At 39.8% G+C, this 210,714-nt stretch overlaps 1 protein-coding gene across 2 annotated transcripts; it reads right to left on the reverse strand.

The window, feature by feature from the left end:
* Nucleotides 1–18,676: 18,676 nt before the first annotated feature.
* Nucleotides 18,677–148,933, reverse strand: Lrrk2 (leucine rich repeat kinase 2). Of its 2 annotated transcripts, XM_041672590.1 has the most exons (51): nucleotides 148,619–148,933; nucleotides 148,360–148,445; nucleotides 142,748–142,857; nucleotides 139,210–139,298; nucleotides 136,468–136,602; nucleotides 134,114–134,248; nucleotides 128,181–128,312; nucleotides 124,353–124,472; nucleotides 123,275–123,417; nucleotides 123,105–123,184; nucleotides 121,536–121,642; nucleotides 117,943–118,072; nucleotides 115,022–115,146; nucleotides 112,001–112,107; nucleotides 104,333–104,477; nucleotides 104,073–104,212; nucleotides 103,037–103,165; nucleotides 102,789–102,959; nucleotides 98,754–99,012; nucleotides 95,906–96,094; nucleotides 91,679–91,800; nucleotides 88,164–88,233; nucleotides 87,422–87,639; nucleotides 85,631–85,881; nucleotides 85,205–85,353; nucleotides 79,095–79,188; nucleotides 76,737–76,923; nucleotides 75,243–75,424; nucleotides 73,531–73,760; nucleotides 73,069–73,196; nucleotides 70,535–70,753; nucleotides 67,066–67,267; nucleotides 65,827–65,915; nucleotides 59,598–59,785; nucleotides 58,598–58,752; nucleotides 57,430–57,576; nucleotides 54,750–54,941; nucleotides 53,628–53,774; nucleotides 51,985–52,085; nucleotides 49,091–49,281; nucleotides 42,708–42,868; nucleotides 38,306–38,476; nucleotides 36,999–37,099; nucleotides 33,032–33,226; nucleotides 31,673–31,866; nucleotides 30,120–30,192; nucleotides 28,321–28,505; nucleotides 23,923–24,075; nucleotides 22,160–22,368; nucleotides 20,086–20,157; nucleotides 18,677–19,288 (listed from the first exon to the last, which is right to left on the reverse strand). In XM_041672590.1, the coding sequence occupies exons 1-51, from the start codon at nucleotides 148,770–148,772 to the stop codon at nucleotides 19,167–19,169; spliced, it is 7,584 nt and encodes a 2,527-aa protein (XP_041528524.1). In that variant the 5' UTR covers nucleotides 148,773–148,933; the 3' UTR covers nucleotides 18,677–19,166. The 2 variants fall into 2 exon arrangements, with proteins under 2 accessions (XP_041528524.1, XP_041528525.1); XM_041672591.1 differs by lacking the exon at nucleotides 148,619–148,933 and having other exon boundaries at nucleotides 148,302–148,412.
* Between the last annotated feature and the right edge of the window lie 61,781 nt (nucleotides 148,934–210,714).

The raw sequence follows: 210,714 nt of genomic DNA on the forward strand, positions 1-210,714 counted from the left end.
TCTATCGGGAACTCACCAAGGCCAGCTGGCCTGGGTCTGAAAAAGCATGGGATAAAACCGGACTCGCTGAACATAGCGGACAATGAGGATACTGAGAACTCAAGAACAATGGCAATGGGTTTTTGATCCTATTGCACGTACTGGCTTTGTGGGAGCCTAGGCAGTTTGGATGCTCACCTTACTAGACCTGGATGGAGGTGGGTGGTCCTTGGACTTCCCACAGGGCAGGGAACCCTGATTGCTCTTTGGGCTGACGAGGGAGGGGGACTTGATTGGGGGAGGGGGAGGGAAATGGGAGGCGGTGGCGAGGAAGAGACAGAAATCTTTAATAAATAAATAAATTAAAAAAATATATATATAAATAAAAAAGACAACAAAACCAACTTCTGATGTTTCTAAAATATCAATAAAATGGTAAATAAAAAAAACACTCATACTCGAATTCTTGCACACTTGCCTCGCCTACTAGCTAAAAGCCCTCCCAGCTTCATCTGAGGTTCATCCAGCCGCATAAGTTAGCTTAAGGCGCCTGGGTCAGTAGTGATCCCATCTGAGTAGCTACAGAAAGGGAACCTAGGAACTGACTGCAGGCACAGCCCTTCCACGATATGGAAAGTCTGTATTCAGCTGAAGTGAGAGGCGAGGAGCGCCACTCCACAACCGATGTGGAGCCTCGGAAACCGTCTCGGGAGAAGAGACACAGGCACTGGTGTTGAAGGTCAGTGTGACTGAGCGCCTGCTCTCCCTAAGTCGCAGCTTCTGGCATTCAGAGAACCGAGTGAAAGCTTGGAAAAAGTTTCCTTGAAGAGTTCCGATTGGGGCTGGGGAGTTGAAATGAGGAGCCGCGCAGCTTCAGACGCCAACCCCGGGGTGGTTTCTGCTTCCGTGTGTAGGCTCCAAGATCACCAGTGTATCACAAAGCAAAGATCGAGTTTTGAGAAATACTGACCTTGTGACTTACCAAAGAACAGCGCCCCCCATCTTAGAAAGTAAGAAGAAAAATAGTGTAATATTATGTTTTAAGACAATGACAATATTTTTGCTTCAATTCTTTCTCATAATTCAATATGAGCAACCCCCTTTATGTATAATAACTGACATATGTTTCAATACTAATTTATGGGTTTTTGTTGTTGTTGTTGTTGTTTTTTGGTTTTTCGAGACAGAATTTCTCTGTGTAGGTTTGAAGCCTGACCTGCTGTGTTGTCCTGGCACTAGCTCTGTAGATCAGATTGGCCTCAAGCTCACAGATATCTGCCTGCTATTGCCTCCCAAGTGCTGGGATTGAAGGCCTGGGCCACCATTTCCTGGCTGCGGCCATCTTATTAGAATCCCCTCACAGATGATTAGGGAAGACACTGGCTGGCTGTACTGAAAGGCCACACTATCCCAGTCTTGAAAATGCAGAGGCAAACAAAACTCACCAGTTAATATTGGCCAATATGCTGTTTCTTATTCTCATAACAATATTGACCTAAAATTTTCCAATCTAACTTTTATATGATTTTATTTTCCCTAATATTGTCTCAGTAATGTGTTAGTTAAGAATAAAAATAACCTAATCCATTTTGTGAATTTTATTTTAGTGAGAATAAAGAATGGCCTAAGAAAACATAAGAAATATATACACAGAGTGCCAATCTATATTTCATTATATATATATTATATAGTTTTAGTTATAACTAACATTTTTATGCTTATCCAGGAAGTTTAAAAATTTTTCTTTCTTTAATTTTTTTCCGCAGTCATGACTGGTGAAACCATATAAATTTAGTTTTGATTGACTGTGAAACTGCTGCCTAATACTTTCTATTTTACTCAATTTTTAATTTTATCAGAATACTTTCAATAAGTCTGACTTTTTGAAATATCTATGCCATCGGTTATTTTATGAAATGTTTTCCTGTGATATTTTAATCCTTTCAGAAGTGGTACTTATTTGTGAATACCACAATTCCCAGGGTAGCACTCTAGACTGAATGGGAAATTATACTTAGAGTACAGTTTCCAGAGCATAAATTGTGCTTAAGGAAAGCACACACACACACACACACACACACACACACACACACACACGCACCCTTGAGATTACTTCTTAAAGCATAAATAGCATCTGTTAGAATAAAAATGTGGTATCCCTTCATATTATTCTATTCTGAAGCACAAGAGAGAAGTAGAGAACACTAAACATTAAGTGAATCTGCACCTATTAAATTAAAAAGACTCAAATTCCTTACCTTTACAGAAGGTGCAGAGCACCACAGCCACATACAAAAGGATCAGCTTCATGGTGACGGTCTGGGACCTAGGTGTGGAGACCGTTCACGCCAGAGACTCAGGCCCGTCGTGGCAGTCTCTAGCCAGCATATTTATAGGCCATCTCCACACTGGTTCTGGTGAGCAGTTGTCCTGGCAAGCCTGGCGATGACAACACAGGTAAACATTGTAGCAAAGCAAAGACAATCCACAGCGCATCAGGTTAATGTCCAATTTCTCTGACATCTCCACTGCGGTCCATGCCAAACACAGAATATGCGTTCTTGCCACCCTGGGCAAACAACAAAGCCAGGAAATGGAAGTCTCAGGATTAAGACTCAATTATGCTGATGAAATGTGTTGATCTGAGCCCTATCAATCATCAGAAAATGTCTTAACGACTCAGGGAACTCAAATATTATGATATATTAAATTGTCCTTCTTTTGACGACAAAATGTATTTTAAACATTAACTTACCTTGAAACAAATAACTCTTTGCCTTAGGTTAACAGTAATATTATTATAGTTATTTAATTTGAAATATGTAATTATCATCTAAGTTCAGACAGTGAAATACAGGAATGTATTATTGTCATAGTTCTAGCTTTACTATTTAAAAATGTCTAATATTCTTTTTTTTTTATCAGGAGAGGGTTTCTCTGCCCTGACTGTCCTGGAACCAGATCTCGTAGACCAGGCTAGCCTCAAATTCACAAATATCTGCTTGTCTCTGCTTCCCTAGTGCTGGGATTACAGGCATGTGCCACCACTGCCCAGCCCCAAAATGCCTAATATCCTAATGACACATATTTTCCATACACGTCACAATCAGATACATACATAAGCAGAAATATATGGAAATTTTGACCTGAGAAAAATGTTTTAAGACATAAATAAGATTAAATAGAAATCCTATTTAAGGGTTATAAAACTGTACAAAATTAAACTTTGTGTGCAGGGTCAGAGCTATTTTGTGCTTAACAGCATAGAAAAGAAAACAAGATGTCTTTCAAGCTACCCAATGGATGTAAATCCTAAAAGGCCAGATGTGCAGCTCCGATGCTCTCATTGATATCCAGTTGCTACCAAGAAAACAGCAGAAGCTAAAGGACAGAGAATAGTTTATTATTCCTAGCAGAGGAGCAGGTATGTGAGAAATGAGAAAAAACATAGACCAACTTCCCTTTTCTTTCCATTTCTATTCCCTTTGCTCAGCTAATTAACCCAAAAGAAATGAACAATACCTTCCTTCCTAGACAACCTTACCAACGTGTGCTGAATATTTTATGTACCTGGTCCCACCAAAGATTAGATTACTTTTTATCTGTCTATCTATCTAGAGTAACACATTCACTGAATATTATGTGAGTTTTTCCCTCTGGATCAGAAATGTGGAGATTGTGTGGATAAAGACACATGAATGCTAGGATAAAAGCCTCCCCTGAAGGAGAACACTGACTTCAGGACTGGAGAAATGGTTTAATGGGTAAAATTCTGGAACGCAAGTATGAGAGCAGGATTCCAGATACCAGAATCCAAGTAAATGCCTGGGGTTATGGGACCCAGCTTGAATCTCAGCTCTTGGACCATAGAGATGGTGGACACCTGGAGCACGCTGGGTAGTTCCAGAGTCGACGAAGAGACTCCTCAGATGAGTAGGCTGGAGTACCATCGAGGAAGACCCCCAGCGTTGACCTTCTGTCTCCAGACACACAAGTGTATCCGCACATGTAGTAATACACATTAGCATAATCGCGCACAGCACACATACAGACACATGAAGGGAAAGAAAATGACGTCATAAGGTTTCCATGCAATAGTTCTGATTTTCTTCAGCAATTAATAACTAAATAAAAACATTAAATGTGGGGAAGAGGGATTCCCATTAAAGGAAAAAACTTATCTAAGAGGGAACAATGCTTTTTGAGGCATAAAACTCAAAATGACTATTACCATTTATTCTGTCTTTTTCTTTGTAATACACATTTTGTTGTAAAGGAGACAGAAAGACCATTTTTTTGTATCATCATTATGATGTTCTTATTCTGCTTGAGCTAAGTAGGTGGCTGAGACACACAGAAAGGTAGACGGAATCACAATTTCTCAGGGACTTTTGGGGACTGAGAGGAAATGTGAGGCATAAACAGTCGGCTGGATTCAGTGACATGACACTCCAAGACAGCTTAGATTTCCTCCGCTCATGAGATCCAGAGAAATCAGAGAGCAGGGTCTAATACCCCCACAATGAAAAGAAGATGAGAATTGGATGTGTCAAGTATGGAAGGATTCCAGGTAATAAACACAATGCAGGAAAGTTGAATGCAATTTCAAGTATTCTTCTCTGCCTTACAAAATCTAGCTTCTTGCCTTTCTAGGCATGTGTTCCCCATGCTCCCCGAAATCCTTTCACCCTTCCTCATTCCACCAGCAGCGCCAGCACACCTGCTTCCATTGTGGGGTTGGGCATCGCCACTGTAGGTTCTCGTTAACCTTCACTCTCTTTACGTTCTGCGTATGTGTTCAAAAGCTCCAAACCAAGACTTTCATTACATTCTCCTTTTTCCTCTATTTACGCCACACAAATGAACATGGGTGGATAAAGTCACTCATGCAGGCCCAACTTCCTCACCACATGGGAACACATAAGATAACCAAACAATTATAGTTCCTATCCACTTCGCGCTGACGTTCTCATATTTCATACTCCCTGCCGGCGTCCAACACCTTTCAGGGAGTTCCTCGGAGTCAGGGACACTACTTTCATCTGTTTTTTATGAAAAAATAAATGCTATCAAAAGAAGAGCTACAATTTCCATCCTCTCTATCCTTGTCTACTGGCACCGGTACCCAAGCTCTACCTGTCTCCTTACTAATTCACATGAACTCCTAAATCAGCATCCCCGATGTCAGTGAAGGATATCACGGCAACAATTGTGTCAGCTCCTATTCTGACATCAAGATAGTCCTCTTTTGCATTATTATTAATTTCCACCCCCATCTATCTAACTTTTTTCTTTAAATCTTCAGATTTCAAGGTATCTGTGATAGAGATCACTGTAAAAGCAAAGGTATCTACATATGAGTTTATATGTTAATTTCTACTAAGTGTTGTTGCATTTTATTTATTGTTGTAGTAATGTAAAAAAGGACTTTTTTGTGGCATGTAGGCTCATTTTGTTCAAGAACTTCTAACAAGAAAGATCAGCTTTACAAGGGTCATCAAGCTCTTCCACTGTTTCACAATACTACAGCATTAAAGTAAAAATCTCTTAATATGAAATTATTATACATATCTTAAAGGAATGCCCATCAAAAAGAACAAAAGGTAAATATCACTTTCTCGATTCAAAAGGATGTGGCTTAAGTCTATACACTTCGGGATGTACTGCCAGAGAAAGTCAGCTGTTGAAGGACAATAGCGTCAGTGTGGGTAAGACTGTGTTTATATAACAAGGCTCGTTCCAGAAGGAAACATGGGATATATTAAACAATATCTGTTTGGGCTGTGGAACAGGAAGTTCTCTATGGCCATTCACATAATGATCTAAAATCCAAAAGGTGGTTTTCTCAAAATTAGAAATGTGTTGTTATATGAAAAGTTTTATCCCTGGAGAAATAGAAATTTAATTAAATTTTTGAGAAACTACCCATGAAACTCTTGCAGTTATATGAAACCTAAATAATATTTAATAGTCTATATAAACAATATAATCTTGAGAGTTATAGAACACTTACAAATCAATTTCAACATTTTCTTAGACTATTATTTATAAGGCAGGGGAGACAGACAGTGTGGGGATGAATTTTGGAGGGTATCAACAAGAACTTTGTTTCACTCCTTCTTCAGGTCTGAGTATATCTTCCTCAGGGGCAATGCCCCTCAGTCAGACCTTCAGTCCAAGTCATGTGTCTTACAGAGCTTAGGTAGACCATTCTTGAATGCTCCACCATCTTCTAAATTTACTGAATGTTGTCGTAAGATTGCCTCATCTTTTATTCCAGGACAGCCAAAAACCAAACCAAAAAAAAAAGTGTATTTAAGATAACTGAAAATTTGAATGTAATGTGTTGCATGTCGCTCAATATGCAAAGCAGAGAAGTATGGTGAGTGTGGCCCAGAAAACTGATGTCTGCCATGTTTGTTTGACTTCCTTGCAAAGCATGCTGGTGGCCATACTCCACTGCTCTTCTGCGTGCTGATCCAAACTTCAAAAAGACATTGTGGGTTTAGTTGCTCCTATGGGTCATGCTCTCCTGGTGTTCTCAACCCCTCTGGATCCCATAGTTTCCCCCGCCCCTCTTCCTTGGGGTTCCCAGGCTCTGCTGGGAGGCCTGCTCTTGTCTGAAGGGAAACTAAAGAATGCTGGCTATGGGGAAGAGAGGAGAGTGGACTTGCAGGAATGGAGGGAGGGGAGGATATGGTTGGGATATATTGTATGAGCAAAAAATAAATAAAATAATGAGAGAGGGAGGGAGGAAGGGAGAGAAAGAGGGAGGGAGGGAGGGAGGAGGGAGGGGGAGAGGGAGAGGGAGAGAGAGAGAGAGAGAGAGAGAGAGAGAGAGAGAGAGAGATTGTGGAGTCACAGATGAATTTGTACAGGTCATTTCTTGAGAGGTTGCCTGTATTTATTTGTTAGAACCCTATTTCTCATACTGAGTTTCCCTATCCAGTCTTAATACAAGGGGAGGTGTCTAGTCATATTGCAACTTGTTATGCCATGTTTGGTTGATAGCCATGGAAGGTCTGCCCTTTTCTGAATAGAAATGAATGAGAAGTGGATTAGAAGGGGGGTGGTCGAAGGGAGGCGGGGGAGACTGGGAGGAGAAGAGTGAGGGGAAATATTGGTCTTGATGTAAATAATAATCATCATCATTAAATAATAAAAACAAAAAATGATATTAAAAAAGAAAAAAGAATGTTACAACCACAGACTGGGTATTTTAAACAATAAAAAATCTGTTTTACGTGGTTCCATAGCTAGAAGTATGGGTCTAGGTACTTGGCAGGGTTCATCCCTTCTAAGTCCATGGAGGAACACTGCACCCCTAGCATCATTCTCCCCTGGGGTTGTATGTGACTATCTTTTTCCCCTGGGGTCAAGCTTCCTAGCATAAGGGCCCTCCTGAACACCCTTATTTGGATTTAATTCTCTCTTAGTAACACTATCTCCAAATAGGGTTACATTCTTATAGCCTGAGGATGTTGATTTCCATATCCAGATGTTTTGCTTGTTTGCTCCTTTTGGTAGTGGTAGTGAATCTGCAGGACACATTGAGAAAATAGGCTCAGAAAACATCCTTACTCAGAAGAAAGAAATCCACCTGCCCTTGCTTTCTAGGCGCTAAAATCAAATGCATTCACCATAATGCCCAGCCACATGTGCATGCAGTCTTAGAGTTTTTAAACTAAATGAGGCATGCTATAGTGACATAACAACGGTTGATTTCATTACCTATGAAGCTTTTGCACATGAACAATATGGTCCTATAATCCCTGACAGGCTAAAGCATACCAGAGACTAAAACTGAGAGGGACCCCTTTCAGGAAAATTTTATGTCAGAACAAACAAATTAGGACATTTTATTCTTAATCTGGGGCTATGTAGGAATAAGTAAGTCCTTAAACTGTGTAACCATAAGAATTATTTAATAGCAAATATCCATGTAACTAAGTCAAGAAATAGAAGATTAGAGGCCACAAGATGGTGGATTAGAGTCTCCAACTATCACGAGACTTTTCGGGAGAAGGTATTAGAACAGGGGCGAGCACTTTGAAGGTGGGTAACAGTCAAAAAGGCACTGAAGTTTAGCTATAAACAGGGATTTGTAAAGTCCCTAACGTTTGGAGAAAGGGATGGGCAATCAGAAAAGCGTACCCAACCATTATACCGTGGCATCACTGTAGAGGGTGGGGCAGAGATAAATTCAATAACATAGAAGAAATTCTTCCTAGAACACGGCCTGCTAGGGGCCACAGCACCGTGCAGAACTAAAGCCTCAACAGACAGGGCACCTACAATCTGAAGGGTACACCCTTACTGTGTATTCCTCTCTCCTTTCCACTCCATTAGTCACATGGCAGTGTCTGTAACCCATGTGAAGAAGTCAAAGTTAAGAAGTCAAAACTGAAATTCTGGGAACCTTTCGCGAAAGCCACGCTGTGATCCAGCTGAGCACAGTTTACAGAACCAGCCTGGCTAGGAGGACAAGACTGGACCAAAAGTGCTGCGAGCTCCCCCTGGTGGAAGCCAGCCTGAGTCCCAGCTGGGAAGGGTTTCATGAGAACTCTAGAAGAAAAGCTGTAACTACTTGTTTGTGGAAGCAGCCCAGAGGGTGGAACACAACACTCACCCGCCTTTCTGCAGTGTGGATGGATGCGCACCTACTGCCTACACCATCACCCTAAGCAGACACAACCAAGCATACCTCGTACCCGGAGTGGCACTCCTGATAGAGATGCTCCAGTCTGCACCCGCCCATCAAAGGTCAGCAGGACAAAGAAGAGTGTTGCTCCTTGGGTTTTAGACAACACAAAGAAAAAGGAACAAGGTTGACAACACACAGCCTAAGTTCTCTGCTGAATGCATCGAGAAAGCTTACGACCAAGGTTGAGCGTCTTCACTTCTGCCCCACAAATGACCACCTTAGAGGAAGCCTGGTCGTTGTTTCTTTGATGTAGATGGGTTAATTTTTCTCAAAATACCATTTTGGTCAGACCTGCTTGTTTTGAATATTTACATAGGAATTCTCATTATCTTTATGCCCTCTTTTATCTATTCCTCCTTTAAGTTTCATTTTTAATCTTTTCTTTCTTCCTTTTTCTCTTGGTCCCTTGTTTTAATTTTTTGCATCCTTTCCCCCTCTTTTTCTTCTTCATTCATCTGTTAAATTTTCCTTTCCTCTGATTTCTTTTACTATTTAACTCTTTAACTGAATCTTGTTTTCTGCTTCTTCTAGTTCTCATTTCCCCATTTATTTATTGTTCTTATTTTTCCATTCTTTTGCATCTTATTTTAAAATTTTTTTTCTTATTCTTAGTTTGTAGTTAGTATTATCTTCCCACACCACTCTATCCTATCCTTTTGCCCTCTGTTGCTACTATTGTATTGCATAGTATTGCCATGGCAACTATTCTTAAATGGCTACTTTATTCTATTTGGTTTGTTTACATGTTGCAAATTGTTACTACAGTTTTCTTCTCTGGGAATAGTGCTGGAAATGGACTCTAGTGTCTAGAGCAAAATAGGCAAGAGCTTATGTACTGAGATGTACCCCTATCCAAGTTGGTAGAAACTGTACTATAATCTACCATTACTTAGCCATACCCAAACCTCAGCAAAAGCTTTAAGGAAAATGGGAGAGACTATAACTTCTAGCTATTATTTTAAAACCCTCAATATAAAAACAGTAAATATAAGAGAATAAGGCAACACAAATTCTCCAAAACAATCAACATCAATAATCCTAAAGTATCCAGATCAGAGTTATCAAAACAGAGGAAATACCACAAAAAGAACACATATATTATTATAAAATATCAGTGGATTCGAAAAAATGTACACAAACAAATTAATAAAAGAAAAGAATATGCAGGATGTAAAAGAGCAGTTTGATGAAAGGTGAGTATTCTGAGAACTTGAACAAAATATTTGGTAATAAAAAGCTACGTAAGTAAAAGGCAAACACCATAGCCAGGTCAAGGGACCAGGGAAATGATAACATCGGAATGAGAGTTACTCATTCACATACAAGACCTTTGCCATAAAGGAAAATGTCTACTTAGGATTCTCGCATAGATGGGACCACTAAGGCAGAAGTTAAAGACATAGAAACCTTTTAGTAAATTTCGTAAAGTAGTATCAGAACTCCTTCCCAAAATTTTGGAATGATAAGGACATCTAGGTGTATGAACCACTCAAAACTCAAAGCAGACTTGACAATTGGAAGCATGCTGTCTCTTACTACCTTGAAAATGCTCAGAGTATAAAGACAGAAAGGAGAAGGCTGCAAAAGCCACGCAGCGAGTCACTTGTAAAGGCAAAGCTATCAGAATCACAGCTAAGTTGTCAGCCTAATGTCTCAAGCCAGGAAAAGGTAAGATTATGACTTCAAGGACTGGAAGACAAAAAAACTGCCAACCCAGGTCACTATTCCCAGCAGTCAGCCTCAAAATGAAAAATAAATACAGACCTTCTAAGGTAACCATAGGCCAAAAGAACTCATGATTATTAAGTTAGCATTGCAAAAGATACTTAAATGAATGCTGACTATAGAAGACAGAGATTAGTGAAATCACAAGGGAGAGAGATCTCACTCAAGACAAATGAACGGGAGCTAAGAATCTGGCATTAGAAAAGGAACGACACTACGTCTTAATGCATACTTTTCTGTTATAATCCTGTGTGTAAACGGTCTTAATTCTCTTGTTAAAAGACACAGACTACTTCATTAAGCTGAAAACCAAGACCCAACACTAGTGTATATAAGTATCTTAGCGAAAGTGTGGGCAGTTGCCTTCCCCTGAGTAAACCATACAGATTTCTCTTCTGAGTGCCAAGAATGTCCACCTGGCCAAGAACCGTGGGTTGCACAGAGTTTGACGTCAGACCGCCACAAGGAAAATCACTGACTCAAACAAGCAAAAACAGTTTTTTCTATGCATCACAATAAACTTACTGAGAAATTGATATAACAATCTTACTCACAATGTTCTTCAAAATCATATACCTATCAATTAACCTAGTCAAAAAAGCAAAGCAGGTAACTTCCAAAGCTGTAGATTACAAATAAAAATTGAGTAAAACATAAAAACTGAAAACATTTCCATGTTCACATATTATTCAAATTAATATTGTGAAAAGACAATGTTACAAGGGCTAACTTATAGACTCAATACATTCTAATGAAATTCTTGACCAAAAACAGGGGAAAGAGCCCTGAAATTTATAGAAAACTATAAAAGACTCTGAATAGCCAAAGCAATTCTGAACAAAAGGAGGAATGGCTGTCTCGCAAAGTCATGTGCATGGCTTGCTAGTTCTCCTATCACTGCAATCTCTGGTCCATGATCCAGAAGTTCAGCCCATCACTCAATTAACTCAACAGGGCATTGGCTCCTCAGGTGAGCTTCAAGGTTTGAAATTCTTTCCTCTTATTAACAAATATAAAGCTCCGAAGTCACTTAGGAACAGAGAATCAAGAGAATCTGAACAAAGTATTTCTCTCTATTTCGCCCGTAAATATGTGTATTCACGTATTTAACTATACATATTTAATATTTACATTTTTAACTTCTTTGATTTCCTCGCATGCACCTACAAATGTACAGAGATCCCGAAGCCCAGAGCCTCACTAGACACTTTTTAAATTTTGACATGCCAAAGGAAAAGAAGGGAGATTAGTTCTTTTGCCAAAGTAGACTTACTAGGAAGATAGTTTTCCCAGTTGGTTTAATATTTTTTAAGATTTAATTTTATTTTACATTTGTGTGAGTGCCCACAGAGGTTAGAGGGAAAAATCTGTTCCCCCAGAGTTGAAGTTAGAGAAAGTTGTAAGCAGCTGGGATCTAATTCATGTGTGGGTACTTAAATATTTACAACACAGTTAGGAGTTACACTGGTTTACTGAAGAGGCACTGGAAGGTTCTGTGTGAAGATCCAAGACCTCACTAACCCCAGGTAGTTAGCTAGGTTTCCTGAACCAGCATTTCCCTCCTGTTGAGTGGGCCTTAAATACAATTAGATAGCTCTTGGTTACTGACCATGTAAGTGCCACTACATCTTTATAGAGGGCTAGATTAGCATGCAAGATGTGTGTTCTGTTCCAAGCCAGGAGGTTGATGACAGTGTGGCTGGAGTTCACCTGACTAGTTTTGGGAACTGGATATGGGACCTAGGCTAATTCTGAGGGTTGGGGAGTGTGCTTGCCAGGTAAGATGGGCTGGGTCCTAGTGCAAGTTGTAAGAGCTTGATTGGGCATGGAAGTTGGGTATGGTACAGGCAGGATCCTACTCACTGTCTTTTGACATACACGATTCTGACTACTAACTAAAACTTATATTATTTCCTTACATTTTTCCTTAGTGTAAAAGTGTGCCATAAAAAATCCTAGCATTTTAAATACCATTTTTCTATTTATATTACTTTTAAATTATAAAGTTATTTTAAAAAATAAATAAGTTCTAGGCAAATTTATAAAGAAACAGAAACTAAGAACACCTGGAAAGCCATTTTCTTCCATGTAAAGTCAATATTTCAAAGAGAAGGAGTAAAATACAGACGGCCAACAGCCAGAGGGTGGGCAGCTCTATAATTGAATCATAGTGATTATCTTTGGGGAAATCAGAGTGTCTAAAGTAATTCATGGAAGCTGCACAAAATGTGGTTGAAAGCATAATAATTTACTCACAGTATTGGTAGCATGTGTGTTTACATATATATTTATATATGTGAATACATCTGGCTTTTGTCTTTGACATAAAATACGTCTCGGTAAACACAGTTTGCTAAATGTCAAAGAAACTCCCAGCTTTACTCAAGCACCAAGGCACACACACTGAAATGTGATCGAATTTAGTTTATAATTTCCTACTTGCAGGAAGAAAGGACTGTCCAGAGATTTATACAAAGCTTTGGATGTGAACATTCACTTATAACCCACTGTGTCACGGACATGGGCCTAGTCATCAGACACAGAGAACATGAAGCAAATGCAAGGAGAGTTGGTTTTTGAAGGGTGGGGCAGAACAGGTAAAGGAAGGTTCATGATCATATGTGTGGCATATGAAAGTTACATAAAGTAAAACTCACTGTTTTGTGCTAAAGTAATTTTTATCCAATCATCTTAAACATTGATGCTGTTCTTGTCTGTTGTTGTTGACCTCCAACAATTAAAAACAAAGCAAAACAAAAACAGAACATTTTCTATCCCTCTGCTGCAGGGAACTTTATCTTACTCCGAATAGAGCACGCATATTGGGGATGGAGCCCACTTAGTTGAGTGTGTATGGTTGATTACATAGTATACATAGGGTCCTGTCTATAATGCCCAGCACCTATAAAAGCCATTTGTGGTGGCACATACCTGTAATACTAACACTCAGGAGATGGATGAAAAGTATCAGAAGTTCAATGTCATCATTAACTATATAGTGAGTTCAAGGTCACCCAGGGCTATGTAAGACCCTCTCACAATAAAAAGAGAAGGGGATTGCTCAGTGGTTACAATGATTTGCAGCACAAGTTTGAGGACCTGAGTTGATCTCAAGCATTCATGGAAAAACTGGGCATGGAAACATGAGTCTATAACCACAGCACTGGAGGGTGGGTGACAGGGATATACAAGAAGCCTATTGGCATGACAGTCTATCCCAAACAGTGAGCTTCAAGTTCAGTGAGAAATAGTATCTCAAAAATGGCAGAGGATCAATTGAAGAAGACACCCCAGTGTCATCCATGTCTACACAGGGACCTGGACATGGTGAGAGCACCCATGCTCACGCATGTATACCCCCTATGTCTTAGTTAGTGTTTCTATTGCTGCCATGAAACACAATGACCAAAAAGCAAGTTGGAAAGGTAAGCTTGGCTTAGACTTCCACAGTGCTGTTCACTACTGAAGGAAGGCAGGACAGGAACTTAAGCAGGGCAGGATGCTGGAGTCAGGAGCTGATGCAGAAGCCATAGACAGGAGTTGCTTACAGCTTGCTTTCCATTGGTTGTTGAACCTGTTTTCTTATAGAACCCAGGACCACCAGCCCAGAGATGACACCACCCACCATGGGCTGGGCCTTATCCCTAATCACTAATTGAGGATTATTTACAGCTGAATCTCATGGAGGCATTTGCTCAATGGAGGCTTCTTCCTCTCTGATGTCTCTAGCTTGTCATTCTGGCACACACAACAAGCCAGGAGCTAAGAAGACAGATAGGAAAGCTGGGGTTGGGAGGTCTTGTACAAGATGACATAGGCCAAGCAAGCTTACTAAGAACACGGCTTCTTATATACTATTTCTGGGGTGGGGATGAGACAAAGGCATCAGAAACAGTCATACAATGGGACTTTGTCAGGGGGAAGGTAACCAAATAATATTGCACAAGAGGAACCCAGACTGAGCCCAAAGCAGCCGTGGAACTGATAAGCCCCTGTGGTTGGAAGAGTTGGGTTCTCAGAATCAGAAGCCACAGTTACCCAAGGACCTGGCTCCAGGCCATTGCTGGCTCTATTAAATTAATTATAAAGCTATTGAACTTCTTGGAGAGGGTCTTAGGAAGAAAGGAGACATTCAAATTCTATCTTCCATGTTAAAAAACACAAAGGAACCTAGAACTTTAAGTAAATAACCAAGGATTTTACCTCCATTGCATTGCAAATTGTATTCTGCAAGTTGATTTAGAATATTTTCTATTACTATTTTTTAAACATACATGGTAGAAATTCAATATACTAAAATTAACTTCAGAATTACTTTAAAGGTGAGGTGGAAAGAAAAGGAAAAAAGGAAGGAAGGAAGGAATAAAGGAAAAGAAAAAAGTTATTCAAGTGTTTTCCATACATTAGAATCAAGTTGTCAAGAGATGAGAAATTGTCATAAACATCAGTATTTGGCAGTATACATTTTTAAAACATACCTGAATACTAGCTCTGATTTTTATACTTTCTTCTCCAATCACCCATTTTATCATACTGTTCTATTTTTGTCTCTAAGTGGGAACTACACTGTTTTGTGGTGTTAAAGTGCACAGATACAATGATAATCAACTGAAGTAACTTGTAAGGGGTATTGTATAGAGTTTAGGTTACTGGTGTAAGTATCATAGCACAGCAGATTATCACAGAAGCAAGGCAATAGCTCAGTGTGCGCACACTGAAAGTCTTTCTTCCTCCCTACTCTTTAGGCCAAGTCTTCAGCACATAGCATCTCCCTGGGTAAGGCTGGATAACAAATGTCAAGGGAACAACGGATAAGGAAGCTCCCATTCTTCCTGTCTCTGCTCAGGACTCTGATCATACAGCAAGCCCTGGCTCCTGGACCCCCTGCCTATGCTTCAAAGCCAAAGATGAAGCTGTGAAAGATCAGAAGAACCAAGTGTGTCATCTGTAACATACCCACATCTTATGCTATTACAGAAACAATGGCTGGGCAAAGAAAAACAATGGAAAACAAGGTTTGCACCCACTCTGAATTAGAAAATTTCCGATTTTATTGTATTGTTTCTGTCTCTAGGAAAAGTATTCAGCTTTAGATTCATTCTCAAACTATACATGCCTGATATGTGAGAGAAAGACAGAGAACATCTTGGAAATATGATAATGGGGAAAGATGTACGCCAGCATCAACCAGGTAGTCCTTGCTAGTAGTGGTGCAAGAATTCTAGTACAACTAACAACTGCTTGAAGTCATTCTCCCTTCCCTGCCCAAAGCCTTCAGATTTCTAGGGATCCTTCTAGAAACCCCAATCACAGGAAATCAATCTAGACTAAAATCGTTTTTAAAATAAATAAATAAATAAATAAAATCTAAATAGAATCCCTTCTGGTTTTAATTTATCAGATCCTAATTTCTTCCATCACATCTTTGGAGCTGCTTCACACATCTTTCTTGTTAAAAAGAAAGAAAAAAAGAAAGGAAGGAGGGAGGGAGGAGGAGGGGAAGGGGAAGAAGAAGAAGAAGAAGAAGAAGAAGAAGAAGAAGAAGAAGAAAAGAGGAGGAGGACGAGGAGGAGGAGGAGGAGGAGGAGGAGGAGGAGAAGGAGAAGGAGAAGAAGAAGAAGAAGAAGAAGAAGAAGAAGAAGAAGAAGAAGAAGAAGAAGAAGAAGATTAACAGAAAGGTTACTTAGCAATCTTTTGAGCTATAACTTGAGAGTCACTAAAAGGGCAAAGACAGTGACTGTTAAGACAATCAATTGCTTTCTCTCCCTTGAGGAAGCAGTTCTCACACTTGGTTACATATTACTCTTCTTCATTGCCGTTTGGGAAGCACAAATCCCCACATGAATGTGCCTTGTTTCTTCTGAGTGTTCCTTTTCTCTTCTACATGCTTGTACCTGTACTAAAACATCACTAATAAATACCCAAGCTCTGTACCATTATAGCCGATATGCCTGGAGTTCTTTACAGTATTCAAGTCATAAACTCTCATTTCTTTGACTTGAGTGGGAGGCCTTAAAAACTTCAGAGAACTCAGGATAATGAGGTGGATAACATGGAACTATCTCTATCCTCCTCCACCACTGCCAAAGTGATGCCTCTGCAACTCAGCAAAGTGTCAGTTATCTCTTTAATAGTCTGACCATTGTATGTTCACTTTGAATGTGGAGTTTACCATCTTTTGTATTACTTATACTTCGCTCATGAAAAATAATTGTGTTTTGAGACAGGATTGTTCCTTGGCTTGGAGCTCACTGAATAGGTTAGACTGGGGAGTGAGTGAGCTCCAGGGATCCATCTGCCTCCCCATCAGTGGTGCTGGGATCACAGGCATGTGACACTATGTTCAGCATTTTTATGTGAATCTGGGTTTCCTGTGGAAGGCAAACACTCTTATCTTCCCACTCCCAGACTTTTGACTATAAAGTAGTTATGTACAATTAATATAGTGTTGGCCAGGATTAGATTCAGAGAGACTGGTTTTCATTTTTTTAATTCAATAATTCTACATGAAAACTGGAGCATTTTATATTATGTAAGTTTTCTATTGTATAAATTTTTTAAGGTTTACATGATCTCTTGAAATATACTATCTTTGTTTTAGTATTTGAGCAACTATTTGTGTTATAGAAAATGGAATTTAATTTAAATCCCCAAGAAAAGTTCTGTATGTACATCCCTAGACACATCACCCATGCATGGCTGAACACAAAGCTCCATATGAGATGAATAGAGCCTTTCCTCTGAGAAGTAGCATTATTTTACCATTGCATATTGATACACGATTATACAATGTGTTTTACATATTTTGTAGCTACTTGGTTTTTAAAAAGTGTACACACCAAGAAAAAAATTTACCACATGAAGAAGAGCACTGACCTTACACTAATTATATAAATTTTAGGGCATCAATATTTAAAGGTGGCGTAGAAAGAGAGGGAGGCTGTCATTCTCAGACTTGAGGCCTCTGTGGTGACGTCATGTATCTTTTTAAATGGTTTTCTCTTAGGTCTTAGATGTGAGACTTTTGCTCAATGAGAGAAATTATGACAGGATTGAGTCACGTCATGAGTAATTTGTCATGACTGAATTTCTGTTGTTATTGATGTAATGAAGCTAGTTATGTCACCATGAAAACTAGAAGTTTTTCCAGGTTAAGAATTTGATTAACCTTAATAGAAAAAAAATTATTGATACCTAAAATTCTAGCCAGTTCTGTTTGTTATCCTATTATGGGAAGCAGCTTGAAGTGATGAGTATTGGCCACGGTCTGTGACCTTACCACAAGCATTTTCCCTAGGAAATGTTTCTCAAGTTATTATATACATATATAATAATACTCACTGTGGGAAGACATTTGATCATAATGGGTCTAATTTAAATGACTAGATGAACAGTTAGTTTTGCTCAGTTGCGCTAAAATTCCTTCTTCAATAAATTGAAGAATAAGCTATACATTTGTCTCAATGGGCTTGATAGTAATTGTAGAAGCATGATATTCTGAAAGTAAGATTTTTGTACATATATATATATATAACATGTGATATATACATATATAGATATGCATATATATCTATATATAATCTTACTTTCAGAACACACACATATAAATATGAGATAAAGAACATGTATAGGGTCACAAATTTTGGGGAAATGTAAGTAGATGCATAAAAGCAAAATCAGGCAGGAAATAGAAAGCAAGTATCCAAAGGTGTACCTTACCACTGAGAACCACAAACAACACCTGGAGCCAGAGCCAACAAGATGCTCAGCAAGTAAGAACACTTGTTGCTGAGCTTGACAACTTGAATCCAATCTCTAGCATCCATATGGCGGAAGGAGACAGTCAAATCTTGCAAGTGGCCCCTGACCTCCATCTGTGTGCATGGCACGCAATACATATCCATCACACACATAAATATATAATAAACAAGTAAGAAAAAAAACAGAAATATACCCATGAATAAATGATCACTGTATTTACACTAAGTATATAAACTCTAGGGCATCCACATTTAAAGGTGGAGTAGGAAAGAGAAAGACTGTCATTCACAGACGTGAGGCCTCTTTGTTGACATCATGTCTCCTTTTCAGGAGTTTTTATAAAGTTTCCTTTTAGGTCTTGGACACCAGGCCTTTGCTCACAAACTGTGGGGCATATTCCTGACATTTTTAGTGTAATTCTCTTTTAGATGAAATTGTATTAGATGAACTTTGCATCAGCACCCAATATCATTCTTGACCTAGCAAAAATCTTTTATTATTGAAAAATCTGGCAATTTACAATTAAGATGAGAATGCACTTAAAAACAAAATATGAAAGAATCTATTACATGGGAAGCTGCCCAGATATTTTTATTCTACTCTACAGAATCCATAGATAGTAAACAAGCAACATCCATATCTTAAGCAACAATTTAAAATAGATTTATCTTCATATTGCATAGCAAAACAAACATGGATGCCTTATAAATTTTAGTATAAATACTGAAATTAAATGCTTTGTAGATTTCTGTTGATTATCCCATCAAATTAGTTAAAGCATATAGAAAATATAGTACTAAATTAAATAGTTCTTTAAAACACATTTGCTGATAAATATTTTACATATATTAAATTAAGCATAAAACATACACATTCCTTCATATACATATGAGTTTTTCAAAGAATAGAATATACTTTTCAATGTAAACATTTAAAAACGTATTTTAAAATTAAGAGGTCCATTTTCCAATCCCATGGCAGGGATGTCTGTATCCTCCTAGTCAACGGATATTCTTCTCATTTTCTCAGCTAATTCTGTTCTCACTTCAATGTGTTTTTCTAAATTTTGTACTTCATGTGGAAGATTGATGTCCCAAATAGACAAGCAAGACTGTATTTCTGTAAAAAATAAAAGAAATTATATTTCAAAGATACACTGTAAAGCAGTTTTATTAACTTATATTTATTTGTTCTGAACAAATGTAGAAATATAAACTCAGCCTTAAAAGTGTACTAAGGTACTGCTATTTTAAAACAAATTCCCCTTGGTACTGTCAATCACACATTAAGCTCCTAAATTCTAAGAAGTACATTTTATTACCTATTTACTTAATGGAATAGTTATTTCAAATATTGTTCAATATTGGGCAACACAGAGATATTCCTATGAAAATAATTTATAAGGAAAAATATTTCCTTTAATTTAAACTCAGTTGAGTCCGCACTTCACAGTGGTTGTTATCTCTATTACTTCGGGAAAACATTTAACTCTCTTAAGCTGATAAAATCTAATTCTGAAAATGTCTGAGTTTTTACACTTTATAGCCCAAATGGAAACTGCTGATGAGAACCGATGAGATGGCTCGGCAGCTGAAGGTTTTTGCTGTGAAGACTGAAGATCAGAGTCTGAACTCTGGGACCCACATGGTGCAAGAATAGAGCCAACTCCTTCATGTCATCCCCTGATCTTTAACATGCATGCATCCAAACATACAGGACCCATAGGAATACAAACACCACACACACACACACACACACGCACACACACACACAAATAACTAAATACATATAATACATTTTTTAAGAAGATGTTGCTGAATGTAGAATGCATTACATGAGCTATCAGCTTTGAATGCACAGTGTAAGGCCACCTCACAACACATGCTTTTCAGCACAGAGAATGATGCTAACGTTACCTTTTTGTTCTTGGGCACCTTCTGTATTCTTCCTTTTGTACCCCAAAACCAGCATGACATTTTTAAGGCTTCCTTTACCAAAAAAAAAAAAAGAATTTTTCTGTTAAAATAGTATATCATATTCAACTAAAAAGCATTCATCTGTCCACATCTTAAACACAAATATACTGGAACTGAATTCGCACTGCCATTCTTTGGAACACACTTCAGATATATCAAAACCTTCCCAACAGATCAGCAATTTCTAAAGAAAACCTATGAAAATTATATTACTATGAGGAAACTGTTTACTCTTTCATACACATAGGTTTGATATTTACACTTAATTCCTCTCTAGAGCTACAATATTAGATGGAAGCACGAGACAGTGCATTATTCAAATCAAGGCACAATCATGAGGAACCTGGAAAGCAAGGTGAATTGATACATTGACAGCCTATAATATCACAAGTGTCTCTTGAGTTTTTGGCTAATGTTTTGTCAATTATCTATCAAGAAGTGTTGTACATACCGGGTCTTTGGAAAGGTCCTAAGAATATTGCAAGAATGAGAACTCACAGAATCACCCATCCTGCGTGGTGTTTATGCTCTAATAAAGATGCGGTCGTTACTGGGGGAAAAAATCATAACTGCCCAATGTTATACCAGTGATGGCTTCCAAAAGCCCAAAGAAAGAAGTCAACTTAATGATCCCCAGCTACTCTGAAGCTGAATACAAGAGCGACTGCATCAAAAAGCAAGACGACAGACTAATTTAACTGATAAAGAGGAAGAACCATATGTGCAAATGCTTCAGAAGGATAGAGCCCTGTGAGAGACTCGACACTTCCTGAGTCAGAAAGAACAAAAACAACAAAAAATGTGTGGTCATGGAGACAGACCGCTGGTAACTGAAGCACTTGTAGGCAGTATGTGTTTCAGTTCTCCTTGACTTTAAGATCGATTATGATCTATGCACTGACTACAACTTCAGCAATAAACCAACCACTTGGACCCCACAATACATACAACCCAAAACTGAGAATTCAACACAGTTGGTAGATACAGGCCCCCTAAGCTCTCCCTCCCTGGTTATTCAATATATAGATATAGATATCGACAGATAGATAGATAGATAGATAGATAGATAGATAGATAGATGATAGATAGATAGATAGATAGGAATGATAGTTAACAATTCCCCAAAACACACCTAATTCTAGCTCATGCATGCAGCTCTAATATCCACAAAATAAAAGTCCACATAGGGCAGGGGAAATTCCTGTGAGTGCCAAATTTATTTCTCATATGATGAGTGTTTCGCTTTCCACTCTCTGAAGTCCCAACAACTCTGCTTTTGGAGAAATAAAACCTACTGTAATATTTTGTCATTGGATTTGCATACATGGGCAGATAGTGTTTTCTAAATAAAATTATTCATCAAAGAAAGATACTGAAAAATCCCTCTGTGAAGATATATTCCACATGGTATCCTAAATTTATTCATATTTAAGTGGAGGGAATATAGGAACAAATATATATAACAAATATATAAACAAAAGCTTGGGTAACAATTAACATTATCAAAATGTGTGGACTATGGAGGTCACTGTGCATCACTCGTAGAATAGAAATCTGTTTAAAGACTAAAATCCAAGCAGGAGTCAACAAGGGTGGGAAACTTAAACAAAGCTCAAAATAAACATTTGCTTGACTTATTTGATGAAAAATGAAATAAATACAGTATTCAATTTTCATTTTACCTTACATATAAAGAAAAAAGCTCTTAAGAGACAAATTGATAATTCATCTGATATTGCCCACCTCTCTGATGAGAATGAAAGCATCCAGCCCCTCTAGTGCTGACTGGCCCATTTCAGAGGTTATCCCAGTTCTGGCTTCATTGTGTGACCCTCTAAAGCCCCTCCAGGGTTAACTGGCCCTTTTCAGGGGTTGTCCCAGATCTGACTTCATTGTGTGACCCTCTAACACACTACAAATGGCAACAGAAAGTCTGATTAAAGAGATGATTTTTTTTAATGGTATATTTTATCATTCATTGGGCTATGGACCTGTCTAAAGGAAAGAAACTTGCCTAGCTGTGCCATGGACATGGCTCTCACAGAGTCACAGAAGTTGTGAATGGTGCGTATCACTCGTCGGGTGGAGAGGTCCAGGAGCAAAATGTGGCCTCCTCCAGTTCCTATCCAGAGAGCCGTGTTCTTCTGCAGGCAGAGCGCTTTCACCCTCCCCGAGTAAGACAGCTTGTGTTTGGACTCCTTGTTTACTTTGACAATCACCTCCCTAGATCACAAAGAACATGTTTAGTCACGCTTTTACACGCACTTAAGAGACTGAGTGGATTTGCCTACACATGCACAGCTGACTGACATTTTAAACACGAAGACAGCAAGAAAATTGTTTCCTGGTGTTCTGGACACAGGTTCCAGTACCTGGATTTAGTTACCAAAATCCCAGGCATTCTAATTATTTAAAACAACACAGCATTTCAGTGGAACTTACATACATCCTCCCTCAGACTCTAAATGATCACTAAACGACTCGCCATACTTATGAAATGTAATGCTGTGTAAATAGTTGCCATGCTGTATCCCTTAGGGACTAATGACAAGAAGGGAGCCCACACATACGTATTCAGTAAATACACAAGCATCGGGGTTCCATGTTGGAAGCAAAACCTGAGAAAATGGAGGGCTGGCTGCATGCTCTGAGTACCATTGAAGTGAGCAGAGCTAAAGTGTTTAACAGAGAATGCCCGAAACCACGTTGCTTTACCTGAAGAACATATTCTCAAAGGTAAGAACTGCTGTGGTAACCTTTCAACTTTAAGAAATCATTGTTTTCCATAAATATATAAGCCATTGGAAATATAATGAATATTTCCAATATTAATATACAGGAGTTAATTTCAATGTTATCTATGAAGCTCAAAAATTACAAAAGAAAAATACATCACTTATACTCAAAGATAGTAATATGTATTAACATATATATTAAAAAATACATTTGTATATGTATATTGCCAGGTGGTAGTAGCACACACCTTTAATCTAGCACTTGGGAGGCAGAGGCAGGCAGATCTCTGTGAGTTTGAGGCCATCCTGGTCTACAGAGTGAGGACCAGGACAGGCTCCAACGAAACCCTATTTCGAAATACCACTGATTTTCCCCCTTCACTAACTGATGAAATCTGCCAGGCAGAACTGTCACCCCTCTGAACTTGTCTCCTGAAGCTCTAGAGGGAAATAATAAGTCAGACAAGACTGAAGCAGAGTGAAGTGAGCAGACGTGGGTTTGGCAGTGAGTGGTTCTGCTTCTCCACACTGACTTATGGACCACGCCTGCCAACCCACCTGCTCTCAATTTGCATTCCATCCCTCCATCCAAATCCAGGAAGTCTGCACCCACATTGACTCTCATTTTGTGGCTTTTTCTCTGCAGGGCAACGTTCTTGAAGCTGTAACTTTATTATAAGGGATACTACTTGATACTTTGTCTCCGATCTCTAGGCAGCAGCATAGGTGGTATTTTTGCATTTACTTTTTATTTTTATTCATTCTTTTTCATCTAGTACATCCTGACCATAGCCTAGCTTTTCATTAGAGGCTATTCTATATAATTTCATGAAGTGATAACAGTTTTCCTTCCTTGCCCGCTTAGTTTCCAAAAAGTCAATATGAAGAAAACTAAAGTACATGCTAACAAGGAACTAACAGCTTCCTAATTTTTAAAAACTTCTCCTTGAGGACAGAAATAAAGAAAAAGGAGCCACAATTCCTTTCTCTCCCCCCCCCCCCTCACTTACAGAAACAGGGGTAAAGTAAGCAATGCATTTACTTTAAGAAGTGCACGCAGTCAATCAATTCACAGAGCTTCTCCGTTTTCTTGTCCCACACCTCCACCACGGGGCTGTTCTTCTTGGCAATAAAGAGAGCCGCGTCTACTGCCACCGCTATGATGTTAGAATCGCTGAAAGCTGCGTAAGAAAAGCTAGGGGGAGAGAGGCGAAAAGTATACAGAGGTTAGCACTGTTTTCAAAATCAAACAACAGCACTGCTGAAATTATCTCATGTCCTCCCTTAACCGTTTGGATGGCTTTGCTCTTTGGCTAACTGACGCTGCCTGTACTTGATTGTAGAATAAAGATGACAACTCATGTTCTTTTCTGGGTTGATTCTGAAGTTTAGGTTTATGTGATTCTGTATGGAATTTTATACCATCTCATAAATTCTAAAGGAAATATAGTCTCTGTAAATTTTAGACATTTCTTTTTATTATTTTTATTTTTAAATTTTATTTTCATCCCAACCACAGTTCTCCCTCCCACTCTTCCCCCCACCCACCCCCTCGCCTAGAGAAATGGCTCGGGAGTTAAGAGCACTGGCTGCTCTTCCAGAGGTCCTGAGTTCAATTCCCAACATGGTGGTTCACGACCATCTATAGCAAAATCTGATGCCCTCTTCTGGTGTATAGATAATTTTACACATTTCAACATAATCCTTGTTGCCATGTGTGCTGGGAAAAATAATAACTAGCCATTTTTAGATAGAATTAAAAAGACATGGAAATAAATTATAAGTAGCAATGGCTCCAAAACTAAAAGAAGCCTTTAGACTTGTAAACATAAGTCAATCAAATACGTAGAAAAACCTTCCAGATAGATTCAAGTGAGTACAATATTTACAGAGCTTTAGAGTTCAGAAATTTGCTACTTATCTTCTTTGAAAATAGCAAGCAAATTCAAATATTTCTCTTCTAACCATAGACATTGGCATCATATATAGCTTACAAACAGACTGGGGAACTGTAGGCTCCATCTGCATGGCAAGATTCACACTCATTTTTTGAGCTTTCACCTAAATGTTATCTTCTCTGGTACTCGCCCAGCTGTTTCCTCTCCCTGCACTGGCATAACTGGTACTTTGCAGTCTTGATTAAGGTCTTACTTAGTGTGTCTCTCACCATCACCTCCTATACGTCCACAGCAACACAGAGTATTCACACTCAGCCCAGTGTCTTCGCTGTGCTAGGCCATTTCTTAAGTGGGAGGACAGAAGGAGAAATCAACAAAGAGTCAACTATCAAGGTGAAGGGACATTCGGGAAAAATGGGAAACACTTCAAATTTAAAACCAACTTGGGAGGACTATATGAAAATGTCATGGGAATTTAACAACCATCATTATTTCTTATAATAGGCAAGGTATTTTTCCCTTTCCTATTTTCCAGTTCTTTATCATAGATGAAGATATCATCTCCTGTCAGAGAGTCATTGTTTTCAGCGGTTTTGCTGTGGTGTTTGCTGTATCTAATGAAAATTGTTCCATGAGCACGAACATTTACACAGGTTGTTAGCATTAGAAAGCAGTTTTGTGTATGGTGTCTTGTTTGATCCTTAACCATAAATTTACAGATCTACAGGAATAATCTAGTGATAGAGAAGCTGCCTAGCATTCACAAGGCCCCATGTTCCATCCTAGCACAATAAATAAGAATGAATTTATAAAAATGGATAAATCCCAATGCCTAGAAATACAAAACCAATGCCTTGCAAATGTTAAATAATTTACCTCAGGCCACTTGATGGGCACGGTGCAGAATTAAAACACAAAAGAAGTCCCATAGGTCCTAAAAGTAGACATTTTTTGGTACTAAATATTCCTTTCAGACAGCAAAGGCAGCACTATCTAAAAGGATCCTGATGAGGAGATTGTCTCTGACCTCTGTGTAGGGGGAAGAGGCCAGCGCAGCAGTAAATAGTCTTTTGATATGAATACTGTGTCCCTGTGCTCATAAAGGTGATTCTCCATCTCCCTGGGTAAGTGAAACCCTGGGGGAGGCTTATCTTCATGGGTATTTCCCAGTAAAAGAACCCCACAAGGTACCCTGGGAGAAAATTATCTTCAAGGGTGTTTCTCAGTATAGTATCCAGACAAAGTACCCTGGGGGAGGCTTATCTCCATGGGTGTTTTCCAGTAAAGCATCCATACAAGGCACCCATGATGGCATCAAATGACTTATAAACAGTTGCATGCCTCTGATTCTAAAACATTTAAGGACTGCATAGATGTATAAAAGTGAAAATTAAAGAAAAATGAGTCTATCCAAATGTAATATACTGTAGTACATCTTAACACTGATTATATTTTAGAATCATCTCATATCTTTACAAAAGAAAGCATTGACATTGAAGTCAGAATCGTCTTAGTTGTCCTGATTTCGTAGATACAAAGCATGAGATTGACTTAGCTGCATGGAGGATCACTGTGAACTATGGGATTAAGATATTACATTTAAAAAAAAAACAATAGGGTAGAAAAATGCCAGGAGCAGTGACAGCTCACATGGAAGACAGCTAAGTATGTGTGAAGAAGCAGGGTTGTCACATAGGAGTGGCATTTGAATTGAAGCAGACAGAACAAGAGCTCAGCAGGTATGCAGATGGAGATCAAGCCTGTGAACAGGCTCAGATGTGCCTGGAAGTTTGTCATCAAGAATGGAAGTGATTTCCCTTTAACCAAAGCTCACAGGCAGCTGTAGATTGTAGATCTGGAGAGCTGAGCTAAACTAAACTATGAATAGGGCACAATGGGAAGCCTCTGAATCTTTTTCAGCAGGAGAACCTGGCTTCTATTCTCAAGGGTTTTGTTTTCAACGTAGAGACAGACCGGAGAACAAAGTCTGGCCAGAAGCTGAAAACTGGACAGAAATCTGCGACTGTTAGCATGGCCCTAGACATCCTGGGCCATGATCGCAGCAGAGAAGCTCCAGGGTGTATGGGACAACTGGGAAAGCCGAGTCACCATGAGAGTAAAGGACAATGTTATCACGAGTTATCCCCAGTTTCGATACTAAAAACCAGACAGACACACAAAACCTAGCAAATCGTTTGAAGGAAAGATTTGTGAGCAAGTGCTGATAGCTATCATAATCACAGTTAATGTGTCTGAGAGCTTACTAGGTACTAAGTATTACATTAACATCCTTACACTAATTTTGTTTAACCTTCTAAACATCCCTTTGGGATGAAGAATTGGACAGTATTCAAGTAGGAGTGAAATAGATACTGATGTTATTATTTCAGTTAACAAAACTGATAGGTTATTATTTAAGTAACTGCAGAACCAATTTCTGACTTGCGCTTTGTCCTTTTGCCCCATCTTACCCTACCTCTTACTGAGGAAAACCATAAACAAAACATAGATTTGGTTAAAATCCAAAGTAAAATGGAAACTATTTAATGGATCCTGCTGGACAACTCAGGGTACTCAGCTGCAGACAGTGACTGGCGTACCAAAGAACCCAACAGTACCTTAAAGTTCAATGTGTAGAGGAAGTGCCCATGCCCCTCCCCAACCCAGGGTGAACTGTTGATGGGCTCAGTCTTTTGTAGGATCCTATGAGGTTGTGACTGTATTGTACTGCCTGGTCCTTCCTCAGAGACAAGCATCTCATCGTCCTTCTGCCTACCTTCCAGGATTTTACATAGTTTCTACCCCTGTTCAGCTATGACCCCTGAGGTGTAAATGTCTCATTTAGGACTCAGAACTCAACCATCGCTTATTCTCCAAATCCCATGGTCATGCAGATGTTCCTGGTTAAACTCTGTGGGTCTCAAATATATACATATATGTATATATAAGTATACATATATGTATATATCTCATAGATATACATACAATATATATATGAAGAGAGAGAAATTACTATTTGATAGGGAAATTAATAGAGGTAAGAGGGAGAAAGTATGAGGTGACAGTAACCAGAATGTACTTTATCATGTATGAAACAGATGAAAACCAAAGAAATTTAAAAATATACTAGTTCAAAGTTTATATATTTTTATTCTTGCTTGACATTAGCGTCACTAACTTGGTCATAATTCTGATAAAGAATTATTATTATTTAGAAATTATTATCCTTAGATATCTATAATTGACACTTAAAATAATTATAAATAATTAACTATATAAAATCCACAGCTTTAGTTAATTAGACATTGATTGGCTCCTAATTTCAATTTTCTAATTTTAACGATAATTAATATAGTAATGCTACTATAATAGTTAGAATTTGATAAATTTTTGATCGAGAATGTTTCATTTTATAATAGACAAATACTGCATTTCAAATAATATTTAGCATCAATATGGCCTATGAGTGGTTTTATTAATCTGATTCTAAAGAAAAAAATGACTAAATGGTAAATTGGTTGAATAGAATAGACATAACTTACAGCTGGTTGGTTCTTGTCTCTATGAGTTTCTGAATGGTGAAATCACTGGAAAATGAGAAGATCTTTGTACCACACCCTCCCCAGGTGATGTGCCTTTCAGATGAGTTCATGGACACACTCAAGCACATCAGGGGCGTACTGACATCGCCTATGCGTAGTGTCTTCAAGGGGGCAGCTCCTTTACACTGCGGAGAGTAAGAGAGCAGACTCAGTGTGTGATGTGATGCTGGGTAACTTTTCACTGTACAGAAGTGCTTTCCCTTTTAAATGATTAGGGATGTTAAAATTAGAATTCAGTCAGATGCAGAGATCCACAGCTAAGCACTGGACTGAGCTCCTGGAGTCCAGTTGAAGAGAGGGGGAAGGTATTCTATGAGCAAAAGGATCAAGATCATGATGGGGAAACCCACAAAGACAGCTGACCCAAGTTAGTGGGATTTCATGGACTATGGACTGACTATGGACTGATTTAGCTGGAGAACCTGCATAGGTCCGAACTAGACACTCTGAATATAGGTGACAGTTGTGTGGTGTGGGGCCACTGGCAATGGGACCAGGATTTATCCCTAGTTCATGAACTTGCATTTTGGAGCCCATTTCCTATGGAGGGATACCTTACTCAGCCCAGGAGGGAGGGGCTTGGTCCTAGCTCAACTTGACAGGCCAGACTTTGTTGATTCTCCATGGGAGGTCTTACCCTTTCTGAGGAGTGACTGGGGAATTGGGTGGGGGAGGAAGGCAGGGTAGGAGTGAAAGGAGGGGAGGGAGGGGGAACTATGGTTGGTATTCACGTGTAAAATTAAAAAGAAACTTTCAAATAAACAATTTAAAATATTAATTCAGACACATTTTTCAAAGTTTCTACCAAGACAGGGTTCAGTTAAACTTCCATTCAGGTTGTGATCCTTCCCACCACCCTCTTCCCTAGGCAAAGACTGTTCAGGAAACAGCCTCCTCACCAGACATGCATCTGTTTTTCTCTAGATCAGTAATTCTCAGCCTTACTAATGCTGCCACCTTGTAACCTAGTTCCTCATGTTATGGTGACCCCCAACCATAAAATTACTTCATTGCTACTTCATAACTTTTTTGCTACCGCTATGAATCATAATTTAGATATCTGATATATGACCCCAAGGTTTCACAACCCACAGGTTGAGAACCACTGCTTTAGATACCAAAAACATAGGTGCTGAGAGGTAGAAGCTGATTGAATAGAAGGAACCATAATGAATTGCTGAAGGAATAGATTCTGTTATGACTAAATGAGTCTCAGGAACAGGAGGTTGAGTGACATCTTCAGTGTTGCAGAAAAAGTGGTTGGTATACCAGATGTGTTTCATGTGGGAGGCGGAACAGGGAGCAGGAGGGAGGGGAGTCAGGCTGGGAAATGGACCCAAGGCATCCTGAATGGGCATTGTGTTCTCTACAAGCATTGACTCCAGTTGCCATCCAGCAAGTCAAACTTCAATGTCTGTTTTTTCCTGGAATGCTTTTTATAAGAGAGATCTACTTCATACAATTCTACTTCGTACAAATTGAATTATCTCCACTCCTTTCGTTTCAAAAAAGATTTTATTTCTTGTTACCTTCAGTTCATGCCTGTAAATTATTTACTCGAGGAGCAAGTTGTTGTTTTTAAGGATCTAATATATGCTAAAATGCATGGATCAATACATAGATAACAGATGGAATGTATGATATTGGTTATCAGGAATCTGATAATTACATAGAGGAGAAATACATAAAACCAACTCTTTAAAAAATACACTCTTATGTAAAATGTATTCAACATTTACCTTAATGGTGTTATCTTCAAATATCACTAGATTACCGTCTGCAGTTCCCACCAAAAGAAAATTACTTTGTTTGCTGAAACGAGAAAAGTTGAACTTGTCACAACTAACATTGTTTTGAGTACCCTGACTTTAAGTTCTTCCATCTTGACTAAACTTGAGATTGGTCCCCTTCAGCCTCTGCTCCTTGAAGCAGTGATTATTTGATCATTACAGTACACAGGCCATCTCTGCTTCTTTTGAAGCAGAAATCCCTGCCCTGCCTTGGGTTAGTTTCTCAGCATCAGAAAGCCTTTTCCAATGACCACGGAGCCCTCCTCTTAACATGCAATAAAAATAGAGATATGTGTGCATTTGCCAGTTTCCAGGAGAGAGTAGGGACCTACTTTCAGTAAGGAATATTAGCAAAGACAGATGATGGGCTCATGATAAGAGCATCTTGCCAAACCCTACAATATCCTTCAATGTTTTCAACAACTGTAACCCATCCCTGAGCCTAAAGCTCTTCCATCTTTGTTCTACATGAACTGAGTTTGATATCTTTTTCCTACTATGATAGCTTCATTAAAAAAAAGTCTTCTTTGCCTTTTGAACTCAACCCAATGAAATTTTTCTTCAACACTATTCAAATAATTTCAACTCCAAAATTCACTGTGCAGCTCACACTTCAGTCCCCCAAACTCCATATTTTTCATTATTTTTCCTAGTGTTGGCTTAAACAAAAGAAACATCAAATATAAAGACTCCTGGAAATTAAATCCTGTTCTCTACAATACAGCTCCCAATGTATACTTATGCATATATATTCTGCCATTTAGGTATATTGATTATGGTCTGTTCACAGCTCACTGGTAGAGCAATTGCCTAAGCACTTAAATCTTTGGGACATGATCCCTATAAATGACAAAAAAAAACCCTGAGTGATTTGTAAGCTATATTAACAGCTTACAAGTTTATTAAAATTTACTGAAGTTCCATTTCAGCATGGGGACTGTAGGGCACACAGGCACCATGGTGTGGGTAAGGAAGGCAAAGGAAAACTTGCAGAACTCAGTTCTCTCCTTCCAACATGTAGATCCCAGGTAGTGAACCCACAACTTCTGAGCTGACAGTGATTATTAAACTGTATACATACAGTTTTAGAGTTTATAAACAACTGAAGATTATTTTGCAAAGCAGTGGTTAGATTACTGTTGTTTCAATGTTGCCCATACTAAGTTGGTGCTATTATTGATGTCTGCATTCGAGGAAAAAAAATAATTGAACATTCAGTTTTGAAGAAACACTGGCACACATACCCAGACAGGCTGAGCAGAGGGGAAGTAATGGGGTAGCCACAGCTGAGCATGAAAAATACTTGATGCATTTTTACCTGCCTCAGCTAAATCAGTATGTAGAAAAATCACCAGTATCATCCAGGTCCCTCAGGATTCTCAAAAAAATAAGCGAGTCAATGGCAAGCAGCTTAAGTGAAGCAGTCATTGCAGGTGCAATAATTTTGCCAATGATTAAAGCACCTGACAATATAATTTCCTTCAATTAATTGACAGCTGTACCTCTGCTTGGCGAAGGAATTGCAATACAAGCAAGTAACAGAGTCAGTCATCTTTTCAAGAGTGTGCCTCTTTGCCTCGTCTTCAGCATTGATGACCAGGAGATCCCCAGACTGTGTGCCGCACACAACCCAGCTCTCTTTCTCAGCAGGGAGATGTACCAAAGCCAGACACAATATTCTACTATCAGTAACTTCCTGTTAAGAAAAGAAAGTAAAATCAAGGTGAGGTGGCCTTACTTTAAGTTACCAGATCTTATATAGAATGAAAATATCCTGTAATTTATGTACTTAAATCTGGCTACCCTTGGGCACTTACTTTTACAATCAATGCCTGTTTTATTTACTTTTTAACAATAGATAATATATCCAGTAAAGATTTTTCCTACCTAGTTGCAGAATGCATCTGAATCTGAAATTAAAAATTGAAAAGAATATTTTTTCCAAATCAATTATTTCATCAAGATCAAATGAAAGGATTCTTTAAACTTGAGCATAATTTTTAGCAAACTATTTCAAGGCAATAGTCAAAATATCAAATTACTTTTTAACTCCATAAATTTATCTGTTTGCCAATGTATTGATCTATTTTGTAAGAGTCATATACAGATCTCTTTTGTTCATTCCTCTACTACTGGGAGTGTTGGCTGCCAACAGACCCAAGAAAGTGTGATTACACGGCCCCACTTCTAAGCAGACAGTTGTGAATGCCCAACTGACATTGGAGAACGAATGTCTCATCTTACATGTAGATCCAGGGGACTGTTTAATAACTAGTGTGTAGCACTTGATGATCTTATGACCTCTGTTGTGTAGACAGATACCCAAAGTCCACCAGGCCCTTTTGTGTGCACACTCAGTGCACTTTGGCCTTTGTGTAAGGGCACCTGATGCCAACCTGATCTCTTATGTAGGGACACCTGATAGCAGCCTGGCATTTGTATGTGGACACTAGAATACCTGGCCTTTTGTGTATAGGCACTGTGCTGGTCATACTCTAGAGCCCTTGAGAGAAGAGACTAAGGCTCAGCTTCCCCAGGAACCATATCTTCTATTCTGAGTTACTTATTCTGTTTCAGCTTCCTTTACCTCCTGCCAAATTTGTCACTCCTTAATTAATAATAACAAGAGGGCTGTTTTAGGCTCTGTTTCCAGAGATCCTAACCTGACAAATATTATATATATACATACACACACACACACACACACACACACACACACACGTACTCACTTGTTCCAAAGGAAAGTTAATTGAAACACTTCTACATTGACAATTACTTTATTTCTTCCAAAGTGATTGTTAACTGATAAAGTCTTTAAGTTATTTTGAACGATTTCTAATTTAGAGAGAATCCATATTTACCTCATAGCTGTATCTTTCCGTGTTTAAGTCAAAGAAGGAGAGCTGCCCCTTTTCAGTGTTCCCACAGCCCAACCAGAGAGTCGCACTCTTGCTATTGGGATTTGTAGCAACCATGCATTCAACAACAATGTTCTTCGGTATTAAAATGTGCCGCATGAGACAAATTAATTCAGGTGAATTCAAAATGTCAAAGACCTAAGAAAGTTTAAAAATGACAACAGAGCATTTGTCAAGTTAGCATTTCTTCCTTAAAGATCAAATGAGGCCTAAAGCTGTGTCAAGTAAAACCTGTGTTTTTTTGTTGAGCGCTAACTAATCTGGATCTTTAAGTACACTAGTCCAAACTACATACAAAAGCACACTTAAAAACAAGCAAAAAATAGACTCTTTGTATACTGTGCACAATATATTCTCTTTGTATATGTGCCATGGTATTTTTTTAACATACAGTGTTCAAAAGTGTCAAGAACCAAACTTGTATGCTCAATTCTATATGCCAGAGACATTAGTCGGGGAATTAATTGCGAGGGAAAAAGTCAAGCCAGAAACAAAGTACAACTTCTATCAGCTGAAGGAAGTGAAAGTTCAATATTTGTTAACAATTGAGAAAACGTCTCTAGAGCCCACATTCAAGTTTTGCATCAAGCATTAGACATCGGGGAACGTGTGAGTGCACTGCAAGCTAACAGAACAATCATTTTCACAGTATTCATCCTACTGATCCATAAGCATGGGAGATATTCCCATTTTCTGGTGTCTTCTTCAATATCTTCAAGTTTTTATTATATAAGTATCTAACTTGCTTAGTTAGAGTTATTTCAAGATATTTTATTTTTTGAGGCTATTGTGAAAATTTTCTTGATTTTTTTTCTGAGATTGTCATTTGTATACAGGAAAGCTTCTGATTCTGTAGAATAATTTTACAATCTATTATTCGATCAGCTTATAATCCTGCACTGAATCCATCTGATCTTGGACAATTTTTGTTTCAGAAATTTTGAATTGTTATTTCTAATTCACTAGTGGTTACAGGTCTGTTTAAATTGTTCATTTCATATTGATATAATTATGGTAGGTTATATACACCAAGAAATTCTTTCATTTCTTTTAAGCTTTCTACTTTGGTGGAGTACAAATATTTAAAGTATGTCTTTAGGATTCTCTGAATTTTCACAACGTTTGTTTTAATGTCTCTCTCTTCATATTTAATTTTATTAATTTGACACTTTTCTCCATCTTTTGGTTAATTTAGCAAAAGTTTTGTCAATCTTGTTCATTTTCTTAAAGAAGCAATCCTTCATTGATTCTTAGTATCATGCTCTTTGTTTCTAGTTCATTGATTTCAGCTCTGAGTTTGATTATTTTTTCATCTCTGTTCTTTTTAGATATTATTTCTTCCTGTCTTTCTAGAGACCTCATGTGTGTCATTATGTTAGACCCATTAAGTAGATCCATTAAGATGGTCCCTGTCAGTTGAGCAGTGGTGACACATGCCTTTAACCCCAGCACTCGGGAGGCAGAGAAAGATGGATCTCTGAGAGTTTGAGGCCAGCCTGGTCTAAAAGAGTTAGTTCCAGAATAGGCTTCAAAGCTACAGAGAAACCCTGCCTCAATTTTTTTTTAAAAAAAAAAAAGGTGGCTTCTGTTTTCTAATCCAATCTGTTAATCTCTGTCTTTTTACTGGGAAAATTTAGACTATTAATATTGAGAGCAGTGTTTATTAATCTTCACTGTTGTGTAGCCTCCTGCTGCTTCTGGGATTATTCATTCATTGTATTGTCTGGGATGAAGTTGATCTCTTCAGGCTGAATTTTTCTTTGTAGCACCTCCTGTAAATCTAGGTTGCTTAAATTTGTTCTTAATATAAAATGTGTTTTATTTCTCTGTCAATTGTGGTTGATAGTTTTGCTGGGTATAGAAGCCTGGGTTGGCATCTGTGATATCTTAAGGCTTGTAGAATATCTAGTCAGGTTCTTCTAACTTTCAGAGTCTCCATTGAAAAGTCAAGTATCATTCCAATCAGTTTGACTTAAACTGTGATTTGGTATTTTTCCTTAAAAACTTTTATATATTTTCTTTGTTCTGTATATTAGTTTTTTTACTGTTATGTGCTGTGCAGAGTTTCTTTTCCATTCCTGTCCTTTTAGTATTCTGTATGCTTCTAGTACATCTTTAGTTTGGAGAAATTTCTTCTAGGTCTTTTTAAAAAATATTTCTGTGCTTTTGACCTGGGTTTACTTTCCTTCCTCTATCCCTATTATTCCTCATTTTGATCTTTTGACAATGTCCAAGATTTCCTGAATGTCTTGTACCTGAATTTTTAAAAATTTAGCAGTTTTTTTTTTAAATCTATTGGTAAATCTTATCTTTCAGACTTTTATTTGACATCCTTACTTTTTCATTTCCACTTTTATTTTAGTTTGGGTTTTCTTTAGATATTTTATTTGTTTGTTGAATTCTATGTTCATTTCTTGAATTATTTTTTATTGTTTCATCTGCTAGTATCTCACGGTGTTCACTGAGATATTTAATCATATCTAAGGTCCTTGAACATATATGTAATTGATATTTTGAAGTCGTTACTTAACACTTTGGCTAAACTGCTTTTTTTCAGGGCCTAACACAACAGAGTTGCTGGCCTCTGGAGGAGGCATATTGTTTTGGTTTTCATGTTTGTTTATTTGTCTTTTGTGCTGGGATCTAGGTATCTGGAGTTAGGATGTTTGAGATATTTCTTGCTGTATATATCTTGTCTCATCTTTGTTGGGTGAGTGTTCCATTCTTTAGTTATTGCTGCCCAATCTGAGCCTTAGCCCACTTTGGTGGCTGTGGGGTACCCAGGTTCTAGCCAAGTCTGCAGACTGTGAGTATTTCCTCGTAGAAGGATGCTCTGAAGGTCTGTGAGGAGTCACCAAAGAAGAATTCTGGACTATAAAGAAAGACTGAGCAAGGCAGTTGGAAGAGAATTAAGGGGACCCTGGCACTAAGAAGCAAGCCCCAAAGACATGGGGTGGGGTGATGAAGCATGTGCCCCTCAGGCAAGGTGCAGCAGGACCTAGGGTAAGTTTGGAGAGCTCAGAATGGAAGATAGGAAGGAGGATAAGGCTCCCTTGTCTGAATCCCAGGCTAGTGCGGCAGTTTTGGGTCCCTGATAGAAGTTCTGTGACAAAGAACTGAAGACAGGCTAAAAGAAAAGATTGACTGGCTTGCTAGAAAGAGCTAGGAAACCCCTGGTTCCTCGGCAAGAGGCCAAGTCCCTAGGAGATTGGAGTGAGCTAAGACTTTAACTTAAAAATAAAGTCATAGGTAAATATTTTTGTAGCTTTGTGGGAAAGAATCCCTTAAAATGTGACTTGAAAAGAAAAAATGTTACAAGAATATGCTAAAGATGTCCTTATTAAAATGGAGGCATTATGTTCATGAAGATAACTTAAGAGAAAAAAACAAAGCAAGCCTCATACAGTCAAAAGAAAATTTTACTCAAGATATACAAGAAAGAATAACATATATGAAAAGTGTCTTTCTCCCATACAATTTGTAGGCAGATAACTGAATAGAACAATGGGTTCAACAATGAACAGACATTTCATAAAAGAATACAATATACTATATATATATAATATACACATACATGTGTGTAACTGTACATATCATAAATGATGGATATATACACAAATATGTATACATGTATCTGTATATATCAGCAATGATAGTGGTTCTTGGGATGTTGGGGTTACAGTGTGTACCAGAAGGAAGAGACTATAGAAATTATACTTTTATAATTAGTATAATATATTAATATATAACATTATATTATATATAAATAACATAACTATTTTAACTCTGTATATATATGTTAATTCATGTGTTTGAGTATATATTTGAAGATTATATGCATATGTATGTAAGTGTACACAAATATATAATATTTGATACAAAATACTAAAAGTTTTTAACATGAACGTACCTGGGCAGAAGTGGGCCTTTCTTGAGGATTTTCTTTCAAACACTTTTTGATCAACTTCTCAACCATAGGCCATGGAGCACAGCCATATTCTTTAACTGGATCTGAAACATAAAAAAGATCATTCAGGCACACTAAATAAATCAAAAGTTATGTGCTTATTATCAACACAGATATGTTCGCACAATCCAGTAGGAACTCTGATCTCCACAATTCTGTATTTACTATGACATAGTCGGTTTTGCTAACTTCCCCTTTGTAGAACTGTCACAAATGAGAGTTTCATGCCTGGAACCCACCAGTTAGGAGGTAGAAAGAAGGGTGATCTGAAATTCAGTGCTACACAGCAGGATGAAGGTCCAGTCATGGTTAGATGAGATCATCTCATCCTCTCCCCAAAGCAGACAAACAAGAGCTGTCCTGACATTTTATGATATAAAAGGAGATACAAATGCCATGGGTGTAAATAAAATAAAGACATTTTCATTTGCTGCTTGTACATAAGTAGACTTTGAACCACCTTTACTCATATAATAAGTGGCAGGCCTTTTTAGCTCATGTCTCCACAGTTGGTTTGAGTGTGTGCAGTTAACTTTTCCTCTAGGGATGCCATTAGTCATGTGGATGCAGCACAGAGACCAGGGCATTCGCACTGGGAAGCTAACAGGTAGGATAAGGTAGACGGCCAAGTAGCATCTGAATTTGGTTTAACAATAATGTTTCCTTTTTCCAGAGTTCCCAAAGGGCAGCCAATTCCATAGTACCCATAGCAACTCTGAGTGTACACTCAGAAGTTTATCTTGGAGGAGAAAGAAGTATTAGAAACAGCTCATAATTCTGTAGTAGGAGATGAAATAAGATTGAGGAATAGATAACAGGTCATAGAATTTCTTGGAGCCATTCAAAATGAGGTTTCTCTCATTAAATACTCATTTACCAATTTCATTAATATTTATGGAAAGAATTCATAAATATTTAACAATTTCTTCATGAATATGAATTATTTTGCTTCAAAGAAATGAGAATATCTCCGACTACCGTGAAATCCCACAACCATTATCAGAACTACAGGTCACAAGCCTGATTCTAATGCTAATTTTCCTTTCCCAGGTCCTCCCAACATACTTCCCAACATACCAATACTCATTCTGGATTTCTTTAAGCCTAACGTAGCTATCATTTTCATGTTATCTTTATCATCTTTTCACAAAATTTAAGATTATCTATGCATTAAGCAACAATCATCAAACTGTGAATGAGAACACTGGCACTAAGGAAAAAGTCTTACTTGTAGATAAAACAGAACTTACCTGGCAATTTCCCTTGTATTGCTAATTCATCAAACTCATTTGGAAACCTCAAGCCCTCTATGATTCTACCCCCGGTTGTCCAAATATCGTAAAGCAGTAAGCCGAACGAATAAACATCAGCCTGTTGGTTATAAATGACATTTCCTCTGGCAACTTCAGGTGCCCGGAACCCTGAAAGGAAACAGATAGAGCAATAAATATGCCCAACGCCAGTGCCCACACTTGGGCCAGATGCTAAGAAACAGGCCAAGGGGATGAGCTCTTGTCAGGCTGTGTCATCACTGCAGCAGGACACCTGGGAAAAGTCAGGAAGTGGGCCTGTCCAGGTGCCATGCCACCCCTGATCTTCAAGGACAGATCTTGTGATCTTTACTATAAAATTTTAAAATTCTACTAAGACATCTTAGTCTTAAAAGATTATTCTGAAGGATAACATAGGTAAACATTGAATAATAAATTATTAAGTAGAGACTAGCAATCAAAGAATAAAACCTCACAGGAAAACAAAAAGCATTTATCATTTTTTCTCTTTGCTTAATATAACTGTTACCAGCAAAGAGATTTATACAGAAAAGAGATGTATGGGGTTAAAGGGTACTTTCTAGGCTCAAAGTCACTTTAACACATCTTAAATCCAGTGGTTTCATTAGTTCCAGAAATGAGGATTCCATTTCACCTTATGAATTTAAAAACTACATTTTTATTTTTTAATGGGGCCAGAGCCCAGCAGCAGAGCATTTCCCAACTTGCAGAATGCAGTAGAATGTAGGAGACCCTGGACTTTATCATTGTTACCACAAAATCAATTAATTGGTCTGTTCATTAAGACAAATCAAAGTTTGTTCAGGCCTGTGCTGGAAATTCTGTGTTTATATATGTGTGTGTATGTGTGTAAGTGTGTGTATGTCTAGTATGTGTGCGTCTGTGTATATGTCTGTGTATGTGTGTATATGTGTGTGCATGTGTGTAAGTGTGTGTATGTCTAGTATGTGTGTGTATGTGTGTAAGTGTATGTCTAGTATGTCTGTGTCTGTGTGTATGTCTGTATATGCATGTATATGTGTGCATATAAGTGTGCATGTGTGTGTAAGTCTAGTATGTGTATGTGTGTAAGTGTGTATATATTTATGTGTGTGTCTCTCTGTGTGTGTGTTTGTGTATGTGTGTTTCTTTTCTGCCCTTCCACTGTCTTTTGGCACAGGGTCTCACTAAGCTTGCTGTTTCAGCTGGGTAGACATGTCAGTCTCCTTCTTTTCCAGTGCTGGGTCTACAGATGCCCTAAACAAAAGCATTTTTCTATTGTTACTGTTTGAATATGGATTGTCCTTCAAAGTTTTGTGACTTGACAGTCAGGTCCTCAATGTAGCCAAGTTTAGAAATAAATGGATCAGGGGGGCTCCTACTTCAATGTATTAATGTATGGATGGATTTATATCAGAACTGATTGTTGGAAAGTGGTGGAATCTGCAGGAGGTGGAGCATCAGTGGAAGAAATAAGTTACTGAGTATTTATTCTGCCTCCAACCTCTCTTACTCCCACCATCACCTCCAACCTCATTACTTACTGGCTGCCAAGAAGGTGAGCAGCCTCCTCTGACTGTTAAGCCTCCTTTGTTTAACTTCAGTCCAAATCAATGGAGTCAGTGAAACTTCCACCACTGGGAGCCAAAGAACTTCCTCCCGGACATAGATTTTTCAGAGTATAGCAACAAGTATGTCTATTTAGGGGGTACCTAAGCTATGATACTGTTGAAATATTTCTTGAAAATCCCCAATGGGTTTCTAGTGACCTTGCAAAGTCATCTAAGTTGAACCTTGTCTCTACCATTTGATAGTGAATAGCTAGAGAACATTTAATTTGCCTAAAGACAGTTTTATTTGTATAGATGTTGACAGACTTGAAGCCATCAATCACCATTCACTCCAATCAATTCTGCAACTGTCACAGAACACAGAACCAATTGTCCCCCTCAACAGGAAATCCACGGTGGAGTTAAGGGTGGAACTCTACCATATTTACTCTTCCCAAAGTAGACAATGTCACATTGCAACATCTCTGTCAGTAAGCGAGCTGTTGCTCTCTTTGAGCTTACTCTGAACCCGTATTGGACTGGGGAAGTTCTCAGTCTTAGGCTGCCTGAGTTTGCATCGGCTCTGCACTGTGGTCCTTGTCAACATTCCATCGGCTCTCACTCCCTGGTTTGTAGATGAGAAGAAGCAGTAGGTCTTAAATGGGGTCATTCATGCAAATGGTTAAGCATGAACCTTACTCATTGCTCAGGCACTGAAAAGATCTGAACTTTTCAATGTCCTGTAGAGACAGAGTTATCTCACATACATGAACACCCAGGGTGAAGATATTCCATTCAGGGTTTATATAAAATGCATATACACTTACAAAATGTTTCATGAATACATTTTTTTCTATTACTGGACATTTCTACATTAAAAGGTCTACTCTGAATGGGTAAATTCAACAAAAGAAAAAAACACAGATCAAATCCTATGAGATGGAACTTATTTCTTCCCAGAGAACATTGCTTTGGAGAAGGAAAGGTCAGGTGTTAGCAGCAATTGTGGTGACATATGTTGTCTTTTCAAATTTAGACCAGAGTTTAGGACCAGGACCATTAGAAGTGCTTTGGTGATAATAAGATGATGATAATTTTAATAAAAACAATAACAGAAGTTTTGGGGTACAGCAAGTGATAGATCTGTGTCATGTGAGAAACCTGTGAGAGCAGTGGGCAGCAGAGAACAGATGAGATTGGTTTCTTTTCTTGAGTTTCCTCCATATTTATGTCACTAAAAGTCAACATTAGGGCTTACACGACTCCAGGAATAAGTAGTTGCCACAATACAAAGAGTCAGGTGGCAATAAAATTTTAGGCTTGTTTTGATGAAAACCAGAATAAAAAATTAAAATGCTCCAAGTGTTAAGCAAGCTGAACTGCCATTGGCTGTTGGCTGGTCTAGACCAGTAGCTGGTAGGTGGGACAGTGGAACTCAAGTCCAGGAACACTTGACAGAACCTAGAGTGAACTACTGTCCCCTAAGCCACAAAGCTTCAGTGACAAATGTCCACTCAGGAGTAAAAAAAGAAAGAACTGTAAGGCCCAGATAAGGGGGCCAGTCCACCTGGACATCACATGAGAAGTGAGGTCCCAAAGGGACCCAGTACAAGTCTCAGTTTCTGTGGCTCCTCCCAGCACTTCTTATCCCTCTCTCTTCCCTAAAGCTCTCCAGCCCAGGGTCTGGGCTTCACTCCCCAGCCTTCAGCCTCTGATCCTATGTAACTCAGCCATTTTGAATACCATTCTCTTGATTCTCATGTGCTTTCTTGGTCCTCTTGGGCCCCTGTCTGCTCTTCCTTCTATCTTTTCTTCCTCCCTCATTCTTTTTCCCTCTCTCTTCTCACAGCCCTGTCTCTTCTGCTGGCCATGTTCAGTCTTGACTCGTCAAGATATCTCTAGCTGTTTCCTCCCTTATATCTACAATCAAACCCTTCTCCTCAACCATAACTAGGACCAGTCATGTCCTCATTTCGTTTCATATCCCAGGTCTCTTTGGGATCTCTCATGAGAGGAATGAGATCTGCCCATAGAAGGTCACTGCTTATATTCATTTTTCCTAGACAGAAATACTGTTTTTCCAAGCCTTCAATGAACAATATTTGGTATGCACCGTTCTGCTATTTTTTATTTTCTTCTTCAGAAGCTAAGATTGAAGAGTGAAGCCTTCTCAAGCTTACATTATCACAGTATGTGGTCAAGGAGGCAGCTGAAGAATCCAAAGTCAGATTTTTATATTTCACTGACGACTGATTACCATCTTGGCTGCTTACTGAGATAAAAACCTTACTCAGTTTTAATGTTCCCATTTATAAAAATGAAAACAATAGCAAACTTACAGACTCAGTATAAAGGGAAGAAATGTGTCCCTGATGTGCCTGACATGGGGTTTGGCACACAGCAAGCACTAAAGAACAGTAACAATTTCTATGGTCATTGAAGAGCCCAGAGACACTCTGACACAATGTGTATCCTGACATGCTTGGGATAATGCACACCTACTTGCAAATACAGGCAACCAATAAAAGGAAAAGCATGTATTTTAAGCAAAAAGACAACAAACATTTGATATAAAGAAATCCAGCTTTCAAAAGTGCAATGGCATTAAATACCTTCTCCTTTTAGCTCAGTTTTTGGCTTAGAAAATTACAAGTTGATTTTTTTGTTGTTGCTGTAGAAAATAAGATGATGAAAATGTTGGTGCAATGACCATTACTATTCAGACAACAGATATCTGTAACACTGTGACAGGTTACCTATGCTTTGACTCTCCCACACTAACATCTGAGGACATCGGTTATGCAGTACAAAAAGTGAACTCAATCACTTACCTGGGGTGCCCTCTGAGGTCTTTATTCCCATTCTACAGCAGTACTGTGCAATCCCGTAGTCGGCAATCTTGGCAATGATGGCAGCATTGGGATAGAGGGTGAAAAGCAACACATTGTGGGGTTTCAGATCACGATAAATGATCATGGCTGAGTGGAGATATCTGCCAAAAAAAACACGCAGGAAGTCTTACTGTTCTACTAATTTGGTCATGATAGTTTCAATGTTATGTTCATTAGGCAAAGCATCAGAAACACTGTCTTAATTTTGTCCTTGAAAACTGAAAGATATACTGCAAACAGACTTGAAGCATAAAGATTAAATATGAAAAAGCAAGGAGATGCTTCTTCCTGAAAATTGCAACACCAAGCCTGGCAGACAACAGGAGTTTTCTCACATAGCCATGCACAGATCAGGTACTGGACATTTTCTCTTTGTACCTGTACAGCTACAAAAATTCTGAATTCCCTCACCAATCAAAGGTGATTTTCAACTTAATTTTAAAATTGCAATTTGTTAACTGTTCTGGTGATGCCTGTAATCTCAGCATTTACAGACAGAAGCAAGAGGCCTTGATGCTCAAGGCTAGGTGGGCCTGCCCCAAAGACAAAAACAAATGGGTTAAATAAGAGTACAATTTTGCTATATGCTTAACTTTTTATAACTTTCATTTATTCATTTTTCATTTAAATAAACTGTTTCTTTAACTTTTAAATTTATATCACTTATCTTTGTTATTTACTTTCTTCCAATTTCTTTTCTTCCTACTGTTTTTAAGAACATTTTCTTCTTTTCAATAAGAGCAAATCAAATTGTAAACTTTTCCCTAGCTATTATCTCCAACTCTGAGGATACAACCCACTACAAAGCTAATCTGTTATGAGTAAAAGTTAATGAAGAGTATCTGGACAGAAAGGGTGGCAAGAACTGTCTTAGGTGGTAGAATATCTGGGTGTGAAATGGACTCAAAATGTACTTGGATTTGAACATATTGAGCAAAGAATAAAAATTCCTTAATATAAAATACAGTTTTTTAATATATTACCTAAGCAAAAAAAATACACTGTTTTAATCTCAGCCAAATATTATCCGTTTTGCAAACACAGTGGCGGAACTCACAGTTTCCAAAATACTAAGGTAACTATTAACGCCTCTCATTAGAGCGTTTTAAATTTCTGATTTTCCCTGTCCGCTGACCTCACAGGTATATTGTGACCTTTTCTGAACGGAAATTTCATAGGACTTAATGGGGGATTTGTTAAAATCGTTTGTTTACTTATGGTTTGGAACTTGCTTAAGGTTATATTAAGAAATATTTACCCCATTACCTCCTACCAATCATCGCTAAGGCATTAGGAAGAGAGAGGCTGTGACATCTGGGACTCTCTGCTGGGTAATGGCCTAGAGAGAGTGTGTCATTTGACTTCATCAACTACTGCGCTTATTCTCTCTTCCAGGATGTGCATAGGCCATGACATTGGGTCTGTTCACTTCAGGATATACAGTTTTGGCTGATCAATAACATAAACTCACTAATGAAGTTGACCTTAAGAATAGTCGTTGTCGTCAAAGGAAAATTTACTAAGGACTTACTCAAAGTCCATTAGATGTTCTTGAGAAAAGCGAAGGGATTAAGAATTTAAAAGTTAAATATACATCACCAAACCGCCATAAGACATTCCATTCTTGGTTACAGATAAAACACAGGCTCCCTAAGAATACATTTCTAGGACTAAAATACAGTTTATTTAAAATTATGTCATTTGGGAATCAAGGTTATCTGGTTTAGTTAGAATATTTAATTATAGAACTTAATCTCAAGAGTGCAATTGTAATACCCTGTAAAAGAAAAATAACCTTTTAAAATTGTAATAAGCACAAATTATTTCTCAGTAACAATAATTCATACAAATTAATTAAAGCATTGTATGTGAATAAGTATTGCCAAGTATTTTATTAACATAAACTATACTCATTCTCTCTTTAGTCATTATTATTATAATAATTTCTAAGACTCCCCTATTTCTATAATTTAAAGTTAACTTTAACTTATCCTGAATATATTATTCTAAAAATAGAATGCATTCATTTCTTTAGCAAATATGCATTAGGTATCTATCTATGAGAGTCACTCATTAGTGGACACAAAGCCATCTTTGTACTTCTGCTTTAAGAGGACTACAATCTAGGAAAGATGGGTGCTTGGCTACAGTAAGATGGCAGAAGAGTGTGAGTTGTCAAATGCTGGGGAGGCAGCCAGGGAGAAGGCACATGGGTGCAGGCAGCCCAGGCTCGTCCTCCACACAGAGCGGTCCACCTCAGACACACGATAATCCCCACCTGTCCTTCTCCAATGCGGGATTCAACTTCGTACCTGGCGCAAGTGCAAAAAGCAAAGGTGAATTAAGGATACTAAGGCTGGAAAATGAAGACTTCAGGACCAGCCCGGCTACAACATGATCCTTTGAGTAATAAAAAGAGCATCAAATGAGTAAATACAAATTCATGGAAGACTCACTCTCCAGGAAGAAGTTGAGCTTCATGGCAGAGATGGCAGGCCAGCCAATTCTTGGAAAAATGAGGTCTCCAGAAGGGAACTTTATTAGAAAGGTAAACATACTGGAGTCAGCCTGGTTAGAATGCAGGCTAGAAAGGTGGTACAGAGTTAAGTTGCAAAGGGAAGCAAGGGGCACACATAAAGAGCTTCCATGCTATGCCACCCCAGAGGTGAGATGTACCTTGTAAGTAACTGGAAATACCAGGGATCTCAAATACAGTTAGATTTTTATTTCAGGGAAAATATCCTGATAATCCCCTATAGATACTGGATCAAAGGAAAAGTAATGGCACAAAAATAAAAGAAATGGTATAAATATAAGATAAAATAGATCCAAAGACCTGGTAAATACATAGAAATATGAGAAACCCTGTCTCGAAAAACCAAAAAAAAAAAAAAGAAATATAGATAAGTAGTTGACAGATTATAGACAGAGAGAGAGAGAGAGAGAGAGAGAGAGAGAGAGAGAGAGGATTGATTGATAGGTAGATAGATAAGATGGATAACAGATTGATAGATGAATGTATACATAACAGATACAGATGGTATAGATATTTACTGACAGACTAATATTGAAACAAAGTTTCACTGTATAAACTAGGCACGCTGTGATCTCATGAAGGGACACTAACTATAGATGGAGAGGTACGTAGTCTTTCTGTGACTGTTCTGACAAATGGGGATACAGGAGGAAGCACATGCTCGTGGTGAGAGGAGATGGCAAGGAGAATAAATCCAAGTTTGAACAGATGGAAACACAGGAAGCTATAGAGACCACATGAGAATTCCGAGGAAGAGATGAAAGGGAGGAGCTGAATTAAAGCAAGGTCTTGATGAAAGGATTCATAACATGAAGGAATTTCTCATGTGTCATAATAAATAGCTATATCAACTAAGAAATCCTAAACAAACAGGATTTTACTTGTTTCTACAGTTATAGCCATATGTTAACAATGATTAGAAACAACAATTTTTAATAAATATGTGTTTGTTTTTTCTTTTTTTGAAAAGGGATTTTTTCATGCTTTTTAACATTGAGTTTTAAAATTATATTTAGTGCCACGAGGACACGTGTTCAACTATGTTCATAGCAGCATTGTTTGTCATAGCCTGAATCTGGAAACAACCTAGATGCCCTCGACTGAAAAAATGGACAAGGAAAATGTGTTACATTTACACAATGGAGTACTACAGAGCAGAAAAAAAAATAACGACATATTGAATTTTGCAGGCAAATGGATGGAACTAGAAAACATCATTTTGAGTGAGGTAACCCAGACCCAGAAAGACAATTATCACATGTACTCACTCATAAGTGGTTTTTAAACATAAAGTAAAGAAAACCAGCCCACAAATCAGAATCCCAGAGAACCTAGACAACAATGAGGACACTAAGAAAGACATACAGGGATCTAATCTCCAAAAAAGTAGGAAAAGACAAGATCTCCTGAGTAAATTGGGAGAATGGGAACCTTGGGGAATAGACCTTGGGGGTTGAAGAGGAGGGGGAGGCAGGGAGAGCAGCATAGAAAAATCAATAAAAATCAATAAAAAAAAACAGGAAAAAATTACATTTATTGTTAGAAGAAGTTTAACAGCTGCTGGTACACGCCAGCCTCCAGTGGCACCAGATCTAGAGTTCTATCCTAACTTCAGACTAAGAACAAATGTTGGAAAGAATTGAAACATTTGCTCAACTTCCATTTGCTTCATAAAAACATGGGATTTGTTATTTGAAATAAGGCCAGAGAACTTAGGCCATGGTGTTGTAGACCTGCAGCCTAAGTGTTGGGTGAAAACAACAGGTCCTCAGTTTATAAACTAACACTTCAGGGTTACGAGGAAAAAAAAAACAGAGAAAAATCTGGGACCTAGGATCAGTTTAATCAAGAAAATGATTGCTGTGGATTTGTAATACAGGAACTAAAGGGACCCTTTACTGAGCTCAGTTTATCATGAGGCTCCCCCTGGTGTTCAAAGGCAGACACACCAACCCAAATCCAAATGCCTGCATGCTGGTGAAGTTCAAAATCTGCATGACTTTAAGTAGTTCCTGAAGAGATAATCCCCCATTCCTTCCTGCCCATGCCCTTTCTTAATGCTGTCCAAAAGGGCTGTTCCTAGGCTTGCAGAGCAGGGGCAAATTTGCATCTACTACCTGGAAAAATGGTGGTAGGTTTGAGTCCAGTGTCCCCATGCCTCCCCTCCCTACTGCCAACCTCTATTTCCTAAGGACTCCGTGTTCTGAAGACTAGAAGGGGATATAGGTAAAGGGACAAGCCCACACAAAATGACACCCCAAAAGAATACCCAGGAGTTAGACTATGCTGGCTAGCCAGGCAGTGGGTAGAGAGCCAAGGCACATTCAGAAACCCCATGAAGGCATGCGGCTAAGCACAACTACCAGGAAACAAGACAGGAGAAGGCCCACAGTAGGAGAAAGACCTGACTCACAAAGAAATGCCTACTACGCTCTTCACAAGCTATTTAGTGGTACACAGGCAGTGCAAGGGAGACGGGAAACGATGGGGACTTAAAGAGGCCAAGGACGAGAACTGTGAGAGCAGGTAGATGCGAAGTTAGAAATGTTTATGCGATGATTAGGAAAGTGGTCAGAAGAACGGAAGGAACGAAGGAGGGCTTCTAGGCCAAACCGTGATTGGAAATCAAAGTGCAGAGAGCCTACAATTACCACCAAAGTCTTCAGTATTATTCGTAGTTTGCAGGCTAAAATGTGAGTAGAAAGATAAAAAAATTTACAATTCCTAAGTATATGCCACAGTGATTTACCAAGGACTTTTGTCTTCAGCGAGGACCTGTCTACTCTGGCCCACTGCATCCAGCCCGGGGTTGGCTGAGACTCTGAGTCACATGATGTTTCCATGTGGAATGCAACATTTGTCACTCTGACTTGCTTCAGGAATATGGACTAATTTTTCACCATTAAAATTTCTCTGCTTCATTCCTTCCTTGATGTCTGGAAGCCTAATGTACTTATCTTTCAGAGATGTGGACACCTCAGGTTCAGATCATGAGTTCAAGAGCGTGCATATTAGGTTTAAGTGCTACTACCCCAGCTATGAAGTTCTGTGCTCTCCTATTATATTATAAAGTTTGCAAAACTGGATCACAGAACAGAGAGTTTTCATCAAACCTGTTAGCACAGTGCAACAAGGGAGTGGTGTTCTCAGAGCCTGGGAGTGAACTCAAGGTTACACTACTCAGACATTAACAATCCTATAGCCATACTGATGAATATTTTGCATATCACCATAGAACCTTCATCTGGCGATGGATGGAGATAGAGACAGAGACCCACACTGGAGCACTGGACTGAGCTCCCAAAGTCCCAATGAGGAACAGAAGGAGGGAGAAGATGAGCAAGAAAGTCAGGACCAAGAGGGGTGCACCCACCCACTGAGACAGTGGGGCTTATCTATTGGGAGCTCACCAAGGCCAGCTGGACTGTGACTGAAAAAGCATGGGATAAAACCGGACTCTCTGAATATGGCAGACAATGAGGGCTGATGAGAACCCAAGGACAATGGCACTGGGGTTTGATCCTACTTCATGTTCTGGCTTTGTGGGAGCCTAGCCAGTTTGGATGTTCACCTTCCTAGACCAGGATGGAGGGGGGAGGACTTTGGACTTTCCACAGGGCAGGGAACCCTGACGGCTCTTCAGACTTGAGAGGAAGGGGGAGAGGAGTGGGGTGACAGGGAGAGGAGTGGGGGGAGGGGGGGAGGAGTGGGAGGCTGGAAGGAGGCGGAAATTTTTTTTCTCAATAAAAAAAAGAAAAAAAAAAAGAAAACAGCGGTAGCCCCTTACCTCAGGCCATCGGCCACATGCAAGGCAATCCTGTGCTGGAGGGTTCTGGTGAGACTGCCTTTGTCCTGCTGCAGCAAGCGATCCAAGGAACCCTTGGAAGCCAATTCCATCACCAACATCCGCGGACGAATCCCAGCTGCCAGCAAAGATATCAGGCTTGGGTGGTGGAGGTGGCAAAGGACCACCAACTCCTGCAAGGGTTAGGAGTTCTGTGAGTCTCGCATCACCAAGGATCCGGCACCTACATTCTTGTAGTTGTTCAACTCCTTAACTAGATTTCCACGGGTGACTGGGTTGTTGCAAATGCTCTCTTGTTCTGTAAGCTTTTTAAAAGAAAACCTAGCCATTTCCAAAAAAAAAAAAGCTAATTTTGAACTACTATTCAAATTGCATTTTTAAATTCTATTTTTCCTTTTGATCTGCTTTTGTGAGATCAAGTAATGAGAGAATGGAAGGAATAGGTGGTCTTCTAATAGGCAGGGTTATCCTAGTCCCTAAATTAAGTCATGGAATCTTTTTCAGCCTTAGACTCAGAGAAGAGAACAGTAGTTGAGCCAACTGTAACTGACAGAAGGGGCAAACTGTAGCCTCTGGGTTCAAAACCACAGTTTGCTAAGGACACATAGTCAAGTCCACAGGAGTAGATGGTATCCCCTGCCTGAAAACTCTAATGCCTTCCTACTACTCCTCAATTAAAATCCCATGTATGAGACTGGAGAGATGACTCACTGATTAGGAGCTGTTGCAGCTCTTCCTGAACACCCAAGCTCGGTCTCCAACATCCACATCACATCTAATGACTCACGATCATCCGTAACTCCAGCTCCAACGAGGGGCCCTGCACTCTTTTATGGCTGCCTCAGCACCCACATACATATGACACCAGAAACACGTATACAAATAAAAACCAAATATTTTTGAAACCCCATGTATTTCCATGTCCCCATAGCCTGACCTGGTCAAACTCCACGTTACCTCCGACATCCTACTTCCTTTCATCCTTGTCTGTATTCACCGTCCTTCAGTCACGTGTGAATCTTTCAATCCCAAGACCATGCCAGTTCCTCTCAGCCCAGAGCTCTGCATTGTTGATACCCACACCCTTCCCAGGGCCAAGAGCCTCTTCACAATCAGATATTAGCCAAACACTACCACTTCCTTAAGTGTCCCGCCTCGGCCCACTTTCCTAAAGCCATTCCCAGCTGCAAAAAGAAGCAGAGATGCTACCATTGTTTTTGGCAGTCCTTCCTCTAGATCCCATCTTGAGCAGCTCAACACTCTCCTAAGTGACATCATTGTGTGTGACATCCATATTCACCTGTATTCTGGATATACACATTCACTCCAAAAGTGTAGTTTAGTTGAGGCTTATACTTTCTACACACACGTCCCTCTAGATCACTTATATGTTATGGGGAACTACTTTCCAGTTTCTTATGGTGGGATTTCTGAATTCCATTGCTCTCCCCTCCTTCTAGTCTTTATTCTGACACCATACTTTGGTTGTACTTTTCATCTTCTGTGATATTAAGCTGACTTGTGTCTTATGTGTGATAACGGAAGCCCTGCTTCCTAACACGGGGCTTCCAAACTGTGGAGTGCCAGTGCTAACTTGACTGCAGAATTCTGAAAGCTAACACAGAGATGCTGGCTATCCCAAGAGAAAGAAGGCTTTTCTAGAACAAAGCTTAATATTGCAATCATATTTACTCAGAAGAGAAAAGTCTTTCCACACGGTGTCTGGTTAGCTCAGTTTGTTAACCCTGACGTAAGTAAGTGCCATTCCTTCCGTTTACCCTCAGTCAGAAGACTAAGCCAGACTTTTTATATTGGAAAAGCGTTTTGACAACAAATTACCTTGGGATTGAAAGAGATTTGCTAGATTTAGTTCAAAGTCTAGCTTCAGTTTAAAGAATGTTTCATTTCATTTCTGTAACTACAATGTGACTTTTGATATTATCAATAAAAAATTTCTCAGCCTACTTTATATGATTTTTTTCATAATTCAAACTAAAATTTTGTACTATAATATTTAAAGTATCCCATACTTATTTAGATTCAGGTCACAAGTGATATTTTTCACAAGTTAAGAAAAATTGTGAGGATAGATTCCCAATAAGAGTTTTATTAAATGATACAGAAGTAATAATGAGTTTACTTTTCTTCCAGTCCTGTCTTTCCTTATTTCAAATGTGAGCAGAAAGTCAAGAAGAGGGGAGTAACTCCAACCAGCACCCAAACAAGAACTAGAGCAACTTCTGCTGGCTCTGCATCTCCTTTTCTTCCTTCTAAGAGTATCTGAGTTTTTACTGAGGTACATAATTTTTACCTAGGCAGCTCAGTCCTAGCTACACTATAAAGTGATAGGACTAGTCTAAGCAATATCACCCTTATTGGCACATTGACTCAGTGACACAGCTCTCTACCAACGTGTACACAGCATTACCCAGAACAAAAATGTTTGACAAGGAAAGGGCAGCAATTTAGTTAAGGCCAAAAGCTGTCCTTTTTAACTCACTGGGCTATTGTGAAGGCGCGTTTTTTGACTGTTTTGAGACACAAGACTTCATGGGTCTAATTTCCCATGTCTGTGAAATGTAACTGCCCAGACTAGAACTAGCCCATCGCACTAAGAAAGACCATCTTGCAAAAATGAGACCCTTCCCCTGGTTTCACCTCAAACTTAAGTACTAAAGTTAGAGGAGTTTCAAAAATCTTTTCTTTTTCATTTAGCAGAAAAAAATGTTTTAGCTCTATAAAGAAGGAAGAAGTGGGAATGTAAACGTTTGAGGATCCTTGTTTTAGACTTTGACAAATGTATGAAAAATAGGGATTTCCTGGAAAAAAAGAAAATGTCATATGAGTTAATATAATAACATTCTGGGATTTCTTACTTGTCTTAACAGCCTAAGTGATGTATGTTTATTAAAAATCTTCACAGCCACTTCCTCTCCTTCATAGGCAGCTCGATAAACTGATCCAAAACTTCCATCACCTTTTGAGAAGGAAATAGGAAACATTTAATCTTCTCAAGAAGAGAAACCAAATCTGTTCTATGTGCCACAATTATACCTGTTGTATATTCATAAAAACCTGACCCCCTTGTTTATAGAATCAATGTCATTGAATGCTTCCTCTTCCTTCTAGTCAATAAGCCACAGTCAAGTTTACCCATGGATCTGACTCTCAGCCTTATATGATCTACAATGTCACCAGTCCTCAGACTTTGTCTCTTCATATGAGAATACAGACTGCATACTTTCCACAATAGCCACAAGCCCTATCCTATATGCTTTTCCAAATCTCAATCACAGCCCACTGAAAACCATGCTGCTACTTTTTGGCTCCAATTCATCTTTAGTCCACTTTCTTTACATCCGATAAAATTAAAATGAGATATTCTCAATATCACTCTGAAGTTTAAAATAAAATCCTAAGAGGGTGAGAGAAAAAAAAAAAACATGCTTGAAAGACAGGTCAACATTTCAGTGGGTATAGAGGTTTCTGGTTTTGTAAAGTCCTTTCCTGTTCGAGAATCACTGTCATAGAAATGTGAAGTCTAAACTGTGATACACCATGTGTGTCCAGAATAATACAACATTGAGGACTGCTATTGTGTATTTATGGTATCTAGGAAGAAAAGAAAATTGAAAGCAAGAACTCTCCTTTAGTCCTCATACCAAACCAGACCACTGAAGTACCTACCCATTTATGCTGGTTTTCCAGAAGAACAATCTTTCAGAGACAAAATGCACCCAACTCTTCTAACCCACAAAAGTCTACAGAAATATATCAAAACCATATTTACAAAATAAGTTTATTCATACATATTAATATATATCCTGTACTTGCTCTGCTGATTGGCTTTTTTTTGTCAACTTGACATGAAGTAGTGTCATCTAGGAAGAATGAACCTCAATTGAGAAAATGTCTCTATCAGACTGGCCTATAGACCTGATTAAAAGCCTTTGAATTGCATTCATGGGCTCGGCTAAAAATCAGAAACTGTTCAGCACACCCAAAAAAGAACAATCACAAAATACCAGAAGTTGAGTATATTACCAATTTAATGCTCCTGATTTTTAGTCCCCAAATTTGATGACTATTGGTAAAAGCTCCATATTGTCCTATGCGCTTCATTTCAGTGACTGAGCGGGAGTATTCTTTCTCTACTTACCCTTCTTGGGATGAAGAAAGGCTGTTTCACATCTATCAACTGAAGTTCCCCCTTCTGCCACCTCATTGCTCAAGAGCAGAGCAAGCTCAAGGGCAATTCCATAAATAACCGTGCTTCCTGCTAGGCCTCAAACTCATTGACTGGTCTACAGGCATGTATACAAAGCAAATTCTAGATCCACGATATGACACAATTTTAATGTATATTATTCTAAGTGAAAATTATTATATCAAATATATAAAACAAGTAGAGATATGACTGCAATAGCTGAATGTTTTCTAAATCAAGAGGGGAAAACTGTATCCTACTTGTGTTTTTGTTGTTGTTGCTGTTTGTTTCAACTATAACAAAGATAGTTACCTAAGAGAAACTCCGGTGCTTCTTCAAATTCCAGCTCATCATTGTTCAACATAATATTTCTAGGCAGGTCAGCTAAAATCAAGTCAGGAGCAATCTGCGATATGGGAACAGTGAGCCTTGGTTGATCTGGATTGATTAGCAGGTCTCCTAAGAAGTATGTAAAAAATTATTTTTTAAATGTGAGGGTATAAAAAATGTGTGCTCCTGGCTTAAAAAAAAAAAAAAAACAACCACGTCTTTAGATTTTTCTGCCAGCCATAGGTTTTTCTAGAAAATTCTGATAAACAACTAAATATTAATGTCAAGTTACTTAGAACTTTAAACACACATTCCTGGGTTCACTCACTCTGTGGTAGAACTTCTACCTGACTTAGAACAGATAGTCTCTGACCAATAAGCCCTTAGTCTCTGTTTCCGCCACATCTATGATGGCAATGCATGGCAAGCATACTGCTACCTACAAATGATTTTTTTCCATCTTTTTTAACAGTTCTGTCATATGCATGGGTTTTCTTTAATATTTTCACCTCAAAGATGAGATTACCCTGGTAATTTAAATGAGGTGTCCCCCATGCCTCTCAGGCATTTGAATATCTGATACCCCTGATGGTGGAAGCTTGGAGGATATTAGAAATGTGACCATAATGGAGGAAGTGTGTCGCTGAGGGCAAGATGTGAGTTTCTAAAAGCCACATGCCATTCCAAGTTAACTCTCTCTACTTCCTATTTGTGACTTCAGATGTGAGCTCTCTGCTTCCATATTTAGCTGCTGTGACTGCTGCTTGTCTGTGCCGTTATGGACCCTGACCTTAGAAGCCCAGAATAGACTCTTTCTTCTATAATTTGCCAATCATTGTGCTTTATTACAGAAACAGAAAAATGTCAAATACAATTATGATCACAAGCATCCAGTATTTAAACTGGAAATCAACATTTTTGAGAAAATAAAATACAAGCTATTACTGATACTAGGTGAACTTTACTTTTCTGAACTGTCACTACAATCGAATGCAGCAATTCATTCAACTCAACCCTATGGATGTGAATAATGCTTATATATTAAAGTCATGTAAAAATAGCAAGGGCACCTTAAACACATTTGAAAATTGTGCCAACACCTACCTTCTTCTGCTTTCTTCATTAACTCATCAAGCAGGATCTTCTGATGATCTTCGCCATCGTTAAAACTGTACAATGCCCATTTCTTCAGAAGAGTTTCTCCTTCCCCACAAATGTCAATCTCCAGCAGCCCAGGAAACCATTCTTCCATGAGTGAGTCAATGTGATCTACAACTTGGCCCAAGAGAATACAACCTACAGAATTCAAAATTAAAAACTCATGGACAATTCTTACCATGAATAAGTGAGCAAAATCTTCCATAACAAAACCTTTAAACATTATGGAAAGAAATTGAAGAGGAGGAGAACGAAGGAAGTGACCAGCAAGAAGGGAAGGGAATGAGGTATGGAAGTACAGATGACCAAGTATGGGGACATATTCATATACATGAAAACACCAAATGCAAACCATTACTCTTTATACTACCTTAATGAAGTTAAAAAGAAACTAAGGAAGACATTAGAATATGCAAAGACCTCCCCTACTTATCAATGTTAATAATGAAAGCTACTGTTACTCACAGCAACCTACTATTAAATTATATTTAATCAATATTAAAATTCCCAATTATTCACAGAATTAGAAAAAAATTGTTCTCTGTAAAATTCAATTCAAAATATATCAAAGACCCCAATGTAAGGTCTGAAACCCCGAATCTGCTAGAGGAAACAAAAGGAAAGTGCTTCAAGATACAGATACTGGAAAGGCCTTTCTGAAAGGGATATTAATAGCACAGAAAAAAATACCAAGATTTGGCAAGTAGGACTGTATGACATTTTAACACTTCTGCACCTCAGTGAAGATAATCAGCAAAGGTAAGAGACCACCTACTAATCACTAATATACCTTCATCCATTCAATAAATAAGTTAATAAATGGAGTACACAGTTCTCAAAAGAAGAAATAGTAATAGTCAATAGTGGTTTGAAAACTTGTTCAACATCCTGAGCCATCAGAGAAATGATAATTAAATTTCCTTTGGGAAATGACTGACATCAAGACAATAAATGACAAAATAATGATGACAAGACGTACGGATGGAGGGACCCTTGTCCCTTATTGTTTGAGAATGCAAACTTGTGCAGCCACTTTGGAAATCAGTGTGGAGGTTCCACAGAAACACTAAAAACAGAAATATCACACAGTGGTTGTATAAATGCCTGAAGGTATCTGAGCCCTGGAACCTGAATTCTAATTGTTGCTATTTATAAAAACTCGAAGGCAGCTATCATGGGGTGAAAGCTGAAGGATCAGAGAAGCAAAAGTGGCCAGCCACTAGAGTTCTTACCTCTACCAATGCTCAGACTAAAGGGGTGAGCCTGTCCCTACAAATCCTCAGACTGCATCCTCAGATGGCTCTGAGCTCCTGTCTCCTCCCACCTTATATTCCTCTCTCCACCCAGCCATATCATTCCTGTCTCCACCTCCCTAGTGCTGTGATTAAAAGGCATGTGAGTGTGAGTTTTATTTCTCTTTTAGATAAATTTAATCTTGTGTAGCCCAAGGTGGCCTTGAACTCAAAGAGATCCATCTGCCTCTGTCTCTAGGTGCTGGGGATTAAAGATGTGTCCCACCACTGCCTGGCCTCTGTGGCTAACTAGTGGTTAGTTCTGTAGTCTGATCTTCAGGCAAGATTTATTTGTTAGATCACAAACAAAGTATCACTACAAAGACCATCATCACACACATCATACCATGTTTACTGTTGCACTGTACACACTAGCTAAGATAAGGAGCCAACCTAAATGTCCATTATCAGAGGGATAGAGAAAGGTAACATATATTCTTAAAACACACACACACACACACACACACACACACACACACATTAGAGTTTCATTCAGCCATAAGAAAAAATAAAATTATCTCATTTGCTGGAAAAGAAAATTGGAGATCATTATGCTCAGTCAAATAAACTGGATTCAGAAAGACAAATACTGTTAGTTTTCTTTCATATGCATAACCTAGATTTAGATACAAATATATTTAATGGAGAAATACATACATGGGGAAAGGGAGAGAAGAGGGTCAAAGGGAAGGAAGAAGAAACCAGAGAGAGCAATATAGTGGGGTAAAACAACAAAAAACATAATTTCTCTCATATGTAGAACCTAGATGCATAGAGAATAGATACATACATACATGCATATGTGTTTAAGTAAACACACACACACCTGCATATGTGTGATGTGAAACACAGGAGAACTACTGGGGGGAGGGTGGCAGTGATGGGCAGAAGAGAGCTGATGAGGATGGTAGGGAAAAATAAAAATACATAAGCGTGTAAAAATGTCAGGGTGAAATCCATTATATTTCCACAAAGAGCGCTGGGTGCTCTTCCAGAGGACCTTGGTTCTATTTCCACCTCACGACCATCTGTAATTCCACTTCCAGAATGGCCTCTACAGGCACCAGGCTTGCAGGCAGTACACAGCCAAACATACAGGCAAAACATCAATATGCATAAAACAAAAAATTAGCCAGTTATAGCGGTTCACAGCGTTAGTCCCAGAACTCAAGAGGCAGAGATAGGCAGATCTCTTTGAGTTCAATGATAGCCAGGTCTATATAGTAAGCCAGAACAGCTAGGAAAGAACCCTGTTCCCCCCCAGGAAAAAATGTTATCTTTAAGGTTAGATTAGTTTACAGGTACAATGCAAGCTTCCGGGTTAACTTCCTTACCTTTTCTACAAGAAGGAACTGTAATTTTCAAGAAACTCTCTGGTCGATCGTCTAACACTTCGGATCCCACCAGACAATATGCTTCTGGGGACCAATTCAGGTAGATGCCCTGTCGCCAATACGTTCTGTTTGGGCGTAGTGCTCTCTCTGAGAGTTTAAAGATAGATTCAGATGCATCCATTAGTTATTAACTACTTCATTCACTAAATGGGATAAACTACCAGTCATACCTTAAGAATAGTAATATATATATGCTGTGAAATGAACATTGATTTATTTAATTATGAGTCCTTCTCCAAGTGAATGTTAATTTTTTCCTTAATATTTCAATCACATAAGTTAAATGCTTTGTATACTATCTAATACACATTGCAAGCTCTTGATAAAGAGTTTGACATGGGTAAAATACAAAAATCACAAGTAACTTTTCATAATTGTTCTACAAATCAATTATATTAACACCATTATCAAACTTTTAAGTCCATTTTAGCTATCTTTTTATTCATTAATACCAAGAAACACGACTTTTTTCAGAAACCAGTAACACTTGCAGTTATCTTTTGCCTGAAACCCACTGATAGTTCCTTATCATGTTACAATGCCTCTTACTTTAGAATGAGAGCTTACCATATATAAACATAGCTTTACCCTTTGTCCAAGTCCCTGGGGATGGGCAGCAGACGCTTGGGGTCAGAGTCTCTCCCTCAGAAATCCAAGAACTGTTCCACTTGCTGAGAAAAAGCCCCTCTTCATACATCGGTTATTCTTTGTTCATGTGTGTGTGTGCATGTGTACACATTTGTGTATATGTGTGAGTGTATGTGTAGTGTAGGTATGTGTATGAATGTGTGTATGTGTGTGAATGTGTGCGAGTGTGTGTGAATGTGTGTACACGTGTGTACACTTAAACTAATGGCTCCCACTAAACTCCATCTTTTAAAGCTATTGCTCCCTGTTTGTTAAGTCCTGAGAAGTACAGTACTCACAGTTGATGGAAATGCATCTGCTACTAGAACTGGAGCATTTCCTCCCAGCAAACTGTATAAGTAGGTTCTTGTTCACGTATTGACAACTCTTGCCTTCCAAACAGGTTAACTCTGGTAAGTACCAAGTTACTTCAACATTTCTTTCTACTTTGTCTACATAGTAAGCTTTGTTAAATACATACCTCTTCCAGAAAGCATGAAAGGTGAGATTTCAAGTAACCGATTAATCAACCTTGACCAAAACCCCATTGGAAAGTATGGCATTTCATATAACCGAATGATGATCTCAGAGTTCTCACAGTGGGGGAGCTCTATCACAGGCCTGTGGTCAGATAAGCTGCAGAAAAGTAGAGACTGTCAGAAACCTAGCATGGTGCCCTGAGCCTGGTGTTCTGAGCCTGGTAGCCTGAGGATGGTGCTCTGAGCACCGTGCCCTGAGCTTTTCACTGCTTCAAACTCAGGCAAATAACTACTCCAAACAAATTGTATCGTTTTATAATATTCTCTTGTCACATGTTCTTCCACATCAAGAATTTGGAGGCTACTCAACTGAAATGCATTTTCAAATGAAGTAGATGCACAAAAAAATTTTCACCAATCGTATGTGTATTAATAAGTTAATACAATTAGCATAAAAGCAGATATTAAGATTACATGAAACTTGAAAAAATAATGTCCTAGAAACAAGTACATCTATATTTAGATTTGGCTGCATCCATTAATCAATATAATTTGCACTCTCAGCACTTTGGGGCATTTCCACTTACTTTCATATGAGAATTTTCTCAAACAGGGCTAGAAAACAGCCCTTCACCATGATGCTTGCGATTTTAAGCTTTGCTGGAAACTCACTGTCTCCCTTAACCTTCCCTAACTTAATATAACTCCTTCACTGGCAAGTGAATAAGATGTGCATGCACATGCACTGCTTCACTGTTAATCTTCCTTAAATAATTTGAGTGCTGTTAAGCCAAATAGAATATATATATATATATATATATATATATATATATATATATTTCTTTAAGACATTAATCAACTGCACTGGTTTTCAAAATATGTGCTATGCATTGCCAAAAAGCTTACCAAAAATAATGCATCTACTACAGAAAAAAATTACTTCAGCAACAAAAAATAATATAATCTGGTCAATTTGTATTGAATTTTTATGGTCTGTCTTACCTGCTTGGAACCAGCAGATACTCTTCTCCTGTTGGCAAAGCAATCTGGAATTTTTCTAGCAGTTTGAAGTACTGTGTCATGTAGTTTTTTGGGAATCGCTTTTTCTTTGAAAGGAATTTTTCTACGTCTCTCCGTGAAATGATGCCCTTTGGATATTTCAGACAGCCCTCCACTTTCACAGTCAGAATCTGAAAGATTCGAACTCACAATTACAAGGACTCAGTTCCTGAAACATTTCCAACCTAAACCATTTTATGTCCTTTTGCTTGGTGCAAATATGGAGAGAAGCTAAAACAAGTCAAGACCGAATCTCTGTGTGGTTGAGAGCATGGAAGCTCAGGAAAACAGATGTTTAGAAGCACTTGGAAAACTAAGGGAGGAGGATCCAGTTCTTCAGGATTTTCTTGGTCCTAATCCCCAGCACCCATTCTGCAGTCTCATTACGAACATATTCCTCTACATTCCAAGAAATTACCTTCTAGGTATTAATCCAAAATTTTGGCTGTATACATTGATGTTTCCATGATAGGAGGCAGCTTACACCAATGGAAAAGAAGCAGTGTGACCACACCTTGTTACAGGATTCCACTGGGCAAGCATGATTCAATGAATCTGAAGAGAGGCAGGTGAATCCACCCTTTAACATGCCACCCTGGTGATCACAACGTATCTGGGGCATTAGACAGAATCCTGCCAGTTAAAAATATGAAAGTGGAAAAGAAGAACCTTTGTCCAAATGCGGCTCTGTGACTGCTGTGGAACCTTGGGGAAGGTAGCTGGTTGTTTGGGTGTGTGTTTTGCTTGTTTGTGTTTGTTTGTGTTTTGTTTTCAGATGATTTCCTTCTCTGAAATGAGATACTAAAGATGGCCGTGTCTTACGTTGCTAGAGGAATGAACATATTGTACATAAAGCTTAAGAAGTAGGTGTGATCATCTTAAGCATAAACTAAGCCCCTGTGTTAGCCATAATTACATATTCAATGGACTTTAGGCAAATTTCTTAAAGATGTTTAAGCGTAATTATCTTCCATACCTCTGCGATGTGTAAAAGGTCCCTAAGTAGAAGCAAACATTATTTTTGCTATCTGTTCATTGAGGTACTAGACAGTAAAACCCTCCGGCTCACAGGCTTATTCTTCCACCTCTGTCTATTTCATATGTGTGATATTTACTAAACCAAGGAAGGTTCCATCTGTCTCCTCAGCTTGTGTGTAATGACTGTGTCTGCTGGGCTCTTGGGTAGGGAAGTGTGTTACGACGGTTTCTCCCACCCTTTGTCCTCCAGGGCAGTTTCAGACAATTCTTCCAACGCTGGGAACTGTCACTGACTATCTCTGAGTTGTTGAGACCTGACAACTGCTGTGCCCAGGCATACCACTACCCTCTTTAAAGAACACTGTGCCCTCTAGTAGCTCCCATGCCTATGCATTAGTTATCTTTTTCCTCCTTTTCACGTCAGCTTGGTGAGGGCACAAACTGCTATCATCTCTGAAACAGGACATCTGGAACATGTAAGACACTGAATATTTTTTTTGAGTTTGTCAGCTTTGAAAAACTGATTTGGAATATTTAGTATAATCCAGCTACTTATGTGCAAATCCTAACTATCTTTTTCGGAACCTGTACCTTCAGCCTCCAAGATGTGGAGTAACAAAGTTCCAGTTTCAAAACCTGTACTTCACTAACCTGGAAAACCAAAAAGAAATGGGTAAATTTTTAACTAAGCCAAATCGCCAAAAGTAATTCAGCAGTGTAATCAGACCTGTGAGGAGACTGAAGTAGTAATAAAAAGCCTTTCACCTGTTTTTTTTTTTTTAAAGAAATGTCTAGGACCAGATGTATTCACAGCAGAATTATACCAGACTTCCAAAGATCCACAGACAATCCTTAAGCGATTCCCCACAAATAAGGAGAGAAAAGAGCACTTCTAAATCCCTTCTACAAAGTCAGTACCTCTCTAACACCAAAATAAAGACACAGCAAAATAAGAGCCAAATATCCTGATAAAGAAACTAAAAAAAAAAAATACTCAAAAAGTACTTGAAAGCCATGAGAAGCCCCCCTTTTTAACTGTTGGCCAGGGTGTCCAAGAGACTCACAGATGTATAACCTATTGCTATTGCCCTTGCTTGTACCATAGAGGTATAATGGAAGTCCTGATTACTGAAAACACCATGTGCTTCAGAGGCAGAACCCTGAGACTTCTGAGCTTGAACTGACCTGAATGTCTCCTCTCTGAGGACTAACTTTCATGGCACCTGAACACACCATGCGATCTCCCAAATGAGGGAAGCAACCAACAGTCCTATCCAGCTATGATGCCTATGAGTGAACCACAGCAATGAACGACATGGCACATGATTCAAAGGGTGCAGAAGCAGCTTATACACCTCGGCAGTGGCGAATAGCTCTCTGATTGGTATCTTCAACAAGAGGAAAACTGTGCCTGGTACTGGAAGCCTAGCCAACTACTCGGGGCTGGTGAACTCATATTTCTTGAAGTAGAACCTCCAACCACCACTTCACTAAGTCAGTATAGTCCCTAACTACATTCTAAACATCTGTCCTTATACCTACAGGTAAGTATAGTCCTCAGTCCTCTGAAAAGAGGAAACTTCCCTTTGCAATAAATGGAAACCATTACCAACAGCCACACCAAGGAAAATGTAGAGCTGGGAAGCCCAGTCTCCATGGATCCCTCTAAAGAAAAACTCCGACACCCTAGTCTCAGGGAACATGGCTGAAAATGAGCTAGGAAGACTATAAGAGCCAAAGGGTCTGACAGTGAGATTGTGTCTTCTAGGGATGTCAGAAGCTATATCCATAAAGTCTCACCAACATGACTGCCCAAACATTACCTGAGCAAGGATGACACCAATAGGCATGCTGAAGTGGATGGAGCAAAGCCCAGGGGACGTCAACCCGACACAGAGAACTACAGGCCCCTAACGAATGCTGAGAGAGAGCGAAACAGTCTTCCCCAGGAAAGAGCACATAAATTGGCTTTCCAATACCAAGAGGGCAGACAAGAAAACATACATACAATTAACAACATAGAGACTGAGCAGGTGAGCAGGATATAGATATAGATATAGATGATATAGATATATATGTACATTCATGCAACAATAATAAAAAATAGAGACTGTGAATTTGAAAAAGCTCAAAGAGAGGTATATGGAAGGGTTTGGAGGGACCTAATGGAATTGGGAAATTATATAATTGTATCATAATCTCAAAAGCAAAAGAAGTAATTAAAAGACAGTAGAAATAAGAACACTTAGCATTTTCAGTTTCCAAGTTTGAAAGTGGCCCTGGCCCTTTATATAGTGATAAAATCTGAAATCATATTTAGTTTTATCACTTTGAAAGAGCCTATGATTTCTTCTATCTACTAACTCATATGCTTAAATTGAAGACCTTTTCAAGCAAGAAATCTGTATCTCCCAAGAATAATTCCCCATGAGAGTTTGTGAAAGATCCACTTGATTAGAACTATAGGTTTCTTTCAAATGTCTTTACCATATAGTTAAATGAGTTTTGCAAATATATCTCTACCTGGGCTGCACATTCTTTATTAATTTTCATGGCATAACGTCTCAGGGCAGAGCATGACATGTGGGTTCATAAGACTTTCTGCACCATGAAATGAAACCATTCCTGCCCTGTCTTGGTTGACACGTGGAGGTGAGCACCCCAATTTACTTTTGCTGGTTGGTATCGTACAAACCCCCTCTTATTTTCACTTGGTTATTTATAGCCACAATCCCATTATTCTGATGTATCTATACAAATAGAACTGATAACCTTTGTTGCTTCTGCTAGCAGGGAATTTAAATGATCATTTGCCTGACCTTTTAAATCTTTTATGGAATCTTTGAATTGTTTCAATTCTTGATTTCACTTTCACTTTAAAGCCAAGAATAATGACTCGCACCTGCAATCCCGGCACTTGGAAGGCTAACACTCGGCTCTTGCTGTGGGTTCAAATCCAGGCAGGGTTACAAAGCTAACTACAGCTGTACGGTTAGTCCTCTGGGCTAGCCTGCACTACAGAGTGAGACCATATCTCCCTGACCTCAGTCTCCCTTAAACAAGCACTGTAACATTCTACCCAGGGCGATAGAAAAGGACTTCCAGGAAGTTTCAAGTAGTTAATCCATAGACTTTCTGGGAACTTCACTGTGATTACAGCAGGAACCTACCTTGGCTTGGGTTTAGATTTGGGTTGGGAGAGTGTTGTTTGCTGTCTCCCCCCCCCCCCCCCCCGCATGGGGTGTTTTATTGTTTGTTTTTGCTTTCTGTTTTCACTGCTATCAAAAGGAAAATTGATACAAACCTCTTCTTTACTCTGCTGTGTAAGACAAGCCCTCTTCTAATCACATTATCCACGCATGCATGTTAAGTTGCATAGAAACTTACTACCCGGGGGACAACTTTATCCTTCTCTTGTGTGTATGGAGATCCTGTCTGCCATGGTGTTCCACTTACACAGCAAAACCAACAGGGTGACTGCGCATGCATTGAATAACGTGTTCACCTACGCATGGTTTTTAATTTGACTCCATACTTGGCACACTCCCCAAAACTACCTCTGTACTTTTGTATTGTCTTCAAAGTTATTTTTATACATTCAAAAAGAGAACACCTAAAATTATCAGACAGATCAAATCGGTACTAAACATAAAGCTTTTGTTTCCTTTCACTTACATTAAATTAGGGAAGCAACACACGAGGAAATACAATTATCCTTATTTAAGTGATGACATAAAGGCTTAACACAGGAAGGAGAGGAAACTTCATATGCAGAATAGGTGCAACTCAGGTGATGCCAACTCCAGATAATGTTCCCCTAAGCACAGGACACCAATGACTCCATCACCAGCTCATACATAGCAAATTCATGTCACCCAGGGTTTTGGGGCAGAAATGTGGAAACCAATTTGAAAATACCTACTATTAGAACAGACACGCTGCAATTAAATGCAATTAAAAGCCAATTACACTGGTGTTGAAATGTTCTCTTCAGTGCCAGGTTACAGGATTTACCCTCAAATGAGTTCTCTCTTCAAAATAACCCCCTTTCTACCTTTAAATAGATTTGAGCAGTACTATTCAAGATTGCTTAAAGAAATTTAATTAGCATTATGAAAAAATCGAGAGAGATATTTCCAATATGAAAAAGGATAATCATGTTAGAGACTTGGGGAGCCACATGTAAAGCTGTAAAATACGTCCATAAATAAAATAGTTACCAACGCATGTGAGAGCTGGAGGCATCACCTGGGTTCTTCTCAGCCAGGAATAAGTGAAACACAGTGTCCTGAGCTATGGTGGTCCTGTATCCCTCAGCACTATAGAAATGTCCAGACAAATTTTTATTCGTCAAAACTGAGATGGTACAAGTATAACTTAGAAAGGAGGAAAAAATTATGCTATGAATCCTACAAAAAAGACACACCACAATTAAACTCAAAGAAGAATGGTGTCAACTGTGCTGGGAACGCCTGAACTGGTGTGCTCTCTTGAGTGGTTTTATATGGAAAAACTATAGGTGGCTTTTGTAATTGCTCTATATAAACTCATTGATAATGTCCTGTTGTCAGGAGGAGAAATAATTTTCTATGCATAAAATGAATAGAAAAATATAATTACAGCACAGTTTTCAAAAGTATAAATATTTGAACCTCAGAAAAGTTTCTCCTAAGACCTTTACATTTTTTATTTTGTGTTGAAGAAAGGACTGTGTGTGCCCTAGGCTTGTCTGGAACTGTCTACAATAGGTGAGGATGACCTTAAATGTCTGTTGATCCTCCTGCCTCCATTTTCCAAGCACTGACATTATAAGCACAAACTATCATGCCTGGCTTTCCTGCATACTTTCCAGATAGATTTTATAGTTTCACCAACCCAGTTTCCCCTTAAGTTTTTATTCTAAAGATTTTCACAAAGCTTTTATTCATTTAATGAAGTCAGTAACCAAGCTTACCACGGAGGTCTAGATAATTTGCCCATAACTGGGAAACAAAGACAAGAATGTGAGCTTTAAGATGCCTGTCCATTCCGGGAAGTTCTTCTCCATCTTCCCCATCAAGTAGTCCATAGTTTTCTATAATTACCTTGGTCCCAGCCTTCTCAGAACACAAACACTAAAATGCTAAATGCTCTGAGAGCTCCTTACTCTGTTCTTCAACCACAGCCTCTACGCCCCCAAATATAAAACACCAACCTGTGCCATGACTTTACAAAGCCACTTGGGTTCCACAAAATACAGGTCGCTTAGCTGCAGTGCAGGGTCTTGAAAATGCAGAAGGACTCCTGCAATGAAAATCCACGGAAGAGTGAAAAGTGGGATGCAGAATAATACAAAGCCCAGAAACTCCAGTGTAGCTAGTTACATCGACAGTCTCACAGAGGAGGACCCTGGAGCCCCTGCATACGCTACCCCTGGGATACAAAAGGGTAAAGGAAGCATTTTCAAATTAGATGACTTGTTAATATGCATAAGTATATTTGGAATACCATCAAGCATTGGAAAGTGTATGTTGATAAATGCAAATTCACAATATTCTTTTGGATCTTCTACATCAGTGGTCCTCAGCCTTCCTAACTCTGTGAGCCTTTAACACAGGTCCTCGTGTTGTGGCGACCCCAACCAAAAAATTATTTTGTTGCTACTTCATAACTGTAATTTTGCTATTGTTATGGATTATAATGTAAACGCCTGATTGCAGGATATCTGATATGGGACCCCAAAGGGGTCACAGCCCACAGGTCTAAAACTGCTCTTTTACATGCATAGTCCAAAGACATGCTTTAATTTCCATATAAATAAAAACAACACACATCTCTGAATATCTGATTTAAGGATCATGAAGAAAGAAACTCATACAAGGATCAAAACGGTTTCCTGGCTATTTTCTCTAGGACTAGACATCAAATGACATGTTCTGCAAGCTAACAAGGAAGGGGACCAGCTTGGCATGGGGCTGCAGTGGGCTGAGACTTGAACGGCAAGCTCACAGTTTAAGCAACAGAGCCCTTCATATCACATCACACCAGCCTCTGCTGTCTAAGGTGGCCCAGTGAACCACTGCAGTAATAATTCTTATATAAAAATGATATTCACACAAAAACGTGCTACTAGGAAATGACGTGGCTTCATCAAGGGTCCAGTGTCTCATAATAGCAAAACCATAGCACCGAACCCACATATCTTCATTCCTGCTCGGGGATCCTTTCATACTTTGTCCTTAGTCAATTTCAAAGTATACTTTCCTGGGACATAATAATTCAATGTCCATACATATGGTGGTCTTACAAAAGATAAAATCCACCAGTAACGTGTTTAAGAATTTTAATGGCATTGTCTTTCATTTCGAACAGAGATCATATACAAGATTCAGACATCTCTTCCAATTATCACGACCTAGCCCTGGAAGCCAGAACACAGGTCAATCGCACAAACCTGACTCGTTTAGGAAATGAACGGCGTGTGGGAGCTCGTTCTCATCCAGCTGCAGCTGGTGTTCTCGCACGAGTTGTAAGAGACGCTTCCGGTTAATGACAGGAAACTCCACCGGCACAGCCTTGCGCTCTGACAGGATGATTTTCTCCAGTTCTACGTAGCAATCTGGAATCAACTGCCCAACCACAGGCTGATCTCGGATCTATGAAATTACAGATGACAAGGTAGAAAAATCTGTTCAAGTCACAGATGTGGTGCACGGGAAATTCAGCCATAACAGTTTTTACACGGTGGATGTGTTTTTAATGAAATCGAAACATGGTGCAAAGCCTATCTAAATGGTGATGAATAGATGAGGAAATTAAAGTACGGAAATTAAGGACATAGAGTCGATTGGGGAGGAAACGCAACAAATAAAACAGCATAAAAATGGTTATCTATTAGCACAGAAAACCCATTTCAAAAACAAAGGCAAATAACCAACCGAGAAAGTGATTTCATTTCCTGATGCACTGAGGGTGTGTACGGTACACAGGTGGATTAAGACATAAGAGCTTTGGTATATTTCTTTATAAGATGAAAATACACCCACAAGTATTGGAGACTTTTGGACTGTAATATCAAGAGTTAGAGCTGGACTCATGGAATCTCCTCCCCTAGTTACGTTTTCTCATGGAACCTTAAACTCTGGAAAATAAGATTTGTCTAAATGCCAGTGATCCCGACCTGAGAGGAAGCCTGCTGTCTGAAGCACTGGCCGAGAGACAGAGTGAGATTTTCAAGCGAGGTTTCTGTGACAGATATCTTTTCTTCTTTAGAGTTTCTTTGTTCCCCCAGATAAATCTAATTTTAAAGAGAAATACAGCTCTGAAGATAGCAAACCAAATGCTCCTGAGGGCCACTAGGGGGCAACCTCTCCTCGTGTCTGGATTCTTAGGATGCCTCCACTAGTTCTACCCAATTCTAACAAATTCTTAGGCTGGAGAAACTGGGTCTTTCCAATATACATAAACACAAAGCTACGGCTCACGCCTCTCTGCTTGCAGCCAGAGATTGGTTTCCAGCACTGAGAACTACTGCTTCCATGCTTTCCTGCACGTATTGCCCTGGAAAACTAATCCTACTAACGGTCGTATGTTCTTCAGCATTTACACATTAGGACAACATACAACTTCAAGTTCAAAGTTATGTTTTAACCCAAGGAAGGCAACAGAAACAAATGAATGTCTTACAGGAAGCAGATCAAGAAAGGGCAAAAGTGCTGAGGGCGGGTCCCAGCCAGCAGGAGGATGCTATTGGACTGGAGAGACTTTAAAGGAATGGGGTCCACACTGACTGAGGTTCTGTCCTGTATTTCCTTCACCTTTCACCTTGATCATGGGATCACTACCAGGTTGAGATAGGGAAGAAAAACAGTACAAGAAACTGTTTGGAAAGAGTCAAGACACAAAGAAGATCAACGAGGCATGCAGGGAGCGCTCTTAATCAAGTCAAAGCTGCTCCTTGAAGATTTGATGCAAACTTCAAAGAGGAAGGTATCCCAGCATGGCAGGCTCTCCTATCCCACCATCTGAAAGAACTAGTGAAGCAAGCTGGTGCATGCTCAAACCATGAGCACCAATGAGGTGACCATTAGCAATATACATTCCTATTCAATTATAGGGCCATTTGGGGAGGCACGTTTGGCTTCTTTGTATGGAGTTGTTATAAGGATGCATTTTTAAGTACAAAAAGGAATCTGGTCTCACTGATTGACAGTAATAACTGGCAGCTGTCTCAAAGTAGGATTAACCCAGATGACTGGCCAGTCCCCTCCTTGCAGCAGCAGCGACCAGAACTGCTGACCCAACTCTCTCTTAAAGACTTGCTCCAGCTAAACTCTAAATTCAGGCTTTTACAAAGCAAAATCATCTTCCAAAGTGGTGCTTCAAATACCTGATGTATCAGAAAAGGAAACACTAATTATCTATCCCAAGAAAATCTTTTTTTTTTTTTTTTTTTTTGGTTTTTCAAGACAGGGTTTCTCTGTAGCTTTGGTGCCTGTCCCAGAACTAGCTCTTGTAGACCAGGCTGGCCTCGAACTCCCTGAGATCTGCCTGCCTCTGCCTCCCGAGTGCTGGAATTAAAGGCGTGCGCCACCACCGCCTGGCTTCCAAGAAAATCTTTAGGTGCGATTACAGGCACAGAAGTAAACTAATTGGATAAACAGATGAATTCAGTGAGTGGGGTTTATATTTGTGGTTTAAAACAGTCACACTCTCCCTAATCTTATTAGTCCCACAGGACAGCTGAAAAAAAAAAAAAAGCAATGTGGAAAGTTTCTAACACAGGATGCCATTCTTAGACAAATACTACCAAAATCAGGAAGACTCTTTAGTAACTATTAAATGTTCCTTGAACAGTTTCTCTCCCTGAGTACCACAGAGACAAACCCGTGGACAGATGGCCCGTCTGTCTTATGAGAGGAGTAGAGCCTGTGGAAGCGCAACAGAGCCGAGTCGATGGACCGCTATGGAGCTGTACATGGTTCGTCACTCAGCGATCCATCCTGGAGCAATTTTGAGAAAGCAATGCGGCTGTGTAGGAAATTACTCTGGGATACCCAGGCTGAACCAAGCCTTGGTTACATTCTCCACAGAAACAAAACAGGGAGACTCGGCATTGTGTTTGCCACACGGAAGGACTCAAAGCATTTTTTTTTTTTTTTACAGAAATTTCAACCATATTCCTTCCTGTGAGTACTGGTTATCCACTAAATGAGTGGATAACCAAAGAGAGTGTAAGGAATTCAAAACACAAGTCTTAAGCTGGAAATTAATGGAAATTAATTTATGAATTAGGTAATTATCTAAAGATCGCTGACAACCAACTAGCGGTATTGACATCTCACAACATTAAGAGAAAAAGATTGGAATTTTTTAAGAAAATGGAAACCACCAGGAAAAGAATTATGAGGGAACCACACGGACGATGAAGATGGAAGTAAAATAGGGACCCCCAAAGGAAGTTGCTAGAAGAACAGATGCCACAGAGGACGGGAGCACCCGGCCCCACCACCACATTTAGCCTCTGGATGGAACCCTGGAGAGGAAGCTGGGAGAATAGGCCTCTGGATGATTTTCTCAGGATCCAGGCAAGATTCTCCTAGTTCTGCTCGGGATCCTCTAGCTATTTCACCCCCACTTCTATGAATTATGAATGAAGTATGGTATAAATAAGTCATTTTAAAGTGAAAGTATTTTCGTAGTTCTGAGCTATGAAAAAAAAACCCCACAATTTCCAGATAATCGCTCTCTCCTCAAGGTTCTTGACATTTCTAAGCAGCAGCACAATAAGAGAACGAACAAGGGGTATTTTTCAAGCAGCCTACCGGGAGCACACTCTCCCTCCCTGAACACCAGGCAGCCTCCAGGGGGCGCACCCTCCCACCTTAATCGCCTAGCAGCCTGCAGGGGGCGCACCCTCCCACCTTGAAATTAAGGCTCTCATTTATGATGGTTTTCCGAAGCTTTGCCAGCGCATCCGACTCCTCGGTGGCATTTACGAAGTGGTAGTCCCGGATGGTGGGGAATCCTCGCTTGTTTAGGAGTTCCTTGGTGATTTTGCTTATGCAGGCTTTGCGCTGCTTCTCATCAGAAACATCCAAATGTGTGCCCACCAGAATCACGGGAGAAGAAGAGGCACGGGCCTAAGGGAACAGAAACAAGACACGTCCTGTTTATATAAAAATCCTTTCTGTTTACATTTCTGCTGGAATGGGCTACGTATGAAACTCAGTGCTTCAGCGACGACAGATTCAAGGGCTTCAGAAGCAGACAACAGCGACTGTCTTTCCTTGCTGCTAGTGTGTGCACAGAGTCCTCTAGAGGACAGGTCTTGACACACAATCCTGTGGCACATCACCGTTTTGAGACGGGAGCTTTATGAGACAAGGAAGTCACAGCGCTGAGCCCAGAAACAGACTGCCTCTGTCATTACAGTAAGAGACACCCAGAAAAGGATAAGTTACGTCCTCTTCCTTTTGCTACTGGGCCTGTGCGTTCTTGGCCTTCCGCCAGAAATTGCCTTGCAGATGCCAGCCTCGAGGGCCTGGATTTCCCTCCCTCCAGAACAGTGAGCCGGAAATCTCTGTCGTTAGTGAATCACTCAGGCTTAGATAGACTGTTTCAGCAGCAAATGGCAACAAAGATATTCCCTTAAACTTAAAATAATGATAATCATATAATGATTTTCAAGCTATTATTATGTCTTTTTGAGTCCAATTCTTACCACCTTCCAGGTTCTTAAATAACTGTGCTACTGTAATTTTCCTTTTATTTTAACATTTGCTTAAAGAGGGTTGTTGGCGAGCTGTTTTTCTAAATTAAGGAAGGAAGTGTTCAGTAAACTCCAAGCTCCACCAGAGCAGCACAAAATCACTTTAAAGTCATTCAGTTTGAAGCCGTGCGATGGTGGCGCACGCCTTTAATCCCAGCACTCGGGAGGCAGAGGCAGGCGGATCTCTGTGAGTTTGAGACCAGCCTGGTCTACAGAGCTAGTTCCAGGACAGGCTCCAAAGCCACAGAGAAACCCTGTCTCGAAAAAAAAAAAAAAGTCATTCAGTTTGGAGAATGAAAGACCAAAACCACAGAAACAAACCTTACTGCTACTATACTATTTGCCCAATCTGCTATAATATTAGCAAGAAAAGAGATGCTTAAGAAAGATCCAGATTATCAGGTACACCCATGAACTACTGATGTGGGATATATCAATCTGTTGATTTCATTGGTTAAGTAATAAACAAACTGCTTGGCCTCATGGCTTAGAACAGAATGCTGGGAGAAAGAAGCTGAGTCAAGGAGTTGTCATGATTCTCCCACTCCAGGCAGACGCAGGCTAGAATCTCCCTGGTAAGCGCACCTCGTGGTGCTACATAGATTAATAGAAATGAGTTAAGAGGCTGAAACTAAGGGGCCAAGTAGTGTTTAAAAGAATACAGTTTCCGTGTAATTATTTCGGGTAAAGCTAGCCAGGTGGCGGGAAGCAGCCCGCCAGTCCTATTACTACAAACTACCAAATTCCATGTTCAGATGTCCTAGTGCAAACTTCCTGAGGACCTCACTGAGGTGACAGAGTGAGCACAGGGACTCTTGCTGCAAGCTCAACTAAAAGTCATATAAAGAAATGCCTATCAACAAGGCAGCGGTAGATGGTAGAGAAATAGCAAAGCAGAGGCATCAAAGAAAGGAGGCCAACCATCTGGGATCATTTGCCTGGCAGGATCTGAAGGCTTCATACTTAAAGGCCACTGAAAATATACTAGCCATGTGCAGAGTGTTTGTTACACTTCATCTGATGTTGGGAAAGTTGGTATGGTGGTTAACAAAACAGTATGATCAAAATCAGCCGTATGTCTATGCTTTCAGACTTGACAGTGTGAAAGGATTTCAGAGGCTGGTGACAGGCAGCATTGTGGGATGCTTCACTTCCGTATCATTACACAAAATCTAAGGGTTTCTAACTTAGAAACAAAAGAAAGGAAAGAGAAGAAAGAGAGGAGAGAGAGAATGAGAGAGGGAGAGAGAGAGGGGGGGAGAGAGAGAGAGAGAGAGAGAGAAAGAGAGAGAGAATGAGAGAAGGAGAGAGAATGAGAACAAAAAGAGAGAGGGGAGGGAAGAGAAGAAAAGGAAAAATGAAAAAAAAGAAGAGAGATTCAAAACAAGTGGAGGAACTGTTCTTTAAAATATATCACCTTATATACACATCAGAAAGAAAAAAAAAACAGAATATAGCTGGGCATGGGAGTGCACACCTTTAATCCCCAATACTCAGAAAATAGAAGCAGGCAGATCTCTGTGAATTCAAGGCCACCCTGATCCTTCATAGAGAGTTCCTGGCCAGCCAGGGCTACACAGTGAAACCAGGCCTCAAAACGTGCAAGCAAGCAAACAAAAAGCAGAAACAGAAGATATAACAGAGAGCAGGATCCTGCTCCACTTCCATGTAACTAGAAGAGTTCACCTTGATGTTGAAGAGCCAGGGCTTCATGGCATCCACCTCTGCCTGCCCCTTGCTGAGGTCATACACAGCAAGGTATAGAGCTCGCTGGGTCATGAAGTGGGGGTGCGTGCTGTAGAATTCCTCACGACCTGGAAGAAGATGTCCGAGACTTTAGTCTTCCACATAATAGACACAAATCACTATTAAAGTTATATAGAGGGTAGGCATCCTGGGATTTGAGAAGAAAGTGATCAGCAGACAACACTCACACAGCTTTGAAAATGTCTATTAGCTGGCAATCAAGGGATTACTTTAGACACCTCTGCTGGGTGCTGGCATTTCTTTCTGAGTAATGTCTATTCTGGGCAAAATCTGTAGCTTGGGATAATCGCTTAGGATCTACCAGATGTTTTTCTGTTAGATCAGGAAATTCAGTCCTAAAATTTCTACTCAAAACAAAAACTAAGAGAATGCCAAGAGTACCTGCAAAGTCCCACACATTTAGAACAAGGTCCTTTTTCCTTTTCCCTCGTATTTGGATAGGCCAATCTCTGACGTCTATGCCAACTGTGGCGCTCTGCATGCCAAGATCTGACTTCTTCATTTTCATGAGCTGCTGCAGCAGGGTGGTCTTTCCGCTGCCAGTATTTCCCACAATCATAAGCTTCATTCGGTTGTAGGGCACTGCCTTTTTCAGCCGTTGTTGGAGAAACCTGGTGTTAAAAAGACAGAAGCAATGAAACAGCCTGTCCAGCACTGTGCTGGAACTGGGCCCTGCCGAAGCTGCTCCACAGTGAATGCAAAGGCACAAGCACGCAAAACCATAAAGGTCATGGAATCAAAAAGACACACGCCTTCTGGTGTGCCATCAGTACGTATATCCCATTAGTGATTTCAGAGCAGCCACTGATATTTGGCAGCATTGACAATTCTAATGACATTATCCCAACACTAGAAATAACCAAAATGCTAAAACCCATTTGCAATACCTATTAAAATGTAATGTGTACATATATACATGTACAAATGTCTATGTGGGAGATTGTTTAAACAGTACAAGTAAAGTCTTATCCATTATAAATTTTAAGCATTACAATGGCATAGAATCAAAGCCTGTTTTAATGAAAGTTTGATAATGAGGCCACTTGGCTATGCTATATGTACATGTATATGTTCATATATTTTAAATATAATAAAATAGATATTTATATATGGTATATATGACAAAGAGATATGTTTGCATTAGTTGTGGATAAAAGAATAAGATGCATTTATTTGTTCATTTTAACTATATAAGCTATTACACTATCAAATGATATTAATATTGTTATTCTAAGTAAACAATATAAAATTAATTGAAGCTAATCTGACATGCTAGATGCTCAAGAAATACCATGCTTAAATTTTATAGATGTAAGTTGTTTTAAAAATAAAATGGATACAGAAGAATACATTTGAAATTATGCTATGCATTGTTATACTTTTAATTTTTTTGAAATTTCAATGTAATTACACCATTTCCCCTTTCCTTTTCTAAACTCTCCCGGGCATCCTTCCTTGCTCTCTTCAAATCTATGGCCATTTTTAAAATTAGAAACCAAACTGTGCCATAATAAAACTTTAAGGAATACTGACTAATTTATGCCAACAGCAGGCATCTGGATGCCCCCCCCCCCGATAATATGATCAAAGGGAAACATCAGGGATTGTGAAGATGTTCAGTGCATAAGTATCTGTGAGGACCAGAGTTCAGGAATCCAGTACCCACTCCAAAGTCAAGCTAGCTGTGGCAGCCTGCCTGCAATCCGTCTCTCAGGGAGACAAAGATAGGAGACCTCCAAGGAAAGCTGGCTCGATCCAGGCTCAGAAGAGACCTGCCTCAGCAAATCAAGTGAAGCATGATCAAAGGTTGATAAATGACCAAGGGTGGAGCATGATGCAAGGAAACACCTGACTTCCACCTCTGGGTGATGAGGAAGAGAACGCCTTCTCTCACCATTCCCTGGATACTAGGAACTACATAAACTTTTGCAGTGACTGCATAGAAACTCATGCATTAAATGAAAAACACATGGAACACACATGTTACATAGTACTATTCATCGCCCTTAAAGTGTATCTGGACAGTCATCAAAATCTCAGGGGGAAAGGTGAAACATATTTGACAAAGAGCACAGGGAATAAAGTCGCCTGACCTTATGATGTCTTTGGCTTTGCATCCTATGTGCTTAAAGTCAAAATTCAGATGCAGTCCATCCAAAGGAAGATCCCATATTTTGCTTAATTTCCCCATTTCATTCGGAAAGGACCTCAGTTCCACGTTGTAACTCACATCAAGAGATGTCAGGTTTTCAAGACAGCCGATTTCAGGAGGAATCTTAATGAAACAGAAAAGGGTAAAACCTGTTGGTAGGAGGGAATCAGTGTGGATAGCCAAGACACAAGACAATAGTGAACAAGAAAGGCTCTTAGATCCCACAGGCACCTTGCACAATCTTAACACAAAGTCAAATATTCTCCCCAAATCTTGCCCTTAGTTTACAGTATTGATGCTTTAAAGACAAGCAAAAATAAAGAACTTACCCCAGGTATATGAGTTATTTACCACTTTATAATAATATAAATTTTATTTGGGGTGTGTGTGTGTGTACATGTATATGTATGCTTGTGTGTGCACACATAAAGATGTGTTTGTGTGTTTGTGTGTAACCTGCAGAAGCTGGTTTCCTCCATTCACCACATGAGACCCGGGAGGAACCTTGGGTTATCAGTTACGGCAGCTACCACCTACTCAACCACCTAGCTGGTCCTATTTATAGCTTTAAAAACTAAATCTCTCTTAGCAATAAACCTCATCAATCACAATTTTGAAAAAAGAAATGAGTAATTTATATTTATTCAAAACTGTTATTTGTGGCTCATTCCATTCTCTCACAGTGCCTATGGTCTTGAGTAAACCAGAAATACCAAATACTTACACTTCAGGTGCCAATCTAATAAAGTAGTTTAATTTTCTGTTCTAATTATTTTTTTTTCAGTTGGAGGCATTGAGTCTTGTGTATGCTAGGTAAGGATTATAATTCTAAGACTACTATTACAAGGTTTTAAGCTAACTATAGTATACTTAGAATAGAAAACATTCATTTGATAGAAAAAAAAGTATAGGTTTTAAAAAATATCCAGCAATCCTGAACATCAGATCGTCAAACCTTTGGTATCTTTTAAATTGGTCAACACCTTGAACTTGACAAGAAAATATTTTCCTTCTATGTGTAAATAAAACGATGCTGACTCATTTAGGGTTGCTGCAGAGGAAGACTAAAGAGATCTAAGCATGGAGGAAAGAAAGGGGGGAAACACAGGCCTGTTGTCATCCCATGAAGATAGGACATAGGGTCTGCCAGGCTCTGGGAAAGGTAAGAGGTCACAGACGGTGACACTCTTACAGCATCACACATTCAAAATTAGATATGCACACTCATATGTAACAATTCCTTAAAATATAAAACAAGAGGATTCGGGATTTGTTTGTTGGGAGCTGAGCTTTCACTACACCCACTTAGCACAGCGGAGGAACACATCTCATTTCCAAAGCGAGAAATGCCAACAGATTTGAAAGGAGTTGTGGCAACACCAGCTGAAATGTCTTCCCGAGTCTCTGATGACTTAAAACAAAGATGCCCTCTCACCTCTTTCAGTTTATTATGAGAGAGATGCAGTTTCTCTAATCTTGACCACACGTGTGGCTTTTCACTCAGGTTCAAGATGGTGATCTGATTATGGCTAAAGAAGAGTTCCCTTAAGTTCAGAGATGTCCAGTGTGCAGGCCCCGGCAGATGCTCAATGCTGTTGTGGCTCATGTCCAAGGACCGCAAGCTGTGGATGACATGATGTTCTATTGAAAGCAAAGTGGGAATTTTCATAGGACACAAAGGAACGTCACCAGGAATTTTACGAGACTGAGAATTAGACGTAATTTTTAAAGCTACGCCACTTACATATAAACATGAACTTGAGCTTGTGTGTTCATACAGCACTTAGAAGAAAAGGCATTTTCCTCTAGAGTGGAGGTGGAAGTGAATAAGGATGATTAGAAGCAAAATTGGTCACTTTGTCTATTGTGATGAAAATATGGTGGCATTGTGATTGTAAGAAAGGATGTTTGGGGTCTTTCACCAAAAAGAAAAAAAAACTGCTTGCAGTGACATATATATTAACCCTTGATAGTCACACATCAAAGCATCATGTGGTATCCCATATTTACAGCTTACACACATTAAGTAAAATTTTTTTTAAAGAAAGAAAATTTGAGGTCCAGTTTCCCTTTGGACAATAGAGCATCTCTCTCAAAATGAGGGGAAAAAACAGTGTTTCATAAATTCTCACGAAGCATGAGAAATTATGATGAACAAATATACAAGCGGTCATTGAGATACTGCCTCCTCTACAGGGTTCATGATTGTGCAGCCCCCACTAGCCCTCCATGGATGGCTTTCACTTTATCAGCGGCTGCTCTGGAGTTAATCACTAGAGCTGTGGATATGCTCTAGTCTCAGTGAGAGAGGACAAAGCATGGGTAAGCCTGCCATGTGACCTGCTTGCCCTCATCAAGCAGTGCTTCTCAAGTTTTCTGAAAACCTTAATACTCAAGAGTGCATGTGTGTGGAGAGAATAAAGAGAGAAAGAAAATAGAGCAGGCTTTTATGCATACACTGATCCCTTTCACTCGGTGTATTAGAAACTTAATGTATTAATCGTCAGCTAACCCAGCATTAGCATCTGCTTGACTAGAGTTTGGGTCTACAAAGCACTGTTTATAGTCTTAAAAATGTACTATGTGCTGTTTTGGTTGTGGCAGAAAAGCCCATGAAAACTAGGAGTAGAAGCTGTGTTGGAGATTACTTTTACTAGTCTAATCAGGAATGTATTCAGGACAAGCAAGAGTCGCTATGTTTTCCCAAAGCCGTGTCTTTTTGAGTAGAGTCAGGACTCTACCTGGACAACTCTGTGTCCACTTGTGAAACCAAAGAAGATTTAAAACAGAAGCACAAAAGAGATGTGTGCCTGAAAATGGTGTTGGTGAAGCCAGAAGCAAGGCTGGAGCTGTGAGCCTGAGGATGGTGTTGATGAAATCAGAAGCTGGATTAGAGTGTTAGTTCTCTGTGAAGAAATAATCTTTGTTTCCTGGTAAACATTTTCTGGTAAATGATTTGCCACCATGTTTTCAGAAACACATTTCAAACATGGCCCCGTGTTTGTTTAAAAGAAGCCACTATGTAAGATTTGAAAATCTGAAGTTGAGCTCAACAACACAGATGAATTATGACCTTGGGAAGAGACTTCATCTCTAGCAAAATTATAAAATGGACATGACGGTAGAAGTCACCTTCTAAAATGATGAGAAAAACCAAAGAAAATGTCCACGTGGCACATTAGAACAGGAGAGGGGTTTTGAAAAGAGAGGTTTATGCTAATGGGTTTGTTTACCTGACATTCTCTGTTACTAGGTTGTGGCTTTTACTTGCCTATAACATGCATACCTGTGCATGTAAACTATGATTGTTTTACACGCATGAATAAAATAGTTCTTAAAATGATGACACACTTGAAACTGAATTAATGTCTAAACTTTGGGTCTTTGATGAATTTAAAAAGTCCCCAAACCCCAGTCACTCATCCTGTCCAGATAGAGAACTGTATATATATTCTCCTAATCTTCAAGGAAAATGTCATTGAAACAAATGAAAAAGGTTACTAGTGTTCAGGCAACAAATAGCCCCCATGTGAGCAGCTAAAACTCAAAAGAAACCAACATCCGTCTGACAAATACCCAGCCCATGCCATCTTATTTAGCTAAATAAGATGCTGCAATTAATTATTCTGCTTATCCCTACACTAAACAGGATAAGTTTCTGTAAAAGTTAAGGAGATATATCTGATGTTAAGTAAAAATGGGTTTATAAATGCTCATGTCAAACCATTGCTTTGTTTCTAAAAGTTATGTAACCGCTCATTCAGCTTTAGAAGTGAAATAACAACGAACTCACTGTGGAAGAATGAATATCGCTTCTGGAATGCACGTGAAACTGTTTTGAGATAATTTTAGACTCGTTATGGAAAAAGGTAAGGCGGGCATCGCAGCTAAAGAAAGAAAACAAGATAATGGACATCTACATTACAATCTTAATGAGATTTCTGGAAAACTCAATAAGAGCAGTAACCAGTAATATACCACTTGTTTGTTCACATTTTACACTGAGGCATAAAACAATCTTACTTCCTAAAAGTATGGCTTGTGTAGGAGTTAAATAAAAACAGACCATCTAAAGGAAGTTCTTTACTTCCAATCATTATCACCTGCCAGAGTAGGACTTAGCCAGAAGTTTAATGGAGGCCCGAGTCTCAGTAGGTTATCCTGAAGCAGTAACCTGGTTGCAGGAAGAACCATGAACTGAGATTACCCAAGCACCCCTCAAAAACAGACCATCCAAAGGAAATGCCTAATGTTCCAACCATTGTAGATAGGATCACCTGCCAGCACACTTACCAGGACACCCCGAGACAAATGTCAATCAATTAGGAGTCCTGAACCTCAGAAACCCCTCACCCCCACCTTTACTACTATAAAAACCCTAATGGTTTAAAATGTATTTCCTTGTTCAAGGTCTCTGTTCAGGTTTAAAAATGTATGTTTAGCCTCCTTGGCTTTGCTAACTTTGCTGGGCTTAAGCTATTTGGATAAGCTGAATCATAAGTTTTTGTATTGATACTAAGAGGTTTGGACCTCCTCTTCTGGGGAAAGAGTGTTGTTTCTACGTCAATCACTCTGGGATAATTAGAGATTCAATGGCCTTGTTAATGATAGAGAACAAAATGCTCACACAGAAGTTGGATGAAAACTTGCTCAGCTGGTCTCCTTTGTTAACCACCTTACTTTCAGCTCTAACAGGCCCCTAATGATCTTGCTTCTTCTTATCCACAGACTAATGGCTTTTGTTTGAGTACAGGTCAATACTGTTTGACTGATAGTATTGAGGTCCCAGTATCACCGCCTTGAGTCCCTGGACAGTCAGAACCCATGATTGAGTGCTGTCATTGGTACTTGTGAAGGGGAAAAAAATGTAGGGCCCAGGGCAGCTTTCCCAGGGCAACTTAGTACAGCCTGCCAAGATGGGTTTGATAGATCAGCAGGAAGGTAGACCTGAGTCTCAGTTTGCCCTAGGGCAATGCTAGCTCTTAGACTCCCTTCTGTTCCCATTTCACCCTGGAACCTGTTCCTTGCCTTTGCAGGAGACAGCATTAACAACTAGATATAAACTTGTTCTGTGTTTACCCTCAGAATGGCTAATTCAGTTTCTTTATTAGCTTTAGTGCAAAATCATTACAGAGTGTGGACTTCTAGTCTTGTAAAAGCTGCTAGCTTATTATAGACTGTTAGGAAATACAAGTTAGTCAGTCATCTTTAAAGTACTGATATAATTAGTTACAGAAATAAGCCTTATTTAGTTCCTTGTAGATATTTTCAAAATCAAACTTAAAACAAGTAATGAAAAACTAAGTTTATCTAATCAGACATACCTAGGGAGCCCTCATACTTCAGAGATCTGCAGAATATGGCATTTAAAATAATGATTAAAATGCTTATTATATTAGTCAGAGACTCTGAGATCCTAGCAGTGACCCAAGGTCTCCAAAGAAGATATGGGACACTATGATATCTCCACCTGGATTATGATGTTGCTGACCACTGGACGAGATGCCCCAATGCAACACCTGCTGCCAGGACCCAGTCCAGACTGTGGACAAACAGCAGGACATTGGAGAATTGATTGTACTACTTTTGCCTAGACAAAATAAGGTTAGTCTTTTCCATGTCCCTGTTCCAGAGGAAAAATATTTACCTTATGGGCCTGGCTAAGACTATAAGACTGCTGTTCTGGATATTTCTGCCTCCAATGCTATGGAGACCTGGGTATGACTAACTGTATATTGAATCTGGTACCTATCAATTTTAATAGATTTAAAAACTACTTGGTCTGTACTCAGATATAATTTATTTATCATTCTAGGATCTCTGATAGTATTGATGGCTAGAGAAGTTATAATGCCAGTTTAGCAGCAAAAGGTATCCAGATCCTTCCACAAAGCTACAGCCAGCTTGTTAGCTCCTTCTAAAGCTACTAGTTCTCCTAAAAAAAATGTTTTACGGTCTGAGAATATAAGCGTTCATAAGCTTTGAGGGTCTAAAAGAAAAGACTTAAGACATAAACACAGGTTAAGATATGGGAAATGTTTCTTACTTCTTCCCCCCTCTATGGCACAGTTCTCATAAGCTTGACTCCTTACTGTTTGGGTCACAAGCTCAAGATTTTAGATTTATTATAGTTGCCTCTTAGATATAAAACACTAAAAGGTGTTTCTAATCTCTGTCCAAACCATGCATGGTTCTCTGGACAGCAGAAAAATATACATGCTTCTAACCAAAGTCTGTAGTATTTGCTAGGACTCAAAGGCATGAGTTTATTCCTTCTGTTTACAGACGCCCGTTATCTGCTCTTTTCCTACAATATGGATATTTCTTTAAGTACATAAATTTTAATTTCTGTTCCTAGTATAAACTTTTCTCAGTAGGCTTCCACTTGGTTGACAGATGCATCTAAGCAGCTGACTGCAACCTGTTCTGAATGGTGGTGAGCCCTGAACTTCATGAAAGCTGATGTGGACCAGTCCAGCTAATATGAACACTCCCTGTCCCTTCAATGAAGTTTGATGAATGCCCCATCGCCTAAATTCCCTCCCTACCTTGCAACCTGCTAGGCCCCTGATAACAACATCCCAATGTCAGCTTGTAGTAGTTGCGGAAAGGAACACGTCATCCCATGCTCCCTGCCCAGAATAGATTGAAAGGCTGAGACAAGGGGGAACTCCTTGGCATGGGGGACAAGATAACTACCTATAGTGCCCATTGATATGCCAGAAAAATAGGCCCAGAGTTGTCAGTTAATGGACTTATTAACTTAAGTCATTCTTAGGTCCCAATAATACCTCCTTAAGACCATGGGGAGGCAGGACCCATGATTTGGTCCTGTCATCAGAGCTTGTGAAGGGGGAAATGTAGGAGCCAGCCATGATAAGCTAAATAGAAACACACCACCTAAAGGAAGTTCTTTGCTTCCAACCATTATCACTTGCCAGAGTAGAACTCAGCCATAAGTTTAATGGAGGCCTGAGTCTCAGTGGTTTACCCTGAAGCAATATCTGGCTGCAGGAAGAACCACAAACTGAGATTATCGAAGCACCACCCAAGAACAGACCATCCAAAGAAAAGGCCTAAGGTTCCAACCTTGAAGATAGGATCATCTACCAGCACACTTATCAGGACACCCCAAGACAAATGTCAGCCAATCAGGGGTCTTGAACCTCAGAAACCCCTTGCCCTCAGTTTTACTACTATAAAAATCCAAATCTAACTGAGCTTGCAGCTCTCTGTTTATTCCAGTATGTTGGACATGCAGAGAGACCAAGTTTGCATACTTGCATAAAATAAAGGCTCTTTGCTTTTACATATGGGACTCAGTTTCTTTGTTGGTTTTTGGGGGACTTTGTGGATCTGGGCATAACAACCACCAAATAATAAGATAGGATTTTTTATGCTCATAGATTGGCAGAATTAATAGTGTTACAAAGACCCTTCTACAAAAAGCAATTACAGATTCAATGCAATCCCAATCAAGTTTCCTGCAACATTCTTCACAGAAAAGGAAAAACAAAAACTAAATAACTAACATTCGCATGTAGCCAGAAAAGACTCCAGATAGCCAAATCAATGGGGAAAAGGCAGGGGCGGTACCATTTTAGATGAAATATATGTCAGAGTTATAGCAATAAAAACTGTATTGTACTGGCACAAAAAAGGACCTGTAACTCAATAGAACAAAATAGAAAACCCAAATGTGAGTGTGCATAACCACTGCTATCTAATGTTTCATAAAAATGCCAAAAATTCACACTGGAGAAAAGAGCATCTTCAGCGAGTGGCGCTTGGAAGGCAGGATATCTACATGTAACAGGAAGGAATTAGGTCTGTATCTATTACCTTGAACAATATGCATAGAGAGAGAGAAGATGTTTAAACGAAGTAATGCCACTCGGAATGACAATGGCTCCCTCAAACTGCAGGAGTGAGAAACACCTCTCAAGTTGTCGGTCTTGGTAGTCCAAGAGACACTAAGCCAATAAAGGCTGTCACTGCTGCCTTCCTGCTGCTGCAGACACCAAGTGCTTTGGAAACAGGACTTAGAGGATTCTTGCTGGATTTGACACAAAAGTACCCTTCTTGAGAGCTAGCTTTCATGACCACAGAAGGTGGAATACAGTCAGCCAAGGGAGGAATAATAGTACAGCCTGACCTGTTAGTGTTCAGGCATCTGTACTGGCCTGCCCTGTGGGTCCTGACAGGATATAGCCTCAGCTGCAGCCACTAAGAGCACCTTCTGTGCACATCCACTATGTTCCCTTTTAGAAGGTGAGCCTTGCTCACCCTCATCTCTTTTTTTTCTCTCTCTCTCCCTCTCTCTCTTTCTCTCTCTCTCTGCTTCTCCCTCTACCTCTCTCTAAATCCCCCTCTACCTCTCTGCCTCTCTCTACGCTTCTGCCACTCCTATCCTCAGAGGCCAGTCTCTTCCCTCCTCTCCACTCTTTTGTCATCCCCTGTCCCTTAATTAAGAAAAAAAAATCCTTCCACGTGAGCTCTGTTTCATGGCATCTTTCTCTCTCCGGATTTTTAAAATTACAACACTACCTAGCTGTGATGCCTACCAATCGCAATGGATAAAAATGACACAGTATCTCTAAAGGTTCAACAATGGCACTACAAGCAGTATAATTGGACTTAAGGCCTGTTCAACAGAGGGAAAATCAAGCCTAGTCCTGTAAGCCGAGTCACATGCTTGTGAGTAGTGGCATCATGGATTTCAGAGAAGAACCTACGACTGCCATCTTCCTAAACCAGCATAATCCTAACTGCACTCTAAATATGTATCCTTCTGCCCACAGATAAGTGTAGCTCTCACCTCCCATCAAAGAAGATTCCTTTTGCATCAGACAGGTATCATCACAGAAAGCCACAAGTAGTTAAAATAAAGATGAAGCACCAGTTATGGGCCACGCAGCGCCCACTGAGATGTCCACAACACAGCCCTACGCTTAAGGCTCAGAGAATAACTCAGAAGCAGAGGCGGAAAGATACTAAGAGCCAGTGGCCCAGCAACTCTGCTGCAGAATGGTGGGTTCTTAATATGGCACAGAGAGGCTCTGCCCGTGAAATCTCAACAACATGGCTGTCTGAGCAGGACCTGAGCAATTCCAAAACCAGTTACCATCCCAACCCAGAGGAGAGAAATTCCACAAGGCCCCACTCACATATGAAGAACTACAAGCAATTAACATCTGCTGAGAGAGGGAGATTAGTCCTTCTTAACCAGCTATCCAATACCAAGTAGTCAGTCCTAAAAACATACAAATATACAAGCAACACTAACAAGATTCAGAAGGTCACATTTATATAATTCTTTGTGTGTGTGTGTGTGTGTGTGTGTGTGTGTGTGTGTGTGTATGTTTTTAACAGCTTTAGTTTTACAGAAAATATGGGTGGGGACGATCCACTTCCTGTTCCCCACCTGGCCTCCCCACACCCCTTTTCTCCACCTGTCAATAGGTTCAGCTGCAGCAACGGGCCGGTACTGACACGAGCAGTGTCCCATTCACAGTTTAGTTTAAGGTCATCCCTGTGTGTTGATAAACATGGCAGCTGTCCGTCATTGCTGTCATCCAGTAACCACCTATTCCGCCCTTTCTCTTTGCCAGCCCATGATAACTACTGCTCTTTTGACTGGCACTCATGGTTTTACCTTCTCCAGAATGTTTTGTAAGTGGAATCAAGCAAGTGTGACCTTCGTTCGCTGAAATATGCATCCATTTTATTGTCTTCCACATGCCTTTCCCTGGCTTGATGGCTCATTTCATTATCAGCCTGCCAACTTGGTTTGTTGAACTGTGGCACCTTTTAACTGAAACACCGCCTGTAACGTCTTAAAACACCCATAATATGTCCCTTTCTGGAAGGTCTGGTAAGGGTGCGGTCAGCACCAACACTTACCAAGAGAATTCATCTGGGCACTGAAAGTCTCCACTTTTGGACAAGCCTCAAGAAAGTCTTCAGGTAGGGATGGAATATGGTTTTTACTAAGATTTAAAATCTTCAATTCCTTCAGGCTCAAGGGAGAACAAATCCCAGATATTTTGTTTCTAGTGGGAAAACACAAAACTGAGGATTAAAATTTGAATGCTTTTATAGTGTAAAGGTATAAAATCAATTCACCCTCCAAGTACAGTTTCAAGGCACATTTAAGCCTCAAAATTAACCGTGAAGATTCCAACTGATAAAATTGCCTAAATTAACAATGGCCTCCACCTTTTGCCATGTTTGCTTTAAATTCATTGCTATAGAAATATCTCCATGCCTTCTCAGCCATGCTAAGTTCGGTGGAATATAAGCTTGCTGTCATGATGAGGCAGGTCTTACCCTTCCAATAGGAGCTGTTCCAGTTTCTCCACCACTTGGGCGAGGTTCTCTGGGATGGAAGAGAGCTGGTTGTAGGACAGGTTAAAGTGTTTGAGGCTGGGACACTTCACCAGGGGGTCTAAAACTACTGTGGGTCCAATGTCATTTCGAGAGGTGTCGAGGTTGGTGATGCATGCCATTTTCAACAAGAAGGAGGGGAAGGATGTGAATTTGTTGCTGTGCAAATCCAAATGCGTCAAGCACTTCAGAGTCTGGGAAGATAAAATTTCAGTATTTCAAACTAGGTGAGAAAGAGCTTAGGTACCATTTCTCCTTTTTCATACCATGGCAATCTAGAACCAATGGGGATTTTGATTTTGATTTTAAAAAATAAAACCACAATGCTCAACATAACTTCAGTATACTTACTAGGTCAACCATCCCTGCTGCAGCATGAGTTAAAACATTAAAAATTCCATAAGTGATTGTCTAAAGCAAGTTCACAAACATAAAGTTGATGCCTCAACTTAGCTTATTTTTAGAAATTACTTCTGTTAAAAGCAAGATGAGTCAAGGCTACTGCGATGTATCCAACTCACATGGTTAAATCTATCAGACACAGGCTCTCCCGGGGACAATTTATATTAGAGTGTGTAACAACTTCTGAAAGGTTATTTAGATACCTTGTGAATCCCACAATAATGGGGTAATTGATGCCCCAAACCTATATAGACTTAACCGTGTTAATACAGTATGATAAAAATATCGCTTACATTCCAAGAGAAAGGAACTTTTACTGGACAGAGTTAATAATTCTCCTTGAGGTTACTTAACACTGAAGACTGCTATCCTACTGTCTGTTCAGCCTATCTGTGTGTAACCTGCCTTTAAGACAGTGGTTCTCAACCTCCCTAACGCCGTGACCCTTTAATACAGTTCCTCGTGTTGAGGTGACCCCCAACCATGAAATTATTTTCATGGCTACTTCATAGCTGTAGTTTTGCTACTGTTAAGAATCACAATGTAAATATCTGATATACATGGTATCTCATATTTGAGCCTTTTAAAATTATCATCTGATGCCCAAAAGGTCACGACCCCACAGGTTTGGTAACTACTGCTTTAAGAGAACAGTACAACAACCATTCTTACTTGCCTAGGATTTTCCATGAAACTAGCTTTATTAGGCTAAGCGAAAGCAGAGCTGTCATCTTAAATTATGTACTCTCCCATGCCCCATGCCCAGGAGTAATGCGTGTGTGTGTGTGTGTGTGTGTGTGTGTGTGTGTGTGTGTGTGTATATATATATATATATATATAGTGGTAATAAATGCCAGCAATGAAAAGTACGTTAAATGTAACCTTATAAAACAAACATCTAGCTCTACAGTAACAGATGGAAGCTACATGGATATGGAGTGATAAGTCTGTGGTGCCATTTGTTATACGGGTCAGTGATGTCGGTTTCATTCCTTGTAAACCTCTTAAAGATTTTTTTGAAAGTATCCCTTATTTCTTTCCCTATGTGATGCGTTCCATGATGTTCAATAAATACGGAGTAAATATCCCTTATGAGGCAGACTATAGAAGATAGGGAGAGAGAAGTAGAGAATTCAAATCCGAACTTGCTCTTGGTAAAACCACGCCAAGAGGAAGTTTTTAAAATATCTTCCCTATCACACCAGGGACACATTTCAGGTACTCTGAGGTTATTATAAATCTGTTTAAACAGGTGCGCTTAATCCATGCAAATCGGATAGCCACGCAGTGCCCTGCAGGGTCTCGGGGATTCAAAAGACAAAGGGACTCTACCTCACACAGCTGCTGAGGAAAGCCAGTGAGTGCATTCTGGTGAAGTTCCAGCTTGGTAAGATGCTCCAGGTGGCCACTGAGACAGCACTTCTGGCTCAGGGCATCAATATCTTTCAGTTCGTTGGCAGAAAGGTCTAAGGATGTGATGTATTCTCTCTCAGAGGCCAGGGAAGAAGAACTATCTGAATGTCTCATGTGAGGCTGAAGCTTCGATGGCCCTGTTTTAACAAAAACAAAGGATGAACATGTGCAAACATGGGTGACTCCACCTGGTAAAAATGGACCTCTTCATGTCAGCAGGCGGCGCTGTAAGAAAACCAGACCATAGTGTCTGTGCTGTAGTGAATGCCTCTTCACATCAGGAGGCGGCTCTGTAAAAGGACCAGACTATGGTGTGTGCTCTAGTCACAAGGATGGAGAGTAGACAGAAGTATTTAACCAGGTGCTGGGAGAACAAAGACCTGCAGGAGAAAATGAGGAATGGGACCTGAGGAAATAGAACTTGGATTTCAGAAAACTCCTTAAAGATGTGGGCTGATACTAGTTATAAAATGTAAATCTTTGGACTGACAGAACTCTATTTTATTTTTCTGCAGCCTCCATAATCATTAGGTAAATACATACGAAAGTTGTGTAAGTTCAAATAGACAGCCAGGAAATTTAAATAATCAAAGCAAATTAAACAAAGCAACAGATCCTGCCTCAAATATCTACTTAGCTGAAATGATTTCCCGATACTTACTGAGACACTCATCTGAAGACAGTATTTTTCTTTTTCTTCTCAGTAAATCTTCATGATCCAAAACGGGACCCTATTAAATAAACAATGACAAGGAAAATTGCTATAATTTTTGTTGATTGTGAGAACAGAACATTTCTATACAGAAGCAACCAGGAAATGTGAGTCGACTAGATGGAGTTCACAATGGTTGGGGGAAGAAATAGGGAAGAAAAGAGTTCAAAGATGAAAGTAAGGGAAAACTGAATTTTACTGCGCAGACAGCCTCTGTATTGACCCTTGCCCTTCTGTTTTATGTACTTGTAGAAGGGTCATACTCTGAGATCCAGATTGCCCTAGAACCCGGGACCCTCCAGACTTGGCATTCTGGTGCTGGCACTTGAAGGGTTACCAGGCCATGACCTTAGGTTCAAAAATCAGGAAACTGAAAGGCAGAAGCCGTAACTTATTTGTAATAATTACAACTGCCAAATACGAGCACCGTTACCTAAATTATCATATTTGCCTACAATCACTCACTGTATTTATCTTCATATCGAAACTAAACAAAAGTCTTGATTTTTGTTTTATTTTATTTTGAATTAGCACATTATTAGTAAATGCAGGCACAATGAAACAAATATACCACAGGTATCACAATATAATGATACATTCATATTATACACTGACCAAATTACTTAGGGGGATTTCAAATGACTGATTTTATAGTAATAGATAATAGACATATGTATATCCCTAAATATCTTGGCTTTCTTTAGACAACCTTCTTTTTTATTTTATTAAGTTTGTGTGATATATGTGGGCTTGGGATTCACATGCCCTGGCTTGTGTGTGGAGGTATGAAAACAGCTGGGTGGGGTTGGCACTTTCCTGCTACCTTGTATGAGTCCCAGGAGTTGCTGTCAACAGGAGGGCACAGCAAGTCCCTTTACCTGTTGAGCTTCTTTTTTGCGGCAGGTGGTGACTAATAGAGACTTATAAAGAAGAACTGAGAAAAGGAGATGCTGGACTGCCCTGCCCTGAAAGAGGTACCTGCATCACCTCTCCAGGGTTCAGGGAACATTTTAGAAGGGGGCAGCAAGGACAAATGAGTTGGAGAGTGGGCAAGCTTCTTTCCCAAGGTCACTGTTGAGATCTGATGCAGCCATTGCACTTATGAACACACTGTGCTGTGGTTGACCACACAAGACATGCACAAAACTGGGCCTGCCAGCATTTCATCATGCAAGGGCTCATGAGGCTCCACCCATCCTCGGGGACTACTGACTGATAATGAGTGGTGCTAGAGGAAGGGGAGGGGAGTCAGTTCAGTTTGTGGTGTAACCACTGGCAGGTTGTCCATGCTCCAGTAAGGAACTTCCTACCCAGGCTCCTATAAGCAGCCCTAATAAACTCAGTCTCTCTCTCTCTCTCTCTCTCTCTCTCTCTCTCTCTCTCTCTCTTTCTCTCTCTCTCTTCCTTCCTCCTTCCCTTCCTCCCTTTTTCTTTTTCCCTTTTCCCTTCCTTCTTCCCTTCCTTCCTTCCTCCCTCCCTCCCTCCCTCCCTTTTTGTCTCTTCTTCTGTCTCTGTCTCTGTCTCTGTCTGTGTCTGTGTGTGTCTCTCTCTCTCTATCACACACACACACACACATACACACAACATAAAAGTTGCAGGAAGTCTTTTAGGAAAAAGAGTTTTAGCACAAGAGGGAGAAAGATGAGAGAAGAAAAGGGGGGTGAAATGACTATTGTAGATTATATTTTATACATGAAACTGTCAAAGAAGAAAACAAATAAGGAAATGAATTTATTTTGAAGGATGAAAGGAAAAATACAGAGTAAAACGGAGGTTACCAGAGCGTGGGAAAGGTGAAAGAACGGCAAGCTGAGTCAAGGGTACAAACGCAGAGAGGGAGAAGGGCGTCTGTGTTGTATGAGCAGGCGCATGGCTGTGGTCAGTAACGTCCTGCTGCATGCTTGTGAGGAAGATGCTGGAAACCGCATAGTATGTAGTACCGTAGTCACAATCATGTCTAAATAAATCTCTCAGCTTTTCACTTTCATAAACCAAATTAAAACTCCAGCCAGTCTATATCAGAAAGATTAAATCTGGAGATACAGTGCCTTTAAAAATTCTTAAGGCTATTTCAAGCAAAAGACTTTCCACTTCAAATTTTCAGATTAAGGGAGATTACTGTTCTTTTGTCATTGCCAGCAGTATAGTAAATGATGTGAGACATGTTAATTTCCTTTATTATAATAATCATTTTACACTATGTGTCTTATATACATACAATAAGGGTAAGTTAAAGGCTATTTCCCTAATAAAAAGACATTTTGAATGTACAATACTATATTATCATCAAAAATTAAGTTAGCATTCATCTTTGAAAGTCAACTTAAAAATGGTGTCATTCTCAATATCAGGCATCTCGTAGAAATGTGTGTGTCTTTTCATTAAAAAAAACCCAGAAACTTGGGGCTGGAGAGATGGCTCAGGGGTTAAGAGCATTGCCTGCTCTACCAAAGGTCCTGAGTTCAATTCCCAGCAACCACATGGTGGCTCACAACCATCTGTAATGGGGTCTGGCGCCCTCTTCTGGCCTGCAAGCATAGACACAGACAGAATAAATAAATAAATAAAATTAAAAAAAAAAAAACAGAAACTTTTCTCTCCCTATCTCCCCTTACCCCCATCCCACCCCACCCCCAAGATCCCAATTTTTTGCCCGGCAATCTTGTCTACTTCCCATATCCAGGAAAATAACTATATGTTTTTCTTTGGGTTCACCTTCTTATTTAGCTTCTTTAGGGTCACAAATTATAGACTCAATGTCCTTTATTTATGGCTAGAAACCAATTATGAGTGAGTACATCCCATATTCATCTTTTTTGGGTCTGGGTTACCTCAATCAGGATAGTGTTTTCTATTTCGATCCATTTGCATGCAAAATTCAAGATATGTATATATTCCACACTTTCTTCATCCATTCTTCCATTTAAGGACATGAGATAAAACCGGACTCTCTGAACGTGGCGGACACTGAGGGCTGACGAGAACCCAAGGACAATGGCACTGGGTTTTGATCCTATTTCATGTTATGGCTTTGTGGGAGCCTAGCCTGTTTGGATGCTCACCTTCCTAGACCTGGATGGAGTGGGGAGGACCTTGGACTTTCCACAGGGCAGGGAACCCTGACTGCTCTTGGGACTGGAGAGGGAAGGGGAGAGGAGTGGAGGGAGGGGGAGAAAAGTGGGAGTAGGGGGTGGGAAATGGGAGGCTGGGAGGAGGGGGAAATTTTTTTTTCAATAAAAAAAATTTAAAAAAAAACAGAAAACGAATATTAGTTGTGTGAATAAAATTCAATAATTCTCAAGACAGATGTAGATGTATGAATCCAAGTTAAAAGTTAATATGTTTTCATGTGTATGCATTTGAGTATCAGGTAACTCCTTGATAATCACACCTAGCTTTGCAGGAGTTCAGTTAACAAGAGAATGTCAGGACCAAGCACTTAGCATAAACAGCATGGAACTTACCAAGGAACTGGAATGCCTCTGAGAATTTGCTGAGCAACGCTGCAAAGCCGGATCTCTATAAAATTCTCCTACACTAATCGAATTCGACTTCTTTTTCACAAGAACTGAGTTCTCACTGCCTGCTTTGAAATGAAAGAATAACAAAGTGAAAAAAGAATAACAACCATGTGAAAAAAACTCATAACTCAGTCAAGAAGCTTAAATATTTTCATTAGCAGAAACTTTGCAGGCTCAGAGGAGAAGAGTGATTTCCATACAGACATGAGGGCCAGCATTTGGAAAACAGCAGCTATCACGTGATCCTGAGGACATGCGTGTCCTCAGGACTGGGGGCGCAGGAGGCACAAGAGAATACAATGGGGTTCGCTGACTGCCAGCCTAGTGGAAAAACCAAGCTCCAAGCTCAGCAAGATATTCTGCTCCCAAGACATAAGGGAAAGAACAGCAGAAAAGGAGGATACCTGATGTTCTCTGTCCTCCTTGAAACACACCCAGACATACAACATGCATTCATATACACACACACATATGCACACATACAAAAAACTTAATTTTCTTAGAATATGAAATAAAAATGGTAATTAATGTTGGCTTTTTCAGTTAAAACTCAACTACTGTCTTTTTTCTTTCATGTATGTTAATTGTATACCTGTATCAGCCTCAGCACTGAGTGTTCCATAAGGATAACCCAATGCTGAAGTTGTTCATGGTCAGGAGAAATAAGTCAAGAAAGTCAATAGTCACACATGCAGTAGTAAACATGTGTAGAGGAAGCAAAGCACGGAAGTACAAAGGTATGACCAACTCTATACTTTTCCAGTTCTCTATACTTTCTTACAGATTTTTTAAGTTTGGTTTTAAATATTGGAAAAGACACTTTAAATTATTTGACATTCAACAATCATGAATATGATTCATCAGGATTTCATATTTGGGGGTCAGATGGCATCAGTTTTTAAAGTCATTTATTTTTGTTTTTGTTTTTAGCAGTACTGGGCACTGACCCAAGGCATCTTGCTTCATGCATTCGAGACAAGTACGTATTATTGAGCTATACCTATGATTAGCATTAATTCTTTCATGAGAGGGAAATGAGGATGAAAAGAAATTATGAGTTTTCAGAAATTATGTGAAGGAAGAAGTCATACTTGCAAGGATAAACATTTTTGGAAAAAAGGTAAGATTTTCAATTCTACTACTCTTTAGCTTGGAAAGAAAAAAATGAACTTAAGTGCTAAATGTAAATTATAAATTCAAGATGTCAAAATATCAATTTCATATTGTATAATATAAATCCTGATATAAGCACTAACTCTCTGATTGAATATGTAAGTCTAACTCATTCTATAGTATAAATTATTTTATTAATTATTTTAGTAAAAGACTCAAAAACGGCTGAGTAAAGATGCCTACTACCAAGTCTGGTGATCTGAGTTCGATACCCAGAAGCCACATGGTGAAGAGAGGGAACTGACTCATGCAAGTGGTCCTTGGACCTCTGTACATACATGGTGCCATGCCCACTCTATAAATTAATTAAATATGTCAACTAAATTGGATAAAAATTTGGGGAGGTAGGTAGATAGATGTGGATATGGAAGGTTTTAGGGGAGAGTGGGCTATAGATTGTCAGGAGTGGTTGTCACGGGCTATTGCAAGCCATGATGCAATTAGAGCTTATAGCCATTGATAATTCAGATGTCAACCTACCAGAGGAAATATTCCCTGATGGGGTTTCCTGTCAGCAAGCCTTGCTGACCACTGACTCTGAAAACTGGTGCTTTCTTCTGTGATTCCACTTGGGCAATAACAGCTATGATACCTCTCCATTACCATGCATTTCATGTAATGTGTACATGTAATCTCATGATTGCATCTCACTCTTATGGGCACATATATTTGTGGGTGCTCAGAAAGATGACTTTTCATTTGGATATATGATTTGGGTATACAGACTATATATTAGGACTTACTTCATAACTTGATCCCTTTGTCCCAAGAGGACTGCAGATACTTAAAAGCCTGCTTCTTTTTCTTGCTCAGACTAACTGCACACAATAATCTCACTTTCACCTCAAAGCAAGTTCAAACTGGGCTAAAGGTGTTTTGTAAATGGATCATGAGTTTAAAGCCTTCCAGTTATGCTCAAGGTCAAAGCTGCAGATGTCCAACCAAGGTTACTACACAAAGCACCCTAAGAAAAGCATGCCAATTCTTTGCTTGCCAGTCTGTTAACAATAGACTATGTCTCAAAGTTTGTCACTGGGCACTGTCCCCCACCCCCATCTGGTTACAGCTTTACTCATGTAACCTTGGACCCGTGTGTTCCCATGGCAATGGCTCAGTTCCTAATCACTTACTCTAGGAATGTGTTTTATACAATGAGAGGTAACTCTTGCGCTTTTTTCTATCTCTTCAAGGCTCCTGTAAGGAGAGTTTTTAGGCTAGAAGAGGGAAGATGAAGCTAGAGGACGCTGGGAGTAATTTGAAGTAGGACAGGAGAGTTAGAACTGAGACAGAACAATAAAAAGACTGATTCGGAAAAGCACATGTGAGAGTGCTTGCCCTCAGGAAAAGTCCTTCTCACTTCTTGTGGCTTCTATTCTGAACCCTGCAGAGAGTCTAGGGTCTACACCCCCAAAGGATCTCGTTAGAATATAATCAAAATGGGCAAGAGCATCAAAAACCTGATAAAATATTATATTAAAATATATTAATAAAGGAGACTGTATATTTTAACTATCCACATACACTATAATAGCTATTCCATGTCATCATTGCCTTATGTTACATGTTTGGAAAGGGTCTAGCAAAATACTCTTTACATAAGGAAATAGTGCCTTGATATTGATGTTTATGTTACCTTTCTAGCATCTTTCTTTGTTCAAAGATACCTAATGGGTGGGAGAAGTGATTTCATGGAATGAGTATGCTCAGTAAGTATGAGGTCTTTTGGTTCAAATCTCAGCCACAAAAAGAAATGATTGAAATGAATGATACTTTGATCCTTCTCCCCCAAAGCTTTCAGCAGACTATATTAATTTAAAAAGCCCCTGAGTTGCACAGGAAAGAAAAAAGGCAAATTATTAGTTGCAGATGACAAAACCCTGTACTTAAAGGACCTCGAATGCTCTATCAGAAAACTCTTACAGCATGTAAACACCTTTCTCTATAACATCACAATACAACATCAGCAGCTTGTCAGAGATCTACAGATGTGACAGAAAAGAAATAAACAAAAGAGTCATGGTAGCTTTAAGAAAATGAAATACATAAGAATAAATCCTTTCTGAGAAGACGGAAAGATTTTTACAAGGAAGAATTTTTAAAATGCTGGGAAGAGATTGAAAGAGAATACCAAAAGATGGAAAGACCTCCTGTGCTCACAGATATTAGCAAAACAGAAATATTGCATAAAACAATTCACAAATGAATAAAGAAAACTCATTCTGGAAAGCTCACAATGGAATTCTATTTAATCATGAAGAAGAATGAAATTTTGCTGTGTGCATTAATATAAGTGAGGCTCATAAGAGAGGGGCTATTTGCAGGCGTAAGTGGAGCAGCCAGAGGGGATGTGGATGCTGAAGGGTAATAGGGGTTAAATATGAGCAAAGTAAAAAGCTACAGATGTATTAAAATGTGTTATGATGAAGCCTGTCACTTTATACACTAAAAATTTTTTTTAAATGAGTAAAAAAAAAATAACAAGTCCCTTAGCTCATTTTTTTAGCAAATTGAATTGTATGAAATGTTATTCATAGTTGCTATCATCATACATATTGTTCTATCAATTTTAAAAATTATGTCAGGTGAATTATTAAAATAGTAATGTTTTAGAGCCATTATAAAATTAAGAACTATTTGCCAATTGTCGTCCAGATCCATTACCTAGATTTTCTTGACTTCCTACCTGTAATCCTGAAAGGCTGGCATCACTAACTGTAAAAAGGTCAGAAAAACGACACAGTCACAAAAACCTAGTAGATGTCAAGGTATGAACCCCAACTCCAGGGTAGGAGTTATCTCGCTCTAAGAGTGCATGTGGCCAAGCCCTCTGGCTTCCACAGGGAAGCCCAAGACGTGGCTTCTCCAGCCACAGCTTTAACCGCAGCCCATTTTGTTCCCTTTCCCAAATGACTTAAAGCAGCTTTTCATATGAGTCCTTCGTGTTCAATGCCAATGTGTAGATGTGGGCTGCAGCAAACCTTCAATTAAAACAGATACCTTCGCTATCCAAATCATCACTGTGGCCAAACACGCTGTCCATAGAAGAGTCAGGAATGAAGGTCCATTCACCAAATTTCGCCAGGGCATCTTCAGAAAAGTTGCCATCACTGCCTGAAGTTGCTCCTTCTTGCAAAGCGTTTTTCATCTGATATCGGAGCACTTTTCTTGCTAAGACAGATCCGGTGTCTAAAAATAAACCAAATGGTAACTTAGAAATCAATAATTATAAAACATAATCATGCCTTATACAAGGTCCTTATATACATCTTGAGCTTCTAAAGTTTTTTTCTCTCTCTCTAGAATCCCTTTACTGCTGCAGTAACAGTGCACACTGTGCAGGGTCCATGGTGCACTTCTCTGTATCACTCCAGTGTTAGCACAAGTGCTGCTGCTCAATGAAACTTGGGTATGAACGGCCACTTTCAGTCATTATGAATCTTACTTTCTTCAGGAAAGGAACAGGACTGTGGAGCCAGAGACAGACCTATGCAATGCCACTTGCAAGCTGGTTAAACTTTCTAAGGACCAATCAATTCACCTGACAGGTGCAGATGTCAGATTCAACACAGGGTTATAGGAAAAAAAAATAAATAACATGATGCTTAACAAATGAATAAAATTTGCTCAGTGGCTCACATGGAATTTTGAACTCAACACTTGTGCTGGCTAATTTCATGTCAACTTGACATGAGTTAGAATCATCTGAGAGGAGGGAACCTCAATTGACAAAAATGCCTCAGTAAGATTGGGCTGTAGGCAAGCCTGTAGAGCATTTTCTTAATTAGTGATTCGTATGGGAGGGGCCTAACCTCTAGTGGGTGGTGCCATTCCTGGGTTGGTGGTCCTGGGTTCTATAAGAGAGTAGGCTGAGCAAGCCATGGAGAGAAAGCCAGTAAGCAGCACCCCTCCATGGCCTCTGCATCAGCTCTTGCCTCTGGGTTCCTGCCCTGACAGGCTTCAGTGAAAACAAACCTTTTTCTTCCCAAGTTGCTTTTGATAAATTTCATCACAGCAATAGTAACCCTAAGACTATATTCTTCAAAAATTTTTTCTTATACTTTATATTTATCTTATACTAAGAAGAAATGTACTGGCCATCACCATTAATCTACAGAAACTCTAGATTTCTTCAGATATTACTTTCATGGCTCATATAATAAATACATAATTTAGCCAATTGGAACTTGAGAAATATTGTAAAGTTATGAATCCAAAGTTTTCCCTTGGATAAACTACCAATGAAATCATGATTTTATCTTCCAGTCAAATGACATTAACATTTTAAAAATTATAGCAAAATATGCCATTGTAAGATGTTCACACAGAACTAAAGAAATACTAAATCTCCATCCCACTCTATCAGAAATCAGAAAATAGATAGGCAAGGTGGTTTACATCTATAATCCCAGAACTAAGGAGGCAAAAGCAGATTTACCACAAGTTCAAGTCCAACCTACTCTACTTAGAGAGCTCCTAGTCCTACAAAGAAAGATCCTAAAGAGAAGCATATAGAGATGGGGTGGGGAAGAAAAGAGAAGGCTGGAGAAGAGAAACAAGACAAGGAAGGGAAGGGAGAGGATAGGAGAGTGGGGAGGGAGGAGAGGGGAAGAAAAGAGTAGGGGAAGAGGAGAGGTATCATTTGTACAACTATTTTCTGATACAGTATTTTATTTTCACATGTATGCTGTGGACAATGGTCTGTACCCTGTACTTGTATTTTAACAAAACACTGATTGGCCAGTACCAGGCAGGAAGTATAGGCATGGCAACCAGGCAGGAAATAAAGGCAGGGTGACAAGAACAGGAGAATGCTGGGAAGAGAAAAGACGCAGTCTGTAGCCATTACCCAGACACAGAGGAAGCAAGATGAAAATACCTTGCTGAAAAAGGTACCAAGCCATGTGACTAACATAGACAAGAATAATGGGTTAATATAAGTTATAAGAGTTAATAAAAAGCTTGAGCTAATAGTCAACCAATTTATGATTAGTATAGATTTCTGTGTGTTTCTTTGGGGCTGAATGGCTAAAGGGTCAGGCAGGACAGAAATCTCAGCTAACACATATGTACAATTAACACAACTCAATAGAATTTTTAGCAGTCAAAACACTGTTATACTACAGTTTTCAGTTCTTTCTTGACCAGGTTCATGCTATACTGCCCAGGTTGGCCTCACAGTCCCATTGTCTGAGTCCCCTCCAGTACATTTTCACCAAAATTTATGCTTGATGCACATGATTCCACTGGATGATTTTCCCATGATTCTTCTGAGTGTTTCTATTTTCCTCCAGCCTTTTGTTATTATTAATAGTTTTAATCCACATCCTTATACACAAAGAATCTATGTTCTGGATCTCTGATAACATATTACAAGTAAAAATTATATGTGTGTGTGTGTATGATAGATTTTAAAAATTCAAAAGCATATATATATGAATTGAAAACATCAATAGATAATACAGAATATGCTCAGAAAGAACAATTTTAACTACTGTTGACATGTGAAGTATTTGCTATAACATTTGCTTTCGATATCATTTACTCCCAACCGGTCATTGCAAATTTATAAATATTCAGTAATCATATATTATATGTGGATCAGTAGCATAGATAATAAGATTCCAATAGTGCACAAAACTAACTTTGATTTCACCATGCCTACAATCTACTTTAAAGAAAAAAAAAGGTTGTTAAAAGAACACATACAATTATCTACCATGATGAGTGAACACATGTACTGTAGATCAGTGGGAGAGTGTTTTCCCTCCATAACTAAGTCCTACATTCAAAGCAAAACTAGGAATTATAACATGAGAGTTACATAAAGCATTCTATTGATACTTACTTGTTTGTTTCCTTAAATTAGATGACTTATCTGGAAATAAAGGACCAAGCCAAGAAGGATCAATTTTCCTTATGCAAAATCCTCCAAGGCAAATACTGTTGTTGGCCAAGTCCAGGGCAAGTCTCCTTAGGAGCAAGCTGATGACCTGGCTGTCGCCCTTTTGGATGCTTATTGTCAGTGCTTTTCGTACATCCTGTTCACGGCATCCACCATTAAGCAACAGTTCCACCAATTTTGGACTGTTCTCTTTCTCACATACCTAGTTTTACAAAAAAGAAGAGAAAGGGCACATAAAATTTGCATTTCTTCTCTTTGGCCAAACAGGAAAAATGGTGCTTGCTATGGTCATTCTTTATACTTCAAATTTAGTTTGAAATGATATGAAAAAAAGGCAAAACTTATTCTTGTGATAGACAGGAGAAATAAATGAAATTCTTGTCACAGATACAAGACTAGCCTAAATCAATAATCTGACAGCTGCCAGGCAGTGATTACAAGAGACTTCTTCACCTTTTCCATCCCATAGCACTCTGCATAATGCTGCCCATAGTGTCTGACCGTGTGACTTCATGTCCATTATTAGTCTTGCATATTTTTCTCTTCCATCATTAAATTCTCAAATAGTATAGCACTGTTAATTTCATCTTTTGCCTGAGTAGTTTTTAGTTATGCAACCTCTTGGTAAATGAATAAACACATTTTGCATCAGCATAAAATAAAGTACACTCAGTAAGTCTATTCAGTGTCAATTATCTGCTCTTCAGTAAATCTGCTCATGAGGTCAATTATGTGCTAGGTAAACGAGACATCTGACAACTAGGCTAAATTCTACAAATGGAATACAGAATCCATGTATACAGAGACAGACTTCAATTGTTTCATTTACTTATCTTATTTACTATTGTTGCCGTTGCTGTGTGTTGTTAGTATGGTGGAAGGGAGTGACACCATGACTTTATCAAGGCAGACCTTTTCCATCAAGTTATAACCCTACATCCTAAGGTCTGGCAGTCATCCTGATTCACGCTCAGATCGTGTCTTGTCTGTCTCCTTATCCCTGCCCCCACATATCCTCTTTTCTTTGGGACCTGAACTCCTCACTGACGCAGGTCTCCAGCAGTCAGCTACTGGTGCCCTGTCAACAAATGCTTGTTTACAGCTCCACAGGAAGAGTCACAAATAAAGCTATGAATTCAATGTTTGGGAGATTACAAAGATGAATACTGTATACTTCTATTTTAGCATAACCCCTAAAACATAAAGGAGGCATATATAAACTCTCAGGGACCCACAGAGGTCAATCTTGATGTTATCTCAGATTTGGATGTATAGGAAAGGGATTTGAAGGAAGAGAATGATTAAACATGTGTTTCCATGATGCAGCAAGAAGGGCTGAGAAGAAAAGGAAAACCAGTGTGCTACACAATTAGGGTGGCCAAGAGCAAGTGATGGATGCTTGTTAGAGCCCAGCCCCTTCAAGCTACTGTGAAGAGCTGACAGGTCACACACAGAGCCTGTAGCCTTTCCCCCATATCTCTCATAAGGAGCCCAAATAGCCCTTCCATACCCACTCTACCAATGATTAGGCACCAGACTGCAGTCATGTAGCACAAATCACATTCTACGCTGCTGACTCCTCATGATTCAGGACTTCCCTTCCCTCAGAGACCTCACTTCTTCTGAAGGGTTTTGTTGTCAAAACATTAACAAACCTTGCCTGAAAGACAATATGCCTCAGCTCCTTTTTCTGAAGCCTATCTTCCCCTGTCCCTCCTCAAAACCTAACATTTGATGCCTCGGCTTGGATAAAGACACATCATTGAGAGGAATGGTTTTGATGAGACACTTTGCCAGCCATTGGTGAATAAACCCACTAAACTCACTGGCTTGCCAAGATGGATTTTGATGGAATTATACTTTTATCTGTCTCTGATCTGGGGTAAGTAGATATTTATCACATCTTCCCACGAAAAGTTAACATAATAGCAAAGAAACTAAAAACAGAAAAATTCGTTCAAGCAATAATAGCCTTTGTAATGATTCAGTCACACAACATGGCTGACACTTCTGGGTTCCAGGGCCACGCTTGTGCGGACAAGCCCTCAGGCAAACGTGCCTAATGGTCCTGGGAATCTTAAAGGACCCGATGTGACCCACACGCAGCATGGTTGCATCATCTACGTATGACGCAACTGTGTAAGTCCTTGCATGCATATGTGAGCTCCGTCATCTGCCTATGACATAACCACGCCCTCCCCTTGTGCGCATGTGCTAGGCAGCCCTTAAAAGCTGGAGGTGCCATCTTCAGTTCTCTCTCTCTCTGCACATTAATCCTCACCAGGCCTGAACACCCCCTACCCCCAATAAACTCCTAAGCAGGTTTGTTGTGTGTTCTATGTTTCCTTCTCACTCCTGCCAGGTAACTTCAGCCTTATGTGTTGTACAGAGAACAGTTGGAAGACAAGGTCTGTGGAAATGTAAGGGGCATATTTGGAGTCAATTACACCTCAATAGCTAGATGAGGCATTAGACTGAAAACACCCACCTACAGCATTGGGTAAACTTTGACATGTCCCCAGAGGACACATTAACCTGCCCAAGAGAGGGGTGAAAAGGGTCCCAACATCAGCTATCAGCAGAACAATAATTCAATCGGAACCACATGGGAAGCTATCTTGCCTGATAAGAACGGTTATCAAAAGGACAGAAGCTAAGATTGCTATCAAGAGTGTGGAAAAAGGGAACACTTACAAACTCTTTGTGAGAATACATTAGTATAGACATTGTGGGAGACAGAATGGAAGTACCAAAATATAAAACCTAAATGTAGGATCAAGATGTGGTGGCTTGAGCCCACCCTGGTCATTACATATATATTTAGACTAGTCAGGTCTTTATAATAAGATGCTTTGACAAAACAACAAAACAAAACAAAACCTAAAATTTTTTCTTTTCTTTTGCTTTTTTGAGACAGGGTTTCTCTGTGTAACAGTCGTAGCTGTACTGAAATTAGCTCTGTGCAACAGGCTGGCCTTGAACTCACAGATCTGCCTGCCTCTGTCCCTCAAATGCTGGGATTAAAGGTATGCATCACCAACACCCAGCAACCCTAAAACCTAAAATTAGCACTATCATAAGATTTAGTAAGCTCATTACTGAATCTATGTCCAATGGAAGTGAAATGTTAAAAAAAGAGATTTGTACTTCCATGTTCAGCAAATATCCAAATATGAATCAAAATATGACATCAATCTAGGGACCCATTAGGAAGTGAATGAATGAAAAGGATGGAGTATACACAAAATGGAATGTTATTTAGCCTCATTTACCAAAATCTTATCACTGAGGCACAATGGGAATGAAACTAAGGACCAGCAAATGAGCAGAAGGCAGACAAAATAATAAATCCCGTCACTCAAACCTAGAATACAAAGTGGATCTAATAGAGCTGAGAACAGAACAGTGCTTACCAGAGGCTTGGATGGCAGGGAAAGTGATGGGAAATTGCCAGTCACAGACACATAACCATGGGATTAGGATTTTAAATGTCCACAACAGATAAATGCATAGAGACAGAAAGTAGGCAAGTGATTTCCTAGAGCCAAAGAGAGAAATAGGCAAATGTCCGGGGGAAAGAAATGGGAACTAGGGCAACTGCTTAGGAATTTAACTGTGAAGTGGTGAAAAAATTTTAGCATTGACTCTGGTAATACCAATACAACGTTATACAAACACAGGTACATACAATTGTAACTGCATTTTAGGGAGGAGCTCTCAGTGTGTCACTTTATTGCTCTAGTTCACGTCAACCTAATCAGTGATCCTCCTGTCTCCACCTTTCACAATTGAATTATATACTTTAAGCACATGAGTTATATTATGTGTGAATTATGTTTCAGTAAATCTGTGTTTGTGGTTATTTTGTTTGTTTGTTTTGTTTAGTGAGGCAACAATGTGGAAGAGTAGGAGGAAATGCTGTGAAAGGCCAGGGCCAAATAACAAGAGACAAACAGAAGTGAGGCCTGGAATATTTACCTGATAAATAAGAGACGTTGCCCCCTTTGATTGGTTGGCATCAGCTCCCAACAGAAGCAAACACTCCACCATGATGCCATTATTCTGGTCACAGGCTCTCTCTAGCATTGTGCTTTTCAGCTCATCATCCACAGCTAGCTTTGCAAAACATTTGCAACACAGATTGATAAACTAGAAAGAATGGAAATGAGGATTAGAGGCAGCTGGGGGGATAACATTTAGCCTGTAGGCATCAATACACCGTATACCTGCTCATCTTTTTGCTCCATCACGCTGGAGGACATCTGATGGAATATTACCAAATCAAATGAGTAGTGTACCAGAAGCTTGGCGAAAGACGCTGACAATTCAAGGATTGCCAAGATTGTCTGCAATCCCTGGAAGAGGAGCAAAACTAGTTATAGTAAATAATATAAGAAATTATTGGTAAAAAATAACTCAATGATAAACAACAGTTTATATCTGATATTTAATGCCTCCCTTGCTCATCCAACTAAGCAGAAAAACTTGGATTTGTGTCTAGAGACTGTACACCTTGAAAAAATTGTAAAAGCCTCATTCTCTCAGTACTTAGAAACATCCCCTGCTTTTTATCTCCTGTTGAACCAACCTTATACCATCATAACTCTACATAAAAACAATTATATGTTTGCTTTAAATATAGCTTGGTGAAAATTATTTCAGATCTCTACTTTAGGAAAAAGCAATCAAGAAAGAAAATCACTAGAGGCAAAAGCAGCTCACGATAAGTCAGAGAGGATGCCCATTTTTATAATAATAACTTGTAATTGTTCAAAATCTATCCATCTCCACTGGCAATGCCTCCTGACAATATATTAAATATAAAATAATTATAGGTGGTAACAACAAATTCTTTAAATTATTATAGTTTACTTTGTCACATTGAAAGTCCAGAATGACTCTGGAGACCACAAGTGAGGTATGCTTTGTGGTATCTACCATTTCAGAGAACGAAACCTAAATGTTTCTACCTTGAAAGAAAAATAAAATATTTTGGGCAAGTTAAAAAAAAAACTCGCTACTGGAATTTCTTTAGCATTTTATGGGAAGAAGAGAAGGCAAGCTAATGCAGTGATTCTCCAGATCTAATAATGAACACTGGGTCTTTATAGGCAATGCAATTATCTGCACCATCTATAATTGCAATACTGCAAAATGATAAGTAGTTTTAATTAGCTAGAATGTCCAACTGGTTTACAGTGAGAGTTGCAAGGGTACTGGTGGGGACCTGTGTAAGCTCCTGGCTCCCTAGAGGGTACGCACCGTAGTTTGCACTTCAGGAACATCTTGAAAGCGCTGTAAACTGGACACCAGAATTTTTGCCAGGAGGTGCCCTGTCCGTATGCAGAAATTCTTCTTTGTAATCAAGCATCCTGTAAGGTGTAAGCCCAGGCATTGAATCTCTAGAATAAAAGACAAAAATCACAATGGTAATTCTCTCAACCTTATCACTGGAGGAAAGAATTAAGACAGACAGCAAATAACCGGCCCTAAATATGGTCCCAACTTTCACCTGTACCAACCTTGGTCGTCTGGATACATTTGCAGGGCATGAAGCACGGAGTCAACTGCGCCATGCAAGGACAACATCTCTAAGGCGTCAGGAAGATGTGTCAGAGAAGATAATACTTTCAGTCCACATTTCTGAACCCCAGGATTCCCAATGAACTAAAATCAAAATCAAAAGGAGTTTAAGAAGAGTTAGTTACTGTCAGAAACAAGGTTTTAATGCATGTCTCCATTAAAGCCAGCTACAGACTGGTAAAACATAATTCAAAGTATGGGAATGCAGCTTAGATAGTAAGTGGCTGCCTATCATGAAAAGTCCTAGATTTGATCCCCAGTATAGCATCAAAAAATTCGACATGGTGGTACACACCTATGAAACCAGTACTTGGGAGATGGGGGCAGGAGGACCAGAAATTCAAGGACATTTTCAGGTATAAAGTGTGAAGTCAGTGTGAGATCCATGAGACTCAGTTTCAAGAACAAAACATAACTGATGTGTCCAAATACAAATTACTATCATTATTTCTGCCTTCTATATCACGAGTTACTTGTATGCATCAAGAATAAGCCTTTTAACCTTCAAGTGTGTGTTGTATGTCAAGTATTGCACTAAATACACATATTCCACAATAATTAAGTCCCTGCTAGCAGCATTGTCAAACATGCATTGGAGAAATGATGGCTTCTTCAGTTCACACTGCTGGAGAACTCACCACAGAGAAGCATAAGATAAAAAGTTGATACCTCTGTCTCCTCTTCTGCGCAGTGGACCACTTCTGTTAGAGGCTTAGCTCATCAGGGTTAGAACAATTCAGCCCTACACACTGCACATCACAACAAGGAAACCGAACGAGGGATATTTGGTTGAAAAGCCATAAGCTTAACCAGTCTCAGGACTGTCTCTATCCACAGGATGCTCTAAGAGAGCTTAACTCCAAGTAGCTGGTGGATTTTATTTCATTTCTTCCCTTCAAAGTGCATCAAGCAATAGTTTTGTCAAACTTCAAAGATGTGTAGTTAAACTTAAGTCACACGAATCCTGTATCAGTCTTAGGCCTGGAATATTAGTGGGTCTGTTTTAGAGACCTAGATTACCATCACCACATCTTTTCTTTAATCATGCTTTCTTTCAGTAATTTGAGATTTGTGGGCATCTTGATGGAATCTTTTTCTCTTTCAAGGACAAGCTACTCTCTATGAAGAGGAAGCATGTGTGCTGACAGCCTCGTTCCTACACCCATCTTTCAATGCCACTGTTGTATGTTTAGCCCTGGCCATCTCTGGCTCCCCCTATGTGGACACTACTCTCCCACCTCTCCAGTAACGTGACTATTCAGCTTACAGGGCTTCCTTCAAAGAGTACCACAGTGGCTTCCTCAGGACTTAATTTCACACAGATACATCATACAACCACTTATTTCACAGAATCTCCATCCCCAAATCTATTTTCCCCCATCACTGCTACAGGACAATGCTGAGATAGCCTCAAGCCAGATCACAAGCTCTAATGCAACCTACACGGCCACAGCCTCCTGTCTCCTGCCTTCGTTTGTCTGTAACCAGTCTACAGATATTTACCCTTCTCTCTTTGATCTCTCAAGTGTCTATACTTATCACTTTCTTCCCCACAGGGACTGGGAACCTAATCAGCTCCTCTTTGTGCCTTGTTCTCCAACTCTAGCTGCTCAGCTTGTCTTAGTTTCCTGGATTGTTTAAGCAAGACACTCTTACCCTCCTCTTCTTGGAGATTTTGTTTTTTGATGCTACTAGTATCTCATTCCCTACTTCTGAGTAGTAAATACTGCATTATCTTTGCAGTGAATCAGTGATGTGCTACATTCTGTAATCTGAAGATCATAAAGAATGGAATAATATCAAATATATCAGCTCCAAAATGGTTAGGAATTAATTACTGCAGAAGTACAATTGCGGTCTCACCATATGAAGGTAGAAGTGTTTGGTGATGTCTTGGTACCCTGCTCTCTAACCCAACCGTCATGATACAGTGTTACTAGGGTCAGGAATAACTCTGTCCATGCAATCAACATGGACTGACATTGGAAGCCAGGCCAAATATTCTCATTAGAAAGGAAGCATGAGCTAAGATGAGAGACAGTTTCCCTTTTTCTTCACTTCTGAATTTATTAATAGGAAAGTCTACACCCACTACCTCCACACTCTTGCTACCCTTTAATTTTATATAATCAGACCACTCTCTTAACTACTCTGAATTAAAAGCATTGAGAGAAAAAAGTCCCCTAACAACTTAATTGCTGCCTTCGCACTCCCTGAGTTCCAAGGACATGCTACTCTATACCATGCTCCAACTTTAAAGCCATGTATTTTTCATTTTCTTCCTGCAACTCCAAACTGCACAAAATTCCCTCCCAAAACTCCATTCACAAGAGAGATCTGCATATTAACACATCTGCCTTACACAACTGAGCAGGCTATATTTAGGAGAATATATAAATATGTGCATGTAACAGCAATTAATGAAAAAAAAGGCCATGAATTAGGAATAGAACAAGAAAAGCTATGTGGGATGAGTTGGAAAGAGGAAAAGAAGGGGAAATTACATAATTATAATATAATCTCAAAAATAAAAGAAATATTTTTAAATTGTACACATTACATAAAAATTTAAATAAAAAGTAATTAAGTAAAAAAAATTTGTGTATACTAGCATTTAAATTGTCACAAATCGCCACACTGATTTCCAAAGTGGTTGCACAAGTTTGCATTCCCACCAGCAATGGATAAGGGTATCCCTTTCTCCACAACCTCTCCAGCAAAGGCTATCATTGGTGTTTTTGATTTTAGCCATTCTGACAGGTGTAAGGTGATATCTCAAAATTGTTTTGATTTGCATTTCCCTGATCGCTAAGGAGGTTGAGCATGACCTTAAGTACCTTTTGACCATTTGAACTTCTTCTGTTAAGAATTCTCTGTTCAGTTCAGTGCCCCATTTTTTAATTGGGTTAATTAGCATTTTAAAGTCTAGTTTCTTGAGTTCTTTATATATTTTGGAGATCAGACCTTTGTCTGTTGCAGGGTTGGTGAAGATCTCCCAGTCAGTAGGTTGCCTTTTTGTCTTAGTGACAGTGTCCTTTGCTTTACAGAAGCTTCTCAGTCTCAGGAGGTCCCATTTATTCAATGTTGCCCTTAATGTCTGTGCTTCTGGGGTTATACATAGGAAGCAATCTCCTGTGACCATCTGTTGTAGGGTACTTCCCACTTTCTCTTCTATCAGGTTCAGTGTGTTCAGATTGATATTGAGGTCTTTGATCCATTTGGACTTGAGTTTTGTGCATGGTGATAGATATGGGTCTAGCTGGTGGGAATGCAAACTTGTGCAATCACTTTGGAAATCAGTATGGCGGTTTCTCAGGAAATTTGGGATCAACCCACCCCTGGACACAGCAATACTACTCTTGGGAATATACCCAAGAGATGCCCTATCATATGACAAAAGCATTTGTTCAACTATGTTCATAGCAGCATTATTTGTAATAGCCAGAACCTGGAAACAACCCAGATGTCCTTCAATGGAAGAATGGATGAAGAAAGTACGGAATATATACATATTAGAGTACTACGCTGCGGTAAAAAACAATGACTTCTCGAATTTTGCATGCAAATGGAAGGAAATAGAAAACATTATCCTGAGTGAGGTAACCCAGACCCAAAAAGGATCATGGGATGTACTCACTCATAATTGGTTTCTAGCCATAAATATGGTCACTGAGTCTATAATTTGTGATCCTAAAGAAGCTAAATAAGAAGTTGAACCCAAAGAAAAACATATAGTTATTATCCCTGCTATGGGAAATAGACAAGATTGTTGGGCAAAAAATTGGGATCTTGGGGTTGGGGTGGGATGGGGATAAGGGGAGTAGGGGAGAGAAAAGTGAGAAGGGGAGGATGGGGGGGAACTTGGGGAAACGGGATGATTGGGGATAAAACAAGGTTGGATAGAGGAGCAGGGAATCACATAACTTAATTAAGGGAACCACCTTAGGGTTGGTAAGAGACTTGAACCTAGAGTGGCTCCCAGGTGCCCAGGGCGATGTCCCCAGTTAGTTCCTTGAGCAGCTGAGGATAGGGAACCTGAAATGACCCTATCCTATAGCCATACTGATGAATATCTTGCATATCACCATAGAACTTTCATCTAGCGATGGATGGAGATAGAGACAGAGACCCACACTGGAGCATGGGACTAAGCTCCCAAAGTCCCAATGAGGAGCAGAAGGAGGGAGAACATAAGCATGGAAGTCAGGACCACGAGGGGTGCACCCACCCACTGAGACAGTGGGGTTGATCTATTGGGAGCTCACCAAGGCCAGCTGGACTGTGACTGAAAAAGCATGGGATAAAACCGGACTTTCTGAACATGGCGGACAATGAGGGCTGATGAGAAGCCAAGGACAATGGCATGGGGTTTTGTTCCTACTTCATGTTCTGGCTTTGTGGGAGCCTAGCCAGTTTGGATGTTCACCTTCCTAGACCTGGATGGAGGGGGGGAGGACCTTGGACTTTCCACAGGGCTGGGAACCCTGACTGCTCTTTGGACTGGAGACGGAGGGGGAGAGTAGTGAGGGGGGGAGAGGGGCAGGAGGAGGGGGAGGGAAATGGGAGGCTGGGAGGAGGCAGAAATTTTTTTTTCCAATAAAAAAAAGAAAAAAAATGTCACAAATCATATTGTGGTAGATAAATTATAGCTCTATGCATCAGTGAAACAAAATGAGGATGTACAATTTTGAGCAGTTGGCACAAAAACATGTTTAAACTCAGACCGCAAGACCATATTTCTCCTTCCTTGACACAGGCACCTTATGATCATGTGTCCAAAGCCCAAAGTTTAGTGTCGTCTCAAAAGACAAAAGGAGGATTGCCCTATTGAACTTGCTGTTTGGTTAATTGTGCCATCTTGCTTGACAGGCAAAGCCAGCTTCCTGAGCGTGCCCTAATTATTAGCAGGGACCTCACCTTGTTTTTACATTCTGCTGACTTTGTCTTGAAATAATTGAAATTTTCAAGCCAGGGAAGCTGTAATTTTCTTTGATATTGAACTCCATGAACCATGTATTCAGTTCTGTTTCTAAACCCACCATCAGTCAGGCACAAAGTGACTCTCCTTGTATTTTATATCTTTTTAAAGTTATTACATTATTGATTTTTGTGAACATGTGAGTACATTTGTGGGTATGTATGTACTGGTACACACCTCCCACACAGAGGTCAGAGCACCACTTGTGGGAATGAGTTCTTTCCTTCATTCATCTCTGTCTCAGGGACTGAACTAAAACCATCATGCCCTTGGTGACAGGTACTATCTTAGACGTCTCGTCAGCCCTCATGTTTAATATTTTCACCTCTACCTAATTTTTAGTCAATTATTGATGGACTGCCTTAACCTCTAACCTTTGCAGAGCCAGCTCAGCAACCTGCTAATAACTTACAACAGGAAATCTGTGATTGTCCGTACAACAGAATCACCACAAGTTACAGTGTCTAAAACATCTAAACATAGGATACACTACTTACAAGCCCACAGCAGGTTTTCATTAAATCACCTACTTCTTCATCTTGAAAACAGTATTCACTGTGTTACTGTTAAAATATGGATCAAGATTAACTTATGAGTTCTGACTTGACAAGTGGTTTCCAAGAGAAAACTTTGGAGACATAACTGGAAGGATGCCAACAGGCATTAATTAGAAACATCCTCCACCCTGCACTCCACAACCTTCAAGTCTGTCCAGAGAATTTGCCCATCACTGATATTTCGATGTTTTTTTTTTTGTCTCAGTATAGCGAAGGCTACCCTGTAACTCACTTGTAACCAAAGTTGGCCTTGAACTTGTGGCAATCCTTTTGCCTCAGACTCCCAAGAGCTGATATTACAGGCATGAGACACCATAGATGGTTGCCAAATTGCCTAGAAATATTGTTAAATATTGTTTCTTGTTTGAATCCACATCATGATTATAGTCTACATATGTGGTAATAGTTGAGAACTTTTACATATGTACATAGATCAATTTAATATTTTACCTTTACATTCTATTCAGGTATTATGTGTTTTGATCCAAAGAGTAAATATTAAGCTTCTATGTTTTCCCCAAATGGCTGGCCTTAAACTCCAGTAACATAAATCTCTGTGTGAATTATCTTTCTTTCCATGTTGAGCAATGTCATGCATCAACTGCACATTTTTGCTTGTGGCTAATTCCTGAGCCAGAATCTTATGGAACTGACCACATTTGCTCCAGTGCCAATGTCACACGTTGTTGCTAACATCTTACAAAATATTTGGTTCCCCCATTAAAATTAGGCCACATGACTTATCTCTCCTTCTCAGTTCTCTTGCAAGTTGTCTTGCAAATTGACTGTTTCATGTACATCTTATACTTGCTTACTTTGTTTAAGAAACTAGTACTGTAACTTTTATAAAGGCTTCCTATATGCAGCTCAACATTGCTTTTGTCTTCCATGAAGGTCTATCTTCTTGTGTGTTCAATTATTTGTCTGACTCTTCTACCTCTTAGATTCACTTTTCTGCAAACATTTAATGTCACTTATATAAAATTCCCTTTTGAGAGTGTTCTCTTTTCCACCTTTTATTTAATACTTGCCTTAATTCTTAAGTTGTCAATATTTTGCTCTGAGTTTTTGAAAACCAGAAAGTCTTGACCTGGAACCATCTCATCAGTAGAATGGCTTTTACTGAACTGAGTTCCCTGTTCAGAGAACCAGGTGTGTCTCTGCAGACACATACATGTAGATCCACCAGCATGCTGAAAGCCTACCTTGTTCCCCAGAAATGACAGTAGACAAACAGGAATGTATGGAATAGATGATGAAGCACTGTCAACAGCTCTCAACAGCTCTCAAGATGCAGCATGAGCAGACGGACGATTACCCAAAGAGAGATTACCTTCAGCTTGAATTATAATGTTCTGTTTTATATATCAAAGCCTTGGCTCACTTTAGTAAGTACTTTTCTTAGCCAGCTGTGGCAGTGCACACTTTTCATCCCAGCACTCAGGAGGCAGAGGCAGGCAGATCTCTGTAAGCTCAAGGCAAGTATGGTCTGCAAAATGAGTTCCAGGACAGCCAGAACTGTAGCACAGAGAAACTGCGTCTCGAAAAACTAACTAACTAAATAAATAAATAAATACTTTTCTTAGTCTCTTTTTTGATAAATAATAGCTGAATCTCAAGACATTCTTCTTGATAGCTCTATTGAGATCATACTCATGATAATTCATCTTAGGAATGCCATGAAAAATATGCACAGGCATCAGATACGATGGTGATGTTCTGTCTAGTGTGTCTCTGTTCGCTGAATCTTTTACCATTGGACTATGGAGGAAGGATGATCCATTAGAAATAAAACAGCAGCCCAGGTCCCAACATCTAGACCTGGTTCTTTCGTTGACTTTCTGGTTGAGCAAACACAGGTAGAAACTTGCATTAGTTAGCTGTGCACTAACCTTTCTCTTAGTATAGAACTCTTCACTCCAACATTCCTACCGTCACCCTGACTTCTAACTACATTAATTCTATCTCGGTAAACAAAGGAAAGGAAAGGGAAATTCAAAGCTCTACCCCCGGTCCCCAAATTTCATAGTCTAACTAATGGTATAAAGGCAAAAAGTCCATGTTCAACATACCCTATCCAGAGCTGCTAGAACTAGCTTGTGGATGTCAGTCCTGAGATACTGTTTCTGGAACATGTTGAGTTTGCATTGAGAGTCATCCCTGGATTCTTCTGGTATTCCTAAATTCAGAACAGAGAAGTAACAAAAACAGACAAATTATTCTCTAATCCATTAGGTTGAGCAAACTGCCACTTGATAAAAAACCTAGGATAATTTGGGTTGGGCTAAACTCCCACCCTGTAGAACTGTTCATCTTCACTTAAAATGCATTTGCATCTCTGCTGTATTTCAGTGAGCAGGGCTGCACATGTTCCTGAAGCTTCTCATTGCTCCACCAGCAGTTGTGCCAACCAGAGGCAGTAACTTTGAGTAGCAAAACCCCTGGCCACATGCAATGAATTTCTCTTGACATCTTCCTCTTATCATGACCAAATGAACATTCCCAATTTTTCATCTCTCCTCTCTGCTTCCCAGAATGTAAGAGATTTCCCTTCCATAGAACAGCCTGCAAGTTGTGTGCACTGTGAACATTTAGTGGCAGGCCCATAGCCATCTCCCTATGTCTAAGGGTCCAAGCACAGTGTTTCAGAGTAACAGTGATTTGAGAGTCTGACACTAACATATGGTAGAGTTAGGCAGCATCAGTTGAAATCTTCTAAAATCTTTCTGTCTGTGCACCTTAGTTTTATCACCTAGGTACTGCAAAGAAGAATGGTAGACACATAGAGTAGAGACACATGGTAATGCCATGCATGTTAGTGTGCACACATAATGATGTGTTTCCTAGCATGTATTTATATTTATATAGTATGGCCTTAAAGTCATCATTTTAAAAAGCGTCAATAATCATCTAACTAACTATTGACTCGTTTAGACTGCTTCAGGGTCAATTCCCAGTCATTCTAAGAGAAAGTACTGGGCAGGAGAGACAGAGATTAAGAGCACTTGCCACTCTTCCAGAGGACCATGCTGTGGAAATAATCCTTCTGTACACTGTGAATATGGATTACTCTCATTGGTCAATAAAGAAGCTGATTGGTCTATAACAAGCAGGATATAGTTAGGGAGGGACAGTCAAACTGAGGATGCTGGGATGAAGACAGGCAGAGTGAGGGTGACACCAACCACCAATCGAGGAGGCAAGATATACAGAAAATGAAGTAATAATCCATGAGCATGTGGCAGAATGTAAATAAAAGATATGGGTTAATTTAAGGATAAGAGTTATCTAGTAACAAGCCTGAGCTATCAGCCAAGCATTTGCAATTAATATTAAGCTTCTAAGTGGTTCTTTGGGAACTGTCAGGCAGGAGAGAAATGTCTGACTACAGAACCCAGACTCAGTTTACCAGTCTCATATTAGACAGCTAACCACTGTCTGTTACCACTGGTGTCCACAGGCATTGTGTGTATATGGTACACTTTTAAAAAAATTGGGGACACGTGCATACACAGAAAATCTTTAACAAAAAGGTGTATATTCAAAGTATGTTTTTTGATCTAAAAGATTATTGCTGCTTTAATGAGCAGGCATGATTATACGTTGCTGCTCTCTAAGAATCCATCCACCTTCAAAGGAATAAACTGTGAGCACTGAAGATTAAAAAATGAATTGGTTAAGTTGGACATGGTGGCACATGCTATTAATTCCAGCACTCAGGAGGCAGAGGCAGGCAATCTCTGTGAGTTCAAGGCTAGCCTGGTCTACAAAGCATACTTTATATAGTTCTGAAAGTCATTTGCATTACCGCTTGGTATCAGAGTTGTGTGGTACAAGCTCTTCATTCCCTAATGGTGTGTGTGTGTGTGTGTGTGTGTGTGTGTGTATTTATATATACATATTCATATATATGGATATATGCACACACATATCTATACAATTTTAGAGTTATAAAAACAAAAGTGTAAATATAGATAATTCAATAATCTAAAAAGTTTTAAAATTCACATTTAAAATTAATGTTTACAATCAAAATGGGAAAACACATGTATATATGAAAATATTTAAATGCAGTAACTAATCTGACTCAAACTTCTGTAACACACCTTCCTCAATCAAAAAGAATGCTTTACTACTAGACTGAAAATAAATGAACAGAATGAAAATAGTCTTCCAATTCTCAGTAATAGAGTGTTCTAAATATCAATGGGATGTTGAACAAAAGCTTACTTTTAATTGTGAAACTTCGGTTTTCTTCTCCAAAGCACAACCACTAAGAATTGTCCTTAAGGTCCTTTACTTTCTACATCAGTCTACCCTCCCACACTCAGGATCACACCTTCCCTTTGCTGTCTCCTATTACCCCAGACGATGTGTACATGTATGTTCCTTCTCCTGAAAGTTGTTCCTGGCCTTTGACTCGCCTTTCAACCGCAGACATCTAATCTCTGACCTCCATTCTGCTTTGAAGACATTAGGTCCATCATTAGTCTCATCCGTGCCCTGCATTTGTCTATAGTGGACCTTCTCTCTCTGTGGCAATTAACGGTTTATTGAACTCCTGTAATCCCAGCGACTGACCCAGGAAAGCAGGGCAGTGTTCAGAACAGGAGGGACTTAATAAGCACGTGTTGAGAGAATGTGGGGCTGGAAGGACAAAAAGCAACAGCAAGAGTAAGGCTGGTGACAGAAGGAGGTCATTGAAGTTCATGAGTAAGGGTCATGTGACTCTACCAGGGAAAAACTAAACCACAGAGGCAAAGGCTGGAAATAAAGCAATAGACGGGGGTGAAAGAGAAGACTCTGTGTTAGCTTGAACTTAAACTCGTCTGATGGCAAGAGAATTGTCCTTAGAGACAGCAGGTCCACTTTTTACACTGTGTTTATTTCTTATGTAAATTATGGATTAAATATTTTTATGAAGTTGTCTTACAAATTAATCCTAGTGACTCATCTACTTCACCCTTTCTCATAAATTTCATCGTCAGTTTAGCAGAAACACCTGCCTCTGGTTATCACAATTTGGTTCTTTAAGCTTTGCCTAGAGAGCCAATGTTTCATGGCCTCTACATATGATCAATTCTGTGACTCACCAGGAACTACAAAATGCAAAATGGCTCGCAGTGCCTCCAGCTGCACTGACAGAGAAGTCTCGTGGGTTTTCATCACTGCTATTATTCTAGGGACCACTGCGGCCATTGTGTCCAGGGAAGTGTTACTAGGAATGAAAAATGAAGTGTTTATTAAAAAAATACAATTTGGGGCATATGAACAAACACCAAACTGAAATAAACTAGGGTAACAGAAGAAATGCATTTTACCAGGAAAAGCCATAAAACATAGATATACATACATTTGAACTCAACCAAAATTTCAAGTGTTTAAATTCTGATCTCAAGAATTAGAAGCCAGAGCTCTTTTGACTTCGTTTTAAGAAAATGACACCTTTCTTCTGACCAGTCTGTGGAACACTGGTAACAGCTCTGAAAGATAGGGTCACATCACGACTTTACAGATGAAGAACTTGTTTGGAGGAGGAATTCCCAAAGTCCCTTAGCTAGAAAGAGGCAAAGCCAAGGCCAGGACTCCTGCATCACACCGAGGTGCTTCACTAGAATTCTTACATATAATTCATTAGTTTACGTTAAACCCCTGGCTTTTCCAAGGCGTTTGTGCCTCTCTTCTGTCACAGGGGAGCAAACATGCCAGTCTGGCAGGCAGGATGGCTGTCTGCCTCGCACAGTGCCTTGTTGACTGAAACCTCATCACACACTTTCAAGCACCATCAAAAACAACGCTGAAATATTTCAATTCGTTTTTTAAAAGCCATATTTAAAGACGAGAAATGAGACAGATTTATAAGGGTAAATTAGCTGGACTTGTGTTCAGGACAGTGTAACTCTACTCTTTACAAGTCTGTAGATGTGCTGTGCATGACTTATGTGCATTTAACATCACCATTGCTAACAGCTAGGATTTACTGACAACTTAAAATTCACTGGGCATTATCTTAATCCCTTATGAAAATAAATGTATTTAATCCTTCTGTCATAACTCCTATCTTCTGACACTGTTATTTAATCCTTTTACTTTTTTAGATAAATTCTGAAATCTAACCATTCAATCCTTGGTTCATGTATTAGTAAAAGAAATCCATTCAACTTCCTCTGAGATAAAACCTCCATCTAGAAAGACGCTTGTCATGACACTGTATGTTCTACCAAAAGGTAAAAAGCATCCCACCCTGAGGGAAAGCTCACTAAGCAAGCTTCAGAAAGCCTGAAACTGACTACATCCATGAGACTCCTCTGTCCCCACGCCTATATAAGCTGTAAGGATTGCTAAGCAAGTCTCTCACAGCAGCCAAGACTCCTGGAAGAGACAGATTCCAGCCGAGCTGTTCAGAGGATTCCCAGACTAGCCCAGCTGCCTGGAAGAGCTTTAGACCAACTCAGTCACTTGGGAGGGACAATCTCCAATGTGTTGAGCTGCCTGTAGGCCATGCAGTATGTTCCAGGTTCCCAGCTTTCTTGAGCTGTCACCCATACTGGGGTTGGCTTTGGTGATGCAGTTGTCTTTGAGCCGTTTCTATCCCAGTAAGTAATTCTTCACCCATATTCTTATGAGTAACACCAGCAAAACACATTGGTTCACCAAATTGGACTTTGGTGGTATTCTGACTTGGTGTGTTGTAGAATCCCCTATCTGGGGTGAGCAGACATTGGTTTCTTTCTCCCTAGGAATAGTGTCCAGTAGTAATCCAAGACACCAAATCCATCTAAACCTCAACACCTGTACTTATATCTTTTTCTTATAACTGCCTTTGATTTGCTATCAACCAAATAATGCCACGTTATTATACATTTTTGGCTCAATAGGATGAGATAAGCTCTATCCTATAGCCATACTGATGAATATCTTGCATATCACCATAGAACCTTCATCTGGCAATGGATGAAGCTAGAGACAGAGAGACCCACATTGTAGCACTGGACTGAGCTCCCAAGGTCCAAATGAGGAGCAGAAGGAGGGAGAACATGAGCAAGGAAGTCAGGACCGCAAGGGGCGCGCCCACCCACTGAGACAGTGGGGCTGATCTAATGGGAGCTCACCAAAGCAAGCTGGACTGGAACTGATGGAGCATATAATCAAACCAGACTCTCTGAATGTGTTGGACATGGAGGGCTGACTGAGAAGCCAAGGACAATGGCACTGGGTTTTGATCCTACTGCATGTACTGGCTTTGTGGGAGCCTAGTCTGTTTGGATGCTCACTTACCTAGACCTGGATGGAGGTGGGAGGACCTTGGACTTCCCACAGGGCAGGGAACCCTGACTGCTCTTTGGACTGGAGAGGGAGGGGGAAGGGGACGGAGGAAGGGGGATGGGGGAAGCGGAGGGAAATGGAAGGAGGGGAGGAGGTGGAAATTTTTAAGTAGTGGAAGGGATACCTGCTTGGAATTTTTGTCAGGTTTTTGTAAACCTCTAGTCCCCTCCTGCTATTTCTAACACAGATAATAATATCTGGCCTCTGTTGTGCCATTAACCAGACACAGTGTCAAGAAGGCTGGCTTTGAACCTCATAAGACAATGAGTACATTGGGAAAGGAATGAAGGAAGCAGAGAAGCCAAAGTTAACTCAGATGGAAAAATAATAATAAATAGTGTTTTAATTCTGAAAAGCAGTAATTCCAAAATGCATGTTTTTGTATTTTTATATATTCACAATTATACCATGATTTGAAAAGCTATTATTAGTTTTCCTGCACGGTTATCATTCTCAAAACAGTTAACACCATGCATGAAGCACAGAAGAAAACCTTCATCTTATTTCTGCAATCCCTGTTGCTCTTTTCAATGCTTAGATAAAATAAGTCTATGCTATCAGTGACAGATGACAAGAGGTCTGTGCTCAGATGCTGTGTTTAGCCTCCCATTCCTACAGATGCTTTGATACCCTTCCACTTGTCTCAGTGCCCCCCACATGTGTATAACACCTCACGAACATGCAGTACCTTCCTTCAAACAGGTGACCCAGCATCTTGCATCCACTCTCTGCCACCTCGGGAACAAGGGAGTGCTTCTGCATCAACTCTAAGACATTCAGGTATACTCCTTTTGCTAGCAGGATTCTCCTGAAATTAACTATAAGGTGTTCTTCAAGTTACTTATAGAAATGGAAGCATACCTTTGCAAGAACACACATAGCATATTGTGTGTTGCACTAGCTACTTAGAAATCATTAATAGCTGTCTATTTGTTACAAATGTGTGTCATTCCTGTTTTCCATATTTTAGTTATTTACATTTACTTTTTATTTATAGAGTAGACTAGTAATAATATAATCAGTATGTTAAAACCCATAAGAATGAATTGTCTTATAGAAAAATGTATTTAAGCAGCATTCTTCACAATAAGGATGAAAATTAAATGTCCTTCTAATCTTTAAACTTCACAAAATGGACAGGCTTATATAGAGCTAAGATTCATTAGTAGGATAGATGTCAGTGAGTAGACTATAGATACTCTAGAGATATAGGACATCCATCCATTGGTGATCAGAGCCAGGGACAGGCCTGGGGAGAAGGACCACACACATTCATGTAGGGAGCCAATGGCCAGAACTCACTGGTGAAGGGACTAGTGGAATGGCCTAATCTGGAATGCTCTAACTACTTTGTACATCTCCTACAGTAGACTGCAAATGTTGTTTTGATTGATCCAATCATACACAGATTGGTAGATAGTGTTCACACAGATGACTTTTGCAGAGTAACTCCTATATTTAGTGAACAGTACTGTGGCCTTGAGAGCTGGCTTTATAGTATGTATACAGAAAGCCTACATTGCAGGGAGACTGTCATGTAGTAACCTTTTCTTACAGTGAAGTCCCTCACTATACTCTATCCCAGTGACTTGAAGTATTTTGCATTAATTGTCTTGAAGCCTTCACAGAAATATCAATTCCAAAGCAAGATGATCGAGAATTTGAGGATAACCTGGACTACATAACAAGTTCAAGTCCAAACAGTGAGACTCTGTCTCAAAAGGCCAAATAAAACAGAAAAAAATATAATAAAAACACATTTAAAAATAAAAGCAAAACCATAGATATCCAGAACATCATACATTAAAATACACAATGAGTTTTCATATCTCCTCCACAGTGACTATATCCCAACCAAGGAGAAACTTCTAGTCCAGTGGTCCTCAAACACCAGTGTGCCTCAGACTTCCCAGAGGTTCAGACACAGATCATTGGGTACCAACTCCAGAGCTTATGACTGGATTGGTCTCTGTAGAACTCAGAGATTTTTAGAGTTCTTGTGTAATACGTTAGTTCTCCTGAGCACATTTTCAGAATGTACCCACAGCAAGGCAATGAGTAACTCAAACATGGCAAACACGACTGTGAGAAGGTGGACATCATGGTGTCCTTTCTGAGTATACAGAACATTTTCATGTTTTCCCATTACTTGCAAAAGATTATTGGCCTTAATCTACTCCATCTCAGCAGAAAATTATCTGCTTTCAAAGGCAAATCACAAAACACCAACCCTTACAGTAGTTTACTGACTGCCAATTCAACATTTATTTCCTAATACCCTCTTTCATAGTTTAATTTTTGCCCTAGCTACCTCACATTTCACATTCTTTAGTTATGCTTCTTGTCTGCCTTCCCTAAGAGTTTGACTCTCTGTGCTTAGAATTTTTATTTAACTGGCAAACCACATGGGCCTAGACTGTCTTGTCTCTAGCACATAATATGAGCTTGGTATTTTGCAATTAAATTAACTGATTAAATAAATGAGGAAATTATCATGAAAGATATACCTATACCTTCAAATCTCCCTGGTTACAAGACCCAGTTTTTTCTCCCTACTTCTTCTTCCTACTTCTTCCTCTTTTTCTTTTCTTTTTTTTTCTCTGAGATCCAGTAGCCCAGGTTGGCCCTGAATACACAATCCTCCTGGCTCAGCTTCCTGAGTCCTGGGATTGTAGACCTGAGTCACCAATCTGTCTAATTCCTTCACACTTCACAGTCACTATCCCAAGAGACTTAGTGGTGGAGCTGAGGAAAGATGCTGCTGGAGATCCTCCCCCTCCATTACACTAGAAAGCCCAGGGCATGCAAGGGCGTTGAAGAAAAGCTCCTCCAGCAGGTGGCCAGGAGCAAGGATGTGGGGCAGTGTATTAAAGGCAGGAACTGATTTCCAACAGGCGTCAAGCTGACTCACAAGGTCACTGCCCCTCAGAAGCCATAACCAAAGCAACACCAAGTCACAAAATCTTGATGACTGAATGTGACCTAACCTAGTTTCCAAAGAGTTACAAATGGCAGCGCCATCACACTGTGCTGCTTGGTGGCAATCCTCATCTCCTCTGGGGACACCTAGCACAGCAGCTGCAATGCAAGCCCTGTCCAGACCTCCATAGCTCCTGCGATGACTCAGTCCTGGGTGAGGCCCTGTCATCACTCAGGGCCTGTCTATCCCAAGCCTTTATGTAATGTGCCAGATTCATTGTTGACTAATTAATTTTGTTCCTTAACAATTTCATACATAAATGTAATACATTTGATTACACTCTAGTTTTATTAAAATACCACCAGAGAGATCGGAGAAACTGGAGAAAATATACAGGAGAAACTTTTCCCTCCTGATTTGACATAAAGGATAACACAGAGAAGCATGCAGGAGGTATTGTGTCTAGAGTTTTCACTTGCCTGGCTTGTTTACTAAAATATGATGCACATACTACTGTGTCTCAGATAAATCTTTCCGTCTTTTTCCTGTTTCACTGCCTAAAAATATCCTTTAAGAGCTCCCAAGTCCCACAGCCTGATAAGTTTTCCTGGCAAATTTTCCTGTTTATGGGGCCAGGAATCTGAAGCAGCTTGAGCCAGGATTTTAAAGCTTAAAAATCCTTCCAAGGTATATGAGCCACTTCCTCTCTATAAGTACACAAAACTATAATACAAAAATTACACATAATAGATCATTTTCAAAAAAATTATAACTACAAACATTTTATTCTGAATAACTTTTACCAGTTTTTGAAATGGTAAGTATCTCATTGGTCTTGCCTCTATAAAGTTCATGTAAAACAATAATATGAATAAATATCTACTGGAAAATGGGTAATCTCTTTTAAAGGAAAAACGGTCCTATACGGGTTCCAAAAATCCTCATAGTAAGCTAAAAGGCAATCAACAGAAACTGGTTCCTAAAATAGGTGTGTGTATGTGTATCATATATTATACATATATCTCTGAAAGCTAAACAGCTATTAAAATGGCAATGATAACATTAATAAATACATTTATTAATATAAGGATGAAAATATAAAATGTATTAAAAATGGATATATGTTCCAATTTCTACAAATATAAAGCATTTATGTCATGAGTACATTTGTAGAAGTTCTAAAGAATATATCTAAAAGCATTATTTTTTATCCTTTAGCAACATACACACATCTGTATACACTCCTCTATAAACATACCTACATCTCTATATATTTGACTTTTTCAGAACTTATAGCTTCTATAAGGGAATAGCAGCACAAAATCATTTCTCTGTATTAAAGTCCATAGTCTCTGCCTTACCATTTTGTTCCAGGAGCGTGGACAGTGCATGCGCAGCTGCTTGGAAGACATCTTTGGAGGAAGAATGCATCAGCATGGACAGCATCACTTCCCTGTGTGCAGGGAACCTGTCAAAAAGCCAACCACAGCTCAGTTTGCAGTCTCCAGCTCCCATGCTCACCCTGCCTATAAACTCTGACAAGGCAGGCCTGGAAGCTGAGCTGATGCCACCTCCACTCACGATAAAAGCACAAACTGAAGAACTCTCTAAGTAAAGGTTAGATTCAAGCATAACGAACACTAACATTTCTGTTTCTTCAAAAGCCTGTAAGCCATACAAAGGGCACATGGCTTTATAAACATAGAATGAAGGATAGACAACTACTTAGTCGCTATGGAATCGCACAGGGTGGACATATAAACAGAGAGAGGTTACATCCCAGGAGCAATAGACCAGACAGCACAGGATTTCCTCCTGGTTCTCAGAGCGGGGCCCAAAGTAAACCATATGCACTGCTCCCTTCTAGAGTTTTCCATTTCATGTCCTGGACTAATTTTGACTGTGGATGAATGAAAATGCACACTAAGCAATTGCTGCTAAGGATATCGCAGTAAACCGTGACAACCAAGCCGTGCCTCGTGCAAGCCTTATAGAAGTCATACATTTCCTAATAGCGTAGGTGCATGAAATATAAAGAAAGGAATTAGAGCATGCAGTGAGCACTGCCCCACAAAACAGGATGAGGGGAAGAGGTGGGTCATCAGTGGAGCCATAAACTAGCAGAGAGTAATCTTTAAAAGATGAGGTGCTAGGAAGAAAAATATAAAATGAGGAAATGAGGATAATGGAAAGAAAGGGGGAAATAAATATAGTAAAGAAGCAGAGCAGATTCAAAGAACAGAGGAAATAAATGTGTTTTCTTTTTCCTAATATATGTACTGGGAAGATCTTCAGAGTGCTGAGGATAACGTGTGCTGTGGATTAAGATGTATAAATTGCAGCCTGAGTCAGCCTGACCAGAATGTTCCTGAAAAGATTGCTCACGTGGGATCATTCAGATCATGATGTATCAGTTTTCTTCTCCAGATGTTTAAGTAACATCTGATTCATTAATTCACTGTTTTCCAGCAGTGGGCCATTATGCAAAGAGGCCTCTCCGTAGACAGGTCCACAATGCTTTGTCAACCAACCTGCTGGCAGGTGGCAGAACCCTAGTACTCAGCTGGCATGAATGAACATGCGTTTGTACTGGTCAGCCAGAAAACTGAGGGCTTCATTCTCCAGGATTCACAAACTGTGGAACGACTCATGATCCCAAATCCCTGAGTAGAGATTAAAACACTCTTACACCTCAGTAGAGATTTAAATTCCGTACACCTCACCAGGTGTAGATGCAGAGGCCTGTGGTTCCAGCATGGGCTACGCTGTAAGACCCTCTCTTGTGGGAAAACTATAGAAGATCACATTCCCACCACTAACATGTAGCAATACTGATGCCTAAATACCGACATAAAAAACTATCAACAACAGTATCTGTGCACTGGCCAAAACAGAACCCCAGTTTTCTATTGTCAAGTAAAAGCACTGACTGGCCATCTTCGTCTCCAATCTTCTCGTGCAAACTGTTCTGGTACATAAGGAGATTATTTAGTGCCCAGCACGCGGCTTCCTAGATTAGGAAAGAAGAAGAAAAACTGTATCAGAACAGAAATGATTGGAAAGCCTTTTATGAAATCAGAGCAGTGGCTAAATGTCTGACCTGCACATGCTTGTTCTTTCTATGGTGCGTCAGGGCTTTGTAGCAGGGTTCCAACCAGAACAGCTTCTCAGGGTCCTCCTCATCGTTGCTTTCCTGAGACTCACTTCTTTCCTCCAAGTCTTGGTTTAAGAAAATGGTCTCAGCTTTAAAAAAAATGTTAAGTGTATATGTATTTTACATGGATATATTTTTTAAAGATTTATTTATTATGTATATAACATTCTGCCTCCACGTATGCCTGCATTCCAGAAGAGGGCACCAGATATCATTACAGATGGTTGTGAGCCACCATGTGGGTGCTGGGAATTGAACTCAGGACCTCTGGAAGAGCAGCCAGTGCTCTTAATCACTGAGCCATCTCTCCATCCCTTACACATATATTTTTACAAACAGCTTGACTGACCAAGCCTACATTCAGTATTTGAATGTTCTTTACCAACCTTGGCTAATTGTTGTCTGGGTTTTCTGTCCTGCACAGTTCCTGCAATTGTTAAGTCCCAAAGAAATCATACAAAGGTCTATATTAACTATAAACTAATTGGCCCATTAGCACAGGCTTCTTATTAACTCCTATAACTTATATTAGCCCATTATTCTTATCTGTGTTAGCCACATGGCTCGATATCTTTTTCAGCGAGGCAGTCACATCTTACTTCTTCTGTGGATGGATCAGGACTACAGAGGAATGGGCTTCCTCCTTCGGAGAATTCTCCTGTTCTCATTGACCCACCTCTACTTCTTGTCTAGTTGTCCCACCTATACTTCCTGCCTTGCTACTGGCCAATCAGTGTTTATTTAAAATATAATTGACAGAATACAGACCATTCTCCCATACCAGCTAATCATGAAGCAATTTCTAATACTTTAAACAGAATGAGAGAGGGTGGGTACCACCATCCTACTAAACTAGAGTAGGGTCAGCTAAAATTATCATCTGGTTCTTGTCATCCCATATGAACATGAAAACCCATGCTTGTTGGTGCCATGGAAGTTTCCTCAACTGGTAGAAATGAAGCTCTGATTTAATTATCAGCACTTAAAGAGAGAAAAGGAATTCTTCATTAGTCGTGTGACTTACTGAGGAGCGCTAAACAGCTGAGGGCAGAAATCTGTAAGGCTGCATTCTCTGGATACTGCAGGACAGCTCTCACCACAAAGACATGTACTTCGTTCAACACCAAGATGTTGAAGAAATTACCTAAGGTTAATTGAGACATTACATAAACTCTCAGCCATACACCTTAAAATGCATTTCCTTACACAGCAGTGGTTAAATCAATAAATCGATCTAATGGCATAGCCCAATATATTAAATCAGCAATATATGACATAATTAAATCAAAGTGACTTTTTGAAACTTTGGTTCCTACTGTTGTCTGCCCTACTAGATGACATTGGTTGAGTAGGACCAAAGAGGCGTCTGCTTAAATCAGCTGTGATGCCTCAAATCATAACACTGAGATAAGTGGGCATCTCTTACCTGTGGCACTATAGTGTTCTGAGTTATCACAATGTTCTCAGGGTCGACCAGCTTACACACCTGTGCCCTTCTTGAAATGTAACTTGCAACCATCTCCCTATATAAAGGCACAGGCCAGCACATGACCGTTGTGCTTCACCGGAGATACTTTGTTGTTTTATTATCATTTTAATATTTAATTTAAGGTAAATTCTTTAAATATATTTTCAACTAAGACTAAAGCCCAAAAAATGTGTAGACACCTCTGGATTATTATTTTCTGTTTTGATGTAATATAAAGCTTCAGTCAAGACAAGTGTTCATCCTATCTCCTCCCATTAATGAATTCCTTGCAGGGGAAGTCTACTCTCATTTGTTCTAGTTTCTTGATGCCCACAGTACATTATCCCTGTCCAACTTAATACACTGAACAAAAGCACAGCAAGTTCTTCCTCCCCTCTAACCAGAGCTCAGTACTCACTGATTGATACCTCCACTGTCTCCTGCTCTCACCAGCCTCCAATAACCAGAGAGCGATGCACACAGCTATGTTCAAAGCCTAAGTTTCCCTTTTATTGACTGCATGATCCAGGATGAGACACACACTGCGGAGTCAGAGACCCTCATGGAAATGTGGGGGTGACAACAATATTCCAACAATGAGGACCAAGCCATGGACCAAAAGTTTATATGGATAAATATATATGTCTATGAAATGACTTTGGGACCTGTGAAAGTAGGTGTGAACATGATTACATAGTCATATCTGACAGTCTAAACATACAATTTTAAATAATTGGTCATAAAGGAAAGAAACAAACTAACTGTTGTGTACAAGAATATAACTTAAATTTTAGAAACTCATTTTTAATTGAATCCATCAAGGAGCTCTCCTAAACATTAAGCCAATTTCTAAGTTACACAGGAGACATAACGGTGATTGTGGACAATGAAAAGCATGACTCTGTAGAATGAAATCATAAGTATAAGGGGTTTTAAAGGCCTTCTCAAAATTAGGATGACAGAAAGCTAAATCTCTGTTATGGTAGCCTAAGTTTGCACAAATGTTGCTGATGATCGTTTAGGAGAAACACCATTAGAGGCAGTCTCCATCAGTAAACACGCTGTTTTATCTACCCTATTATTTACTTTATTCTTTAGTCCATTAGTCTGTTAATAAAAGTGTTGAGAAAAATCCCCGAGGTGTCCATCCAGAGAAGTTGTGATGTTATCAGACAGGCACAAGATCTGTGAGGTGAGAGCAAGTGAGCCTGCCAGTACAGCCTAGAGGAAAAGCTTGTCTTCTCTGCTCTCTCCAAGGCGAAGATCTGAACCTTCACAGCAGAAAGCATTCCTTGTCACTCCTGTGCTCTGACCCTGACAAATGTCACCAGAGAGGCATTTGCAATGGGAGGCTTTGGAATGCTCAGCTCTTGAGCTCCACAAAGGAGAAACTCACAGCAACACCAGCAAATGGACCTCAGTGACTGCTTTTTTATAAGCATGGAAGTCGAGATGTCCACGGACCTTACATTTAGAGATACCAGAAATGCAATACAAATAACTGCATCAGTGATTACATAAATAAACAAATATTTTTAGTAAGTAAAAGGGACGATGATAAAACAAAAGCAAACCAAAAAAGCAATCAAGGTTAACGTACAGGTCCAAAATTAAGAGTTTTATCAGAAATGTATTTTTAAAATAAAATAAATCCCCAAATTAAATTTGCTCTGGGAATAATGGCTTGTTGTTTGAAAATCTATAGATTTAATTCCATAACACCCGAAGAAAAATCTTTACATGTATTGTTTGGTATTTAATAAAATTCAGTGCTCATTTCTGATTTTTTTTTAAAAGTGACAGATGTAAAAATAGAAGTAAGCAATAAGCAGAGGAAATTTTCTAAACTTGATAAAATGTCATAAAACAAGTTAGATTTTGACCTATAAAAATCGTGACACTCATTATTCTGCATGAAAGAATATTCAAAGTTTTTATCTCTAAGATCAGGAAGAGGGCAAGGATAGTGTCAAACAGTGCCTCCATTCAGGATTGTGCCAGGGATTCTGGGTTATGCAAGAAGGCAAAGAAGTTCCCGACATAATGAGTGGGATGGAGGGCACAGAACACCACTGTTCACAAGCCATTAACTTACATAATCTACTTATGTGCCTCAAAAATTGTCAGGATTAAAAAAAGACACATAAAATCATGTTCATTTCTTCATGTAGGCACACTTCACAGGCATAATTTCAAAACAGATGTCAATTATGATTATAATGAAATCTGAGCACCTATAAATAAGCAATGAAGATATGTGAAACCTGCATAGACTAGAGACATCAGTTCTTCATAACACTATCCATATATTTTTGTCATTTCTGTACAAATTTTGCTATTGCTTTAAACAGGAGTAATAAATTCTCAAGTTTGTATAGAATAGTAATGAGCCAATAAAAAGCCCAGACATAGGGCATAAGAAGAGGAATTTGTGGGCACCTAACTTTCTAGTGTTTCAGATATCAGATCTTAGAGACCATCCTAGAGTTCTGATCCAGAGAAGTCAAATTAACCAGTGTAACAGAAAACCATAGGCAATCTCATATCCTCATCATATGGTCTAAGATGATGCCACAGCCTGGCATCTAGGACAGAATCACATTGAACATAGGTACACAGCATCTCTAGACGGCACTGATTTGATTCTATGGAGTATATATCAGCAGTAAGCCTGTCACATGGAAGATATACATGTAAAATACAATATATATTATATAATATACAAATATATAGTAATGCATATATGATGTCTATATATTTTATATATCATAGAACAAAATATTTATATATTGCAATATATAAACTATATTTATGTATAATATATATGTAAACCATACCACCATACTTATATATGCATAAATATATTTCTATTATATTTTACATATATATCTTACATGTGACAGGCTGTGCATCTTTGGATACATACTCCACAGATTAAAATCAGTGTGCTCTAGAGACCCTGTACACCTATGTTTAATTTTATTTATATTTATACACACACACATATAAAACTTTTGAGGAGAAGAAACATTTTCTAGCCCCGGTAATACAGTAATTCTTAAGTTGAGTGATAAGATCATTTTTGGCTTTCTGCTTCATATTTTCAACATAATTTTTACTTACTCTTCTAGTTAGCAACCATAGTTTCAATACAGCCCCACAAAAATACTTCCTGGAGATCACTTCAGAAATGAAAATGCAGACTTCTCCTTAATACCAGCTGTCTATTTTTTTGTGTTCCTTTTATAACTATTTGCTACTTTGCAATATTTCTACCAGGTGTTTATCAAGATGCTACTTAATCATTAGCATAGAATTCATGGAAGCTGCATGCATATACACTATATAGGTCCTGATAAAAAAAAATGAAGAATTAAAACTCACCTAGTGTTAGCCTATGGAGCAAGGAGCAGCTCACTTCTTGAATTTTCTCATCGGCAGGGAATGCTTTCATGGCTTCTACCACAATATTGTAACACCTGACATTCCCACTCATGAGAACTTCAACATTGCTGCCTGAATTAAAAAAGAATCATAATCACCAAAACAGTATGTTTTTTCTTTCAAATATGCATACAAATGAGTATTGCATAGATAGTGTAATAGGTAAAAATCCAGATGCAAACAGCATGTTTCTTCATATAGCTATAAAGATTCTATGTTGTTAGTTGCTAACACAACAAGATGTAGAATTTAGCTTTGGCTCAAGTATAAATTATTCTTATTTCATTCCTTGTTTTAAAATTTTAAGGTATCTGAAGGATTAATATTTTATAAATTATCCTACCATTCTTCCAAAAGCAATCTACAGATTCAATGTAATACCCATCAAATTCCAACACAATTTATTTACAAAAATTGGAACTTTATTGGAAACATACAAAAACAGCAAAATAGCTAACAACCTTTAATAATTCTGAACTAATAATATAGAACTGCTGGCTATATCACCGGCCCAGAGTGCAAGTTTATTGCAGAGCTATAGTAATAAAAACATCATGGTATTAGCATTAGCATAGAAACTGACGCAATGGAATTGAAGATGAGATAAAAATCTAAACACATATAGAAACATGATTTTTGATAAAGAAGTCAAAAACACACACTAGAAAAAATACAACATTTTCAATAAATAGTGCAGATTAAACTGGACAGCTGCATATAAAAGAATAAAAACAGATCCCTATGGATTACCCTGCACAAAACTCAATACCAAGTGGATCAAGGATTTCAATATAAGGCTAGATTCCTTGAATCTGATAGAAGAGAAGGTAGGAATAGTCCTGAGCTCATTGGCACAGGGAATGACTTTTTGAACAGAATTATCAAAAAAGCTGAGAACAATTAATAAATGGGACCTTGTGGAGTTGAAAATCTGGATGGCAAATAACTCTATCATCTGGACAAAGTGACAGGGTACAGAATGAGAAAATATCTTTACTGATTATACATTCAACAGAGGGCTAACATTTAAATTATATGAAGAACTAAGAAAATTCATGCATATCAAAGAAACATGACAATTTAAAAATGGGGGTATAAAACTATGCAAAGATTTCTCAAATAATGAAACACAAATGGCCAAGAAACACTTAAAGACATTTTAAACATCCTTGGTTATCATAGAAATGCAAAGTAAGATTATTTTGGGATTCAATCATACCCAAATCAGAATGACTAAGATCATTAAAAACAAGTAACACCACAAACTGGCAATGATATAGGTAGGGGAACATTTATTCATTGCTGGTGGTAGTGTAAACTCATATAGCCACTACGGAAATCAGTGTGGCAGCTCTTTAAAGAGATAAAAATAAGTCTATCACAAGATACAGCTATATCACTCTTAGGTATTACCTAGAGAATTTTATTTCCTACTAGAGAAATACTTGCTCATCCATGTTCATTGTTGCTGTATTTATGAGATCCAGAAACTGTAAATACCCTAAATGTCCATCAACTGATAAACAGTTAATGAAGATGTGATATGTTTACACAATGGAATATTATTCAGTTGTTTAGAAATTGAAAGTAAGAAATTTTCAGGCAAATGAAGTATCCTCCAGTGCCAGGAATGGGTTACTTGTAGTTCAATCATTTACCAAAGGAACATTTACCAGACACCATAGGCTGTTGTCAACACTATTGGTTGCTCTCTACAACCTGATGAAAAGGCCTTATTGCTAAAGACAACATTTACTTATGTCATCAAACTTGGAGAAGTTGAACCAGTTCCTAATTAAAAGTTTTGTCTTTACTGACTGCCATTCATGGTACTAGAAGGCATTCTGCATGCTACCAGAGGGGAAAGATAACCATCAAAATCACCCAGTCACAAACCCTGCAATATATTATGACCTATCTGCATGATATACTGGGGTAGTAGTGGCACACATGTTATGGGAATAACCAATCACTTTTTAAAAATTAGATTTAAAGCCCACTCCTTGAAATGGAGCCCATACCTGACACTGTTAAAGATGCCAAGAATCTGAGTTCAGATAGCTCATGGACTTAAGGGCAAACCTAATACTATTCTTCTATTAAAGAACATAGCAACAAAATGGTTCCTAATGACACACTGCTATACCCACAGATTAATGTTTCATTCAACACTTATCAGAGAAGCTTCTTCTTGTTGTAGTAGGAGGTAATTGACATGGAGACCTATAAGTAAACAATGCACAGAGAATGACTTTGAAGCACTCAGTCTGTCCTAGTTATGAATACCATTGCTATGATTAAACATCATGACCAAAAGCAAATAGGAGAGAAAAGGATTTATTTGGCTTCTACCTCCATACCACAGTTCATCAATGAAGGAAGTCAGGAATGGAACTCATGAAGGGATGGAACCTGGAGGCAGGGCTGATGCAGAAGCCATTGAGGGGTCCTGCTTAGTGACTTTCTCATTGTGGATTACTCAGTCTGCTTTCTTAAAGAGCCCAAGACCACCAGTCTAGGGATGGCACTACCCACAATAGGCTTGGTCTTTCTCCATCAGTCACTAATTAAGAAAATGCTCTATAGCCATTTTTATAGTGTATACAATCATTTTCTCAACTGAGTTCCCTTCTTTCAGATGTGTTTAATGTGTATCCAATTGACATAAATCTAGCCAACATGCAGTCTTAAATGAGATGTCTTCATCAAACCCCTCCCCTCCAGGCCTCTTAAATGGAAGAGGAAGCAGAAAGATGATAAGAGCCAGATGTGATGGAGGACTATAAGGGAACAGGGTCTTCCAGACACAACATGACAGATGAACTCACAGAGACTGTTGTGATATGCACAAGGCCTGCATATGTTCAAGTCAGATGGAGTCATGTTACTGAGAAGGGTAATTGGAGACAGGCTCACACTGTAACCAAGAAGTTATTTGCAATGTGTATCACTGACAAACAGAAGTCGGTTTTCTCCAATAGTCAATCACTGGGTATATGTCACTTGGGGACAGGCCTCATGCCCAGTAAATTTGGCTAACACAAAACAAACTCTATGCTTGTGGACATTTTGTTTGTTTTGGCATTTTTTTTTGTCTTTTGCCTATTTGTTTTGATTTTTACTTGTATTAGGATGTTTTGAAAGAGAGAGAGCAGTGATACAAAATTGGGTGGGTATGGAGGTATGGAGGTTCTGGTAGGAGTTGTGAGGGGGAAGCGTGATCAAAATAGATTGTGTGGAAAAATGTTTTATCCATATAATTTAAGACAAAGAAGGAAAAACATGAGGGTTTTGTAGAAGTCTAAAGCCAGCCAAATATATTTCAAATAAATGAGCTCAGCTGTCTGCATCCTGCTGAGGACATTGATTACGGTTTATGCAATGTCTTTTCCTCACCCGAGGAAAGAACTTGAGATTATGTCATATACTAGAACTGTGAAAATAAACTTGGATTTATTTCCTTCATCCAAGAAGAACAGCTAACAAAGGGGCAGAGACTTTGAGCTTCCTGGAGATGGCAGGCAGCAGGATATTCAAAGGACAGATATATTCAAAGACAAAACACATGAGCAAGGGGCTGACGTGAGTCAGGCAGTGGGAAAAGGAAGAAGTTGTGGAGGAAGCCTGCTGTGAACCTGCTGGGAAGCACTTCTGTTTCTGAATGTAATATTGACTACTCACCAAACAGAAAAATGCCTGTCTGTAAAAGACCTTTCCGAGCATACCTAAAACTATTTGTTTTTTTAAAAAAATACATTGTAATGTTTAAATGGGATTGTAAAACACCAACGTATTTTTTAAGCGTGTAAGAAGGAAAGGAGGGGCCTGATAAAAAGCCTTTGCTGGAGAGCTGCTGTTAAAGCCCCTCGATTCCGCATTGTTAGCTGCTGCTGGCTTTGACCTTTGTGTTATGAATCGACACATTTTAACTGGTTTATGTCATAAGTGGGTGGAAGACAATGGATTCCAAGAGCAATCGGCCCAAAATAAGTGAATAATGAACAGAGCTCAGGAAAAGCACAAGGCGGAAAATAGCCGACTCGCTGTCAGGGATGACTCAGAGAAATGTAAGATGTGACACTCTGCTTTGGCATTAGGATTCAGCCCCATCCTCTGTTGACTGATTTTCCGTAGATAAGAAAATGCTGTATTTTTATGAACGTATTAAAGAACATTTTCCCAAGAGCATTTGTTTTTTGATCCTGCCGCAATGAAGTCTCATGCCGTTGTGCCTGAAACCATACTTCTATATCATATGTGTATTGTACATGTATTATATGTAACATAATTTTGTATATATTATGTGTATGTATAGAAAATTCATACAGTGTTAACAGTTTTGTAATACATATTACATACCAAGTATTGTTTATGTTCTTCACAATAAATTACTAATTGAATACAAGAGAACTTTACATGTGTGAGGATGAAAACACTACAATTGAATGCATGTTTATAGCTGGCTCAAAGCACATAGAGAAATATGAAGTGCTAGTGTGCAATTATAATACGGAATCTACAGCCTATTGCAGCCAATTGGTAATCACCAGTAGTGTGTACAGAAAATTATTTCTTCTGATTTCTACTTATTTTGATAACATAGTTAAATTTCAAATCCTCAATAAATGCTAAGCAAAAATTGTAGAGTTCAACCCCTATTGTGTGGCTGTTTTGGCCTCTCGCAACCTCACACCCTGTCTGCACCCTCACCCACTTGTCCTGCCTCCATCAAAACAGTTCCTGCAGGGACTTAGAGATAAGCATGCCTCTGTATGCAGAGACACACAGAGATGCACACACACAAGCTTATGCACAGTTACCCACATGCATGTACACACAGGACACATTCATACTCATGCATTGATGCATGTACCCACTCACACACATACATTCACATTTACACATGGCTACACACACATATACACTCACAACTTGCACACATTTATGTGCACACACATCCATGCTAGTGCATATGCACCAATATACACACGTATACACACATATACATGTACACAAAGTACAGACTGACATACATCCATGCACACATACATGTATCCAATCACATACATACATGCGCACATTCATACACACACACACATACATGTATCCAATCACATACATACATGCGCACATTCATACACACACACACACACACACACGTACAAGTTCATAAAACCAGAGTTTCCTGAGTGATTTTCCACTCTCCTGCTCCATATCTTTTTGGTTTCGTTTTTCTGGCACTGGGTGTTCACCTTAAAGCCTCACATAAGGCAAACACTCAGCCAATAAGCTGCATCTTCAGTATTTATTTTATTTTACTTCATTTTATTTGAGACATGGTCCCCTTAAGTTGTCCAGGCAGGCCTTGAATACAGCTCCTGAGTGTAGCTGATATTTCACACTTGAGCTATGGGCCCAGCTGCCCCCACATATTATGTTACTAGTGTCCAGCTCCTAAACATTTCCCTGTATTAGTTCTACAGCACACCTCCTTACATGCTAAGTTCCCAGCGTTTAAGGCTTTTCAAGAGCTTGGCCTTGTTCTATTCGTTCTCCAACCATAGGATGCCTGGCCTCACCTGAGATCATATCTGTGGTTCCTATTATATGTGAACTCAGAAGAGGCCAGGCACACATTTAAGCTTTTCACTATGATTTCCAGGCACTAAGCCTAGAACTGGATGCAGCACAGTCTGGATAAGTATGAGTTAATTCAATGAATCAGTAAATGAAGAAGTTTAGCATCTACAGGACCTCACAAACACACGCACACACACGCACACGCACACACACACATACACACACAGAATCCAAAAAAGACACATTGCATCACTCCACATGCAAATCAGAAAGCACGCAGAGAGGGTACTCACAAGGAACTGCCAGGGAATGAAGGCAGCAGAGCACATGAAACACAATTTCCTTGTCCCCTTTGAAGCTGCTGAGTGCGCTCAACAGTATCATGTAATCTTTGTTCTCAACAAACTCAATCAGCTGTTCCTCTGACACTAAATCAGGAAGGGAAAAAAAAATATGAAGATGCTTTAAGGTGAAATAAAATTTTAATTCCTGAAAGATATATTTATAAGAACAATGCATCACAAAGACAATATGCTCAATAAAAATGTTTTTCTGTCCCAAAGGTATAGAAATTTAAAACATTGAATTAGTTTGAAACAGCAAAATAATTCTGTTTTGAACTGGTTGGATAATCTTTTGAAATGAGAAGTTATTAGGAACCCAATAATTCTCAGAAAAAAGGAATATTTTCAATTTCCTTTGGGGAAGTCTACAGCAACCTAATAAGTACAATAAAGATGATGTACTGGAAGGAACACTCTATGATTCCGATGGTTGATAATAATGATGGTCCATTGAGATGAACATACTATGAGTCTTAACCACTGCTAATGAAGATGACCCTTTGGGATGAGCTACTATGATCTTGGCTACTGATCCTACAATGCTGACCTGCTGATTATGACTATATTTCTATTTTAATTTTTAAAAATGTATTTGTATTGTGTGTGCCTGCTTGTCAGTATGTACAGCACATGCATGTAGTACTCAAGAAAGCCAGAAGAGGTAGTTAGATCTCCTAAACTGGAGTTACAGGTGGTTATAAGAAACACTGTGTAGGGGCTGGAATTTAACCTGGGTCCTCTGCATGAGTAGTAATTGCCATATCTCCAACCCCTATTTTTGATATTTAAAAGCCAGGGATTTATGGTAGACTGCTGAAGGAAGACACAGCTAAGCATGTTGGATCAAAAGTTGTTAACGGCAGCAAATGGTAACTGAACTTTAAAATACTCTATTTTCATGGTTTTCCATGAGAAATCAAAAACTGTCATTCATTTTTAAGTGATATTTATCTTTTAAAATTGACATACAATTACATTCTTTTATAATTTGAATATGTTGAACTCCGTTTGGAGTCACTTTATTAAGTGGGAATCTCAAAAAATTTGAAACCCCAGTCCGTTAGGGCAAGAATGGTGCTAACAAAACATTTGAAAATTCAGCTCCTTAAGAGCAATCTTATCTTTTCAATTGTGTACCAGCATGTCTATATAAGATAATGTGAAACTTGTTAGATTCATTTAATTATCAATAGATGCCATGAAACCTTTACATTTAATAGCATACTTCTCACAGTATCTTTTTAAGTTTTGATAACCATCTTTATTAACTAACTTTTCAAGATTAACTTTATTAACTAAATTACTGTCTCAGGAAACTTGATCCTCCTGAAAAAAATCAAAAATTGTTTTCTTCTTATATTTATAAAATATATAATATAACATGGTATGATATTATAATATATTCTGAGTATTTATTAACGATCTTTGGATTAAGATTCTCCTGTTTAACAATCAGTAGTCTATGTCGTTCTGTCCTGGAAAAACACAGCACTTGTGAGGGCATAGTGACAGCCCTCTTTCATTAGTAAGCATTGTCCAAATAGAAACACAGGGTGCAGGTCCATGAGACAACAAATTTCAAATTTTATCCTTCAATTCTTATCAAAGCATAGGTGCAAGATGTAACACAGAGAAGACAGCCTGAGACACCTGAAGTTCTGTGCTCTTCACTGCAGTGAACTCTTCTATACAAAGCCTACATCATCGAAGAGCTGGGTCCCCAAACCAGCAGCCACCACTGAGTGCTAGCTAACTGCTAACCTCAGACCACATGCTCAATTCTCCAACCCATTTCCTCAACAAGTGAGTCAAAGGACTGGACAAAACTAGCTCAAACAGTCTGCAATCAACTGTTATCAGTTTCTGAGCCTGCTGTGAAATGCCTCTCTGTCTTTGTTTCTCAAGGACACTCAGCGCTGGCCCAGTTCTCTACACAAAGCTGTAGCAATTTCAAGTCTGATGGGATTCAAAATCATAACCTCATTTTAACCTGTACTTGACTTCATAGTTTGATGTTTTCTTCTTACGAACCCATACAATCCAGTTTGCAAAATGAGCCTCGTGTCCAGTTATGCAATAGAAGGAAGTCTACTATAACCACATGATTAATAACCTGTGAGTGAAATCACACCACAGAAGGGAGCAACATTACCACACTAAGAAACTAAGAAAGTTTATTTCACTTTATAAATAGTGTGATTGTAGATAATGATTTTTTTCTCGTCAATTATATCCATTTTTTTCCAGTTAAGGTCATTCTTCTTATGAATACGTCAAAATAAAGAATTTACAAGTTTAAATACCTCTCTCAAACAGCACATGTAAAGTCTTGCATCCAAGTTTCTGAACTTCATCATTGGTTGAATATTTGTGCATGGCATCAAAAATTAGCAAGAAAACATCACATTCTTCATCCAGTATTAGCAAAGTGATTTTACCTAATTTGAAGAAAACAACGTGATATAAGTACACAGTAGTTTTTAATAGTTGGTACATTAATTTTGCTTGAGGCCTATGAATATTTCATGAACCTTTATTTTGATAGACCACTTCATTGCCCCAAATGTTATCCATAGCAATTTCTTTCCAAGTGAAATGGATTCCCAAACACTTTACTACACTTTTATAATTTTTGGCACACCATGCCACACCACAAACACAAAGCCTAGGCCCTCCTATCTTACAAACTTCAAATCCATTCCTATCTTCCCTATTTGACCATTATCATCTACATATTCTTTGGGAACCCTGACCTGACCCTACCCGTGCTCCTGGTCTTTATCATTGAGACCATCATCTAACAACTATCTGAGAGAAAGTGTCCAGTCATCCTTCCAAGTTCACCCTCACTTTCATTTCCAATGAGTCAACTCATTTCATTAAGAGCCAAGCCATTGAAGAGTTAGCTCTCAAATACTTCAAAGTACTCTGCCAATAAGTTAGTTCAGCTTTCCTATCCTACTGAGGACCTCTTCCCATCACACCAAGAATGCAGAAATAGTTGCTTAATTGTTCTGCTTATTTTAAACTTCTACCCAACTGTTGATAGTTCACTCCCTCAACTGTATTTCGAAGACCTAAATGTGATCCTGGAAGTTCCATGCTGGAATCTTTTAATCCCTTCTATCGCTCTTAAGTACACCACATCAGATCCCTTATGAAACCTATCATATCAATATCCTTAGCCCATGAATGACTCAAGTCTAGATAAGGTAGACCCATTGCTCCTCTTAAAGCCTCCCTCGAAAGCCTCTTTGAACTTGCATTAGAACATCACTTTCCTGCCATAATCTAAGATGTAGCACACATAACATCCATTCCATCAACAACAGTAACTACCATGAAATAGGGATAGCAGCTATAAACAGTTCTTTACTGGGTTTGTGTGTATGTGCATGTGACATTGGAGACTGAACATAGAACCTCAAACATGCTAAGTAGGGACTCTACTGCTAAGCAACACCCCTAGCTTCATAGTGGCTGCTTTTGTAATAACAATGTGTTAATCACTAGTTGGCTCATTTCATTATAACACATTTAATCAACACTAGAACCTCACAAGATAAGTCTGAACTCCTCTTTAAGAGTAAAAAAACTGAGGCACTAAAAGACTAAGTAACCCAAGCGACTTAGCTTAATAGCTAATAGGAGGCCGAGCTGGATTAAAAATTAAGTAGGTCAGACAAGTGGAGAGGCCTACAGAGATAACCCCAGCACTTAGGCTGCGGAGGGCTGAGAGGAGAAGGCTGAGAGTTTCACACAAACCTGGGCCGCAAAGAGAGTTCAAGGCCAGTCTGCACTAGGAAGACAGTGAGACCCTTAATCAATTTGAGACAGGTCACTTACAGTTGTAACCCCCACAAGGGAATTTATCCGCTGTCTATGCTGTGGCAGGTTTCACCATTTCTCTTATAATCGTTTTCTCACTACACCTCAATCATTTCTCTACACGCTTTAACCCGTCTGCCCAGGCAGCCCCATCCCTAGCCACATATGCCTAATAAAATTCAAACTGAATAATAAAAATTAAATAAAACCGAAGTCCAGTTTTCATATTTCAGATGCTCATCAATCACATCGTGCTACTTGTTCTGGCAGAGGGCAACACACAGACTATTTCCTCCTCTACAGAAGGGTCACTGGGGCGAGCGCTCTATTATGACAAGTGAAAAATGAAGCAAGAAAAAAAGTTATGCTCCCAAGGATGAGGGTTGAATAATTGAATTAAGACTCTTTAGGAATCTCCTGTCTCCTGTCCTCCTGGCCCTGGTCCTTAGACTATATCTTGTTCCTTCTCTCTCTGAGGGTCTTCATTAGCAGGACCAATCAGGATCCTACTAATTCTACTAATCCCCCACTCTCCTTTGCGGCCTCCCTTCCATCTTCTCAGGTCTCTGTAGCTGTGCACATGAAATTCTCCTGACCTCAAAATGACCTCCTATTCATTGAACGAAACCCCCAACATTCAGGATTATGTTTTTGCCAACCACAGGCATCTGTCATGGCAATGACCACAACTATTATACCATCTCAAAATCTCGGCTTGGGTCTCTTTGTCTCTTGATAGAGGTCGCCTTAGGCAAAGGCTGAGGAGCATGGAATCAGAGCCTGATTGTGACACCTGGTGGCTAAGGCCACCTCTCTGCTCATCAGTGCCTCTCACCCAGAAAGATAAGGAAAATGCCTATCTGGGGTGAAAAGGGTTTTGAAAGCATGTTACATCTAGCAAACACTCAAGAAGTAATGCTACATGCTTTATCAAGACAACATTGTCAAGGTGGATACAGAAAAAGGTACCAAGAATGTGAATTATGGGAGCATATTTTGAAAGCCATGCTAGAACTAGAAACGGGAACATGGAAAGACCACATAAACAGCATTCAGAACCAAGGTCCTGGATGGCACCTGAGAAGCAGCCTGAGACAGGAGGCACAGAGAAGGCAGACATAGAAAAAAAAAAAAAAACCTCTCTAGAAACCACAGCTGACTAGTTCACACTTTGACCCTGACCGCAGAGAGGAGGGAACATTTGTGGGATGACTCACCTGAATCTAAGAGGAGATCTAAGGCTTTTAGTCCGACTGTTGAGAGGTTGACATTGGCTTGGTGAAAAGTTAACATTTTAAGAATCAGTCTGTAATAAAAGCCAAAAATCACATGACAATGGAAAGGTTATACAGCAAAAGCCAAGGAGACTCCTCAGTGGAAAAGTCAATGGATGGCACACCTGGCAACTTGAGGCCAACCCCTAGCCCACATGGTGGAAGAAAGAATGGATTCCCACAAGTTGTCCTCTGCCTCTCACATATGTGCCATGGCATGCATGTGTCCCCCATGTATGCGTACATGAACATACATATGAAGTCAATCAATCAACAAATACATTTTTAACACAGGATCTTACTATGTAGTCCCAGAGGGCATGAAACTCACTATATATCTCAGGCTGGCCACGAACTCATAGAAATCTACCTACCTCTGCCTCTCTAGTATTGGGATTAAAGGCGTGGAACACTGTGCCAACCTAAAATGCAAGTTTTTGTTAATGAAACTTTGAACTCATAGATTCTGTAACATCCAAAACAATATTTAAGTACTGCTTTTCACTCACCTATACACTTTCTGTACTTAGTTCTGTTCAGCAAAGCTTACAGGATAGGTTTACCCTTGGTACAAACTTAAACCAAGCTTATAAAGTTAACAGCGTGGCTTTGGGTGGGTGTAGCTTTTGGCAGAGAACTTGCCTTGCATGCCCATGGCCGTAGTTCCAATCTCTACCAGCACAACAAATAGAAATAAGTAAATGAAATAACCAGGAGTAGTACTTGCCTCAAGTGTGGCAAGTACATCACATGACTCTGTCACAAATTAACAAGCTGATTACATGGAATATATTCATATTTCTAATTACCAACCATATCTCAGTAAAGTTCGAGGGAATCAGAAGGAGAAATCTTAACATTTATTCATGCGTGTATCTCAGTAATAGAGAACTTGCCTACAAGATACAAGACCTCTGGATTGACCCACAACCTGGAAAAATTAAGAGATTTAGGAGGAGAGTATTATTCTATGTCTCTACAGAAAAGCTAAGTCCTGACTATATTCCACCAAATGCCCCTACTTAATCATTAACAAACAAAGCACCACAAAGAGTATCCACATCAGAGGAGATGCCTTGGATATGTCATAAGAACCTATGAACTGCCGGGCGGTGGTGGCGCATGCCTTTAATCCCAGCACTTGGGCGGCAGAGGCAGGCGGATCTTTGTGAGTTCGAGACCAGCCTGGTCTACAAGAGCTAGTTCCAGGACAGGCTCCAAAACCACAGAGAAACCCTGTCTCGAAAAACCAAGAAAAAAAAAAAAAGAAACTATGAACTATATGTCACACATGTTGATATATTAACACACAGGAACATTGAATAAAGATATTTATTTGCATATAATCATAAGGATTTACTTAAATATAAAATTATTGCTTGCTACTATCTTTGGTAAGGTAATATTCCATACCAGATAATGAACTGATATCAATATTACCTGCTCTCAAATTACTAGATTTTAATCTCTGTGTTATCAGTCCTAAACCATTTTCTGCCTAGTGGTCTTTGATTTTTATATTGTTGAAAAAAAAATAGAGCTAATACCATCCACAGCCTAGTCTATATAAAAAAACATATATTTTGGTTTTCTGGCAAGGTGAAGTACTGTTGATATCTTGCCAGTTACCTACCTACTTATTCTCATCCTCCCCCTCTCTGTTCCATTCTGTCGGAACACAGTCCAGGAATGGAGTCATGCAAGGCAAATTCAGATTGTTTGTAAGAAAATGCCAAGAAAACAGAACAAGAATCTTGTGACCCCAGTGTCTTCAAAAACATGGAATTGTTCTTGGAACATGTTTTTGTGCCTTTCTCATGCATAGCAGATAAGGGTGAGTTTATTTCAAATTATTCATTACAACTGGCTATTGCTATTTGTTTGTTTGCCTCTATAAAGAAATATGTTTTTGCCGTGTGTAGCTGTCGTTATGATTATACACTATACTCCTGTGACTCTTCTTGACCCTCAGGGCATAAATTGTCTGATGCTCTGAATAAAGTTGACTATTGCAGACTTTAGTCTTCCTCAACTTTAGGCTCTACTCACATCGTTAACTAGAACAGTAAACACATTCTCACTATCCCTCACATGATTACTATAGAAAGGATTTCCTTTTCGGCATTGGTCAAGTTTGAAGGGGAAAAGTTTGGCCACAGAGAAAAACCTCTTACAAAATTTTTCCCCAAATGTTCTAGTGTAGAAAACAGGGTTTCTCCCTTGGTCACAGGCCCAGATCTCACTGAGAGCAGGAGCATAGACAATGAATGAAGGTGGAGGAATGAACTTGAGTGGTAAGCAAGAGAATGAATGAGTGAATACATAAACAATCATTTCCATAGAAGTAGTTTTACAATTTTATCGCAAAGGGTTGGCTTGTTCTGGAATATGAGGAGGGAAGCTTTCCAGCAGACTCTGATATTGTGGATTAAATAAACTTGGAGAAGATTGGAATTCTCAAAAAAACCAAAAGGAAATTAAAATCAGAATGACTAATTGCATATGTACACACTACATATATTACAGAACTGACACAGGGACTTTCAAACAGTAGTTTGAAAATGGCTGTTTTTCTAAAACCATACTCTTGAGATGGTGCAACTACATATTTGAACTGGAGAAACATGCAAATGCTAAGACCTATCCATAATAGCTCCTTTAGGGACAGAACAGTGTTCTATCCCTTATACATTTCCTGATAAATATTATAATATTCAATTTCTAATAAAATGTATTTTTTCAAGCAACGTAGCATTGGAAGTAAAATATCTTCATAACTGTGGCCCTACGTATTAGGGAACCTAATGACAGAAGATAGTTTTATAAGTCTCCAGAAACTAAATTATTTTTAAAGGATTTTCCCAGAAACAAATTTTTCTTCAAAAATTCTTATCTAATTATGGCTATGAATGTGGTCTTATTGAAGACATTATGTTGACAGCTGCAGTCAAATGGCTGGTAAATAGTCACATAGACGAGGCTTCAAAGGGCTGACAGGAATTAATTTCCTCTTTTCTCTTCCTCTTGAAAACCAGTCTACTTTCACTGAGATTAGCATGCACAGATACAGGCAAATGTGCACATGAAGGCAGTGAAGCAGAACCTTGAAATGAATGCTTACAGAAGTTAACTTCTCAGACACTATGGGTTTGTTCTTTTTTTTAGAACTCATGGATTATATCAGTTCCACCATCAATAGTAAAAGGTTTGTCTTCCTTTGTCTTAAGTCATACTCAAAGATCTACAACTTAACCACTTATATAATCATCGAACTGTGTTATTAACTATCATCTCATCTGATATTTCACCGTCAATCTTAGTTTTCTAATTCACAAAGTTTAAAGATTTCTACAAATGCAAATTATTGATTTAAGAAAAACACATCTGCATTAAGGAATTTATCAGAATGGTTTCGGATGGGCAAAGGGTGCCACATATAATTTTTCGGTGCAGCTTTTTTTCACGCATCTGTCATACTTACCGATGAATACCAAGGACTTCCCAATCATTTCCAATATCCTGGGGTCCTATTAAGCTTGGCAGGGTCCCTGGACAAACTTCTATTAATTTGCACAGAAGTGACCATCCTACCTAAAAGCAAAAAAAGATAAATATTTACTTTTTTCCCCAAGATACTGTGTCATACACCCCAAAGTATCCTTGAACTCATATTGTAGCCATGGATCCTCCTTTCCACACAAAATGCTGGAATTCAAAATCGTGTACCACCATACCCTGTTTACGTTATGCTGAGGATGATCCAGCTGAGGGATTCCTGTATAGCAGGCAAACATTATACCAACTGAACTATGTCCCCAGTCCCATATCCACACTTTTAAAGATTCACACTCTACGAGCCAATCATGAATGTCTTGTTTTAATGGAACAGATCATGATATCCTTTTTAAATAATCATTTTAAGACAAAACAAAGCCCTAAAAATGCCTTCTGTGAAATGAAAGTGAGGTGTGTATTTAAGACTACACATTGCTTTAAAACGCAAAAGTATTGTGGCATTCCTGAATAAATACCAAATAGACCAATAGATATCCTTATCATCTAAATCAAACAAAATAAAGAACAATTTTTAAGGGCACACTAAAATTATTAAGCAAGAATGGCTATACCCATACCTTATTACTTTTACAACGTGTAAATATCTGACATCTTTCCCAAGAATTCAAGATTTTGATTATAGAAAGAGAGGGGAACTTGGAATAGAGAATTGAAGCTGAAGATTTTTGTAGCAACGGGAAATGACTGGCTTTGGGTAATAGGGGCCTATGAGCAGGAGTGTCCTCTGATTGAACCTACATCTGTTACTTGGAAAAGAAAAGAAGCTATAATAGTAGATAAAAAAAAAAACCTAAGTGCCCCTTACATGCCCCTCAGTGTCTAACTCTACCCTAAAACTCTCCGCAGTAATGCATGATGGCAGAGCTTATATATTTTATAAGCTTATATATTTTACATATATCTTTTTTAAGGATTTGTTGATTTTATGTGTTTGAATGTCTTGCCTGCGTGTTTGCATACATGCCACCCTTGTGTCTGATGCTTTGAGGTCAGGAGATGGTGTCAGATCTTCCAATGCTACATTTAGCATTTCTAAAGCTGTCAGAAACACTATGAATGAAAAACAACTCAGGAAGGAAAGGGTTTATTTCATCTTATAGCTTCCAATCTACCCTCAAGAGATGCTGAGGCAAGAACTCAAGGCATGAACCTGGAGGTAGGAACTGAATCAGAGCCTGTGGAGAAGAGCTGTTCACTGACTTGCTCAGTTTGCTTTCTTGAACAATCCATAACCTCCTTCTCCAGGGAAGACACTGCTCAGAGGGCACTGGGCCCTCCGACAATCATTAATCAAGAAAATGCCCTCGAGACTTGTTTATCAGCCAGTCCAATGGAGGGAATTCCTCAAATGAGGTTCTCCCTTCCCAGGAACTCTTGCTTGCATTAAGTTGACAAAAACTAGCAAGTACACTCGGTACTGGAATTACACACAGTGTTGAAAGCTACCATTTGTGTGCTGGAAAACAGAATAGGATCCTCTGAAAGAGCATCAAGTGCTCTCAACCACTGAGCCATCTAAGTAGCCCCCGTTTTTAAATGCCTTTGCACAGTTCACTGGACATGACCCCAACATCAACAAGTCATTCTTTCACTCTGGAAAATATAGGGACCCATGATTCCAACTCAGAGATCAATCCACCCTTTCTACTACTTCTGTAAATCTGAAACACCTTCCATTCTTCCTACATGCTAAAGAACTATACTTAATATGCTCAGGAAACAGAAAATTTCCATTAAGGTAGAGCACAGTTAATGCAAAGGTATCTAAGAATGACTGATGATAAATACTAAAGTATATGAATCCTGGAAGTAAGACTCACTGTGAGTCAGAACTACTCAAAGCAAGACACGATGTGGTGGATGTAAGATTTCGGCCACAGTTTAAAATTCATGTGCTGTAGGATGAGCGGGGAGCTCATGACGAGAATTATGTAGAGGGGAGGAGACTGCAGCTGGACAAGGCTGGACAGGGAAGTAAAGACAAATGATGCAAAGAGCCGAATGGCAAGGTGAGAAATTCATATTCGCTCGCTATGGAGCAGTAGCACACATCTGTGTGTATACATGAGGAGAAAGGAGGCACCTCACAAAGATAAACATCCATATGTTCTCTCTACAGTCTCGTCTATTTACAGCATGTCTATTTACAGTCTATTTACTGTTTTTGAATGACGCATGAATTGCCTTATGTTGCCACTCTTCCCTTCAAATAATTACAACTTCCTTTAAAAGACATATCTAACTGTCATTTTTTTTAACCCTCCTTTATTTTAAGTTTAAGGTATATTTAAGTTGAATACCCTCCTTCCCGCCAGGTAAGCAGAACAGATAGTAACAATCCAGATGTCATGGAAACCAACTGCTTCTGAGATATTTTTTAAACCTATATGAAGCCTTTTGGCCAGGCATTTAAGAAAGTAGCATTCTCCAGGGCTTCTAGTGGGGACATGTGTTCTAGGATGCTGAACTCCTGTCCATACCTGGACGGCTGACTCGCTGAGAAAGCCTGCTTTGCTCAGATTGTTAATAATACAGCATCAATAACTGCTTGGAAAAGATCCATTCAAGCAGCTGAGCCTGCAGTCAATGAGTGGAGCTTCAGTGACTACGTGAAGTCTCCAGCATCAAAGCAGGGGTAACAAGCGAAGCATTAATCTTTCAATTAGGAACTTATCTTTCAAAAAGAGAAAGATTTTGCCCTGCACAGATTTGCCAGTCACAGCCTTTTCTCCATTATAGTTGCTCAAGCATCCCCCTAATAAACACTTAACTCTCTTTCGTTTATTTTGGTCTCCTTCTTCAAAGGTTGGAACTACTTGGGAAAAGAGAAACAAAATTGAGGAGAAAAAGAAAATGCCATACACGAAGAGGAATACACAGGGCAAGCTTGATAGTAATTCTCCAAGATCTGCATTTGCAAAGAAGCACAAATCAAGAAAAGCATAAAAATCCAGAGTCTGGAATATCATTTTAGATGACTCTAACAAGAAACTTTAACTCACATTTCTGAAGAGAACTCTCCAAACTCCTTACATTCACCAAGAGTGTTTCATTTGGTACTGCTAGATAATTGGATGCCAGAAATAGGAAAGGATGTTCATACTAACTACACCAATTATGTAAAGAAATTTAAAAGAAAATATTACTTTCCTGTAGACTGTTGAAATCTTGGCAGAGAGATAATCCTTTCTACATCCCCTTTGATAGGACCAATGATGATGTGGCCACTGTGTATGCTTGTAGTATCTGTGCTTTTGCTTGCTTACACAACATCTTATGAATTCAACACCAACTGATGGAGATTCTGAAGGTATGAATAGATCTGAGTCCTCACTCTCTTACAAGCTTCATATCACTCTTAACTGAGTTGATATGAAGGAACTTTGGTCAGCTTGCTTCAAAGGCAAAGAAATTTCAATAAGAATCTACCAGTGTAACATGCATAAAGTCCTTTGCAGATAGATGCATATAGAACACTGAGAGTACTGATTTTATTCTGCTAAATTACTAAACCAAAGGCTGTTCCTTCCTAACACACTTTGATGCCCCAACACCCGCCCAAAAAACATCATAACTAATGCAGACAAGGGAGCCCACACTTGAGCATTTTCTAGAATCAAGAATTAGAGTGTCTTGATTGGGTGTGTAGCTAGTTCTCTGGTAGAGTGCTTGTCTAAAAGCCCTGTGTTTAATTCCTAGAATGCGTGCACGTGCGCGCGCGCACACACACACACACACATATACACACAAAAGAAAAAAAAAACACTTGAGAATGAAGGAGGGGGAGGAGAAAGAGGAAATGGAGGAGTATAAAGAAGAAAAAAGAAGCCGGGAGATGGTGGCGCAAGCCTTTAATCCCAGCACTCGGGAGGCAGAGGCAGGCGGGTCTCTGTGAGTTCGAGACCAGCCTGGTCTAAAGAACTAGTTCCAGGACAGGCTCCAAAGCCACAGAGAAACCCTGTCTCGAAAAAAAAAAAAAAAAAAAAAAAAAAAAAAAAAAAAACAAAAACAAAAAAAAAAGAATTGGGAGAGGGAGAGGTAGACACAGAGAGGGAAGAAAAAAAATGAGGGGGAGGAAAAAGTAGGGGTCAGGAAGGAGGAAATTAGAATGTTTAATCGCCTTAGCACATTCCAAGTCCTGTGTTTTGATCTTCAGCACAGAGAAAGGAGGCAAGGAGAGACAGAGTTGAGCAGAGACAGACAGACACAGGAGAATGAGACAGACAGAAGCAGGAGGAAGAGAAGAAAGGAGAGAGAATTAAGCAAGGGATGTGTTCCAGACTCCCATGGGTTCTCAATTCTGCTACTCTTACGAGCCTGTTGACTGAAAAACAGGGGCCAATTTTTCCCAGCTTTTTTACCAAGGAGGGGTGAGTCTACCAAGTATAGCCCTGGCAGTGTAGGCAACCAGAATTAGACACTTTTGAATATGAAGCAAGAAGGATACTGTAGGTGGAGAGTAGAAATCTCCTTAAAAATTATTCATATTCCGTGGGTGCTAAAAAGAACAGTTTCTTTATCATGCCTCCATCTTTCTCTTGATTTTGTTTCCTAATAACCTAAAAATTATTAGTCAGAAGGTATTTCATAATTGAAAAAAACATTGTTGCAAATATATGCGTGATTTATAAAAGGAAACTAAAGCCGGGTGTGATGCTACACAGCTGTAATCATTGCACTGGGGGTGGGGGCTTGTGGCGGGAAGAAAGCAAGTTCCAGGCAGTCTGGACTTCACCGGACAAACCTGAAGGAGGAAGGGGGATTTGGAGAGTGAAATAAGCCTCATTTCTGTCTAGTCACTAGAATGAGCATGAAGGAATATTCTCGCTGCCCCTCCACAGAGTTCCCCTACAAGTCTTAGTACTTGGATGACAAAACTGATTTCAATTCCCCAAATGGCAAAACTCCAAAGGAAGTTAGCACCTTCAGGAGTAATTCCTTCTTGGCCGAAAGACATTCTTAACTATCTGGGCCTGCTTTGAAAGTCATATTTAATTATCTAGCCTACTTCTGGGCTTTCTGTGACACAGATCCTAGAAGTTACACTTTTGTCTCCATTTTGTGTGACAATAGATGCAGGGTAGAAGTGTAAGCCCAGGGGGACTCCGGAAGCATCACTTTCTCTAGACACTGCAAGGTACACTGCAGGGAAAGCCTTGCAATCTGTCTCCTCATTTAAAACCATAAAAACAAGCTGAGCCTACAAAAGTTTGCGGTATACTTGACACCCCCTCCCCGCCCCCATTTGCTGGAACTAATCACAGCGCCGCTCTATTTAAAACACACTGTACATTAGGGAAATTCTTAGACTAGCTTGAAAGGTTAATGAACTCACCTTGCCAATAAGAGAACTCTTTTCAGTTTGCCCCTACCACCATCTAGATTCTGTCAGTTAATAAAGTTGCATTTCCTCTGCTAACAATTGACAAGGTTTCCCTCTTAATGTTAATCTCAAGTACCTGGACCGTAAGTCCTTTTGTATAAGGATCTTCAGAACAGAAGGGACGGTCCCTTTACCTGCTGCACGCTGGCGACTCTCATGTAGGAGTCCAGGACGATCAACAGAGGCACGTGGAAATTTTTACCTTCAAACAACTTGGAGGCTGGAAAAGAAGACGGTAGTGGGAAAAGAAAACAAAGTCACAACCCACAGCATCCTTTCGACCTTCCCGGGATTCCAGATCCTTCCTCCCTGAAGAAAGGAGTGGAATGCCTAAGATTAGCACCCCAAGTGCAGGATAAAGTTTGCAGAGGAGGGAGGGGCTGCCGGCAGTACCTCTGTCGGAGTAGGTGAACACCAGCATGTCCTCCAGGAGCTGGAGTAACGTGTCCATCTGCTTGCCTTCCTGAATATTATTCAGCCTGACTATCAACTTCTTCAGAGCCTCCTCCTCTTCCTCCTCGCAGCTCTGCGAGCCGCCACTGGCCATGGTGTGGCTGCGACTGCGGGGCGGCGAGCCTGGAAGGTTGCTGCTCAGGCTGCCTCCGCTGCAGGCCCAGCCCTCGGCCTCCGACCGCGCCCAGAAGGCAACCGCGACTTGTCCCGGCCCAGCCTCAGCCTGGCCTGCCCAGCCGCAGAGCAGCGCCGGGAACTCCGCCGTGGGGAAAAGCGAAAGCAGCCACCCCGCGATCGCGATCTAAGAATAGCAAAGGGGCGTTGGGAAAAGAGGACACCGCCCAGTTGGCCCGTTTTAGGAAAATGGCTTCTTTAAGGATTCCCTCTATAGGAAGAGTAGTCATTTTCCCCACAGGATGCCGCATTTAACAATCAAAATCGGTCAGCTACACAGGCTTTTTGGTGACCATTGTGGCTTTTGCAGGGAAAGACATGAGTTGTTTGCTTGCTAGTTATCGGAAGCGCTGGTTGCCAAAAGGCCTCTCAGTTTTGGGGGGTTTGCAAGGCAGGATCCAGTCGTTCTGATTCAGCTCCCTGTTCTCAAGGATGGAAATAAGAGAACATAGGATAGTCAGTGAAACAAAAAGATGGAAGAAGTAGCCCTTAAATGTCATCCCTGGTCAGAACTAGTTATTAGTACTCATGTCCAGACGTCTAAAGTTAAAAGAGGAATCTGAAGTACAGGCAATGGTAATTCCAGCACCTGGGAGGGACAGGCAGAACTATGGAAGTTTGAGGCCATCCTTGCCTCACAGCAGGTTCAAGGCCAGTCTGGGCTAAATGAGCCTATCTGGAAAGAGAGAAAGGGGAGAAGGGGGAGAGAAGGGACGTAGGAAAAAGAGGGAGAGTGAAGGAGAGAGAGAGAGAGAGAGAGAGAGAGAGAGAGAGAGAGAGAGGTGAGAGAGAGAGAGAGGTGAGAGATGTGAGAGGAAAGAGGGACCTGGCAGGCCCAGTGCTAGAATGCTTGTGTGAAGGAAGGCTTTGGGTTCAAAAAAAAAAGGGAAGAAAAGAAAAGGCCTATGTTTTTCAAGAGGACTGCGGATCAGTGCTAGATCAATACTGTAAGCTTGAACAGAGATGACCCATGCTCTTCAGATGACCTGTCCTCAAGGTCATTTACACAGGAGAAGAATTAGACCAATTTAGTATTTCATGATTTTCAGGTCAGCGCCCCGATGACAATTCCAAAATGGATGAGAATTCTCTTCTTACTGAGGGGGCACCTTTGGGGTGGTTAGTGAAGGCTTGCTGGAATCATAGAGGGGGTGTGGGAATGTGTGTGTGCGTGTGTGTGTATGTGCGTGCGTGTGTGCGTGCATGCGCACTGGGGCTGCTGACAGCCAAGACTTAATCCAGCTTGGAGGTTTGCCCACACTCCACTCATTTCAGCAGGATGAGAGAGCAAGTTTGCATCTGCCTGGATATGGAGTTCTTTTTGTTGTCAAGGGATTTTAACTTTTACAGACGTGTACTAAATGTTTATATTTGCAAGGGTAGAATATTCATAATTTGCTTTTATGTAATCCATGCTTTAGGGGGGATGGGAAGAAGTAGAAATGAAATAGCAACCTTGGAACTGGGAGCTGTAGAAGGTTAGAGATCTGTGGTATGTTACATTTCTGTGTGTGTAATTTCCCACATTGAAACAAAAAAAAATCTCAACTCATGATCTTTACTACACTTACAATATATCCTGTCCTATGTGCTTTCTGGACTTGTTTCAACTTCTGAGGACTGAATGAAGGCCTCAGACTTTCCTTTTTTTTTCCTTTCAGTTTCTCATTTAAAACAAAACAAACAAGCAAAAAGTTGCCAGAAATTGAGGCTTACTTCCTTTTACGAGAAAGTGCTAAATGACAAGGTATTTCCTAAGTTCCTTAACTGTGTCACCCAGCTATAGGCCTCCATACTGTCCTAAATCGCAAGGTAATTCCTAAGTTCCTCAGTTCCTTCACCCACCTGCAGGCCTCCACATTGACCAGGCTAGTGAACTCGGTGGGCTCTGTCTGAGCTCAGTACTGGAAACAGTTGCCAAAAGCCACTGCAGCTTAGGGCAAAGTATCCTCGAGTTTTAAACATGTTTAATTGATTGACTAAAATTCCAAGACTCATTAACTCCCTACCCAACAAGAATGAAAATGACGACTCCAGACAGAAATCCATGACTAAGTCAGAATTCGGTGGAGAATAAAATAACCGTAAATGTTCGCCTAACTTCTGAGGAAGAAAGAAATAAAACTGACATCACCAAACACAACAAACACCAAAACAAATTCCAGATGGGCTAAAACGCAAAACAAAAATAACTAGAGGAAAATATATATTGAAAGTTATTTAATCTTGCCTACAAAGCAAAGGCAGGAACAGGAAACACAGAAAGTTAACATTTGCGATTCATTAGGACATATTTTCTGCCATCAAAGAAAAACATAAACTAAGAGAAAATGGTCAATGGGGAAGGGAATTACATATGGCAAAAGTAATTAACTTGAAGTTTTAATATCACCGCAGGGACAGTGCCAAGAGCCCTACGGACATTTTTTAAAAAATGTAAGTTTGTTGTGAATGCCCAGGGAATTTAAGAAAAATATGTTCATCTTTATAATATGTTCATAAATATCACAGCAGCTTTGTTTGTGAAATGGCATTGAGAAAAAGAATGTAAATAAGTCTAACACAATATATAGACTTTTGCAAAGAAATGATCAAACCCTATTAAAGGGATAAGCAAATGGGGGTATCATATTAATAGGAAGATGAAATATAAAAAAGATACTGTCTCTTAACAGTCACAAAAATGTAACACTAAGTATACTCTTCTACTTTACACCAAGTCCTAAACTAGCATAGCTCACCAACCTGTGGTGAAAGAACTGTTCAGTCTGGCATGATCGTGGGACACAAGAGTGCCACTGGGATCACAGGAGGGACAGGCCCAGGAAGCACAGTTGATCCAGCTCAAGTGACTTCCTGTGAATCAGGAACAGTTGTTCTCATTGCTAACACACACACAGGCTACCTAGTTAGATTTGGATTTCAGGCTCCACACATTCCATCCTGACACCCCTAAACAGTGCACAGTATATACAACATACGAAGCCCTCTCTTATCATCAGATTATTTGGTATGTCGTTGACACAGCTACATAAAGAGAACACTGAAACAACAAGGAAAAAATTATAAAAATAAAAAAGCAGCAAGGAGAGGCCAGTCACACAGTACAAGTACTACATAGATGGGAAGATATGATATATGTATATGTGTATGTATATATATATATATTTCCTATATATATTTTTTTCCTACTATAACCTGTTCAGTCTGTATAATGTTACTTATGCATGTTTTCATAACTGACATTTGGTATTAGATAACCATTTTCTGTGCTCTTTCCTGGGGGAGAGTATTTGTCTTGATCTCAGCATTCCTTATTTGCCTATATAGTTCTTTTTGTAGAGCTGAAGTGCATGATTTTCCCCTCATCCGCTTCGGCATGCCTATTGTTGTTGTCCTTGTTCTGCTCATGTTTGACAGTCACATCGGTGAGAATTTATGGGTATAACTTCTGACTTCACTAGGAGATACAATCTCACAGCAAACTCCCTGATCCTCTGGCTCTTACAGTCTTTCCACCTCCTCTTATGCAATGCTTGCTAAGCCTTAGATGTCAAAGTATTTTGTAGATGTAACTATTGGATCAGAACTTCATAACTGCCTTTTGATTATAATTTTATGTATCGGTCCAAATCTGTTGCGAAGAGAAGTTTCCTCAATGAGGGGTGAAGACTACACTTATCTGTGAATATAATGGCAGATATTTAGAATGTAGTTCAGGATTATGCTGGTTTAGTGGCTGCACCAGTTTGAAAGCCCCCATAGAGCAAATGCGGGTTCATTTTCCTCATATCTCCCCTGGCTTTTGTTATCTGTTGTCTTGGTGGTCCTTGCCATTATTACTAAGATGAAATCTCCAAGTTGTTTGGGTTTGCATTTCCCTAATTGTTAAAAATAATGAGTGTTTTAAAAAGATATTTCTTAGTTACGTTTTTCCTTCTTTTGTGAACTCTCTGTTCAGGTTCCAGGCCCATGTTTGTATAGGTCATTTCTTTAATTCATTGTCTTTATAGTGTTTCATATATTTATTCTGGATGGTGGTCCTCCGTCAGATGTCTAGGTGGCAAAGATGATCTCCCATTCTGTGGGCTTCCTCTTCACCTGGCTGGTTGCTCCTTTTGCTGTGCAGAAGTTTTGTAGTTTCATGAAGTCCCACTTGTCAATTGTTGGCCTTTATTCTTGAACAAATAGAATCCTTTTTTTTTTTTTTTTTTTTTTTGGATTTTCGAGACAGGGTTTCTCCGTAGCTTTTGGTTCCTGTCCTGGAACTAGCTCTTGTAGACCAGGCTGGCCTCGAACTCACAGAGATCCGCCTGCCTCTGCCTCCCGAGTGCTGGGATTAAAGGCGTGCATCACCACCGCCCGGCTAACAAATAGAGTCTTATTCATGATATCCTTCCCTACACCTATGTCACGTAGCACACTGCCTATGTTTCTTCCAGCAATTTCAGTGTTTGGGTTTCATATTTGGGTCTTTGATCATTTGCTGTCAGTTTTTGTGCAAAGTGATAGACATCAGTTTACTTTCATTCTTCTGAACACGGACAACTTATTTACTCTGTATCATTTGTTAAATTTGCTTTATATTCTCCAGATTGTGTTTTGGCATCTTTGTTCAGTTCAAAGTGGCCTAAGTTATGTGTGTGCATGCTTCAGTCTTGATTTTCTTCCATAATAAAAAGTTATGATGGGACAAATGTCACATAATAACAGTACTTTTAATATTATAAAACATGCATGGTCTCATCCTCTGCTAGTTAGTGCTCTGCCAACTCAGACAAGCTAGGGACATCTGGAAGAAGGAACCTCAGTTAAAAAGCACCTCCATTAGTTTGATCTCTAGGAAAGTCTGTGGGGCATTTCCCTAATCAATGATGGGGGAGAGCTCAGCCCTCAGCAGACAGTACTTCCCTGGTTGTATTGAGTTGTGTAAGAAAGTAGGATGAACAAGGCCATGAGGAACAATCTTGTAAGCAGTGCTTCCCAGGGTCTGTGTCTTGGAGTTTCTGACTTGATTTCCCTTAGAGATATGCCATGACCTGGAAGTCGTGAGATGAAATAAAACCTTTCCTCCCCAAGTTTCTTTTGGAAATGATCTTTATCACTGCAATAGAAAGCAAGTTAAGACACACACTTTGCAGAAATATATTTCTCTAGTAAATATATAAAAATTATGTATGGGAATAGCATGCCAGGAAATGAAACTCAAGCCAGGTGGTGGCATACACCTGTAATCCAAGCTTTTGAGGGGTGGGAGCAGTTGCATTGTGTCCTCCTTAGGGTTATTTTTGCTGTGATGAAACATCACCAGGCAAAGCAAATGAGGAGAAAGGGCTTTATTTGGTTTCATCTACAAAGGATCTTATGCCCTCTTCTGGCCTCTTCAGGTACCTGCAGTGTTTTACACACACACACACACACACACACACACACACACACTTCAAACACACATCTTTAAAAGTAAGGTAGGGCTATGTTGTTCCACAATAGAGCATTTGCTTGGTACGAGGAAGACTCTAGATTGGATCCTTAGCATTGCAAAATAATATTAATAATAATGGAAAGAAAACTAGAAAACACAGTCTTTTGTTCTAATGGAAGAAAACTTGAAACTGGATGCCAGCGATAAGTTCTCATTTGTTTGTTTATGCTGTTTCGTTTCATTTGAGACAGAGTTGTTGGTCTTAACAGTTCTGACCTCCTTCTCCAGCTTTAAGTGTTGAGATTTGCTGGCAATGGCCACCATGTATAATTGATATTTTTATTGCATTTGAATATTAAGGGTATCAGAGAGAAATATCATACATTAGTTTTCCCCTAAACAAGCCATTGTTTTCATATTGCTGGACTTAATATAGGTGATCAAGAGATATTTGTTAGATTAAATGAAATGGTATGATCAATGGTTGTATTTAATCTCTGCTCCTAAAATAATATGAAGATAAAGAAGACTATGAGTCTTTATATTGCATTCCTTAGAGGAAAAATTATATGAAGTTTCTTTTGAGAAACACTGTTTTGACAAGTCAATAATTTAATGATAGAATGCAGTTACATATCCTTACCATATTTAAGGACCGTTGTAAAGCAAAGGCACAGGCATGCTTACTTTGCAAATAGAGACAGTTGTTAACCTTTTACCATTGGTCCCATAGTTACTAACTTCTTCAGATGCTATCCATTATCACAAATGAAAGAATTGAATTAATCTCACTATTAGAAGCATACATCTTTGTGGGAATTTAATATGTAGTTGGTTAATTACCTTAGAGTAGTCATACAGATTAATAAGAAGACAAAAGTTTACTACAAAACAAGCTCCTTCAGAGTGTCCAGTTATTAGACTGATAGCTATTATATACACACTATGACTTGACTCTGTGGTGGGGGAAACCCAAAAATCTCCTTCTCTATGCCGAAATATCCCACCGTCAACTAGGAAAACTATCACATAGTAATATGACAGAAGCAAAGGAAAGAGCTACACCTTTCTGAGAAGTACATCAAATACTGAACGTTCAAGGAATGTTAGGTGTCAAGGAGCAAGAGGAACATGAGAACAAGAGAAAGGGGTGGGTAGAGAGGAAGGAGAGAAGGTGGTACACTCAAGGGGAAGTGTGGAGAGTGTCTACCGGCAAGGTTAAGAGCAGGAAGCTGATCGTGAGATTGGGTAACAGAGGTGCTCCCCTGAAAATTATCTGCCCCAAGGTAACCCTGAAAGGTCCTCTACAGAATACCCACCCCCTCCCTCAACATGTCTGTGTGGGAATAGCAAGAGATTTACAAGTGGGGTTGGTCTCTGGGTGTTTTGATTATTTGATGAAGGATTACATTTTACATTTGAAGTCACTTTGGAATGTGTTCCTACTCACTTGCTTCTTACTATTTCTACATTCTTATGCCGTCATTTTCCTCAAATCAGTCACCCCGAAAGTACGTCCTACTAGGAGGAAAACTAAAAGTGCATTGCTACAAACAGTTGGGAAATTTATATTTTCAATTGCACAAGAAGATCATTATTAAACCAGAACAGAAAATTATTCCCTCCACCAAAAGACCATATTGCTGTTGCCATCCAGCATGTAAAAACTGCTGGAGCAGACTTCAAATCCCACAGAACCCAGAGTAAAAGCTGAAAGAGACCAAAAGGAGTCCCTGAAATCACTTTGAAGGAAGGCAATGGTTCTTGAGTCAAAACAAACACTGTTAAAGTCTTTATTTTTATTTTATATGTGTGTTTTGCTTGCATCTAATGCCTGAAGAGGGCAGGAGAAGGCCCTATAGTCCATGGAACTGGAGTTACAGATGACTGTGAGCCACTGTGTGAGTGCTGGGAAGAAAACCCGAGCCCTCTGCAAGAGCAGCCAGTGTTATTAACTGCTGAGCCATCTCGCCAGGCTCCTAATGACTGCATCTAATGACTAAATGCATTGACTTATCTGGGAGAGGTTGAACCATGAGAGTACAGAAAACAAGAGACAAACTTGAAAATTGCCTACCTAGGAAAACCAGTACTAAGGTTAATTTGGGTCCAGGGAAGCATGAGACCATTGCCTTAACATTGATTTTCAATCCTCTGGCAAAATTGCCCTATTTCTAAGATGTGAATGAATGAATGAATGAATGAATGAATGAATAATGATGGCAAATGTTTATTAACAACCTGCTCTACTAGGTGTGATGATGTACCTTTAGTCCCAACACTTGGGAGGCCGAGGCAGGCAAATCACTAGTCTACATAGTAAGTTCCAGAAAGCCAGGATGACTATTTTATAAGATCCTGCCTCAACAAAGAAAGAAATCTGTTAAATGTGAGACACTAGCAAAAGTTAACAGAATTGGCACATAGACATTTGCTGATGTCTAAATACATTAAAAGGGAAAGGAAATGTTTTTAAATAGGAAAGCAAATTGAGGGAAAGGTTTCATCTAATCAATATTCCTGTCAAAGTCTTGAGGCAAAAGACATTGTGAAGGATTCCAGAAACCTGAGAGTGTTTATTATGGCTACAGACAGGAAGGAATGTGAACCAGAGAGTTGTTACAAAGCCAGTTGCCCCAAGACAGACTCTGAGTGTGGGGGACTTTTCTGAGCTCACACTATGTTAATTGTAGTTTTTATAGCAGTGGAACTGGAGTGCTGGTAGTCTTCTAGGGGATCGTCAAGCTATGGGATGGGCAAAGTAACAAATGTCCAGAAAAGACAGAAGAATGAGTCTCAAAGAAGGGAAGGTACAGTTCTGTTGAAGTGACAACAGCCCTGAGAGGCCTGACTGTCATCAGTAGGGACACTAGATTCAAGAGTACAGCCTTCACTCTGCAGGCAGAGTTAGTAGTTGTGATTGAACTGCCACATGATTCTAAGATATTGCAAATAAATCCAGGAACATGAGCCAAGCCTGTCCCTTGTGGATCTTTTGAGTCCTGTTAGGCAATCTGGGCTTTACCCAAGAGTCACAGGCAGGCCACTGTGGAGTCAAGTCTTGCTTGAGAGAAGGGTGTGAAAGATTGTACTTTCCAAGTGATGACTGTGGAAGGGATTATTGTTTTAAGGTTAAAATAATGGACTAAAAAGAAAAACACCGAAAAAGATGATATGTTTGAAGACTATGGAATGAACCCTAGAACAAGATGATGGAGGCTGAATAGAGCTGTGTAGTAGGGTTGGAAAATACATTCTAACCATAGAATGAATGAACTTGTGGATTTGATGGAGCAGTTCAAATTGTGAAAACTTATGCATTGAACGAGGCTGATACATTCACTAAACCAATGCCCACTGCATGTGAAGCACAGAAAAACTGACCAATAGAATATGCATATATTATAAAGGGGACTTACCAGAAAGGCTTATAATCCGTAGGGGCCACAGAGTCCAACAATGACTCTCTTCACACTGTCGAACCTGAGAACACAGCTGCATGGACTACGAAACTAGATGTCTTAGCAGTCCCCAACTGGTGCTGATGGCATTGAGAAGTTCTGGAGGGTCACTGGTCTTCAGTACAAGAGATTTGTCTCTCAGTTCTTTCCAGATGTAATATATTGATAATCTACATTAACCAGAAGTATAGAGAACAAACTTAGTTTCAGAATCATTAGCTGATGCGTGTCTGTGTCCCATCCAACTGGCAATGACTCCATGTGTTGGTCAGGACTAAGAGACAAAACGTGGCTATAAATAAGTTTTAAAACAACTTAATACCAATAACTGATCCAGAGAGAAACATATTAAATCCTCCAGAGATAATTATACAGAAGGAAAAGATCAGTACCTAGGACGGTGCCCCAAGACCCTCTTTGACTGTCGACATGCTTAGGGCCTTAGAATGATCTTCATAGTCTATAGACTAGGAAGTTGAAGATGAAGGGAGAGGCAAATCTGGTATCTGCCGAGGCCTCACTCATGACTGTGCCTCTTGCTGCAACTACGCACGGTAGAAGAGACAAATGTGTTCTCACATGGTGAAGGCATGGCGGCACACCACCTTACATCTTTATACCACCGTGTACCTTTCCTATCTTACTGTGTTTTAGATACACAAATACAATCATGCAATAATTGCCTAAACTATTACTGTCATGGCATACTGTAGAGGTTTGAAGCCTTGGAATACAGACAGTATGTACCACATAGCCTAGGTGTGCTGTAGGCTGGGCCATCTAGGTTTGTGTGGCTGCATTAGTATATGTTTTCTGAGAACACTGATGTGAACACAATAACAAAATCCCCAGTGGCAAATTTCTTCAATATAACTGGGCTGTTATGTAACAGGTAGCTATAACTGGTTTAAACAGCCTTAGATTTAGTGACCTGGTTTTTCAGGATTTTGCTCATCACAGTACAGTGACTCTAACCTGTGGGTTGCAACCCCTTTGGGGATGAAAGACACTTTCACAGAGGTCCCCTAATACCATCAGAAAACACAGATATTTACATTATGTTTCATAACAGTAGCAAAATTACATTTATGACGTAAAAACAAAAATAATTTTGTTGATGGGGGCCACTACAAGATGAAGAACTGTATTTAAAAGTTTGCAGCATTAGGAAGACAGAGGATTAATGTCTTGGTAAGTAGTAAAGATAAAATTTAAATCAGTAACTCTATCATTTGGACATGGTTCTTGCTACCTAGCCAACAGGCAAGAAGTGCTTGAGGTGTGAGATCCCAACAGCAATGGGTGTTGAGTCTTGTTTTGACAGATACAGAACTAAGGCTAATATCTCTGACTCTTAGTTCAGAGGTGGGATAATAAGCAGGCATTCTAAAGTTTGACATCTGTCTTTCAGTTCACTGTACCTCAGTGGGTCCCATACCAGATGGGGGGACCCACACAGATCATAGCAGGAAACCATCATCTCAGGGACAGCTCCTCCCCTCACCATCAACTAACAGCCACATTCTCCTAAACAAGCCTTGGGAGATGCTTGAGGCACATGTTCTCTAAGTCTCTTTTTGATTGCCAGGTAGGAAACCACTTAACTCTTCTTCATTGATGGCATCACAAACTCCACAACACCAGAGTCTTCCTCTACTTTATATGCTAAGAGTTGGTCTAGACTTTAATCCACGTAGATACTCAATGAATATGACATGAATGAATGGTAGCAGCCCACAGAGATGGAAATTTAAGCTGTTGGTAAGATAAAACTCCTTGCATTTGAGCTACTGGCTACAAAGTTGATGTTATACTGTCTTTAGTTTTTTAATTGCTGATGACATTAATTGGTAGAAGATGACTTTTTAAATATGACCACATCAGGTTATTATCTAAGGAGGATCTTTCTTTTCCTGTTGAGCATATTTCCCAGAAGGGCTCCACCCAAGTCCCTGGACCTATGTATTTCTGAATGGTCTGATAGACTTCTGCCCTGTCCCATAGTCAATCTGATCAGTTTTTTAATGCAGACTCCTTTCAAAACCAAAATATTAAGCACTAATGGCAAGCATAAATTGAAAGTAGACATTTCCCCTTCCCTATTTCACACAGAAGTGGACCTGGGCAACTGAAATGGGGATATTTCATTTTGCAACAAAGGAAGTGAAGCAGGGCAGAGAGAGTTCAGGAAAAGGAGGCTTTTCAAGATAAGGACCAAACTAGGAACTGTGCCCTCCTCCTTAACAACCCCTGACTGTTTACTGAGATACAAGCCAGCAAATTCCAAGATCAGAGATGCTTTTCCCAATGAACCACTAGCCTTAGCAATGTATACACAAGACCCAACAGGAGGAGGAACTAGTAGAGGATGAGCAGACACTCAGCTGCCCAAGCAAGTTCTCCAGCACTGTGATGCAGAGCCTCGGGTATCCTGGACCCTGGTGTCCTTAGGGACACATTACTGCTCACGCCCCATCTTTAGCTTCATTCTACTCTCTCCTCCATGTTCATGTGCATCCTTTTGTCTCCAGGCCTGTCCTGGAGGAAAAGTGTCCTGTTCGACTTCCTCCATTTGAACAAAATAGTCGCCTCTATCTCCTTTGGCCTCTCCTTGTCAACATCCCTAGCATACGATGCTTAGTGGGTCTGTATTGGTTTACCTGCCTCCAGGCTGCAAGCAATGGCATATCTGCCAGGCTATAATTTATCTCAAATGCTGGCCACTTAGAAGTACTTCAGTAAATATTTGTTCGAGGGACAAGTTCAGCATACAAACTTTAAAGAAGTGTCATACTTTTTTACACTCAAAAAGAACTCTTAGAAGCAGCATCCGATCTCAGAGGACATATGCAGTTGTTGCAAACACTGTCTATTTTCATTAAGTTAACTGAATTCTTACACCAAGCTCCTTTGCCACCAGGCTGGCAGGAGATTAATTCGATCTGATCAGTTAGGGACTGGACCCTTCTCTGGTATCTCTGAGTCAGATTGGTCTAGCTGTGATACAGGAAATGAAGGACTCAGTTGTCATTCTGGTTTAAGCTTGGGGCTGTCCTGTCAATCCGTGCCCCAACCTGTGGGCTTGATGGGAGCCACCCCTGATCACCCCTCCCACCAACACTAGCAAGAGTTTGCTTCCTTTGGCCCAACAGCACACATCCTCTTCAGTCAAGCAGCCCAGACCCACTTCTGTGTGAAACCAGAAAGGGGAAACTGACTTCAACTTTTTTACATATGTTTATGTTGCTAACATTTAGTATTTTGTTTATGAAAATTACCCTGTTTAAAAATAGGCCAAATAGGCCTGGTGGTATATGTCTGTAATCCCAGAATGTGGGAGGCTGAAGCAGGAGGATGACTGCAAGTTCAAGTAGAAACCAGTCAGGCCTGCATAGCAAGGATCTTGTTCCCCATACCCTGAAAACACACACACACACACACACACACACACACACTCAACCGTGCTCACTGTTTAACTATACAACTCAGAGCTCAACTTGGGCCTTTGCCAACAGGTTTTTCAACAGTAGGAAAATTTAAGTCTTCCTAACTAATTTGAGCAAAAACTTACTGGTGCTTTGACCTTGAACTTGCTGGAACTTGGTGTGGGAGTCCCATCTGTGTGCTGTGATTACCACTAATGCATAAAGAAACTGCCTTGGCCTGTTGATAAGGCAGAACTTAGGTAGGCTGGGAAGACGGAACTGAAAACTGGGAGAAATAAGGGCAGAGTCAGGGGCACTGTGGATCCACCACTGGAGAAAGATGTGCTGAAACTTTGCTGGTAGGCCATGACCTCATGGTGATGTACAGATTAATGGAGGTGGGTAAAACTAAGATGTAAGAGATAGCCAATAAGAAACTAGAGCTAATGGGCCAATCAGTGATTTATTCACAAATGTGCTCTTTCCATAGTGTCCCAGATTTACTTGATTCTTTTTGCTGGTCTCTCTCTCTCTCTCTCTCTCTCTCTCTCTCTCTCTCTCTTCTTTTTATTTCTTTATTTTTTTTTAATTTGTCATTTGACTGGGCTATCCATTTATTCTACTCTGTCTCCAATGCCTCGGATTCTATATTTTATCTGTGTTGGTAAGGCTTACCTCAGAGGATTTTGTTTGACTTCCTAAACTTTTCTTTATAGTTTTATCTCAGTTTGGGTTTCTTCCATGTTTCTATTTCTTCTTTATGTCTTGAACTGCTTTTGTCACTCCATTCCACTGTTTGTATTTTCACAGACTTTGTTGAGGGGAGTATTCAGATCCTCTGAGTCACTCTAACGTATTAATAACAGCTTTCCTGAAGTCCTTGTCTTGATCTTCAGCTGTGTTACATTTCTCAGGGCCTACTGTCATGTGGTTGCTATGCTGGTAGAGACATAATTGTCTTTGATGTTAACGGTGGTACTTTTGTACTGGTGTCTAGGTTAGCATGATTGTAATTCTAGGTGTTGATATCTGTTCTTTCCTTTGATGAGTAGATGTTCCATTTCTTGGTTTCTGTTGCCCTCTCTGCATCTTAGGGAAGTGTAAGGCAATGGGTTGCCTGGTGGAGAGTGGCAGAGAGAAATGAGAGTGGCTTAGGAGAAAATGTCGAAAGAGGCTTCAGGAAAGAGATGAGGGGATCCTGTTCACATTAAAAGGTAGTGCCCACAAGGAACTGCAGGTTTATTTGAAAGAGGAGATCAAACAAGTAAAGTGCAATAAGTCGAAGAGCTATCTGGGGAGACGGAAGAAAGGGCTAACTAGGACCCTGGGTCTGAACCAAGAGCTGGAGTCTCCAGTGAATGAAGGTGAGGTGGGAGGAAGGACACCTGTTACCAAGTTGTTAACCAGAGTGGGGGGGTAAGAATGGAGAGATGATGATGAAGGACAGAAAGGAGAGTGTAAACACCTATCTGAATTCCTGCCAGGTCTGGCTGCTGAGAGTCCCAAGTGCTTTTAGATATTTGGAGATGATGAGAAGGAAAGGGGATGGACTGGAACTGGGTCTGAGATGGTGAGTGGTCTGAGAGTGTCTTCATGAAGGAGGAAGGCTGGGTCCACTGTAAGGTTCAGTGGAGCCCCCAGGAAACTGAGCAGAATGAGAGGACAACCCCCACGAGCACATTGCTACAGAGCTAGGAATGGGACTGGGGGAATTGAAGCAGAGGGCTGGAAGGAGAGTGAAGATGGCCTTCATGTTTCCAAGGACAAGGCTTAATTTTTGCATGGTGTCACATATTTCTGGTGTGTTCTTTTCCTGTGTTTTGTTGTTGATGATGTATTTCATATTTCTTGTTTGGTTGATCTAGATCCTCTATTTTACCTTTGAGTCCTGATATTCTATATGGAGTTTGATCCATTCTACTTTAAAGGCTTTCCTTTTCAATTTTATTTTTAATATTATAATATAATTGCAACATTTCTCCCTTACTATTCCTTCCTCCAAACTCCTACATGGCCTTCCCTGCTCTCCTTCAAATTCATGACCACTTCTTCACTAATTGTTACTTCATGCATATACATAGACAACTGATAGACAGACAGACAGACAGATAGATATATAGATAGATAGACTGATGATAGATAGATAGATAGATAGATAGATAGATAGATAGATAGATTTATATGTTCTGTAAGACAAAATAAGATACTTCAATGGACATTTTAGTAAGAAACCTATATTCAATAAGCTATGTTTCTTCACTGGTCAAGTTGTCATATTGAGTCACTCAGAAGGACTCAACACTGCAAAGAGAAAGCCCTAAAGAGTGACCTTCCAGCCACCTTGTTCTTAATCCCTATGCCTTCACTCTCTCATCTGGGATGCAGGAGGAACCCAAGATAAACAGCGACAGAGCAGGGCAAAGAAAGGAAAATGAGGAGGAAATGATTTAAGCTCTTCTTTCACATTCTACTCTGAATTCATGTCTCATTTGATATTTATTACAAAACATTAACCTTATTTTTTCTTCCAAAATTGCAAAAACGTGTTGAAAAGAGGAATAGATCTAATAAAGCACAAGACTGTGACCACAGAAGATTTGGAGAAACATAGATGTCACACAATGGTGGCAACCAGAATGGCTTCACAGGGGTGGAGCTAACTGGGAGATAGAACTCTCTTGTGAAGGTTTTACAACTATAACAGTGGCCCATTCAGCACAAGGGTGGGGTCACCTCAATGCCACCTACACAAAACCTCCAATCCAGAGATGGAAATGTGATCATATTTCTTGTATATGCCAAAGTTCAAGTCTCCTTACATGGAGAATGTTGCGTAACAAAAATTCCTGGGGAGACACAACACACACATCTACTCAAACCAGAGAAGGAACTCTAGACAAACCAATGCCAAACAATGATTTGGAGATTACTCTCTGGAACATAAGTGAGGAGTTAAAGGATACAAAAATGACTCAAAGACAACTTCATCACCAAAGATCACCTAAGCATGGTAATAACTCACAAAGTTGGGAGCCTGGAGCATGCTGCCCAGCCTACAGACAGCTCAACAGGTGGATGTCCTTTCTGAGCAATTCAATTGATCTAAACCTCTTCTAGGCAGCTCAGCTGGCATGTGATTTGTTTATTTGTTTATTTTAAGAAAGCTAGTCTAGTTTCAGAGGCTTTTTTGTATTGCTTCTCTGGGAGGGAGGGGCCTAGTGAATCTGGTCAGTTTCAGGGATTTCCTAAAGCTATTTTGAGTTCTTAACTTTCCATCTTAAGGAGCTTCCCTGAGAGATGGAATGGTTCAGTTTCACAGCCTTGGAAAGGGTGACTATACATGTCTACCTATGGCTAAGAATTAGGCCGCCATGCTGCCACAACAATTGGTTGTTCTCGGAAGCTTCACAAGTTGTTATGAGTTGGGGTTGAGGCTGACAACAGTGATGGTCTATGGGCATAAACATGCACGTTTAGACGGCAGTTTGATAGGCACATCACATGCAACCAGTAAAGCAATAGAAGTAGCTTCCCCATTGACCATGACCTCCCCAGCCAGATTATTGTCTTGGGTTACAATACCAGATGTGAACTCCCTGTTCTTGTCGTCCATAAATCACATCAGAGGGCTGTTGGTTTCACCAATGATAACTGAGCCACTACTGCACAAGCAGACACATCCTACCTGGTATGTCAGGATTTTAGCACAAAGGGTCCATAACCAAGCAGGAATGTTGGTGACAATTCTCCACAGCCTGCATGCCCCACTGCTCTGGCATGAGGAAAGCCAGCCAGCAGGGTGCAATTTCCAGTTCAGCTTCTGCTTCTCTTCTTCATGTTCTCCAGTCAGAGGTATCTTCAGCAATAAGGTCTTACTTTCTTGTTTTGGAATAAAACTTACAGCAGTAGCAAATAACCTTTATGGTTTATAGGTCCTGGGGGTTTTCCCTGGTCAACAGCTAATTGGAAGTAGCCCCACCCTGGCATTAGGATTTTTATTCAATAACCATTATAGCCTCTGGGAAATGTCCTTTTCCACCCATATAGGGTACGTTTTGAGTTTTTTCTTTCAATCATTCTAGCGTGAGTAGGTTATGTAATGAGGTAGGTGGAAGTACAGTTTTACCTAGATGTCTCGCCAATGGCTTTCCAGAGCTGCAAAAACTCAGAAGTTAGCATGATGTCATCTATATAATAATACCTTTTGCAGAGGGTGCGCACGACAAGACAATATCCTGAACCGCCATCCATAACAAATGGTGGAGTTACAAAATCCACCTTGGTGAAACACTCTGAAAGTCCGAGCAAGGATCAGGTGATCTCAGAGGTTCACAACAAAAACGATATTTAAATCACACATAAACAAGGCCTAGTACAGCATGGAAGGGTTTTATCCATTTGGATTCATTGCTTCCTTTGAATACAAAGTATGAATTCAAAGTATGAATCTTAACTATCTCTCTGTTGTCCTCAGTCACTCTTTCTGAGCCATAATGTTTGCATATCCTGGAGCTCTCCCATGGAGCCTCCCTACATTCCTCCTACCATGATGAACTGTGTGGGCCTGGTTTAATATTCTCAGACCTACATAAAGCCAAGGGGGAACACGGTCCTTCTATAGTTTTTCCCTGCTCTACTTGCTGGCTCCCTGGGTGAGAGAGGTCCTGAATTGGCACAGTAGTTCTGGCTCCCCCATTCACCATACCTGGCTGTAGAGGGAGTTTCTGCCTAGGCAAACCATCTCCACCTTTTGCTGGAAATGTACTCGGGGGAGATAATTAACAACCCCTGAGAAAGGCTTGGTCATCTTCACCTGTACTATTCTCTCCAGGGTATCTTCTGTGAAGTGCTCCTTGGGCTTTAAACCCTTCCAGGAGCTCCATAGACACAACTTAGCTTTCTATACAATTTTTTCCTTGGGAACTCCAGCTCAACACAAATCTTGCCATATTTGTTCTCGGTTAAACAGGAAAGATATCTTCCTCAGCTTCACCTCTCTCTTCTTGGTTGTTCTCTCAATGCATGCTCTCTCTTTACATTTCGGTCTAAGTCACTGGGGTCTGCCAAACCTTTCCTCCTTTGTAAAGACCTTGTTGCACCCAATGGCTCAGCAAAGCCGCTAAGTTCATACCAGTCTCGGTGTTGAGTCAACATTTTGTTTAACTCCTCTGTGAGCATAGTTCTCTCTGACTCACTGAACTGGGATTCAAATACAGCTTCTCTTATTTCTAGTTCCCTTAATAGTATCTGCTCCTCCTCTGTGGTCCTCCAGTTCCCGATATTTATAGGGATCTCAAAAGAAAATTGTCCTTTCGAAGTGACTCAGTAGGTCTAACTCTCTTCTAGGCAGCTGTTTGGTCTCAGAGTCTTCTTTGCAGCTTGGCTCCTGAGAGAGACTCTCAGCCATCTTTATTGACTACTCTGATGAGGTGGGGGAGGGTAGTGAATCTGGTCAGTTTCAGGAACTTCCAAAGCTATCTCAAGTTGTTTGTCTTCTGCCTTAAGGTACCTTCCTGGGAAATGGGATGTATCAGAGGAAACTGCTACACAAGAGGGTCTAACCATCTGTCTGACTCCCAGGCTCTTTAGCAACTGTGTCAAGATTGATGGTATCATGATGAATGGAGGGAGGAAAAAAGGTGAAAGTACAAGATTTGCTTTTGAGCAGGAACATCTTGGCTGCTCCTATTTTATTCACTTTCCCTTATCACTGTGACACTTGCCTGAAGCAACTTAAGTGGGGGAAGGTTTGTCTTCGTGGCAGTTTCAGTGCCGGTCATGGCAGGCAGACATGGCAAGGTGGAATAGTTTATAGCCCGGCCAGCCAGGAAGCAGAGCAGTCACCTAGGTGATTTTAAATCCGGTCAAGTTCAAAACTAAGATTTACTGCCGCCCTACTGGTTCCTCCTCAGGATGTGTTTGAGGCTAAGAGGGAGCAGTGTTTATTGGTGGAAAGGCTCAGCCTAGCATCAGAGTAACAGAAGATCTTCCATGGTGGCAAAAGCCGCAGAGCTGGTCCAAGAGAAGACAATCCAAATCTGGTAGGAAGACAGTGGCTATGACTCGTCCCTCAGCAATCACAGCTAGACACATAGGCAGGCTGTAAAAATACTGTGTGGAGTGTCACAGAGTCACAGAAATCAACAAAATGCAAGTCACGTTTCAGGAAGGAAGCAAAGCATGAAATAGTTTGGTTTCGTTCTTCTTCACGTGTTTGTCTCCAAAGCATCGAAAAGATGTTCCAGGTGAAGCTGGCATTTCAAGTCAAGGTCCTTTGGAGAAATGAGTTAAAGGACTCCTCCTGCAGTTGGTAAGGAGACTCTTGGAAGCATTTCATTTCATCAGAGGTTGAGGACAGTATCCATTCCAGATGCTTCGCTGCCGTAATTGCAGTCAGAGATGGAAACTGAATGAGCAGGAGTACAAGCAAATACGTTTTTACTCACGCAGTCCTAAATCAAAAGCTGATTCCCACTTGCCCATCACCTACTGTCCGTCTAAATGTGCATGGTAGAGGTGGCGCTGCACTTACTAAGACTGTCCCAAAGGCAAGAATAACCTTCAGTTTAAAATATTCTGGAATTTCTCGAACTGTACACATAAACATTCTTTCTTGGTCAGATCGTAGCTCCTAGATGGCTATTTATGTTTAAAAAACAAACAAAAAAAAAAAAACAGTCAACCAAACAACTATCACCCAGCATAGGTTTCGCCATTGCTGGGAAACTATCAAATCCTGAGACAGAAAAGAAAAATGTCATGCACATTGCCATCTTTGGTGTAGGAAAAATGTGGTTACACTTGCATCAGGACTTTCAGGAAATGCATTCACTGTGTGCAGAACCCTTCCCAAGTGCTTTGTAAGTACTTGTTGACTGGATGGTTGGTGCTTTGCCTTATGGGAAGAAAGTGCCTCTTAGGGGGGAGAGTGTGCACACTTGAAATGTCGGGAACTTGAGGAAGCAGGTAAATGCCAAGATAGTTTGAAATGGCGCCATCAACCACGCGGTTGGGCTTCAGCTTGCTGATGATAAAGCCGGAGAAGGCAATGGACCTGCCTGAGGTCTCTGAAGAACAGGCAGCTTCTGATAAGTTTGTTTTTGTGAATTCAGGTGGAGATAAAAAGCAGTAGAACTCGTTAATTCTGCTCATGTGGCCTGGAAATAGGGGTTTTAAGAGATTGTAACTGGTTAGAGGAATCCTGTGATGAGGACAGAACCTAATGGTAGAGCGAGCCTTCACCTGACTCGTGCAAGGCCCTGGGTTCAATCTTTCCCAAGGCAATGTAAAAACAATGCCTGCTGAATTGTGGCACAAACACTCACACTAATGTTTGCAGCTGCTTGTGATCAAGGGCAGGTACAGACAGTTACCATCAAAATCGTAGAAATTAGAGTATGTGTAAAGGTCCTTGTATAGCAGATAGATATCAAATGAATGATATCTGTTGTCATTATTATTTAAAATAATTTCAACATGAGAAAATGTTTAAGAGGACAAAAATTTAGGACAATTATAACACACATGATGTGTGTTACACACACCCTCACACACATGGTTTTACCTTGAGACTGTTATGGTTCCACTCACAAATATTTCAGCCTGTCTTTGTTTCTTTGTTTTTTCTTTTCTTTTTTTTCTTCTTTTTTTTTCTTTTTTTTTTTTTTTTTTTTTTTTGGTTGTTTGAGACAAGGTTTCTCTGTGTTGCTTTGGAAGCTATCCTGGAACCTGGAACTAGCTCTTTTTTTTTTTAAATACTTATTTATTTATTATGTATACAATATTCTGTCTGTGTATGTCTGCAGGCCAGAAGAAGGCACCAGACCTCCTCATTACAGATGGTTGTGAGCCACCATGTGGTTGCTGGGAATTGAACTTAGAACCTTTGGAAGGTCAAGCAATGCTCTTAACCACTAAGCCATCTCTCCAGCCCCTGGAACTAGCTCTTGTAGACCAGGCTGGCCTTGAACTCACAGAAATCAGTCTACCTCTGCCTCCCAAGTGCTGGTATTAAAGGCATGTGCCATGCTGCCCTGCATGCCTGTCTTTCTTAAGTGTAAGGGTGCTCAATAGCTCATTTATTTTAATATATTAAGGAAAAGAAAATGCAGATTAACTTTCCTAGTTATGTTTGAGTGATAAGTCTCTACTTTACTTATGACTATACAGTAAATACAGGTTTTCTAGGCTATGGACACTAATAATAAGTTCTACTGAAGGTTAATAAAAAGTACATGTATGCAGTAAGTGGCTTTAAATCTACCTATTTCTATTCATAAAAGCATTCATGATTTAATATAGCCATATAGCTGTAAAAAGATATAAGGGACTTAAGGAGATACATCCAAAGGTACAAAGCTAGGTCTTTCAAGTTCCATCATGCAATACTGATCACCCCCATCCCCTGTTTTCCTTCATCTTCTCCAGACACGACTTAGGCTGCCCTGCGTTAGGAACTCACACATATCCATCCACTGAGCATGCCACCTTCCAAGAAGGCACTTTCACAATGCCGCCCTTACACTCAGCGTGATCTACACGGGCAACCTTTCCTTCCTCTTTTACAGTGGCTGCACCTGAGGCAACTTTGCACTGTGCATCGTCATTATTTTTTTAGTAATTCTGACATCTCTTGAATTTCCTCTTCTAGCATCTACTCAACTATCACACACACACACACACACACACACACACACACACACATGCACACATGCACACGCACATATTCCTTCACTCTGTCTCAGCCCTTCTCATTGTTTCTCTCTTTAGGGTAAACGAAGAAAATGAGAGGAAGCACTTCTAATTAGCAAATTAACATAGAAGAAATTGCTTGAAGCCTCTGTTGTCCCATCTTCTGAGGGGAATAAGTGAGCTGAGCCACTTTGATAAATAAATAAAACAAAAGTAAATGAGTTTGCAGAGCTGGCTCTGAAAAGCCGATTGGCTGAGGTTATACGGCTAGATGCAATGTTCACACTTCTGCTTCCCATTACCAGTCTACTAATGAGAGTAACTGTGCTGCCTCTCCTGTGTGCACTGGGGCACACACCCTATAGCATGGAGTAGAGGGAGGGCTCTGTAGAAAAGAAGGCATCTGAAAGAAAGGGAATGGGTGGGAAAGAGAGACAATTGCATGTTTCTCCTCATCTGAGAAGTTTATCATCTCAAATGTAGAGTGGAGATTGTTTTATAGGAGTGAGTGGACCAGCCAAAGGAGGAGAGAGGATGAGGAGGGTACCAGAGAGTCGATATGAGAAAGGGTGCCAATATCAAATGATATGTATGCATGAGACTATCATAAGGAGACCCACTATGCTGAGTGGTAACAAAATAAATCAATTTAAAATTACAATTTAAAAGCACACCAGTGGGATGAGTAAGCAAAATAAATTTGCCTAAAATTGTGAGATAAAGTAATTGGTTTTTAATTTGTCAGAATGTTTTGCCCATAAGTATGTATGTGCACTGTGTGCATGCCAAGTGCCTGTGAAGGCCAGCAGTGGACACTTGATACCTTGGGATTTACAGATGATGGTGGGATGCCATGTGGGTACTGGGATCCAAACTCAGGTGCTCGCAAGAGCCAAGATCTCTTTAGGTCCACTAATAGATTTTTTTTTAAAACTTAAACTTTCATTTTCATATATATGTGTGTGTGTATGTGTGTTAAAATATATATATTAGCATATGTATGTTAAAAATAAAAAGTAAATAATTCATAACCTTTAATTAATATTTATAACCAATGATATCATACTCCTGGCTGAAATGTGGTTCTGGGAATATACCATATCAAGGGAACAAACATCACAACCTCTGAAATGGGATGTAGTTAGTTAGCAAAGAGCCAATGAGTTTAAGTTTCTGTAACCTTAACCCTATGCAGCTGTCCAGCAGGAGACACTGGGCCCACCTTGAACTTGTAGGCCTATGTGTATCCTTTTCATCCTGCAAAACTAGTTTGTTTAACAGGCAAGCAGCGTAAAGCTGACCAAAGCGAAAAGCACACAGGACCTTTCTCTGTCCTAATGAGACAAGGAACGTAGGGACGAAGGACTCTACCAGACCCAGGATGAGTGACAATCTTAGGTTTCACAAAGAACCCCCCAAACTCTTTTCTCTTTAGAAACTAAGAGATTTTTAAGATCCCGTTTTCTTGAGCTCACACTGACAAAACACTTTCTCTGTAACAGAGAATTTGTCAATCCAGGGTCCAGGTACCTGGCCACACTCTAACTAACCTGTCTCATGGCTACGTATACATGTATCCTAGTCTTCGTCTCGTAGCTTCCTAAACATTTTAAGAGATAGTGGAGGGGATGGAGAGACGGTTCAGCATCTTTTTAATTCAGAAGACTCCAGTTGGCTTCCTAGCACCCATACTAGGCAGCCCCAAACCACAAGTTTCAGAGTGCATGATGCCTTCTTGTGACATTCCCAAGTACCTGCGTTCCCATGCTCATTCCCACACACAAAGAAACACATACATCTAATTTAAAATACACTAAATCTTAAGAAATAAAGCGCAGCAGGGAGGCAATGCTCACATGGTATAAATGTAAATGAGTCCATTTTCTTCCACCCATTTCTGTTTCCTAACTTCTTTGACATCCGGAGACACCAGGCCCATTCATATCCATTCATGCTATGATATGCTGAGCACATCTGTCCTAGGCTGCCATGGACTTACTCCTCAGACTCTAATCAAATCCACCTGTCATCAAAGGCCCATTAAGATAAGGTTCCTAGATATGAAAAACCATTGACATTATTGCAGTCCGATTTCAAAAATGTGAACCGGGCCAGCTGGACGGCGGACCAAATGCACTTGGGGTGTGATATGACCATGGCTTCACTACTATAGATTTTATTTCCAGTGTCAAATGACAAAATTGCAACAATTTAGCTGAGCGCTCTCCATGACTTTACTTTCCTGTTTAGAATCTGTAAGCTAGAGTAACTGGGCTGATGGACCCTGCTTTTGGTTTTGTTATTTTTTTTTAAATGCAGTAAAGCTGATGAAAGGGGAAAGAAAAAAAAACTAACACAGACAGGTCATTTGAAAGTCAGTGCCCTGTAAGAATGTGGATAGAGAAATGGACAATAAAAAGGCAATTGCTCGGCTGACACAGGATGCTTCTGGTTTCCCTTCTGTGTGAGGATAAGGCAAAGGAAGAAGAGCTCTGCTGTGGTACACCCTGGACCTGACCTGTTTGGAAATGTGACTGTGAGCACGCCCATCTTGATCAAATCAGACCAGATATACCAGTCAGATCAAAGAGCTGCATCTCAGCTTGGTGACTCCATTTGTGCTTCTAGCCTGCTTTGTAGGGGCCTGGTATAGGAGCTTTGTTCAAAACAATGACTTTCGATGTTTAATACTAGTTTCTTGTTTTTAATCAGAGTATGAATTCCTGAAAGTTCCAAACAAGACTACTGCAAATATATAGTGAACATAAGTTAAGAAAAAATAATCACCATGTTCACGGAAATGAAAGAATGGTAGGGTTGTTCAAGAGTGAGAGGAGAGACTAATATATGTGAGTCAGTGGAAGGTGAGTGAGGAACACTGAGCATGTCTCAATACTGATTGACAGAGCTTTCAGGTCACTCAAAGCATCCCCTTGACATGATCTCCTCTATGAGAACTGGTATCTTGGAAAGATGATAGAATATCTTGTGATACCAATTCAGAACAACTTATAACAAATCTGACTTTGCGGAGCCTGACTCTAAGAGAGAGGAAAGAAAATGTTGTCCTGACTTTGCTCTCCCAATCTGATGGGAAAACATCAATGTGGAAAGTGAGTTCATGCAAAAATGAAGAATACCGGTGTATTTGCAAAGATGTGTTTTTAAAAGTCATTCATAATTGTGTATGAATTTTTATATGAAATCAGTTCTAATTTACTGCAGCTAACCAGGAAACTAGGAACATGTGACAAGTGCTGTCTCTTCAAGAAGTCCCAACCAGAAGTCGTGAAGACCCTGCCCAGGACTTAAAGCACATCTTCAAGCATCTGTAACTGTCGCATTACGAGTGAGCGGAAATGCCATCTCCATGCTTAGTGCATACTGTGCCCTGAAGTGTATCCTCCTAAACAACAGGGCCTACCCAACGGGGTGAGCATGATGCTGTGCAAGAGTGCATACCGGATTATAGTGGGCCTACTGCTGTGACACGTATACTTATCTGGGTACAGATACACATGGAGGGAGAAGGCTTTCTGAGGATATGGACGGCTACATCTTGGCAGCAGCACTCAAGATTAGAGACAGGTGAAGAAGAAACTTGACTTAGAACCTTCAGGGAGAACACAGGCCATGGCTTCGGGGTCCCAACTTCCAGAACTAGGATGCAGGAATGCTGCTTTAAATCACTTGTCCTGACCAGGTGGTAGTGGTACACCCTTTTAATCCCAACACTCAGGAGGCAGAGGAAGGTGGTTCTCTGAATTCAAGGACAGCCTGATCTAAAGACAGCCAGGGGTACACACAAAAACCCTGTCTTGGAAAAACAACAAACAAACAAACAAATAAGGGTGTGTGCTGATGTGTCCATTAAAAAAAAATCACTGGCCCTGTGATTGTTGCTGACTCAGAACTAAGGGAAAGACAAATAAGAATGGGATAGAGAGAAAACTAGAAGCATTTATTCCTCCAAACACCCCCATGCCCAGTGAGGGAAACAAACTTTATTGCCTAACCTGCTATAGAGGCAGAAAAACAGAGAGCTTTGTTCTGAGTTCTCTCTCTCTCTCTCTCTCTCTCTCTCTCTCTCCCCCCCCCCCCCCTCACTCTCATTCTCTCATCTGTCTCATCAACCAATCACATATGGAGACCAGAGACTGACATGAGAGGTCTTCTCCAATCACTTCTTTGTAGTGTATTTTTTTGAGTCAGGATTTCTCTCTGAACCTAGAGCTCATTGCTTCAACCGACCACAGCGAGCCCCTGCTATCCACCTGTCTGTCCGCCCTGCTTGAGTTTCCAGGCATCGACATCCAAATTCAGGTTCATACGCTTGCATAGCCAGCACTTTGCCCATTGAGTCGTGTGCCCAGCCTCACTCGACTCATTCCTATCTCACTGGGTGAAACAGTTAAAACTCTGCCTGACCAGCCATCCCCTCTGGGGCCCCGCCCTTCCTGCAGGAGCCTGCTTCTCCTGAAGCTTCTGTGTGTGTGGCACTTTCTTCCCAGAAGCATAGGAAGTTGGGGGTTCAGCCTGGGCTCCAGGGGACTTGAAAGTTTGCCAACTTGAGATGTGTGTTATTTAACACGTGAAACTTCCATTGTCTGTTTCCTCTTTGAAAACACACCGAGCTACTAGTCTTGAGATACTTCCCAGAGGTTGTCCACTAAAATATCAGTAGCATCGATATGAAAAAAAAGAGAACGCCCTGTTAATGGTATTACGTTCACAGGAAGACTCCTTCAGTTGGTGAATTTCAGTTCTAAGAAAGTTTAATGTCCTCTTTTCTAAACTGCATTTCCGTTCCTGTCTCCTGAAGGGGTTGTCCGGGTCCTGACCTGTTCACCATCCACCAAGGCAGCTACCCAGTTGCAGAGGTTAATTTTATTGTACACGGAGTGCCCTGTGTCTGTAGCAGCAAAAGCCCTGTAGGTTTCTAACCTGATTACCACCAGTCTGTAACCCTGAAACTGCAGAATTGTCTGGAACACATAGTAGGTACTAGACCAGCCAGGACTGTATGGCAAGACTCCACCTCAAAAACAAAACAAGCATAATAGACTCAGAAGCTGTTCCTTTCTACTTTGTTTCTTGTGACCTTGTCTCTTGTCCCATCATAGTAACAGCATGATATTGTAACACAAGGAGTAAGTCGCTCAACAGATTGCTTAGGATGTGTGTAGTAGCTGAGCAAAGAAAGGCCTCTGAATTTCATTGTATTCCATTCTACTAACATCTTGAGATTTGATTATTTTTAGTGTTTCTGTGTTTTCAGTTTGTCTGGTAGGCCCCACTCTGAGCAAGGGAGAGAACCAAGGGCCTTGCACACAGGACTGTGTGCTCCGTCCCAGAGTTGTAACCCCAACCCTCAATTCTTGATCCAGACGTTTTCTTTAAATTAAGTTTATTTGTACTGACATGAAGGAACATAAAAGTTGTACCTACTCATGGAGGGGCTCAATATTCTTGCATGTACACATTGTATAATGTTTGAAGAGGGCTAACCATGTCCATCTCCTCGGGTGTAGGTTTTCTGTGATGTCAGCTTTCAATTCTTTCTTCTATTTTTTCAGCTGTAAAATGCACTTTTAAAGCATTCTATCTGTCATCTTACTGAATTCACCAGAACTTCCTGTTCCTTTCTACCTGTCATCCAGGACTATTGATTGCCATCCCATCCTTTCCCCATACTGCCTGGCCCCAGCGTCTAGTAACAACCAACGTGCACTCAACCTCTCTATCAACAGTCTAGAGCCCGCAGGTCCATGACATCATGCGGTGTGTGTCTTATGCCTCATTTATTTCACTTCCATAATGGCTTCTAGTTCTGCCCACACCACTGCAGCTCATAGGGCTTCATTCTTTTTATGACTAAATAGCCATCCTCCACATTTATGTCCCTCGTTGTCTTTGCAGGCATGCCAGTTGACAGGTCCTACTTGCTGGCCTTCCTTAAGTGTTGTGAATGCCTGTGCAGCAAAGTTAAGATTCCAGGAGCATTTTAAAGATTTTCTTTTATGTTTAACTGTGGGCTTGATTTTGTGTCTCTGTGTTGTTATGTGCAGGTGTGTGGGGATGTGCATGGAGACTCAAGAGACTACGGAATGTCCTGGAGCTGGAGTTACATGCTACTGGATGTACATGGTAGGAATTGAACCTGGGTCCTCTGCAAGAGCAATATATGCTCTTAAGCACTGGGCTGTCTTTATAGTCCCAAGAGTCCCTTTAATATACTAATTTAATTTTCTTTGAATTGCTGTGGGATTTCTGAATCACATGGTGAGTTTATTTTTGATTTTCCAAAGATCTCCACATTATCTTTCACAGTGTCTATGTGAATCATACCCCCCACCATCTCTTCAGAGCTGTTTTTCCTTCCATCCATACCAGACTTGTTACCTTAGGTCCCCGACAACAGCCATTCTCCTGTGACTGAGGTAACAATGCAGAGTGCACGTGCTTCTCCCTGTCAATTCATTTCTTCTCTTTTCCTGGTTTACAGATGAGACTGAACAACAGCTCAAATCCTGACGGGTATCTCCAGAGGTCATCACACAATACTGAGGCTGTGAGGACCCAGACAGACCCTTGGATCTTTGAATAAATACATTTATCCTCCTGAGCACCACCCTTAAGAACAGATATCAGTAAGTTTCATTTTCTCCACTCTTCTAGCTAACTCTCATTCCTTAATCTATTTTATTCTTCTAAGCACTAATGCTGACTATGGTGTTCTTCTTCCTCAGTTTGCTTGGATATTTACATTGCTAGGAGGGAGTCTGGGTCATTTACATTCAAGACTAGTCCCCGACACAGAGCTGCAACTCCATCCCCAAACTTGTTAGTCAGCTTCTTCTTTGGGGCTTTGCTATCGCTTTTCAGGAAGACTGCTTTTGTCTCAAAGCTAACTTTGCCCCTGCTGTGCATATGTATTATACTAAAATAATTACGTAAGCTGTCTACAGGAATACTGACCACGTAAAAATATTGCTACAATTAACACGGTTTTGTGGGTGTTTCAGTACAAATATGTTAGGTAAATGTTCTTTCATGATTCATATCACTCCTACAAAGATATTTAAATAATTTACCCTCAAAAGTCTTTATTTATATTTGCTGTCTTAGTTACTGTTCTTTGCTGTGAAGAGACACCATGACCAAACCAACTTTGAAAAGAAGCATTTAATTAGGAGACCTGCTTGGAGTTTCAGAAGCTGAGTCCATGAGCATCAGGGCAACAGGCAGCAGGCAGGTAGGCATAGTACTGAAGCACGAGCCAAGAGTTCACACTTGATCCACAAGTTGCAGGCAGAGAGGGTGAGAGTGTCTGGGCCTTTCATTGGCTTTTGAAAACCTCATAGCCATCCCTACAGACCATACTCCAACAGGACCACACCTGTAGCACAAATAATTGGAATCCCAATGGTACAAAAGAACTTTGGGTGACTGTACAGACAGCAAGATGTCTCTGTCATATCTAGAGTTTTGAAAGTTGCTTACTTCTTGTGCACTTAGGTAATATTATATCCTTCTGGAGTCTTTGATGGAGTTAAAGAATGGATAGTTATAGTTTTTCTTTCTTATGATAAAAGATAAAATAGATATAAATAATGTAACTGTAATTCTTGATAACTGTTTTGTTATATGTAATTTTACTATGTTAAAGTTAAAGCCTTCCTTTTTGTTTAAACAGAAAAAGGGGAAATGGAGTAGGAGGGACTTCTGTCTATGTTTTACTTTCATTGGTCAAATAAAGAAACTGCCTTGGCCTTTTGATAGGACAGCAGCTTAGATAGGTGAAGTAGACCTAACAGAATGTTGGGAGAAAGAAAGCAGAGTCAAGCAGATGCCATGCCTCTTTTCTCTGAGACAGACGCTGGTTAGACACAGTCAAGTGGCAATACAGATTATTAGAAATGGGTTAAATCAGTATGTGAGAGTTAGCCAATAAGAGGCTAGAACTAATGGGCCAGGCAGCATTTAAATAAATACAATTTGTGTATTGTTATTTTGGGGTATAAGCTAGCTAGCCAGGCGACTGGGAGCCAGGCTGTGGGAGGCAGCCCACTGCTCCTATTACAACAAATAATAAAAACCCAGAGATAGAAATTGGGATTCAACCAAAAAACAAGAAAAGCAAGGCAGCCATGCCATTAGAGAAATCTTACCTAGAAATTGGGATTCAACCAAAAAACAAGAAAAGCAAGGCAGCCATGCCATTAGAGAAATCTTACCTCTACCAAGGCTGGGTGACCGCAAACTAAACAGACCAAGCTTCTCTCTCCTCCCATTTTATATTCCTTCTAGTGCTGGGATTAAAGGTGTATGACTCCCTAGGACTGGGATTAAAGATATAAGCCACCACCACCTGGATTTGTTTCTGAATTGATCTGTGTGCCCAGGGTGGCCTTGAATTTAAAAAGACCCATTTGAATCTGTCTCCCAAATTCTGGGGTTTAAGGTGTGTGACACCACTGCCTGGCCTCTAGAAGCTTTAGCTTTGCCTCTGGTCTTCAGGCAAGGTTTATTTATCAAAATATAAATAATACACCACTACACACAATACTAATCCTTCCCAAACAGTTCTCCCCATGTAGGGACAAGCATTCAAACTTGAGACTATGGGGGCCAGTTTCATGCAAACCACTAGTTTTTCTGGTATTCAATTGAAAATAAAATGAGTAGCAATCAAGTTATGTGATATTTCTAAGATCAAAAATAATCTTTAAGCCACTTTCCATGTCCAGTGTTATTGAAAGAAAGCTGCTTGTTCATTTCCCAGTCACACAGACTCCCAAAATAATCACAGAGAATGGATTTTATTTAAATCACTGTTTGGCCCATTAGTTCTAGCTTCTTATTGGCTAACTCTTATATCTTAATTTAACTCATCTCCACTAATCTGTGCATCACCATGAGGTTGTGGCCCACCAGCAAAGTTTCAGCATATCTGTCTCCAGCAGGTGTACTCTGGTGCAGCTACTCCTCACTCTACCCTTCTTTTTCCCAGAATTCAGTCTAGTTTTCCCCACCTAGATTAGTTCTGCCCTGCTATAGGTCCAAAGCAGTTTCTTTATTCATTAATGGTAATCACAGCATACAGAGGGGAATCCCACATCAGTTCCCCTTTCTGTTTAAATAAAAAGGAAGGTTTTAACTTTAACATAGTAAAATTACATATAACAAAACAGGTATCAAGTAAGAACTATAGTTAAAATACTTGCATCTACTTTATCTTTTATCATAACTAAGGAAAACAATAACTATAAATTCTTTAACTCCATCAAAGACTTCAGAAGGATATAATGTTTCTTAAGTAAACAGGAAGTGCATTGTAAGCAACTTCCAAAACTCTAGAATTGATAGAGACTTCTCACTAACTGGACAGTCACCCAAAGTTCTTCTGTATCATTGGGGCATCCAATCTTCAGCCCACAGGCCCATAGTATCTGGCAGACTTTTCCATGAAGCAGGAAATTTGAAAGACTGCTTTGTCTCTATTGGCAGTTTGTCAGTCACTTTCTTCTTTGTTCTGCAGAATATCTAGCAGACTCTTTCATGAAGCAGGAACCCTGGAGGATGGTCTTACCTTTAGGCAAGTTCAACAGTCATTTCTCTGTGGGTCCTGCATGTCCAGTTCACCTAACATAATATCAAACAATCCAGACAAGAGCAATTTCTTGCTGAAATGGCTAACAAACTTTGTAAGGAGCCTCTTCAATGCCCATCTTCTTCTTGAAGTAGATTGGTATTGCCAGGAGCAGCTGTGTCTCTAGCTTCTTATTGGCTAACTCTTACATCATAATTTAACCCATCTCCATTAATCTGTGCATCATCACGAGGTGTGGACTACCAGCAAAGTTTCAACACATTTGTCTCCAGTGGTGGCTCCATGGCTTCTTCTCAGTCTGCCCTTCTTTCTCCCAACCTTTTATTATTGAGATAGAGTCTCGCCACGTAGTTCAGGCTGGATTTGAACTCACCATGTAGCCCAGAATGGCATCAAATACACGATTTTTCTGCCTCACCCTCCTAGTACTAAGATTTCAGGTGCGTTCAACACTCAGCTATACTTTATTTTTCGCGCAGAAATAATGCTTGTGTTTCCCTAACAGTTGAGTCCACTTTTCTTTTATGACCAATTTAACTGATAAAACATGAGGCAATTATGATGTGAAAATTGCTAAGTGGGTTTTCAGAAATCACTCTATAGATATTAGAACATGTTTATTTACTTCTTTTGAGTTTTGGGGACAGAGCTCATGTAGCCTAGATTGACCCGAGCCTCCTGAGTTGTCCTGATCTGCATCCAGCATGTTGGGATCACAAGTGTGTGCCATGATGCCTGGTGCAAAGTTTGCTTTTACTTTTACGTTTCGGTGTGCAGACAGTACTCCAGCAGAGGATAACAAATTGTCCCCCAATTCAGTGACTTTTAAGAAGCAGCACTTAACTCTCCTCACAACATCTGTGCCAGGGCTCTGGGGAGCAGCTTTGCCAAGCAGCTTGGGCTTGAGCTTTTACAAGAAGCTATCGTCTGTAGAAAACAGAGCTCCATTCCTCCACAAGTCGGCAGCTTCCCCAAGTAGCTGCCAAGTTGTTGCTGGCTTTGGCAGAAGACCTCAGTTTTTATGTGAGCCTACCACCAGATGCTTGATTGTCTTTTTGATAACCAGTGGGCTATTGGCCAACAGACCCCAGCAAACAACCAAAAAAGAATTGCACAGCTTTAGATGTTGGCTTACCACCTGCACTCAGAAGTCTGGACTCTCGCCATGAGCAATATCGAGGAAATCAAATGTAAGCTTCGCTTGTTGAGAGAGGATATTAAAACTTGAGCACAGCTCAATAATAGATAAATGTTTCATATTTAGTATGTACAAGGGCTTGGGTTCAGTGCCTAGCAATGAATCCTCTCCTCCTCCCCCCAAAAAAGAAACGAAAACATGTTTTTTTATTTTTATTTAATTTTTTTCATAGAATAGATTTAGATGACATCCCTTCCCCCCTCCAACTTCTCCCAGATCCTCCCTACCTTCCTACCCATCCAATTTCATTCATTTTCATTATCCATCCGTTTCTGGACATCTAGGTAGTTTCGGATTCCTGGCTATTATGGACAGAGCAACAGTGAACATAAATGAACAAGAATCTCCAGTGGAGACTCCTTTTATTACATGCCCAAGCATGGGTAGATGAATTCTCATCTCTTAGAGGATGCTCCACAGCAGTTTTTACAGTAGTTATACACTCTTACCAGCAATGAATAAGTTTTCCCCTTTCCCCACCCCTTGCCAGTGCACACTGTCATCTGTTTAACTGATCTTGGTTATTCTGACTGGGGTAAGATGACCTCTCAAAGTAGCTTTAATTTGTATTTCATTGATGACTAAGAACACGTTTTTAGCATTTCTCAGTCATTTCTATTTCATTGTTTGAGAATTCTCTTCTTAATCTGGTCCCCATTTTAAGTTGATGTTGATATTTTTTTTTAGTTTTTTTTTTATAGATTTTAGATACAAACTCTCCACTGGATGTGTAATTGGTAAAGATCTTTTCTCATTCTGTGGCCTGCTGCTTTGTCCAGATGACAGATGATGGTTTCCTTTGCCATATTAAAGCTTTTCAGTTTCATGAGGTACATTTATTATTTACTGTTCTTAGTGCCTGTACTATCAGTGTTCTGTTCAGAAAGTCTTTTCCTCAAAGAATTAATAAACTGCTATTTTAAAAAATACTCCTACTGCATGTACTGGCTTTGTGGGAGCCTAAACTGTTTGGATGCTCACCTTACTAGACCTGGAAGGAGGTGGGAGGTACTTGGACTCCCCACAGGGCAGTCCAAGTACCCTGACTGCTCTTTGGGGTGATGAGGGAGGGGAAGTTGGTTGGGGGAGGGGGAGGGAAATGGGAGGTGGTGGTGAGGAGGAGACAAAAATCTTTAATAAATAAATAAATAATAAAAAATACTTTGTAACAAACCTCACAAAGGAAATGTAAAACGTATACAATGAAAGCTCAACACTAAAGAAATAAATTGAAGAAGATCCTAGAAAATGGAAAGTCTTTCCTATTTCTAGGCTTGGAAGAATAAATACTGTAAAAATGACTATCTTACCCAAAGCAATCTACTGGATCAATGAAATAGCAATCAGAATTTCAATGCATTCTTCATAGATGTAGAACAGCAATCCTTAAAACTCATGGGAAGCACAAAAGCCCCCTGTGCATGCACAGCAATCCTAAATTATCACCACATAGTGGTGGCCTCACCATGCTGATTTAAGTTATAATAAAGAACCATGGGGGCATGATCCTGGCATAGCAACAGACACACAGCACAACTGTATGGACTAAAGAAGGATGCATAAATGCACACAGTTACAACCACCTGATATTTTAACAAATAATCCAAAAATACGTGTTGAATAAAATACAGCATCTTCAAGAAATGATGCTGGCAAAACTGCACAGTGACATAAAGAAGAATAAAATTAACCCTTGTCCCACATACTGCACAAAAACCTCACCCCAAATGATCAAAGACTTTTCTATAGTACTCAAGCCCGGAAACCCTCCCAACCACGTTAGCAATCAGTATAGGTATTTTTCAGCTCAGTTGCCCAAAATAGAATAGATAAATGACACTTATCATGAAACACAAGGGAATTTTTGTTTTTAGTCATCAAGAACATATTATATGGGTAAAACTGGAGTTGCTCATGTATGCAAATGAAGCCATCCTCAGAAAAACACATATATTAAAATCATATCTGTACATAATTAGAAGGAAGAAGTGAAAATGTTCAGGGAAGAAGGGGCAAATGGGAGGAGCTAGAGTTAAAAGACTGGGTGGCTGAGAAGGCAGGGGTTGGAGCTGTCAAACACAGGCCTGCACGGTCAGGGCAGATTTCACAACCTGACTATAGACACCCCCTGCAGCATCTCTCTTTGGGACAGAGGTAATAAGCAGTGTTAACTGTGAGTCGACAGCTCTCGTTTTACAGCGCCCGCCCCCTCCACGTTCCCTGTCATATGCCCTGTGCTAGTTAATCATGTGATGTGAAACTTTCTACCACCCCTAAAAAGTTATTAAATGCCAGCCCCTTCCTTCTATTGGAGGCTTTTGGGTCAGAGATGAAGGCTCCTCTCTGAAGTGGTGGCTGATGTCCCAAACTCCCCTCTTACTCCCCATCCCTCTCATGGAGACTGTTTCTCCCCAGCTTCTCTTAATGAAGTGACGTGCTTTAATGAGAAGCCTCTTCTTCATTTAAAGTCCCTTCGCATTTAGCTCTCCATATACTGAATTGTTTCTATTTTATTCTTTCCCCATCTTGAGGCCCAATCAGGCCTTGAGTCCCTTTATTCTAATTAACCTCACTGAAAGGAATTGGATAGCGGCTTCCTTTGCTGACCTGCCTCTGCTATCTCGTCTGTTATGGCAGGGGTGGGGTGATAAGCTTAAAGTGTACTATACACTCCTGTGAAAACTTAAAAACAGTTAAATGAAGAAGTGGAACTCAGAGACAAACCACTCATATGGTATGCATGGAGGCTGCAGTATAGAAAATCAAACGAAAAACCCCAAACAAAACAAAATGGTGCCCCAAATCCCACATATGATAGCACAACCCAGAGGTGTAAAATTTTGAAGAATATTAGACGTCAGCCATTTTATTCAGACACTAAAGAAATCATCCTTCAAATGTCAAAATTGCCATGACCCAAGAGAGATCCTCTTTTCAGGCTGCCAGTCTCCCCAAAAGGAATCCCACAAAGAGGTCTCCAGCCCTTGACTCTCTTGCGCCTGCACTGGCTGTTCGAACTGAAGCCCAGTAACAATATTAATAACTCGAGTCATGGGCAGTAATCACGGCTCCATTAAAATCAAATTAGAGGTCTTGTCACGGTAACGAAATATATCATGGCGTCCATCAAATGCAGGGAAAGACGAGGCACACGCTGTAATTTCTTCAGTGTCCATGGTGGAAGGCAGAGAATCAACAAGCCTGTCATTTCAAGCGCAGAAGTAGCTATTGCTGTCGGTATTAACTTAGAAAGGGGAAATGTAAGTATCTAAATTCCTCATATTCATAGCAAGCAACTGTGGCCACAACTGAGGTGGTGTTTGCCGCATGTTGCATCACAGCCACGAAAAGTAAGTAAACCATCGGAGCAGAGACTCTGGGGACATGAGACAGCTAGGTCAGAAGATGGCCGAGGAGTCAGTTATTTTGCCCTTCGAGTGCTTTGAATTAGGTGGTGTAAAAATTCACCTTTTTAATCTTAAAAATAAATTACAACTTTTTATAAAGTGAACTCTCCCGAAATCTGAAGACCAGGGTAAGGGTAGGGAAGGTCAAGGCACCGCATAGGAGTTTAAAACCTACTTCCTGTGTGACATCTCAGGGTGTGGGGGTGCTTTAGAGTCAGTCGGTTTATAAGGGCTTCTTTACTGTCTGATCTGAAATAAAGTCTAGTGAATATCGGCGTTGTGGTGGCAGGCGCTCACTTCTGTAGCCCAGCTTGGCTGCAAACCCACAAACTTGTTCAAATCCTCCTGTGCCTCCAGTCTCCTTAGTGCTGGAATTACAAGTGCATGCTACCATTACTGGGTTCTCTCTCTCTCTCTCTCTCTCTCTCTCTCTCTCTCTCTCTCTCTGTACATGTCTATGCTTGTACATGTTAGTGTATGTATATACATGTTCATGTGTATACATCTTAGTGTGTGTACACACGTTAGTGTGTGTGTGTGTGTATCTGTGGTGTGTGCATATGTATTTGTGAAGACAAGAAGCTGATATTTGCTCAGTTTCTCTCCATCTTATTTGTTGAGATGCTCTCACTAAATCTAGGACCTGCTGTTTCAGCTAGAATGCCTGGCCAGCAAGCTTCTGGGACCCACCTGTCTCTGAGCTGTTATCACCCAACTGACCATGGAAGCGGGAATACAGACACATGCCTCTGCACCAACTTTATAGATGGGTGCTGAAAACCCAAATGCAGGCCTTCATGCTTACATGCCAAGCACTTTACTGACAGAGCTATCGCTACAGACCCCTTCTTTATGGTTCTTAACTTGAAAAGAATTACCCACTGACCACACCTTTTTCATTTCTTTTTAATTGTTGGTCATTTTAAAAGCAAGATGGAGAACAAGCAAGAAGCTGAAAGCCAAGGTGAAGCTTGGAAGCAGAAGTTCTGAGAGCTGGTCAGATGAAACGTGAGTTCCAAGCAGTGCCTCCTGGCACAAGGGAGAGCGCCGTAGAGCTGTGCTGCAATCAGTATGTTATCCACACGCCTCAGGTGGCACCCACAAGTACATTTACTAAACACTGTCAAGTAGACCTTATATATTCTGTGATTCTTCACCTTGTCTTGTGATCGATAATAAACAATGCAAGAAGTAGCAAAATAAACTCTAACTAATATAATTGTTCCACTGAATAACTACTGATATAGTTACTTTCCAAAATGAAAGATTATGGATCTGTTCAATTGTAAAAAGTTTTACTAAATATATTAGTTACAGTGTTCAGGGCTCTATGGTGGAATAACCCACCCTTCGCATGTGTATTGATCATAATAGTGGCTTCTTTAGCTTTAAATTTCTTATCACAATCCTGTACATAACCAGCCCTTCTCTATTTGTCTGATTTGTTCCATGGCATCATCACTGTAAGATGCAGGGCTTAGGAGAATAAAGTGCTACAAAGGGTTATAAAGTGGTTAAAATGGAGATCATTTTATATTTCATGTGCTTATTTCCTTCCTCTTTTGTGTGGTAAAGAAACTTTAGCTTTTAATATTCTAGGCATTTCTTCCAAGTTTTATTCATTCATTTCTATACTTTACGCTAAAAGAGAATTATTAGCTGATTTTCAATTTCACCTTGTAAAAACTTCCAAGCTTACAAGAAAACAAAATACAAAATAGTTTGAAGATTACAAGCAAAAATTAACTTGGAATTATATCAGAAACCAACTTACATGTAAGCTATACTGAATTAAAAAAAAATCTATGTGTATATTCTTGTCCCAAAGGAAGCCTATTTTAAAGACAATATTATATTATTTCTGTTCTTATTTTTATTCTTTAAACTAATTCTGTTCTTATACATTTATTGGGTGCATGTCTGTGTGTGTATGTGTGTGCGTGCGTGCGTGTGTGTGTACATAAACGCGTGTGTGTGTGTACATAAGAGTCATGGCATGAGTGTGGAGGTCAGAGAACAACTCACAAGAGTCAATTCTTTCCGTCCTGCATGGGTCACAGGAATCAAACTCGAGTCCTCAGGTTCAGCAGCAAGCATCATTACCTTTAAGGCATCTTCTGGGTATCAATATATATTAGATTTTTTTAATTAATCAAAGGACTCTAATAAATCACCTTATATTTCAACGATCCTAGAACACCTATGAGAGTGAGGGCTCTTATAAGAAATGTGGTAAGTGATAAGTAATACTAATCAATCCCTTTTGATACTTTCACAGAAATGAACTGCTATGTCAACAGCTGGTTCTTCTTGTTCTAAATAATACTTATTCCCATGGCTTGTTGATAAAATTAAAAATGAGTCGGGTGGTGGTGGTGCACACCTCTAATTCCAGCACTTGGGAGGCAAACTCTGTGAATTTGAGGCCAACCTGGTCTACAAAGAGAGTGCCAGGACAGCCAGAGCTACACAGAGAAACCCTGTCTCAAATTAAAAAATTTAGAAATGAGCCTTTGTTAGCTGGACAGTGGTAGCATACCCTCTATGAGTTCAAAGCCAGCACTGTCTATGGCATGAGTTCCAGGACATTCAGGACTGTTACACAGAGAAACTCTGTTTTGGAAAAAAAAAGGAAAAGAAATGAAATAATGAAAGGAGAATATCACAATAGATACCAATAGAATTCAGAGCATCATTTGCTGGGGTATTCTTTGAAATGTATATACTAATAAGTTAGAAATATATAAGAAACTGATAAACTTCAGGACTATTATGACCTGCCAAGGTAAAACAAGAGGATATAAATGATATAAATATACAATAAGCATTGAGATTGACCCAGAAAATTTCCCAAATTAAAAAAAAAGGAAATGAAAAGAAAAACTCCAGGTCCAAATGTTATCATGGTCAAGTTCTGTCCGACCTGTAAATAATAACTAACACCAAAGTCCTTCAACTATTCTATAAAACAGAGATGGGGTGACACTAGCAAACTCATTTGACAAAGCCAACAAAGCATGATCCAGATCTGTATAGGGATGGAAGAAAGAAAGAAGGAAAGAAAGAAAGAGGGAGGGAGGGAGGGAGGGAAGGAAGGAAGGAAGGAATGAAGGAAGGAAGGAAGGGAGACATAAAAATTTTCAATAAAATGCCTTCAAGCTAAACTAAACCATACATCAAAAAGGTCATTTACCATGAGCAAATGGGTTTCATTTCAAGGATATGAAGATGGTTCACTCTATATATGTCAAAGCACACAATCTCATACAAGGACAAAAACCGCACCATTACTTCAATAGATACATAAAAGCCTTTTGTCAGAACCCACCACATTCCTTTGTAAAAATAAAAATAAAAATAATTCCCCAAAGAAACTATTAATTAAGAATGAATCTATCTCAACATAGTAGAATCTATATATAGCAAACCTAAATCCTGAATTACAGCATATAGGAAAACCATAAAGTATATTCACTAATATCAGGAACAAGATTGGTAGGGCCATTTTCTTTGCTCTTATTCAGTATAATCCTTAAAGTCCTAGTCAGAGCAATAAGACAAGAAAAAAAGACATAAATAAGAAAGGAAAAAGTGAAATTAATATTCTTTTTCTGTACACAAATTGATCTTATACTTAAAAGACCGACCCAAAAGATTCTACAACAAGAAAGTCTCAGCTCTCAACAAAGTGTCAGGATGCCAAATTAACACTAAAACAAATAAACAAATAAAAAATCATCAGTTTTTTTATATACTAAAAACAAATATGCTAAGGGAAAAAAATCTCACTCCAATAGTGTACAGATATGTATCTGGCTGGCCAGTAGTGGTGCACACCTTTAATCCCAAAACTTAAAGACAGAGGCAGGCAGATATCTGTGAGTTTGAGTCCACCCTGGATTACAAGATAGGCTTCAAAGCTACAACCCTGTCTTGAAAAATCAAAAAAGAAGAAGAAGTAGAAGAGGAGGAGGAGGAGGAAAAAGAGGAGGAGGAGGAGGAGGAGGAGATGGAGGAGGAGGAGGAGGAGAAGGAGAAGAAGAAGAAGAAGAAGAAGAAGAAGAAGAAGAGAAAAGAAAAGAAAGAAAATATAACTCTAATGAAAAATTTAAAAAACTAAAGAGACTGAAGAAAACACTAGAAGATGGAAACTTCTATGTAACATGCCTGTGGACCAGCAGAATTAGTATTGTGAAATAGTTGTAGTTTTAAACATAATCATTAGGGCCTGGAGAAATGGCTCAACCGTTAAAAGTGTTTGCTGCCCTTCCAGAGATGCACTGCAGGGCTACAGTAGCAAAAAGCATGGCACACACACACAAAATAGATATCAAGACCAGTGCAAAAGAAAAGAGGAAGCCGGGCGATGGTGGTGCACACCTTTAATCCCAGCACTCGGAAGGCAGAGGCAGGCGGATCTCTGTGAGTTCGAGACCAGCCTGGGCTACAGAGCTAGTTCCAGGACAGGCACCAAAGCCACAGAGAAACCCTGTCTCAAAAAATCCCCCCCAAAACAAAACAAAACAAAACAAACAAAAAAAAAAACGAACAGAGGACCCAGGAAAACTCCACATACATAGAAACATTTAATTTTTGACAAAGATGTCAAAAATACCCAAAGGAGAAAATACAGCCTCTTCAACAACTGTTGCTGGGAAAACTCGATTTCCACATGATGATATTAGATTCATATCCCTCACCCTGTGAAAGAATCTACTCAAAATGAATCAAAGATCTTCATATCTGAAACTGTTAGAAGAGAAGCTTCAGGATATAAGAGGAACAAGTACTTTCTAAAGAGGACACTACTAGCTCATGAAATAACCACATCACATTTAAAATACTTCTTTTTTTTATTTTTTTTTAATTTATTTATTTATTAAGGATTTCTGCCTCGTCCCCACAACCGCTTCCCATTTCCCTCCCCCTCCCCCGATCAAGTCCCCCCCCCTCATCTGCTCGAAGAGCAATCAGGGTTCCCTGACCTGTGGGAAGCCCAAGGACTGCCCACCTCCATCCAGGTCTCGTAAGGTGAGCATTCAAACTGCCTAGGCTCCCACAAAGCCAGTACGTGCAGTAGGATCAAAAACCCACTGCAATTGTTCTTGAATTCTCAGTATTCCTCATTGTCCGCTATGTTCAGCTAGTCCGGATTTATCCCATGCTTTTTCAGACCTAGGCCAGCTGGCCTTGGTGAGTTCCCGATAGAACATCCCCATTGTCTCAGTGTGTGGGTGCACCCCTCGTGGTCCTGAGTTCCTTGCTCGTGCTCCGTCTCCTTCTGCTCCTGATTTGGACCTTGAGATTTCTGTCCGGTGCTCCCGTGTGGGTCTCTGTCTCTGTCTCCTTTCATCGCCTGATGAAGGTTAATATTCCTGAGGATGCCTATGTGTTTGTCTTTGGATTCACCTTATTTAGCTTCTCTAGGAACATGAATTATAGGCTCAATGTCACAGTTATTTTCCAAAACAGGAACTAAAAAGCTGGCTTCGTCTGTGCTGTATTTCAACTAACCGGCAAATAGCTATTTATTGTAAACCAAAAATTCACGTAATTTAGATGGCAACTACCTTCCAAAATATTCTCCTTATTTTGTCAAAAGGTGTATTTTTCAAAATGAAAGAAATGTGGTCTTCTCAATGTCTTCAAATACTTTCTGTTTGTTTTCTTGCTTTGTTATTTGGTCTATGGCCCTTTTCATGTAACTTAAATGTGCTCTTACATTCCAATTGTGTGTCAACCATGTGACTTTGGACAATGGAGATGATATCATACAGGCAGACCTTGAGAAGCAGTTGTGTAAGTGCATGTGCACGCTCTTAGCTTCGTTACTGCCATAAAAAAGAGCAATAGCAAATGTCTAGAAGATAAATGATGTGGAAAGCACAACCATCCTCCCCAGTTGCCACTGCCAAGAGTCTTCTACATCAAATGATTGACATTGATGCTTCAATGTGACAGCAAGCCCAACTGTGGCCAGCAATACCATGAAGATGACCAACCAAGACACAGGAACAAAACATGCCTATTGTTCTGGGTTATGGAGCCTTCATGGTTTCAACAGCACACTGCTGCAGCAACACAGAGTTGATACCTCAGCATGGGGGTAGAACTGCTTAAGGGGAAAGTGAGTTGAAGAGCTTAGGAGCACCCAGTAGAGGAAGCAATGATGGGGATGTGAGGACAACTCGGCTACAGTACCTACCACCCAAATGATCACCAGGGTGGAGTTGGATGATCTAACTGACTAAAAAGATGTCCCCTTCCTCCCTCGGTGATTCAGACACACTTCACCAAAAACTGCATGTTTTGTAGTAGAAGATGACCTTCCTGGGAAAAGGAAAAGTGTTCTGGGGTCAAGAGTTACCGAGCAGCTGTTCTCTGCCAGAATCTCCAGACAAGCTCAAACAAAGCAATGATAAAAATGTTAGAAGTGAACTAGGAAAAGAACCCAAGGACAATGAGGAATACTGAGAACTCAAGAACAATCGCAGTTGGTTTTTGATCCTACTGCATGTACTGGCTTTGGGGGAGCCTAGGCAGTTTGGATGCTCACCTTAGGAGACCTGGATAGAGGTGGGCGGTCCTTGGGCTTCCCACAGGTCAGGGAACCCTGATTGCTGTTTGAGCAGATGAGGGAGGGGGACTTGATCGGGGGAGGGGGAGGGAAATGGGAAGCGGTTGCAGGGAGGAGGCAGAAATCCTTAATAAATAAATAAATTAAAAAAAAAAAGAACCCAAGCAAAGCTAGGAAGGAGGCTCTCAGGTGCTCATGAAGGTATGTGACTATTTCTTGAGAATTTTCAAAAATATTAGGGCTTGATAAGAATACTGTTTATTATAGGCATACATAGTGGGTGATAAAAAGGATGTTTAGCTTTTTAACGTAAAGAAAAAAGTTAATCAGGCCATAGGACTTAGAAATCTTGTGTTTTGGTTGCTTTGGTTGGGCTCAGTTTTTAAAGATTTATTTTCATTGTTTTTATTTATTCATATGCATGTCTGGGCGAATGAATGTCATGTGTGTAGGTGCTCATCTAGGTGCATCCACAAAAAGAGAAAGAAGCAATGAACAGCTTCTGTTGCTCACAATTAGCATGACATGAAAGAACAGACAGTATTTTATCTAGTTTATCTCTCACAATATCTAATTCCGTGATTTCACTTCAGTGATTATGATGCAGTCTGTTGAATTGAGTTGAACAATTAATAAACAATTACTTTGAACACACTTAGGTTCTACATTAGAATTTTCTTCCAGGACTTTCCCAAATGCCACAACCAAATTCTGAAATTGATACTTAAGCCCCTGTTTATTTGCATATAGCCCATTTAAAAAATGCAACTTACATAATTTAGTTATAGGTGATTACAAATTTAGTTTCATTGACGGATTCCCTACCCAGTAGTACAAAGAATACTTAAGAGAGGTAAGCTGAAATTGAAAACTGTGAAGAATGAAGGGTGGTAGAAAGACCACAGTGGCTTCAAGGACAAAAGGCCAAGAATGCAAGAGAAACAACAAAGAGCACAGGTCATTAGTCAGAGGAGAGAGCAGAATCCTGGCCTGTATTCTGGGGACCTCAGAAACCTTACTTAATGCCTTTGAACTTCATTTCCACTGATTCCTTCAGTGAGTCAAAAAAGAAAAAAAGAGTGAACAAATGCTATGACCCACTGAGACCAGGAGGAATAAACTGGTTCAGATGTTTGGATAACAATATGAACTTCATACAATATTACTGTGGAACAATGGTCTTGTAACCTGTAAAGATTTGTTACTTGTATTGGTTTAATAAAATGCTGATTGGCCAGTAGCAAGGCAGAAAATATAGGCAGGGTGACCAGAATAGTTGAATTCTGTGAAGAGGAAAGTCTCAATTTGCAGTCATCACCCAGATGCAGAGGAAGCAAGATAAAAATGCTTCACAGACAAGAATTGTGGGTTAATTTAAGATGTAATGGTTAGTTAATAAGAAGCCTGAGCTAATAGGCCGATAAGTTTACAATTAAAGTAAGCCTCTTTACTTTTTGGGACTGAACAATTGCGGGACCAGGCAGGACAGCAACCTCTGTCAACAAAGTGGTGCCAAAACATGGGCCAACTACATGCACATAAAACCCGAGAGAACTTGGGAAGGACTTCTAGACACAAAAGAACAGAGTTAAGGATGGCATTTTCTTGGGTAGGCTGTTTGCTTGGAGGCAAGTGTGTCTCATTTAAGAGAGGCTTCCTGATTCAGCTTTTGCTGCAAAATCCTTGCAGCTCTTTTAAGAGGCCCTGCCACCAAACACTTAAATGGTGTTTATGAATAGCCAACAGCATGCTTCTTTATGGAGCAGGGACCCTGAAACTCCATAGAGTTGTGGCAATAAACATGGCTCTGGCCAGTAACTCTGTCATAAAGCTAGAGCCTCAGAAAGCTAAGAAATGGAGTGGATCTAGTTGTCAAAGCCACATCTTCAATCCTAGCCATATCACCTAGCAAATTAAAGATTCATATGGTCAGAAAATGAGAGATATACAGTAAAGATAGATTCAGACGAAAAAACCTCTAAACAGATTGTTTAAAAACATATGTATACTTTGGAAAGGAAAGAAAAAGGATAAAGTCCTTAAGTAAAAAAGAAAGATAATAGTTGGGTGTGGTAGAACACCTTTAATCCCAGCACTTGGAAGGCAGAGGCAGACATATTTCTGTGAGTTCAAGGACAGCCTCGTCCATAGAGTGAGCTCCAGGACAATCAAAGCTACACAGAGAAACCCTCTATCAAGAAAAAATCAGAAATAAAAGTAAAAGAAATAGAGTTTAAAATAAAACCACACAATGATGGAACATACACAGAGAATCTGGATACTGTATGTTATTGTGTTGTCTTTGAATTATCAAGACAATATCGTGTCATCGTCATTATCATAGCCACACTAGAAGAGAGAAAACTCTTCTACCTTTAGAGTAAATGGGATGAAGGGGATCACTCCTTTCAGAGAAACAATTGAAAGTTGATGGCTGCTGAGAAAGGATCACATTCATGGGGTTACTCCTGTCCCAGGAGATGTACACACACCAGTGTGTATAGAGGCAACACTACTTGGTCAGAAGGGGTCTTAACAGCAAAAGCTAAAATAGGACAAAAGGCTGGGAGGAGGGAAGGGCAGCACTAGAGGGGGTTGGAAGGAGGTAGTGGTGGATGGATACGATTACTGTAACCTGCAGATGAATTTCAAGGAATAAAAAAATATTATATAAAAAATCCTGGACTGAAGAGATGGCTTAGCCACTAGAGGCTAGGCTCACAACCAAAGATTTAAAATTTTTTATCCTCCCTATAGCTTTAGACTTACCTAATTGTAATACAACTTCAACCCATTCTGCAAACAGAAATACATCGTCACATCAGTCCATGAGTCCGAGAGAGATTTGGACTCACTAAATGAAAGGTCCTGTTCAGTAACCTGAAATTATCTTATTTCTTAGTCTATGTACAACTTTCTTAACTAAGTTGTTTTAACAGTCTGAAAAGATTTAAAAACTGATATTCTCTTTGGAAATTCAGTAAGCTAACCACAAAAGATGGGAGACAAATACTTTCATAGGGAAAGAAATAATACTCATAAGAGAATAGTCCATCTTATTAGAACACATGAGAGAAAAAAAAGACATAATATGAAAGTGACCCTGAGGGAATATGATCGCCTATAAGACACATGCAGTGAGGAACACTGTCCCGCACTCACACACTTACGCCAAGGCAGCGTGTCCTCACACGCTTATGCCCAGCGAGTGATGCCCAACCAGCGTGTCCTCACACGCTTATGCCCAGCGAGTGTGTCCTTGAGCAGGGCCCAAAACATCTCTCACTTATATAATGTGATAAGCACCACCAGCCTTACCAGATTACCCTAAAGGTTTATTTAGCTAAGGGGTACCAATTAAGAATACCAAATTCCAATCTTCATTTTTTTCATTTTTTTTTTATATTTTCTGATTTTTGTAAGAGCATGTCCTGATTTCAAAGGCCAAACTGGGTTCCTTCCTTGAAGCTGAGGTCATTTGTAAGCTTCTACGCATCCAACTCTATGACATAAGCCCACAATTCTTGTTGAACACACGCCTTTGTAGCTTGTGGCATTTCCTTCTTACCTATATATATTCTCCAATGCCAGATCTGAGACACCAGTGCTGTCGCATGAAAAATATCTTCTGAGTGCTCTTTGCGTCAGCATCCTTTACCGCCCCCTCCATATCACCTACAATGGTGAGAGCTTACATAATCATGAGATGGTTGCTTAGCAACCGAATTATCAAATACCTGCATCCCACCTCCTCTATCTTAAAGCTCCAAACATCTACTGCAGTATTTATAGCTCACAATCTTTAACCAGAGAGATGAAAGTCAGGCTGGCTGATTCAGATATTCGTATGTTTTATTTACCTCTACTTTTATATTCACCAGGTTTGTGTGAATAACAAAAGTATTCACAGATGAGGTAGCAGTAGGCATCTAAACAGACCATATGCCAAAGGAGAGTTCCCGCTGCAGTCCCCAGTGTTATCTAGGTTATCACTGACAAATAGCTTCCCCCAAACATACAAAACCAACAGCCACCAGCTCCTTCTTGGCTGGCAAAAGAAAGGATTTTATCTTCTGCTCCTTCAGCTACACTGTGAATTACAGGTAAACGGCAAATACTCAGCCACACAGTGAAGGAAAAATACTCGGGCACAGGACTCCCTCATGTCAAAAGCAAGAAGGCAGGCTGGGAGGGGGGATGACATCAGAAGTTCTTTAATTAAAGACCTTCACTGTATAGGTCTGAAATTCAGGTACAGTGATTTACCAAGATTCAGAAAACAGTTATCTGGCTGCAAAGATAGAATAGAGGCAGGGGCTTCCTACTCAAATTATGATTGATTACTTCACGGGAACAACACAGTATTCGGATTTAAGAGCCCAAGGTGTTGAGTACATGGTATAGCTGTCCAACTGACTTTTCCAGTTTTAAGTTATCAAGTTTTGTGTATTTCTGCCAAGCCAGGGCCATGCTTGTTGGTGGTCGTTTGCTGACTCTGGATGTCCTAGACTGGAGTGTATCTTGCTTGCCTGGGAGTAGAGGTTCATCCATCTAGTCTCAAAACCAAAACAAACAAAAAAATTAGATAGATAGATAGATAGATAGATAGATAATAAAAGCCTTAAATAAGCATTCATCTTCAACAGCCATTCTTTTTGATACTTATGTGAAGTTTCACTTTTATTTCTCGTGTGTGTGTGTGTGTGTGTGTGTGTGTGTGTGTGTGTGTATGTGTAGGGCTACTAGTGTGAGGTAAAAGAAGACTTGACACAATTTACTCATACGCTGCCCCCTCCCCTCCCATCTATTCTGTCTTTGTTATTACCTACTGATTTTACACTCAACTGTTGCTCGTTGGGGCTTCTAAACCCTTGTAGAAAGGCTGCTATTGTGTTCGGCTGCGGATGTGAAGTGAGCAGCCCTTTGCGTGAAAGACAAGGCCCACGTGACAAAGGCCTGGATTTGGTGATGAGTTTTGTAAACAACGCTGTTGGTGGAATTTGATGAGTCAGTTGGGGAGTTGAGGAATATACGCAGATGGAGGAAAGAAACCGTCACAAACGGCAATTCAGCGATAGGAATCATTTAACGGGTGTTTTCTACAATGCCGTGAGCAGACCAAGAGTAGAGAGAGGTGTCATCCTGGGCGATGTGGGCGAACGTTGGCTAACTGTGAAGTGTGAGGAGCCAGCCATTTCCTGAAGCAGCAGGAGTAGTCAAATTCTGAGGCTCCTAGACTAGTACTGGAGTTGCCAAGGCTGGGGGAGAAGCGAAACAGGAGTTCGTCCTTGTTGAGTCCAGTTTGGCAACACGGAAAAGCACAGGACAAGGCTGATGGGCACTCAGGATGTGAAAAGGACTTAAGGACACCCAACCGTACATTTTGATATGGTTTCAGTGGTAAATTTTTCACTGTGCTATATAAATTTTAGCACAATAGAATATATTCACCTGAATAAAGGAAGCAAAGAAAAAACTGATTGGGCAGAACCATTGAAAGATATGAGAAAAAAGAGAACTCGCAATATTATAAAACCTTTATCACTTAAAATGTATAGAGAAGATCAGGAAAATAGTGCCCCCTTGTGGACATCCTGGAGATGCAACACGCATGATGGGACAACAAGTGTCCCTCTGAAATGACACAGTGGTACAGAAACACGGACTCCATCCAGCTTTTACACTTGGTGCCTATATTGTATATCTTGATAGCCTCAAACACCTCCCACGCGCGATTGAGCTCGTCTCAAAAGAAGGGTACAGTTATCTTCTGGAGAGATTGCTTTCGCTTTATTTAACCAATAACGTCAAACAACTATTGGTCCTTCAGAAAGCGTGACAAAGTCAAGGCTCTACAGCGGTTCTGTTCATTGGAATCTAGGATGTCGGATTTCATGCCCAGCCTCTGGAAGAAGGCATCATTACCAGAAACTGTTTCATCTGGAGTCCTGGGAGGTTCAGGTGTTCTGGGGAGTGATTTTGTTTCCTTTACCATTTCATATTGTTCTGTTCTCAGCAGGAACTTTTTTGTTGTTGTGACTTCCACTCAACTTTGGTACCAGTTAATATGAAATTGGATAAAACAAATATCTATCTGATCTTCACACTTGTATATCTCCCCTCCTCTTCACATTTTTGTTTGTTTTTATTTTTTGAGACAAGGTTTCTCTGTGTAGCTTTCAAGCCTGTCCTGAAACTCACTCTGTAGACCAGGGTGGTCTTGAGCTCACAAGGATCCGCCAGCCTCTGCCTCCCGAGTGCTGGGATTAAAGGTGTGCGCCACCACCTCTGGCAATAGTACATATTCTTATGGCTTATATTTCAAGTAACTTTTCGATGGTTATGTAATTGCTGCCTTTGGATTACCCTAAGGAATTTTGTTCACCTCATTTAGAGGCTATGGAAAATGATAGGTAAAAATTTCAAGGCAATTTAAAGGATGAGTTGGAAAGCAAGATTATAGTTTTGATTTTAGCTGTTGATTATAGGTGATTGCCAAGTGGTCGCACCCAAAACGGCATGTTCTCAGTAAAACTAACTTTTAGTTGGGCTTTTTTTTTTTCAGGCAACTGTGATTTGTGGGGAAAATGACATAGGATTTAATTAAAATTTTCACTGTTGGATAGAAAGATTAATTGCACCTGTTAGAAGCCTTCACCTGACCTAGAGAAGGTTACAGAGGTCCCAAAGTCTCATTAAAAGTGTTGTTTACTTCAAATTGAATCTTTTAGCAGTGGAGTCTCTGTTAGGATCAGGCACTCCGACTCATAATTGCAGAAAGCTTGAGGACTGTATGTTTCTTGGCTCAGCTCTGAGATGCTTTGGAATCCAATAGTTATTTGCCATCAACATTGTTATGATACTTCATTAACAGGACACCTTCTCCAGGTTTAATTATATGAGAATTTTAGAAACTTAAAATTTGTAATAATTTAACTTTTACAGAAAGTTTGAAAAACAGAATAGAGAATTCAGTGTGGAATTAACCTATGTCCCCTCTGTTAGCATCTATGGCAGTATTACCAAGCTAACACTAACACATCTCTATGAACTGAAGTCCAAAACCTCTTCAGGTTCCAGTAGTGTCTCCTCTGAGGTTTGCTTTCCATCCCAGGTCCCAGGACACCACACTGGGTATCTTCATCATATAGTCTGCGTTGTCTGTGAGTGTTCCCATCTTTACCCTTCGCTTCTGACCTTGCCAATTTTGAGGAGTATATACTTTGTAGGAAGTTAAGAAATGTACTATTGCCTGACATTTTGCTTCTGGTTAGACTGGAGATACAGGATTTTGGCTAGAATGTTTCAAAGGCAAATGGCCCTTTTAGCCTGTGTGCTAGGGAGGTATGTGATGTGATGTCAATGTAGGTCATGCATGGTGATGGTGATCCTGAATGCTAGGTTAAGGGAATGTCTGCTAGATTTGCCAGTAAAAAGTTTGATTTTCTTCCCTACTACTCTTTTAGAGAAAATCGATGTATCAAGCTCATGTTCAATATGAAAAGGGCAGTGAGAATTAAGTCCTATTTTCTGGAGAAGTCTTATTTCCATGTGCTATGTAAAATCTCTGCATAGAAAATTTATCTTAATGGGCTTGATAGCTCATACCTGTAATCCAAGTACATGTGGGGAGAAAGCAAGAGTGGGTTCAGTTTGAGGCCAGCCTAAGCTACATAACAAACTCCAGGCCAGCTTGGTCTACATGGCATGTCCCAGAGGGAGTCCAAGAGAAAGGTTGGAAGCTTATCTCCTTCTCCCCCATTTATGTATTTAAACAGTGTATACCCATGTTTTTTAAAATTTTTTAAATAATTTATATCACCATACATGCCATTTTAAACATTGGGTTATAATCAAATGTTGCTTTATTTCATTGCCCAAATTGGTGAAACTTGAGCTACTGGAATTTTTTGCAGGTGTATTTGTTCCTGTGGTTTAAGTAGCGTGTTTTGAACATTTTCTTACTTTCTGACCCTACCAGGTGGGTACTCCAGTTCACACTAGCATCTACACTGCCTCAACACTAAAATTAGTCATTATTGAAAGATTTGTTAATTGTCTTTTACTGATGAAGGCAAGATATGTGTACTTAGTGTGGGGTTTGCTCCAGAGTAGTGATTCTCTGTCTGTGGATTGCAAGCCCTTTGAAGGTCAAGTGTTGGATATCCTGCATATCAGTTATTTATATTACGATTCATAACAGTAGCAAAATTACAGTGATTAAGTAGCAAGAAAATAATGTTATGGTTGGGGGTCGCCACAACATGAGAAACTGTACTAATGGTTCACAGCATTAGAGAGATGGAAAACCACTCCTAGAGAGTGTCACTGCTCCTAAGCTCCCTTAGTGAGATAACCTATACTCCTTTCCACACTTATATCTATCTATAGGAAGAAGATAGATGGGTGGTTGCCCGGGTGACATAACAATGACAGACGGGGATTCATACAGACATCTCCCATTTCAATTTAGCACCACAGGTTTAATTAGAATAACTAGATTAGAACCTTTGTTTGAAATCTTGACATTTGCTTCCTCTTATTAGCTGACTCTAAATGACTTGTTCCGTTCTTGTAAGTAATAACCCCTGCTTAGCTGCAAATAATGATGTTGCAATACAATTATCTGTTAGTTAAGCAAAGTTTCTTGACCTATGGGTCAAACAAACACTGCTGATTGTTTACCTACTATTTATACACCTGTTCTCCACTCCCAAAATCTCAGCGTTAATGAAAATGTGAGATTTAACTAAAGCCTCCTCCCTAGACTCGTTAGTCCAGGGTTTCTCCTCATCATTTTAGTCCCCCGAATCCAACATATCTTTTACCTTTGCTCGACTCTTTCTTTTCAAATAAGGCATGCCCATGACATCTAGAGGTGGAACAGCTGTGCTCTATAACCAGCACCACCATGTACCAGGAGAATGGCGGAGGAGAAAGATGGATGGATCTTTTAGAAAATACCCCAGCTTAAGACCACTCACCTCAGACCTCTACTCTTTGCTGCTATTTCTATTGACACTGTTGTTTTGAGTCAAGGTCCCCCTGTAGAGCCCAAGTGGGCCTTGATCTTCAAATCCTCTTGCCTGTGCCTCCCCAAATGCTGGGATTATGGGTATGTAGCACCAGTGCCAGCTCTCATACCCCTGGTCCATGAAGGAGAGTGACTAATATTTAGGTAGGCTCCTGTTGTCTGCTGTGTGATGTTGAGCAGAGAACTGAGACAAGCTATTTAGAAGTCATGACTCTTTTCTTATAAAAACCAGTCTGTTACCGTGGTTTAATGTGTCCTGAAATAGCAGTTGGTACTTATTTAGTTTATCATATTATGATATAGGTCCTCAACTTGGCAGTGGTGGTGCACACTGTTAATACCAGCACTCGGGAGGCAGAGGCAGGTGGATCTTTGTGAGTTCAAGACCATTGTGGTGTACAAAAACTACTTTCAGGACAGGCTCTAAGGCTACAAAGAAACCCTGTCTCAAAAAACCAAAACAAAAAAGACAAGAATTATGGGTTACTTTAAGTTGTAAGAGCTAGTTTGTAATAAATCTGAGCAATAGGACAAGCAGTTTATAATTAATATAAGCCTCTCTGTGTTTGGGGGACTGATCGGCTGCAGGACCGGCTGGAAAAGAAACTTCTATCTACAGTACTCCCTTCTCTGATCTGTCCAGTGCCACCCCACCTCCCCTCCCATCCAGATCCGCAACCTTTCTGTCTCTCTCAGGAAAAAAAACAAAACAAAACAGGGATCTATAAAATAATAATAAAATAAGATAAATAAAAAACAAACAAAAAGCAACATGACAAAGCAAACAAAAAAGAGCCAAACAAAAAGTACAAGAAATGCATATAGATGCAGAGACACACACTTGCACACAGAGAAATCCCATAAAAACACAAAGCCGGAGCTATAATATATATGTAAAGGTAAAAAAGGAAAACGTCCTGACGTAACATTATGAGACGAAGAACCTTCAAAGATGCCAGCCAGTTGGTTTTGTGTTCGCCATGTACTGCTAGACGTGGGGCCTATCCTGCAAACAGTTTGTAACTCTAGTGAGACTCCCCTGGAGAAAACTCATTTTTCATTTGCAGGTTGTTATCAACTGGAGACAGCTTCTGGTTGGGGATGAGGACTTGTGTCCACTTCTCCTTTCAGCTCTAGGACTTCACCTGGTGAAGACCTGTGCAGGCCCTGTGCGTGCTGCCGTGGTCTCTGTGAGATCATATGTGCACCAGTCCTGCGATAGGTCTTGATTCTTTGGGGTCTTCCATCCCTTCTGGCCCTTACACTCTTTGAGCTTCCTCTTCTGCAGCATTTTCCTCCCTAAGGGGAGGGATTTGTTGGAGACATCCCTTCTATGACTGAGTGTTCCAAGGTCTCTCACTCACTATATATTGTCTGACTGTGGGTCTTTGTAATTGTTCGTATCTGCTGCAGGAGGAAACTTCTCTAATGACGGTTGACCAAGACTGAGGTCTATACTTACATCACAGTGTCATTAGAAGTCATTTTGTGGAGTTTTTTTGTTCTTTTATTTTTAATGAGCTATATATTTTATATTTTTCTCCACTCCCTTCCCTTCTTCTCCCCTCCCCTTCTACCCTCTCTCATGGTCCCCATGCTTCCAATTTACTCAGGAGATCTTGTCTTTTTTTGTACTTCCCATGTAGATTAGATCCATGTATGTCTCTCTTAGGGTCTTCATTGTTGTCTAGATTCTCTGAGATTGTGAATTGTAGGATGGCTTCCTATGTTTTATGTCTAAAAGCCACTTATAAATGAATACATATGATATTTGTCTTTCTGGATTTGGATTACCTCACTTAATATGATATTTTCTAGATCCATCCATTTGCCAGCAAATTTCAAGATGTCATTATTTTTTTCTTCTGTGTAGCACTCCATTGTATAAATGTACCTTATTTTCCCTATCCATTCTTTAGAGGAGAGGCATTTAGGTTGTTTCCAGGTCTGACTATGACAAACAATTCTTCTATGACCATGATTGAGCACATGTCCTTGTGGCACCACTGAGCATCTTTTGGGTCTATACCCAAAAGTGGATCTTCAGGTAGGTTGATTCCCAGTTTTCTAAGAAATCACCAAACTGACATCCAAAGGGGTTGTACCAGTTTTCACTCCCACCAGCAATGCAGGAGTGTTCCTTTTACCCCACATCCTCTCCAGCATAAGTTATCATCAGTGTTTTTGATCTTGACCATTCTTATAGGTGTAAGATGGAATCTCAGAGTTGTTTTGATCTGCATTTCTCTGATGGCTAAGGATGTTGAACATTTCCTTAAGTGTCTTTCAGCCATTATAGATTTCTCTGTTGAGGGTTCTCTGTTTAGGTTTGTACCCCATTTTTTATTGGATTATTTGTTTTTTTTTATTTTAATAACTTTTTTAGATTTTTTTTAATTTTTTAATTTATTTATTTATTAAAGATTTCTGTCTCTTCCCCGCCACTGCCTCCCATTTCCCTCCCCCTCCCCCAACTAAGTCCCCCCCCCCAGCCCGAAAAGCAATCAGGGTTCTCTGTCCTGTGGGAAGTCCAAGGAACCCCCACCTCCATCCAGGTCTAGTAAGTTGAGCATCCAAACTGCCTAGGGTCCCACAAAGCCAGTGCGTGCAGTAGGATCAGAAACCCATTGCCATTGTTCTTGAGTTCTCAGTAGTCCTCATTGTCCGCTATGTTCAGAGAGTCCGGTTTTATCCCAGGCTTTTCCAGACCCAGGCCAGCTGATCTTGGTGAGTTCCCAGTAGGACATCCCCATTGTCTAAGTGTGTGGTTGCACCCCTCACAGTCCTGAGTTCCTTCCTCGTGCTCTCTCTCCTTCTGCTCCTGATTTGGACCTTGAGAATTCAGTCCTGTGCTCCAATGTGGGTCTCTGTCTCTGTCTCCTTTCATCGCTTGCTGAAGGTTAATATTAACCTTCAGCAAGCGATTATTTGTTCTTTTGATGACCAGTTTCTTGAGTTCTTTGTATATTTTAGAGATCAGACCTCTGTCTGATGTGGGGTTGGTGAAGATCTTTTCCCATTCTGTAGGCTGTCGTTTTGTCTTGTTGACTGTGTCCTTTGCTTTACAGAAGCTTTTCAGTTTCAGGAGCACCCATTTATTAATTGTTTCTCTCAGTGTCTGTGCCACTGGAATTATATTTAGGAAGTGGTCTCCTGTGCCAATGTGTTTAAGCGTACTTTCCACTTTCTCTTCTATGAAGTCGAGTGTGGTTGGCTTTATCTTGAGGTCTTTGACCCATTTGAACTTGAGTTGTGTGCATGGTGATAGATATGGATCTATTTTCATTCTTCTACATGTTGATATCCAGTTATGCCAGCACCATTTGTTGAATATGCTTTCTTTTTTCCATTTTGTATTTTTTGTTTGTCAAAAAAAATCAGATGTTCGTAGATGTGTGAATTGATATCTGGGTCTTCTTTTTCGTTCCATTGGTCTTCCTGTCTGTGTTTATGCCAGTACTAAGCTGTTTTTAGTACTGTAGCTCTGTAATAGAGTTTGAAGTAAGGGATTGTGATGCCTCCAGAAGTTCCTTTATTGTGCAAGAGTGCTTCGGCTATCCTGAGTTTTTTGCTTTTCCATATGAAGTTGAGTACTGTCCTTTTGAGGTCTGTGAAGAATTGTGCTGGGCATTGCATTGAATCTGTAGATAGCTTCAGGTAGAATTGCCATTTTTACTATGTTAATTCTAGCTACCCAAGGGCATGGGAGATCTTTCCATTTTCTGATGTCTTCTTCAATTTCTTTCTTCAAAGATTTAAAGTTCTTGTCATACAGGTCTTCCACTTGTTTGGTTAGGTTTACTCTGAGATTTTTTATGTTATTTGTGGCTATTGCGAAGGGTGATATTTCTTTGATTTCTTTCCCAGTAGCTGTTTCTTTAGTGGAACAGTAGTATTTGTTTTTCTCCTAGGTTTCTGGTCTGTCTAGTCTTAGGTTCTTGTCAACATGTTAATCAACTATGGTAAACTCTTTTCAACCCTTAAATCCTTTACCTGTTTAGAATCACCTTGTTCTTCTCCACTAGGATTCCTGCTCCTTTTGAGATTATGACATTAAACCTTTGGTGCCACTGGGCATATGTAATATCATATATGTGAATGTATGTATATTTGTGTCTGCATGTGTGTATGTGTGTATGTATATAGTGTATCACTGCGTTTGTTTAGAACTGTCTTTCAATGTGTTTTAATTTTTTTTTGCAAGAGTCACGTATTATATTGTTAACTTTGTTCCTAAGAATTTTATTTTTATACATAAGTATGACATATATGAAATAACTTTAAGGAAAATATAAGTTTAACTGGCAAACAATCCATGAAATTGATCAAGCCTGGAAGGTGACACATTGGGAAATATGCAATAAATTTCTTAGATCACACATGTGAATGACTAAATAAATAGATGAGCATCAACCATGCACTTTTCTCAGGTCTGTGATCCTATTTACAAACTATTTCAGAAACCCTTCTACGTATGGGTTTTTCCCTCCCCAATAAAAATATCCTGTTTGGAGTTCTTTGGAAAGTATGCCTCCGACAGAGTTGCACCAGGGTTAAGGCATAGTTCCCACCTGGTATGAAACAATGTGTTACATGAATGCCTTCCCCACAACTCCCTCTTCCCAGCTGCTTCCAGCACAGTTCTGATCTCTGCTCTCCTTCTCAGCATACTCCGCTCCACTGGCTGTGCTTCCCCAAGGTGCTCACACACCCTGTACGTGTTTGAATGCAAACTCTTTCTTCATTCAGTTTTCTTGTCATTATTGTTTCTTTCTCATTTGCTATAAATATTAGCCTCCGATTTGGTAGAAAAATAGAAATGGAAATGGTTTCAAGAATCATAGCAGGTTCTTAGTCTTTAAGCTTCCAGTCCGTGAGCATGGAATTTCTAAGTATTTTTACAGGCTTAATGCCAGGCATCTCCCTTCATTGATTTGGTGAAAGCCTTTTATGCTCCTTGGCAATTTAATAACTTTTGTTTGTTTTTCAAAATCTTTGGGGAAAAATTATGTTGGAACTGGGCCAAGACATGTGTCTCCTGTGGCTAAAGCAGAGTTTTGCAAAAGAAAAAATGCTTCAAGCAGATGTCATCACGTAAGTGCCAGGAACAGTGCTAGGATCCACAAACATGGACATCCAACCGATGTTAGGATTTTTCTCTATCCTACTCAAGAGGCTTTGGGAGTAGGACTCCATTTTTTTCTTAAATTTTATTTAAATCTTTCTGAACTGTGCTGCTATGGATTTTGTGGGAAACAGGGGACTAGATATGGGCCTTTACTTGATCATTGAGTGAATCGTGTGTAAAGACACGGTTTCTCTATGATTCAGTCGCAGCTTATTTCTCCCCAAATCCTTCCAAGTTTCTGATCACGTACAGGATGCACGGTGGCCCGCATGTAATGAACTTCCCAACATCATCATGCTGTGTGAATCTGCTTATCATAGAAACTTGTTTACTCCTGGGAGAAATGCCTCTGCCAGCCCAAGGAATACCAATGGTAAGATGTGTCCTAGGGAGACCTCCACCCCCAGCCATGCAGCTTAGTGAGCTGAGGAACATGATGCAGACAGTCCCCATTTGGCCATGAGGCTTTCTGTATCCTGAGCACATCCAAGGATAATGATGAGATATTCTCTGCTTTTCACTCTCCCTGTCCCTACTTTGAACCCAGAGCAATGTAGACTAAAAGCTGCCGAGGATGCCAGTAAAGCACTCACTCTGGAGCAGCATCGCCTAGAGCATCCTGGTCCTGAATCTAGAACTCGAACTTCAGTTCCTCACAATGACCAATGGTGGTCTGCATATATGGTACCCTAGAAAGGGATGCAGCTAAAGCATAAGGAACATACTGAGTAATGCTGGAGAAACACGAGGTCCGGGTAAGTGCTCAAGGGACTTGCTCCAAGACGCTGGGGTAACCATGGGTCAAACCAAGAACCCAAGGGAAGACTGCAAGCTCTTTATGCCCACAATGCTGAAAGGATATGAGGAGGCAACACAAAAACAAGGTTTCTGTGACCTGTCAGAAGATTTGGACATATTCTTTACAGACCGCTAGTGCAGGGAACGGGATGCAGGAAGCAATGGAAAGATGTCTGCGTTCTTTGAAACAGATTTGTCAATGGAGAGCAATGATCCCATTAAGTATTTGGTCTCTGTAATCGGATTGCCTTAGTATTCAGCCATTGCAAATTCCTGCCCCATTTGTATAAGAAGAAAGCACAGTATAGACAGCCCCTAGAGAGAGGAAATGAGAATATCAAAATATTGTTAGGAAGGAGCACAATTTCAATTATGAGGATCTTTTAACGCATTGTTCAAATGGGTGGGATCACTAGCCCTAAAGAAGAAATTGTACCTTGCACACTGCAATCATCACCAGCCACTTGGGAACAACTGGAAAAATAAACTTGCACAAGAGGTTGAGCATCTCATTCAGGTGGCAGGTGGGGTTCTCACCCCCCACAACCATATTCTTCATAATGTTAGCTCTCAATCATGTTCTCGCTGGACAAAAGGATCTGTCAACCATCTGCCTCTTTTGTGGGTTCAGCTGTAATTGGGTCTCCACGGCTGCTAAATTGCACTTTCAGATACAATGAAACTGTTGTTGGCCCCATTAAATGGGTACAGGGATGGGTGTCTCAGAAAACAAAAACAAAATCCAAAAGCAACAACAAAGATATGTAGCCAAACTTATAACTATATCTCTGATCAAACTAAAATATATTATGTAAATTTTGGTATTTTTGAAGATCTCACATTTATATTTGATGTAGAATCATATAAAACTTAAGGAGGGCAATCCAGATGATTTGTATGTGAATGTGACTTTAAAAAGTAGACGTCCTGTTTGGATCTACTGTTATTCCTAATCAATAAAATCTGGGGTTATAAGTACCAGGGGCAAAATCAAGTCTTATGTTTAGGAGGGACAATCTGTTTATCATCTCTACTCTCAGAAAAATCTTGTTGTTAGAAAGCTATGCTGGTTATGTTAATGCCACAGGGAACAGTGTCACTTCACACAGAGGTGATCCAATTACGACATCTAAACCAACCTTATCCATTGTCTTTTGGGTACAGATTTATGACTTATTGTTGACTGTACTCACACTGACTATGCACTCCCTAAATGTACTGTGTAAAAAAACTCCATCTTTGCCCGTGGGTGAAGCTTCACCTTCTGGATGGGCCTTTCTCTGTAACCATACAGCCTTTTCAGCCTTGCGAGCCAGTTTCTCGGGATATTGTTCTACAGGCAGTCAAGAACATTTATAGAACAGAGAGAGAACTAGCACATGCATGGCTTTGCTAAGCAAATTTTCTCCTCTTTTATAGATTCTGGTGTTCAAACCCAGAGAATGGGATTACTCACAACCACTCTGCGTCCTCCTATGTCCATTAATATCAAGATAACTCCCACCACAGGCTAGCCTGATATAGGCAACCCCTCAGGGAAACTCTCTTCCTGACTTCTTAGGGATGCTGACTTTCTAGAATGGGCAACAAACTGGATATGAAAATCAAGGAGGAACCCACAGCACGGAGGGAATTAGGAGGATTCAGGAAAAAAACAACAACAATATGGCTAACTGACTGTGTCAAATTGACAGTAAGGTAGGCATTACAGTGTATAAGATGAGCAATAACTTGTTTCCAACTGCCGACTTGACCCTGTTTTTAATTTGGTTGGCATACGTGAAAAACTCTATTGTAATATTTGATTATAAAGAGGAGTATATTTCTGTGTCCTCAGATAAATGTATTTTTCTTTGATACACCAAAATTGGAAAGGTGATCATTTTTCTTAAAGAATAGTTACAGTGTGGGTGTAGAATTCACATTAATAATCTTTTGCTATTACATAAAAATCCATTTTTATGTTTTAGTAGTATTATTACTCATTAGAAGAAATAAATTCCACTGAACTTTACAGATCTCCTGAATATTGACCCATTACAGTATATAATTTCATAAGTGAGTTTAGATGTAGGGAAACATTATGTCCATATTGATAAGCACATTTTTTCCTATCCCTTGAAAACTTAGATTTCATCACTGGCAGCAAATTGTCCATTGTTTTCCTTGAAGTAGAATCACTTTTTCTCCTTTTGAAGAGAGGTTCATCCAAGAGCCAATCTGAATACTCATTCCCAAGCTGGTACTCAAATCCAGGGTGTTGCGTATGATAGGCAAGTGCTCTACTGGTGAGCTACACCACAACCCACCATCTATGTTCCACTGCTGAGCTACTCCACAACCCACCATACATTTAAACAGCAGTTCTCACCCCTTTCAGTGGGGTCAAATGTCAGATATCCTGCATATCAGATGCTTATATTATGATTTGTAACAGTAGAAAAATTATAGCTATAAAGAAGCAACAAAAATAAATATATGGTTGGGGCTCACCACAACATTAGGAACTTTATTAAAGGGTCATAGCATTAGCAAGGTTGAGAACCACTGCTTTAGACAGTGTTTTATGAAAGTGGCACATTCAATTTACAAAGAACTTCTCTTTAGCAAACCATAATACTCTGTTAAGCACTAGAATGTCTACTCCTTATCACATAGAACAATACCAAAACATTCTCAAAGGTTGAAATTTAGTGGACATCATTTGTTCTACTCTATCAAGAATACACTTGGGGCTGGAGAGATGGCTCAGTGGTTAAGAGCATTGCCTGCTTTTCCAAGGGTCCTGAGTTCAATTCCCAGCAACCACATGGTGGCTCAAAACCATCTGGAATGAGGTCTGGTGCCCTCTTCTGGCCTGCAGACATACACGCAGAAAGAATATTGTATACATAACAAATAAATAAATATTTTAAAAAAAAGAATACACTTGCAAATTGGGTCTTTATTTATGGTGATGAGTTTGTGCCTATGCAAACTACAATAGCTACCACTCTATTCTGTGCATACCTGTTTCCTTCTCAGGTTTCAGCTGTCACCTTGACTTAGCAACAATACATATGTCAATACCGCAAGAGTTAAGTTTGGTCCTACGTGCCGTAAGAATAGACTTGATGCTGTGAATCTCTGAAAGGTTCTCGAGCATCCTCTGACCATGCAATGGGACTGCACGCAGTCATAGCCTCTGCCCCAACACTGACCATACTAGCTGTGTATTCTACACAGAGCCCCAAGGTCATTTCAGGTCTTATCCAGAACATCATACAGTGTTCTGGCTTCCCTATCTTGCTTTTTACTGCATTTACAAGTACTAGACTTCCTAAAAGGTGATTGGCTCCATATTCTTCAACTTTTCATGATGGGTTGTTTCAATGGGACTTTGTACTCTGTTCTTTCTGTATAGATCAAAATTTTCCTTAGAACTTTCCTTGACTCTCTTCTTTAAAGTTTCTGCTTAAATTGAGACTCACAAAAGGCACCACTTAACCACATTCTGCATTTGTTTGTTCCTGAACCTTCCTAATTCTTTCCCTGCTTTACGTTCCTTTTAGTTCCTTGTAACCAGTTTGTTGCCCATCCTAAAATATCAGTTTTCCTAAAGAAAGGATTTATTTTCCTCACTGCTTGGACCCCAAAGCTAGAAGCACAGTGGACACACAAAGAAAAAAAAAGCTATGTGTGTGAATATGTGTGCATGTGTGTGTACATGGTGTATTTGTGTATGCATGTTGTGTATGTGTGTATGTGTGTGTATGTGTGTTCATATATGTGCATGTGTGTACATGTGTGTATGTGTGCATGTGTGCATGTTGTATGTGTGTATATGTGCGTATATGTGTGTATGTGTGTATGTGTGTATGTGTGTGCATCTGTGTGTGCATATATATGTTGTGTATATGTGTGTATGTGTGTGCATTGTGTGTATGTGTGTGTGTGTGTGAGAGAGAGAGAGAGAGAGAGAGAGAGAGAGAAAGAGAGAGAGAGGGAAAGAAGGAAAAAATACTAGGAAGATGGCAAAAAAAAAAGAGATGTCTTCAAGGATCTACCTCCAACAAACTAATTCCTACAGCCAGGTCCTACTTCCCAATTTCCAGAACCATCCAAAACAGTGCTGCCATCTGGAAACCAAACATTCAAACATGAACTCATGAAAGACTTTCATATTAAAACCATAACAATCTGGCCAAGTGTGATAGCAAGCACATCTAATCCCAGCACTCAGGAGGCAGACGCAAGCAAATCTCTGTGAGTTAGAGGTCAGTCTGGTCTACAAAATAAGTTCTAGGACAGTCAGGCATGTTACACAAGGAAACCCTGTCTCAAAAAGCAAAACAACAATATTAAGAATACTGAGTTAAAATTCCACTATAGCTCCATAACTGATTCCAAATGTGTCAAGTGTGTATTTCTACCAACTGTGGTAAAACTGTAATGTCAACTTTGCACATGCCGGGGTTACCAGGAAAGAGTCTCCATGAGGCTTGTCTAAATTGCATTGGTCTTTAGGCACGCTGGGTAGAGAAAGGTCTGAATTAAGTTCATTGATGTGGGTAGATACAGCCCACTGTGGGTGGCTCTATTCCTTAGGCAGGAAGTTGTGCACTGTCTAAGAATGGATAAATCTAGCTGTGCACAACCAAGCAATTGAGCATGGAGTCATTTACCTCTGCTTTTTGACTGTGGGTGTGATGTGACACACTTTGTTGTTGTTGTTATTGTTGTTCCCAACACCTTGACTTCCCTGTCACAAACTGCATCCTGGAATTGTGAGTCAAGATAAACTCTTTAGGCCCCAGTTGCTTTTTATAAGAATTTTATTTACATTATAGCAACAAGAATGAAACGAGAAACAATGTTATCTTCTGAGAAAACAGAAAAAAAAAATTCCCAAAGAAAAGTATCAGGCAGGGCTAGGTGGAGGACTCAGTGGGTAAAGCACTTGTCAAGCAGGCATGCTGTAAGGTTTTGTATTTCCAGCACACACATAAATGACAGGTGAGTGTTGTAGGAAGTCTTCCAGCCAGTGGTTATCTGCCCACTGGGGCGTGGCCTCTTATACTATACAAGCCAGTGTAGAGCATGTATCCGCTCTCTTTCCAGTTGCTGGA

Source organism: Microtus oregoni, unplaced genomic scaffold (genome assembly GCF_018167655.1).
Source record: "Microtus oregoni isolate MIOR12 unplaced genomic scaffold, Mior012 000022F_ref0000154, whole genome shotgun sequence".
Lineage (NCBI taxonomy): Eukaryota > Metazoa > Chordata > Mammalia > Rodentia > Cricetidae > Microtus > Microtus oregoni.

Bases quoted from the DNA above. Each gene is read 5' to 3' on its own strand.
- Lrrk2 (XM_041672590.1), bottom strand. From the start codon at position 148,772: ATGGCCAGTGGCGGCTCGCAGAGCTGCGAGGAGGAAGAGGAGGAGGCT. The intron at 85,354-85,630 runs GTAAGACCTGCC...TTTTCCCACTAG, and splicing joins GAACAGCTCCTATTGGAAGG to AAACAAAATATCTGGGATTT. The intron at 53,775-54,749 runs GTAGGTGTTGGC...CATACTTCTTAG, and splicing joins AATGAAGAAAGCAGAAGAAG to GAGACCTGCTAATCAATCCA.